The 282,500-nt window shown below is 45.2% G+C and overlaps 1 protein-coding gene and 1 long non-coding RNA gene across 3 annotated transcripts; one reads left to right on the top strand and one right to left on the bottom strand.

Moving 5' to 3' along the window:
• Nucleotides 1-67,285: 67,285 nt before the first annotated feature.
• LOC143963681 (uncharacterized) lies at nucleotides 67,286-229,644 on the top strand. The gene is made up of 2 exons (XR_013271021.1): nucleotides 67,286-67,364; nucleotides 229,427-229,644. It is a non-coding gene; the product is annotated as an uncharacterized LOC143963681 (long non-coding RNA).
• On the bottom strand, nucleotides 162,120-240,815 carry SKOR1 (SKI family transcriptional corepressor 1). 2 transcript variants are annotated; one of them, XM_077473394.1, is made up of 9 exons: nucleotides 240,504-240,815; nucleotides 226,505-228,053; nucleotides 216,128-216,227; nucleotides 209,290-209,400; nucleotides 199,951-200,022; nucleotides 182,138-182,212; nucleotides 172,319-172,393; nucleotides 167,978-168,043; nucleotides 162,120-162,735 (listed from the first exon to the last, which is right to left on the bottom strand). In XM_077473394.1, the coding sequence occupies exons 2-9, from the start codon at nucleotides 228,041-228,043 to the stop codon at nucleotides 162,626-162,628; spliced, it is 2,148 nt and encodes a 715-aa protein (XP_077329520.1). In that variant the 5' UTR covers nucleotides 228,044-228,053; nucleotides 240,504-240,815; the 3' UTR covers nucleotides 162,120-162,625. The 2 variants fall into 2 exon arrangements, with proteins under 2 accessions (XP_077329520.1, XP_077329521.1); XM_077473395.1 differs by lacking the exon at nucleotides 182,138-182,212.
• Between the last annotated feature and the right edge of the window lie 41,685 nt (nucleotides 240,816-282,500).

A 282,500-nucleotide genomic window follows, 5' to 3' on the forward strand; every position in this document is an offset into this window, starting at 1 on the left:
TCTGCCTTAGGAGTTCCCTCCTTCCATCAGGATTCCCATCAGAGTCCCCCATATATCAGGATTACCATCAGAATCACCCTTACAACAATGTCCCGATCAGTGTCCTCCGTACATCAGAGCCCTCCTTAGAAGTTTCCCACCTTCCAACAGGATTCCCATCTGAGCCCCCCTTATTTTAGGTGTCTCAATTTGAGTCTCTCATACATCAGAGTCCCCCTTATATCAGGTGTCCTTTTTATATCAGGTGTCCCCATCAGAGTCCCCCTTACACCAGTGTCCCCATCAGAGTCCCCCTTATATCAGATATCCCCATCAGAGTCCTCCCTTACATCAGTGTCCCCATCAGAGTCCTCCCTTACATCAGTGTCCTTATCAGAGTCCCCCTTACATCTGTGTCCCCATCAGAATCCCCCTTACATCAGTGTCCCAATCAGAGTCCCCCTTACATCAGTGTCCACATCAGAGTCCCCGTTACATTAGTGTCCCCATCAGAGTCCCCCGTACATAAATGTCCCCATTAGAGTCCCTCTGACATCAGTGTCTCCATCAGAGTCCCCCTTACGTCAGTGTCTCCATCAGAGTCCCCCTTACATCAGTGTCTCCATCAGAGTCCCCCTTACATCAGTGTCCCCATCAGAGTCCCCCTTACATCAGTGCCCCCATCAGAGTCCCCCTTACATCAGTGCCCCCATCAGAGTCCCCCTTACATTAGCGTCCCCGTCAGAGTCCCTCTTAGCCCCCGTACACACGGTCAGACATTCCGACCACAAAATCCGTCTGATTTTCTCTGATGGATTTTGTCCAAAACTGGTGTTGCACACACACAGTCGGACAAAGTTGTCGGAAAATCCGATCGTTCGGAACGTGATGACGTTTGTTCGTTACGACGGGACTACATTGCGGCTAGTAGCCAATAGCTTCGGTCTCGTAATTTGATCTGAGCATGTGTGGCACTTTGTCCGATCGGAATTCTCTACAAACGATCGGAAAAGTCCGATCAGATCATGTTGTCGGAAAATTTTATATCCAGCTCTCAAACTTTGTTGGTCGGATATTCCGACGGAAGAAGCCCACACACGGTCGGATTATCCGACAACACGATCCGATCGGACATTTTCCATCGAAATGTCCGACCATGTGTACGGGGGCTTACATTAGTGTCCCCATCAGAGTCCCCCTTACATTAGTGTCCCCATCAAAGTCCACTTTAAATTGGTGTCCCCATCAGTGTCCCCCTTACATCAGTGTCCCCATCAGAGTCCACCTTACATCGGTGTCCCCATCAGAGTCCCCCTTACATCAGTGTCCCCATCAGAGTCCACCTTAAATCGGTGTTCCCATCAGAGTCCCCCTTACATCAGTGTCCCCATCAGAGTCTACCTTAAATCAGTGTTCCCATCAGAGTCCCCCTTACATCGGTGTCCCCATCAGAGTCACCCTTACATCAGTGTTTCCATCAGAGTCCCCTTACATTAGTGTCCCCATCAGAGTCCCCCCTTACGTCATTATATATATTTATATCATTAGATTGTAAGCTCTTCTAAGCAGGGCCCCCTTAACCTCCCGTATGTTATTGTATTGTAACTGTATTGTCTCCCTTTTATATTGTAAAGTGCTGCACAAACTGTTGGCGTTATATAAACCTTATATAATAATAATAATAATAATAATAATAATAATAATAATAATATCATGGTCCCGACCTTACATCAGTATCCCTCTTATATTGGGTGGTCCTAGCAGAGCCCCCTTCCTTACACCAGTGTCTCTTTCAGAGTCTCCATCAGACCTGTGTTGGAGCCTGTTGGGGAGGGAGGGGGAGGGGGGGATAGGTTGAGAGGGGGAGGGGGGGTTTTGAGAAGACCAAATGACCTCAATCCTTCTGGCACTGTCCCCATCTGCCGGGTTGGATAAAACCTTGTAGAGGGCCAGATGTGGGCCGTGGTTTGGAGGACCCCCCCCCCCCCCTGTGTTTTTTTTTTTCTGTACCCCAGCATCAGGAGAACCTGTCATCACTTTTACCAACATTCTCCATGCCCTGGGAATCCTCTGACCAATGAGGACCCTTGTCTCCTCCGGGGGGTCCGCGGTCCAGCCGGGGTGGGGGGGGGTCGTCAGTCGGAGTCCTGAAGTGGAATATGGGAATATGGCGTTCTCCGGGAAGGGGGCAGGTAGATCTTTGGCACAGTTTGAGATCCGTCTACAAAACGGTACACCGCGTCCTGCCAAAATGTGGATGGGTCGGGGGTGGGAAATTTTTGGACAGCCCCCAGTTATCTATTAAGGGGAGAGGGGGGGGGGGAATCTAGGGCATGCATGACTCTCTAGGAAGTATTATTTAGCAGAGAATAGAGGGAAGAACTGAACATATTCTCCGTGACCTCCAAACAAATTTGTCGTGTAAAGGCGTTGAATACGGCGCTGGGGCCGCGGTCTATATTCAGCGCATGTTATTTATCATCCGGCTCTCCCGCTGAGCGTGCGGAGCGATGCACATGACCCCCGGTGCAGGGTTGCCATGGCAACTGTTCTCTGTACATTGCAACTGTCCATTACTGCTGCACACAGCTGGGACTCTCCGACCTGAGAAAGCCGGAGGGAATCCATCCATCAGCTCAGATTATTATTATTTTTTTTTTTTTACCACCCCCCCCCCCCCCTCCCCCCCACACACCAGTGTGAATATAGATTGCATTAACATTTTATAAACCTGCAATAGATAAGAAGAATCCTGATTGGATGCAAAAAAAAAAAAAAAGAAAAGAAAAACACCCATAAAAATAAAAAAGTAAAAATAAATTGAAGTTGTAATTAAAAAAAAAAAATTATTTTGTCTTTTCTCTATTGTTTGTAGCATCTCGCTAACGGCGGCCATACGCGCGTCAATAAACGATCGACCCCTTCCGATAGGAAGAATTGATCCATTAGTCAACGACCCCTGCGATCAATACGCCATACAGGGGAAGTGGATTTAGCTCATCAGCTAAGTTAACCCCTTCCCTCCCAGCCCCGGCTGAATTCTGGGCATAAAAAAATCTTATATACACACACACATATATATATATAAATATATATATATATATATATATATATATATATATATATATATATATATATATATATATATATATATATATATATATATATATATATATATGTATGTATATATATATATATATATATATATATATATATATATATATATATATATATATATATATATATATATATATATAAATATGTATGTATTTGTATATATATATATATATATATATATATATATATATGCGTATGTATATATATATATATATATATATATATATATATATATATATATACACTACCGTTCAAAAGTTTGGGGTCACCCAAACAATTTTGTGTTTTCCATGAAAAGTCACACTTATTCACCACCATACGTTGTGAAATGAATAGAAAATAGAGTCAAGACTAGTGATGGCCGAACGGTTCGCCCGGCGGTCGTTTCGCGGCGAATTTCCGACTTTCGCCGTCCGCGGGTTCGAACGCCTTTTTCCGTCGTTCGCCCCGGCGGACTTACGTGTTTAATGTATACAAGAACTTTAACCTTTCGTGACACGTTTATCATGTGTTACAGGACAACCAATTGAGACATGACAGCTCATGGACACTTGGACATTCCCCCTAACCTATAAATACACCCGATCCGGTGGCCATTTTACATTCTTTCTTCTGTCACTGTAGGGAAAGGATCCTGTGTGGAGTAGGGACAGAGAAAACGCTAGCTATTTGGTACACAAAAGTTCTTTTCAGGACTGGTATAGGTGTTAGGTCAGCAGCCTGAGTTTCTTTTGTCAGTTTAGATAAAGGGACAGAGCGCTGTATGCTGCTATTTTAGGGACAGCTCAGCCAGATTAGTCTTTCTTCATCATCATCATCATCATCATCATTAGCTGTTACTATCAGGTCCACAAAAGAGCTGTTCCAGCTAATCGTTCCAGCCTACTCTTTTTTGCCAATTTGTATAGGGACAGGCAGGAAGCAGTGTGTCAGGCAGTGAGGATAATTTTAAAGACTTGCTGTTACTATTAGTTCCACAAAGGTTCTTTTCAGGACTGGTATCAGTGGTACGGTAATAGGCTTGTACACGTATAATATTCTTTCTTCCAAATATAGAAAGAATATTATACTTGACTGCTGCCCTTCTGCTGCAGTCTGCTAATCATTCACAACTCACTTGTTCCACAAAGCTCTTTATCAGGACTGGTAACTTGGTCTGTCTAGGGTGCTACGGTACATAGGCTTGGGTGCGGTACAGTCTGCTGTTCTGTAAGGACCGCTATCGGTCCACAATACATAGGGTTGCCGTGCACTACTGCTGACCGCTGCCCTATACTGCAGCAGTCCTTCATTGGTATAGGGACTGACGTACAGTCTGCTAATCACTAACACACAACCTGCTTGGTCCACAAAAGTTCTTATAAGGACTGGTAACTTGGTATAGGGTGCTACGGTACATAGGCCTGAGTGCGTTACAGTCTGCTGTTCTGTAAGGACCGCTATCGGTCCACAATACATAGGGTTGCCGTGCACTACTGCTGACCGCTGCCCTATACTGCAGCAGTCCTTCAGCGGTATAGGGACTGACGCACAGTCTGCTAAACACTAACACACAACCTGCTTGGTCCACAAAAGTTTTTATAAGGACTGGTAACTTGGTATAGGGTGCTACGGTACATAGGCCTGAGTGCAGTACAGTCTGCTGTTCTGTAAGGACCGCTATCGGTCCACAATACATAGGGTTGCCGTGCACTACTGCTGACCGCTGCCCTATACTGCAGCAGTCCTTCATTGGTATAGGGACTGACGTACAGTCTGCTAATCACTAACACACAACCTGCTTGGTCCACAAAAGTTCTTATAAGGACTGGTAACTTGGTATAGGGTGCTACGGTACATAGGCCTGAGTGCGTTACAGTCTGCTGTTCTGTAAGGACCGCTATCGGTCCACAATACATAGGGTTGCCGTGCACTACTGCTGACCGCTGCCCTATACTGCAGCAGTCCTTCATTGGTATAGGGACTGACGTACAGTCTGCTAATCACTAACACACAACCTGCTTGTTCCACAAAAGTTCTTATAAGGACTGGTAACTTGGTATAGGGTGCTACGGTACATAGGCTTGAGTGCGGTACAGTCTGCTGTTCTGTAAGGACCGCTATCGGTCCACAATAGATAGGGTTGACGTGCACCACTGCTGACCGCTGCCCTATACTGCAGCAGTCCTTCAGCGGTATAGGGACTGACGTACAGTCTGCTAAACACTAATACACAACCTGCTTGGTCCACAAAAGTTCTTATAAGGACTGGTAACTTGGTATAGGGTGCTACGGTACATAGGCTTGAGTGCGGTACAGTCTGCTGTTCTGTAAGGACCGCTATCGGTCCACAATAGATAGGGTTGACGTGCACCACTGCTGACCGCTGCCCTATACTGCAGCAGTCCTTCAGCGGTATAGGGACTGACGCACAGTCTGCTAAACACTAACACACAACCTGCTTGGTCCACAAAAGTTTTTATAAGGACTGGTAACTTGGTATAGGGTGCTACGGTACATAGGCCTGAGTGCGTTACAGTCTGCTGTTCTGTAAGGACCGCTATCGGTCCACAATACATAGGGTTGCCGTGCACTACTGCTGACCGCTGCCCTATACTGCAGCAGTCCTTCATTGGTATAGGGACTGACGTACAGTCTGCTAATCACTAACACACAACCTGCTTGGTCCACAAAAGTTCTTATAAGGACTGGTAACTTGGTATAGGGTGCTACGGTACATAGGCCTGAGTGCGTTACAGTCTGCTGTTCTGTAAGGACCGCTATCGGTCCACAATACATAGGGTTGCCGTGCACTACTGCTGACCGCTGCCCTATACTGCAGCAGTCCTTCAGCGGTATAGGGACTGACGCACAGTCTGCTAAACACTAACACACAACCTGCTTGGTCCACAAAAGTTCTTATAAGGACTGGTAACTTGGTATAGGGTGCTACGGTACATAGGCCTGAGTGCAGTACAGTCTGCTGTTCTGTAAGGACCGCTATCGGTCCACAATACATAGGGTTGCCGTGCACTACTGCTGACCGCTGCCCTATACTGCAGCAGTCCTTCATTGGTATAGGGACTGACGTACAGTCTGCTAATCACTAACACACAACCTGCTTGTTCCACAAAAGTTCTTATAAGGACTGGTAACTTGGTATAGGGTGCTACGGTACATAGGCTTGAGTGCGGTACAGTCTGCTGTTCTGTAAGGACCGCTATCGGTCCACAATAGATAGGGTTGACGTGCACCACTGCTGACCGCTGCCCTATACTGCAGCAGTCCTTCAGCGGTATAGGGACTGACGTACAGTCTGCTAAACACTAATACACAACCTGCTTGGTCCACAAAAGTTCTTATAAGGACTGGTAACTTGGTATAGGGTGCTACGGTACATAGGCTTGAGTGCGGTACAGTCTGCTGTTCTGTAAGGACCGCTATCGGTCCACAATAGATAGGGTTGACGTGCACCACTGCTGACCGCTGCCCTATACTGCAGCAGTCCTTCAGCGGTATAGGGACTGACGCACAGTCTGCTAAACACTAACACACAACCTGCTTGGTCCACAAAAGTTTTTATAAGGACTGGTAACTTGGTATAGGGTGCTACGGTACATAGGCCTGAGTGCGTTACAGTCTGCTGTTCTGTAAGGACCGCTATCGGTCCACAATACATAGGGTTGCCGTGCACTACTGCTGACCGCTGCCCTATACTGCAGCAGTCCTTCATTGGTATAGGGACTGACGTACAGTCTGCTAATCACTAACACACAACCTGCTTGGTCCACAAAAGTTCTTATAAGGACTGGTAACTTGGTATAGGGTGCTACGGTACATAGGCCTGAGTGCGTTACAGTCTGCTGTTCTGTAAGGACCGCTATCGGTCCACAATACATAGGGTTGCCGTGCACTACTGCTGACCGCTGCCCTATACTGCAGCAGTCCTTCAGCGGTATAGGGACTGACGCACAGTCTGCTAAACACTAACACACAACCTGCTTGGTCCACAAAAGTTCTTATAAGGACTGGTAACTTGGTATAGGGTGCTACGGTACATAGGCTTGAGTGCGGTACAGTCTGCTGTTCTGTAAGGACCGCTATCGGTCCACAATAGATAGGGTTGACGTGCACCACTGCTGACCGCTGCCCTATACTGCAGCAGTCCTTCAGCGGTATAGGGACTGACGTACAGTCTGCTAAACACTAATACACAACCTGCTTGGTCCACAAAAGTTCTTATAAGGACTGGTAACTTGGTATAGGGTGCTACGGTACATAGGCTTGAGTGCGGTACAGTCTGCTGTTCTGTAAGGACCGCTATAGGTCCACAATAGATAGGGTTGACGTGCACCACTGCTGACCGCTCACCTATACTGCAGCAGTCCTTCAGCGGTATAGGGACTAAGAGTTTTGTCACAGGGTCATTTAAAAAATGACATGCAGAGGAAGAGGCAGGCCCTTCCGCAGGGGTGGTAGGGGTAGGGCAGGAGCAACAGGCTTGAGCCAAAGTGGGAAGTTGCAGAAGGTGCGTTCAATTACTTTAAAGGATGCACCAGACTTGGTTGAGTGGCTCGCTCAGCCTTACTCTTCTGCACCCTCCTCATCCTCTCGATCTGCACCCTCTTCTTCACTCTCTGCTATGTGCACCCCCAAAGACACTACCACCAACAACACGACCACCACCACCACCACCACATACCTTCCGCTTGAGTCACTGGAATTATTTTCCGATCCATATCAAGAGGACATTTCTGATGCGCAGCCACTCTTGGTATTGGATCAGGAAGAGGAGGTAGCAACAAGCGCTACTCAGCAGTCTGACGCCAGTACCCAGATCAGCCCAAGGAGGAGGTTGGTCCCCGGTGTTGCTGCCTACTCTACTTATAGCGGTGGGGAAGGTGACGTTGATGATGACGTGTCTAGTGATGTCACGTGGGTGCCCACAAGAGAGGAAGAGGAGGGGAGTTCAGAGGGAGATATGGACCAGCAGATAGGGAGGAGAAGCAGCAATGACTTACATTGCACAGCAGGGACAAAGCAGACTGCAAATGTATCAGGAGCGAGTCATCGACCATGTACGGTCACATCTGGCGCTCCCAGGACACCGGCACATGGCTCCGCAGTGTGGGCTTTTTTTAACGTGTCCGCTGCTGACAATAGCGTTGCCATCTGCAATCTTTGCAGTCAACGCGTTAGTCGCGGTAAGCCCAATACTCACCTAGGGACGACCGCCTTAAGAAGGCACATGAGCAGCCATCACCGAGCCCAGTGGGAGCAACGGAACACACAAAGCCACACTGCAGGCTCTCACCGTCCAGCCTCGTCTTCTACTTCTCCTTCTCCTCTCTCCTCACAATTGTCCTCCACTCCACCTTCCATCACGCCAAGCTCACATTTTTCTGCAAAAAGGCAGGCTTCCGTGGGCCTAATGTTTGAGCGTAAAAAAATGATGACGCCGGATAACCCTCTTGCCCAACGGTTGGCGGCTGGCTTGTCAGAACTCATAGCCCGCCAACTACTGCCATATAAACTGGTGGACTCGGAGGCCTTTCGCAAATTTGTGGCCATTGGAACACCACAATGGAAGGTCCCAGGAAGGAAGTATTTCTCAGAGAAGGGCATCCCAGAGCTATATGGCCATGTTCAGCGGCAAGTGAATGTATCTCTGGCACACAGTGTCGGTGCCAAGATACATCTGACCACAGACACGTGGTCTAGCAAACACGGGCAGGGAAGGTATATCAGTTTTACTGCCCACTGGGTGAACCTTCTGACGGCCGTCAAGCATGTAACCCGTGGCACCCGTGTAGATTTGGTTTTACCGCCACGGATTGCATGCAGGCCTGACTCTTCTTCTCCTCCTCCTACTCCATCCTCCTCCCTCTCCTCCTCAGCTGCCTCCTCCTTTTCCGCTGCTAGCGTCTCTTCCACTGCACCGCCCAAGCTCCCCAGAACCTATTCCACATGCCAGGTGAGACGTTGCCATGCCGTGCTGCGTCTGTTGTGCCTGGAAGCAAAGAGCCACACTGGCCCGGCACTCCTTTCAGCTTTGCGTTCACAGGCAGATGAGTGGCTAACACCGCTCAATTTGACAGTTGGTAAAGTGGTGTGTGACAACGGTGCCAATCTGCTTAGCGCATTGAAACAGGGCAAAATCACGCACGTGCCGTGCATGGCACACGTCTTAAACTTGGTCGTGCAGCGATTCCTTGTCAAATACCCTGGGGTCCAGGACATCTTGCGGCAGGCAAGGAAAATCTCGGCCCATTTCAGAAGATCTTACACGGCCATGGCTCGCCTTGCTGACATTCAGCGGCGACACCATCTGCCGGTCAGACGTCTTATTTGCGATTGCCCGACGCGATGGAACTCAACCTTCTATATGCTTGATAGGCTGCTCCAGCAGAAACGTGCAGTTAACGTCTACCTGTATGAACTCTGCGAAAGAAACGGTTCTGGGGAGCTGGGTTTTTTTTCACCGCGCCAGTGGCTGCTCATGCGCGACACATGCAGACTTCTGCGGCCATTTGAGGAGATCACCAAACTGGTCAGTCGCAGCCATGGCGCCATCAGTGACATGGTACCTTATGCCTTCTTTCTGGAGCGTGCATTGCGTCGTGTCATTGATCAGGCTGTGGAGGAGCAGGAGCGGGAAGATGAGGAAGTCGCAATGCTGGATGAATTCCCAGGGGGGGCTACTCTATCTGAGACAAGTCAACAACAGGAGTCTGATGAGGAGTCAGAGGAGGATGGTGCCGGGGCGGATGAGCAGGAGCAAGAAGAGCATGCTTTAAACCTTTCTGGGATCCCTGTTGTGCGAGGATGGGGAGAGGAGAATGAAGAGGACGACATTATCCTGGATGATGAGCAGGAGCCAGGCCACCACACCGCTTCCACTTTAGTGCAAATGGGGGCCTTCATGCTCCAGTGTTTTAATAGGGACCCCCGTATAAAAAGCATGAGGGTCAAGGACCAGTACTGGGTGGCAACGTACTTAGACCCCCGGTACAAACACAAAATGGCGGAAATGTTACCGCCGTCGCAGAGGGCTGTCAGAATGCAGCACTTCCAGGCCTTGCTTCGAGAAATGCTGCATTCTGCTTTTGCGTGCGCTGGCAGAGGAGCAATTCCCACTCCCAGAGAAGGATTTGCGGGTACCAATCCAACAGCGCCTGCAAGAAGAGGCCGGTTTGAAGATGTGTTGGTGACTTCGGATATGAGGTCATTCTTTCAGCCGACCCATCGACAGGTGTCATCCGGATCCAGCATCAGGGAACGCCTAGACCGTCAGGTGTCCGACTACATTGGGTTAACGGCCGATGTGGACGCTCTGAGGAGTGATGAACCCCTAGACTACTGGGTGGGCAGGCTTGACCTCTGGCCAGAGCTTGCCCAATTTGCAATCGAACTGTTGGCTTGCCCCTCATCCAGTGTCCTGTCCGAAAGGACGTTCAGCGCAGCAGGGGGGATTGTGACCGATAAGCGTACTCGCCTAGCTCACCACAGTGTTAACTACCTCACATTTCTAAAAATGAATGAGGCATGGATCTCGGAGGAATTCAACACATGTGATCAGTAGACCATGTATATGTCTATAAACAATTTTTGGAATCAAGCACACAGACCTTCTTAATTCATTTGGCTCACTTCCCTGACCCAAAAAAGCACACCGTACTATATGCCCCTACCCTCCTCTTTGAAGAGGTTGAGCGGTGTCATATTTCTACTGGGGCTGCTTATTATGAGGGGTTCCCACCATCCCTGTGCTGTGCTGACTTCCTCCTGGGTGTTCTTATTATGAGGGGCTCCCACCATCCCTGTGCTGTGCTGACTTCCTCCTGGGGGTTCTTATTATGAGGGGATCACACCATCCCTGTGCTGTGCTGACTTCCTCCTGGGGCTGCTTACGGTGCTGCTGTCAGCGCTGTATGTCACGGAGCTGCTGTCAGCGCTGTATGTCACGGAGCTGCTGTCAGCGCTGTATGTCACGGAGCTGCTGTCAGCGCTGTATGTCACGGAGCTGCTGTCAGCGCTGTATGTCACGGAGCTGCTGTCAGCGCTGTATGTCACGGAGCTGCTGTCAGCGCTGTATGTCACGGAGCTGCTGTCAGCGCTGTATGTCACGGAGCTGCTGTCAGCGCTGTATGTCACGGAGCTGCTGTCAGCGCTGTATGTCACGGAGCTGCTGTCAGCGCTGTATGTCACGGTGCTGCTGTCAGCGCTGTATGTCACGGAGCTGCTGTCAGCGCTGTATGTCACGGAGCTGCTGTCAGTGCTGTATGTCACGGAGCTGCTGTCAGCGCTGTATGTCACGGAGCTGCTGTCAGCGCTGTATGTCACGGAGCTGCTGTCAGCGCTGTATGTCACGGTGCTGCTGTCAGCGCTGTATGTCACGGAGCTGCTGTCAGCGCTGTATGTCACGGAGCTGCTGTCAGCGCTGTATGTCACGGAGCTGCTGTCAGCGCTGTATGTCACGGAGCTGCTGTCAGCGCTGTATGTCACGGAGCTGCTGTCAGCGCTGTATGTCACGGTGCTGATGTCAGTGCTCTGTATTACGGTGCTGCTGTCAGTGCTCTGTATCTCCTGCACCCTCTTGTTTGCCTACCCTGGTCCCTGACCTTCCCTCTCCTCCATTGCCTTCATTAGCTCCATAGTCCTGAATTGTCAGAACAATTTCCCAAATAAAAAAAAAATGCTTGTAGTTATCGATCCCAAATTCACCTCATACATGTATTATGCTATTGTCCAGGTGGTGGGACTACGTGCTACCCCCTAATAATTACCCCGTGGCCGCAAATTCGACCTAAAGGTTTGCGAAATTCGCCTCCCATTGAAGTCAATGGAGCCCGCGGCGAACGGTCGTTTTCGCGAACGTTTGTGTCCGTTCGCGTTTCGCGTTCGCGAAACGTCCCGTCGGAAGTTCGTCCATCACTAGTCAAGACATTGACAAGGTTAGAAATAATGATTTGTATTTGAAATAACATTGTTTTTACATCAAACTTTGCTTTCGTCAAAGAATCCTCCTTTTGCAGCAATTACAGCATTGCACACCTTTGGCATTCTAGCTGTTAATTTATTGAGGTAAGCTGGAGAAATTGCACCCCACGCTTCTAGAAGCAGCTCCCACAAGTTGGATTGGTTGGATGGGCACTTCTGGCGTACCATACGGTCAAGCTGCTCCCACAACAGCTCAATGGGGTTCAGATCTGGTGACTATGCTGGCCACTCCATTACCGATAGAATACCAGCTGCCTGCTTCTGCTGTAAATAGTTCTTGCACAATTTGGAGGTGTGTTTAGGGTCATTGTCCTGTTGTAGGATGAAATTGGCTCCAATCAAGCGCTGTCCACTGGGTATGGCATGGCGTTGCAAAATGGAGTGATAGCCTTCCTTATTCATTTATTTAATGAAGATGCCAGTTGGGGACCTGTGAGGCGTCTGTTTCTCAAACTAGAGACTCTAATGTGCTTATCTTCTTGCTTAGTTGTGCAACGCGGCCTCCCACTTCTTTTTCTACTCTGGTTAGAGCCTGTTTGTGCTGTCCTCTGAAGGGAGTAGTACACACCGTTGTAGGAAATCTTCAATTTCTTTGCAATTTCTCGCATGGAATAGCCTTCATTTCTAAGAACAAGAATAGACTGTCGAGTTTCAGATGAAAGTTCTCTTTTTTCTGGCCATTTTAAGTGTTTAATTGACCCCACAAATGTGATGCTCCAGAAACTCAATCTGCTCACAGGAAGGTCAGTTTTGTAGCTTCTGGAAGGAGCTAGACTGTTTTTAGATGTGTGAACATGATTGCACAAGGGTTTGCTAATCATCAATTAGCCTTCTGAGCCAATGAGCAAACACATTGTACCATTAGAACACTGGAGTGATAGTTGCTGGAAATGGGCCTCTATACACCTATGTAGATATTGCACCAAAAACTAGACATTTGCAGTTAGAATAGTCATTTACCACATTAGCAATGTATAGAGTATATTTGTTTAAAGTTAGGACTAGTTTAAAGTTAGCTTCATTGAAAAGTACAGTGCTTTTCCTTCAAAAATAAGGACATTTCAATGTGACCCCAAACTTTTGAACGGTAGTGTATATATATATATATGTATGTATTTGTATATATATATATATATATATATATATATATATATATATATATATATATATATATATATATATATATATATATATATATATATATATATGTGTGTATGTGTGTATATATATATATATATATATATATATATATATATATATATTATATATAGCTATTACAGCTATTACCTTTTGTATCAATTGCCCCTTCCTTTTTAGACTGTAAGCTCTAATGAGCCGGGCCCTCTGATTCCTCTTGTACCAAATTGTAATGTAACTGTAAATGTCTGGCTTTATTTTGTTAAGTGATGCGCAAACTGTTGGCGCTATATAAATCCTGTATAATAAAAATAATAAAATATATATATATACAATATCTCACAAAAGTAAGTAAACTCTCACATTTTTTGTAAATCTTTTCTTCTCTCTTTTCATGTGACAACACTGAAGAAATGACACTTGTCTAAAGTAGTGAGTGTACAGCTTGTATAACAGTGTGCATTTTCTGTCCCCTCAAAATAACTCAACACACAGCCATTAATGTCTAAACCGCTGGCAGCAAAAGTCAGTACACCCCCTAAGCCCTTGTACACATGGCCGGACATTCCGACAACAAAATCCAACGGATTTTATCTGACGGATTTTGTCCGAAACTGGTGTTGCATACACACAGTTGTTGGAAAATCCGATCGTTCGAAACGTGGTGACGTTATTTCGTTACGACGGGACTACGTTGTGGCTAGTAGCCAATAGCTTTGGTCTCGTAATTTGATCTGAGCATGCGTGGCACTTTGTCCGATCGGAATTCTCTACAAACGATCGGACAAAGTCCTATCGGATCATGTTGTCGCAAAATTTTATATCCAGCACTCAAACTTTGTTGGTCAAACATTCCGACGGAAAAAGTCAGATGGAGCCCACACACGGTCGGATTATCCGACAACATGGTCCAATCAGAATTTCCGACCGTGTGTACATGGGCTAAGTGAAAATGTCCAAATTGGGCCCAAAGTGTCAATATTTTGTGAAAATAAAGAAAAAGAAAGGAATTCGAAGAAAACCTGTGGTCGGACTTTAAAGGCACAACAAACACTGGGAGTACAAAAAATTATTTTAACATTTATTGAAAAATACATATAGTATAAAGACCAGAGACATGAAAGAAATAATAAAAATCACATATACAGATAAGAATCGATACAGGATGTGAGCCCTAATGCGTCTACACGCTTCGTTGTACACTTCTTCAGGACACATTTGGGGTTCAGTAGTTGCAATGAAGAGAAGGATCTCACTATCTAAAGATAAAAACATACAAATTACCATAACATATAATAAAAACGAAAAAAACACTGTTAAAGCCGGGAAAGAAATGTCAATATTTTGTGTGGCCACCATTATTTTCCAGCACTGCCTTAACCCTCTTGGGCATGGAGGTCACCAGAGCTTCACAGGTTGCCACTGGAATCCTCTTCCCCTCCTCCATGAGGAGGGAGGGGGCTGAGAGAGAGGGAGGGGGGCTGAGAGAGAGGGAGGGGGCTGAGAGAGAGGGAAGGGGGGCGAGAGAGAGTGAGGGAAGCTAAAAGAGAGGGAGGGGGGCTGAGAGAGAGTGAGGGAAGCTAAAAGAGAGGGAGGGGGGCTGAGAGAGAGGGAGGGGGCGAGAGAGAGTGAGGGGAGCTGAGAGAGAGGGAGGGGGGCTGAGAGAGAAGGAGGGGGCCGAGAGAGAGGGAGGGGGGCTGAGAGAGAGGGAGGGGCCGAGAGAGAGGGAGGGGGCTGAGAGTGAGGGAGGGGGCTGAGAGAGAGGGAGGGGAGCTGAGAGAGCGGGAGGGGAGCTGAGAGAGAGGGTCAGAGAGATTGAGGGGGCTGAGAGTGAAGGAGGGGGCTGAGAGAGAGGGAGGGGAGCAGAGAGATGGAGGGGGACGAGAGAGAGTGAGGGGAGCTGAGAGAGAGGGAGGGGGCTGAGAGAGAGGGAGGGGCCGAGAGAGAGTGAGGGGAGCTGAGAGCGAGGGAGGGGGCTGAGAGAGAGGGAGGGGAGCTGAGAGAGATGGAGGGGGGATGAGAGAGAGTGAGGGGAGCTGAGAGGGAGGGAGGGGGCTGAGAGAGGGGGAGGGGAGCTGACAGAGAGGGAGGGGGCTGAGAGAGAGGAAGGGGAGCTGAGAGAGAGGGAGGGGCCTAAGAGAGAGGGAAGGGAGCTGAGAGAGAGGGAGGGGGGCTGAGAGAGAGGGGAGCAGAAAGAGAGAGGTGTGAAAGAGATGCTGGGAGAGAGGGGAGCTGAGAGTGAGGGGGAACAAAAAGAGGGAGGGGGGCTGAGAGAGAGGGAGGGGGACAAAGAGGGAGGCTGAGAGAGAGGGGAAACAGAGAAAGGGAGGGAGGCCAAGACAGAGGGGGACAGCGAGGGAAGGGAACTGAGAGAGGGAAGGAGGACAGAGAGAGAGGGGTGTGAGAGAGAGGGAAGGGGACAGAGAGATGGGGGACTGAAAAAGAGGGGGGCTGAGAGGGAGGGAGGCTGAGAGGAGAGAGAGACCTCTAGCTCTGTCCTATTCTGCAGTCCCTGCTCTGCCTCCCTGCCCCAGTCTGCAGGTAGTCAGTGTGTAAGTGTGTAATTGTGCCCGGTGCCTGTCCTCACAGCCTGCGCCTCCCACCTGTCCTCGTCTTCCGGGCCCACAGTCAGCCTGTTCTCCAGCCCTCACTGTTGAAGAGTGCCAGGGATGCTGCGCCCGCTGCACCCTTCTTTGACCGTTAAGTAAGCGGTGAAGCTCTTCTCTCCCTCCCATGCCGGCCCACTCACTCATGCACACAGTTCCCTGCACCTCGCCGCTTCTTGCTGCCACACTCTCGCCGCCACGAACCTGGACCCTCTTGCGTGCCCACAGTGATGGCTCTGCGTGCCATAGGTTCTCCATCACTGGTCTATCACATAAAATCCCAATAAAATACATTTATGTTTTTGGTTGTAACATGGCAAAATGTGGGGGAACTTTCAAGGGTTATGAATATTTTTTCAAGGCGCCGTACATTGATGGCCAATAGGAAGGATGTATTCCTTAAAGTGGTGGTCAGTTGGAAGAACAGGGCCGGAATGCCGTTCTAGAAATGTAACTAAAACTTTTACCATTAGTTGGAAAATGTGTGTGAGGAGCCTCGGCTTTTCATACATAGAGGTGATGTGTTCAAAAGAAACAGTTAAATAATAATATTAATAAAAAAAAAAGGTATTAGAGGAGGAATAGAAGGGGGAGGAAGGAAAAGAGAGGAAGGGGAATTTAAAGTGAGTCGGGTACGAGGAGGATCCAACCGGGAGAGCACAAGCTCCATAGAAGAGAACCTTGAGAGGTCAGGAGAGATCAGAGAGGAGAGGAGTGGATGTAGAGATGTCCTGCTGGTGTATTCAGACGTTCAGCATGTCATATCCCCCCTCCACTATATATATGTCTTTTGTAACCCTTGTCTTGGACTTAATTGCCTGGGGAGCTTCCTGTCCTTCTAGATTCTTTCTGCCAGACATTTTATTAAAACATTGGGCACATTTTAAGGTTATTTAAGGTTATGTACTTAGGATGGTAATCAGGGATATGAATGCATAGATACATTACACCAGCCTTTTTCAAACTTTTGAAGACAGAGGAACCCTTGAAATAACTTTCTGATCTTAGGGAACCCCTGCTAAAAATGACTATATCTAAAATGCATTGTTAGGTCTACAAAATTCCCGGGGCTAGAGCCCATAGCAGCGAAGTAAAGAAAGTCATATGCCTGGGTGAGCATATACATGTATAGAATTTTATATATGTGTGTGTGTGTATATATATGTAGCACTAACCCCCAAAGGAGCTGCTGGTTATTTTGGGGCTTACCGTTACCTTCCGTTCTCCTTGTGGCACGTCTATTGGATGTCCTGTGGTAGATGGCCCAGTAACTTGAGACCGACAATAGATCTACTTGAATGGATTTTATTTGCAAAACTCAGACAATTGAACAGTCTTTCAACTTGGGATCAGAGAGTTAGAAAAGGAGGTTCAGGTACTCTCAATGTCAAAATCCAAAAAACATTAAAGAACTCTCTTACTTTGACTGCATCCAGGGAATAGCCATTCGCAGCTGGATGAACACTCAAGCCGGACAGTCCCTCTCTCACAAGGCCTAGCAGCCAACTTGGTACTTACTCAGGAACAAAGTCTTTGCCACAGATGTTGTTGCAGAACACGTAGGGAAACTAAACTTGAAACACTTATAGGATACCTGGATCTTTCAGCCCACTTGGCGATATCCATAAGACCGGATTCTCTCGGTTACTTCAGCCCTTCCAGGCTCTTGTTAAGAAAACCAATCAGTACGTGGTGTTCTTCTAAAGAGTCCTCCCCTGGAATGCTTGAAGTACAATGGGTCTCTCCCGAACCGGAGATGGCACCCAACCACCTCAGAATCCTCCTTTCGTTTCCTTGCCTTGGGCAAGCCAGCTCCAAGACATTAAAGTTGGGTGGATCCGCACCCCAGGCCATAGCCTTTCTGGGGGCTGGTCAGGAGGACCAGGACCATGTAATCAGCACATCATACTGGACCAGAACCCCCGAACCACGTGACATCCGCATCTTATGTACCCTCTCCCAGAAGCACAGCGAGAGCGCCACTCCCACTGGGCGGGCTCAGAGAGAGAGAGCTACTTTAGCGCCTGACCAAACCACAGTTCCATGCCTGCCAGAGAGACAGTGCCCCCTGTGGCCAGGCTGAACATCTCCCAGTCCAGTCAGACTGATGCTGAGGCCCAATTTAGATAATTACACCCAAACCAAACTGCAGTTTAGGCAACTTTAATTTTAGAAAAACTGCATAGCGCGTGCTCTTCAGGATCCGCCGCTACACACGCCCCCTTCTTATTTAGATGATGCCCCCATCGTCTGGGAAAGACAGGAAAAAAGAAACCCAGAGCTAACAACTAGTCTTACCAAAAAAAAAACCTTAGGCCGCGTACACACGCGGGGACTGTTCGCCCAACTTTGTCCGCTGAACAGTGTTTCGGCAAACAGTCCGCTCGTGTGTGGGCTTTCAGCGGACAGTTTCAGCGAACAGTCCGCTGAACAAGGTTTTTCGGAAATTCCGAAAAACTGTCCGCTGAAACTTTGTTTCAGCGAACAGTCCCCTCGTGTGTAGGCTTGCTCGTCAAACTAAGAAGTTCCGCGCATGCTCAGAAAGGATTTACACGCCGAAAGTTATAATGCAGTGTATTGGACGTCGTATTTTTCGTCCCGTCGTACGTGCCGTTCACGTCATCGCGCACGGTTTCAGCAAACTGTTCGTTCGTCGTGTGTGGCCATGTCCGTCCATGCTAATTTTGAGCGGACTGTTTGCCGAAACTGTTTGACGGACAAAGTTGGGCGAACAGTCCCCGCGTGTGTACGCGGCCTTAGAGTACCTGAATGTTAGGGTGGGAATGAGGAAAAAGGGGAAAAGGAAAAATTGTAAAATTTCCATATTGCATAAAACACAGAATTATCTCACATTAAAGTTACCACCCAAGCCTGTCTATCTAACCCACCCATTCTCCGGCGGTTTAATAGATGCTCTTCGGTAAATCCTGGAAAAGAAAAAGAACATATATACAGTACCTTACATCTAAACTATTAGAAGGCATGATTCCATCAGTCTCCATGGATTCCTCTCCTCTAAACTCTAAAACCGTTTTTTTTTCTCTGTAGAACAGTTAATTGCACCGACTCATGCCACCTGGTGGTATGTGTCGCTGAAGTGCAGTCTCTAACTTAAAACAGGTTAAATGTTCTTGACACGCGGATGATCCTTTTCTTCAGGATGGTAATCAGGGATATGAATGTGTGACTGACTCTGTGTAACTACCTCGTAGTTCAGTAGCTTGAAGAAAATTTTGCAAAAAGGCAAAGACCAAGAGAAGCCCTCCTCGCAAATTTCAAAGTCTTGACTCAGGAGCAGTTCACCAGTAGAAACAGGGATCAGGCAAAGTTAAGTCCCTCCCCTGCGCATCCACAGTAGTAATAAAGTACACGCCACTGCCTTTATCCGGTCTGCAGATCACAACTTTGTCCTCATAGATGTGCCGACCGTAGCTCCAATGCAGTAGACATCCAACAAACCGTTCATAAAGCTCCAATGAGAAAGCCTTTTTCCGGAGCGGCTTTGGTACCTTAAAAGAGGGATTTCACTGTGAAAAAAAAAATATTAAAAGCCAGCAGCTACAAAAACTGCAGTTGCTGACTTTTAATAAATGGACACTCACCTGTCCCAGGACCCAGCGATGTCGGCAGCCGAGGCCGATCGTTCGCTCGGCTCTCGGCTGCTGCCGCCACCATTCTAGGTGAGGGAATCAGGAAGTGAAGCGTTGAGTCGCGCAGCGCAATAGGAATTGTCCGTGCTGTCTCTGGGACCCGTGTGTGTCCCAGCAGACAGCGCGCAGGGACAGGAAGAGGCATAGACTCCCGTGGGAGTCTATGCCCGGAAGTTGGTGTAAATACCTGTCTTTGACAGGTATCTGCACCCCCATCCCCCCTAAAGGTGCCAATTGTGACACCGGAGGGGGGGAGGGTTCGGATGAGCGGAAGTTCCACTTTAGGGTGGAACCCCGCTTTAAATAGCTCCAAACATCGTCCTCGTACCAGGCCTCACGGTTCCTTTCAATGACAGTCATAATGTCCCTTGGAACATAGGGCAATTCCAACCCGTATTCACTAGCTACTCTCTTGTGAAGAAGTCTCTGCGACCTTGCAAGTCTCGGTAATGCACGGGCACTTCCTTCCCCAGGTGGTATGCAGGAGTTTGGGGACTGTTGCACCAACGTGGCAGAGTACCTTTTAAGTGTGGGCAAATTCACGGGTTTAGGGAGAGTCACATTTACCATGATGGGATTTTCCGCACTCTGCGCTCCATCCCCTGAGTTTAGAGATAGCCAGTCCGAAATATCTGTATAAGTGGCGGCTACATCATCTCCTCCAGCCCACAACAACTCCTGAGACAATGTCCCCAGAATGTCCTCATCTTCCGTATCCAACAAAGACTCAAATAATTCACTAAAGGTGTACTCACAGTCAAACTTTTTCCCGAAGCAACCTTCTTCCGCCGATTAGATCCAGCCAGACTCGGTGGTGGACCTCCGTGTCAGTAACAGTAGTAGAAGCAGTGTCCATCTGCTTCAAAGTAGTCTCCTCAGCAGTCTCAGTGGTAGACGCAGTGGCATCTCTCTCGGGAATGTCAACAACGACAGGTGTCACCACTGTGGAAGGCTTTACCAAAGGGGCCAAAATGGCCAATTCCTTGGTTGTCACGCCCATGGCCCAGTCCACACAGTAGGCCCTTGACAATGCAACTGAATGCTCCACTTTAAAAGGGTATTCTCCACACCTCTTGCATCTAGAGAATGGCCGAGGGTTGGTGACCAGGCTGTCGCACTTTCCGCATAACATACCCAGGCCCTCGATGTCTCCAGCGGTGTATAGTATGCACCACCCCTGCGGCGGCAGGCGAATGATCACCTCTGTGAGCACAGCACTAGGCAGCTGTATTCCTGCGGGACCCCTTCCAAGAGGCATCCTGGGTCCTGACACAGGTTGCACACCCGGAGCACCGTACATCCTCAAAGAAATTTTCTCCAACATTCCGAGAGAAAATATCAACTGGTCTTTCCTCCTTCCGCAACACACTCTCACGCGGTGCCTCGTGCAGGAAACCACCTCAGAATCCTCCTTTAGTTTCCTTGCCTTGGGCTAGCCAGCTCCAAGTCATTAAAGTCGGGTGGATCCGCACCCCAGGCCATAGCCTTCCTGGGGGCTGGTCATGAGGACATTACCATGTAATCAGCACATCATACTGGACCGGAACCCCAAACCATGTGACATCTGCATCTTATGTACCCTCTCCCAGAAGCACATTGAGAGTGCCACTCCCACTGGGCGGGCTCCGAGAGAGAGTAACTTAAGCGCCTGACCAGACCATAGGTGGACCAGACCATAGTTCCACACCTGCCACAAGAGACAGTGCCCCCTGTGGCCAGGCTGAACATCTCACAGCCCAGTCAGACTGATGCTGAGGTCCAATTTAGATAATTACACCCAAAACAAACTGCAGTTTACGCAATTTTAATTTTAGAAAAAACGCATAGGAGAGTCGCCGCTACACACACACACACACACACACACACACACACACACACAAACACACATATATATATATATATATGTAGCACTGACCCCCGAAGGAGCGGCTGATTTTAATAGGCTTAGCGTTACCTTCTTCACCTCGATTTTTCATCTGGGGGTTTCCCGTGGTAGATGGCCCAGAAACTTTAGAGACTGACGACAGGTCCGCTCAAAGGGATTTTTATTTGCAAGAACATAGTTAACAACAGTCTCTTAGTATAGGATCAGAGGGCTAAGTGAAAAGTCCAGGTACTCTTATGCCTCGTACACACGATCAGACTATCCGGCGGACTTGGTCCGGCAGACCAGAGTCCGCCGGACAATCCGCCCGTGTGTGGGCTCCGGCGGACTTTTTTTCCCAAAAAGTCCGGCGGACATAGAAAGTAGTTGTGACTCAAAAATTGTCCACCGGACTGCGAGTTCGGCGGACAATCTGCGCTAGTCCGCCGGACTTTTGAAATGAACGGACTTTCCCGCACACGGAGAAAACTCAGTTCATTTTGAACGCGGCTCCAGGTAGCCGGGACTAGCGAAGGAAGTCAATGTCTTCGGCGGCGAGATTGACACGTCACTGGCCCCGTCACCTGGTATGGACTTAAAGTGGAAGCCCTACGCCGAAAAAACGACGAGGGGGTCCCCCCCAAGGTCCATATCAGACCCTTATCCGAGCATGCAGTCCGGGCAGTCAGGAAAGGGGGTGGGGACGAGCGAGTGCCCCCCCTCCTGAGCCGTACCAGGCCGCGTGCCCTCAACATGGGGGGGTGCTTTGGGAAAGGGGGGCCCCCGGCCCCCCCAACCCCAAAGCACCTTGTTCCCATATTGATGAGGACTCTTCCCGACAACCCTGGCGGTTGGTTGTCGGGGTCTGCGGGCGGGAGGCTTATCGGAATTCGGGAGCCCCCTTTAGTAAGGGGGCCCCCAGATACCGGCCCCCACCCTATGTGAATGAGTATGGGGTACAATGTACCCCTACCCATTCACCTGGTGAAAAAAAATTTAAATAAAACACAACACAACACTTCTTCCATCTTGGGGGGTCTTCTCGCCGGACTCCTCCGCTATCTTCTGCTCTTTTGCTAGCTCTTTTACTAGCGGAGGAGCCTGGCTTTCTTCTTCGTCGCCGTCCGGGGGTCTTCTTCCGACTTTGGGGGTCTTGCCCCCCTCTTCGGTTCTTCTTGCCGGGCCTCCGCTTTCTTCCTATAGCTCTTTCACTAGCGGCGGCCCGGTCTTCTGATGCTGGCGCCTCTTCTTCTGACTTCGGGGGTCTTGTCCCCCTCTCCGGTTCTTCATGCTGGGCCTCCGCTTTCTTCTTCCAGCTCTTTTACTAGCGGTGGCCCAGTCTTCTGTCGCCGCTGTCGCAGCCTTCTCTTCTTCTCTTCTTCTTCCTTGAGATGTTGACTCGACGCTGTCTCTGGCCGCAATGACAGGGACATGTTGCGCGGCGACTTATGTAGGGACAATGGGCGGGGTCACCGGGTGATGTCCCTGCCCATTATGATGTCACAGTCCCAGCATCCTCTGGAGCGAGTGCCCCCCTTCCCCAAAGCACCCCCCCCCATGTTGAGGGCACGTGGCCTGGTACGGCTCAGGAGGGGGGGGGCGCTCGCTCGTCCCCACCCTCTTTCCTGACCGGCCGGGCTGTGTGCTCGGATAAGGGTCTTATATGGACCTTGGGAGGGACCCCCATGCCGTTTTCTCAGCGTAGGGCTTCCCCTTTAAGTCCATACCAGGTGAGGGGGCCAGCGATGTGTCAATCTCGCCGCTGAAGGCGGCGACATTGACATCCTGCAATAGGCCTGTCTACCTGGAGCGGCGCTCAAAATGAACGGACTTTCCTCCGTGTGTGGGCAAGTCCGTTCATTTCAAAAGTACGGCAGACTCCCGCCAAAAGTCCGGTTGTGTCTGGGCAGGTCCGCTGGTTCAGAAAGTCCAGCGGACTTTCAATCGGTTTGTCCGCCAGACTAAGTCCGCCGGATAGTCTGATCGTGTGTACACGGCATTAGTGTCAAAGTCAGTATAAAGAACTTTCTTACTTTGAATAAATCCAGAGAATAGCCATTCACAACTGGATGTTCACTCTAGTTGGATAGTCCTTCTCTCACAAGGCCTAGCAGCCAACAAGGTGCTTGAGTCAAGAACAAGTCTCTGCCACAGACTTTGTTGTAGAACATGAACAAGGAAACTGGAAGACTTATAGAACACTCCTGTGGCACCAGTATCTTGCAGCCGGTCCGGTGATACCGCACGAGATTGGATTCACTTAAGTCCTTCAGCTTTACCAGGCTCTTGCTAAGAAGCCAACCCTTGCGTGGCCTTCTTCCGAAGAGTCCTCTCCTGGATAACTACGAAGTTGCTGGGCCTCTCCAGTGGGAGGGATAGTGATCCATCATTGGTGTCTGTGAAAGGAATAATGCCCCATTATTTGTATTAATAACAGGAATAGTGTCAGTGGATAGGAATAGCGGCCAATTGTTGGCGTCAGTGAGAGGAAAAGTGCCCAAAGGGCCACATAACTGCAAGCAAAGGTTTGCATCTGGCCCGTGGGCCGCAGTTTGGACACAATGCTGTAGATACTAAGGAAGAGCTGAAAGGTAAGTTGCACATCTGAGGTTGCACCAACTTGTAGTGGGCTGTCTAGTTTGCACTTAGAATCCATCGGAATGTGTCCTATCGGATCGTGTCGTCGGATAATCCGACTGTGTGTGGTCTGCATCGGACTGATTCCGTCGGAATATCCGTCGGACCCAATTTTCCAACTTGTTGGAAATATTTACCGACAAACTGGTCCGATCGGACATACTCCGATCATGTGTAGAGAATTCCGATCGGACAAAGTGCCACGCATGCTCAGATCAAATTCCTACACCAAAGCTATTGGCTACTAGCCTGAATGTAGTCCCGTCGTAACGAAATAACATCATCACGTTCTGAATGATCGGATTTTCCGACAACTTGGTCCGACCGTGTGTATGCAACAGTTTCGGACACAATCCATCAGACTAAATCCGTCGGACAAAATCCAACGGATTTGGTTGGCAGAATGTCCGACCGTGTGTGTACAGGGGCTTAGACAAGATTGTTCCAAAGAAATTTTCTGTAAACGTATTTATTTTGCGTCTAAAGCCTCAACCACCAGGGATCAGATTAGCACACGTGTAACATGAGCCGAAACTTCAACATTCTTCAGCAACGGCAAATCAAAATTACCTTCCAGTCTTATAGTCCTTGGGCCAACCGCCCCAAACCAAGCTGTGACTTCGAGAAGCTGGGCTGTTCTAGATGTGTGAAGGAAAAACCGAGTGACGTTCACGGGAAGCGTGCTTTAGAAGAATGTTAGAAGGTATTAAATCCTTCCATAAATATAGAAACTCCTTTTATTTACACGACCCTTGTGGTTCTTAGAGGTTGTTTTATGAAATCCCAGAGGAAGGAAGTGTGCCTGTTACTGGAACTTCTCCTCTTCATGTCTTTTCACAGGTAGACCTGTAAATCTCATGAAGGTTACACCAGAAGATTCATGGGAACCAAATTAATCATTGAAGTCATTCTGTTTTTCATTATCAACAAACAATCAGTTCTGTTTTTTTTTTTTAAACTTGACACATGGTGGTATTTGATCGCCTCTGCGGTTTTAATTTATTTGCGCTATAAACAAAAAAAAAAAGAGCGACGATTTTGAAAATCCATCTGATTTGATTATCAGATGTCAAGGTGAGTGGTCACGGGATAGTCAACCTAAGTTGTGGCTAACATCCTCCTACAATCTAATTCTTCATATATTTTGGTGACAATACATACTATCATATTACATATTACGTAAGGTTGAATAAAGACACCAGTCCAATCTGAGTGAGTGTCCACAATTGTCCCTATCCCTGTACATTGCACACTCACATCGCTCCCTACCCTCAAGGAGCCCACAATCCAAGATCACCATTCATATACTAGGGCCAATTTTGGACAGAAGCCAATTAACCTACCTGCATGTCTTTGGATTGTGAGAGGAAACCGGAGTACCCGGAGGAAACCCACACAGGCACAGGGAGAACATGCAAACTCCAGGCAGGTAGTGTCGTGGTTGGGATTCAAACCAGCAACCCTTCTTACTGCTAGGCAAGAGTGCTAACCACTACACCACTGTGCCATGCTATTAACAGGGTTGTTTTCCTCCTTGGCCCCAGTAGGTCCTCAGGCTCTTTCTGCCCCTCTGTCCTTCATTTGATTTTTTTTTTTGTGGGGGGGGGGGGGGGGGTTGGGACAACGGTGAGCTACAGGCCCCCCTTTTTTTGGTCTGACATGGACACTTGTACACCACTACTGAGGATTTCTTAGCTGAGAATTTGAAAACACACTGTCCTCTCGCATGTTTTTAAAGAAACAATCTTTGGAATGCCATTCATACAATCATATCGTCATAATGTATAACTCAATCTCTTCTTGTTAATATATAAAACCCTGAAGAAGGAGACAAATCTGTACTCTGAAACGCGTCGGATGCAAGAAGTATATATTGTGTTTTGTATTCAATGACGATGAATAAGTTCTAGATAGTTACATAGTTACATAGTTAGGTTGAAAAAAGACACAAGTTCAACCACAAAAAAATAATAATAATAATAATATCATACAATCCCAAATACCCAATTCTATGCCAACAGTTGATTCAGAGGAAGGCGAAAACCCCTGATAGAGCATGATCCAATTTGCTAAAGCAGGGGAAAAAAATCCCCCCGACAGGCAATTGGATTTTCCCCGGATGAACTTTACCTATAAATGTTAGTACCCAGTTATATTATGTATATTTAGGTAGATATGGTATAGCAGTGATGGTGAACCTTGGCACCCCAGATGTTTTGGAACTACATTTCCCATGATGCTCTGGCACTCTGTAATGTAGTTGAGTATCATAGGAAATGTAGTTCCATCTGGAGTGCCGAGGTTCACCATCACTGTGGTATAGCATTCCTTGTTTTTTTTTAATCTATTTTCCATATTTCTCTAAATATTAAAACTTTTTTGAAACTTTAAAAAATGATAAATTTTTCTCAAATATATCGTGCCTTAAAGCGGGAGTCCGCCGGGACTCCGCGTTTTTTTTTTTTTTTTTAAAGTCAGCAGCTACAAATACTGCAGCTGCTGACTTTTAAAATAGTGACACTTACCCGCCCAGCGCGCCCGCGATGTCGGCACCCGAAGCCGATCTCTAGATCGACACTCGTTTGCTGCCGCCGCCATCTTAGGTATGGGAATCAGGAAGTGGAGCCTTTCGGCTTCATTTCCCGGTTCCCTACTGCGCATGCGCGAGCCGCGCTGCGCAATGAGGATGGTCCCCGCTGCCTCTGGGATCTGTGTGTTTCCCAGCAGGCAGCGGGGCACTTGCGGAAGGGGGCGGGCACTTGCGGAAAGGGGCGTAATGTACGCCCCTTTCCGCAGAGAGCTAGCCCGGAAAGTGGGTGCAGTTACCTGGATTATCCAGGTAACTGCACCCCCCTCCCCCCTGAAAGGTGCCAATTGTGGCGCTGGAGGGGGGGAGGAATCCGATGAGCGGAAGGTCCATTTTAGGGTGGACCTCCGCTTTAAAAGTTCACCACAAGGTTATCTTTTCCAATTTTGAAAAAAAATAAAAAACGCAATATTTTGAACTTTTTGCTATAATAAATATCCCCCAAAAATATAGGCCGATATGTATTCTTCTACATATTTTTGGTAAAAATAAGCGTATATTGATTGGTTTGTGCAAAAGTTATATCATCTACAAAATAGGGGATAGTTTTTTTTTTTTTTTAATTATTATTTTTTATTTTTTTTTACTAGTAATGGCGGTGATCTGCGATTTTTATCAGGACTGCGACATTATGGCGGACACATTGGACACTTTTGACACTATTTTGGGACCATTGTCATTTATACAGCGATCAATGCTAAACATATTAAACATACATGAGGTTTTGTATTTCACATACAATCGCAAACGTTTTACAGCATGTATACAGCGGATTGATAAACAACAACATAAACAACATAAACAACATCGTTATATTAATTTAATGCCAAATTAACATTTAGTAATCAAAGTATATTAATATGAATATTAATAATATGAAAGGATATTAACCGCTTCAACTCCGGAAGATTTGGCTGCTCAATGACCGGCCATTTTTTTTTTTTTGATTCGGCACTGTATCGATTTACCTGACAGTTGCGCGGTCGTGCGACGCTGTACCCAAACAAAATTTACGTCCTTTTTTCCCCACAAATAGAGCTTTCTTTTGGTGGTTTTTGATCACCTCTGCGTTTTTTTTTTTTTGCGTTATAAACAAAAATAGCCAATTAAAAAAAAAAAAACAATATTTTGTACTTTTTTTGCTATAATAAATATCCACATTTTTAAAAAAAAAAAAAAAAGCTATTTTTTTTCCCTCAGTTTAGGCCAATACGTATTCTTCTACATATTTTTGGTAATAAAAATCGCAATAAGGTTATATTGATTGGTTTACGCAAAAGTTATAGCGTCTACAAAATAGTGGATATATTTTTGGCATTTTTATTATTATTATTTTTTTTATTATTAGTAATGGCGGCGATCTGCAATTTTTATCGGGACTGCGACATTATGGCGGACACACCGGACACTTTTGACACATTTTTGGCACCATTGTCATTTATACAGCGATCGGTGCTATAAAAACGCACCAATTGCTGTAAAAATGTCACTGGCAGGGAAGGGGTTAACACTAGGGGGCGATCAAGGGGTTAAATGTGTTACCTCTCTGTGTTCTTAAAGCGGTTGTATAGTTAATTTTATAACTTTTACCTACAGGTAGGGATGAGCCGAACACCCCCCTGTTCGGTTCGCACCAGAACCTGTGAACAGACCTAAACTTCGTGTGAACTTTAGAACCCTATTAAAGTCTATGGGACTCGAACGTTCACAATCTAAAGTGCTCATTTTAAAGGGTAATATGCAAGTTACTGTCCTAAAAAGTGTTTGGGGACCCGGGTCCTGCCCCAGGGGACATGGATCAATGCAAAAAAAAGTTTTAAAAACGGCCGTTTTTTCAGGAGCAGTGATTTTAATAATGATTAAAGTGAAACAATAAAAGTGTAATATTCCTTTAAATTTCATAGCTGGGGGGTATCTATAGTATGCCTGTGAAGGGGCGCATGTTTCTGGTGCTTAGAACTGTCGCTGCACAAAGTGTCATTTGTGCAGGAAAAAAAGTCTTTTAAAATCACTTGCGGCTAAATTGTCGGGTCTCCGTAATACAGAGAACACTCAATGAGTGTTCTCTGTATTAGCCGACAATTCATTCATTCATTGATTAAAAAAAAAAAAAAAAAAAGCGTGGGGGTTCCCCTAAATTCAATTACCAGGCCCTTCAGGTCTGACATGGATATTAAGGGGAACCCCGTGTCAAATAAAAAAAAAAATTGACGTGGGGGTCCCCCCAAATATCCATACCAGACCCTTCAGGTCTGATATGGATATTAAGGGGAACCCCGCATCAAATTTTTTAAAAAAATTGACATGGGGGTCCCCCTAAAAATCCTTTTCAGACCCTTTATCCGAGCACGCAACCTGGCAGGCCGCAGGAAAAGAGGGGGGGACGAGAGAGCGGCCCCCCCTCCCTCCTGAACCGTACCAGGCCACATACCCTCAACATTGGGAGGATGCTTTGGGGGTCTGTGACCCCTCAAAGCACCTTGTCCCCATGTTGATAAGGACAAGGGCCTCATCCTCACAACCCTGGCCGTTGGTTGTGAGGGTCTGCGGGCGGGGGGCTTATCAGAATCTGGAAGCCCCCTTTAACAAGGGGACCCCCAGATCCCGGCCCCCCCCTGTTTTAAATGGTAAGGGGGTACAAAAGTACCCCTACCATTTCACAAAGAAAGTGTCAAAATGGTTAAATAAGACAAACACACTTTTGAAAAATTCCTTTATTAAAAATGAAAAAAAAAAAAAAAAGATTCCAGCGGTGCTAATCCACTCTTGCTATCCAGCGACGGATCTCCGGGGTCCAGCGATGGATGATCATATCCAGCGACGGGGGAATCTCTCAGTCCAGCGCTGTCCATACATCCTTCTTCTGTCTCCTCTCCGGAGACACTGCAGAGAGCACAGCGCTACGTTTCTTATATTGGGTGACCCCGCCCCCTCTGATGTAACGGAAACCTGCGTTACATCAGAGGGGGCGGGGTCACCCACACGTCACTGGGGAACCCCTGGCTTCCCTCTGCAGCGTCAGAGGGGCGCGGTCAGGTGACGGGTGGCCCCGCCCTCCCAATATAAGAAACGTAGCGCTGTGCTCTCTGCAGTGTCTCCGGAGAGGAGACAGAAGAAGGATGTATGGACAGCGCTGGACTGAGAGATTCCCCCGTCGCTGGATATGATCATCCATCGCTGGACCCCGGAGATCCGTCGCTGGATAGCAAGAGTGGATTAGCACCGCTGGAATCTTTTTTTTTTTTTTTCATTTTTAATAAAGGAATTTTTCAAAAGTGTGTTTGTCTTATTTAACCATTTTGACCCTTTCTTTGTGAAATGGTAGGGGTACTTTTGTACCCCCTTACCATTTCAAACAGGGGGGGGGGGCGGGATCTGGGGGTCCCCTTGTTAAAGGGGGCTTCCAGATTCTGATAAGCCCCCCGCCCGCAGACCCTAACAACCAACGGCCAGGGTTGTGAGGATGAGGCCCTTGTCCTTATCAACATGGGGACAAGGTGCTTTGAGGGGTCACAGACCCCCAAAGCATCCTCCCAATGTTGAGGGTATGTGGCCTGGTACGGTTCAGGAGGGAGGGGGGGCCGCTCTCTCGTCCCCCCCTCTTTTCCTGCGGCCTGCCAGGTTGCGTGCTCGGATAAAGGGTCTGATATGGATTTTTAGGGGGACCCCACGTCAATTTTTTTTTTAATTTGATGCGGGGTTCCCCTTAATATCCATATCAGACCTGAAGAGTCTGGTATGGATATTTGGGGGGACCCCCACGTCAATTTTTTTTTTTAATTTGACACGGGGTTCCCCTTAATATCCATGTCAGACCTGAAGGGCCTGGTAATTGAATTTAGGGGAACCCCCACGCTTTTTTTTTTTTTTTTTAATCAATGAATGAATGAATTGTCGGCTAATACAGAGAACACTCATTGAGTGTTCTCTGTATTACGGAGACCCGACAATTTAGCCGCAAGTGATTTTAAAGGACTTTTTTTCCTGCACAAATGACACTTTGTGCAGGGACAGTTCTAAGCACCAGAAACATGCGCCCCTTCACAGGCATACTATAGATACCCCCCAGCTACGAAATTTAAAGGAATATTACACTTTTATTGTTTCACTTTAATCATTATTAAAATCACTGCTCCTGAAAAAACGGCCGTTTTTAAAACTTTTTTTTGCATTGATCCATGTCCCCTGGGGCAGGACCCGGGTCCCCAAACACTTTTTAGGACAGTAACCTGCATATTACCCTTTAAAATGAGCACTTTAGATTTCTCCCATAGACTTGTATAGGGTGTTCCGGCTTTTCGAATTTGCTGCGAACAGCCCAAATTGTTCACTGTTCGCTGAACAGGCGAACAGGCAATGTTCGAGTAGAACATGAGTTCGACTCGAACTCGAAGCTCATCCCTACCTACAGGTAAGCCTATAATAAGGCTTAACTGTAGGTAAAAAGAATATCTCATAAACCTGTACGGTTTAGGAGATATTCCCCCTCGCAATGAGCCGCTGACTTCAGCGGCGCATGCGCACAGGGGATTCTCGGCTGAAAGCCCGACAGATGCTGGACTGTGCTGGAAATAAGTCTCCCGCGCGCATGCGCGGGAGTGACAACATCGTGGCTCCGGCCGCTCACAACGCTTGAGCCACGGTACCCGGAAGACACGCAGAGTTACCGACACCTCGTTCTAAGGTAAGTATTTCATAATGAGCTAGTTTGCGGTGCATACTAGCTCATTATGCCTTTTGCCTTACAGGTGTAGAAAAAAAATAATTTGGGGGGGGGGGGGGGGGTGGGGGGCGGGTATACAACCGCTTTAACTGAAGGGGGGAGGGGACTGTGTAGGGGGAGATGACAAATCGCTGTTCATACTTTGTATGAAAAGACGATCTGTCTCTTCTCCCCTCAGAGAACCGGAAACTGTGTGTTTACACACACAGATCACGCCGGTTCTTGGTGTGTCACCAGCGATTGCAGGAGCCCGGCGGTGATTGCGACTCCCGGGCACCCACATTGGCTCTGGGGGGCGAGCGACGTGCGCCCCTAGTGGCCACAGGGCAAAGCGACATTACATAACGCTGTTTCGCCCAGCCGTGCCATTCTGCCGCAGTCAAACTGTGGCGGCTGGTCGGTAAGTGGTTAAAATGAATATTAATAATATGAAAGTATATTAATATGAACCATTTAAGATATAGAAGTAAAAAAAAAAAAGAAGAACAAAAAAATGAGAAAAAAGTTAAAATAATAAAGATAACATGATAAAACTGAAAACTGTGGGACTTTAAAGGTGGGGAAGAGTTTTTTTTTTGTATTTTTTAATTATAAAAAATATATTTTATTAATGTAAATATACACATTATCATAAAAAAAAAATCCCTTGTTGCATATCAAATTCATTTTATGTACATATACAGACACTACCGCTCTACATGTTTCGCTTTGAGTGAGCTTCTTCAGGAGCTTCTAGAGTGCTGTATGAAATGATTACTAAAAAAAGTAGATAAAACAAAAACAAAGAAGGGATTAATTGCTACAGAATTACAATTAATAACAATGTTATCAAAAATAGAAGTGCACAGAGAGACAACAACAAAGATAATAATAAAGATAACAATAAGTGATTTAGTGTAACATTAATTATCTCAGAATAACAACATTCTAACTAGGGTTGCACCGAGACCCTTTGTTTTTTTTTTTATCAGCGGGTCCGAGTACCGATGTTTTCAGGCAAGTACTCGCTGATACCGAGTAGCAATACCTTGCGGTGCGATTTGCGTCCATACAAAATTAATGGGCACAAGTCACACTGCAAAAGGTTCACAAGGGTTTTGAACAGGAATGCGGTATGATTCCTGTCCGAATCGCATGCGTTTTACCCCACCGCTCCTGTGTGAAGCCAGGCTTGTCAGTAATTTCAGCTTGGGTTCAGACAGGAGCGGTGCGGGAAACCGCATGCAATTCAGATAGGAATTGCACCTCACTCCTGCTCTAATCATATGAGATTCTTTGCAGTGCGATTTGCGCCCATTCAGTTTGTATGGATGCAAAGTATCGGTTTCGGGTATGGGGAGAATTTTCTGAAGTATTTGTGAAAATACTTGGTATCGGCACCCATAACACCAACCTACTTCTAAAGTGTGAGATATCTTGAAAAGAGGAGGGACTTTGAAAGGGGCACTGATGTAAGGGGGGGGGGCACTGATGTAAGGGGGGGTCCTGATGTAAGAGGGGGTTTGATGGGTACCCTGAAGTAAGAGGGGCTTGGATAGAGATCCTGTTGTAAGGGGGACTTTGATAGGGGAATTAATGTAAGCATGGACTCTAACAGGGACTCTGATGTAAGGGGGACTCTGATGGGGACCCCGATGTAAGAGGTGACCCTGATGTATGGGGGGGGGGGTTGATGGGGAACCTGAAGTAAGGGGGGCTCTGATAGGGATCCTGTTGTAAGGAGGGACTTTGATAGAGGAATTAATATGAGCATGGACTCTAATAAGGGTTCTAATGTAAGGGGGGGGGACTTTGATGGGGACCTTCTTGTAAGAGGGGATCCTGATGTATGGGGGGGGGACTCTGATAGGAATTCTGTTGTAAGGGGGGACTTGTATGGGAGAGAGTTTGATGGGGACACTGCTGTGAGAGGGGAGCCTGATGTAAAAGGGGGGGGGGGATTTTGATGGGGCTGTGAAGTAAGGGGAATCCTGATGTAAGGGGGGTTGTCTGTGATGAGGGGAGTCTGTGATGGGATGGTCTGTGATGAGGGGGGTCTGTGATGGAGGGGGGTCTGTGATGAGTGGAGTCTGTGATGGGATGGTCTGTGATGAGGGGGGTCTGTGATGGAGGGGGGTCTGTGATGAGTGGAGTCTGTGATGGGATGGTCTGTGATGAGGGGGGTGGATCTGTGATGGGGGGTCTGTGATTAGGGGGGATCTGTGATGGAGGGGGGTCTGTGATGAGGGGAGTCTGTGATGGGAGGGAGGGATCTGTGATGGGGGATGGGGGGGATCTGTTATGAGGGGGATCTGTGATGGAGGGGGGTCTGTGATGAGGGGAGTCTGTGATGGGATAATCTGTGATGGGGGGGGGGGTCTGTGATGGGATGATCTGTGATGGGGGGGTCTGTGATGAGGGGGGATCTGTGATGGGAGGGAGGGATCTGTGATGGGGGATGGGGGAAATCTGTTATGACTGAGATCTGTGATGTGATGGTCTGTAATGGCGGGTGGATCTGTGATGAGAGATGGGGGGGATCTGTGATATGGGTGGGGTCTGTCATGTAATGGTCTGTGATGGGGGATGGATATGTGATGAGGGGGATCTGTTATGAGGGGGATCTGTGATGGGATGGTCTGTGATAGGGGGGGGGATCTGGGATGAGGGATGGGGGATCTGTGATGGGGGGTTTGTGATGAGAGATGGGGGGATTTGTGATGAGGGGGGTCTGTCATGGGATGGTCTGTGATGGGGGGTGGATCTGTGATGAAGGGGGTCTGTGAGGGGGGGAATCTGTGATGGGGGATGGGGGATCTGTTATGAGGGGGATCTGTGATGGGATAGTCTGTGATGGGGGGATGGATCTGTGAAGAGGTATGGGGGATCTGTGATGGGGGGGATTTGTGATGAGGGATGGGGGGGGTCTGTGATGGGGGGGTCTGTGATGAGGGATGGGGGGGATGGGATGGATCTATGATGGGATGGTCTGTGTTGGGGGGGGGAAATCTGTGATGAGGGATGGGGGGGATCTGTGATGGGATGGATCTGTGATGGGATGGGATGGTCTGTGTTGGGGAGGGGATCTTTCATGGGGGGATCTGTCATGGGGGGGACTGTGATGGGGTGGGATCTGTGATGAGGGATGGCGGGGGGGATCTGTGATGGGGGCGGGGCTGTGATAGGGTGGGATCTGTGATGAGGGATGGCTGGGGGATCTGTGATGTGGGGGCTGTGATAGGGTGGGATCTGTGATGAGAGATGGGGGGATCTGTGATTGGGGGGGGTCTGTGATGGGATGGTCTGTGATGAGGGATGGGGGGGTATGTGTGATGGGACGGGATGGTCTGTGTTGGAGGGGAGGTCGTGTATCATGGGGGGGACTGTGATGGGATGGATCTGTGATGGGATGGGATGGTCTGTGTTGGGGGGGGGATCTTTCATGGGGGGATCTGTCATGGGGGGGACTGTGATGGGGTGGGATCTGTGATGAGGGATGGCGGGGGGATCTGTGATGGGGGGGGCTGTGATAGGGTGGGATCTGTGATGAGGGATGGCTGGGGGATCTGTGATGGGGGGGCTGTGATAGGGTGGGATCTGTGATGAGAGATGGGGGGATCTGTGATTGGGGGGGGTCTGTGATGGGATGGTCTGTGATGAGGGATGGGGGGGGTATGTGTGATGGGACGGGATGGTCTGTGTTGGAGGGGAGGTCGTGTATCATGGGGGGGACTGTGATGGGGTGGGATCTGTGATAAGGGATGGGGGGATCTGTGATGGGGGATGGGGGAGGGGGACCTGTGATGGGAGGAGTCTGTGATATGAAGTTTGTGGTTTGGAATTCTGACTTTCTGATAAATGTAATTTTAGTTTTAATTATCATGATATAAAATAATGGATGTGGGGGCATTTTGGTGGGCGTGATTTTTTTTAGGGGGGAGGGGGGGCAGCGTTCCATTCTTGGACCCGGACAGCACAATGCCTTGGTCCGGTGTCCCATCATATAAGGTCCCCCATCAGATAGTGTCCGCTGTGTACTGCGCATGCGCAGTACACAGCAACACAGATTCCGAAAATAGCCGAGGATGAACGGCGCCTGCGCACTAAGTCCAGGTTCTAGCCCCACCATCCAAGTGGATATAGAGTAGGAATATAAAAGAGCCGAGCGCAGCGAGGCCGAGCCCGAAGCGTGGCGAGCTAAGCTCGCCCGCGAGGGGCCCTCTAATTTTCACAACCCTATGTCCGTTTGGATGGTGGGGCTACCACCTCCACTCACGGCGCAGGCGCGTTCAGCTTCGGAGATTTTTCAAAGCATGCGCAGTACGGGGCGGACGCTATATGATGGCAGGACACTATCTGCCAGAACACCGGCCCTGCCAGCACCTCTCTAGGAGGGAGTTCCATCTGTAGAGCACAGAGATATCAGATCACATGATTTCTGGTTGGATGAACAGATACTTATTTGTTTTTTTTTTGCACATCAAACAGATATAACAAAACACTTTCAAATGTCTGTATATTTAACAGCCCATAAGGAAGCAAATAGGATACATTTCTTCTTCTTATTATTTAAAATAGGTAGATGTTACAATCTGATTGTAGAAAATCCTTCAGACTGATCAGTAAGTGGGGGGGTGGGAGGGTCCTGGATGGGTATGAAATGGATTGCTCGGCTAGGCACGGTATATTTTTTATCAGTATGTATATATATAAAATATAACTGATTTACATACCTGTCATAGGACAGTATAGTCTGATCTAGGCAATGCTTTATTCTTATGAATACTGCCATCTAGTGGCAGAAAAATATATTTCATTTTTCTGCATGTAAGTAGATCTCAGCAGCTTGTTTCAGCTGTTGGGTCACATATACTGAGCTGCTTATAAACGTTATAAAAGGAGGGAAAATGTGCATTTGTTCAAGGCTCAACAATTTCAGAGAACTAATAACATTTTTATTAGAAGCAGTAAATTATCTTATAATTCTGCCTTCTGTCACTAATAATAATTTATGGTAGTTGGCTGCACACTAAAGCCGCGTACACACGGGCGGACTGTCTGGCCAATTTAGTCCGTCGAAACACATTTCAGCGGACAGTCCGCGGACTAAGTATTTCGGAATTTCCGTAATACTGTCCGTCATACTTTGGTTTCAGCAGACAATCCGCTCGTGAGTAGGCTAGTTCGATGGACTAAGTATGGCGCATGCTCAGAAAGGATTTACATGGCGGAAGGTTGCATTGCTGTGTATTGGACTTCCTATTTCTAGTCCCGTCGTACGTGCTGTACACGTCATCGTCATACACGTCGTACACGTCATCGCGCAAGCTTTCAACGGACTGTTTGTGCATCCGTGTGTGGTCAAGTCCGTTCATTCGAAAGTAGGACGGACTGTCCGTCGGATTGTCTGACGGACTAAGTTGGCCAGACAGTCCGCCCGTGTGTACGCGGCTTTAGATGGAAAGGTGCATTGCAGCGTTGAATTTACTATGTGCCTATAGATGGTAGAGGTAAAGATTCTTAGTCGTTTTTGGACATACATCTCTCAGTTGATACACTAAAGCCATGAAGGCCATGCACTTTGCAAAGGGAATTTCCCCCAGACTTTAGTGAATGAAGTGAAGCTCTGCTGAATTTCATCATCTAATTATCTGTATGTGCAAGCAGATTTTGGTTTGCTTTTTTTTTTATTTATTTTTTTTGTATGTTTGTTTGTTTGTTTTCTCTTGCCCATTGTTGGATATTCTTAGCAAAGTGAAAATTCAACACGTTCACTAATGGGGAAAATTCCCTTGCAAAATGCAAATTCCCTTAGAAAGTGAACAGTCTATTTGCTTTCAGTAAAACGATCCCTTGGCTTCCATTGTCAGTACAAAGTTATGTGCCTACAGGTTTCCTGCAGAAAGCTTTAAAGCTTTTTGCCAATACAATAAATCCTTGGATTGCGAGCATAATTTGTTCCGGAAGCATGCTTGCAATTCAAAGCACTTGTATATCAAAGCAAATTTCCCCATAAGAAATAATGGAAACTCAGATGATTCGTTCCACAACCATTTATTGATAAATCCTCCAGTTTATAGTCCGTATAAAAAGATTATAGCAATGTGATGGGTTGTGTAACCATAAAATGTCCATCCACAAATAGAATCCTCCACAAAGGGGATTAGAAGCAAAATCCAGCAGGAGCTCCAGATTATAAAAGAGAAGAGAGGCACCTCTAAGTGTAGTGATATGGTTACATTTAATGAAGGTACAACATTTAGCAACTCACATGGTTGATGATTAAAAGAGGCACATCTAAGTAAGCAGACCACCCTGCGCACCGCCGGCTCTCACTGCTACATAGTTGCATACTGCAGTTAGTCAGGTTGAAAAAAGACACAAGTCAATCAAGTTCAACCAAAAAAAAAAATGAAATAAATAAAAAAATAAAATATAAACAAATCTACACCCACAGTTTATCCAGGGGAAGGCAAAAAACCCCAGCAGAGCATGATCCAATTTTCTACAGCAGCGGAAAAAATTCCTTCCTGATCCCCCAAGAAGCAATCAGATTTTCCCTGGATCAACTTTACCTATAAATGTCAGTACCCAGTTATATTACGTACATTTAGGAAATAATCCAGGTCTTTCTTAAAGCAATCTACTGAGCTGGCCAGAACCACCTCTGGCGGGAGTCTATTCCACATTTTCACAGCTCTTACTGTGAAGAAACCTTTCCGTATTTGTAGATGAAATCTCTTTTCCTCCAGATGTAAAGAGTCCCCCTTGTCGTCTGTGATGATCTTAAAGTGAATAACTCAACACCAAGTTCACTATATGGACCCCTTATATATTTGTACATGTTGATCATATCCCCCCTTAATCTCCTCTTCTCAAGAGTGAATCAATTCAGTCCCTCTAATCTGTCCTCATAGCTGAGCTCCTCCATGCCTCTAATCAGTTTGGTTGCCCTTCCCTGCACTTTCTCCAGTTCCCTGATATCCTTTTTGAGAACTGGAGCCCAAAACTGAACTGCAGATTCCAGATGAGATCTTACTAATGATTTGTACAGGGGGGCAAAATTATATCTCTCTCTCTGGAGTCCATACTTCTCTTAATACAGGAAACCCCCAGATCCTTCTCCACTATGGATCCCCCCAGTTGTACTCCCCCCTAGTATGTATGATGCATATTCTTAGTCCCCAAGTGCAGAACTTTACATTTATCAACATTAAACCTCATTTGCCACTTATACCGTGTACACACAAGGCAGCACAGTGGTGTAGTGGTTAGCACTTTCACCTAGCAGCAATAGGGTTGCTGGTTCAAATCCTGACCACGACACTATCTGCCTGGAGTTTGCATGTTCTCCCTGTGCCTGTGTGGGTTTCCTCCGGGTACTCCGGTTTCCTCCCACACTCCAAAAGACATGCTGGTAGGTTAGTTAGACCCTGTCCAAAAAAAAAATTGGCCATAATATGTGTATATGTATTTCAATGTTGTAAGTGTGTCGGGACTCTACAGGTTAAAGGACCACATAAATAGCTGCAGATGGACACTGGTGGCAAGAAAAGCACCCTGAGGCGATTCAGTTCGTATAGGTAGCGCTATACAAGTCATTCATTCATTCATTCAGACTAGGTCCAAAGGGATTAGTCCATAGGACAATCTGATCATGTGTGGGCTAGTCCAAACATTTTTCGTAAAAAATCCGACAGACCTAGAACATGTTTCGAATCTATTCGACGGACTCAATTCTGACGGACTAAAATCGGGAAAAACTTTCTGTGTGCTGGTCCGACGGACCAAATACGACGCAAGGGCAGCTATTGGCTACTGGCTATTGAACTTCCTTTTTTAGTCCCGTCATACGTCATCACATTAAAACGAACGGACTTTCGAACAGACTTAGTCCGTTTGTGTGTGGCCAAGTCCGTTCGTTTGGATAGTACATCGGAACTTCGCCGAAAGTCCATCGGGAAGACTGTCAGACCTAGTCTGCCGGAAAGTCCGGTCGTGCGTACGCGGCATAAGTTACCCAATTAGACAAGAGCATTGAGGTCGGCTTGTAAATTGGAGACATCCTGTAAGGACGTTATTCCACTGCATAGCTCGGTGTCATCTGCAAAGACGGAAATGGTACTTTTAATCCCAGACCTGATATCACCGCTGTCAGTGTGCAATCGTGACTGGGAAGACTACCTAGCAGTAGAGCGATCTGAAAGGGAGGCTTGAACCGCTCATGGAGCGCAGCGTGGAAGGAACAACGTCAATGGTGGTGCGGGGGATGGTCCATGTGGACAGCTTTACCCTGGATGGCTGCATACTTAGATGTGCCTCTTTTAATCATCAACCATGTGAGTTTCTAAATGTTGTACCTTCATTAAATGTCATATTGCTACCCTTGGAGCCGCCTCTCTTCTCTTTTATACTCAGTTGTGGGCGGCACAGTGGTGTAGTGGGTAGCACTCTCACCTAGCAGTAAATAGGGTCACTGGTTCAAATCCCCACCATGACACTGCCTGCCTGGAGTTTGCATGTTCTCCCTGTGCCTGCGTGGGTTTCCTCCAGGTACTCCAGTTTCCTCCCACAATCCAAAGACATGCAGGTAGGTTAATTGGCTTCTGTCCAAAATTGGCCCTAGTGTATGAATGGGGACCTTGGATTGTGGGCTCATTGAGGGTAGGGACTGATGTGAGTGTGCAATGTACAGGGATAGGGACAATTGTAGACACTCACTCAGGTTGAACTGGATGGACTGGTGTATTTATTCAACCTTACTAACTATGAAACTATGTGACGTGACACTACTTGTACATCAAGACATCACTCATATATCAAGTCATAAATTAGTAAACATTTTTGCTTGTCTTGCAAAACGCTCTCAAACCAAGTTACTCTCAAATCAAGGTTTGACTGTAAATGCTTATCTGTGGCTGACGGCACTTTCCTGAGGCAAGCATCAGCATGGAGAATAACTAATCTCCGGGGGGCAGAACGAAACGCGTTGGGGCGTGGCCTGGTGGGACCCCAGGTTGAGGTTGCCTTTTTTTACCATCACACAACCCTGTGCGGCACCGGGGATTCCCTCCTTCTTTTCTCTAGTGAGTACGGGAGCTGGGACGCGCTCTACTCCCTTCGCCGACACTCCCGTAGCAGTGGACTCAGAACCGTTCGCATTACTTCCCAGATTGTCAAATGAGCCTGAACGGGAAACACCAATCTTCCGTGGGTCACGGCTATCTCCTACTCTAGCTGCCCTCAGGCAATCCTTGAAAGCTCATCTCTTCAGGGAGGCCTATCCTGCCTCCAGGTAATCTTTTTACCACTTCCACCACCTCATTCCCCACAGTTACAATCTTTTGTACCACCTGCCCCGCCCTAATAGATTGTAAGCTCTTCTGAGCAGGGCCCTCTTAATCCTCTTGTATTTTATTGTATTGTAACTGTATTGTCTCCTTTTATATTGTAAAGTGCTGTGTAAACTGTTGGCACTGTATAATAATACTATTAATAGGGCACTCTAATATTCTACTATACGCCACACTGGAAGAAAATCAACTTAATTGGGGATTTTCTTTCTCTTTAAGGTCTATATACGACTCGTCTATAGGAGGTCTGAGAATGACGGATCGTAAGATGCAGCTGGAGATGGGCTCCTCTCCCCCTCTACGCACCCCAAGCTCCTGTGTTTACAGTAGTAGACGGCCAATCCAGCCTAACATTTGCCATAAGTGGATTGGAGGACAAAGCTGCGGGGGAATTGAAGCCATATGTGTAAACATCGAAATCCATCCACTTCAGCTGCACAATTCTCCTGGAAGAGCCATGATTAAAGGGGAAATGGGCCCTGCGAGCTTACAGTGCAACCAGAGGGAGCCGGGCGGGGTTGTGCCAGCGGGATTAAGAACTGTTAAAGGCTTTACAAGACCCTTCGTCTTCTGCTTCTAGAACTTTACTTGCAGACATAAGATCCGCAGCCGCCAGTTTTCTCCCTGCTTTGCTCTGTGTCTCTTTCTTTTCTGTTTCTAACCCATTCAACATTTCAAATGTTAAAGCGGTATTAAAGAGGAAGTAAACCCTGATGGGTTTACTTCCTCTTTGATTCCCTGCAAAGGTAAAGCATAATTGATTACTATGCATCGCATCGCATCGCATCGCATAGTAGTCCATTATGTGTCACCTTCCTGACACAGGAGCCAGTGAAGTCACCGCTGTCCCCTTATGTACAGAGCCTCCATCTTCTTGGTGGGTCTCGCTGCTCCAGCGCTGTCGACGGAGCCGCAATGACATCACTCCCACGCATGCGCACGGGAGCCGCCACTCACGGCACATCGCCGTAGACAGCGGTGCCTGTCTTTTGGCAAATATCTCCTAAACCGTGTAGGTTTGGGAGATATTTCTTGGACCTACAGTTAAGACTTAATCTAGGCTTACCTGTAGGTCAAAGTGGTTTGTAAGGGTTTATAACCAATGTAAACCCAACAATAAAACAAATTATACATTGCAGCTTACCATTTCGTAGCCAGACGTGCACACTAATGCAAGCTAGTGACAGTACTGGTCCGTGATCTACGCCAGTGACCCACACAGATCTTCAGGGGCAGCCATGCACTCGGTCTTCCCGCAAATGTGCGAATCTGTCAAATAGAGACAATTGTGCCATCATCACAAGGCCATCACACATGAAAAGTGAGCAGATACAGACCACCAGGTGCCAACTCAAAAACAATCACATGAAGCCTTATACTTGGACTTTTATAGTAATGTAAAAGAGCTGGAGGAGAGGCATAATAGGGCTAGGAAGGTAGGGTCAAAGAGAAGGGAGCTACAGAGACAATTGTCCCGTTATCCCAAGGCCATCACGCATGATGTCTCGTGTCAAGTAAGCAGATACAGACCACCAGGTAGCAAACCCAAAAAATTTAGATAAGGCCTGATACTAGAACTTTGATGGTAAAGTAAAAGAGGAGGAGTAGAGACAGAAAAGGACTATGAAGGTTGAGTAGGGTGGTAGGATCGAGGAAAAGGGAGGAATAGAAAAAATTGTGCCATTATCTCAAGAACTCATCAAGTGAGAAGGCACAGACCCATCAGATGCTAACCCAAAAATGTTGATACGAGACCCAATACTGGGGTTCAGATGGTAAAGTAAAAAGGGGAGGAGGGGGCAGAATAGGACTTTGAAGGATGAGTAGAGAGGAGAGGAATACAGACAACTGTCTCATTATCTCAAAGCGATCACACATGATGACTCTTGTGTCAAGTGAGAAGGTACAGACCATCGTGCCAACCCAAAAAAGCTGGGATGAGGCCTGGCATTAAGGTTTTAGAAGAAGAGAAGACGGGAAGGAATAAGGCTATGAAGTTTGCATAGGGTACTATTAAGTTCTAATTGAGGGGCTGGGGCAGGGTGTAGGAACAGAAGGAAAAGTTGAGTGGGCATCACCCAATGACCCACCAGGATATGCATAAAGAAGATCAAGAAGGGGAAGATGTGTGATAGGAGAATGGGACAGACCTGTCAGGGACAGTGATAGGTGGTTACAGTGTGGTATTAGCTACGGGAGGGGAGGCCATTAGGGATGAGCCGAACACCCCCCGGTTCGGTTCGCACCAGAACTTGCGAACGACCCCCGCGTTCGGCACGAACGTTAGAACCCCATTGAAGTCTATGGGACTCGAACGTTCGAATTGGAAAGTGCTAATTTTAACGGCTAATATGCAAGATAGTGTGCTAAAAAGGGTTTGGCGATCTGCCTCCTGCCTCAGGGGACATGGGTCACTGCAAAAAAAAGTTTTAAAAACTACCGTTTTGGCGGGAGCACTGATTTTAATGACGATTAAAGTGAAAAAAAAAAAGTGAAATATTCCTTTAAATATGGTGCCTGGGGGGTGTCTATAGTATGCCTGTGAAGTGCCACGTGTTTCCCGTGTTTAGAACAGTCCCTGCACAAAATGACATTAAACGGAAATAACACCATTTAAAACTGCTTGCGGTTTTAATGTTATATCTGGTTCCTGTAATATGGTTGAAAATCATTCAGAAAAATGGCATGGGTAGCCCTCCCTGCCCATTACCAGCCTATTTGGGTCTTGTACGCATATTAAGGGGAACCCCGTACCCATATTAAAAAAAGGAAATGCGTGTGGCCCCCAGGCCCTATATACTCAGAACAGCAGTATACAGGCGGTGCAAACAAGACAGGGACTGTGTAGGTTTGTTGTGTTAAGTTGAATCTGTTTGTCATTTTCAAGCGGTACATTTTTAAAGTGTAGCTCCAGTCAAAAAAAATATCTTTAAGCTTTTTGGAAAACATAGGGAAGGGTTATCACCCCTGTATAATTTGTTTTGTCGTCCATCTTTTTTCATCTCACTTGCTGTTGTCTCCTTCCGTTTGCAAGTAGGAGATGTTTGTAAATTGGATGTTTGAAAGTAGGGGCCTGCCCTATATGCTCTACAGAAATGGCGGAACAAGGTGTTGGTTTTGCAACAACATTGTAAGCCCTCAAAGTGACTCTTGGTGGCCGCTGGAGCGCCCTGCTGTGAACGATTATATCAAGAATTGTAATTACATGCCATTGTTGAACAGTGGTAGAAAAATTGACCTTTGGTGGTTGTGGTGCTGGTGCCACAACACTATAAGTCCTCACAGTTACTCTGGGTGGGCACAGGAAGGGGCCCTCCTGTGAAATATTATATCAAGAATTGTAATTACATGTCCCTGTTAAACAGGGGCAGAAAAATTGGGCCTTAGGCACTGGTGCCATCACACTGCAACCTCTGCCATACACTCTAGTTTTATTGCAGGAATTAGCCCTGCTGCAAAGCATTGCATCAAAAATTGTACTTAAACGCCCCTGTTAAACAGGGGCAGAAAAATTGGGCCTTAGGCACTGGTGCCATCACACTGCAACCTCTGCCATACACTCTAGTTTTTTTGCAGGAATTAGCCCTGCTGCAAAGCATTGCATCAAAAATTGTACTTAAACGCCCCTGTTAAACAGGGGCAGAAAAATTGGGCCTTAGGCACTGGTGCCATCACACTGCAACCTCTGCCATACACTCTAGTTTTATTGCAGGAATTAGCCCTGCTGCAAAGCATTGCATCAAAAATTGTACTTAAACGCCCCTGTTAAACAGGGGCAGAAAAATTGGGCCTTAGGCACTGGTGCCATCACACTGCAACCTCTGCCATACACTCTAGTTTTTTTGCAGGAATTAGCCCTGCTGCAAAGCATTGCATCAAAAATTGTACTTAAACACCCCTGTTAAACAGGGGCAGAAAAATTGGGCTGCTGGCATCACCCAGAACCAAAAATGTTCTTCCAACATATCAGTGGAGGAGGAAGAGGATAGACAATCAACATAACAGGACAGTCACTCAGCATCAGCATAGGCAGTCTTGAAGGGATGTGGTATTTCAAAAAAAATTATTCGGTTACATCAGCTTCAGGTGCTTGGTAGCTGTGGGTGATCCAAGACTGATTCATCTTGATGAAGGTCAGTCGATCAACTGATTCGGTGGACAGGCGCACCCTGTGATCGGTAACGAAGCCACCAGCAGCACTGAAGGTGCGTTCCGAAAGAACGCTGGATGCAGGACAGGCCAGGAGCTCAATTGCATACTGTGCAAGCTCTGGCCAGTGATCCATCCTCAAGACCCAGTAAGCCAGAGGATTTTCAGTGGGAAAGGTGTCCAAGTCTGACCTTGCCCCTAGGTATTCCTGCACCATGTAAATTAGACGCTGGCGATGGGTGCTGGAACCAATCATACCTTGGGGCTGCGGACTAAAAAATTGTCTGAACGCATCAGTCAGACGGCCACCTTCTCCACCGCTCCTTCTGACTGATGCCTCAGCAACACGTTGTCCAGGACCAGGAGTTTGTGACCTCCCAGTCTCTGGGAACGCGTTGCACAGAGCTTTCTGCAAGGCCTCCCGGAGATGTCTCATCCTCTGCTCCCTCTGCGATGGCAAGATAAGGTCGGCAACCTTACCCTTGTACCGTGGATCAAGGAGAGTGGCCAGCCAGTAATGGTCCCTCTCCTTGATCCGAAGAATACGAGGATCCTTCCGCAGGCTTTGCAGGATCAGGGAGGCCATGCAGCGTAGGTTAGCTGAGGCATTCGGTCCGGAGTCCTCTGGGTCACTAAGGACAACATGATCCGCAGCTACCTCCTCCCAGCCACGTACAAGTCCACGTGTTTCTTGGGACTGTAAATCATCCCTATAAGACTGCTGCTGCTGATGCTGAGTGCCAGCCTCCACCTCCATGCTGACACAATCATCCTCCTCCTCCTCTTCCTCCTCCTCACCCTCTTCCTGTGTGATGGGTGGCACAGCAGGAACACTGTCTGGATAAAGGGGGCCTTGAGAGGCAAGGAAGTCCTCCTCTTCCTGCCTCTGTTCTGCCTCAAGTGCCCTGTCCATTATTCCACGCAGCGTATGCTCCAAGAGGTGGACAAGAGGTATAGTGTCACTGATGCATGCACTGTCACTGCTCACCATCCTTGTGGCCTCCTCAAACGGTGACAGGACAGTGCATGCATCCCTGATCATGCCCCACTGGCGTGGTGAGAAAAAACCAAGCTCTCCTGACCCTGTCCTGGTGCCGTAGTCGCACAGGTACTCATTGATGGCCCTCTGCTGCGTGTGCAGCCGCTGCAGCATGGCCAATGTTGAGTTCCATCTGGTGGGCATGTCACATATAAGGCGGTTCTTGGGCAGGTTCAACTCCTTTTGGAGCTCAGCCAGCCGAGCACAGGCATTAAATGATCGGCGGAAATGCACACAGACTCTCCTGGCCTGTTTCAGGACATCCTGTAAGCCGGGGTACCTGCCCAAGAACCGCTGCACCACCAGGTTAAGGACGTGAGCTACACAGGGCACATGGGTCAGTTGTCCCTGTCGGAGGGCGGAGAGGAGGTTGGTGCCATTGTCGCAAACCACCATTCCTGGCTTAAGCTGGCGTGGCGTCAACCACCTCTCGGCCTGCCCCTGCAGAGCTGACAAAACATCCGCCCCAGTGTGGCTCCTGTCCCCCAAACAAACCAGCGCAAGCACGGCATGGCATCGTTTTGCCTGCGTACTTGCGTAGCCCCTGCAACGCCTACGGAGCACCGCTGGTTCTGAGGACAGAGCACTGGAAGAGGCCGTGGAGGAAGAAGAAGAGGAGGGGGTGGAGGAGAGAGGTGTGTCACAACCAATAGTAGCATTTTGGAGGCGTGGTGGCGGAACAACCTCCAATACTACTGCACCTTGTCCTGCATCCTTCCCAGCAGCCAGAAGAGTGACCCAATGGGCCGTGAAAGACAGGTAACGTCCCTGTCCATGCCTGCTGGACCATGAGTCAGCGGTAATATGCACCTTACCGCTGACCGCCCTGTCCAGCGAGGCAAGGACATTGCCTTCCACATGCCGGTAGAGAGCCGGAATTGCCTTCCGTGAGAAAAAGTGGCGTTTGGGGACCTGCCACTGAGGAATCGCACAGTGTACAAACTCACGGAAGGGGGCCGAATCTACCAACTGAAAAGGCAGCAGTTGAAGTGCTAGCAATTTAGCCAAGCTAGCATTCAACCGCTGGGCATGTGGATGGCTGGGAGTAAATTTCTTCCGCCGGTCCAGCAGCTGGGGCAGGGACATTTGTCTGCTATAATCGGACGTGGATGTACCACTAGCAGAGTTCCCGGAAGCACTTGGCTGTGACACACCTAATTCTACACCTTCATTCCTCTCAGAGCAGGTTTCAGAGAGGACTGAAGGTCTAGTGGGGTTGGAGATGCCAGCTGATGAGGAGCAAGGAGAGGTCCGCTTTGTTCTTTGGTGTGGGTCTTTGAGGTATGCTTGCCAACGAGCTGCATGGCAGGTCAACATATGTCTGGTCAAGCATGTGGTGCCCAAGCGGCTGATGTTTTGGCCACGTGAGATACGCTTGAGACATATGTTGCAAATAGCAGCGGTGCGATCTGATGCACTCGTCTCAAAAAAGGCCCACACCAAAGAACTTTTAGAATAACGCGCAGAGGAAGCGCTCTGCGCAGAGGAAGCGCTCTGCGCAGGCGGAGCTCTGCGGTGTGATTCAGTCGGTGTGCTGCCCCTAAGCTGGCCCCCGGAGGGCATCCTGCCTCGTTGGACATGTGCCTCCTCCTCCTCCTCCTCCTCCTCCTCCTCCTCCTCCTCCCTCCTTCCAGGCACCCACGTGGAGTCAGTGCCCTCATCATCCCCTCCCTCTTCATCGCTGTAGCAAACCTGGCAGTATGCTGCAGCTTGTGGAACATTACTGCCAGATTGCTGTCCTTCTTGAGCATCCGCTCTCTCTGTGCTCACGCTACTGCCTTCCTCTAGCTGAGTGTCATCATCAGAGCCCACCAAACACTGGGCATCCTCCTGGAGCATGTACCCAACACTGTGCTCAAAGAGTTCAGGAGACTCCTCAGGATGACGTGGTGGGTCTAGGGAAGGAGTCACTGATGATGACATTGAGAGGAGGGACGACGATGTGTTGGCAGCTGCTTTTCTACTACCCTGAGACTGGGTGAGAGAGGATGAGGAGGATGAAGAGGGCTTGGTCATCCACTCTACCAAGTCGTTGGCATGTTGCGGTTCAACATGTCCAGCTGCAGAAAAGAAGGACAAGCATGTCCCATGGCCACGTGCTGATGACAATGCACCGCGTCCCCGACCAGCACTGTTGTCTCTAGACACAGAGCCTGCTTGCCCTCTTTTATCGGCTCGCGCCTGTCTGCCTCTCCTTGCTGGCCTTCCAGACATGGTAATGGCCTGAAGGGAGTTGGGTAAAACAGTAGTTGGGTAGTTTATATTGTGCTGGAGGCACACAACACCCACTAACTCCTGCAGATGCCTTTTTTATAGAACAGCAGAGTTAAAGGGGTATATACAGATGTATACTGTGCTGTGCTGGAAGCACACACAACTTCCAATAACTCCAGCAGATGCCAATCGGGCCCAAATACAGAACAGCTATGTAGGTGGATAATAGCGGTATGTACTGGGTACAGAGCAGGCACACAGCACGCACTATCTCCTGAGTGACACTGCTGACTGCAAGCTCTATTGTTAAAGATGGACCACTAGCTATATAGGTGAGGTGAATATCACGGTGTATACTGCGGTCAGGGCACGCAGACAATAACAAGAAAACAGCAGAGTTAAAGGGGTATATACAGCTGTATACTGTGCTGTGCTGGAGGCACACACAACTTCCAATAACTCCAGCAGATGTCAATCGGGCCCAAATAGAGAACAGCTATGTAGGTGGATAATAGCGGTATGTACTGGGTACAGAGCAGGCACACAGCACGCACTATCTCCTGAGTGACACTGCTGACTGCAAGCTCTATTGTTAAAGATGGACCACTAGCTATATAGGTGAGGTGAATATCACGGTGTATACTGCGGTCAGGGCACGCAGACAATAACAAGAAAACAGCAGAGTTAAAGGGGTATATACAGCTGTATACTGTGCTGTGCTGGAGGCACACACAACTTCCAATAACTCCAGCAGATGTCAATCGGGCCCAAATAGAGAACAGCTATGTAGGTGGATAATAGCGGTATGTACTGGGTACAGAGCAGGCACACAGCACGCACTATCTCCTGAGTGACACTGCTGACTGCAAGCTCTATTGTTAAAGATGGACCACTAGCTATATAGGTGAGGTGAATATCACGGTGTATACTGCGGTCAGGGCACGCAGACAATAACAAGAAAACAGCAGAGTTAAAGGGGTATATACAGCTGTATACTGTGCTGTGCTGGAGGCACACACAACTTCCAATAACTCCAGCAGATGTCAATCGGGCCCAAATAGAGAACAGCTATGTAGGTGGATAATAGCGGTATGTACTGGGTACAGAGCACGCAGACAGCACGCACTAACACTACTGACTGCAAGCTCTATTATTAAAGCTAGATCACTAGCTATATAGGTGAGGTGAATATAGTGGTGTATACTGCGGTCAGGGCACAGACAGTAACCACTACACAAGAGCAAAATAGTAAATCAGCCAAAAACGATTGGTGTGTAACTGTGTTGAAGGTACACAGAACACCCACTGCTTCAGATGCTAACAAACACTACACGAGGCCGCCTGAAAGGCAGCTTTATATAGTGTGGGGCGTGCACTACACTGTCTGAGCTATGATTGGCCACAGGCAGGATGCCTGTGACCAACCATTGCTCTTCCCGCTACTGGCGCTGCGATTGGCCAAGCATGCGGGGTCACAGTGCATGCTTGGCCAATCGGGAGACAGCAATGCATTGCGCCATCGCAGTGCATTGTGGGCCACACGAATTTTGCCGCGAACGGCCCAAACGTTCGGAATTCGGCGAACGCACGAACGACCGATGTTCGAGTCGAACATGCGTTCGACTCGAACACGAAGCTCATCCCTAGAGGCCATGAAAGAGAATGGGACAAGCAAGTCGGACACTGATGGAGGTAGAGGGTGCCCATGTATTCCTCTGGGAATGTACAATCTGTCCAGTGAAACCAATTATTATGGAACTTAGTGTCCGTACCCTTGAAAGAGATATTCTGGTCTCCCATAAACTCGAAGTCTGTGACACAACAAAGCCAGGGGAAGGATGAAGTAGGGAGGAAGATTTCCACTTTACTGGGATCCAGAAGCTCATGGCATTGACCACGCAAATTATAACCACATTTTTCTAAGTCTTTAAAAGGTATCTTACTTTGGTGGAGAAGAAAAAATGCCTGATCCTTACCAATACGGTGCAGTGATCCCTACATTTTAGGGTGATGATATGAACTTGGCAACTAAAATACAGCAAAACTGGCCAAGACTAGAAGATGTGTGACATATCCCGTGGCACTAAACAGCATCTCCAACATTTCACGGATACGAAAGGGTAAATGGAGTGCAATAGCTGGATTTCTAGTATTCGTTAATGATTGATGACCAACAAGAGAACGTAAGTATTTTAGTGCGGACCTTGGGGGGGTCAATGTTATACTAAATATTTTTTCCAATTGGTTCAGAAAGAGAAGGGAGGCTTGGGTTGAGTCCCCTGTTCTTCAATTTTGATCAAGATGTAGCACTCTCCTAGTTAGGTTGCTAAGAAGCTAGGCACATTTTTTTTTAATCTCCTCTGTAGTCAGTGGAGCAGTTGTTGATTGCTTTGGCTGCTCTGGGTCTCACAGATTGCAGGTTTGTTTACTCTTCCCGGCCATGTTATGCACATGCTACTGCACACGCGCATTGGCGCCACCGTGCACCTGCGTGTGCCAATTCACCAGCATCATCTTTATAAACGATATCGGGTCTGGGATTAAAAGTACCATTTCTGTCTTTGCAGATGACACCGAGCTATGCAGTGGAATAACGTCTTTTTACAGGATGTCTCCAACTTACAAGCCGACCTCAATGCTCTGTCTAATTGGGCAACTCAGAGGCAAATGATTAATGTTGATAAATGTAAAGTTATGCACTTGGGGGCTAAGAATATGCATCATACATACTAGGGGGAGTACAACTGGGGGAATCAATGGTGGAGAAGGATCTGGGGGTTTTGGTAGATCATAAGCTTAATAATAGCATGCAATGCCAAGCTGCGGTTTCCAAAGCGAGCAAAGTCCTTTCTTGTATTAAGAGAGATATGGACTCCAGAGAGAGAGATATCATTTTGACGCCCTGTAAAAATCATTAGTAAGACCTCATCTGGAATATGCAGTTCAGTTTTGAGCTCCAGTTCTCAAAAAGGATATCAGGGAACTGGAGAAAGTGCAGAGAAGGAGAACCAAACTGATAAGAGGCATGGAGAAGCTCAGCTATGAGGAAAGATTAGAGGAATTGAATTGATTCTCTCTTGAGAAGAGGAGATTAAGGGGGGATATGATCTCCATGTATAAATATATAAGGGGTCCATATAGTGAACTTGGTGTTGAGTTATTCCCTTTAAGGTCATCACAGAGGACAAGGGGGCACTCTTTCAATCTATAGGAAAAAAGATTTAACCTCCAAATACAGAAAGGTTTCTTCACAGTAAGAGTTGTGAAAATGTGGAATAGACTCCCTCCAGAGGTGGTTCTGGCCAGCTCAGTAGATTGCTTTAAGAAAGGCCTGGATTATTTCCTTATTGTACATACTAATATAACCGATTACTAACAATTATAGGTAAAGTTGATCCGGGGAATATCTGATAGCCTTTTGGGGGATCAGGAAGGAATTTTTTCCCCTGCTGTAGCAAATCGGAGCATGCTTTGCTGGCTGAAGGACTGTGTATATGGGATGATATATATACATTTCTGGCTTAGTTTTACTTTTTTGGTTGGACTAGATGGACTGTGTATGGAGGTGTTTTTTTTAAACCTGAATAACTATGAACCATGCTTGCACCAATGCGCACGGGAGTAGTGACATTCTTTTAAGAACTCTCCTTTGGCCATTCTCCTGACACAATGCCAGGAGAGGTTTGCCCAGAAGGTGGCTGGGGAGACATAAGTAGTCTGAGACTTAGAGCAGCAGGGGGTTTTCCTTCTTCTCTCTGTTGGAAAGACTCCACCTGTCTGGGTGGGGATGGCTACCCCTCACCTGGTATCAGCATTTATTCACTAAGATCTTAGCTATGGCAGAACTGGGGGGGGCCCTATCTCTTGGGATCCCTTTTGGAGCTAGTCAAGGGTTTCCTCACTTGGGAATCTGGTCTGGAGAGCTCACTGATGAGTGTTTGGTGGATACTGAAAAGAAGCATCCGGTGATCCTAAGACATTGTGTAAGGTAAACACAGGATTCCTAGCATCAGAAAGTCAGTGCAGATTTTGTGCTTGTGCTCGTGCTCGTGCTCATGCTCATGCACATTGCACACATGCTCATTTTAATGAGCGAATGGCCACTGTTACATATGCTGTGCCAATTCATCCTGCGCATATTCGTGCACACATGCGCTTTCCAATTAGCACTAGGCACCCAGTGGCCTATTTAAAATGGTCTATCAGTATTAACAGTTGCTGAATGGTCTTCCGCTTGTTCCTGTGTTCCAGAGACCTGATCTGCTGTACCTGCTTACCCATGTATGACCCAGCTTGTCTTTGGACTTCGTTTCAGCTCTTGCTCTAGCTCTGTTACCTAACTACTCTGGACCTGATCTGCCTGCTGACTCTGTACTGCTTTGCCCAGTTGTTACTGACCTTGGACTGCCTCTTGGACTCGCTTTGCCGGCTGATTTGGTTCCTCACTGCCCCGTTGCTGCTGACTGCTGCTCGTCTCCTGTTTCTGCTTCCATCTCTCGCTCTGGTGCTAAGCCGCTCTTGCATCCTGTTCTGAGAACTGAAACTACCAGCTCTACCCACCTACAGAGTGGACATCACCAGCCAGCTACTAAGGCACTCATGCCACTCCTTGTCCTCTGTCTCCACCTTCAGGAGTGTTGGGTGGGAGCTGCAAGAGAGGCCCCACCAACATTCCAGTTTTCACTACGGTAGGTGTGTGATACATTGTCAGTACTGACTGAAGCCCAAGGTGTGTTGTACTCCTCTAGTTGGAAAAACTACAGAATTCCTGCCTGGGTTAGCTTCCAGAGAAAGGACTTAGTAAAGCTCCCTGTAAGCCTGCATGCAAAATATTCACAGAGACTGAGCAAAGCGAAGTATCCTCATACAAGCAAATAGGAAATTTGGAGTATCACATACCATACCACCCCCTCCAATGTCAACTTCTTCAAAAATAAAATCCAAAAAAGACCAACCCAGGAGTGATTATTGAGCCTGAATGAGTGAAATGTTGCCGTGAAATGTTGCCGTGTGCCTGACTGCCTCTACACGGATTCTAAGATCCAGTTGCATTACAGCAGATCCTGCGGGAGTAGCGCTACAAATATTACAGCAAAATAATTTAAATTGTGATACGTTGGATTTAAACAGCCAATGAGAATATTCCTGTTCAAAAAACCAGGCTGTAACACAACATATTTACAGGATGTTTTATATCACCTTTTCTCTACTGCCTGAAACTTTACCAACACGGCCATTTTCAACACATGGCCCTTCTCTCTAGTCTACAATATAATCTGTGAGCATCATTTACGTTTTAGCAGTCCTCCAGAACATGCGTGAGATAAATTTCTATAAAAAAAAAACTTGGTGTGCCGGCTGTGTGAATGGGGGGGGGGGGGGTCTGAAAATCAGGATTATGCTGTAGAGGTCACACGAGTCATGGACTAAGCCTGTCTATCCTCATTTGTTATCTCTGGATCATTTCCAACTCTCTGAGATTACTCTCTGATTGATGTAATTCTTGTGCCCATCCTTTTCATCCCATGCATGGATGGCCGGGTGGGGGTGGGGGGTGATAATACATTTTAATGAATTAAAAAAAAAAAACACAATATATACCACCATTTTTTTTTTAAATGTGAAAGATGGTGCTACGCCGAGTAAATAGATACCTAACATGTCACTCTTTAAAATTGCGCACACTCATGGAATTGGTTTCTTTTTAACTCTTTTTTCGGCACATATGTTTACCAACAATATTATTTTTTGGCACTAAGAATTGTGGCTTTTATGGACTTTTGTCTTGTTTCTGTTCCTTGGTTATACAGCATACAGGTACATTTAAAGTGAAGTGGATGTTTTTTTGGTGGGTTTAGTTACCCACTTTTTAATAGACGTGCATTCGTTTTCGTCCAAAGGCATTTTCATCCGAATTTCTGGTATTTTCATTATCATTTTAACAAACGATAACGAACGTGCAGAATGTGAAAACCGAAAGATCCGACTTAAACAAATGCTTTATTTTCATTTTCATTGCGACAACAGTTCGATATAGATAGGATATTTGACATGACGCTGACAATAGCGATCTGTGTCCAACGTACCTGTGGTTGGATGTGTCTAACCTTAGCTCTATTAGTCCAAGATTATTAGAGAGAAAAGATTCAACATAGAGAGAAAAGATTTGACATTATAGAGACAATAGGAAAAAAGGTTGAATGTGCCTAAACTAACTCTATTAGTCCAAGATTATTCGACAGAGAGAGAAAAGATTCGACATGAAGATTCGACGAAGCAGTCGCCGTTAGTGGACATTCATGGTCAAATGCTCCGACCCATAGGCTATAGAAGAATTCTAATGCTGGTTGACTAGTAATAATAATTAATAAATATAATTATTACTATATATATATATATATATATATATATATATATATATATATATATATATATATATATATACACACTATAGAACATTCAACAGACACCATAAGCCTTCAGTGACAGATTCAACCTTAGTTATTTCTGATTTTCAGGCGAATGCATTTTTTAACGATACGAGATACCATAAGGGTAAACTTTTCCATACTGAAAGATGATGTGCACAAGATCAGACACAGAGTCACCCACCCCGAACAGTGTATCAGGGCGGTGGAGGATGATCTTAACCCACTGATGGTGCAGGTGCGGGACGTGGCGGCTGACCACAAGTCACAGGATGCCAAGTTGGGGGATATTGAAGACCGACTGCGAAGGAATAACCTGCGCTTGGTGGGATTCCCAGAGGGATCAGAGGGCAAACGCCCTGAGGAAATGCTGTTATCCTGGCTGAAGCAGACCTTTGGAAATTAATGCTTTTCCCACATGTTTGCCATAGAATGGGCCCATAGAGTCCCCCTGGGGGCCCCTCCGCCGTTTAGATACCCCAGACCCATGCTGGCCCACTTTCTGTACTTCAGGGATAAAGAAACAATACTGCACAAAGCCCACACCATGCCTGAAATGATGTACAAAAATAACAAAATCACTATCTTTCCAGATTTTTCTGCATCTACACAGAAGCAACATGCAGCCTTTCAAAGTGTGACACAGCGCCTGAAAGAACGCAGCTTGCCGTATAGTATGCTTCATCCTGTCAGGCTGAGGGTGGTGCACAAAGGTAAAACACAATTCTTCACTTCTCCTAAAGAGGCAAACCGCTGGAGAATCATTAGGACCCACATAATCTGACCACACAGATCCCTTGGGCCAGAAGGCTCACACACAGCCTGGAGGGGACCCTCCAGGCGGATAAATCCATGATGAAGACCACTGTGCATGTTTTGCTTCCAGTTTACCTGATCCTGGACTGTCCAAGTGATGTCGGGCTAACATAGATTGCTCTGCAATCAACGCGGTCCACTTGAAACTCTGCGGACTACCACATACCCACCCTTGACCTCCCTGTCCAGTTGGACTGGGAGGAATACCCCCCTATAGGGTGACTTTATTTACTGACTCAATGTTTTGGGTGAAAGCCTGTGGGATGTTCGGGGCTACGGCAGGGTGGGGGATGATCCTCTGTTCTGGATCATTGTGCCTTAAGTTTTAATTTTTTTTCTTCTTTTTTTATGTTTTTTTAGAACAAAGGTTTGTGCAACTTACAATGCTGACAGCATTTACCTTACTGTATATGTGTATGTTTCCCACCGCCGCCCCCAGATGGGGGAAAAGAGTCGTGTGCTCTGTTCCCAACCTGAATGCTCAGATCCATACTTTTACAGGAATGTGAGTCAATCTTTAGCATTGCATACTTACCATACCAACCATGCAGACGATTAATCTATTGTCATGGAATGCGAGGGGCCTCAATTCAAGCGGGCTCTTGTCTTCAAATATCTACTAAAAAGAAAACCGCATATTATATTCCTGCAGGAATCACATTTGGTTGGATCCAAAACACTAGCCTTGCATAGAGCATTTGTGGGTAGAGCATTCCACTCCACATACTCGAATTATGCCAGGGGGGGTATCTGTTATGATGTCTAAATTACTGTTGTAAACTACCAAGATGGTCAAATTGGACTTTTTTGGTAGGTTTGTAGTCCTGGTCCTTGTCATTGATAATCAAGCATATACATTAGTGGCGGTGTATATACCACCCCCATTTACAGTGGGGGTATGGGAGACGCTGATGGCAGAGGTGCTCCAGGTGGCAGAGTGGCCTATAATTTTGGCAGGAGACATGAATGCTGTGCTATCTCCAGAAATAGATAGGTATGGAATGGCCGCTAAAGGCAGCTCCCCACTGGAGGCATGTGTGAAACCATATGATTTAACGGATGCATGGAGGTGGAGACCCCCACATACCATAGAGTACTCCTGCTACTCATCCACGCTCAACCCCCTTTCTAGACTGGACATGTGCTTCATGTCCAAGGGGCTGTTGTCAAGAGCTGTATATGTTCAATATCTCCAAAGGGCTATCTCGGACCACACCCCCTTGTAAGTCACTATTGATATGGAAAGACTGAGAAGGTTTGTCCTGTGGCTCAAGGAGGAGTGTTTTGACAGGTCCATGGCGGGCTCCATAAACAATTTTTGGCTGGAACATAGAGATGAAATGCCGATAGGGGTTGCATGGGATGCATTTAAGGCCACACTTAGAGGATCTATATCTGGAGTAATTAAGCAACTGCGCTCAGACAGGGAATGGAAGGTCTGGGAGACGGAACGAGTGGTCACAAACACTGAAGTAGACTACATTAAAAACCCTAATCCGGATACCCATTGGGCATGGAAGGAGGGTGTTTACCAATTAGACTTAGTGCTAGCGGAAATAAACCCACAAAAAACTGCTATACCAGTCGCAACGCATCTTTGCATTTGGGGATAAAAACAGTAGACTGCTGGCCTATCTAGCTCATTCGCAACAAGCACCAGCGTCTATCCCACGTATTTATGATAAACAACAGAAACTTTGCACCTCTCAATCCGACATCGCCAATGCCTTTGTTGCCTTTTACTCAGAGTTATACTCCTCCAGAGTGGACTATGGGAGGGAGGCAGTTAGTGACTATTTGGCCCCCATCCCTCTATTGGAACTCTCCGAGGAGGCAGCGGACCTTCCAATTATGGAAGAAGCTCAACCCGAACAAGACACCAGGACTGGATGGCTTTCCGGTTGAGTGGTATAGCACCTATACAGAAAGTCTGGCACCTAAACTGCTGAAGGTCTATAGGAAAGCCTTTGCTCAGGGAATACTACCTGAATCTTTGAGAGAAGCATTTATTGTACTGATTCCTAAGCCGCACAAGGACCATGACCTATGTGAATCGTACAGGCCTATATCTTTAATTCTGATGCAAAAATATTAGCTAAACTCTTGGCCAAACAATTGAATAAAGTGATTGCTTCTGTTATTCATCCTGATCAGACAGGTTTTATACCTGCGAGGTCGACGGGTATTAACTTGCGTCGTCTCTTCACACTATCATACAATGGGAAGGTCCCAATCCAAATACTCGGGAGGTCATTGGACATCCATAAAGCATTCGACTATTGAATGGCCATACTTAATAGCGGTCCTTGGGCGGCTCAGATTCGACCCCAACTTCATCGCCTGGGCTCAACTGTTGTATGCCAAGCCAGTGGCCCGACTGCAGGTGAACAATATCATTACGGATACCTTTGAAATAGCTAGGGGCACACGGCAGGGGTGCCCACTGTCGCCCCTGCTGTTTGTCCTCACTATAGAACCTTTGGCAGCCCTTCTAAGGGCAGATGAAGGCATAAAGGGGTGAAGAGTCAATGCACTGGAGGAAAAAACATCACTTTATGCAGATGACATGCTCATCTATTTAGCAGAGGCAGAGGGATCCCTGACTAATGCTTTAGAAAGGATCTCCGGGTTTGGGCGATATTCAGGATTTAAAGTCCATAGTTTTCCCCCTTAAACCCAGAGTACACTCCCAGAACGCCCCCGGATTTCTCACTGAAGGTGGTCTCTTGCTTTCAATACCTGGGGGTTGAGATTCAGCTACCACTAAACACATACATATCCAATAATATATCTCCCCTGCTGTTGCACCTAAGGCAAAATCTACAGACATGGAATAGGCTACCTCTCAACCTTCTGGGAAGAATTAACATGTTCAAAATGATTTATCTCCCCAGATTTCTCTACCTGTTCTGACATGCCCCAAACTATATCCCTAAGAAAAGGTTCACAGATATTAACAAGATACTCTCTTCCTTTCTTTGGGGCCCTAAACCACCTAGAGCAGAGGTCTCAAACTGGCGGCCCTCCAGCTGTTACAAAACTACAAGTCCCATCATGCCTCAGCCTGTGGGATTCATGCTTGTAACTGTCAGCCTTGCAATGCCTCATGGGACTTGTAGTTTTGCAACAGCTGGAGGGCCACCAGTTTGAGACCCCTGACCTAGAGTATCCTTAAATACATCATATTTACCAATACGAACAGGAGATCTAGCATTACCAAACCTGCAATGCTACTATTTAGCGTCCCAATTGACGCATGTCTGTTGGCGGGGCTTTTCAAAAATGCACAATGCCTCAATAGCCACTCAGGCAGCCCGGGTCCACTCATACAAGGCCTTGATTAATGATTTTATACAGAAACGGCCCCTATCCTGAACATGGAACGAGTATCTTGAAACTTTCCTATACAATATTGTCAGGTCACCTTGAGGCGAGGTGACAGATGCACACCGTAGGGATCAGGAGTGCACCGCAAGGTTGTGGACCCTACGGCTGACTGCTGCAGATGGGAGACAGGTCCCACCGGGGTTAGAGCGTAAGATTCCCTGGGGCGCGGAGTCTAAGAGCCAGCAGGTGTTCACCAGAGCCTCGAGTGGTGAGGATGGACTTGGCTGCAACTGGCTCCAGGTCGTGACCCCCAGGGTCCCCCAGCTCACACCCACAGTAGGTAACAGGAGGATAGGGATGGTAAGGGACAAAGCCAAGGTCGGGGCCACAAGCAGACAGAAATAGACAGGGACACGCCAAAAGATCAGGATCACAGGCAAACAGGGATAGTCAAAGACACGCCAAAGTCGGTAACGGAACAACAGAAGAGCACACAGCAGGAAACAAGAAGCTGAACACACAAAGGAATACACAATGGTTGATCAGCACTGTTGGCTTGCAGTGCACAGGTTAATAAGGGTTCCCTGATGGGGCCTGGGGTGGAGACATGCTAGAGGAGAGGTTATAAAAACCATCAGGTGGAAGTGGCTGACCTCTTAGTCTGAACACATGAGGGGAGGTAAGCAACCAGGAAGATCACTGCATAACCATGACAAATATTCCATATATGTAACGCTAAAGTGGGGGGCACCAGCCTGAACATCTCCCCGAATGCCCCTTTATGGCACAACCCTCAGCTCAGATGGGGAGAGGTGGGCAAACTATGGAGTCAAATACGTCCATCAACTGTATAGGGACAAGAACTTTAGATCTTTCAGAGAACTAAAAACTGAATATAAGATCCCAAATACCTACATAGAATATACTACACTCCGCAGCGATTGCCTAAAGCCCCATAAACACTATCAGATTTTCTGCTGATTTTTGTCTTCAGATTTACCAAAACCATGTAGTAGAAGGGCCGGCCTGATTGCATACACATTGAAACTTCTAAGGTTTGACCTCATATTATATGGTTTTGGTAAATCTGAAGACAAAAATCAGCAGAAAATCTGATAGTGTGTATGGGGCTGAAAATGGGTAGGCATGACTCCCTGGAATGCCATCGGTGTGGGGGAACAACGGGGACTTCTTCCATATGGTGTGGCAGTGTCCCTTGGTAGAAAAATTCTGGAAGGCGATCTTGAAATACCTGGAGGAAACCCTAGCCCTTCCCAACATCTACTCTCCAGCCAGGTGTCTGTTGGGAGACACGGAGGAAGAAGAGATATCTATCTCACAGAAAACCCTACTGAGAATACTCTTTTGCTATGCCAAGAAGACGTTGGCTCTCAAATTGAAGAATCCGATCCCTCCATCTCTTCAAACTTGGGTAGATCTTATTTATAAGGCACTGACAATGTATAAATTGACCTACGCTGCTAGAGGATGTCCAAGAAGTTTGAGAATGTGTGGGCGGGGTGGATAAAATACGTATCTAGGAGATATTGAGGTGTGATAACAGATGAAGGAGGGTATGGAAATGTAAGGACTATCAAAATGCAGCAGAGGGGACCTCACAGACATAGACATGGAATATGATGTTTTAGTATGCATATGGTGTAATAATTGTTCTACTTTATTGTTTAGACACAGTAAACAAATGATATATCGCACATACTGTAAACATAAACTACAAAATTATGACTGTTTGTTGTCAATAAGACACTACTTGTATGTAAGCACAGAGTAATGTAATTGTACTTTATTTTGGAGACACTAAATAAAATGTACCCTTTAAAAAAAAAAGACTTGCTTTGCTGACATCCCTGCTGGCTCCAGATCCTGCTTGCTTTTCTAATCCCTGACTTTCTGGCTTGGCTGACTATCCGTTCCGGTTACCGAACTTTGGCTATGTTTTGAATAGGTTTGTTCTTTTTACTTTTATTATTAAACAAGTGTGATTTAACTGTACTTCTGTCTGGGTCAGATTTCATGGTTTCGGACACCTCTCCTTTAAATACTGCCCACTGTCATACCCTCCACACTTCACTCCTGTACATACTGCCCACTGTCATACTCTCCACACTCCTCTCCTGTACATACTGCCCACTGTCATACCCTCCACACTCCTCTCCTGTACATACTACCCACTGTCATACCCTCCACACTCCTCTCCTGTACATACTGCCCACTGTCATACCCTCCACACCTCTCTCCTGTAAATACTGCCCACTGTCATACCCTCCACACTTCTCTCCTGTACATAATGCCCACTGTCATACCCTCCACACTCCTCTCCTGTACATATTGCCCTCTGTCATACCCTCCACACTCCTCTCCTGTACATACTGTCCACTGTCTTACCCTCCACACTCTTCTCCTGTACATACTGCCCACTGTCATACCCTCCACATTCCTCTCCTGAACATACTGCCCACTTTCAAAAACTCCTCTACTGTACATCTTGCCCATTGTCATACACTCCTCTCCTGTACATAGTGCCCACTGTCATAACCTCCACATTCCTCTCCTGTACATACTGCTCACTGTCATACCCTCCACACTCCTCTCCTGTACATGCTGCTCACTGTGATACCTTCCACACTTCACTCCTGTACATACTGCCCACTGTCATACCCTCCACACTCCTCTCCTGTACATACTGCCCACTGTCATACCCTCCACACTCCTCTCCTGTACATACTACCCACTGTCATACCCTACACACTCCTCTCCTGTACATACTGCCCACTGTCACACCCTCCACACTTCTCTCCTGTAAATACTGCCCACTGTCATACCCTCCACACTTCTCTCCTGTACATAATGCCCACTGTCATACCCTCCACACTCCTCTCCTGTACATATTGCCCACTGTCATACCCTCCACACTCCTCTTCTGTACATACTGCCCACTGTCTTACCCTCCACACTCTTCTCCTGTACATACTGCCCACTGTCATACCCTCCACATTCCTCTCCTGAACATACTGCCCACTTTCAAAAACTCCTCTACTGTACATCTTGCCCATTGTCATACCCTCCTCTCCTGTACATAGTGCCCACTGTCATAACCTCCACATTCCTCTCCTGTACATACTGCTCACTGTCATACCCTCCACACTCCTCTCCTGTACTTACTACCCACTGTCTTACCCCCCACACTCTTCTCCTGTACATACTGCCCACTGTCATACCCTCCACATTCCTCTCCTGAAAATACTGCCCACTTTCATAAACTACTCTACTGTACATCTTGCCCACTGTCATACACTTCTCTCCTGTACATAGTGCCCACTGTCATAACCTAAACATTCCTCTCTTGTACATATTGCCCACTGTCATACCCTTCACACTCCTCTCCTGTACATACTGCCCACTGTCTTACCCTCCACACTCTTCTCCTGTACATACTGCCCACTGTCATACCCTCCACATTCCTCTCCTGTACATACTGCCCACTTTCATAAACTCCTCTACTATACATCTTGCCTAGTGTCATACACTTCTCTCCTGTACATAGTGCCCACTGTCATAACCTCCACATTCCTCTCCTGTACATACTGCTCACCAGAGGCGGCTCTTTAATTAGGCAAATTAGGCGATTGCCTTAGGCCTCGCCCACAGGAAGGGCCTCGCCATCGAGCGATTGCCTAATTTGTCTCTGAGGTGTTGTGCTGCACTGTCTGCTGCTGTGTGGAGTGTGGGACAGTCTCTCAAACGGCTGGGTGAGCGGGCGGCGGGCGCGCTGCACACAGCTGCAGACAGAGTGAGCTCCGCGGCGGTGGACGAGGGGGGGTGATAAGAGTATGTCTGACTGTCTAATCTGCATGGCTTAGGCTGCCTGCGTGTCCAATAGCAGCAGCGCCGTCCTCCGAGTCCTAGCCCTTCCTTCCCCTAACGGCGGCCCCATTGCATGCCGGGAATTGTAGTTCTCCCACAGAGCACAGGCACATAGACTTCAACATGGCCGTCTGGTGCCTGTGCTCTGCAGAGACTACAACTCCCAGATTGCACTGCAGGGCAGAGCTAGAACATCATGTGTTGCTTCTCCAACTGAGTCCTGCTGCCTTTACCAATTTGTCACCAAGACGAGGAGCAGGAGCAGGTACAGTTTATATATATATATATATATATATACGTATATATATATATATATATATATATATATATACATATATATATATATATATATATATATATATATATATATATATATATACATATACATATATATATATATATATACACACACACACACACACACACACATATATATATATATATATATATATATATATATATATATATATATATATATATATATATAGGTTTTTCATATATATATATATATATATATATATATATATATATATATATATATATATATATATATATATATATATATATATATATATATATATATGAAAAACCTAACAACAATGCACCCCCACCAAATCTAAGAGTCCAAAGGCCATATTAACTCTGCATTGACAAGACAGTTTTATTTTCACACATTCTGAAAATAACTTTTCATCTGCTTTACTGAGGATGCTTTACAGTGGCTGCGTTTGATGGCACGGTGGCTGCAATTGATGAGCACAGTGGCTGCGTTTGATGGCACAGTGGCTGCATTTGATGGGCACGGTGGCTGTGTTTGATGGCACAGTGGCTGCATTTGATGGGCACGGTGGCTGCGTTTGATGGCACAGTGGCTGCATTTGATGGCGCAGTGACTGCATTTGATTGGCACAGTGGCTGAGTTTGATGGCACGGTGGCTGCAATTGATGGCACGGTGGCTGCAATTGATGGCACGGTGGCTGCAATTGATGGCGCGGTGGCTGCATTTGATGGGCACGGTGGCTGCGTTTGATGGGCACGGTGGCTGCGTTTGATGGGCACAGTGGCTGCGTTTGATGGCACAGTGGCTGCGTTTGATGGCGCAGTGACTGCATTTGATGGGCACAGTGGCTGCATTTGATGGGCACAGTGGCTGAGTTTGATGGCACGGTGGCTGCAATTGATGGCGCAGTGGCTGCATTTGATGGGCACAGTGGCTGAGTTTGATGGCACAGTGGCTGCAATTGATGGGCACAGTGGCTGTGTTTGATGGCACAGTGGCTGCTTTTGTTGGCACGGTGACTGCGTTTGATGTCGCAGTGGCTGCGTTTGATGGGCACAGTGGCTGCGTTTGATGGCACAGTGGCTGCGTTTGATGGCACAATGGCTGTGTTTGATGGCGCAGTGGCTGCATTTGATGGGCACAATGGCTGAGTTTGATGGCACTGTGGCTGCAATTGATGGGCACAGTGGCTGAGTTTGATGGCACGGTGGCTGCAATTGATGGGCACAGTGGCTGTGTTTGATGGCACGGTGGCTGCAATTGATGGGCACAGTGGCTGTGTTTGATGGCACAGTGGCTGCTTTTGATGGCACAGTGGCTGCGTTTGATGTCGCGGTGGCTGCGTTTGATGGGCACATTGGCTGCGTTTGATGGCGCAGTGGCTGCATTTGATGGGCACAGTGGCTGAGTTTGATGGCGCAGTGGCTGCATTTGATGGGCACAGTGGCTGAGTTTGATGGGCACAGTGGCTGAGTTTGATGGGCACAGTGGCTGCAATTGATGGGCACAGTGGCTGCAATTGATGGGCACAGTGGCTGCAATTGATGGGCACAGTGGCTGCGTTTGAGGGCACAGTGGCTGCATTTGAGGGCACAGTGGCTGCGTTTGAGGGCACAGTGGCTGCGTTTGATGACACAGTGGCTGCGATTAATGGCACGGTGGCTGCTTTTGATGGCACAGTGGCTCCTGTATCATTGTCCGCCCACAGTCTCTGACCATTTCCTGTATCATTATCCGCACACAGTATCTGACCATCTCCTGCATCTTTGTGGCATGATTGTCTGTCAGCACCCTGTCAGTGGCTCCAACTTTTCATACCGTGTTAGCCAGGTAAGAGTTTGCTTGTCAAAATAAAACCGTCTCCTGTATCATTGTCTCTGCAAGTCTCTGACCGTCTCCTGTATCATTGTCCACACACAGTCTCTGACCGTCTCCTGTATCATTGTCCACACACAGTCTCTGACCGTCTCCTGTATTATTGTCCACACACAGTCTCTGACCCGTCTCCTGTATCATTGTCCACACACAGTCTCTGACCGTCTCCTGTATTATTGTCCACACACAGTCTCTGACCGTCTCCTGTATCATTGTCCACACACAGTCTCTGACCGTCTCCTGTATCATTGTCCACACACAGTCTCTGACCGTCTCCTGTATTATTGTCCACACACAGTCTCTGACCGTCTCCTGTATCATTGTCCACACACAGTCTCTGACCGTCTCCTGTATCATTGTCCGCACACAGTCTCTGACCGTCTCCTGTACCATTGTCCACACACAGTCTCTGACCGTCTCCTGTATCATTGTCCACACACAGTCTCTGACCGTCTCCTGTATCATTGTCCACACACAGTCTCTGACCATCTCCTGTATCATTGTCCACACACAGTCTCTGACCGTCTCCTGTATTATTGTCCACACACAGTCTCTGACCGTCTCCTGTATCATTGTCCACACACAGTCTCTGACCGTCTCCTGTATTATTGTCCACACACAGTCTCTGACCGTCTCCTGTATCATTGTCCACACACGGTCTCTGACCGTCTCCTGTATCATTGTCCACACACAGTCTCTGACCGTCTCCTGTATCATTGTCCACACACAGTCTCTGACCGTCTCCTGTATCATTGTCCACACACAGTCTCTGACCGTCTCCTGTATCATTGTCCACACACAGTCTCTGACCGTCTCCTGTATCATTGTCCACACACAGTCTCTGACCGTCTCCTGTATCATTGTCCACACACAGTCTCTGACCGTCTCCTGTATCATTGTCCACACACAGTCTCTGACCGTCTCCTGTATCATTGTCCACACACAGTCTCTGACCGTCTCCTGTATTATTGTCCACACACAGTCTCTGACCGTCTCCTGTATCATTGTCCACACACAGTCTCTGACCGTCTCCTGTATTATTGTCCACACACAGTCTCTGACCGTCTCCTGTATTATTGTCCACACACAGTCTCTGACCGTCTCCTGTATCATTGTCCACACACAGTCTCTGACCGTCTCCTGTATCATTGTCCACACACGGTCTCTGACCATCTCCTGTATCATTGTCCACACACAGTCTCTTGCCATCTCCTGTATCATTGTCCACACACAGTCTCTGGCCATCTCCTGTATCATTGTCCACACACAGTCTCTGGCCATCTCCTGTATCATTGTCCACACACAGTCTCTGACCGTCTCCTGTATCATTGTCCACACACAGTCTCTGGCCATCTCCTGATTCATTGTCCACGCACAGTCTCTGGCCATCTCCTGTATCATTGTCCACACACAGTCTCTGGCCATCTCCTGATTCATTGTCCACACACAGTCTCTGGCCATCTCCTGTATCATTGTCCACACACAGTCTCTGGCCATCTCCTGTATCATTGTCCACACACAGTCTCTGGCCATCTCCTGATTCATTGTCCACGCACAGTCTCTGGCCATCTCCTGATTCATTGTCCACGCACAGTCTCTGGCCATCTCCTGTATCATTGTCCACACAGTCTCTGGCCATCTCCTGATTTATTGTCCACACACAGTCTCTGGCCATCTCCTGATTCATTGTCCACGCACAGTCTCTGGCCATCTCCTGATTCATTGTCCACACACAGTCTCTGGCCATCTCCTGTATCATTGTCCACACAGTCTCTGGCCATCTCCTGATTTATTGTCCACACACAGTCTCTGGCCATCTCCTGATTCATTGTCCACGCACAGTCTCTGGCCATCTCCTGATTCATTGTCCACACACAGTCTCTGACCGTCTCCTGTATCATTGTCCACACACAGTCTCTGACCGTCTCCTGTATCATTGTCCACACACAGTCTCTGACCGTCTCCTGTATCATTGTCCACACACAGTCTCTGACCGTCTCCTGTATCATTGTCCACACACAGTCTCTGACCGTCTCCTGTATCATTGTCCACACACAGTCTCTGACCGTCTCCTGTATCATTGTCCACACACAGTCTCTGACCGTCTCCTGTATTATTGTCCACACACAGTCTCTGACCGTCTCCTGTATTATTGTCCACACACAGTCTCTGACCGTCTCCTGTATCATTGTCCACACACAGTCTCTGACCGTCTCCTGTATCATTGTCCACACACAGTCTCTGACCGTCTCCTGTATTATTGTCCACACACAGTCTCTGACCGTCTCCTGTATTATTGTCCACACACAGTCTCTGACCGTCTCCTGTATCATTGTCCACACACAGTCTCTGACCGTCTCCTGTATCATTGTCCACACACGGTCTCTGACCATCTCCTGTATCATTGTCCACACACAGTCTCTTGCCATCTCCTGTATCATTGTCCACACACAGTCTCTGGCCATCTCCTGTATCATTGTCCACACACAGTCTCTGGCCATCTCCTGTATCATTGTCCACACAGTCTCTGGCCATCTCCTGATTTATTGTCCACACACAGTCTCTGGCCATCTCCTGATTCATTGTCCACGCACAGTCTCTGGCCATCTCCTGATTCATTGTCCACACACAGTCTCTGACCATCTCCTGTATCATTTTCCGCAGTCTATGACCATCTCCTGCATGATTGTCTGTCAGCACCCTGTCAGTGGCTCCAACGTTTGATACCATGTTAGCCAGGTAAGAGTTTGCTTGTCATTACCATAATAAAACCATCTCCTGTATCATTGTCCACACAGTCTCTGACCATTGCCTGTATCATTGTCTGCACAGTCTCTGACCGTCTCCTGTATAATTGTCTGCATAGACTCTGACCGTCTCCTGTATCATTGTCCACACACAGTCTCTGACCATCTCCTGTATTATTGTCCGTACACAGTCTCTGACCATCTCTTGTATCATGGATGTGAGGTCGGTGACTGTCCTTTAGCTGGGTTGGACTGTCCCTTAGCTGGGCTGTCTCTTATCTGGGACTGTCCCTTAGCTGGATTGGATGGGTCGGACTATGTCCCTCAGCTGGGTTGGACTATGACTATATCCCTCAGGTGGGACTGCTCCTTAGCTGGATTGGACTGTCCCTTAGGTGGATTGGATTGTCGCAGTCCCATAGCTGAATTGGACTGTCAAACTCCTATAGCTGGATTGGGCTGTCTCTCAGCTGTATTAGGCTGTCCCTTAGCTGGGCGTCGGACTGTCTCTTAGGTGGATTGGAATGTCACAGTCCCATAGCTGGATTGGCCTGTCCCTCATCTGATTGGCCTGTCCTTCATCTGATTGGCCTGTCCCTCATCTGATTGGACTGTCCCTCAGCTGATTGGCCTGTCCCTCAGCTGATTGGCCTGTCCCTCAGCTGATTGGCCTGTCCCTCATCTGATTGGACTGTCCCTCAGCTGGATTGGACCGTCCCTCAGCTGGATTGGACCGTCTCTCAGCTGGGTCGGACCGTCCCTTATATGGGACTGTCCCCTTTAGCTGGTTTGGACTGTCTTCACTAAAAGAAGAAATTTTGTCATATGAGTTTGTTCTGTCATTAATTGGATGGTATGAGATTTTAGTAAAAATCAACCTTATCAGCAAGGTGTGGCAAAAGGATTGTCTGCCTTAGCAGTTTTGTACATTGAACTTGATCTTGATCTTGGCTTCAAAATTAAATTATTCATCTGTGATAGATGAATTTACAACTGCCAAATGTAGGCGACTGCTTTGCAACTTCTGATATTGAAACATTCAAAAAAATGTACTACTGTTAAAACTTCCCAGGGGGTTTGTGTATGAGCCCCAACTATAGTTAGCACATATATTGTGGTATTGTATATTGAAACAAAGGTTTTGTTTTTGTTTTGATTGGCTTTCAGTAAGTGCCTGAGAAAGGACCCTGGTATAAGTCTAATCTAATAGGGCACTCTTACACCAGGCTGTTTTCCTGCAGGCACCCTAAACAGACACCTGTTCAGAATTGACAGTCATTTGTTGGAGCAGCACCATGGTAGTTGCAGATCAAACAGAAGCAGCTTCTTTGGCTACACAGGATAGCAGGACTTAATTTTCTGACTAAAGTTCCAATTTAAGTTTTTTTTTTTTATTGATGTTTTGCTAAAGAATACAAGAAACTGAGTTATTTTGTTACTTGAAAAATATTGCACTTTATACCTATTATGTTCCATGCACTACTGAGCAAATATTCAACGTTACATATTTATATGTTTTTATGTTTTACATTTTTGTAAAAAAATCACTTGTTGCATTAAACAGGTTATGTTTTAGAATATGTTGTAAAATTACTTTTTTTTTGTTTTATACTTTGTTGACAAATTAATTTCACATTTATGAGACAGCACAAAGGATAATGAGTAGGCAGCTGCACAATTTGATCTATATCTGTGTGCGTGTAACATATATACCCACCCACCCTATGTTTAATGATATTTGATTAAAGAATAATTGGCTAGAGAAATGTATAGAAACTGTGAATTCATAGTTCATAGGATTTAAGTAAATATATGCATTCATACAGTTAATTTTTTTCATTTTTATAATATTTTTCACATTATGGGCGTGAGTGGGGCCTCATGTCTAAGTTTTGCCTAAGGCCTCAGTAAGTCTAGAGCCGCCTCTGCTGCTCACTGTCTTACCCTCCACACTCTTCTCCTGTACATACTCCCCACTGTCATATCCTCCACACTCCTCTCCTATACATACTGCCCACTGTCTTACCCTCCACACTCTTCTCCTGTACATACTCCCCACTGTCATATCCTCCACACTCCTCTCCTATACATACTGCCCACTGTCATACCCTCCACACTCTTCTCCTGTAGATACTGCCAATTTCCATGCAATATACAATGTGAGATTATCTTGGAACCCCACAAATGTCTAGAGCAGCCATTCTCAACCAGTGTTTTGTGGAACCCTAGGGTTCTTCCAGGGATAGATCGAGGTTTCCCCCCCCCCCCCCCATCTGATGGTGCCTGCATAGTTCCAGGTTAAAAACCATTTGGCAGACCCAGCAGCATGGCTACAATAGACTAATCTCACTAGCGGTTCCCGAAATCTGAAAATTATTTCAAGAGTTCCTCTGGGATGAAAAGGTTGAGAAATGTTGGTCTACAGTTCTATTTCAATTTGAAGACATATGCTTTTATTACATAAAGAAAATATAGTACATACATTAACATATAAAAAATTACATTGGCCAGTGTACATTGCAACATAACCAATGACAGGCCACTTCCACCCACAGTCCCCAGTGTTCTCATATTGGACCAGGGGTCTCCAAGCTCCGGCCCACTGATCACATCCAGCTCACTACTAGATTTTATGTGTGTAGCAACTGTCTGGGAAAATATCCCGTCTGGCAGTGGATGTGCTGGTCTGTATAATACGGAGACCGGGGCATCCTCTGCAAGCCAGCCAGCCACGACTCTCTTCTACACATTGATGTAAGAGGGGGCTCTGATGGACACCAATGGAAATAAGGGGGGACTCTGATGGGGGCTTCTTGAAGTGAGAGTAGACTCTGATGGGCACTTTTGGATGTAAGGCAGGGCTCTGCTGGGCACGCATAGATGAAAGAGAGGGCTCTGATGGGCCCTCCTGGAGGTAAGGGGAGACTTTGTTGGGCACACATGGATGTAAGGGGGGGCTATAACGGACACTCATGGAAGTAAGGAGGGGTGCTGATGGGGCTCCTCTATGTGAGATTGGACTCTAATGGACACCCATGATATAAGGGGGGACTCAGTTGGGCAAACAGGGGTGTAAGGGGGGGTCTGCTGGGCATGCATGGATGAAAGAGGGGGCTGTGATGGGCACTCTTGGATGTAAGGGGTGACTCTGCTGGGCACACATAGATGTAAGGAGGGACTCTGTTGGGCACAAATGGATGTAAGGGGGGCGGGGGGGTCTTCTGAGCATGCATGTATGAAAGAGGGGGCTGTGATGGGCAGTCTTGAATGTAAGGGGTGGCTCTGCTGGGCACACATACATGTAAGGAGGGACTCTGTTGGGCACACATGGATGTAAGAGGGGGGAGGGGGCTCTGCCTGGCATGCATGGATGTAGGTGAGGCTTTGCTGGGCATGAATAGATGTAAGGGGGGGAGGTCTGCTAGGCATACATGCATGGATGTAAAAGGGGGCTCTGATGGACATTGATGGAAGTAAGGGGGGACTCTGATGGGGGCTCCTTGAAGTGAGAGTAGACTCTGATGAGCACTTTTGGATGTAAGGCAGGGCTCTGCTGGGCATGTATTGATGAAAGAGGGGGCTCTGATGGGCACTCTTGGAGGTAAGGGGAGACTCTGTTGGGCACACATGGATGTAAGGGGGGGGGGGGGCTGCTGGGCATGCATGGATGTAAAAGGGGGCTGTAATGGACACTCATGGATGTAATGAGCGGCTCTTATGGGGCTCCTTGATGTGAGAGTGGACTCTAATGGACACTCCTGATATAAGGGGGGACTCAGTTGGGCACACGTGGGTGTAAGGGGCGGGTTTGCTGGGCTTGTATGGATGAAAGAGGGGGCTGTGATGGGCACTCTTGAATGTAAGGGGTGACTCTGCTGGGCACGCATAGATGAAAGAGAGGGCTCTGATGGGCACTCCTGGAGGTAAGGGGAGACTCTGTTGGGCACACATGGATGTAAGGGGGGCTATAATGGACACTCATGGAAGTAAGGAGGGACTCTGATGGGGCTCCTTGATGTGAGAGTGGACTCTAATGGACACCCCTGATATAAGGGGGACTCAGTAAGGCACACATGGATGTAAGAGGTAAGGGTGGGGGGGGGGGGTCTGCTGGGCATGCATGGATGAAAGAGGGGGCTGTGGTGGGCACTCTTGGATGTAAGGGTTGGCTCTGCTGGGCACACATAGATGTAAGGAGGGTCTCTGTTGGGCACACATGGATGTAAGAGGGGGAGGGGCTCTGCCTGGCATGCATGGGTGTAGGTGAGGCTTTGCTGGGCATGAATAATTGTAAGGGGGGGGGGGCTCTGCTTGGCATGTATGGAAGTAAGTGGGGTTTTGCTGGGCATGAATGGATGTGTAAGGTGGGGGGGGGGGGGCTCTGCTTGGCATGGATGGATGTACAGGAGGGCTCTGCTAGACACATAAGGATATAAGGGGGGCTTTTCTGGGCATGCATAGATGTAAGGGGGGCTCTGCCTAGCATGCCTGGCATGCATGGAAGTAAGTGGAGCTTTGCTGGGCATGAATGGATGTAAGGGGGGGGATTGGGGTTCTGCTTGGCATGCATGGAAGTAAGTGGGGCTTTGCTGGGCATGGATGAATGTACAGGAGGGCTCTGCTAGACACATAAGGATATACAGTAAGGGGGGCTTTTCTGGGTATGCATAGATGTAAGGGGGGTGGGCTCTGCCTGGCATGCATGGAAATAAGTGGGGCTTTGCTGGGCATGCATGGGTGTAAGGGGAGGGGGATTGGGGCTCTGCCTGGCATGCATAGAAGTAAGCGGGCCTTTTCTGGGCATGCATAGCTGTAAGGGGGGGGGGGGGGGGTCTGCCTTGCTTGCATGGAAGTAAGTGGGGCTTTGCTGGGCATGAATGGATGTGTAAGGTGGGGGGGGGGGCTCTGCTTGGCATGGATGGATGTACAGGAGGGCTCTGCTAGACACATAAGGATATAAGGGGGGCTTTTCTGGGCATGCATAGATGTAAGGGGGGCTCTGCCTAGCATGCCTGGCATGCATGGAAGTAAGTGGAGCTTTGCTGGGCATGAATGGATGTAAGGGGGGGGGATTGGGGTTCTGCTTGGCATGCATGGAAGTAAGTGGGGCTTTGCTGGGCATGGATGGATGTACAGGAGGGCTCTGCTAGACACATAAGGATATACAGTAAGGGGGGCTTTTCTGGGTATGCATAGATGTAAGGGGGGTGGGCTCTGCCTGGCATGCATGGAAATAAGCGGGGCTTTGCTGGGCATGCATGGGTGTAAGGGGGAGGGGGATTGGGGCTCTGCCTGGCATGCATAGAAGTAAGCGGGCCTTTTCTGGGCATGCATAGCTGTAAGGGGGGGGGGGGGGGGTCTGCCTGGCTTGCATGGAGGTAAGTGGGGCTTTGCTGGGCATGGATGTATGTAAGGCAGGACTCTGCTAAGCACACAAGAATATTAGGGGAGCTCTGCTGGGCATGTGTGGATGTAGAGGAGGAATCTGATGTGCACACAGCAATAAAGGGGAGGCTTTGTTGGGCATGCATAGATGTCAGAGAGGGCTCTGCTGGGCATGCTTGGATGTTGAGGGGGACTTTTTAGAAACCTGATTTTTTTTTTTTTAGCCCACAAATATTTGTAACATATACTGGAATGTTTTGGAGCCCCCAGTATTAGACCATATATATATGCTTAGTGCAATGTGCGTCATTAATGGTGTTTTTTTTTTTCGAGCATCCGTTCACACAGTATATTAGTGACATGGGGAAGATCAACCTCTGGAAATGACTTTTGGGCAGAGGTTTTTCCATGCGTTTCACCAGAAGTGACAATCCCACCAATGTGCCCTCCTGTGCCATGCCGGGGCAACATGAAGTGACCAGAAGAAGTCAAATAATCCATGATGTCAGTCCAATGGCTGCTCTTGTGTAAACACTGGAGAGGGAAGAGGTGTGCAATGAAATGACCAAGTGGAGTTGTTTATATTCCTATGTTTTATAATGGCCGGTATAACAATGATGTCACCCCATCAAATCCTCATAAACTCCAGCGTTGTGTGATTGTGTTGGAATAAATGGAAGCCATGCTCTTAAAGGCGCTCTCCCCCAGGATACGTTACTGGAGCATATGTTGCTTTTCCTAGGCTCATGACTTAAGTTTAAAAAAAAAAAAAAAAAAGGCAATTATACCATCAGGACAAGAAACGTTAAAAAAGAAAATCCCCACATGTGCATACCAATGCTGCAGCCAAGTTTAACACAGCGGTAGAATAAACGTAAAATATTCCAAGTGGATTGGATACACTCCAAAAAATATAAACGCAGTATATGAAGAATAATCCTAGTGAGTGTTTCTATTAAATTCTACATATGGAAAAGAAATCTAAAATTAACAAGTTCTCACTACTCACTCAGGGATGTTTTCTACAGAATATACTGTACGTGCCTGGACAATATATAGATATATAATGCATGCATATAGTATATGTCATCCTGCAAAGATTTGTTCCTATGTTAATGTTTAGTGATGGACGAACTTCCGACGGGACGTTTCGCGAACGCGAAATGCGAACGGACCCAAACGTTCGCGAAACCGACCGTTCGCCGCGGGCCCCATTGACTTCAATGGGAGGCGAACTTTGCAAACCTTCATGTCGAATTTGCGGCCACGTGGTAATTATTAGGGGGTAAAACGTAGTCCCACCATCTGGACAATGACATAATACATGTATGAGGTGAATTTGGGATCGATAACTACAAGCATTTTTATTTTATTTGGGAAATTGTTCTAACAATTCAGGACTATGGAGCTAATGAAGGCAATGGAGGAGAGGGAAGGTCAGGGACCAGGGTAGGCAAAGAAGAGGGTGCAGGAGATGATCACCAGCAGCGTGACATACCGGAATGACACATGCACCGTGATAGAGGCATCTGACAGCAGCACCGTAATACAGAGCACTGACAGCAGCACCGTGACATACAGCGCTGACAGCAGCACCGTGACATACAGCGCTGACAGCAGCACCGTGACATACAGCGCTGACAGCAGCACCGTGACATACAGCGCTGACAGCAGCACCGTGACATACAGCGCTGACAGCAGCACCGTGACATACAGCGCTGACAGCAGCACCGTGACATACAGCGCTGACAGCAGCACCGTGACATACAGCGCTGACAGCAGCACCGTGACATACAGCGCTGACAGCAGCACCGTGACATACAGCGCTGACAGCAGCACCGTGACATACAGCACTGACAGCAGCACCGTAAGCAGCCCCAGGAGGAAGTCAGCACAGCACAGGGATGGTGTGATCCCCTCATAATAAGAACCCCCAGGAGGAAGTCAGCACAGCACAGGGATAGTGTGATCCCTTCATAATAAGAACCCCCAGGAGGAAGTCAGCACAGCACAGGGATATCATAAGCAGCCCCAGTAGAAATATGACACCGCTCAACCTCTTCAAAGAGGAGGGTAGGGGCATATAGTACGGTGTGCTTTTTTGGGTCAAGGAAGTGAGCCAAATGAATTAAGAAGGTCTGTGTGCTTGATTAAAAAAATAGTTTATAGACATATACATGGTCTACTGGTCACATGTGTTGAATTCCTCCGAGATCCATGCCTCATTCATTTTTAGAAATGTGAGGTAGTTAACACTGTGGTGAGCTAGGCGAGTACGCTTATCGGTCACAATCCCCCCTGCTGCGCTGAACGTCCTTTCGGACAGGACACTGGATGAGGGGCAAGCCAACAGTTCGATTGCAAATTGGGCAAGCTCTGGCCAGAGGTCAAGCCTGCCCACCCAGTAGTCTAGGGGTTCATCACTCCTCAGAGCGTCCACATCGGCCGTTAACCCAATGTAGTCGGACACCTGACGGTCTAGGCGTTCCCTGATGCTGGATCCGGATGACACCTGTCGATGGGTCGGCTGAAAGAATGACCTCATATCCGAAGTCACCAACACATCTTCAAACCGGCCTCTTCTTGCAGGCGCTGTTGGATTGGTACCCGCAAATCCTTCTCTGGGAGTGGGAATTGCTCCTCTGCCAGCGCACGCAAAAGCAGAATGCAGCATTTCTCGAAGCAAGGCCTGGAAGTGCTGCATTCTGACAGCCCTCTGCGACGGCGGTAACATTTCCGCCATTTTGTGTTTGTACCGGGGGTCTAAGTACGTTGCCACCCAGTACTGGTCCTTGACCCTCATGCTTTTTATACGGGGGTCCCTATTAAAACACTGGAGCATGAAGGCCCCCATTTGCACTAAAGTGGAAGCGGTGTGGTGGCCTGGCTCCTGCTCATCATCCAGGATAATGTCGTCCTCTTCATTCTCCTCTCCCCATCCTCGCACAACAGGGATCCCAGAAAGGTTTAAAGCATGCTCTTCTTGCTCCTGCTCATCCGCCCCGGCACCATCCTCCTCTGACTCCTCATCAGACTCCTGTTGTTGACTTGTCTCAGATAGAGTAGCCCCCCCTGGGAATTCATCCAGCATTGCGACTTCCTCATCTTCCCGCTCCTGCTCCTCCACAGCCTGATCAATGACACGACGCAATGCACGCTCCAGAAAGAAGGCATAAGGTACCATGTCACTGATGGCGCCATGGCTGCGACTGACCAGTTTGGTGATCTCCTCAAATGGCCGCAGAAGTCTGCATGTGTCGCGCATGAGCAGCCACTGGCGCGGTGAAAAAAAACCCAGCTCCCCAGAACCGTTTCTTTCGCAGAGTTCATACAGGTAGACGTTAACTGCACGTTTCTGCTGGAGCAGCCTATCAAGCATATAGAAGGTTGAGTTCCATCGCGTCGGGCAATCGCAAATAAGACGTCTGACCGGCAGATGGTGTCGCCGCTGAATGTCAGCAAGGCGAGCCATGGCCGTGTAAGATCTTCTGAAATGGGCCGAGATTTTCCTTGCCTGCCGCAAGATGTCCTGGACCCCAGGGTATTTGACAAGGAATCGCTGCACGACCAAGTTTAAGACGTGTGCCATGCACGGCACGTGCGTGATTTTGCCCTGTTTCAATGCGCTAAGCAGATTGGCACCGTTGTCACACACCACTTTACCAACTGTCAAATTGAGCGGTGTTAGCCACTCATCTGCCTGTGAACGCAAAGCTGAAAGGAGTGCCGGGCCAGTGTGGCTCTTTGCTTCCAGGCACAACAGACGCAGCACGGCATGGCAACGTCTCACCTGGCATGTGGAATAGGTTCTGGGGAGCTTGGGCGGTGCAGTGGAAGAGACGCTAGCAGCGGAAAAGGAGGAGGCAGCTGAGGAGGAGAGGGAGGAGGATGGAGTAGGAGGAGGAGAAGAAGAGTCAGGCCTGCATGCAATCCGTGGCGGTAAAACCAAATCTACACGGGTGCCACGGGTTACATGCTTGACGGCCGTCAGAAGGTTCACCCAGTGGGCAGTAAAACTGATATACCTTCCCTGCCCGTGTTTGCTAGACCACGTGTCTGTGGTCAGATGTATCTTGGCACCGACACTGTGTGCCAGAGATACATTCACTTGCCGCTGAACATGGCCATATAGCTCTGGGATGCCCTTCTCTGAGAAATACTTCCTTCCTGGGACCTTCCATTGTGGTGTTCCAATGGCCACAAATTTGCGAAAGGCCTCCGAGTCCACCAGTTTATATGGCAGTAGTTGGCGGGCTATGAGTTCTGACAAGCCAGCCGCCAACCGTTGGGCAAGAGGGTTATCCGGCATCATCATTTTTTTACGCTCAAACATTAGGCCCACGGAAGCCTGCCTTTTTGCAGAAAAATGTGAGCTTGGCGTGATGGAAGGTGGAGTGGAGGACAATTGTGAGGAGAGAGGAGAAGGAGAAGTAGAAGACGAGGCTGGACGGTGAGAGCCTGCAGTGTGGCTTTGTGTGTTCCGTTGCTCCCACTGGGCTCGGTGATGGCTGCTCATGTGCCTTCTTAAGGCGGTCGTCCCTAGGTGAGTATTGGGCTTACCGCGACTAACGCGTTGACTGCAAAGATTGCAGATGGCAACGCTATTGTCAGCAGCGGACACGTTAAAAAAAGCCCACACTGCGGAGCCATGTGCCGGTGTCCTGGGAGCGCCAGATGTGACCGTACATGGTCGATGACTCGCTCCTGATACATTTGCAGTCTGCTTTGTCCCTGCTGTGCAATGTAAGTCATTGCTGCTTCTCCTCCCTATCTGCTGGTCCATATCTCCCTCTGAACTCCCCTCCTCTTCCTCTCTTGTGGGCACCCACGTGACATCACTAGACACGTCATCATCAACGTCACCTTCCCCACCGCTATAAGTAGAGATCTCGGAGTAGGCAGCAACACCGGGGACCAACCTCCTCCTTGGGCTGATCTGGGTACTGGCGTCAGACTGCTGAGTAGCGCTTGTTGCTACCTCCTCTTCCTGATCCAATACCAAGAGTGGCTGCGCATCAGAAATGTCCTCTTGATATGGATCGGAAAATAATTCCAGTGACTCAAGCGGAAGGTATGTGGTGGTGGTGGTGGTGGTCGTGTTGTTGGTGGTAGTGTCTTTGGGGGTGCACATAGCAGAGAGTGAAGAAGAGGGTGCAGATCGAGAGGATGAGGAGGGTGCAGAAGAGTAAGGCTGAGCGAGCCACTCAACCAAGTCTGGTGCATCCTTTAAAGTAATTGAACGCACCTTCTGCAACTTCCCACTTTGGCTCAAGCCTGTTGCTCCTGCCCTACCCCTACCACCCCTGCGGAAGGGCCTGCCTCTTCCTCTGCATGTCATTTTTTAAATGACCCTGTGACAAAACTCTTAGTCCCTATACCGCTGAAGGACTGCTGCAGTATAGGTGAGCGGTCAGCAGTGGTGCACGTCAACCCTATCTATTGTGGACCTATAGCGGTCCTTACAGAACAGCAGACTGTACCGCACTCAAGCCTATGTACCGTAGCACCCTATACCAAGTTACCAGTCCTTATAAGAACTTTTGTGGACCAAGCAGGTTGTGTATTAGTGTTTAGCAGACTGTACGTCAGTCCCTATACCGCTGAAGGACTGCTGCAGTATAGGGCAGCGGTCAGCAGTGGTGCACGTCAACCCTATCTATTGTGGACCGATAGCGGTCCTTACAGAACAGCAGACTGTACCGCACTCAAGCCTATGTACCGTAGCACCCTATACCAAGTTACCAGTCCTTATAAGAACTTTTGTGGACCAAGCAGGTTGTGTATTAGTGTTTAGCAGACTGTACGTCAGTCCCTATACCGCTGAAGGACTGCTGCAGTATAGGGCAGCGGTCAGCAGTGGTGCACGTCAACCCTATCTATTGTGGACCGATAGCGGTCCTTACAGAACAGCAGACTGTACCGCACTCAAGCCTATGTACCGTAGCACCCTATACCAAGTTACCAGTCCTTATAAGAACTTTTGTGGACCAAGCAGGTTGTGTATTAGTGTTTAGCAGACTGTACGTCAGTCCCTATACCGCTGAAGGACTGCTGCAGTATAGGGCAGCGGTCAGCAGTGGTGCACGTCAACCCTATCTATTGTGGACCGATAGCGGTCCTTACAGAACAGCAGACTGTACCGCACTCAAGCCTATGTACCGTAGCACCCTATACCAAGTTACCAGTCCTTATAAGAACTTTTGTGGAACAAGCAGGTTGTGTGTTAGTGATTAGCAGACTGTACGTCAGTCCCTATACCGCTGAAGGACTGCTGCAGTATAGGTGAGCGGTCAGCAGTGGTGCACGTCAACCCTATCTATTGTGGACCGATAGCGGTCCTTACAGAACAGCAGACTGTACCGCACTCAAGCCTATGTACCGTAGCACCCTATACCAAGTTACCAGTCCTTATAAGAACTTTTGTGGACCAAGCAGGTTGTGTATTAGTGTTTAGCAGACTGTACGTCAGTCCCTATACCGCTGAAGGACTGCTGCAGTATAGGGCAGCGGTCAGCAGTGGTGCACGTCAACCCTATCTATTGTGGACCGATAGCGGTCCTTACAGAACAGCAGACTGTACCGCACTCAAGCCTATGTACCGTAGCACCCTATACCAAGTTACCAGTCCTTATAAGAACTTTTGTGGAACAAGCAGGTTGTGTATTAGTGTTTAGCAGACTGTACGTCAGTCCCTATACCGCTGAAGGACTGCTGCAGTATAGGTGAGCGGTCAGCAGTGGTGCACGTCAACCCTATCTATTGTGGACCGATAGCGGTCCTTACAGAACAGCAGACTGTACCGCACTCAAGCCTATGTACCGTAGCACCCTATACCAAGTTACCAGTCCTTATAAGAACTTTTGTGGAACAAGCAGGTTGTGTGTTAGTGATTAGCAGACTGTACGTCAGTCCCTATACCGCTGAAGGACTGCTGCAGTATAGGTGAGCGGTCAGCAGTGGTGCACGTCAACCCTATCTATTGTGGACCGATAGCGGTCCTTACAGAACAGCAGACTGTACCGCACTCAAGCCTATGTACCGTAGCACCCTATACCAAGTTACCAGTCCTTATAAGAACTTTTGTGGAACAAGCAGGTTGTGTATTAGTGTTTAGCAGACTGTACGTCAGTCCCTATACCGCTGAAGGACTGCTGCAGTATAGGTGAGCGGTCAGCAGTGGTGCACGTCAACCCTATCTATTGTGGACCGATAGCGGTCCTTACAGAACAGCAGACTGTACCGCACTCAAGCCTATGTACCGTAGCACCCTATACCAAGTTACCAGTCCTTATAAGAACTTTTGTGGACCAAGCAGGTTGTGTATTAGTTTTTAGCAGACTGTACGTCAGTCCCTATACCGCTGAAGGACTGCTGCAGTATAGGGCAGCGGTCAGCAGTGGTGCACGTCAACCCTATCTATTGTGGACCGATAGCGGTCCTTACAGAACAGCAGACTGTACCGCACTCAAGCCTATGTACCGTAGCACCCTATACCAAGTTACCAGTCCTTATAAGAACTTTTGTGGAACAAGCAGGTTGTGTGTTAGTGATTAGCAGACTGTACGTCAGTCCCTATACCGCTGAAGGACTGCTGCAGTATAGGGCAGCGGTCAGCAGTGGTGCACGTCAACCCTATCTATTGTGGACCGATAGCGGTCCTTACAGAACAGCAGACTGTACCGCACTCAAGCCTATGTACCGTAGCACCCTATACCAAGTTACCAGTCCTTATAAGAACTTTTGTGGAACAAGTGAGTTGTGAATGTTTAGCAGACTGCAGCAGAAGGGCAGCAGTCAAGTATAATATCCTTTCTATATTTGGAAGAAAGAATATTATACATGTACAAGCCTATTACTGTACCACTGATACCAGTCCTGAAAAGAACCTTTGTGGAACTAATAATAACAGCAAGTCTTTAAAATTACCCTCACTGCCTGACAACACTGCTTCCTTCCTGTCCCTATACAAATTGGCAAAAAAAGAGAACGATTAGTGGTTACTGGAACAGCTCTTTTGTGGACCTTGATAGTAACAGCTAATGATGATGATGATGATGATGATGATGAAAGACTAATCTGGCTGTCCCTGTAGCATACACCGTCCTTTCCCTTTCTCTAAACTAACAAAAGACACTCAGGCTGCTGCAAGAATCAGCAGCACAGCAAACCTATCAACACCTAACACCTATACCAGTCCTGAAAAGAACTTTTGTGTACCAAATAGCTAGTGGTTTATCTCTCCCTACTCCACACAGGAACCTGTCCCTATCTTAACAGAAGAAAGAATGTAAAATGGCCACCGGATCGGGTGTATTTATAGGTTAGGGGGAATGTACAAGTGTCCATGTGCTGTCATGTCTCAATTGGCTGTCCTGTATCACATGATAAACGTGTCACCAAAGGTTAAAGTTCTTGTATACATTAAACACGTAAGTCCGCCGCGGCGAACGACGGAAAAAGGCGTTCGAACGTGCGGACCGCGAATGTCGGAAATTCGCCGCGAAACGACCGCCGGGCGAACCGTTCGGCCATCACTATTAATGTTATCGGATCTGGGTTGTACTTGATGCAAATCTTCGTCTTGTATTAATTAAACTGAAGTTTTCTGCTAGAGGTAAAAAATGGTGTCCAGCTGCAGAGTCCCCCCATCTCTGGACTATTCATGTTATCTGAATAGAACCCTCATATTCAACCCTTAACATATGGAACTAAACCGTATCTACGCGCCACAAACTGAAAAATGCTATTTAACCACCTCAATACCACGCCTTCGCTGAAAGACGGATACAGCGCCGCTCCCTTGTTCTGGCAGGGCCAATCGCAGCGGTCCTTTACCACGTGAGCAGCTGCATCCAAACACAGCAGATCACTTGTAAAAAAAACTTGCCAGTTATTGGCATTCCTTTCCTCACGCGCTGTCACTGTGTGAGGAAAGGAGAGCCGATAACTGGCAAGGCTGTCAGGGCAAATTTACACTGATAATCAGGGGACTTATCATCATTGCCCTGGTTATCAGTACAGCCCCAACAGTGCCCATCAATATAGCCTATCAGTGCCCATCAGTGCTGCACATCAGTGCTAGTGATGGACGAACGTTTCGCCCGGCGGTCGTTTCGCGGCGAATTTCCGACATTCGCGGTCCGCACGTTCGAACGCCTTTTTCCGTCGTTCGCCGCGGCGGACTTACGTGTTTAATGTATACAAGAACTTTAACCTTTGGTGACACGTTTATCATGTGATACAGGACAGCCAATTGAGACATGACAGCACATGGACACTTGTACATTCCCCCTAACCTATAAATACACCCGATCCGGTGGCCATTTTACATTCTTTCTTCTGTTACGATAGGGACAGGTTCCTGTGTGGAGTAGGGAGAGATAAACCACTAGCTATTTGGTACACAAAAGTTCTTTTCAGGACTGGTATAGGTGTTAGGTGTTGATAGGTTTGCTGTGCTGCTGATTCTTGCAGCAGCCTGAGTGTCTTTTGTTAGTTTAGAGAAAGGGAAAGGACGGTGTATGCTACAGGGACAGCCAGATTAGTCTTTCATCATCATCATCATCATCATCATCATTAGCTGTTACTATCAAGGTCCACAAAAGAGCTGTTCCAGTAACCACTAATCGTTCTCTTTTTTTGCCAATTTGTATAGGGACAGGAAGGAAGCAGTGTTGTCAGGCAGTGAGGGTAATTTTAAAGACTTGCTGTTATTATTAGTTCCACAAAGGTTCTTTTCAGGACTGGTATCAGTGGTACAGTAATAGGCTTGTACATGTATAATATTCTTTCTTCCAAATATAGAAAGGATATTATACTTGACTGCTGCCCTTCTGCTGCAGTCTGCTAAACATTCACAACTCACTTGTTCCACAAAAGTTCTTATAAGGACTGGTAACTTGGTATAGGGTGCTACGGTACATAGGCTTGAGTGCGGTACAGTCTGCTGTTCTGTAAGGACCGCTATCGGTCCACAATAGATAGGGTTGACGTGCACCACTGCTGACCGCTGCCCTATACTGCAGCAGTCCTTCAGCGGTATAGGGACTGACGTACAGTCTGCTAATCACTAACACACAACCTGCTTGTTCCACAAAAGTTCTTATAAGGACTGGTAACTTGGTATAGGGTGCTACGGTACATAGGCTTGAGTGCGGTACAGTCTGCTGTTCTGTAAGGACCGCTATCGGTCCACAATAGATAGGGTTGACGTGCACCACTGCTGACCGCTGCCCTATACTGCAGCAGTCCTTCAGCGGTATAGGGACTGACGTACAGTCTGCTAAACACTAATACACAACCTGCTTGGTCCACAAAAGTTCTTATAAGGACTGGTAACTTGGTATAGGGTGCTACGGTACATAGGCTTGAGTGCGGTACAGTCTGCTGTTCTGTAAGGACCGCTATCGGTCCACAATAGATAGGGTTGACGTGCACCACTGCTGACCGCTCACCTATACTGCAGCAGTCCTTCAGCGGTATAGGGACTGACGTACAGTCTGCTAATCACTAACACACAACCTGCTTGTTCCACAAAAGTTCTTATAAGGACTGGTAACTTGGTATAGGGTGCTACGGTACATAGGCTTGAGTGCGGTACAGTCTGCTGTTCTGTAAGGACCGCTATCGGTCCACAATAGATAGGGTTGACGTGCACCACTGCTGACCGCTGCCCTATACTGCAGCAGTCCTTCAGCGGTATAGGGACTGACGTACAGTCTGCTAAACACTAATACACAACCTGCTTGGTCCACAAAAGTTCTTATAAGGACTGGTAACTTGGTATAGGGTGCTACGGTACATAGGCTTGAGTGCGGTACAGTCTGCTGTTCTGTAAGGACCGCTATCGGTCCACAATAGATAGGGTTGACGTGCACCACTGCTGACCGCTGCCCTATACTGCAGCAGTCCTTCAGCGGTATAGGGACTGACGTACAGTCTGCTAAACACTAATACACAACCTGCTTGGTCCACAAAAGTTCTTATAAGGACTGGTAACTTGGTATAGGGTGCTACGGTACATAGGCTTGAGTGCGGTACAGTCTGCTGTTCTGTAAGGACCGCTATAGGTCCACAATAGATAGGGTTGACGTGCACCACTGCTGACCGCTCACCTATACTGCAGCAGTCCTTCAGCGGTATAGGGACTGACGTACAGTCTGCTAATCACTAACACACAACCTGCTTGTTCCACAAAAGTTCTTATAAGGACTGGTAACTTGGTATAGGGTGCTACGGTACATAGGCTTGAGTGCGGTACAGTCTGCTGTTCTGTAAGGACCGCTATCGGTCCACAATAGATAGGGTTGACGTGCACCACTGCTGACCGCTGCCCTATACTGCAGCAGTCCTTCAGCGGTATAGGGACTGACGTACAGTCTGCTAAACACTAATACACAACCTGCTTGGTCCACAAAAGTTCTTATAAGGACTGGTAACTTGGTATAGGGTGCTACGGTACATAGGCTTGAGTGCGGTACAGTCTGCTGTTCTGTAAGGACCGCTATCGGTCCACAATAGATAGGGTTGACGTGCACCACTGCTGACCGCTGCCCTATACTGCAGCAGTCCTTCAGCGGTATAGGGACTGACGTACAGTCTGCTAAACACTAATACACAACCTGCTTGGTCCACAAAAGTTCTTATAAGGACTGGTAACTTGGTATAGGGTGCTACGGTACATAGGCTTGAGTGCGGTACAGTCTGCTGTTCTGTAAGGACCGCTATCGGTCCACAATAGATAGGGTTGACGTGCACCACTGCTGACCGCTGCCCTATACTGCAGCAGTCCTTCATCGGTATAGGGACTAAGAGTTTTGTCACAGGGTCATTTAAAAAATGACAGGCAGAGGAAGAGGCAGGCCCTTCCGCAGGGGTGGTAGGGGTAGGGCAGGAGCAACAGGCTTGAGCCAAAGTGGGAAGTTGCAGAAGGTGCGTTCAATTACTTTAAAGGATGCACCAGACTTGGTTGAGTGGCTCGCTCAGCCTTACTCTTCTGCACCCTCCTCATCCTCTCGATCTGCACCCTCTTCTTCACTCTCTGCTATGTGCACCCCCAAAGACACTACCACCAACAACACGACCACCACCACCACCACCACATACCTTCCGCTTGAGTCACTGGAATTATTTTCCGATCCATATCAAGAGGACATTTCTGATGCGCAGCCACTCTTGGTATTGGATCAGGAAGAGGAGGTAGCAACAAGCGCTACTCAGCAGTCTGACGCCAGTACCCAGATCAGCCCAAGGAGGAGGTTGGTCCCCGGTGTTGCTGCCTACTCCGAGATCTCTACTTATAGCGGTGGGGAAGGTGACGTTGATGATGACGTGTCTAGTGATGTCACGTGGGTGCCCACAAGAGAGGAAGAGGAGGGGAGTTCAGAGGGAGATATGGACCAGCAGATAGGGAGGAGAAGCAGCAATGACTTACATTGCACAGCAGGGACAAAGCAGACTGCAAATGTATCAGGAGCGAGTCATCGACCATGTACGGTCACATCTGGCGCTCCCAGGACACCGGCACATGGCTCCGCAGTGTGGGCTTTTTTTAACGTGTCCGCTGCTGACAATAGCGTTGCCATCTGCAATCTTTGCAGTCAACGCGTTAGTCGCGGTAAGCCCAATACTCACCTAGGGACGACCGCCTTAAGAAGGCACATGAGCAGCCATCACCGAGCCCAGTGGGAGCAACGGAACACACAAAGCCACACTGCAGGCTCTCACCGTCCAGCCTCGTCTTCTACTTCTCCTTCTCCTCTCTCCTCACAATTGTCCTCCACTCCACCTTCCATCACGCCAAGCTCACATTTTTCTGCAAAAAGGCAGGCTTCCGTGGGCCTAATGTTTGAGCGTAAAAAAATGATGACGCCGGATAACCCTCTTGCCCAACGGTTGGCGGCTGGCTTGTCAGAACTCATAGCCCGCCAACTACTGCCATATAAACTGGTGGACTCGGAGGCCTTTCGCAAATTTGTGGCCATTGGAACACCACAATGGAAGGTCCCAGGAAGGAAGTATTTCTCAGAGAAGGGCATCCCAGAGCTATATGGCCATGTTCAGCGGCAAGTGAATGTATCTCTGGCACACAGTGTCGGTGCCAAGATACATCTGACCACAGACACGTGGTCTAGCAAACACGGGCAGGGAAGGTATATCAGTTTTACTGCCCACTGGGTGAACCTTCTGACGGCCGTCAAGCATGTAACCCGTGGCACCCGTGTAGATTTGGTTTTACCGCCACGGATTGCATGCAGGCCTGACTCTTCTTCTCCTCCTCCTACTCCATCCTCCTCCCTCTCCTCCTCAGCTGCCTCCTCCTTTTCCGCTGCTAGCGTCTCTTCCACTGCACCGCCCAAGCTCCCCAGAACCTATTCCACATGCCAGGTGAGACGTTGCCATGCCGTGCTGCGTCTGTTGTGCCTGGAAGCAAAGAGCCACACTGGCCCGGCACTCCTTTCAGCTTTGCGTTCACAGGCAGATGAGTGGCTAACACCGCTCAATTTGACAGTTGGTAAAGTGGTGTGTGACAACGGTGCCAATCTGCTTAGCGCATTGAAACAGGGCAAAATCACGCACGTGCCGTGCATGGCACACGTCTTAAACTTGGTCGTGCAGCGATTCCTTGTCAAATACCCTGGGGTCCAGGACATCTTGCGGCAGGCAAGGAAAATCTCGGCCCATTTCAGAAGATCTTACACGGCCATGGCTCGCCTTGCTGACATTCAGCGGCGACACCATCTGCCGGTCAGACGTCTTATTTGCGATTGCCCGACGCGATGGAACTCAACCTTCTATATGCTTGATAGGCTGCTCCAGCAGAAACGTGCAGTTAACGTCTACCTGTATGAACTCTGCGAAAGAAACGGTTCTGGGGAGCTGGGTTTTTTTTCACCGCGCCAGTGGCTGCTCATGCGCGACACATGCAGACTTCTGCGGCCATTTGAGGAGATCACCAAACTGGTCAGTCGCAGCCATGGCGCCATCAGTGACATGGTACCTTATGCCTTCTTTCTGGAGCGTGCATTGCGTCGTGTCATTGATCAGGCTGTGGAGGAGCAGGAGCGGGAAGATGAGGAAGTCGCAATGCTGGATGAATTCCCAGGGGGGGCTACTCTATCTGAGACAAGTCAACAACAGGAGTCTGATGAGGAGTCAGAGGAGGATGGTGCCGGGGCGGATGAGCAGGAGCAAGAAGAGCATGCTTTAAACCTTTCTGGGATCCCTGTTGTGCGAGGATGGGGAGAGGAGAATGAAGAGGACGACATTATCCTGGATGATGAGCAGGAGCCAGGCCACCACACCGCTTCCACTTTAGTGCAAATGGGGGCCTTCATGCTCCAGTGTTTTAATAGGGACCCCCGTATAAAAAGCATGAGGGTCAAGGACCAGTACTGGGTGGCAACGTACTTAGACCCCCGGTACAAACACAAAATGGCGGAAATGTTACCGCCGTCGCAGAGGGCTGTCAGAATGCAGCACTTCCAGGCCTTGCTTCGAGAAATGCTGCATTCTGCTTTTGCGTGCGCTGGCAGAGGAGCAATTCCCACTCCCAGAGAAGGATTTGCGGGTACCAATCCAACAGCGCCTGCAAGAAGAGGCCGGTTTGAAGATGTGTTGGTGACTTCGGATATGAGGTCATTCTTTCAGCCGACCCATCGACAGGTGTCATCCGGATCCAGCATCAGGGAACGCCTAGACCGTCAGGTGTCCGACTACATTGGGTTAACGGCCGATGTGGACGCTCTGAGGAGTGATGAACCCCTAGACTACTGGGTGGGCAGGCTTGACCTCTGGCCAGAGCTTGCCCAATTTGCAATCGAACTGTTGGCTTGCCCCTCATCCAGTGTCCTGTCCGAAAGGACGTTCAGCGCAGCAGGGGGGATTGTGACCGATAAGCGTACTCGCCTAGCTCACCACAGTGTTAACTACCTCACATTTCTAAAAATGAATGAGGCATGGATCTCGGAGGAATTCAACACATGTGACCAGTAGACCATGTATATGTCTATAAACTATTTTTTTAATCAAGCACACAGACCTTCTTAATTCATTTGGCTCACTTCCTTGACCCAAAAAAGCACACCGTACTATATGCCCCTACCCTCCTCTTTGAAGAGGTTGAGCGGTGTCATATTTCTACTGGGGCTGCTTATGATATCCCTGTGCTGTGCTGACTTCCTCCTGGGGGTTCTTATTATGAAGGGATCACACTATCCCTGTGCTGTGCTGACTTCCTCCTGGGGGTTCTTATTATGAGGGGATCACACCATCCCTGTGCTGTGCTGACTTCCTCCTGGGGCTGCTTACGGTGCTGCTGTCAGTGCTGTATGTCACGGTGCTGCTGTCAGCGCTGTATGTCACGGTGCTGCTGTCAGCGCTGTATGTCACGGTGCTGCTGTCAGCGCTGTATGTCACGGTGCTGCTGTCAGCGCTGTATGTCACGGTGCTGCTGTCAGCGCTGTATGTCACGGTGCTGCTGTCAGCGCTGTATGTCACGGTGCTGCTGTCAGCGCTGTATGTCACGGTGCTGCTGTCAGCGCTGTATGTCACGGTGCTGCTGTCAGCGCTGTATGTCACGGTGCTGCTGTCAGCGCTGTATGTCACGGTGCTGCTGTCAGCGCTGTATGTCACGGTGCTGCTGTCAGCGCTGTATGTCACGGTGCTGCTGTCAGCGCTGTATGTCACGGTGCTGCTGTCAGTGCTCTGTATTACGGTGCTGCTGTCAGATGCCTCTATCACGGTGCATGTGTCATTCCGGTATGTCACGCTGCTGGTGATCATCTCCTGCACCCTCTTCTTTGCCTACCCTGGTCCCTGACCTTCCCTCTCCTCCATTGCCTTCATTAGCTCCATAGTCCTGAATTGTTAGAACAATTTCCCAAATAAAATAAAAATGCTTGTAGTTATCGATCCCAAATTCACCTCATACATGTATTATGTCATTGTCCAGATGGTGGGACTACGTTTTACCCCCTAATAATTACCACGTGGCCGCAAATTCGACATGAAGGTTTGCAAAGTTCGCCTCCCATTGAAGTCAATGGGGCCCGCGGCGAACGTTCGGTTTCGCGAACGTTTGGGTCCGTTCGCATTTCGCTTTCGCGAAACGTCCCGTCGGAAGTTCGTCCATCACTAATCAGTGCCACCTAACAGTGCCCATCAGTGCTGCACATCAGTGCCACCTAGCAGTGCCCATCAGTGCAGCCCCGTCAGTGCCTCCACATCAGTGCCAATCAGTGCAGCCTATCAGTGCCCATTGGTGCCAATCCTCATCAGTGCCCCTCAGTGCCGCACATCAGTGCCCATCAGTGCAGCCTCCTCAGTGCCCATCAGTGCAGCCTCGTCAGTGCCTCCTTATTAGTGCCAATCAGTGCAGCCTATCAGTGCCCATTAGTGCAGCCTATCAGTTCTCATCAGTGCTGCCTATCAGTGGCCATCAATGCAGCCTCATCAGTGCCCACAGCACAGCCTTGTCAGTGCCCATCAGTGCGGCCTCATCAGTGCCCCTCAGTGCCCATCAGTGCAGCCTCCTCGGTGCCCATCAGTGCAGCCCCGTCAGTGCCTCCTCATCAGTGCCAATCAGTGCAGCCTATCAGTGCCCATTAGTGCAGCCTATCAGTGCCCATCAGTGCTGCCTATCAGTGGCCATCAGTGCTGCATATCAGTGGCCATCAGTGCAACCTCGTCAGTGCCCACCAGTACAGCCTCGTCAGTGCCCATCAGTGCCCCCTCCTCAGTGCCGCACATCAGTGCCCACCAGTGCAGCCTCCTCAGTGCCCATCAGTGCAGCCTCATCAGTGCCTCCTCATCAGTGCCAATAGGTGCAGCCTATCAGTGCCCATCAGTGCTGCCTATCAGTGGCCATCAATGCTGCATATCAGTAGCCATCAGTGCAGCCTCGCCAGTGCCCACCAGTACAGCCTTGTAAGTGCCCATCAGTTCAGTCTCATCACTGCCTCCTCATCAGTGCCGCACATCAGTGTCCATCAGTGCAGCCTCATCAGTGCCTCCTCAACAGTGCCAATCAGTGCAGCCTACCAGTGCCCATTAGTGCAGCCTAACAGTTCCCATCAGTGCTGCCTATCAGTGGCCATCAGTGCAGCCTCATCAGTGCCCACAGTACAGCCTTGTCAGTGCCCATCAGTGCAGTCTCATCAGTGCCTCCTCATCAGTGCCAATCAGTGCAGCCTATCAGTGCCCATCAATGCTGCATATCAGTGCCCATCAGTGCAGCCTCGCCACTGCCCACCAGTACAGACTTGTCAGTGCCCATCAGTGCAGTCTCATCAGTGCCCCTCAGTGCCGCACATCAGTGCCCATCAGTGCAGCCTCCTCAGTGCCCATCAGTGCAGCCTTGTCAGTGCCTCCTCATCAGTGCCAATAGGTGCAGCCTATCAGTGCCCATCAGTGCTGCCTATCAGTGCCCATTAGTGCTGCCTATCAGTGGCCATCAATGCTGCATATCAGTGGCCATCAGCGCAGCCTCGCCAGTGCCCACCAGTACAGCCTTGTCAGTGCCCATCAGTTCAGTCTCATCAGTGCCTCTTCATCAGTGCTGCACATCAGTGCCCATCAGTGCAGCCTCCTCAGTGCCCATCAGTGCAGCCTTGTCAGTGCCTCCTCATCAGTGCAGCCTATCAGTGCCCATTATTGCAGCCTAACAGTTCCCATCAGTGCTGCCTATCAGTGGCCATCAGTGCAGCCTCATCAGTGCCCACAGTACAGCCTTGTCAGTGCCCATCTGTGCAGCCTCATCAGTGCCACACACCAGTGCCGATCAGGGCAGCCTCCTTGGTGCCCATCAGTGCAGCCTCTTCAGTGCCTCCTCATCAGTGTCAATCAGTGCAGCCTATCAGTGCCCATCGATGCTGCCTATCAGTGGCCATCAATGCTGCATATCAGTGGCCATCAATGCTGCATATCAGTGGCCATCAGTGCAGTCTTGCCAGTGCCCACCAGTACAGCCTTGTCAGTGCCTATCAGTGCAGTCTCATCAGTTGCTCCTTATCAGTGCCCCTCAGTGCCACACATCAGTGCCCATCAGTGCAGCCTCCTCAGTGCCCATCAGTGCAGCCTCATCAGTGCCTTCTCATTAGTGCCAATCAGTGCAGCCTATCAGTGCCCATTAGTGCAGCCTATCAGTGCCCATTAGTGCAGCCTATCAGTGCCCATCAGTGCTGCCTATCAGTGGCCATCAGTGCCGCATATCAGTGGCCATCAGTGCAGCCCCATCTCAGTGCCACACATCAGTGCCCATCAGTGCAGCCTCCTCAGTGCCCATCAGTGCAGCCTCATCAGTGCCTTCTCATTAGTGCCAATCAGTGCAGCCTATCAGTGCCCATTAGTGCAGCCTATCAGTGCCCATTAGTGCAGCCTATCAGTGCCCATCAGTGCTGCCTATCAGTGGCCATCAGTGCCGCATATCAGTGGCCATCAGTGCAGCCCCATCGGTGCCTCCTTATCAGTGCAGCCTATCAGTGCCCATCAGTGCCATCTATCAGTGCAGCCTCATCAGTGCCTATCAGTACAGATAAATCTGTGCCCATCAGTATTGTCTCATCAATGCCACCTCATCAGTGGCCCTCATCAGTGCCCATCAGTGCAGCCACATCAGTGCACAGCAGTGAATAAAAAAAGACTAATTTGCAAAATTTTATAACAGAAACGAAGAAAACCTTTTTTTCCCCAACATTTTCTGACATTTTTTGTTTGTTTAGCAACAAATCAAAAGACTCAGTGGCAATTAACCACTTGCTTACAGGGCACTTAAACACCTTCCTGCCCAGACCAATTTTCAGCTTTCGGTGCTCTCACAATTTGAATGACAATTACTCAGTCATGCAACACTGTACCCAAATGAATTTTTTGTCCTTTTTTTCCCACAAATAGAGCTTTCTTTTGGTGGTATTTGATCACCTCTGGGGTTTTTATTTTTTGCGCTATAAATGAAAAAAGACCGAAAATTTTGAAAAAAAACGCATATTTCTTTGTTTCTGTGACAGAATTATGCAAATTATTAATTTTTCTTCATAAATTTTGGTCACAATTTATACTGCTACATGTCTTTGGTAAAAATAACCCAAATTAGTGGATATTATTTGGTCTTTGTGAAAGTTAGAGAGTCTACAAGCTGTGGTGCGAATCGCACAAAATTGATCACATCTGATGTACTGGTGGCCTATCTCGCTTCTTGTGACCCGAACAAGTCAGGAAAGTACAAATACCCCCCAAATGACCCCTTTTTGGAAAGTAGACATTCCAAGGTATTTAGTAAGAGGTATAGTGAGCTTTTTGATGTTGTCATTTTTTTCCCACAATTCTTTGCAAAATTAAGATTTTTCATTTTTTTTTTTCTCCACAAAATTGTCATTGTAATAGGTTATTTCTCTCACGTGGCATGTGTATACCACAAATGACACCCCCCAAAAAATTCTGCTACTCCTCCTGAGTATTACAATACCACATGTGTGGGACTTTTTCACAGCCTGGCCACATAGAGAGGCCCAACATGCAGGTAGCGCCATCATGTGTTCTAGGAACATAAGTTACACATCTAACTTGTTGACTATTTATTACACTTTTGAAGCACCAGGACAATGACACGTGACACTGATGACAGATGGCACTGATACGTGGCAATGATGACAGGTGGCACTGATGACAGATGGCACTAATATGTGGCACTGATGACAGATGGCACTAATATGTGGCACTGATGACGCGTGGCACTTATACGTGGCACTGATGACACGTGGCACTAATACGTGGCACTGATGACACGTGGCACTGAAACGTGGCACCGATGACAGATGGCACTAATACGTGGCACTAATATGTGCCACCGATGACAGATGGCACTAATACATGGCACCGATGACGCGTGACACTGATGACAGATGGCACTGATAAGTGGCATTGATGACACGTGACACTGACAACAGATGGCACGTGACACTGACAGGTGGCACTGATGACAAATGGCACTGATACGTGGCACTGATGACAGATGGCACTATGTGGCACTGATGACACGTGGCACTGACGGCAGGTGGCACTGACGGCAGGTGGCACTGGGGGCAGGTGGCACTGGGGGCAGGTGGCACTGGGGGCAGGTGGCACTGACGGCAGGTGGCACTGGGGTGGATGGCACTGGGGGCAGGTAGCACTGGGGTGGATGGCACAGGGGGCAGGTAGCACTGGGGTGGATGGCACTGGGGGCAGGTAGCACTGGGGTGGATGGCACTAGGGGCAGGTAGCACTGGGGTGGATGGCACTAGGGGCAGGTAGCACTGGGGTGGATGGCACTGGGGGCAGGTAGCACTGGGGTGGATGGCACTGGGGGCAGGTAGCACTGGGGTGGATGGCACTGGGGCAGATAGCACTGCTGGGGGCGGATGGCACTGCTGGGGGCGGATGGCACTGCTGGGGGCGGATGGCACTTTTTATTTCATTTTTTTAATTTTTTTTTTTTCCAGAATCAGAACGGCTGCCGCTGCAGCCGTTCATCTCTCCCCTCTCGCACTGTCTGTGCGAGGAAGGAGAGCGGCTCTGCGAGATGATCTCATATGTTTACATATGAGATCATCTCCCATTGGACACGCCGATCACGCTGTAAACGGCCGCTGTGATTGGCCGTTTACAGCGATCTGTGTTTGCCTGTCCCCGGGGGACACGGCGAACACAGAACTTCCGCGATGCGCGCCCGCGGCGGCGCGCATTGCGGAAGTAAACATCAGGCCGTCCAGGGACGACCGCCCGAACGAACGCGCCTGCTCTACGGCCGTAATTCGGCTATAGGGCGGGCGCGAGGAGGTTAAATACCATCAAAAGAAAGATCTATTTGTCTAAAAAAAAAAAAAAAAATGTCATATGGGTATTGGGCAGTGTTGTATGACCGCACACTTGTCATTCAAAGTGTGACGGCACTGAAAGCTGAAAATTGGCCTGGACAGGAAGGGGGTCAAAGTGCCCAGTATTGTGGTTAATTAATTTTTAATATTCATAGCAAATTCCCCCATCCATCCATGTCTCCATGCTTTATTTTGTTGAGAAATCACTTTGAAAAACACCTCCCTAGCATTTATAGCCACGGCCATCTTAAGTAAGGGCATGTGGGCAGGGCTTAAGGCGGAAGACAGAATAATAGCTACATTTTGAAGAACAGAACTCTCCAACCCCTTGGGGCACTAAGTGAACCCCTTTTATATGGTATGACCTGCAAGGGCGGTTACTTACTGAGAAAGTGTGGGAAAAACCAACCAATAGTGTTCACCAGGTATGCCACCCTAGACCACCAGGGAAATGCCAATCAGTGCCCAGGCACCTGCCAATCAGTGGCAATGAAAAAAATCCTGCCAGTGCCAGTGCCACCAGTGATGCCTATCAGTGAAATCTATCAGTACCAACCATCAGTGCCCATCAATGCCCATCAGTGCCGCCTTTAAGTGCCCAGCAGTGCTGTCTATCAGTGCCACCCATAAGTACTCATCAATGCAGCCATCCAGTGCCCATCAGCATCGCCTATCAGTGCCCATCAGTGTCACCTATGAGTGCCCATCAGTGCCGCCTATCAGTTCCCATCAGTGCCACCTATCAGTGCTGCCTATCAGTGCCCATTGTCAGTGCCCATCAGTGCCATCTCATTGGTGCCACCTCATTGGTGCCGCCTTATCATTGCCCATCAGTGAAGGAGAAAACGTACTTATTTACAAAATTTTATAACAAATACAAAGAAAAACTTTTTTTTCTTCAAAATTTTCGGTCTTTTTTTATTTGTTTAGCAAAAAATAAAAACCACAGAGGTGAACAAATACCACCAAAAGAAAGCTCTATTCATGGGAACAAAATGATAAAAATGTAGTTTGGGTACAGTGTAGCATGACCGCGCAATTGTCATTTAAAAAGTGACAGCACTAAAAGCTGAAAATTGGCCCAGGCAGGAAGGTGCGAAAGTGCCCTGTATTGAAGTGGCCAATAAAAAAGAAAAATTGTTTTTACTCGACAGGTTGTTTTAAACTGACTTCATCTACAGTTTGATTTGTATAAGAAGAAAAACAGTAAGATACAAAAAGAAACAATGTTTCTTTTTTATCTTTCAGCTGAGCAATGTTGTTGATAAACATTGCCAGGCTCCTTTTTTTTTTTTGACAGCTCCAATTGCCAAGAGTTTAGTTTACACTTCAGCTGTCAACAGGGGAACCCCACTGACAGCTGAAAGAGTCATCAGTTGTTAATGACGCGGCGGCCCCGCTCCTTAACAATCAATAATTGCTGTCTTTTTTTTTTTTTTACATTTAAGCTGTCAGTGGGGGAAGCCCGCTGTCAGCTGAAAGAACCCGGGCCTGAAAGTATCAGTTTCAGGTATCGGAGTATTTTGCACGAGTACCGAGCATTTGAATTGAAGTAAGGAAAAATCTGATACACTGGTGAAAATCAAAATCTAACAGGGCTCTAGCGTTCCTGCGTTGGGGTGCAGCTTTTTTTTCCAGTTGGGTAAATCATTGTCAGCAGGGAAGGAAAGTGAGGGGAAATCTTTTTAATGGAATAACAGATAGCAGTGAAAGCCAAACTGGGGTTCTAACTCTCCCCCACTTTAAAACTAAGAAAAAAAGTTGAAGTTTTGGCTGGACATGCACTTGAAGGGTTAATACATGGTGAATATTCATCCTCTATCTTTAAATAGGCCTGTATATAGTTCAACAGTTCTATTTATAGATATGCTGTTCATTCCAGAGCAGATTCAGCATAATAGTAGGAGAACATTCCTTCTAATGTGTGTCAGGGTATGTGATGGAGAACCCGGTGCCTGAACACAATGGTATGTATATGGTCAATTACTAGCAGGTTGCGTGTGCACGCACATTTGAGCCAATGCACTAATTTTCATGAGCATGCTGCTAACTTAAGCAGGTATGGAGCACAGGCGTACATGCATGCCATTTCCTATCTTGGTACCAGGTGTCCTATTTAAAGAGGGATTCCACCAAAAAAAAAAAATATTAAAAGCCAGCAGCTATAAATACTACAGCTGCTGACTTTTCATAAATGGACACTCACCTGTCCCGGGTTCCAGCGATGCCGGCAGCCGAGGCCGATCGATCGCTCGGCTCTCGGCTGCTGCAGTCACCATTCTAGGTGAGGGAATCAGGAAGTGAAGCGAATCGGCTTCACTTCCCGGTTCCCTACTGCGCATGCGCGAGTTGCGCCGCGCAATAGGAAATCTCCGCGCTGTCACTGGGACCCGTGTGTGTCCCAGCAGACAGCGCGGCAGGGCAGGAGATGGTGTAGACTCCCACGGGAGTCTATGCCCGGAAGTGGGTGAAAATACCTGTCTTTGACAGGTATCTCCACCCCCCTCCCCCCTGAAAGGTGTCAATTGTGACACCGGAGGGGGGGAGGGATCCGATCAGCGGAGGTTCCACTTTAGGGTGGAATCCCGCTTTAAGGAACAGAGATGTTCTTCAGCTGTTACCATGTGACCCAGAACCTGTTCCTGAGATCTGCTTTCCTGACACAGACCCAACCTGAAAAAACAAAAAGTAAAACTTGCGCTTGGTAAAAAATTAGTTGATATGGAAGAAATCAATTTAAGAAAATAGCAGCTAAGCACAAAAAACCAGATACTAGGTCTAAATAACAGAGATGTGAAAAACAGTGCAGCGCTTAATGTGTATAGATATAACACGTGACTGAATACAGTGAAGCAATAGATCAGGAAAAAAACTTCAAAGGTAATGTTTCCAAAAAGTAAAACATCAATAGTAAAAAATATAAATGTGCATATTGTGCAATAAACAAAGAAGCAATAAATTAAAATTGGTTATTAAGCCAAAAAGATCAAAAAATTCCTTTTAAAAAAGGCAAATAGTTGTTTAAACTACAGCTTATTGCTATGAAGCACAAACTTATAATTAAGTGAAAAAAATAAACAACAAGATTGAAAAACAAATCAAAACAAGTCCCATGCCTTGGATGAGTGAAGTGATTTACAAGGCCCCATATATGTGAAGATAAAAGTTCATTAAGTGACTTAATCACTTCACTCATCCAAGGCATGGGACTTGTTTTGATTTGTTTTTCAATCTTGTTGTTTATTTTTTTCACTTAATTATAAGTTTGTGCTTCATAGCAATAAGCTGTAGTTTAAACAACTATTTGCCTTTTTTAAAAGGAATTTTTTGATCTTTTTGGCTTAATAACCAATTTTAATTTATTGCTTCTTTGTTTATTGCACAATATGCACATTTATATTTTTTACTATTGATGTTTTACTTTTTGGAAACATTACCTTTGAAGTTTTTTTCCTGATCTATTGCTTCACTGTATTCAGTCAGGTGTTCTATCTATACACATTAAGCGCTGCACTGTTTTTCACAGACCCAACCTGACCTTGTCTTCTCTCTGTCTTTCTGCTATTGGCCTCAGCTAGTTCCCGACCCTGGCTTGTATCCTCTGAATCTCAGTTTGACCTTAGCTAGTTCCTGACCATGGCTTGTCTCTGTTGAATCCTGGTTTGGCATCAGCTAGTTCCTGACCACTGCTTGTCCCTGTGTCAGGAACCATGAAACAGACAGAGACAGAAGTGCAATCAAATCACACTTGTTTATTAATAAAAATAAAAAGATAAATAGGAAAAAGCGTAGTCAAGCAAGCCAGAGTCCAGTAGCCAGATCGGGTAGTCAGCCAGTCCAAAATTCATAAGCCAGATCGGGTAATCAGCCAGTCCAGACGTCAGGGATCCACAGAGAGCAACTGCAAGCAGGATGGAAGCCAGGAGGGACCTTAGCAAGCCAGTCTTGAAACAACAGCAGGAGCTGGTTCCTAGTGATGTGACCAAACGAGAAGGCAAAGGATAAATGAGATGGAAGACTTATATATAGGCAGGCCAGACGAGCATCATCAGGAACAGCTGGTAACTGAAGAGAGAGAAGAGAGCTGGCAATTAGCCGACAGCTGAGCGGCCAGCCCAGAGGAGGAAGGGCTAAGCCAGCCCTGACACCCTGCTGCTGATTCCCAGTTGACCTTAGCTAGTTTCTGATCATAGATTTTCTCAGATGAGTCCCATTTTGACTTCAGCTAGTGACTGACTATGGCTTGTCTCTAATTATTCCTGGTTTGACAGTGACTTGTTCCTGACCATGGCTTGTCTCTGCTGATTCCCAGTATGACCTCAGCTAGGTCTTGACCACGGCTTACATAGTTACATAGTTAGTCAGGTTGAAAAAAGACACAAGTCCATCCCGTTCAACCACAAAAAAAAAATTAAAAAATATCATACAATCCCATATACCCAATTCAATACCCACAGTTGATCCAGAGGAAGGCGAAAAACCCCAGCAGAGCCAAATTCCTTCCTGATCCCCCAAGAGGCAATTGGATTTTCCCTGGATCAACTTTACCCATAAATGTTAGTACCCAGTTATATTACGTACATTTAGGAAATAATCCAGGGCTTTCTAAAGGTATGCCTTTAGTAAGCAAAATGTTTATCGCAAGATTAAGCAGGTTTTCCCAAGTGCCTGTTTAAGGGTTCCTTTATTTTTTAGCATAACTCTGGAGCTCTGACCCTTGGGGTGCCCTGAATCATCCACAAGGCAACCTCAGGGTAGGTTGACCAGACATCCCCTTTTTCCAGGGACAGTCCCCGGATTGGGGACGCTCTCCCCGGACTGAATATGTCCCCCGGATTGGCGCGGCAGCAGCCATGGCACTATTTTGGGCTGCTTATTTTCAGGTGCTTCCGCATTTTACCTCCGGGAGTCAGGCTGTAGCGCCTGTTACCCATCCCATCAGCACTTCCTTGCTCCTCCCTCACTCTGCTGCCTGTCCAATCAGACAATCCACTTCAAATTGGTGTCCACCCAACCCCGCCCACACTCCAGCCTCCTGCATGCAATGCATGCACTGTGCTCAGCCTACTTGTGAAAACCAGCCTGAGAGGGGGGGGCATAAATGGTGAGTGAGCCATCCTCACCATGAACAGCTCTCCCCTCTCACCAGACCTGTTTGCTTCTTTCCCTTCTCATTCTGTTTTCCTACCTGTGCAGACTTGGGGGGGGGGGATTGTGCAGACTGGGGAGGGGGGTTGTGCTGACTGGGGGGATGGTTGTGCAGACTGCGGGGGATTGTGCTGATTGGGGGGGATTGTCCTGACTGACTGGGGGGGGGGGGTTGTGCAGACTGATGGAGACTGTGCAGACTAGGGGGGTTGTGCTGACTGGGGGGTGTTGTGCTGACTGGGGGGGGGGGATTGTGCCAACTGGGGGGGATTGTGCAGACTGGGGGGGTTGTGCAGACTGGGGGGGGGGATTGTGCAGACTGGGGTGGGAGTTATGCAGACTGGGGTGGGTTGTGCAGACTGGGGGGGAGGAGTTCTTCAGACTGGGGGGTTGTGCAGACTGGGGCGGGGATTGTGCTGACTGGGGGGGAGGGGATTGTGCTGACTGCGGGGGAGGGGGTTGTGCTGACGGGGGAGGGATTTTGCAGACTGGCCGGGGGTCTTTGTGAAGACTGGGGGGCTACACAGTGCTCTGAAAGGAGGCCTGTAATGTACACAGTGCTCTGAGAGGAGGCCTGTAATGTACACAGTGCTCTGGAGGGTGGTATGAATGGAGCCCTGTAATGTACACAGTGCCCTAGACGGTGGTATGAAGTATTTCTTTTTTTTATCTCATGGATGAAATGTGAGAAATAATGTATACATCATACAATCATTCCATTAACACATACCACATACACTGCATATATCACTTGAGGAAAATATGCTTATAAAATAGTTTACCATTAGGGATGAGCTCAGGCGTGTTCGCATATGGCAGGTGCAGAGCCCACCAGGAAGTTGGCACAGCGCTGCGCTAATCACAGGCAGTGAGACATTGTCCCGATGCGCGGCTGCAGAGATCGGGAAATATCTCACTGCCTGTGATTAGCGCAGTGCTGCGCCAACTTCCTGGCGGGCTCGGCACATGGAGCATGCGAACACGCCTGAGCTCATCCTTATTTACCATTTGCCAATAAAAAATAAAAAAAATATGCCCCCGGATTTCATTTAGAAAATCTGGTCACCTTACCCTAGGGAGCAACATAGAGCCTAGTGGGTGTCCTTTGGGTCCAGCTTAAATTGTTATGCTCCTGCGGTAGATCGGGGGAATAGCAAATTGCTCAAAACTATGCACTTGCCTGTCACAGGAGGTTAGTGTTTGATTAGATCATGCCAATGCAGACAACACAAATGGGGCAACTTCTCCGTGTCTATTGCAATCCTTATCAATTGAAATCAAAGGGGGGTGGCAAACCAGGGTTTGAAATTGAGAGACTGACCGATGCATGAATCTATCCTTACCACACAGAGTGGGTGGCTGGAGAGAGGGGGCGGTGCCCACGTGCCCTTAATGGACCCACCACCACTGTTTGAGATGACTGTTTTAAAAGAGGAAATAAATCTTGGAAGCTGTGCCAAAAAAGCAAGCAGAGGGCAAGCAACTAGACATAGAAGTTGAACCCAATACAATTTTACGTCAGACAATTGCAGTACAGAGGCTGTATTTCCAATCTTTTGAAGTGTAAGAAGACAATGACTTTCCTAAACCCTGTCTCTGCGAATTACTAAGGCCCTGTTCACACGGAAGCACTTAAGTGTAGCATTACACTCCCCGAACTCTCATGAATATACCATGCAGGAAAAAAGAAAGAGCCAGATGTTCCAAATAGTGTAAATCCAAGGATACAATTTCAGAACAAGGTTAAAAAGGTGTGTAGCGTCGACTCCTGAAGAGCACGTGCTATGTTTTTGAAAGTTAATGTTACACCTGAACTGTAGTTGGTTTGGGTACAATTGTTCTAAATTTGGACCTCAGCATCAGTCTGTCTGGTCTATAGGATGTTCAGCCTGGCCACAGGGGGCGCTGTCTCTTCTGGCAGGCAAGGAACCACAGTCTAGTTGGGTGCTTTAAGTTTACTTTCTCTCGGAGCCTGCCCAGTGGGAGTGGCGCTCTTGCTGTGCTTTCTGGGAGCGGGTACTTAAGATGTGGATGTCACGTGGTTCGGGTTTCCGGTCCAGAAGTACGTTCTGACTCCATGGTCCTGGTCCTCCTGCCCAGCCCCCAGGAAGGCTATGGCCTGGGGTGCGGATCCACCAGACTTGTTGTTTCCGGGCTGGCTAGCCCGAGGCAAGGAAATAAAGAAGGATTCCAAGGTGGTCCGGTGCCGTCTCCGGTAGTTGGAGAGGCCCAGTAACTTCGTAGCTATCCAGGGGAGGACTCTTCATAAGAAGGCCACGTACGGGTTGGCTTCTTAGCAAGAGCCTGGAGGGGCTGAAGTACCTAAGTGAATTCTGTCTCGTGGGTATCGCCAAGCTGTCTGAAAGATCCAGGTATCACATGAGTGTTCTACAAGTTTTAGTTTCCTGAAGTTCTACAACAACGTCTGTGGCAGAGACTTGTTCCTGAGTAAAGCACCTTGTTGGCTGCTAGGCCTTGTGAGAGAGGGATTGTCCAACTTGAGTGAACATCCAGCTGTGAATGGCTATTCTCTGGATCTAGTCAAAGTAAGCAAGTTCTTCAATATTGACTTTGACACTAAGAGTACCTGAACTTCCTTCCTAACCCTCTGATCCTATTTTAAAGAGACTGTTCGTTGTCTAAGTTTTTGCAATAAAATCCTTTCATGCGGATCTGTCGTCAGTCTCTAGAGTTACTGGGTATCTACCACTGGAAACCCCTAGACACAAATCAAGGAGAAGAAGGTAACGGTAAGCCCAATCAAACCAGCAGCTCCTTCAGGGGTTAGTGCTACACTTGCATTATAGGAAACCCTACATCGCTCGTAACCTGAGCATGGTGACGTCACAACGTAACCTCCTCCCTACGCATTTCATCATAAGTTATGTCGTCAGGGTTATAGTCCAGCCCCCCGATTACATAATTTATAACAAAACTCGTAGGGAGAAGCTCTACGTTGTTACGTCACCACACTTAGGTATGAGTAGGATCGGGTACAGGAACTCGTAGGGAGAAGCTCTACATTGTGACATCACCACACTTAGGTATGAGTAGGATCGGGTACAGGAACTCGTAGGGAGAAGCTCTACATTGTGACATCACCACACTTAGGTATGAGTAGGATCGGGTACGGGAAGGTTAATGTTTATACAACGCTGTATGGTTTCTTAGAATTTGAGCTTTTAACCTTGTTTTATAATAACTTGTATCCTCGGATATACACTATTTGGAGCATCCAGCTCGTTCTTTTTTCCTGCATGGTATATATGTGTGTTGGGGGAAAGCCCTTATGTGGAGTGGCGTATAACATCTGTTGTATTTGGATACATCCGGCTCAATATGACTTCTGTACAATAGGGGGTCATGGCTCTCTGGTAAGCTCCTTTGCGTTTGCACGGTGGTGGATTATTATTTTGGAAGTGGAGCACATTTGAAGATTTTATTTCATTGTATTTTTTCACTGGACTTTGTGCAAATTAATGAATAATTTATCACTTGTTTGTTTTTGGTGTTATTCCACTATTTATGTGTCACTTTGCAGGGCACTTTATTTGAGTTGAGATTTGTGATTAGCGCAGCACTTCTATATACTGTATGTATATATAGTATATGTGATATCTGATATATTGGTAAAAGTGGGGGGAAGGGACCGCGTTGAAGACCTTTAAAGTGGTTGTTAACCCTTACAAACCACTTTGACCTACAGGTAAGCCTAGATTAAGGCTTACCTGTAGGTCCAAGAAATATCTCCTAAACCTATACGGTTTAGGAGATATTTACCCAAAGACAGCCACGGCTGTCTACGGCGATATGCCGCGAGTGTCGGCTCCCGTGCGCATGCGCGGGAGTGACGTCATCGCTGCTCCGGCGAATCACAGCGCCAGAGCAGCGAGACCCGGAAGTCACTCCGGCATCCATGGCAGCAGCGAAGAGGAAGACCGAGGACCACTTTGGGGGCTTCGCTCCAAGGTAAGTTATTCATAATGAGATATTATGCTATGCATACTAGCTCATTATGCCTTTGCCTTGCAGGTTGCTCCCCCCCCCCCCCCCCCATGGGTTTACAACCACTTTAAATGTTATGAAACAGCTAGCATCATAACTAATACATGGTAGAGCTGCACGCTTAATCGTCAAGAATTGTTATCGCAATTTTTTCCCATTGAGATCTTGGCAAAAGTGTTTCACGATTCTTAATATGCAAAGAATTCTCTCTGCTCTTCTGAAGCCACAGCCATCAAAAGAAAGAAAGAAAAAAAAAAAATGGGCAGTCTGCCAAGAATCACAACATTCTTGGCAGTGAAACTTATGTGGAGTGGCGGAAGATTCTGGCAGTGAAACTTAAGTATAAACATTGCAACAATTTGTCAATAGAATAGACTTTGGTGTGTAAATGAAGAAAGTTTAACCACTTAAACACTAAACCTTTTTTCTGACATTTGTTGGTTTCAAGTTAAAATTATTATTATTTTTTTTGCTAGAAAATGACTTAGAACCCCCAAACATTATATATTTATATATTTTGTAGTAGAGACTCTAGAGAATAAAATGGTGGCTTTTGCAATATTTTATGTCACACTGTATTTGCGCAGCGCTCTTTAACCACTTCCCGACCAGCGCACGACGATGTACGTCGACAGAATGGCACGAGCAGGCATATTGGCGTGCAGGTACGTCCAATATTCAATGCCGCCCTGCCGTCGGGAGCGCGCCGCCAGCGGCGCGCTCCCGCGCTGGTCGGAACCCCTGTGAGTCCGGTCGCGGGACCCGCGGACTCGATCGCCGCGGGCATCCCCGTGATCGTCTCACGGAGCGGCCGAATGGAGGAAATGCTGTGTAAACAACATTTCTCCATTCTGCCTAGCAACTAGTGACGCTGATCTCTGCTCCATGTGATTGGAGCAGAGATCAGTGTTCACTAAATGAAAGCCCAACCCCCCCACAGTTAGTAACACACCCCTAGGAACACTTAACCCCTACACTGCCACCCACTGGTTAACCCTTTCACTGCCAGTGTCATTTACACAGGAATCACTGCATTTATATAGCAGTGATTACTGTATAAATGACAATGGTCCCAAAAATGTGTCAAAAATGTCTGATGGGTCCCCCACAATGTCGCAGTCACAATAAAAATCGCTGATCGCCGCCATTACTAGTAAAAAAAAAATAGTAAAAAATTATTAATAAAAATGCTATAAAACTATCCCTATTTTGTAAACGCTATAACTTTTGCGCAAACCAATCAATAATCGCTTATTGCGATTTTTTTACCAAAAATATGTAGAAGAATACGTATCGGCCTAAACTGAGGGAAAAAAGTGTTTTTTTATATATTTTTGGGGGATATTTATTATAACAAAAAGTAAAAAATTATGCGTTTTTTTTCAAAATTGTCGCTCTATTTTTGGTTATAGCGCAAAAAATAAAAACCGCAGGGGTGATCAAATACCACCAAAAGAAAGCTCTATTTGTGGGAAAAAAAGGACGTCAATTTTGTTTGGGAGCCACGTCGCACGACTGTGCAATTGTCAGTTAAAGCGACGCAGTGCCGAATCGCAAAAAGTGGTCTGGTCTTTGACCAGCAAATAGGTCCGGTCTGCAAGTGGTTAAAATGCAGTTTTTTTTGGAAAAAAATTACTTTAATTAATTAAAAAAAAAAAAAAAAACAACTAACTAGTAAAGTTAGCCCAATTTTGTTTGTATAATGTGAAAGATTTAACGTCGCGAGAATCGTGAGAGAATTTTTATTCTAAGCAAAAAAATTGTGATTCCCATTTTGCCCAGAATCGGGCAGCTCTAATACATGGTATGCATAAAATAAATAAACAAAAGTGCAGCGCTTATAAATGAGTACACTACCTACACCAAGTTATGTGTATAGTAGATAAACAACAATTAGGCATACAAGTGCACAAAAATCATAAACCATGAAAAGTCCCAAGATGAGTGTCCAAAAACTGTGAGCTAGTTTATAGCAGAAAAGGAGAGAGAGGTGTACAACCAGTGGCGGCCGCTCATGCAGGGCGCCGCCCCCCTAATCCATGTGCCCGGCCCCTAATCTAGGCTCTAATTGGCTTCAAATAAAGGGGTGGGCTCGGGGCACAGAGTACTGCGTCCTGAGCCCACCCAGTTGTGTGACAATAGCAAATTAATCCTTTCCCTGATTATCCTTCTGGCCAATCAGGAAGCAGGTCCTGAGACTCCATTTGTCAGGAACTCTTAGGACCCCCACCCCCAGCCAATGGGGTCTCAGGACCCACTCACTGTTGGGCTGGGAGGAGAAGCAACGGCCCCAGAGCGAGGCGTAGCAGCGAGGAGCAGCATCCCTACCCCAGATCCTTGTCATCTGGCTCCTAAGGTAAGAAGGCCTTCGATCGTTCGTCTCATCCATGGGGGGGGGGAATCACGCCTAGGAAACAGGGGGGGATCTAGCTAGGACTAAACAAGCTAGAACTAGGCATGTGCAATTAGTTTCATTTCGAATTAGTTTCTTTAAAGAATTTCAACAAATTCAGACATTTCCGAATTAATGAAAATCCGTTTTTCTGAATATTAGAAAATTCCTACAATTTGAAAATTTGCAAATTCCTAAAATTCAAAAAATGTGCAAATTTGTAAATTCAAAAATTCACAAATTCAAAACTTCCTTTCATATTTGGCTGTCAGTGAACGTAACAAATACGAATTTGTCAGAGGTTACAAATTATCCGAAATAACGAATGCCGTATCTAAACGAATGGAAAGTAACAAATTAATAATAATAAATAACAATAATAATATTTTTTTTTCTATTATTACTGTTATTTATTATTATTAATTCATTCCGTTACATTTGTTTAGATGCGGCATTCGTTGTTTCGGATAATTCGTAACTTCGGATGAATTCGTATTCCTTACATTCACTAACAGCCAAATTTGAAAGGAAATTCCAATACCTATAGTTTAATAGTTAGTTATTATTAGTTAGTTAGTTATTCTTTTGAATTTTCGGATTTTCTTTCTTATTTTTGGATTTTCGAATTTACTCATTTACGGATTTACAAATGAAAGAATTTACGAATTTTGGTCATAACGAATGACCCGAAAAACAAATTTACAAAGTTACGAATTGTGATCATAACGAATGATCCAAAAAATGAAAAGTAAATAAATAAATGAATGAAACGAAAACGAACACATTGTTCGGCACTGCACATGTCTAGCTAGCAGCAAACAAAAGGGGAGAACAGAGGGAGAAACCAAAATCACATAATAAGCAAGCTGTAGTAGTCCAAAACTTCCACTAGAGGTCAGCATACTACTGAACAAAAAAAAAAAAAAAACCTGGACGCAGTTAAAAAAAACACATGTTGTCCTGTTGGGGGTCACCAACAAAACCTTTATATTCGAGCACAATAAAGGCAAAGAGCATTTTTTTTTCTTAGTAGAGAAGAGAAGAATGCCAAAGAATTGCAGAGATTTTCCAACATTTGCACGTGTATTCATCAGTTACAAAAAAAAAGGAAAAAAAAACGTTTCCCCAAATTCCACAATCACCGCTTAATGCCAACACATCACGGCGGGTGCTTTGACACCACCGATCACAACCCTTCATCTTCTCAGACAGACTGTCCCATCCAACGCGCTTTACTTCCCCTCTCGTCTGATAGCTCCCTAATTTCTGGGATATTAAGCACTTAATACAATGTGTCATTTTAAATAACATAATAAATTTGGTAAAGTGCCTTTTAATGAGAGTTTACTGATGTGCACATGATAATAGAAAGTAATGAATTGTTCATTCGCTTCTATTATCGTTTTTTTTGTAACCTATATTCATAGCACTTAGTTATGACGATGGACCGCTGTGACTCCCTCTGTAATTATTAGGTGAAACCATCTCATCGTCTTATAAAGTCACCATCGTATAGAGGTTTTTATTTTCATTTATTCAATGCTGTGTACAAGAATTAGAAGCAGCGCCAATCCCCACAAAGGGGTGAATGCCAGCTGGGCTGCCAAAGAGGGCAGCAACCCCCCCCCCCGGCTAGGAACTTCTCTCACAGGACAAGAAACCCTCTGCTCCATGCATCAAGCTAGTTATGCTCCTTCCCAGCCACCTACTGGGCATCTTCCCCCAGGGATTGTCTGGGACCACATAAATATTCATAAAACCCTCTGCTCCAGGCATAAAGCTATTTATGATCCCTCCCAGCCACCTACTGGGCATCTTCCCCCAGGGATTGGCTGGGACCACATAAATATTCATTAAACCCTCAGCTCCAAGCATCAAGCTATTTATGCTCCCTCCCAGCCACTTACTGGGCATCTTTCCCCAGGGATTGGCTGGGACCACATAAATATTCATAAAACCCTCTGCTCCAGGCATAAAGCTATTTATGATCCCACCCAGCCACCTACTGGGCATCTTCCCCCAGGGATTGGCTGGGACCACATAAATATTCATGAAACTCTCTGCTCCAAGCATAAAGCTACAGTATTTACGCTCTCTCCCAGCTGCCTACTGGGCATCTTCTCTCAGGGATTTTCTGGGGCCATCTAAATATTCATGAAACCCTCTGTTCCAGGCGTCAAGCTATTTATGCTCCCTCCTGGCCACCTACTGGGCATCTTCCCCCAGGGATTGGCTGGGACCACATAAATATTCATGAAGCCTTCTGCTCCAGGCATCAAGCTATTTATGCTCCCTCACAGCCACTTACTGAGCCTCTTCCCTCAGGGATTGGCTAGGACCACATAAATATTCATAAAACCCTCTGCTCCAGGTATCAAGCTATTTATGCTCCCTCTCAGCCACCTACTTGCCATCTTCCCCCAGGGATTGGCTGGGACCACATAAATATTCATGAAACCCACTGCTCCAGGCATCAAGGTATTTATGCCCCCCCCCCCCCACAGCCACCTACTGGGCATCTCCTCCCAAGGATTAGCTGGGACCATATAATTATTCATACTGCAGATTTGACTCTCCCAACCCACTACTTTCCAGAACCATCCAGAAGGCAGGGGGAAACAGCCTGTGAAGCTCAAAGCAGACCAGAGTAATCACAAGCAGCTCCACCGAATACAGAAGAGCGCCTATCTAGGAGGGTACTACATGCATATATTTGGGTGTTCCTGTATCAAGTAGTGCCACGTGCTGGGCTGCATGGTCACCTCTTCAAGCCTGGACCTGGGAATGGTTCCCAAGGGCTTGCTGAAATACCTTGGACTTGGGTCTCCTAGGTGTACCCGAGGACTCTGACCTATGCTACTGCATGGATGAATGTCCTTTCACACTGATACACCTAGAAATGCACTTTGCAAAAAACGCTTATCACATATCGACGTGTTTCCAATGTGTTTTTGGTGCATTTTTTGCATTCCTGACTCCCAGCATGCACCTGTGAAACATGGACACACGACTCATAAAACGCACTAAAAATGCACAGCGGGTGCGTTTTGATGCACTTTCCATTTGTTTCAATGGAAAGCCGTGGTGGGTGGTGTTTTTTTTATTTATTTATTTAATTTTAGGGGGAGGGCAGCGGTCTGTTGGGTGCTGACTGCAGATACCTTTGACGGGTAGGTTAGGTTATATAATTTGTGTGGAGAGTGAGTTAGAGGCAGTCTGGAACAGAGAAGAGGTAGTTGCTGGTGTTGGCCGTGTTTTCTCATGCTGGTTTCTTGCACTGGGGCCCTAAGGCTGGGTTCACACTGCCGTACGCATAGGGTTTGCCCCCTGTCCGGGATTCACCCAGACAGCCCGGGTTTTGAATCCCGTGTCCAGGATTCAAGCAGACTGAAACCCAAACACATTCAGACCGGGTTGTGGCTCCTCAAGTAACCAAGGCAGTCACACACAAATCTGTTGCTGTCGGGGAGCCACAGGCAGCTGTCTGGGGTTAGGTTCAACAACGCTGGGGGCAGGGCAATGATGTCAGCAAGAGCAATTTGGCTACACCCACTGCTCGCTGCGGCATGCTATGCCCACCGCATTACTACACTTCTTGGGGTACCCAGTGGTGTCACAGGCTGATAAAGTGTTCGGGTTTGGCTTGAAGAAAAGGTGGCAGCCCTATGTGCGGAGCGGCTCACAGCAGGGGTCCGGTGCGTTCCCGTGCACCATTTCAGGTCCGACCTCAGTCCAAATTTTGGGCTGAATTTGAGCCCGAAACAGACCAGAAGATACACTTATGCAATTCGCTCCGGAGCCTCTCCTGAGATGTGAGAACCAGCTCCATAGAGAGTCTCTTCTGCTATGCCAATTTGATGCGGGCAAACTTCATCCAATTCACCATAGTGTGAGCCCCGCCCTAAGGTTCTTGTTCCTCCTCTGGTTCCAGCCAATTGTGAAGCGGCTCTAATATGGAGAGATCGGCAGGCAATTGGCTGGTGGATGCAGAGTAGTGCCGGGAAGCTGCTGGTTAGAAGGAGAGGATCGCTGCCAAGCTGTAGGATAGAGGGCAAGCTCACCTAACTAGGAGGGAGCTGCAAAAGTTACATTGGTCCAAGCTGGAACAATGTAACAATGTAAAAATATTCTTCCTGTAATTTTTCTTTTACTGTGTGGGATTTAGCGGTGTTTTATTTTGATTTTGATTGTGTTGTTTTTGGTCCAGTCAGGGCTGTCTTTAAGGCAGGGCAAAAGGGGCAGCTGCCCTGGGCCCTGTCATTGTTGTGTGGCCCAAAACAGCTGCCTCATACTTGCCAAGTATCCAGGTTTAAATTCCCTTGTCCCTTGAAGTTTTATTCCTGTGCGGTGTCCCAATACCTCAGTGTGAAGTGATTGCACTAATGCTGCCCAGATCTGCCCTATTATTGTGTACAGATGACTCACCTGCAGACCCTGTGTTTAAATGTAAATAACCGGCATTCGTATGTAAATAGCCGTGCCAATACTAAGTAAATAGCTGCGGCCGGCGGCATTGGTATGCAAATAAAGGTGTCATTCCTATGTATATCATGCTGTGAGGAGGTGATGTGCTGTAACCTCTAGCAACTAGTCAGTAATGAAATGCTGTAACCGCTGGCGACCAATCTCAATCGCTGCCTGATCTGATACAGAAAACTGATTTTAAGTCAAGCTGCTATTTATTGTATGTCTCAGAGCAGGTGGAGAGGGAAATTGCATTGGGGGCCCCAAGAAAATTTTTGCCCGGGTTCCAATCTATACTAAAGACGGCCCTGGGTCCAGTGTCTGCATAAAAAATCAAATATGTATGTATATATCATGAGTTGATGAATACATTTTCTTCCTCTGTAAAAGATCTTCATTAATCCTATACATTATCTCACATAAGTAAGTACACCCCTCACATTTTTGTAAATCTTTTCTTCTATCTTTTCATGTGACAACACTGAAGAAATGACACTTGTCTACAATGTAAAGTAGTGAGTGTACAGCTTGTATAACAGTGTAAATTTTCTGTCCCCTCAAAATAACTCAACACACAGCCATTAATGTCTAAACCTCTGGCAACAAAAGTCAGTACACCCCCTAAGCCCTTGTACACACGGCCGGACATTCCGACAACAAAATCCGACGGATTTTATCTGACGGATTTTGTCCGAAACTGAAGTGAAGTGAAAATGTCCAAATTGGGCCCAAAGTGTCAATATTTTGTGTGGCCACCATTATTTTCCAGCACTGCCTTAACCCTCTTGGGCATGGAGGTCACCAGAGCTTCACAGGTTGCCACCAGAGTCCTCTTCCCCTCCTCCATGATGACATCACGGAGCTGGTGGATGTTGGAGACCTTTCGCTCCTCCAACTTCTGTTTGAGGATGTCCCACAGATGATCAATAGGGTTTAGGTCTGGAGACATGCTTGGCCAGTCCATCACCTTTACCCTCAGCTTCTTTAGCAAGGCAGTGATCATCTTGGAGGTGTTTGGGGTGGTTATCATGTTGGAATACTGCCCTGCGGCCCAGTCTCTGAAGGGAGGGGGATCATTGCTCTGCTTCAGTATGTCACAGTACATGTTGGCATTCATGGTTCCCTCAATGATCTGTAGCCCCCCAGTGCCGGCAGCACTCATGCAGCCCCAGACCATGACACTCCCACCACCATGCTTGACTGTAGACAAGACACACTTGTCTCCGTCCTCCTCACCTGGTTGCCCCCACACACGCTTGTCACCATCTGACACCAAATACGTTTATCTTGGTCTCATCAGACCACAGGATATGGTTCCAGTAATCCATGTCCTTAGTCTGCTTGTCTTCAGCAAACTGTTCGTGGTCTTTCTTGTGCATCATCTATAGAAGAGGCTTCCTCCTGGGATGACAGCCATGCAGACCAATTTGATACAGTGTGCGGCGTATGGTCTGAGCACTGACAGGCTGACCCCCCACCCCTTCAACCTCTGCAGCAATGCTGGCAGCACTCATACGTCTATTTCCCAAAGTCAACCTCTGGATATGAGGCTGAGCACGTGACCTCAACTTCTTTGGTGGACCATGGCGAGGCCTGTTCTGAGTGGAACCTGTCCTGTTATACCGCTGTATTGTCTTGGCCACCGCGCTGCAGATCAGTTTCAGGGTCTTGGCAATCTCCTTATAGCCTAGGCCATCTTTATGTAGAGCAACAATTCTTTCTTTCAGATCCTCAGAGAGTTCTTTGCCATGAGGTGCCATGTTAAACTTCCAGTGACCAGTATGAGAGAGTGAGAGCGATAACACCAAATTTAACACACCTGCTCCCCATTCACACCTGAGACCTTGTAACACTAACGAGTCACATGACACCGGGGGAGGGAAAATGGCCAATTGGGCCCAATTTGGACATTTTCACTTAGGGGTGTACTGACTTTTGTTGCCAGCGGTTTAGACATTAATGGCTGTGTGTTGAGTTATTTTGAGGGGACAGCAAATTTACACTGTTATACAAGCTGTACACTCACTACTTTACATTGTAGACAAGTGTCATTTCTTCAGTGTTGTCACATGAAAAGATAGAAGAAAATATTTACAGAAATGTGAGGGGTGTACTGACTTTTGTGAGATACTGTATATATATATATATATCTCTTTATTTATATCACTTTATGAGGGAAGAGTTGTCCCAGACATCTTTTAGCAAACACAATCAATCCTTTATTAATCCATCATTTTCCAGCGCGGTTCTAAATCCGATTTTAGTCCTCTGATAATCTAAATGAATTCTTGGTTATGTAATTACTAATATATAATGATCCTGTGATTCCCACAGAAAGGTACTTTGCTGCCCCCATGTGGATTCAAAGAAAAGTGCCCCTAATTATATCGGTGACCGACATCATGTGACATACCATGCCTTTTTATTTTACTTGCATTAACAGTATATTTATATATATATATATATATATATATATATATATATTATTATTATTATTATTATTATTATTATTATTATTATTATTATTATACAGGATTTATATAACGGTGACAGTTTGTTCGGTGCTTTACAACATGAAGGCAGACATTACAGTTACAACAAATTTGGTACAAGAGGAATCAGAGGGTCCAGCTCACATCTACATTTTCAGGACAAGCTTTTGGGGTGTCCCCCCCTCCTTCAAGGGAAATTTTGGGAGTAATGGAGTCTCGTTGGGCATGTTTTGCCTTGCCTTCTATTTCAGGGGACTTGTACTGGGAGAAATAGAGAGGTTGCTGACAGTGGCGGCCCGTCCATACAAGGTGCAGGGGGCGCCGCCTCCCCCCTAATCTGCATGTAGGGCACCAGACGCATGGATTCCAATGGGGTTTATTTTTTTAAAGCATGTGATTAGAGCCTGAGGCTCTAATTGGCTTAAAAAAAGGGTTGGCTCAGGACGCAGAGAACTTCGCCCTGAGCCCACCCAATTGTGTGACATTAGCAAATTAATATTTGCTAATGTCTTCCTGATTCTCCTCCCGGCCAGTCAGGAAGCGGGCTGGGAGGAGAGGTTACACCTGTTCGAGCGAGTCCTCCCAGTCAGAAGCCCGGGCCAGGAGAGGAGCGTGTATTGGCCCAGCAGAATGAGTACCGAGGCCGAACCCAGCCACCCACACTGGAGCAGCCTGACAGGTCAGTGACGTCGCTGCAGGGTATCCAGTGCTCCACAGCTCCTGCCTTGGGTCCAACAACAGCCCAAGTCAGTCTCCACCTTGCCACGGAGCACCGAAGCAGCCACACTGCTAGAGAGCCTGCTAGGCATCTCCTAAGGGAAGGCCACCGCCTTCCCGATACGTTCCCCCGAGGGAGTAAGGTGTCAGCGACATGCAAGTGAGGGAGGGGGGGTGCTGGCAGTGGCAGCAGTGCGAGTGAGTGGGGGGGGGCAGGTCTGTTTGCCGTACCCCCAAATATTGAGCACGAGCTGCCACTGGTTGCTGATCTAATGGTCTTTGGAAAGTGATCTTCAAGTCACTGACTTATAAGGCCTCTTTTTACACTGCCGCAACTTAAAAGTCGCGCAATTTTGCTGCGATTTCAGGGAATGCCTGTGTAAACATGAGGTCTATGGACCTCAACATGCATCAAAGTCGGACCAAAGTAGAATGGTTATCATTGGGAATCATGGGGTACGACTTGTCATGCGACTCTGATGTCCAAAGTCACAGAAAAAGTTGCACACGTGTGAAAGGGGCCTAAAATGTATTCTTAACTCATAAAAGTCTCTTCTATCGCTCTCAGCCTCCTCCAAATTCCTTTTATTTGCCCTGTAATCTGACTTCCTGTTTTGCCCCGTACACACGGTCGGATTTTCCGACGGAAAATGTTCGATGGGAGCTTTTTGTCGGAAATTCCGACCGTGTGTGGGCTCCATTGGACATTTTCCATCGGAATTTCCAATACACAATATTTGAGATCTGGTTCTCAAATTTTCTGACAATAAAATCTGTTGTTGGAAACTCCGAGCGTGTGTACACATTTCTGATGCACAAAGTTCCACGCATGCTCGGAATCAAGCAGAAGAGCCGCACTGGCTATTGAACTTAATTTCTCCCGGCTCGTCGTACGTGTTGTACGTCGCCGCGTTCTTGACGTTTGCAATTTCTGACCAACTTTGTGTGACCGTGTGTATGCAAGACAAGTTTGAGCCAACATCCGTCGGAAAAAAAACATGGATTTTGTTGTCGGAATGTTCCGATCGTGTGTACGGGGCATTAGAGGGTGGCTATGTTCATTCTCCATAGTCCCACTGCATGTAGGCATGTAGCCATCCTTTCTTGCTCGCTCCTGAGATAGACTATGCATACCCTCCAACCGTCCTGGATTCGCCGGGACCGTTCCGGGATTGCAAGTGAATCCAGGCTTCTCGCGAATCCGGCTAGAGTCCCAGAGACAGTGCCGGAATGAGTTCTGGTTCTGGTTCTGGCACTGGGCTCATTTAATACATGCGCACTGTAGCCAATCACCAGGGAACCTTCCCTGCATCTCCCACAATCTCGGCTCCTGCAGGGAGCCCGGGCATGCCACATCCGGCCCCTAGAGAAGATGTCACGATTCACAAATGCAGGTTGGCAAACATTATAGCAGATAAAGAAACCTCAAGCCTCGCCCACCTGTTGCTGATTGGAGTCAAGGACTCGAGCTGGGGACTGGCCATTCAATTCGGGCTGCAAAACCTAACTCCGGCCTGCCCACCTGTTGTCAATCAGAGAGCAGGGAATGTATTTCAGCAACTCCCCACTGCCTGGAAGAGGAGAGGACTGGGGGTGAGGATGGCCCATTCAACAAGCAGAGGAAGTGTGTGAATATGGGAGTGTGTGTGTATGAGGTTGTATGGATCTGTATCAATGGCGGCCGGTGGAATTTTTTGGGGGAGGGGGGACAGTATGCCAGCCCCAGGGTCGGTCGGTCGGTCGCAATATCACCGACTTCTCCTGCTCAGCGTCAGCTTCCCCTGCTTGGCGGCCTCCCATTCTCCTGCTGTTCTCCTGTGGCCTCCCATTGTCTGGGTCATAATGGTGGCTTCCGTTTCCTCCCTCCTCCTCTGCAGCCAATCGGGAGTCTTCTCTTTTCGGCCACCCACTTCTGATTGGCCAGATTGAAGATCAGTGTTTCAACAGTGAATATTCATTCGCTGGTGTAACCCACCTGGGTGGGATCGGATCGCATCCTCTGTGCCCCGAGCCCACCCTATTGTGAAGCCTATTAGAGCCTCTGGCTCTAATTAGGTGCTTAAAAAAAACCCTGCCACTGTAATTCATGCACCCGATGCCCTGAAAGGGGCCAGACGCATGAATAGGGGGTGGCTGTGTCGGCCGTGGATTGACGCATGCTATGCATGCATATATCCATTGTATATAGGGGGGTAGATTGAAGAGAGGGGGCGGGGCCCGTGCACCTCTAATGGACAGACCGCCACTGATCCGTATGTGTCTATATGGGAGTGTGTGTGTATATGAGAGTGTGTATGAGGCTGTATGGGTCTATGTGTGAGTGTGTGGGAGAATGTCTTTGTGTCTTTCTGTGTGTGTTGCGCTGCCAAATAATAAATAATGTGAACCCACTATAAAATTAAATAAAATGCATAAATACATAATATAACTACCACCATGAACAATAATTCATATAAAGCGAAGTGTAATGTTTCATCCAGTATTGTACTCGGTTGTTCTTTCATCATTTACAAATTTTCATGTACTTTTTCAATCACCTATTTATTGATTTATTTATATTTGATGAACTTTCCAATCACTTATTTATGGATTTATTTATTGCACTTCACTTTATATGAATTTTTGTACTTTGCATTTATTTATTGTTCATGGTGGTACTTATATTATGTAATTATTTATTATTTGGCAGCACAGCACATTTGTTTTGGTGCTGTTCTTTGTATTATTGTGTGTAGATACAGTGAGTGCTGCTGTCATTTGTTGATATCATTTTTTGTGATTTCTATTATTGACACTTTGGCGCAGGATATTTTCCCGTGTTGAATCCTGATGCCCAGTGGCGGCTGGAATCCCGGCACTAAGCTCCAGTAACTGGTCTGACCATTAACTGACCTGACAGAGCACGCTAGCGTGGACACCCGGGAAAACCTACTCTGCATCTCTGGCAGAGTGTCTGGGGTACCACACTCTGCTATTTGCCCCTCTTTGTACAACACACCGCAGAGTGGACTGAAGCCTCCTGAGAGAGGAGTAGGAGAAGTATGTACACAGAGAGGAGGAGCAGCCGGGGAGGAGGGACACCACTCTGCATGAGCTGAACTGATGAGTTTATTGTGGATGGAGACTTACAGAGGAAGGGGGCACAGTGACAGGAGGTGGAGGGGGGCAGATAACAGCGGTGTACACTTGGAGGAGTGATTTGGCAGGGCCGGTGGTAAGAGAATATGTGCTGGGGGGGGGGGGCTTTTGGAGGGGAGAGGACTCTCCATTTCTAGCACAAATCCTTTTACCTCCTAAAGAGCCCCCCTCACATATCTGCCCCCCCCCCCACCTTCTAGCACAAGTCCACTTACCTCCCAAAGCACCCCGAGCATATATCTGGCCACCCCCACCCTACTTTCTAGCACAGGTTCTCTCCTCTCCCAAAACACCCCCCTCCCCAGGACATATCTGACCCCTGCCCACAACCCACCTTCTGCCTTCTAGCACAAGACCTCTCCCCTCAAATATCCTCCCCAGCTGTGTTGCTATGGCCATTTGTATAGTGACTTCATTGCAATAATATGGAGTTAGATATATTATTTAAGAGCAAATGTTTACAGAGGCTCTTCCTCTTCATTGATATGTAAATAAACCAGTTGGATAGGTTTTGGAGCTGAGCAGAGGAAGTTGGTGGAAGGGGCTTGGGGAGTTTTTGAAAGAAACGTGTTCAGAAAAGAGGTGTGTTTGGAAGGACGATGGAGTAACACATGGCTGCCGGAAGCTGGATAACTTTGGAGACATTTTAAGTTGGACAGAGCAAGGAGCCATGAAGGACATTACATCTTGACCCCTAAGTTTTAAGTTGGACTGAGCAAGGAACCATGAAGGACATTACATCTTGGCCCCTAAGTTTTAAGATGGACTGAGCAAGGAACCATGAAGGACATTACATCTTGACCCTTAAGTTTTGAGTTGGACTGAGCAAGGAACCAGGAAGGACATTACATCTTGACCCCTAAGTTTTAAGTTGGACTGAGCAAGGAACCATGAAGGACATTACATCTTGACCCTTAAGTTTTGAGTTGGACTGAGCAAGGAACCATTAAGGACATTACATCTTGACCCCTAAGTTTTAAGTTGGACTGAGCAAGGAACCATGAAGGACATTACATCTTGACCCTTAAGTTTTAAGTTGGACTGAGCAAGGAACCATGAAGGACATTACATCTTGACCCCTAAGTTTTAAGTTGGACTGAGCAAGGAACCATGAAGGACATTACATCTTGACCCTTAAGTTTTAAGTTGGACTGAGTAAGGAACCATGAAGGACATTACATTTTGACCCCTAAGTTTTAAGTTGGACTGAGCAAGGAACCATGAAGGACATTACATCTTGGCCCCTAAGTTTTAAGATGGACTGAGCAAGGAACCATGAAGGACATTACATCTTGACCCTTAAGTTTTGAGTTGGACTGAGCAAGGAACCAGGAAGGACATTACATCTTGACCCCTAAGTTTTAAGTTGGACTGAGCAAGGAACCATGAAGGACATTACATCTTGACCCTTAAGTTTTAAGTTGGACTGAGTAAGGAACCATGAAGAACATTACATTTTGACCCCTAAGTTTTAAGTTGGACTGAGCAAGGAACCATGAAGGACATTACATCTTGACCCCTAAGTTTTAAGTTGGACTGAGCAAGGAACCATGAAGGACATTACATCTTGGCCCCTAAGTTTTAAGATGGACTGAGCAGGGAACCATGAAGGACATTACACCTTGACCCTTAAGTTTTGAGTTGGACTGAGCAAGGAACCAGGAAGGACATTACATCTTGACCCCTAAGTTTTAAGTTGGACTGAGCAAGGAACCATGAAGGACATTACATCTTGACCCTTAAGTTTTGAGTTGGACTGAGCAAGGAACCAGGAAGGACATTACATCTTGACCCCTAAGTTTTAAGTTGGACTGAGCAAGGAACCATGAAGGACATTACATCTTGACCCTTAAGTTTTAAGTTGGACTGAGCAAGGAACCATGAAGGACATTACATCTTGACCCCTAAGTTTTAAGTTGGACTGAGCAAGGAACCATGAAGGACATTACATCTTGGCCCCTAAGTTTTAAGATGGACTGAGTAAAGAACCATGAAGGACATTACACCTTGACCCTTAAGTTTTAAGTTGGACTGAGCAAGGAACCATGAAGGACATTACATCTTGACCCCTAAGTTTTACGTTGGACTGAGAAAGGAACCATGAAGGACATTACATCTTGACCCTTAAGTTTTAAGTTGGACTGAGTAAGGAACCATGAAGGACATTACATTTTGACCCCTAGTTTTGTAGATGCATATATTTGTAGGCATACTTTGTAAGCTATGAATTGTGTTGTATTGTGCATCCTACTGTTGTATGTGCAGCTTTCCTGTTTAGTAAAGCATTGATAAACTACAGAAGTTTAAACTTCCTTGGTTTTACTGCAAGAACTGCAATAGATAGACGCAAAGCAAAACATTGGGGGCTCGTGCCAGGATTTGCGCTAAAATCTCAACTGAAGCAGACCTGTTTTTCTGCCATGTGTTTTTTTGCTTGGTCTAGGGGAAGATACTGTGTACACTGTTTAGAAAGAGTAAGGGCCGGTTCACACTGCGGGCGATGCGAGGCGACACGACTCGCCTCGCCGCAGTGTGACAAGTCGCCCCCGTTCTGTACAATGGAACCGTTCTGAGAGGAGCGACTCAAGTCGCTCCGACTCAGAAAAAAGGTTCCTGTACTACTTCTGGGCGACCTCGGGGCGACTTGCATTGACTTCTATACAGAAGTCATCTGCAAGTTGCCGCTGAGGTCGCGGCAGGTCGCGGCGAGGCAAGTCGGTGTCGCCTCGCCTCGCCTGCAGTGTGAACCGGCCCTAAGGATGCAAAGGTTTCTGGTGTCCAAAAGGACTTGAAGGCATGCACCTTTCCTATCTGGCCCAGAAATAGTCAGTGGGTGTCTGTTGCATAGGATCTGGCTGGATATGCTTCTCCTTTAAACAGAGCTTGGGATGGATTCTCTGATCTTTCCTCAGATTTTAGTCTCAAAAGTTTTGGGTTCAGGAAGGGAGAGATGCAGGCAGTTGCTGTGTTTGGTTTGCACTTCCTGCATGCTCTACGTATTGAATCTGAAAAGAGGGAAAGGCAGAATTAGAAAGAGATTTACTGAAGGAGCAGCTTGCAGTAGCATCCAAGAGTTTGGAAGAAACTGCAAGCAAGGCAAAAGATTTACAAAGGAGGGTAATCAACGTTAAACCTGCAGTGGCTTCGAAGTGTGTTCAAACCCCTGTAGGCCAAGCTGAAGATTTGAATGAGCAGTTTGCAGACCTCATAAACAACTCTAATGATGCCCTAACAAGCCTATAAGCAGAAGTAGGACATGTGCCACTGTTACTTCCCATAAGCTGGAATCTGAGGATTTGATGAGCTCAAATGGCCGAGTTGAGTCAGATACAAGGAAGGCAAGGCCTATGATCTCCAGGAGATACATGTGGATTGATTTACTTAAGGTGGGGGTCCCTAGAGAGGAAATAGATGGGATTCCTACACCAGCATTGCTTAAGAAGGGGAAGAAAGTGGTTGGGAATGGTAGATTCAGTCACATTAAGTGTTTCTGTTGCCATAAAATGGGGCATTTTGCAAAAATGTGCCATGCTGTGAAGACTGGACAACAGCAGGCCTGTATTCTTCCCAGGACAGCACGGAGAGACATATACGTTTATTTGTTACACTGGAAGTCAATGCCTTTCCATGATCGTGTTTCAAGGCAACAGTGGGCACCCTACAATGGTTTTGCAGTTAGAAATGGGCAGATAGAGAAATGTGAGCAGTGAGCTATGTTTTAGGCACAGTTGGAAGGAACATATAATCTGCTTTGTCTCTTACTGTTTTCAGGTAGTGAGCATTATGGACATTAATTGGGACTTTTAACGAAGCTATGGCCTGGTAAGGTCATGTGTTTCCATCCCACGGGAATTTAAATGAAACCATGGCCTGGTAAGGTCATGCGTTTCCATCCCTATTGTATTCAAAAAAAGGGGGGAACAAGGGGGACATTGGGACTTTACATGAAGTATGTGGTAGCAAGAGAGTACAAGGTAAACTAATAGGAATTTTATTAATCGTTGCAGTTGGATTTACAAGAGATAAATACAATGATAAACAAAGTAATGAACAATACATGATAATGGTAATAGTGATAATAATAGTACAACATGATAATAACATGAATATCACAAAGTATCATAATAAAACTCCAAAGTTCACCGCAGCAGGATTGAATAAAAGCATATGTAGCATAATGCCTGCAGAACCAAGGTCTTTGTGCACCAATTAGGGTAATGTATAGTAACGTCAGAATCGGAATTTATTCAAAAGAAGCACGGCATATGATAGCTCTACGCACGTTTCGTGGCCTTTGTACCACTCATCAGGAGCAGAGCACGTGTTCAATCTATAATAAAGAGTAATATGATATTCAGAAGTAAGGTAAATGAAAAATAAAAATAATAATAAAAACGCATGAAAAAGGGTGGGGTAAGCAAGTCACCCACACCTAATACATGCTTACTCATTTAGGTGAGTGCACTGATGGTCTAGTAGGTGGGTGCCGCAAGCCGTCCAATATACACCCCCAACCAGGAGCCGCGGTGGGTAACTCAATGGAGATAGCCACAAAAGGCCGCAGCACAAGCAGGCATGGAGTCACCATGAGGCACTTCTATAGAGAGAGTGAAAAATTAGAACCATTAGGAGATTTGCAAGATGTGGAGAGAGTGAAGGATTAAGAAAGATAATTAGGGAAGCTGAATGTTAAGAAGAAAAGGAAAATGTAAAAGTGAGGGCTCACCGAGCAAAAAAGTGAGGGGACCAAACATAGCTGTGAATATAGGGGTGGAATAATAAGTGAACCACCGTGAACATACACTAGGTGAAAGTAAAAAAAACCAATGACGCCGGTAAATGGAAGTGCGGTGGTGCCTATTAGCGATAGGAATGCAGTGAAGGAGTGAGAGGTTAAATTAAAAGACTGCATGTGATCTGGTGTATAAAAAGCCTCGAGTAACCACACCCCCTGGAGAGCCGCCCCCATGAGTACCACCACAAGTCGTCCCACCACCGTCACGCCACATGGCGGGGTGGGGGGAGAAGGGCTTCCGTCAGCCGGATAGTATGTATCTCCGGTCTGGTTGCTCCAAACTACCCCCATAATGCCAGCAGTGTGTAAAACTCAACTGCAAGGACGTAGCAGCAATATCCTGCGTGAATTGCGTGACGTCGACGCACAGTGAGACGCATCCACCCATCAGGCGTCCAATGACGCGAAGGATGGGAGGAGACTAGCAGTGTGCGTCACGGCTCCCGGAAGTGGAGATGGAAGCCGGACGGCATAGCAGCACATCCACACAAGGCACCAGCAGAGCAGCAGACAAGACTGGCAGGTCCAAAATGGAATATATATTGCACATGATTTAAAACTATAAATATGGTAGTAAACAAAAAGAAAATTGATACAAAGGGTAAATGAGATAATTAAATATAAATGGAAGGGGCTGGCCAAGGTCAATAGTAGCAGAGAAATACTGATACTTAAGCTGATAGACTTCAGATAGAGCATTACCACATACTTCCATCACTGAATTCATGTGATGCATAATGGACATTAATTGGGACTTTTAACGAAGCTATGGCCTGGTAAGGTCATGCGTTTCCATCCCTATTGTATTCATTTTTTATATATTTTTGTATATTTATTTATTCAATCCTGCTGCGGTGAACTTTGGAGTTTTATTATGATACTTTGTGATATTCATGTTATACTATTATTATCACTATTACCATTATCATGTATTGTTCATTACTTTGTTTATCATTGTATTTATCTCTTGTAAATCCAACTGCAACGATTAATAAAATTCCTATTAGTTCACCTTGTACTCTCTTGCTACCACATACTTCATGTAAAGTCCAAATGTCCCCCTTGTTCCCCTTGTTCCCCCCTTTTTTTGAAGGTAGTGAGCATTGGAAGGTGGAGCATACAGAGCAGATGACCATGCTAGATGGGAGGAGGCAGACCAGAAGAGAGCATGAGGAAGATGCAGATGATTTCCTGATGGTGGCTGAATTGGAGTGGACTTTCATCTGAGCATTTCCTTATGACCAAGAGGACAAGAGACTTTCATCTAGGACTTTCTTTACACAAACTGCCAAAGACATTGTTAACCCTGCTCAAAAGTAATGTTGCAGCCTTCCAGCTACAACAAAACAAACGTTTGACCGCTCCCCAGAAGATACGGGGTTGAAATAATTTTCTTTCCTCCCATTTACAATACGGGGGGGGGGGGGGGTTATTGCGCCCCTTCCTGGACAAAAGACTTTAAGAGATTTTGAAGTTTCCTATATTATTCTATAAAGTCAAGAGGTGGTAGGTGTTGCTATGGCCATTTGTATAGTGACTTTATTGCAATAACATGGAGTTAGATATATCATTTAAGAGCAAATGATGTTCCCCTTCATTGATATGTAACTAAACCAGTTGGATAGGTCTTGGAGCTGAGCAGAGGAAGTTGGTAGGCAGGAAGCTGATGGGAGGGGCTTAGGGAGTTTTTGAAAGAAACATGTGTTCAGAGAAGAGATGTGTTTGGAAGGACGATGGAGTAAGGCCGCGTACACACGGGCGGACTGTCTGTCCAACTTAGTCCGCTGAAACGTGTTTCAGCAAACAATCCGCTCGTGTGTGGGCTTCAGCGGACTTTTTCAGCGGACAGTCTGGCGGACTAAGTCTTTCGGAATTTCCGTAATACAGTCCGTCCAAACTTGGTTTCAGCGGACAGTCCGCTCGTGAGTAGGCAAGTTGGACGGACTAAGTATGGCGCATGCTCAGAAAGGATTTACACGGCCGAAGGTTGCATTGCAGTGTATTGGACGTCGAATTTCTAGTCCCGTCGTACGTGCTGTACACGTCATCGTGCAAGCTTTCAGCGGACTGTCTGTTCGTCGTGTGTGGTCAAGTCCGTTCATTCAAAAGTAGGACGGACTGTCTGTCGGATTGTCTGACGAACTTAGTTGGCCAGACAATCCGCCTGTGTGTACGCGGCCTAACACATGGCTGCCGGAAGCTGGATAACTTTGGAGACATTTTAAATTGGACAGAGCAAGGTACCATGAAGGACATTACATCTTGAACCTTAAGTTGAGTAACCGTTTAGTTTACTTAATGCGTACATAACATATTGTAGATGCTTATATTTGTAGGCATATTTTGTAAGCTATGAATTGTGTTGTATTGTGCATCCTACAGTTGTATGTGCAGCTTTCCTGTTTAGTAAAGCATTGATACACTACAGAAGTCTAAGCTTCCTTGTTTTTTACCGCAAAAAACGCAATAGATAGACGCAAAGCATAACACCAGCACATACAAGTTGTGCTCAAAAGTTTACATACCCTGGCAGAATTTATGATTTCTTGGCCATTTTTCAGAGAATGTGAATGATATCATTAATTTATTGTATTTATTCATGATGATTTTTAGTTATTTGTGTATTTATTTTACATTTTACCCCTTTTTAACTTACCAACCAAATTTGCTCCGGCGTCTCCGTCCTTTATATCTTTTTCATCAATTATCTCGGTATGTATGGAGGCCATGTTGGCCCCATTTATCACTCCTTGTATGGGGATGCTCAACCAATTATTTGTATAATTTGAATGTGACACTGTCCCTTTTTCTTTATTTAGTTTAAGGGCCACCAGTTGCCTTTCTACTCTCTGCAGTCACAACAAGGTGGTCCTTAACCACTTACAGACCAGACCATTTTGCTGGTCAAAGACCAGACCACTTTTTGCGATTCGGCGCTGCATCGCTTTAACTGACAATTGCGCGGTCGTGCGACGTGGCTCCCAAACAAAATTTACATCCTTTTTTTCCCACAAATAGAGCTTTCTTTTGGTGGTATTTGATCACCCCTGCGGTTTTTATTTTTTGCGCTATAAACAAAAATAGAGCGACAATTTTGAAAAAAGAATTATTTTTTACTTTTTGTTATAATAAATATCCCCCAAAAATATATAAAAAAACATTTTTTTTCCCTCAGTTTAGGCCGATACGTATTCTTCTACATATTTTTGATAAAAAAAATCGCAATAAGCGATTATTGATTGGTTTGTGCAAAAGTTATAGCATTTACAAAACAGGGATTGATTTATGGCATTTTTATTAATAATTTTTTTTTTACTAGTAATGGCGGCGATCAGCGATTTTTATTGTGACTGCGACATTATGGCGGGCACATCAGACCTTTTTGACACATTTTTGGGACCATTGTCATTTATACAGCAATCACTGCTATATAAATGCAGTGATTCCTGTGTAAATGACACTGGCAGTGAAGGGGTTAACCAGTGGGTGGCAGTGTAGGGGTTAAGTGTTCCTAGGGGTGTGTTACTAACTGTGGGGGGGCTGGGCTTTCATTTAGTGAACACTGATCTCTGCTCCAATCACATAAAGCAGAGATCAGCGTCACTAGTTGCTAGGCAGAATGGAGAAATGCTGTTTACAGCGGCATTTCTCCATTCAGCCGCCCCGTGAGACGATCGCGGGTATGCCCGCGGCGATCGAGTCCGCCAGCGGCATGCTCGCGATGGCAGGGCGGCATTAAAGATTGGATGTACCTGTACACCAATATGCCTGCCCGTGCCATTCTGCTGACGTACATCGGCGTGCGCTGGTCGGGAACTGGTTAAGTTGGGGTGCCTTCCACCTAGGGGGGCTGTTGCGTTCATCTCATGACGAGATCTGGGGTATGTATGCACACATTCGATTCAATATTGATATACACTCTTATGGGGAGATAGAGCAAATCGGGATGAGCTTGTTTATCAATCAATTTCATCAGCTTGTAAATTTTTTTTTTTATATATATAACAGCCATGCAATACAAAATCTAAATTTACTAATATTTTATTTGTTGTTAGTTTTCATGGCTTATTATTTTGTCTTTTTTTTATCGGTCAAGCTTTAGTTCCTCTGAAGAAGCCATTGTAATGGTGAAACATGTTGGGATGATTTGACCATTTAGTATCTTCAAGGCCGCCACCATCTTCGGCCATATTTGATCTACAAGACGTGTGCATCCCACATTGTATTTTAACTATATTGTTTTGAATTGCAATTTGTATGTATAATATGATTATCACGTTGTAATAAAAAAAAATTCTTCTTTATATATTTAGTTTTTTAGAAATTTTTGGTTTGACTGCTAGGCACCGTAATAATCCCCATTTTTACAAATTGCTCCACAAAATTATTTTACATTTATTTATTCATATATTATTACAATTATTTTTTTTTTTTTTACATTTTTGCATTTGAGCAAACACGTGAGAGTGCACAAAAACGCACAAATCGCTCGTTTCCATTCATTTCTAGGATAATAAAAACACGGCAAAAATGCCCATGTCTGCCCACTTTGAGCTACAAAAAAAACTCCAGAACTTTTTTGAGTTTCAGGCGTTTGGCTTCTGGTGACTTGGAGTGGAGACGTGAACCATCTCCATAGAGAATAATTGATTTTTTTTGTCCTTTAGCATTTTGGAGCTTTGAGCTTCATGCTACAAAAGGCCGAATACACAAAATGAAGCGCTTCCAGAAAACGATCCCAGCATTTACCAAAAAAATCTCCACCTTGGTGCGAAATGGTGACCACCACTCTCCTTAGTACACCGCACTCGCCAAATAAAGTTGCCTCTCGTTTTACTGATCGGCATATCTCACTTGCTTTACACAACTTTTATCATAAGATCTTCCAATCTGGGATATTCACTTCCAATTGGACATCACCTTTACCTAAAATTTGTTTGAATGAAATCTCATCAGCCCTATTATTTACATCAATATTCGATCACACAGCATGGCTAGTGACTGCAGCTTCTCACCGAATCTACCCGCGCCGCCGTTCCAGCGGTCCGCGTCACTTCCAGCCGGCATACTGACCTCATTTCCGATTCGCGTATGGCCATACTCTGACGCATTTCATCATTACGACTTCCTCTGAGGGTGTGGTTATATGTTCAACTGGGCCATCATTTCTAGACATCCATGGTCAATACTTTGATAACCTTCAGTGCAAGAATAATTCAAGTTCACCGTGAGGACATCTAGTGTACAAACACTGCATTGTACCTACCAATCCTACCTCTAGGATTGAAGTCAATACATTTGTCAAGCACCGACCATGTTTTATTAACCAGTTTACCAAAAAAAAAAAATCATACATATGGATCACAATAATCATAGTGTTTACATTTACATAAAATCCCAAATTCATATATTTAATATACAGTGCCTTGCGAAAGTATTCGGCCCCCTTGAACTTTTCAACCTTTTGCCACATTTCAGGCTTCAAACATAAAGATATAAAATTTTTATTTTTTGTGAAGAATCACCAACAAGTGGGACACAATTGTGAAGTGGAACGAAATCTATTGGATATTTTAAACTTTTTTAGCAAATAAAAAACTGAAAAGTGGTGCGTGCAAAATTATTCCGCACCTTTACTTTCAGTGCAGCAAACTCACTCCAGAAGTTCAGCGAGGATCTCTGAATGATCCAATGTTGTCCTAAATGACCGATGGTGATAAATAGAATCCACCTGTGTGTAATCAAATCTCTGTATAAATGCACCTGCTCTGTGATAGTCTCAGGGTTCTGTTGAAAGCGCAGAGAGCATCATGAAAACCAAGGAACACACCAGGCAGGTCCGTAATACTGTTGTGGAGAAGTTTAAAGCCGGATTTGGATACAAAAAGATTTCCCAAGCTTTAAACATCCCAAGGAGTACTGTGCAAGCGATCATTTTGAAATGGAAGGAGTATCAGACCACTGCAAATCTACCAAGACCTGGCCGTCCCTCTAAACTTTCAGCTCAGACAAGGAGAAGACTGATCAGAGATGCAGCCAAGAGGCCCATGATCACTCTGGATGAACTGCAGAGAACTACAGCTGAGGTGGGAGAGTCTGTCCATAGGACAACAATCAGTAGTACACTGCACAAATCTGCCCTTTATGGAAGAGTGGCAAGAAGAAAGCCATTTCTCAAAGATATCCATAAAAAGTCTTGTCTAAAGTTTGCCACAAGCCACCTGGGAGACACACCAAACATGTGGAAGAAGGTGCTCTGGTCAGATGAAACCAAAATCCAAATTTTTGCGCACAATGCAAAACGATATGTTTGGCATAAAAGCAACACAGCTCATCACCCTCAACACACCATCCCCACTGTCAAACATGGTGGTGGCAGCATCATGGTTTGGGCCTGCTTTTCTTCAGCAGGGACAGGGAAGATGGTTAAAATTGAGGGGAAGATGGATGCAGCCAAATACAGGACCATTCTGGATGAAAACCTGTTGGAGTCTGCAAAAGACCTAAAACTGGGACAGAGATTTATCTTCCAACAAGACAATGATCCCAAACATACAGCAAAATCTACAAAGGAATGGTTCACAAATAAACGTATTCAGGTGTTAGAATGGCCAAGTCAAAGTCCAGACCTGAATCCAATCGAGAATCTGTGGAAAGAGCTGAAAACTGCTGTTTACAAACGCTCTCCATCCAACCTCACTGAGCTCCAGCTGTTTTGCAAGGAAGAATGGGCAAGAATTTCAGTCTCTCGATGTGCAAAACTGATAGAGACATACCCCAAGTGACTTGCAGCTGTAATCGCAGCAAAAGGTGGCTCTACAAAGTATTAACGCAAGGGGGCCGAATCATTTTGCACGCCCCACTTTTCATTTTTTTTATTAGTTAAAAAAGTTTCAAAAATCCAATAGATTTCGTTCCACTTCACAATTGTGTCCCACTTGTTGGTGATTCTTCACAAAAAATAAAATTTTTATATCTTTATGTTTGAAGCCTGAAATGTGGCAAAAGGTTGAAAAGTTCAAGGGGGCCGAATACTTTCGCAAGGCACTGTATTTGTACCAATCGTATGGAATAAAAAAAATCCTAAAAAAACTCTCATTAATACTATAATTAAAATCTTCAAACTTTTATAAATGGTAGAGGCTTCAGTGAAATTTGCACCAAATATAACTAAAATAAATACCCTTATAGATTAATTCTTACTAATAAAACAATTGATATCTAATACAATGTTGAGCTCCTTGGGTTATAAAGTATCCAACTATATTAGGTACACCTGACCTTACTAGTAGCAGGTTGGACCCCCTTTTGCCTTCATTCTTGGTGGCATAGATACAACAAGGTGTTGGAAATATTCCTCTGAGATTTTGCTCCATGATGACATGATAATATCACACAGTTGCTGCAGGTTTGTCGGCTGCCCATCCATGATGCCAATCTCGCGTTCCAACACATCCCAAATGTCCTCTATTGGATGAGATATGGTGAGTGTGGAGGCCATTGGAGGACAGGGACCTCGTTGTCCAGTGGGGAGATGATTGGAGCTTTGTGACATGGTGCATTATCCTGCTGGAAGGAGCCATCAGAAGATGGGGACACTGTAGTCAAAGGAATGGGCATGGTCAGCAACAATATTCAGGTAGGTTGTGGGGTTTAAACCATGCTCAATTGGGGCCAAAAGTATGCCAAGAAAATTTTCCCCACACCATTACTCCACCACCACCAGTCTGAACCGGTGATACAAGGCAGGATGGATCCATGCACCAAATTCTGACCCCACCATCTGAATGTCGCAGCTGAAATCCAGACTCATCAGACCAAACAAAATTTTTCCAATCTTCTATTGTCCCCGATTTGGTGATCCTGTGTCAATTGTAGCCTCAGCTTCCTGTTCTTAGCTGACGGGAGTGGCACCCAGTGTGGTCTTCTGCTGCTGTAGCCCATCTGCTTGAAGGTTCCATGTGCTGTGCATTTAGAGATGGTATTTTGCATACCTTTTTTTTTATTTTATTTTTTTACAAAACAAAGGTGCTTTATTGGTATCTCACAGGGTAATATTCCGTATACAAAATGACATAAGATAGTGCATAATATATATGACATCAGTTAAAACAGTTTCCGAAACCATGAAATCAGGCCGAGACAGAAGTACAGTTAAAGAGGAGGGCCGTTTAAAAAAAAAAAAAAAAAGTCAGCAGCTGCAAACACTGCAGCTGCTGACTTAATAAACACACTCACCTGTCCAGGGCGCCCGTGATGTCGGCCGCCCGAGGCCGACCCGTCCCTCGGCTCTCGGGTCCCGGCGCCGCCATTCCCTCTAAGGGAAACAGGCAGTGGCTTCACTGCCCGTTTCCTACTGCGCATGCGCGAGTCCCGCAGCTACTGCACATGCGCGAGTCCCGCAGCGCTTTCTGAATGGGACGCGCTGTGTTCTGGAACACACAGTTCCCAGAACACAGCGCGACCCATTACCCAGAAGACGCCGCGACGAAGAGAGAAGACAGAAGATCTCTGCGGAGGAGGAAGAGGAAGATTAGGATTATGTGCCTAGCAACAGGCATTTCTGGTAAGTAAAAAAAAAATTTTTTTTTCATTTTTTTTTTTTTTTAGATTTTTTTGTAATTTTTAAATTTTTTTTGTTTTCAGGGTGGCCCTCCACTTTAAATCACACTTGTTTAATAATAAAAGTAAAAAGAACAAACGTAGTCAAAACATAGCCAAAGTTCGGTAACCGGAAAGGATAGTCAGCCAAGCCAGAAGTCAGGGATCAATGTAGTGGAAGAGCAAGCAAGATCTGAAGCCAGAAGGGATGTCAGCCAAGCAAGTCTTGAACAGGATCGCAGGAGATAGTTTCTGTGATGTTGACCAAGGCGAAGGCAGAGCTCCTTTGGACTGGAAGGCTTAAGTAGGCAGGACTGATGAGCAGGATATCATCAACAGCTGAGTAACTGTGGGGAGATAGGAGCTGGCAATTAGCCAACAGCTGAGTGGCCAGCTAAGAGAAGGAAGGGCTGAGCCCAGCCCTGACAAACAGACAAGTAATCACACATGCAGGGAAGGCGTATAACAGCACCCAAGGTACTATTGAGAGTTGAACATGAAGGATAGTGCAAACAATAAATCAACTCCGGGGAAAGCAAGGAAGATGAGACAGCAAAAGGAGGAGAGTGAGCGGGAGAAGGTGGGGGGGATTTTGCATACCTTGGATGTAACAGGTGGTTATTTTAGTTACTGTTGCCTTCTTATCATCTGGAATAGTGATGGACGAACTTCCGACGGGACGTTTCGCGAACGCGAAACGCGAACGGACACAAACGTTCGCGAAAACGACCGTTCGCCGCGGGCTCCATTGACTTCAATGGGAGGCGAATTTCGCAAACCTTTAGGTCGAATTTGCGGCCACGGGGTAATTATTAGGGGGTAGCACGTAGTCCCACCACCTGGACAATAGCATAATACATGTATGAGGTGAATTTGGGATCGATAACTACAAGCATTTTTTTTTTATTTGGGAAATTGTTCTGACAATTCAGGACTATGGAGCTAATGAAGGCAATGGAGGAGAGGGAAGGTCAGGGACCAGGGTAGGCAAACAAGAGGGTGCAGGAGATACAGAGCACTGACAGCAGCACCGTAATACAGAGCACTGACATCAGCACCGTGACATACAGCGCTGACAGCAGCTCCGTGACATACAGCGCTGACAGCAGCTCCGTGACATACAGCGCTGACAGCAGCTCCGTGACATACAGCGCTGACAGCAGCTCCGTGACATACAGCGCTGACAGCAGCTCCGTGACATACAGCGCTGACAGCAGCACCGTGACATACAGCGCTGACAGCAGCTCCGTGACATACAGCGCTGACAGCAGCTCCGTGACATACAGCGCTGACAGCAGCTCCGTGACATACAGCACTGACAGCAGCTCCGTGACATACAGCGCTGACAGCAGCTCCGTGACATACAGCGCTGACAGCAGCACCGTGACATACAGCGCTGACAGCAGCTCCGTGACATACAGCGCTGACAGCAGCTCCGTGACATACAGCGCTGACAGCAGCTCCGTGACATACAGCGCTGACAGCAGCTCCGTGACATACAGCGCTGACAGCAGCTCCGTGACATACAGCGCTGACAGCAGCTCCGTGACATACAGCGCTGACAGCAGCTCCGTGACATACAGCGCTGACAGCAGCTCCGTGACATACAGCGCTGACAGCAGCTCCGTGACATACAGCGCTGACAGCAGCTCCGTGACATACAGCGCTGACAGCAGCACCGTAAGCAGCCCCAGGAGGAAGTCAGCACAGCACAGGGATGGTGTGATCCCCTCATAATAAGAACCCCCAGGAGGAAGTCAGCACAGCACAGGGATGGTGGGAGCCCCTCATAATAAGAACACCCAGGAGGAAGTCAGCACAGCACAGGGATGGTGGGAACCCCTCATAATAAGCAGCCCCAGTAGAAATATGACACCGCTCAACCTCTTCAAAGAGGAGGGTAGGGGCATATAGTACGGTGTGCTTTTTTGGGTCAGGGAAGTGAGCCAAATGAATTAAGAAGGTCTGTGTGCTTGATTCCAAAAATTGTTTATAGACATATACATGGTCTACTGATCACATGTGTTGAATTCCTCCGAGATCCATGCCTCATTCATTTTTAGAAATGTGAGGTAGTTAACACTGTGGTGAGCTAGGCGAGTACGCTTATCGGTCACAATCCCCCCTGCTGCGCTGAACGTCCTTTCGGACAGGACACTGGATGAGGGGCAAGCCAACAGTTCGATTGCAAATTGGGCAAGCTCTGGCCAGAGGTCAAGCCTGCCCACCCAGTAGTCTAGGGGTTCATCACTCCTCAGAGCGTCCACATCGGCCGTTAACCCAATGTAGTCGGACACCTGACGGTCTAGGCGTTCCCTGATGCTGGATCCGGATGACACCTGTCGATGGGTCGGCTGAAAGAATGACCTCATATCCGAAGTCACCAACACATCTTCAAACCGGCCTCTTCTTGCAGGCGCTGTTGGATTGGTACCCGCAAATCCTTCTCTGGGAGTGGGAATTGCTCCTCTGCCAGCGCACGCAAAAGCAGAATGCAGCATTTCTCGAAGCAAGGCCTGGAAGTGCTGCATTCTGACAGCCCTCTGCGACGGCGGTAACATTTCCGCCATTTTGTGTTTGTACCGGGGGTCTAAGTACGTTGCCACCCAGTACTGGTCCTTGACCCTCATGCTTTTTATACGGGGGTCCCTATTAAAACACTGGAGCATGAAGGCCCCCATTTGCACTAAAGTGGAAGCGGTGTGGTGGCCTGGCTCCTGCTCATCATCCAGGATAATGTCGTCCTCTTCATTCTCCTCTCCCCATCCTCGCACAACAGGGATCCCAGAAAGGTTTAAAGCATGCTCTTCTTGCTCCTGCTCATCCGCCCCGGCACCATCCTCCTCTGACTCCTCATCAGACTCCTGTTGTTGACTTGTCTCAGATAGAGTAGCCCCCCCTGGGAATTCATCCAGCATTGCGACTTCCTCATCTTCCCGCTCCTGCTCCTCCACAGCCTGATCAATGACACGACGCAATGCACGCTCCAGAAAGAAGGCATAAGGTACCATGTCACTGATGGCGCCATGGCTGCGACTGACCAGTTTGGTGATCTCCTCAAATGGCCGCAGAAGTCTGCATGTGTCGCGCATGAGCAGCCACTGGCGCGGTGAAAAAAAACCCAGCTCCCCAGAACCGTTTCTTTCGCAGAGTTCATACAGGTAGACGTTAACTGCACGTTTCTGCTGGAGCAGCCTATCAAGCATATAGAAGGTTGAGTTCCATCGCGTCGGGCAATCGCAAATAAGACGTCTGACCGGCAGATGGTGTCGCCGCTGAATGTCAGCAAGGCGAGCCATGGCCGTGTAAGATCTTCTGAAATGGGCCGAGATTTTCCTTGCCTGCCGCAAGATGTCCTGGACCCCAGGGTATTTGACAAGGAATCGCTGCACGACCAAGTTTAAGACGTGTGCCATGCACGGCACGTGCGTGATTTTGCCCTGTTTCAATGCGCTAAGCAGATTGGCACCGTTGTCACACACCACTTTACCAACTGTCAAATTGAGCGGTGTTAGCCACTCATCTGCCTGTGAACGCAAAGCTGAAAGGAGTGCCGGGCCAGTGTGGCTCTTTGCTTCCAGGCACAACAGACGCAGCACGGCATGGCAACGTCTCACCTGGCATGTGGAATAGGTTCTGGGGAGCTTGGGCGGTGCAGTGGAAGAGACGCTAGCAGCGGAAAAGGAGGAGGCAGCTGAGGAGGAGAGGGAGGAGGATGGAGTAGGAGGAGGAGAAGAAGAGTCAGGCCTGCATGCAATCCGTGGCGGTAAAACCAAATCTACACGGGTGCCACGGGTTACATGCTTGACGGCCGTCAGAAGGTTCACCCAGTGGGCAGTAAAACTGATATACCTTCCCTGCCCGTGTTTGCTAGACCACGTGTCTGTGGTCAGATGTATCTTGGCACCGACACTGTGTGCCAGAGATACATTCACTTGCCGCTGAACATGGCCATATAGCTCTGGGATGCCCTTCTCTGAGAAATACTTCCTTCCTGGGACCTTCCATTGTGGTGTTCCAATGGCCACAAATTTGCGAAAGGCCTCCGAGTCCACCAGTTTATATGGCAGTAGTTGGCGGGCTATGAGTTCTGACAAGCCAGCCGCCAACCGTTGGGCAAGAGGGTTATCCGGCGTCATCATTTTTTTACGCTCAAACATTAGGCCCACGGAAGCCTGCCTTTTTGCAGAAAAATGTGAGCTTGGCGTGATGGAAGGTGGAGTGGAGGACAATTGTGAGGAGAGAGGAGAAGGAGAAGTAGAAGACGAGGCTGGACGGTGAGAGCCTGCAGTGTGGCTTTGTGTGTTCCGTTGCTCCCACTGGGCTCGGTGATGGCTGCTCATGTGCCTTCTTAAGGCGGTCGTCCCTAGGTGAGTATTGGGCTTACCGCGACTAACGCGTTGACTGCAAAGATTGCAGATGGCAACGCTATTGTCAGCAGCGGACACGTTAAAAAAAGCCCACACTGCGGAGCCATGTGCCGGTGTCCTGGGAGCGCCAGATGTGACCGTACATGGTCGATGACTCGCTCCTGATACATTTGCAGTCTGCTTTGTCCCTGCTGTGCAATGTAAGTCATTGCTGCTTCTCCTCCCTATCTGCTGGTCCATATCTCCCTCTGAACTCCCCTCCTCTTCCTCTCTTGTGGGCACCCACGTGACATCACTAGACACGTCATCATCAACGTCACCTTCCCCACCGCTATAAGTAGAGTAGGCAGCAACACCGGGGACCAACCTCCTCCTTGGGCTGATCTGGGTACTGGCGTCAGACTGCTGAGTAGCGCTTGTTGCTACCTCCTCTTCCTGATCCAATACCAAGAGTGGCTGCGCATCAGAAATGTCCTCTTGATATGGATCGGAAAATAATTCCAGTGACTCAAGCGGAAGGTATGTGGTGGTGGTGGTGGTGGTCGTGTTGTTGGTGGTAGTGTCTTTGGGGGTGCACATAGCAGAGAGTGAAGAAGAGGGTGCAGATCGAGAGGATGAGGAGGGTGCAGAAGAGTAAGGCTGAGCGAGCCACTCAACCAAGTCTGGTGCATCCTTTAAAGTAATTGAACGCACCTTCTGCAACTTCCCACTTTGGCTCAAGCCTGTTGCTCCTGCCCTACCCCTACCACCCCTGCGGAAGGGCCTGCCTCTTCCTCTGCATGTCATTTTTTAAATGACCCTGTGACAAAACTCTTAGTCCCTATACCGCTGAAGGACTGCTGCAGTATAGGTGAGCGGTCAGCAGTGGTGCACGTCAACCCTATCTATTGTGGACCGATAGCGGTCCTTACAGAACAGCAGACTGTACCGCACTCAAGCCTATGTACCGTAGCACCCTATACCAAGTTACCAGTCCTTATAAGAACTTTTGTGGACCAAGCAGGTTGTGTATTAGTGTTTAGCAGACTGTACGTCAGTCCCTATACCGCTGAAGGACTGCTGCAGTATAGGGCAGCGGTCAGCAGTGGTGCACGTCAACCCTATCTATTGTGGACCGATAGCGGTCCTTACAGAACAGCAGACTGTACCGCACTCAAGCCTATGTACCGTAGCACCCTATACCAAGTTACCAGTCCTTATAAGAACTTTTGTGGACCAAGCAGGTTGTGTATTAGTGTTTAGCAGACTGTACGTCAGTCCCTATACCGCTGAAGGACTGCTGCAGTATAGGGCAGCGGTCAGCAGTGGTGCACGTCAACCCTATCTATTGTGGACCGATAGCGGTCCTTACAGAACAGCAGACTGTACCGCACTCAAGCCTATGTACCGTAGCACCCTATACCAAGTTACCAGTCCTTATAAGAACTTTTGTGGAACAAGCAGGTTGTGTGTTAGTGATTAGCAGACTGTACGTCAGTCCCTATACCGCTGAAGGACTGCTGCAGTATAGGTGAGCGGTCAGCAGTGGTGCACGTCAACCCTATCTATTGTGGACCGATAGCGGTCCTTACAGAACAGCAGACTGTACCGCACTCAAGCCTATGTACCGTAGCACCCTATACCAAGTTACCAGTCCTTATAAGAACTTTTGTGGACCAAGCAGGTTGTGTATTAGTGTTTAGCAGACTGTACGTCAGTCCCTATACCGCTGAAGGACTGCTGCAGTATAGGGCAGCGGTCAGCAGTGGTGCACGTCAACCCTATCTATTGTGGACCGATAGCGGTCCTTACAGAACAGCAGACTGTACCGCACTCAAGCCTATGTACCGTAGCACCCTATACCAAGTTACCAGTCCTTATAAGAACTTTTGTGGACCAAGCAGGTTGTGTATTAGTGTTTAGCAGACTGTACGTCAGTCCCTATACCGCTGAAGGACTGCTGCAGTATAGGGCAGCGGTCAGCAGTGGTGCACGTCAACCCTATCTATTGTGGACCGATAGCGGTCCTTACAGAACAGCAGACTGTACCGCACTCAAGCCTATGTACCGTAGCACCCTATACCAAGTTACCAGTCCTTATAAGAACTTTTGTGGACCAAGCAGGTTGTGTATTAGTGTTTAGCAGACTGTACGTCAGTCCCTATACCGCTGAAGGACTGCTGCAGTATAGGGCAGCGGTCAGCAGTGGTGCACGTCAACCCTATCTATTGTGGACCGATAGCGGTCCTTACAGAACAGCAGACTGTACCGCACTCAAGCCTATGTACCGTAGCACCCTATACCAAGTTACCAGTCCTTATAAGAACTTTTGTGGAACAAGCAGGTTGTGTGTTAGTGATTAGCAGACTGTACGTCAGTCCCTATACCAATGAAGGACTGCTGCAGTATAGGGCAGCGGTCAGCAGTAGTGCACGGCAACCCTATGTATTGTGGACCGATAGCGGTCCTTACAGAACAGCAGACTGTAACGCACTCAGGCCTATGTACCGTAGCACCCTATACCAAGTTACCAGTCCTTATAAGAACTTTTGTGGACCAAGCAGGTTGTGTGTTAGTGATTAGCAGACTGTACGTCAGTCCCTATACCAATGAAGGACTGCTGCAGTATAGGGCAGCGGTCAGCAGTAGTGCACGGCAACCCTATGTATTGTGGACCGATAGCGGTCCTTACAGAACAGCAGACTGTACTGCACTCAGGCCTATGTACCGTAGCACCCTATACCAAGTTACCAGTCCTTATAAAAACTTTTGTGGACCAAGCAGGTTGTGTGTTAGTGTTTAGCAGACTGTGCGTCAGTCCCTATACCGCTGAAGGACTGCTGCAGTATAGGGCAGCGGTCAGCAGTAGTGCACGGCAACCCTATGTATTGTGGACCGATAGCGGTCCTTACAGAACAGCAGACTGTAACGCACTCAGGCCTATGTACCGTAGCACCCTATACCAAGTTACCAGTCCTTATAAGAACTTTTGTGGACCAAGCAGGTTGTGTGTTAGTGATTAGCAGACTGTACGTCAGTCCCTATACCAATGAAGGACTGCTGCAGTATAGGGCAGCGGTCAGCAGTAGTGCACGGCAACCCTATGTATTGTGGACCGATAGCGGTCCTTACAGAACAGCAGACTGTACTGCACTCAGGCCTATGTACCGTAGCACCCTATACCAAGTTACCAGTCCTTATAAGAACTTTTGTGGACCAAGCAGGTTGTGTGTTAGTGATTAGCAGACTGTACGTCAGTCCCTATACCAATGAAGGACTGCTGCAGTATAGGGCAGCGGTCAGCAGTAGTGCACGGCAACCCTATGTATTGTGGACCGATAGCGGTCCTTACAGAACAGCAGACTGTACTGCACTCAGGCCTATGTACCGTAGCACCCTATACCAAGTTACCAGTCCTTATAAGAACTTTTGTGGACCAAGCAGGTTGTGTATTAGTGTTTAGCAGACTGTGCGTCAGTCCCTATACCGCTGAAGGACTGCTGCAGTATAGGGCAGCGGTCAGCAGTAGTGCACGGCAACCCTATGTATTGTGGACCGATAGCGGTCCTTACAGAACAGCAGACTGTACCGCACCCAAGCCTATGTACCGTAGCACCCTAGACAGACCAAGTTACCAGTCCTGATAAAGAGCTTTGTGGAACAAGTGAGTTGTGAATGATTAGCAGACTGCAGCAGAAGGGCAGCAGTCAAGTATAATATTCTTTCTATATTTGGAAGAAAGAATATTATACGTGTACAAGCCTATTACCGTACCACTGATACCAGTCCTGAAAAGAACCTTTGTGGAACTAATAGTAACAGCAAGTCTTTAAAATTATCCTCACTGCCTGACACACTGCTTCCTGCCTGTCCCTATACAAATTGGCAAAAAAGAGTAGGCTGGAACGATTAGCTGGAACAGCTCTTTTGTGGACCTGATAGTAACAGCTAATGATGATGATGATGATGATGATGAAGAAAGACTAATCTGGCTGAGCTGTCCCTAAAATAGCAGCATACAGCGCTCTGTCCCTTTATCTAAACTGACAAAAGAAACTCAGGCTGCTGACCTAACACCTATACCAGTCCTGAAAAGAACTTTTGTGTACCAAATAGCTAGCGTTTTCTCTGTCCCTACTCCACACAGGATCCTTTCCCTACAGTGACAGAAGAAAGAATGTAAAATGGCCACCGGATCGGGTGTATTTATAGGTTAGGGGGAATGTCCAAGTGTCCATGAGCTGTCATGTCTCAATTGGTTGTCCTGTAACACATGATAAACGTGTCACGAAAGGTTAAAGTTCTTGTATACATTAAACACGTAAGTCCGCCGGGGCGAACGACGGAAAAAGGCGTTCGAACCCGCGGACGGCGAAAGTCGGAAATTCGCCGCGAAACGACCGCCGGGCGAACCGTTCGGCCATCACTAATCTGGAACCAGTCCGCCCATTCTCCTCTGACCTCTGACATCAACAAGGCATTTTGGTTCAGACAACTGCCGCTCACTGGATAGTTTCTTTTTTTCGGACCATTGTCTGTAAACCCAATAGGTGGCTGTGTGTGAAAACCCCAGTAGATCAGCAGTTTTTCGAAATTCACAGACCAGTCCGCCTGGCACCAACAACCATGTCACATTTAAAGTCCCTTAAATCCTCTTTTTTCCCCATTCTAAAGCTTGGTTTCAGCAATTTGTCTAGATGCTTAAATGCATTGAGTTGCTGCCGTGTGATTGGCTGATTAGCAATTTGTGTTACCAAACAATTGAACAGGTGTTACCACTAAAGTGGGTGGTGAGTGTATATCTAACTCAGCGTTGAGTCCCTTGGGTGATAAAGTTGCCAACACATAAATTCATTTAGTCTCTTCTTTTGATAGATCCCTCACCAGGCTAGATCTTCTCCATGGGGGGGGTATATCCTGTCAACTCCCCAAAATGTTAAGAATACGTACTGGAATATAATTTGTTGTCATTTTAACTTCAAATATGATATGAAAAAAAGAAAGTTGGAATGACTTCTTACTTACTGTTCTACAAGGGAGCACAGACATAAACTTTGAGCATTAACTCGCCATTTACTTTCAATAATATGAATCTATTCCACCGCTGGCTTCTGCAGAATTATTGATCTGCCGTAACGGGCAATAGCCAAAAAATATAGGATCACACAACTGGGCTCCATCGACGCCAATGGCGGTTCTGTTTGCCAAACCATCTGCTATTGCCGAGCGGCATACTGCGGAATTCATCTCACATATGTTGACAACTGACAGATGCTGCATCTCTCTAGCCTGGAATCCAGATTTGGCTCCATCAATATAATTACTTGAAGCTAGACACATTTATTCTAATGGAATGTTTAGCAACTTTTCTGAGGCACAGCTTGGAGTTTTGCGGAGGGATCGGAACCCTCGCTTTTATGTTCTTATGGAACGCTCGATCGACCAGACTCTCACTTACATCAAACGCTTTGCCTGTATGTACATTCTGTTCACATGGACCACGATTATCACTCTCGGTTACTGTTTTCTTGTCAAATCAATTTTATCTCAAAATTAACTGCTCCAGATAGCGGTTTGCATATCAGCAAGGCGTGCATAACGCGTTTAAAGCAAACTGAGCCAATGGGCAGCAGAACAGAAATTAGATCTGGACAGTCACTGGGCACTTGACATTTAGACCCCTTTCACACCGAGGGCGTTTTGCTATAGCGCTAGAAATAGCGCCTGCAATCTGCCCTCAAACTGCTGCTCCGTTGGCTCCAGTGTGAAAGCCCGAGGGCTTTCACACTGGAGCGTTGCGCTGGCAGGAACGTCAGGGAAAAGTCCTGCCAGCAGCTTCTTTGGAGCGGTGTAGGAGCGGTGTGTTTACCGCTCCTTCACCGCTGCTGCCCATTGAAATCAATGGGGCAGCGCGGCTATACCGCCGGCAAAACGCAGCTATTGCGGCATATTGCGGGCGGTTTTAACCCTTTCTCGGCTGCTAGCGGGGATAAAAGCGCCTCGCTAGCGGGCGAAATGCGCCGCAAATACGATGGTAAAACGCTGCTAAAAATAGCAGCGTTTTGCCGCTGACGCTATTAGCGCAGCAGTGTGAAAGCCGTCTTAGAGGTCTATTTATTAAAAAAATAAACTAAACTATAGACATGTGTTCAGTAAATTGGCTTGAATATTCCTTCTGTGAGCAAAAAACGAATGTTCTGAGGCTAAATTCTCTTCTGAATGTATGTTCTTTAACCACTTAAGGACCGGAATGATTTGCCCCCTTTGTGACCAGGCCATTTTTTGCGATATGACACTGCGTCGCTTTAACCACTACAGCCCCGGAAGATTTTACCCCCTTCCTGACCAGAGCACTTTTTGCAATTCGGCACTGTGTCGCTTTAACTGACAATTGCGCGGGCGTGCAAGGCTGTACCCAAACAAAATTGACGTCCTTTTTCTCCCACAAATAGAGCTTTCTTTTGGTTTTGATCCCCCGCCGTTTTTTTTTTTTTCGTGCTATAAACAAAAAAAGAGCAAAAATTTTGAAAAAAAAGCAATATTTTTTACTTTTTGCTATAATAAAATATATATAAAAAATGTGTTTCTCAGTTTCGGCCAATACGTATTCTGCTACATATTTTTGGTAAAAAAAAAAGCAAAAAACGCAATAAGCGTATATTGGTTGGTTTGCACAAAAGTAATAGCGTCTACAAAATAGGGGATAGATTTATGGCATTTGCGGTTGTGTGACGTGGCACCCAAACAAAATTGACGTCCTTTTTTTCCCACAAATAGAGCTTTCTTTGGGTGGTATTTGATCACCTCTGCAGTTTTTATTTTTTGTGCTATAGACAAAAAAAATAGAGCGACAATTTTGAAAAAAACACATTATTTTTTACTTTTTGCATAATAAATATCCCCAGAAAATATCTAAAAAAACATTTTTTTTCCTCAGTTTAGGCCGATACGTATTCTTCTACATATTTTTGTTAAAAAAAAAATCGCAATAAGCGTTTATTGATTGGTTTGTGCAAAAGTTATAGCTTCTACAAAATAGGGGATAGTTTTATGGCATTTTTATTGATAATTTTTTTTTTTTTTTTTTTTACTAGTAATGGCAGCGATCAGCGATTTCTATCGTCACGATAGAAATCGCTGATTGCTGCCATTACTAGTAAAAAAAAAAAAAAAATTATCAATAAAAATGCCAGTGGTCCCAAAAATGTGTCAAAATTGTGCGATCTGTCCGCCATAATGTCGAACGTCACGTTCGACATTATGGCAGATGGATCGCACAATTTTGACACATTTTTGGGACCACTGGCATTAATACAGCGATCAATGCTAAAAAGTTGCATTGATTACTGTAAAAATGTCACTGGCAGTGAAGGGGATAACCACTAGGTGGCGCTGTAGGGGTTAAGTGTGTCCTAGGAAGTGATTCTAACTGTGGGGGGGAGGGGCTGTGGGTGACACGACACTGATCACCGCTACCGATTACAGGGAGCTGTGATCAGTGACACTGTCACTAGGCAGAATGGGGAGATGCTTGTTTACATTAGCATCTCCCCGTTCTTCCTCACCGTGAGACAATCGCGGGTATACCCGTGAATATCGGGTCTGCGGGACCCCACGATCACGGTCCCTGAGCTCCCGTCGTGCGCCTGCAAGCTGCCTCTTAAAGGGCCACATACAGGTACGTTAATCTGCCTGTACGTGCCCTTCTCCCGCAGTATATCTGTGTGAGGCGTTCGGGAAGCGGTTAACTGACAATTGCGTGGTCATGTGACACCCAAAAAAAGTTGACGTCCTTTTTTTCCCAGAAATAGAGCTTTCTTTTGGTGTTTTTTTTTATTTTATTTTTTTGCGCTATAAACAAACAAAGAGCGTAAATTTTGGAAAAAAAAAAAGATTTATTTTTACTTTTTGCTATAATAAATATACCCCCCCAAAAAAATGTATTCATCAGTTTAGGCTGATATATATTCTTCTACATATTTTTGCTAAAAAAAAAAAAAAAAAAATCATAATAGGCGTATATTGATTGGTTTGTGCAAAAGTTATCGCGTCTAAAAACTATGGGATAGATTTAGGGACTTTTATTTATTTTTATTGCTTTTACTACTAATGGTGGCGATCTGCGATTTTTAGCGGGAGTGCGATATTGCAGCAGAAAAATCTGACCCCAAATAACACTTTTTGGGGACCACTGACATTATTACATTGATCAGTGTTAAAAAAAATGCACTGATCTATGTAAAAATTGCACTGGCAGGGAAGGGGTTAACACAAGAGGGCGATTAAGGGGTCAACTGTGTTCCCTGGGTGTGTTCCAACAGTAGGGGGTGATGGGCTGCCTGGGACATGACAGAGATCACTGGGAACAGTAGATCTCTGACATGTCCCCTGTCAGAATGGGGATCCGCCTTATCTATAAAGGCAGATCTCCATTCTGCCTCTCCTCACCGTGATCGCAGGCTGCCGGCATCAAGTCCGCCTGATCCACGGGCACACAGCATGCAGCGGGCACGAGAGCACTCCGCCGGCAGTGCGCGCCGGCCTGCAACAGCGCCTGCACGAGCCGACGTACAGTGGTGGCGGTTCGCGCAGGAGAGCCGACCTGCGGCGGGCGGTCATTAAAGAGGAAGTAAACCCTGACGGGTTTTACTTCCTCTTTGTTTCCCTGCAACGGTAAAGCATAATGGACTACTATGCATCGAATAGTAGCCCATTAAGTGTCACTTACCTGAAACCGAAGCCTGCGATGTCACCGCTGTCCCTTCTTGCACGAAGTGTCCATCTTCCTTCTGGGTATCATGGCTCCGGCGCTGTGATTGGCCAGAGCCGCGATGACGTCACTCCCACACATGCGCATGGGAGCCGCCAGACATGGCGTTTTCGCCGTTTCTAAAGGAGCCTAAAGTGCGCCTGCGCCGTTCTCTACAGCGCATGTCCCATAGACATCGCCAATCACCTTTTATGTAAATATCTCCTAAACTGTGGAGGTTTGGGAGATATTTCGAGCACCTGCAGGTAAGCCTTAATCCAGGCTTACCTGTAGGTAAAAGTGGTTGTAACAGGTTTACAACCACTTTAAGTAGTTATTTAGGGGCAGTAGTAAAATACTGCATTATGGCCACTAGTTGGTGCTAAGAAGCACAAGAAATGCATAAAACCTTGTACCAACAGAATGTTCTTTAAAGAGAAAGTAAACCCTGATGAGTTTACTTCCTCTTTCATTCCCTGCAAAGGTAAAGCATAATGGACTACTATGCATCGCATCGCATAGTAGTCCATTATGTGTCACTTACCTGACGAAGTCACCGCTGTCCCCTGTAGTCCGGAGCATCCATCTTCTCGGTGGGTCTCGCCGCTCCGCCGCTGTCATTCGGCGAAGTCGCAATGACGTCACTACCGCGCATGAGCACGGGAGCCGCCACCCGCGGCATATTCGCGATTGACGGTGCCGCACTCAGTGTGCCTGTGCGCCGCTGTCTACGGCGCATGCGCCACAGACAGCGGTGCCTGTCTTTCGCCAAATATCTCCTAAACGGTGTAGGTTTACGAGATATTTCTTGGACCTACAGGTAAGCCTTAATCTAGGCTTACCTGTAGGTCAAAGTGTGTTGTAATGCCCTGTACAAACGACCAGACTTTTCAACATCAAAAGTCTGACGGAATGATTCCGGCAGACTATTCGAACGTGTGTGGGCTGCAGCAGACTTTTGATTTGCAAAAGTCTGACAGACTTTAGAAATGGAACATGTTTCAAATTTTTCCGCCAGAACTCTGCCGGACCCAGAAATCCGCTCGTGTGTGTGTGCTAGTCTGACGGACTAAAACCGACGCGAGGGCAGCTATTGGCTACTGGCTATGAACTTCCTTATTCTAGTCCAGTCATACGTCATCACGTTCGAATCCGTCGGACTTTGGTGTGATTGTGTGTGGCCAAGTCCGTTCATTCGGAAAGTCCGTCAGAACTCTGTCAGAACTCCGTCAGAACTCCGTCGAAAGTCTGCCGGACTTAAGTCCTGTCGTGTGTACGCGGCATAAGAGTTTACAACCACTTTAAGCTAGTTTCTTAAATATCCTTTTATTATGGGCGGTAGTAAAATGCTGCATTTTGGCCATTAGGGGGAGGTGAGGATCACTGGAAATACAGTAAAAAGTATTTGATCCCCTGCTGATTTTGTACGTTTGCTCACTGACAAAGAAATGATCAGTCTATAATTTATTGGTCATTTTTTTTTAACCGTGAGAGACAGAATAACAACAAAAATATCCAAAAAAAAAACACATTTATAAAAAGTTATAAATCGATTTGCATTTTAATGAGTGAAATAAATAGTCTCCAGACCTTAATTCCTGTTGATTCAAATATTTATTTCACTCATTAAAATGCAAATCAATTTATAACTTTTTTGAAATGCGTTTTTCTGGATATTTTTGTTGTTATTCTGTCTCTCACTGGTAAAATAAACCGACCATTAAAATTAGAGACTGATCAGTGGGCAAACATACAAAATCAGCAGGGGTTCAAATACTTTTTTTTTTCCCTCACTGTACATATATTCTTGAATCAACAGGAGTGTTCTTTTTTTTTAATGGACAGTAGTAAAATATGACATTATGGCCACTAGTGGGAGCTGAGGAGCACATGAAATACTTATATCCTTCTACCAACAGAAGCAGTGTTCTTTTATTATGGACAGTAGTGAAATACCACATTATGGCCAACAGATGGATCTAAAAAGCATTAAAAAAATACATTCATCCCTGCATCAAATACAAGGTAATAAATCTAGAGAACACTGGAGAAAATTTGCAAATAAGGTAAGCAATGTTTACATTTATGTTCCAATCTCTCCAGCATTCTTTAGAATTGCTACATTGTATCAGTTGTTTCAAAACATATGTACAGTACATTTCCTCAGCTCCATCTAGTGGCCATAATGCAGTATTTCACTACTGCCCATAAGAACATTTATTCAGAAGAGAAAATAGCCTAAAGGATATTTGTTCTTTATAATAAGATAGGAGCATGATTGGGGAAACCCTCCCTACGCCATATTATTTGGTCTATGGGGTCCCCTATAAATGTCTATAGCCCACCCTATGATAGATTAAGAGAATCCCTGTAACACAGCTGACATTGTCATTTGTCAACAATTTAAACAGCACCTTATTTCTTTATGCCCTTGTACACACGGTCGGACATTCCGATGGACAATGTCTGATAGGACCGTGTTGTCGGATAATCCGACTGTGTGTGGGCTCCATCGGACTGTTTCCGTCTGAGTATTCGACGGACCAAGTTTTCCAGCTGGGCTATAAAATTTTCTGACAACATGATCCGATCGGACTTTGTCCGATCGTTTGTAGAGAATTCCGATCGGACAAAGTGCCACGCATGCTCAGATCAAATTCCTACACCAAAGCTATTGGCTACTAGCCTGAACGTAGTCCCATCCTAACGAAATAACGTCATCACGTTAAGTACGATCGGATTTTCTGACAACTTTGTCCGACCGTGTGTATGCAACAGTTTCGGACAAAATCCGTCGAATTTGGTTGTCAGAATGTCCGACCGTGTGTACAAGGGCTAAAATTGCCAGTTTTGCTGTAGTATGTTGTATACATCCTACAGATAGGTCACTTCACAAGCAGGGTCAGGGCACCCCTCCAGGCATGTTATTTCAAGATTTTTTTTTTTATTTGTAATGTTTCGCTTTAGGCATTATTATAAAAACTGCTACTCCCCATCAAAAGGATTTAAAAAAAAATGTATGTTTGCATTGATACGTGTTCCAAGGGCAGTGCCCAGTGGCCAAGTGTAATCCAGCAACAGTGTTTCTGCTCACCGCCACACCAGTCCCAGTGTCACCAGACCAGTGTAAGCCAGCAACGGTGTTCCTGATTGATGCAACTCCAGTCTCACTGGAAGGTCGATCAATTTAGCTTGTGCTTTTGCCAATCCTTCGAACATGCCAAGCTCAGCCCAAACTGGCAGCTCGTTGGTCAAGTTTTAGTTTTTAGTTTTTTATTGTTGTATGTCCTTTTGCGTTTTCTTGTAATACAATAGCAGCCCTCAAAAATTCCACTCGCCTGCTGTCATTTAGCGTGTGTAATTTAGCGTAGGGCGAGGAGCAGGGGCGGATCAGGCTGACAGTTTGCTGGCTGATCGCTTCTGGCCGCTCTGATGTCCTGTAAAAAAGCCTGAAGTGATCAGCCAGGAAACTGTTAGAAGGATCGTGCGTCCGGAGGACACAGAGTGCGGATCGACTGCTGAGGCGCAGCTTGTATATGAATATCTGACCAATGTCAAATTCCTGCCTCCGGACCGGCATTGGTCCAGTCGGCTGTCTATTAGATTCCAGGAGGTGGGACTTTGGTTGACAGCGCGGCTATTCATGTAGAAGCCGTGTCTCAGCGGGAGATCCCGCTCTGTGTCATCCGGCCGCCTGATCCTCATGATTTCTCCCTGGTGCATTGCTGGGAATGGATGACTGATGGGGCTGCACTTTTGGGCAATAAGAGGCTGCATGATACGCTGCACTGGTGGGCATTGATAGGCTGCACTAATGGGCACTGGTATGCTGCACTGGTGGCCACTGATAAGCTGCACCAATGGGCACTGGTATGCTGCGCTGGTGGGAAATGGTATGCTGCACTGATGGGCACTGATAGGCTGCACTGATGGGCAATAATAGGCTGCACTGATATGCTGTACCGATGGACTGCACTGATAAGGCTGCACTAATGGTCACTGATATGCTGCACTGATGGGCGCTGATAGGCTGCACTGATGGGCACTGATAAGGCTGCCCTGATGGGCACTAATGAGGCTGCACTGATGGGCACTGATAGGCTGCACTGATCATCTGCACCGATGGGCGCTGATCCGTTGCACTGATGGGTACTGATATGCTTTATGTTAATATTGTTAAAGTTGTTGTTAATATCTATTTTTGGAACTTAATTCTGCATAAGACATCTAACAGTGTAATGTCATGAAATAATTTATGAGGGCGTGTTTAGGGGCGGACTTAGAGGCAGGACAGGGTGGGGGTTGGGTGGGGCAACTGGTGGCGAGTAACTTTTAAGGCCTGGCTAGTGGCTCAGGACTTGAAATTTTGAGCCCTGCAATAGCATATATTTTTGTATATTTGTACTGGATAGGGAGTATAGCATGTGTGTTCATCTTTCAAATCTAGTTATATATTTTTAAAGTGGAGTGGAGTGGAGACACAGCCAGGATTTTTTACCCTAAGGGGGGTTTGTAAGCGATTGTTACTGGAGACTCCCCCTACTCTTATAGAATAGTTTTCTAATGGGCTGATAGCAAAGTTTGCAGAAGACTAGCTTTGCTGTCTCTAGTACAACAGTGAAATTGAAACTATTGTGGTATATTGGACAATGTAAATGATTGGTCAGGCAGCTTACACAATTTTAGCTGTTGCCGTTGTTTTAGAGGAACTTTTGCCAAGCATTGGACCCAAGCTATGTCAATCTGGATAAACAATGCTTGCCATATTTGATCCAGATGATATATTATACTACAGTGTCATCTAGGGTTTGGAGTTAGGAAATGTTTCCCTTTAAGAAACTGATGTAAGAAGATGAAGGGAAGTAGAAAGGGCTATTCCCGTGTGGAAATGACTAACAAACTTTCTAAGCCAGCAGCAGAAACTGGAAGAGGTACTTGACCTGGAGATGACACTAAATCTACTCTACAAGAGAACCAGATCAACATACCATTTTCCTTTCAATGTTTCATGCTTGAAGTCCTGTTCAAGGAGGAAATTGTAAACCAGCTATAACAGAAGCTAAGTGGTTTTGAGAGTACCCTTACTGCATACACATACTATTGTCAATGTTCATTTGCGAAGAAAGGCTAGCTAGCGTGCGTATGCATAGTTGTGACACTCTTTTTCTTGTATTGTTTTCCTACAAGTGTAAGTAGTCTGTATATCCACTTGCCAACCACCTCACTTAGGAGTACGATGGCAGAGTGGCTCTCCTGTTTTCCGGATCTCATACCTAGTACTAGGGATGAGCCGAACACCCCGCCCCCCCCCCCCCCCCCGGTTCGGTTCGCACCAGAACTTTCGAACGGACCCCAAATTCGTACGAACGTTAGAACCCCATTGAAGTCTATGGGACTCGAACGTTCGAAATTAAAAGTGTTAATTTTAACGGCTAATATGCAAGATACTGTCCTAAAAAGGGTTTGGGGACCTGGCTCCAGCCCCAGGGGACATGGGTCAATGCAAAAAAAACTTTAAAAAATGGCCGTTTTGGCGGGAGCACTGATTTTAATGACGATTAAAATGAAAAAAAAAAGTGAAATATTCCTTTAAATATGGTGCCTGGGGGGTGTCTGTAGTATGTCTGTGAAGTGCCACGTGTTTCCCGTGTTTAGAACAGTCCCTGCACAAAATGACATTTAACTGGAATAACGTCATTTAAAGCTGCTTGCGGTTTTAATGTTATATCTGGTTCCTGCAATATGGTTGAAAATCATTGAGAAAAATGGCATGGGTAGCCCTCCCTGCCCATTACCAGCCCCTTTGGGTCTTGTACGCATATTAAGGGGAACCCCGTACCCATATTAAAAAAAGGAAATACGTGTGGCCCCCCAGGCCCTATATACTCAGAACAGCAGTATACAGGCGGTGCAAACAAGACAGGGACTGTGTAGGTTTGTTGTGTTAAGTTAAAATAAGTTAAAATCGGTTTGTAATTTTCAACTGGTACATTTTTAAAGTGTAGCTCCAGTCAAAAAAACTATTTTTAAGCTTTTTGGAAAACATAGGGAAGGGTTATCACCCCTGTATAATTTGTTTTGCCGTCCGTCTTTTTCAGAGCACGCAGACAGCACGCACGCATCTCCTACCGCTGACTGCAAGCTCTATTTAAAACGAGCAAGATAGTTAGCTATATAGGTGGATATAGCGGTGTATACTGCGTTCAGAGCACGCAGACAGCATGCACAATCTCCTAACACTGACTGACAGATCTATTATAAAAGATAGATATATCGCTAGATATATAGGTGAATATAGCGGTGTATACTGCGGTCAGGGCAAGCAGACAACAACCACTACAGAAGAGCAAGATCGAAAAATCAGCCGATAACGATCGGTGTGTACTGTGTTGAAGGTACACAGAACACCCATTAACTGCTACAGATGCCAACACACTACACAAGGCCGCCGCGCTGGTGGCCTTATATAGTGTGGGGCGTGTACTACACAGCCTGAGCTATGATTGGCCACAGGCATCCTGCCTGTGGCCAATCATGGCTCTCCTCGCTGCCGGCGCTGTGATTGGCCAAGCATGCGGGGTCACAGTGCATGCTTGGCCAATCATGAGCCAGCAATGCACTGCGCCATCTCAGTGCATTGTGGGCCGTGACCGCCACGCGAATTTGGTGCGAACGGCCCATAACGTTCGGAATTTGCCGAACGGGCGAACAGCCGATGTTCGAGTCGAACGTATGTTCGACTCGAACACGAAGCTCATCCCTACCTAGTACGTGATTCAGCACTTCCAGATAGGGGGCCCGCCCACTGCCAGCGATTCAGCTGTGCTGTGATTAGACACAGAAAAAGCTGATCAGCGGGTGCCAGGAAAATTTATGACTGCTGGCACCCGTTATTATATTATTGGCTTTGAAGTTATTGCTTTGACCCAAGTACAGTCCAGGAACAGGAGAAGGAGGATTTTTTGGACCAAAAATTGGTTGCTTTATTAATCGTGACCAATTATGTCATATGCCTTTGCTGCGGGAGTTCCAGGAGAATAAGCCGGATGATTTTCTGAATTATCTCCGGATGACGGACCCCTGCTTTCACCAACTCTTGGCATTGTTGACCCCCTATATTAAGAAGCAGGACACATGCATAAGGCTTTTATTTTATTTTTTTTGGTTGAATAATGATTGAATAATTGATTTGGTATATTTTCTATATTTTTGGATGCACTTTTTGGTTAAGTTTTATTGGCAGATAGAATTGCATTTCCAGATTTTATCATTTGCAGCGTCACGAATGTGAATTCTCCATTACGAACAAGACCGACCGCTTCCGGCTCGCCCTTGCTTCTCGAGCATGCGTGTTTGTACTTTGGACTTTTGTCCGACGGACTTGTGTACACACGCTCGGAGAATCTGACAACAGACATTTGTCCACGGAAAATGTATAAACCTGCCATCCAACATTTGGGCACGGAAAGTTGGCCAACAACTGTCTGATGGAGCGTACAAACAGTCGGATTTTCCAACAGCCTGTCGTCACACAATTCCCGTTGGAAAATCCGAACGTGTTTAGGAAAAATTGTGAGTGAGCCCACTCCTTTGGCTGAGAAGAGATCCCACACATGAATGGTCTCAGGATGCTTTACTGTTGGCATGACACAGGACTGATGGTAGCGCTCACCTTTTCTTCTCCGGGAAAAGGTTTTTTCCGGATGACCCAAACAATTGTAAAGGGGATTCATCAGAGAAAATGACTTTCCCCCAGTCCTCAGCAGTCCAATCCCTGGATCTTCTGCAGAATATCAGTCAGTCCCTGATGTTTTTCCTGGAGAGAAGTGGCTTCTTTGCTGCCCTTCTTGACACCAAACCATCCTCCAAAAGTCTTCTCCTCACTGTGCGTACAAATGCCCTCACACCTGCCTGCTGCCATTCCTGAGCAAGCTTTGCACTGGTGGTGCCCCCCCCCCCCCCCCAATCCCGCAGCTCAATCATCTGTAGGAGACGGTCCTGGCGCTTGCTGGACTTTCTTGGGGGCCCTGAAGCCTTCTTCACAAATTCAGTGGAGATGTTTTTTTATGGGATTAAGTTCATTTTCATGGCAAAGAGGAACTTTGCAATTAATTACAATTCATCTGATCGCTCTTCCTAACATTCTGGAGTAGATGCAAATTGCCATCATAAACACTGAGGTAGGAGACTTTGTGAAAATTAATATATGTTTAATTCTCAAAACTTTTGGCCACGACTGTATACCGCACCTGTATGTCAGTAATCAATATACGCTTATTGGGACTTTTTTTACAGAATACATATTGGCCTAAATTTATAAAGAAATTTGATTTAAAACATTTTTTTATTGGATATGTATTATAGTAGAAAGTAAAAAATATTGTTTTTATTTTTAATTTTTTTTAAAATTTTCGGGCTTTTTACATTTATAGTGCAAAAAATCAAAAACCGCAGAGGTGATCAAATACCACCAAAAGAAAGCTCTATTTGTGTAAAAAAAAAAAAGATATAAATGTAATTTGAGTACAGTGATGCATGACTGCACAATTACCAGTTAACCACTTCAGCCCCAGAAGAATTTACCCCCTTCCTGACCAGACCACTTTTTGCGATTCGGCACTGCGTCGCTTTAACTGACAATTGCGCGGTCGTGCGACGTGGCTCCCAAACAAAACCGACGTCCTTTTTTCCCCACAAATAGAGCTTCCTTTTGGTGGTATTTGATCACCCCTGCGGTTTTTATTTTTTACGCTATAAACAAAAAAAGAGTGACAATTTTGTAAAAAACGCATTATTTTTTACATTTTGCTATAATAAATATCCCCCAAAAATATATATATATAGATATATATATATATAAAAAAAATTTCCTCAGTTTAGGCTGATACATATTCTTCTACATATTTCTGGTAAAAAAAAATTGCAATTAGCGATTATTGATTGGTTTTCGCAAAAGTTATAGCGTTTACAAAATAGGGGATAGTTTTATGGCATTTTTATTAATATATATATTTTTTTTAAATGGCGGCGATCAGCGATTTTTATGGTGACTGCGACATTATGGCGGACACATCGGACATTTTTGACACATTTTTGGGACCATTGTCATTTATACAGCGATCAGTGCTATACAAATGCGCTGATTACTGTGTAAATGAAACTGTCAATGATGGGGTTAACCACTAGGTGGCAGTGTAGGGGGTTAAAGTGGAAGTAAACCCATCGATTTAAACAGTTAAAAAAAAAAAGGCAATGCTAACTGCACATTGGCTGTGCTCTCAGCCAAACTATCAAACCATCCAATGGCTGATGTCATAACGAATCACATGTGCAGCACCATAGCAGTTGAGGATTAAACAGAGGCAAAGATGGCAGCTTCCTTGACTGAAAAAGATAGGGGAGTTTACTTCCACTTTAAGTGTGTCCTGGGGCGTGTTTTTAACTGTGGGGGGGGGGGGGCGTGGCTACATGTGTGACACGTCACTGATCTCTGCTCCGATCACATGGAGCAGAGATCAGTGACACTGTCACTAGGCAGAACGGTGAGATGCTTGTTTACATTAGCATCTCCCCGTTCTTCCTCCCCGTGAGGCGATCGCGGGTATCCCCGCGCCGATTGAGTCTGCAGGACCCACGACCCGCCTCATGGAGCTTGCACGGGTGCGCACTCTCTGGCCACCTCTTAAAGGACAACATACAGGTACGTGATTCTGCCTGTACGAGCCCTTCTGCCGACGTATATCAGCGTGAGGCGATCAGCAAGCGGTTAAAGTAGCATAGTGCTGAATAGCAAAAAATGACCTGGTCATGAAGGGGGGGGGGGGGGAGGGTAAAGTCTTCCAGATCTGAAGATGATAAGTAACATTCTTGTTTAGTAAAAATTTAAAACACTACAAGGTTGTTCGTTACCTTGCTTTACCATAAAGTAAGATACAAGAAAACCAAGGCCAAATGTTGTGTCATAGAGGCTCTTGTGATAAAGTTATAAATCTGGGTTTAGAAATGAAAAGTGGCTCAGTGATTAGCACTCCTGCATTGCAGCTTTAGGACCCTATCTGCATGGAGATGGCGTGTGCTCCCTCTACTTGCATGAGTTTCCTTCAGTTTCCTCCCACACTCCAAAGTCAAGCTGAGAGGTTAATTGGCTCCTCTCTAAACTGGCACTAATATATGTAGAGTATGTATACGTGTAAGATAGGGACATTAGATTGTAAGCTTCTTAAGGACAGGGAGTGATGGGAATGTAAAATATGTAAATTGCTACGTTAATTGACAGTGCTAAATAATTACCTGCAGTAAACAGATATATGCGCTGTTCATACAAAACTAGTAGTTTTCAGTAGATAAGGGGACAATAATGTGAATTTGCCACTTATCTTGCAGATACACATCTCTGAAAATCTATGGCAAGGGACTGGCCAAGACTGGAACCATGTATGGGCAGGCTGAATGTACCCAAGTTGATCGATCTTGGGTACAACAAACCTATTGGGTCTCTCATGGCCGGGATAGTGCCCCATCCTTAGTATCGTTGGGAGGTTTAGTGACTCATCTTGGGTGTCAGTGGCTGCAGTAATGCGCTATGGTTGGTGTCAGTGGAAGGAATCGTGCCCAAATTTTTGGTGTCTGTGGAAGAAATGGTGCCCCATTGTTGGTGTCAGTGGGAGGAAGAGGTCTCCATCATTGGTGACAGTGGGAGGAATAGTGCCTCATCATTGGTGTCAGTGGAAGGAGCAGTGCCTCATTGTTGGTATCAGTGGGAGAAAAAGGTCCCCATTGTTGGAGGCAGCTGAAGGAATAGTGCCTCATCATTGGTGTCTGTGGAATAAATATTGCCCTTTTGTTGGTGTCTGTGGAAGGAATAGTGCCCCATTGTTGGTGTCGGTTGGAGGAAGAGGTCTCCATCATTGGTGACAGTGGGAGGAATAGTGCCTCATCATTGGTGTCAGTGGAAGGAGCAGTGCCTCATTGTTGGTATCAGTGGGAGAAAAAGGTCCCCATCCTTGGAGGCAGCTGAAGGAATAGTGCCTCATCATTGGTGTCAGTGGGAGAAATAGGTCCCCATCGCTGGTATTGGTGGGAGGAATAGGCCCCCATCATTGGTTGCAATGGGAGGAATAGCGCCCCATCGTTTATGTCAGTGGGAGCAATATTGGCCCCATTGTTGGTGTCAGTGGGCAGGTTGAAAATAGACACAAGTCCATCTAGTTCAACCAAAAAATAAATAAAAATACAATCCCATATACACAATCCTTCACCCACAGTTGATCCAGAGGAAGGCGATAAAAACCCCAGCAAAGTATTCTCAAATTTGGTACAGCAGGGGAATAAATTCCTTCCTGATCCCGCGAGAGGCAATTGGATTTTCCCTGGATCAATTTTACCTATAAATGTCAGTACCCAGTTATATTATGTACATTTAGGAAATAATCCAGGCCTTTCTTAACCACTACAATACAGGGCACTTTCACCCCCTTCCTTCCCAGCCCAATTTTCAGCTTTCATCGCTCTAGCGCTTTCAATGACAATTGCGCGGTCATGCTACACTGTACCCAAATGAAATGGTTATCATTTTGTTCGCACAAATAGAGCTTTATTTTGGTGTTATTTATTCACGACTCCGTTTTTTATTTTTTGCGTTATAAGCGCAAAAAAAGCGGAAATTTGGAAAAAAAACAATATTTTCTTTTTTCTATTTGAAAAGAAATCCAATAAAATCAAATTTTGTCATAAATTTAAGCCAAAATGTATTCTGCTACATGTTTTTGGTAAAAAAAATTCCGTTAAGTGTATAATAATTGGTTTGTGTGATCACGGACATATGTACGCAAATGATCATGTACATATGTGTGCAGGTGATCACGTACATATGTGTGCAGATAATCATTGGGACATGTGATTTTAGTGGGACATATGTGGGGGACATGTTTTTATTATTGAGGACATGTGTTTTTATTATTTGGGGACATGTATGTTTTGGGGACATGTGTGTTTTGGGGACATATGTGGGGACTGTGTTTGTACTGTGTGGTGTGTTGTGTGTTGACACTAGACTGATGATCAGTGAGTAAAAAGCTGTAAAAAACAGCTCATACTCACTGATCATCAGCCGGCTGCAGCGATCTGCTCTCCTCTCCTCAGCGATGACTTCCGTGTGAGGAGAGGAGAGCCGATTGCCTAGCAACCGGCTGTTTGTTTACATCACATGACGGCCGTGATTGGACACGGCCGTCATGTGATCAGGAGGGCCAATCACAGAGCCCTCCTGCCGATCTGAGATGTGCCGTGTCCGGGTGACACGAGCACATCAGGATCGCGCCACTGCGCGGGCACGCGCGCGCGCGATCCCGCTACTTCTGAAGGACGTTCCTGAACGTCCTATCAGGAGTAAACGGCTCCCACCCGGCCGTATATATGCATTGGCCGGGTGGGAAGTGGTTAAAGCAATCTACTGAGCTGGCCAGAACCACCTCTGGAGGGAGTCTAGTCCACATTTTCACAGCTCTTACTGTGAAGAAACCTTTCCGTATTTGGACGTAAAGAGTGCCCCCCGTGTCCTCTGTGATGACCTTAAAGTAAATAACTCAACACCAAGTTCACTACATGGACCACTTATGTATTTGTACATGTTGATTATATCCTCCCTTAATCTCCTCTTCTCAAGATTGAATAAATTCAGTTCCTCTAATCTTTTCTCATAGCTGAGCTCCTCCATGCCTCTTATCAGTTTGGTTGCCCTTCTCTGCACTTTCTCCAGTTCCTCGATATCCTTTTTGCCCAAAACTGACCGCATATTCCAGATGAGATCTTACTAACATAGGTGTGCGCAGCCTTTTGCATTAGGATGTGCACCCCAAAGCTCAGACACACATGAGCGCCACCTGCTGTCACAGGAAGGGGGCTCTGGTGGTGGGAGCCAGTTGATTGGGAGCATATTACGATACACCCAAATTATGGGTGTACCGTGTTCCTAAAGTTGAACCTAGATTTTAATATAATGGGGGCATTTACAATGGCCACTGGCACCCCCAACCTTCTACCTGGTGCTGCTCCTGGATAATGATAATGCACATGGGTTGATTAGGTTGTGCTTAGGCACACCCGGCACACCCTGTTCGCACGCCTATGCTTACTAATGATTTGTACAGTTGATATCTCTCTCTCTCTGGAGTCCATACCTCTCTTAATGCAAGAAAGGACTCTTTTGGAAACCGCAGCTTGGCATTGCATGTTATTATTGAGCTTATGATCTACCAAAACCCCCAGATCTTTCTCCATTATGGATCCCCCCAGTTGTACTCCCCCTAGTATGTATGATTCATGCATATTATTAGCCCCCAAGTGCATAACTTTACATTTATTATCATTAAACCTCATATGCCATTTAGTCGCCCAATTAGACAGAGCATTGAGGTCGGCTTGTAAATTGGAGACATCCTGTAAGGACGTTATTCCACTGCATAGTTTGGTGTCATCTGCAAAGACGGAAATGTTACTTTTATTCCCAGACCCAATATCATTTATAAATATATTAAAAAGTAAGGGTCCCAACACTGAACCTTGGGGCACACCACTGATAACCTTAGGCCATTCAGAGTAAGAATCATTAACCGTTTCTCTCTGAATTTATTTTTTCTAAACCAGTGTTCTATCCATTTATCAATTGATCTTTCCAAGCCTGTAGACTTTACCTTACACATGAGCCATGTGTGGGGAACTGTGTCAAACACTTTTGCAAAATCCAAGTATACCACGTCCACCGCCACCCCTCTGTCCAAGGTTTTACTTATCTCCTCTGGTGCTCCATCAATGGTGTCAGGGGAAGGAGCAGTGCCATATAGTTTGTGTCAGTGGGAGGAATAATGCCCAATTGTTGGTGTCTGTGGAAGGAATAGTGCCCCATCATTGGTATCAGTGGGAGGAATAGTGCCCCATCATTGGTATCAGTGGGAAGAATAGTGCCTCATTGTTGGTTTTAGTCAGAGGAATAGTGTCCCATCATTGGTGTCAGGGGGAGGAATGGTGCCCCATCATTGGTATCATTGGGAAGAATTACGTCCCATGGTTGGTGTCAGTGGAAGGAATAGTGCCCCATCAGGCAGAGATAGCATCGGCAACTATCATCTTGGAAGTACTGCACTTCTGCTCTGCATTTCAGCAAATGCACAAAGCGAAAATCCACAGCAGACAACTGCAAAATGCTAAACAGACTACAGGTTTCCCCATCCAGCTTTTTCATCTCTTACACAGTCTGCTTGTTAATCTCACAACCCTGCAACATGTACTCCCCACTCCTCCTTCTCACCGTTGTTTCCTCTATCCTAAAACTCTCTGTCCGTCACCCCTCTTCTCTGCCCCACAGTTTGAGCTGTATATATCACCCTCACTCCTGTCTTCACCTTATTACTGCACTCATCATCTCCTGCTAGTTCTGAACCTATATACCAATAAAACCCTTCAAGGACACTGGGACGTGTCCCCCCCCCCCCCCCCCCCCAACATAAGTCACACTCCCATATCACCTCTCTCACCTTTCTGCTTCTCCTAACTTCTGGAGATATTTCCCCAAATACCAAACCGCCATCATTTACAGTACCTTTGGCCAACATACCCGGCACCCCCTATCCTCTGACAACACTTACACAATCTGGTTTCTATTCCTCTTCTTCCTAGAACCAGCCTCCCCTTCTCCTGTGCCCCTTTGAATGCCTGCTGTGTCTGTAACAAACTCTCTTCTGTCCATGACCTTTTTATCACAAAGCTCCGCTAATCCCACTTGGCCCCCCTCAATACACACAGAGTCAGGCCCCGAACACTAAAGCCCTGGCAAACAGACATTACCAGAAGCCTCAAAAAACATAGCCGCGCTCTCACTCATATCTTCAATTTCTCCCTCTCTACTGGCATCTTCCCCAACCCGCTAAAACATGCTCTAGTCACTCCCAAACCTTAAAAGGCCTCGCTAGACCCCACCAATCTTAACAACCTAAGACCCATCTCGTTACTGCCTTTTGCCTTCAAACTCCTAAAAAACATTTAGTCTACAACCAACTGAGCTGCCACCTCACTGAGAATAACCTTCTTCATCCCCTTCAGTCTGGATTTCGCCCCCAACACTCCATAGAAACTGCTCCCCTAAAACTCACAAACGACTTACTAAGAGCTAAAAACAACAGCCATTATTCCGCACTTTTACTTGTGGACCTCTCCGCTGCCATTGATAAAGTTGACCACCCTCTCCTTCTCAAAAACTCTGTGGCTATGCTCTCCATTGGTTTGAATCTTACCCATCTTACTGCACTTTCAGTATCACTTACAGCGCTACTTCCTCCTCTCCTACTCCTCTTAATGTTGAGGCCCCCAAGGTTCTGTGCTTGGACCTCTCCTATTTTCCATCTACACCTCCTCCGTGGGTCAGCTGATAGCCTTCCATGGCTTCCACTACCATTTCTATGCCGATGACACCCAAATCTATCTCTCTGCCCCTCAGCTCACCCCATCAGTCTCCTCACACATCACTGATCTACTAACAGACATATCAGCCTGGATGTCAAACCACTTCCTCAAACTCGATCTATCCAAAACCGAGCTTATAATATTTCCTCCCCCACCTGCCCCTTCCCCCGACTTCACTGTCAAGATCAATGGCACAACCAGGGGCGTAACTATAGGGGGTGCAGCAGTCGCGACCGCAACTGGGCCCTGTGCTGCAGGGGGCCCATGCAGCCCCTTCTACATATGGCTGGCAGCAGCATAGGCAGCTAGGGGTACCAGTGCACCATGCACACGGATGGCTGGAGGTGGAGGGTGACTAGCAGAGCTCCATGCTCGACTATCGCACTGGCTGCTCTTTAGTTGTGCATTCCCCGCATGACCTGTGTCCTCGGCCGGCTCCTCAGAGTACCCCTCTCCTGCTCCATGCATTGCTGCTCAGTCCGAAGTCTGTTCTCCCCAGCCAGTGGTGGAACTACAGGGCTCACAAAGGTCATACCTGTGACCACGCCCTGGAGTTCCACCGCCAGACTCGGAGGGAAGGGCCCTGGCTGGGTTTCAGGGGGGCCCTTCATGGTTTCTTGCATCGGGGCCCTGAAGGTTCTAGTTACGCCACTGGGCACAACTATCAGTCCGTCCCCACATGCCAGGGTGCTAAGGGTTACCCTGGACTCTGAACTTTCCTTTCAGGTCCACATCCAATCCCTGTCCAAATTATGCCCCCTCAACCTCTGGAACATGTCCAGAATAAGCCCTGTTTTAACCAATGACACCACTAAGCTTCTAAATCACTCCCTGGTTATCTCTGGCCTCTACTACTGCATTGGATTACCTTTACATAGACTATCCCCCATTCAGTCCATCATGAATGCTGCTGCCAAACTCATCCACCTTACCAACCGTTCAGTGCCCTCCACCCCTCTCTGCCAATCTCTCCACTGGCTTCTGCTCACCCAACTAATAAAATTAAAAGTACTAACAACTTACAAAGCCTCCAGCTACATCACTAACCTAGTCTCAAAATATCACCCAAGCCGCTCTCTTTGGTCCTCCCAAGACCCCCCTGCTCTCTAGCTTACTTGTCACCTCCTCCCATGCGCGCCTCCTGGATTTCTCCTGAGCCCCTCCCATTCTTTGGAACTCCCTACCCCAAGCTGTTTGATTATCTCCTAATCTTTATCCATCTTTAGACAATCCCTGAAAACCCTTCTCTTTAAAGAAGCCTATCCTGCTTCTAACTCAACCTTTCTCAACCTTTTCAACACAGAGGAACCCTTGAAATAGTTCTCCGGTCTCAGGGAACCCTCTGGTAAAAATGAGAAATCTACAACTCATGATACATTAGTGTGATGGTCAGTGGGAAGAATGGTCCTCACACTTGTGGTCATTGGGAAGAATTACCTCCTTACAGATAGCTAAAAAGATCAATGGTGTGAGTGGGAACTTATCTGAGAGTTAGAAATTGCCCAATGCTGAAGGAACCTCTAGCAACCCTTGGAGGAACCCTAGGGTTCCATGTAACCCTGGCTGAGAATCACTGTTCTAACTAATACACTGTTTTACTTCCTCTGTTACCTTTTGTATCACTTGACCCTCCCTCTAAGCCCTTGTACACCCGGTCAGACATTCCGACAACCAAATCCGTCGGATTTTGTCCGACAGATTTTGTCCGACGGATTTTGTCTGAAACTGTTGCATACACACGGTCGGACAAAGTTGTCGGAAAATCCGATCATTCAGAACGTGATGACGTTATTTCGTTACGATGGGACTACATTCAGGCTAGTAGCCAATAGCTTTGATGTAGGAATTTGATCTGAGCATGCGTGGCACTTTGTCCGATCGGAATTCTCTACACATGATCGGAGTATGTCCGATCGGAGCATTTTGTTGGAAAATTTTACCAGCAAGTTGGAAAACTTGGTCCGTCGGGTACTCCGACGGAAACAGTCCGATGGAGACCACACACAGTCGGAATATCCGACAAAACGGTCCGATCGGACACATTCCGTCGGAATCTCTGACCGTGTGTACAAGGGCTTCGATTTTAAGCTCTGACGAGCAGGGCCCTCCGATTCCTCTTGTTTAGCAATTGTATTGTAACTGTAATGTCTGCCCTCATGTTGTAAAGCGATGCGCAAACTGTTGGCACTATATAAATTCCGGTATAATAATAATAATTGGTATTAGTGTGAGCAATGATGTCCTATTGTTGGTGTCAATGGGAGGAATTTTGCCCACTTGTTGTTGTCAGTGGAAGGATAGTGCCCCAGGGGTATCAGTGGTAAAATAGTTCACCCTCTTTGGTGTCAGTGAAAAGAATAGTGTTCCAACATTTATATCAGTGGGAGGAATAGTGCCCCATTGTTGGTGTCAGTAGAAGGACGAGCCCTTTTTCCTTATGAAAAGTTTTTTTATAAAAAGTTTTTCATATTTATTGTATTTTTTATGATTTTTTTGTTTTTAATTTATGATTCCCAGGTAACTCTGATGGTTATGGGCAGAGGTCTGGCTTTATGTGGTAGTAGGGCAATTTTTATTCTTTTTCCCTCATGCAAAATGGCGGATTAGGTGATGATATTGGTATTCTTGTCCTTTTTCCCTCACTTAATATGGTGGATTGAGAGACAACATGGAGCTCAGACCGAGGCTGTTTGTTTATGATTTGGTATATAGGCGGTGCGTCAGAACGCCGTCCCGCATCCCGTGAACACGTCCGTTCGTGACGAAACGCGCGTAGGGAGATAGGCGTTCTGACGTCTCCGCGTTCTACGCCCAACTAGGAAGTGCGGGCGGCACACGAGTCCCGGCCGGCTCGTTTTATTTATACGATCGTTTTCTTCTATGCACATGTGAGTGTAATATTTTATATTTTATTCCATTAAAGTAAGTGGTTTTACGCTATGCGAGTGCCTTTTGATTTTTTATATGATCCACGATACCCTCGTTCCCTGTCTGGAGGCTTCGTATTGGAGATAAAAGCTGTGTGGTGCCTGTGACGGTTCATCCAGAACTTCTGTGCTGTTGCGCTGTTGATCTCATTGACACTGAGATCTATAACTCTGGTAAGCGGCCCCTTTTCTCACTGGTGGAGGATTGTTTGGATTGTTTTTCACACAGGAATCTGTGGGTGTCTACTCCATAATATCACCTTTGAAGAACCAACACTATTCTTTGGACAATTTTTTCTGTTTTTTTCTCCTTTTTTTTATTCAATGCATATTTTTTGTTAATTTTTTTTCTTTGCTTATTCACTACAATTAATTTATTGGTGTGTAGGTTTATCTTTTCTAATGTATATGATTTATATATAAGGGGTATACAATTTATGCTAATTTCATTATTGGTTCTGATTTAAAAACACTTTTTTCACTTATACGATGAAAAGACATTATTCACTTATATAATTTAATTATTTGCATTTAATTAATTGGTTAATTTAATTAATCTAATTATTTGCATCTATTTTTGTCACCAAAAATTATTTTTCTCATGATTATTGATGTTTTTTTGTGATTCGTTTTTAGAAAAAAAAATGTTTTGTTTTTAGCGCAGCTCACTTTGTTCACCTATTTAATGGTGCCTTACCGTTGGTGTCAGTTGGAGGAATAGTGCCTTAAGAGCAGGATAAATCCAAGTAAAGAACCGTATCCAGCCTTTGGACCACAGTTTGGAGACCGGCGCAAAAGTGCCCAGCTGGCAGAAGATATATGGGGGCTCCTCAAAAATAAACCTCAAAATATAAAGTCAGAAAAGAAATATAATGAGAAAGTAACCACCAAAACTGGAAACTTTGTTCCTTTTAGTGTACATTTCTATTTTGCTTCTTATTTACCAGCACGATTACACAACTCTGGCCGGGTCGTGTTGAATCTGAAAGAAATCCATATAGACCCCAATCGAAAAAATCTGTGAGAAGACCCGTGAGTTCTCCATTCTACCACCCCGAGTACAAAGAACGCATTATGCAGCAAGTTTCATTTATTTAGGAACAAAATTCACTTATACAGTTTTTTTTTTTTTTTGCTTGTTTTTTTTTTTTACCTTTAGAACAAATGGAGTTTCTGTTTTGTACATAAGTTGGCGGATTTCTCCTTTAAAGTGCTCTTATTACATCATCCAAAATACAAAAGATGGTAAAACCAAACAAATATAGAAAATAATCCCAATAACTTAAAAAAATACTGCTTTAATAAGAATCACAGTACATAGATATCCATTGCACGTGGTCACCCTACCACCAATGACCCCCTAGTGTCTCACGTCTTTTCCGGTGCCGGAGGAGCACCCCTCTCGGCTACTACTGATGTTCAGCGGGAACATACGGAATAGGAGTTAAAACAATTAATACATTGAACTTTTTTTTTTTTTTTTTCCTTTTTTTTTTTTTTTGCAAGAGTCATTTATATATATATTTATATATATTTATATTATATATATGTGTCCTTTATACACAACTCCTTATAATACATGGTTGATCTGGGGATCATTCCTGGCTCAGATTCCTCAGTGCACAGACGTCCTGCTGTTTACTGTACAATATTTACAAGTTGGCCCATCGTCTCAGGGAGGGAGGCTGCCCCCCTGGCCTGTTTGCGGGTCACACGCGCGGGTTGTCTTTCACACGGAGGCCAGAAATGGCTTGGTTTGTGCGGAGATGATTCCCTGTCTATCTCAAGGGGCTGGAGGGTACATCAGCTTTCGTGGTGCCCAGATGTAGCTCAGCGGGGCCGGACTGGAGGTCTGAAGGAAGAGTTCTCTGTGCAGGCTCTTGGTGTCGGCATCTTGGAAGAGAACACATGGACAACGTTAGAGTTCAGATAGAGTTCAGGCACTGCTTGACATACATTTCATTCATGATAAGGAACATCTACAGCCTTTCTCAACCTTCTGACCCTAGAGCAGGGGTCTTAAAAACTTTCTAAACAAAGGGTCAGATTGTTGTCCTTCAGACTTTAGTGGGGCCAGACTGTAGCCATTAAATAGTGTCTCAGGCTTGGTGGTCAGTGGAAAAAATAAATAAAGAATGACATAATGCCTGCGGTCAGTTGAAGGAGGAATAGTGTCTGATAAATGTTGTTAGTGGGAGAAATGGTGCCCTATCATCGGTGTTAATGGGAAGAATGGTGCCCCATTATTGGTGTTAATGGGAAGAATGGTGCTCCATCGTTGGTGTCAGTGGGAAGAATGGTGCCCCATTATTGGTGTCAGTGGGAATAATGGTGCCCCATTATTGGTGTTAATGGGAAGAATGGTGCCCCATCGTTGGTGTCAGTGGGAAGAATGGTGCCCCATTATTGGTGTTAATGGGAAGAATGGGGCCCCATTATTGGTGTCAGTGGGAATAATGGTGCCCCATTATTGGTGTTAATGGGAAGAATGGTGCCCCATCATTGGTGTCAATGGGAAGAATGGTGCCCCATCATTGGTGTTAATGGGAAGAATGGTGCCCCATCATTGGTGTCCATGGGAAGAATGGTGCTCCATCGTTAGTGTCAGTGGGAGCATTACAACATTATAATAAAATGGTGGTCGTTGCAACTTTTTATGTTACACAGTATTTGCGCAGCAATTTTTCAAATGCCTTTTTTTTGGAAAAAAAAAACTGTTTCATGAATATAAAAAAAAAAAAAACACTAAAGATAACCCGATTCTTTTTCTATATTATGAAAGATGATGGTAAGCCGAGTAAATAGATACCTAACATGTCAAGCTTTACAATTGCGCACACTCGTGGAATGGCGCCAAATTTCAGTACTTAAAAATCTCCATAGCTTTAAAAATGGAGGAGGGCTAGTGCTAGAATTATTGCTCCCAATCTAACGATCGCGGCATATGTAACCTGTGTGTATCTGGCTCTGATACTATCCAGTGCCTCCCCAGCCACTGACCTCACCGCACGGCCCTGATTTATAGGGAGAAGTAGTGAGAACAAATTCCCCAAAAATATGTATGTGAAAATGCAAGCCTTAGGTTAAAGTATAACTAAAGGCAAAACTTTTTTTTTTTTAAGTTTTGGATAGAGGGGATTAGAATCCATGTCAGGTTTTTATTAGCTGTCTGTGTCCCTGTTGGAGAAATTCACCTTTCCACCTCAAGCCTTTCCTAGCAAAAGAGCATTGCCAATTGTACATATTCAGTAAGAGTACACTAAAAAGTAGACATGTGCATTCGTTTTCGTCCGAATGCATTTTTCGGACAAATTTGGGGTATTTTCGTTATCGTTTGTGAATGTGCATAATCCGAAAAACAAAAGATCCGACATAAAAAAATGCTTTATTTTCGTTTTCGTTGCAACAGTTCAATATAGATAGGAGATTCGACATGACACTGACTATAGCGATCTGTGTCCATCGAACCTGTAGTCAAATGTGCCAAACCTTAGCTCTATTAGTTCAAGATTATTCGACACAAAGAGAAAAGATTTGACATAGAGAGAAAAGATTCGACATAGAGAGAAAAGATATGACATGAAGATTTGACGAAGCAGTCGCCATGAGCGGACATTTATGGTCAAATGCTCCACCCATAGGCTATAGAAGAATTGTAATGATGGTTGACTAGTAATAATATTTAATAAATATAATTATTACCAGTGTCATACAACATTAGAATTCTACTATAGCTTGTAGGCGGAACATTCGACCGGAAATGTACGATTGCGGCCGTCGTACAGTTTAGCTGCTCCGTCGAATCTTCTTAGAACATTCGACAGACTCCATAAGCCTTCAATGACTGATTTGACCTTAATTATTTTGGATTTTCGGACGAATGCATTTTTTAACGAAACAAAATTAATAAAAACGAATTTCGGGAGTAACTAAATACATTTATTTTTCGGATGAAAACGAAATTCCGAAATGAAATATTTCAGCACATGTCTACTAAAAAGCACTTAGGTTCTGTTATAGCTGGTTCACAATTTCCATCTTGAACAGGACTACAGGCATTAAAGTTAACTAAGGCCAACTTTTCGTTTTGTTTTGGATAGAATGTAGACAAATTAAAACCCCTGTCAGGTGTTTATTGCTGTCTGGGTCCCTGTTAAGGAGATTTACCCTCTCTAGTTGGTCCTGTTTACTATTATCACCAAAAGTGATAGTAAAGGAAATTTTGTGTTGTCCTCAGAAGAGTAATAGAGGGGAAATCCTCCAATTGGGAAACTAGTTCTAGTGACAAGCAGGGCTTCTCTCACTTTGAAGGGATTTCCTCTCATATCCAGTTCTGGCTATGAGGCAAGAAGTGAAGGGAAAGCTCCTCAATGGGACACATATGGAAAACATAAAAATGAGAGGGGTATAACCCTCCCTTACTCTATGCAAAACTCATCCCTATTTATTATACGTATGTGTACTGGTTACAGTTTACCTATATATAATGGGTACCTTATTTTTGTATTACCCCCATTCCTACGTCCACCGTTTGCTATATAGCCCTTTGATAGATCCTCATACAGTGGATCCATTACATGTGCTGTTCCTCTAATCCCCAATAACTTACAGTATTTTGGTACCCCCCCCCCCCCCCCATGACTTTTTTTCCATTGTAAATTCTTTAATTAATAAGACTCAGAATGGGTATATTGGCAGAGGATACAATATGAAACACGCTGCTACTTCCATGGAGCTGTTATGGCATTGCAATACTCTGTGCCCATTGAGTAGAGAAAAGGGAAACAAAATTCTGAATCTATTTTAGCATTTATCATCAGGATGGGGAATGGTAAAGTTGGGGGGGTGGCGGGGGGGGGGGGGGGACGATGGTGTGAAAAGGGAAAATAGAAAGTGGTGAGTTGGAAGGGGGGTCATTCTGGGATATCAGAGTGGATTTTGGGGAGGAGACCAGACATTTATTGGAGGGAGACAGGGATAAGAAGAGTGGTATGGAGGGGTGGGTGGTATGACGGCGGTAGGGGAGAAAGGTAAGCAGAGGTAAGAGGAAAGGGAGAGGTGGTGGCAGGGCAGGTAGTGTAAGAGATGGAGCAAGTGGTGAGCACTAGGGTGAGGTGCAATGGATCAGGTGGGCACTAGAGTGAGGTGCAATGGATCAGTGGGCACTAGGGTGAGGTGCAATGGATCAGGTGGGCACTAGGCTGAGGTTCAATGGATCAGATGGGCACTAGGGTGAGGTGCAATGGATCAGGTGGGCACTGAGGTGAGGTGCAATGGATCAGGCGGGCACTAGGGTGAGGTGCAATGGATTGGTTGGGCACTAGAGTGAGGTGCAATGGATTAGGAGGGCACTAGGCTGAGGTTCAATGGATCAGGTGGGCACTAGGGTGAGGTGCAATGGATCAGATGGGCACTGAGGTGATGTGCAATGGATCGGTGGGCACTAGGGTGAGGTGCAATGGATCAGGTGGGCACTAGGCTGAGGTTCAATGGATCAGATGGGCACTAGGGTGAGGTGCATTGGATCAGGTGGGCACTGAGGTGAGGTGCAATGGATCAGGCGGGCACTAGGGTGAGGTGCAATGGATCGGTTGGGCACTAGGGTGAGGTGCAATGGATTAGGTGGGCACTAGGCTGAGGTTCAATGGATCAGGTGGGCACTAGGGTGAGGTGCAATGGATCAGGTGGGGACTAGGGTGAGGTGCAATGGATTAGGAGGGCACTAGGCTGAGGTGCAATGGATTAGGTGGGCACAAGGCAGAGGTGCAATGGTTCAGATGGGCACTGGGGAGAGGTGCAATGGATTGGGTGGGCACTAGGGTGAGGTGCAATGGATCAGGTGGGCACTAGGCTGAGGTGCAATGGATCAGGTGGTCACTAGACCGAGGTGCAATGGATCAGGTGGGCAGTGGGGTGAGGAGCAATGGATCAGGTGGTCACTAGACCGAGGTGCAATGGATCAGGTGGGCAGTGGGGTGAGGAGCAATGAATCAGGTGGCCACTTGGGCGAGGTGCAATGGATCAGGTGGGCACTAGGGGGAGGTGCAATGGATCAGGTGGGCACTAGGGGGAGGTGCAATGGATCAGATGGGCACTAGCGTGAGGTACAATGGATCAGGTGGGTACTAGGGTGAGGTGCAATGAATTAGGAACCTCCATGAAGAAAGGCTTTACCAGCTTCCGAGAACATAGAATCACTCCAATAAAACCACGTATCTTGGTATGTGTCATGTCTGTTTTGGGAGGAGAGAATGAGGTCCTCCATTTGCCTAATATCTTCTACTCTATGTAGCCATAAGAATAATGTGTGTGTGTGTGTGGGGGGGGGGGGGGGTAACTCAATTTTAAGGAGAGGCAGGATTGGAGGGAGGCAGGGGAGAAAGGGTGGTATGGGAGAGAGGGCAGTATGAGAGGGTAGGGAAGAAAGGTAAGCAGAGGGAAGACAAAAGGGAGAGGTGGTGATGGGGTAGGGTGTGGAGGAGACGGAGCGGGTAGTGAATGGAGTGGTGGGGGTGTGGGCTCAATCATGTGGGCACTAGGGTGTGGTGCTATAGATCAAGGGTCTCCATGAAGAAGGGCTTTACCAACTTCGAAGGACACAGAATCAGTCCTATAAAACCATGTATTTTGGTCTGTGCCATGTCTGTTTTGGGAGAAGAGAACAAGGTCCTGCATTTGCCTAATATCTTCTACTTTATGTAGCCACATATGGGTGTTTCTCCATTTCAAGGGAATGCAGGATTTGGCAGCATTCCATTGGTGGTCAAGAATGGATTTCTCTTAGTTTAATGGGGATGAAAAAATGGAGCAATAGGAAGGAGGCTGGGTCATTTGGAATGGGAAAATCAGCAAATTTTTGGGAGATTTCACTGACCTTCTTCCTGCATAATTACTTTAGTGTTTGAATTGAATTGCACGTTCACCTTCCACTGTGTGCTCAACAAACATTGTCCCTCTCTTTTCTGTGTGCCTCGAATTTCCTAATTTCCTTCTCCGTACAATGACTTTCTATAAAACACCAATGCTCCCCATACGTTCTCAGTGTCTATGGAGTCCCACTCGTTCTGTATGCACAGTTTTTATACACTTTAAATTGCTCTGTGACACACTTTTCTCCTGTCTCCTTTGTTAATACCTTTTAATTTCTGCTGGATGGCATAGCGTGCTTTCCTCTCCTGATCCAGTTCATTACACAGGGTGTCTGGGGAAAAAAAAGGAGACGTTAGCTTCTCATGCTCAATGACAGGCTCAACCCTTTCCTCACCAGACGTGCTTCCAATCCCACCAATCTCCTCCAGAACACAGTCATCCTTCTTACCCACTTACTACTTAACTGGGTAACATAACCAAACAATGGCTTCATTCCCCCCCCCCCCCCCCCCCCAAACAATAGTTTATTGAGAAATGATATACAGTACATTACAGAAGAATATACATTATTGAATAAAGGCAACACTACAAAGGATGTCAACCAGTCTACTACAAGAAGCCAACACAATTGCTGAGGTATTACAACAGAATATACATTTGTGTAGCATGACATATACAACCCATGAATTCTTAAACCTAAGAAGATTTAATAAATAAATCCTGGAAGTTCCTGCCAGCCAACTGATATTGCACAAGGTCGGAGGCTAGCAAACTGAGATATCTCTAAAGTATGCATCAAAAAATATGATTTTATTATATTTCCCTGAGCAACCTCTATGCTTTCTGGCCCCCTCGTCCCCTCCTTCCATGCTTATCTCCAGGACTTCTCCAGAACTTCTCCCACCCTTTGGAACTCCCTCTGTTCACCTTTAGGCAAAAACCCATCTCTTCAGAGAAGCCTATGCCACCTCCATCTAACAAACTGAACTTTTCCTTTCTCCATCAACTCATCCCCCTTACAGTTATTACTTTTGTATCACTTGTCCTGCCCTTTTAGATTGTAAGCTCTCACGAACAGGGCCCTTTGAACCCTATTGTATTGAATTGTGTTGTAACTGTACTGATTTTATTTTGTAGAGCACTGTACAAACTGTTGGCACTATATACTGTGAATGGCAAATAATATTAATAATGTTCACATATTGGTTTCTTAAAGTCCAAGGAGTCATCTAGGAGCTTTACTCAATAGGAAACACGAGGCTGATTGGGCGATATGGGCTAATATTTTATACAAAGATTATCAAATATTAGTCAATTTACAACCAGATTATTACATTGAAGGCTCAGCTAGTCATTGACTCCTCTTGATATAATTCAGTCTACATACAATAAAAGGCGCCAATTCTAAATCCAACCATGAAGGCATGGAGGATGCTCCTATGGACAACCATTTGTAAATGGCTCGTCTTGATACAATCCAGACTACATAGAATGAAATGTGCCAATTCTAAATCCATTAATGAAGGTACGGAGGCTGCCGCTATGGACAACCAGCTGTTATTGACTTGTCTTGATATAATTCAGACTACATACAATAAAAAGCACCAATTCTAAATCCAGCCATGAAGGCATGGAGGATGCTGCCATGAATGACCAGTTGATATTGACTCGCCTTGATATCATTTAGACTATCTATAATAAAAAGCACCAATTATAAAGCCATACATAAAGGTGCAGAGGATGCAGCCATTGACAACCAGTTGTAATTGACTAGCCTTGATATAATTCAGGCTATATTAAAATTCAACAATTCTATGTACAACCAGGAAGGCATGGAGGACACCGCTATGGTCAACCATCTGTTATTGACCCATCTAGATACAATTCAGACTACTTACAATAAAAGGCGCCAACTCTAAATCCAGCCATGAAGGCACAGAGGACGCTTCTATGGACAACCATTTGCTATTGACTTGTCTTGATACAATCCAGTCCACATACAACTAAAGCACCAATTATAAATCCAACCATGAAGGCACGGAGAGTGCCACAATAGACACTTGTCTTAATATAATTCAGACTACATATAATAAAAGGTGCCAATTCTAAATCTAGTGATGAAGGTGCAGAAGACGCTGCCATTGGCAACCTGTTGTCATTGACTAGCCTCAATATAATTCAGACTACATATAATAAAAGTTGCCAATTCTATGTACAAACAGGAAAGCACAAAGAATGTCCCTATGGACAACCAATTGTGATTAACTCATCTTGATATAATTCAGCCTACATACAATAAAAGGCACCAATTCTAAATCCAACTATGAAGGCAAAGACAATGCCGCAATGGACAACAATTTGTATTTTAATTGGCTTGATATAAATTAGAATACATTCAAGGTGCCAGATCTAAATCCAGCCATGAATGTGCAGAGGATGCAGCCATTGACAACCAGTTGTCATTGACTAGCCTTGATATCATTCAGACTGTAATAATAAGTCAACCATTCTATGTACAACCAGGAAGGCATGGAGGACACTGCTATGGACAACCAATTGTTATTGACCCGTCTTGATACAATTCAGACTACATAAAGTAAAAGTCGCCAATTCTTAGTACAACCAGGAAAGCACGAAGGACGAGGCTATGGACAACCATTTGTGATTAACTCATCTTGATATAATTCAGCCTACATACAATAAAAGGCACCAATTCTAAATCCAGCCATGAAGGAGCAGAGGACGCCACTAAGGACAACCATTTGTGATTAACTCATCTTGATATAACTCAGCCTACATACAATAAAAGGCACCAATTCTAAATCCAGCCATGAAGGAGCAGAGGACACCACTAAGGACAGCCATTTGTGATTAACTCATCTTAAAATCATTTAGACCAAATAGAATAGAAGGTGCCAATTCTAAGTACAAACAGGGAAGCACGAAGGATGTCCCTATGGACAACCATTTGTGATTAACTCATCTTGATATAATTCAGCCTTCATACAATAAAAAGTGCCAATTCTAAATCCAACCATGAAGGCGTGGAGGATGCCGCAATGCACAACAATTTGTTTTTGACCTGTCTTGATATAAATTAGACTACATACAAGAAAGGTGCCAGATCTAAATCCAGCCATGAAGGTGCAGAGGATGCCGCCATTGACAACCAGTTGTCATTAACTAGCCTTGATATCATTCAGGCTATAATAGAAGCCGACCATTCTAAGAACAACCAGGAAGGCATGGAGGACACTGCTATGGACAACCAATTGTTATTGACTCGTCTTGATACAATTCAGACTACATACAATAAAAGTCGCCAATTCTAAGTTCAACCAGAAAAGCACAAAGGAGGCCGCTATGGAAAACCATTTGTGATGAACTCATCTTGATATAATTCAGCCTATATACAATAAAAGGCGCCAAATCTAAATCCAACCATGAAGGTGCAGAGGATACCAGTTGTCATTGACTAGCCTTGATATCATTCAGGCTATAATAGAAGCCGACCATTCTAAGCCCACGTACACACGGTCAGAGATTTTGCCAACCAAATCCGTCGGATTTTGCCCGTCGGATTTAGTCCAACAGATTGTGTCCGAAACTGTTGCATACACACGGTCGGGCCAAGTTGGCGAAAAATCCGATCTTTCAGAACGTGATGACGTAATTTCGTTACGATGTGACTACATTCAGGCTAGTAGGTCCGTCCGGCCCAGTTGGTCGGGAAATATTTCCAACATGTTGGAAAATTGGGTCGGACGGAGATTCGGACGGAATCAGTCCGATGCATACCACACACAGTCGGATTATCTGACGACACGGTCCGATAAGACTCATTCCGACAGATTCTCCGACCGTGTGTACAAGGGCTAAGAACAACCAGGAAGGCATGGAGGACACTGCTATGGACAACCAATTGTTATGGACCCGTCTTGATACAATTCAGACTACATACAATAAAAGTCGCCAATTCTAAGTTCAACCAGAAAAGCACAAAGGATGCCGCTATGGACAACCACTTGTGATGAACTCGTTTTGATATAATTCAGCCTATATACAATAAAAGGCACCGATTCTAAATCCAGCTATGAAGGAACAGAGGACGCCACTAAGGACAACCATTTCTGATGAACTCATCTTAATATCATTTAGACTAAATAGAATAGAAGGCGCCAATTCTAAGTACAACCAGGAAGGCACGGAGGAAGCCACCACGGAAAAGACTGAGTTAAATGCAGACTGCTCAGCGAGACAATGCAGCGCAGTTTGTTAGAAGTGAGTTACAGTAAGGACACTGCCTGTGATTTTGTGCTGGGAGGCAGATGGATACGAGCAGAATTAAACACAATCGCAGGCATTAACACGCAGGTAATTTTACGCCTCGATTTTTAATTTAGAAACCCATGCAAATTAGTGTGCAGAGGAGTTCAATCACTGTTTGGTAATGGTGCCTGCAAGGCCCAAGTGAGGCTTGTTTGCTATGTTTAGGCTAATCAGAGGATATTAAATAAGAAAAAATAATTGTTAAATTACCTTACATTTAAACCTAAGACGAAGGAGCTGATTGTAAACAGCCTCCGATGACGGTGGAACGGCTTACCTCTCACAATCTGCAGCTGCTGGACCATCTCCTCTCTGTAGGCCAACTCCCTCTTCATCTGGTCTTGGAAATTGTCTGGGAAGAGAGGCAGGAAATCAGATCAACAGGCACAAATATCTTTACGGGTAATAGACATTAGTGAAATGGGTGCAAGCTGACATTCGCCTGTACAGCCATGACCTGACTACCCCCCCAAGCAGCCAAGAGAAGCTCCTTCAGGGCCAAGCCACATACAGTGACATTGTGAAGACAATAATCATGGCTCTCGTGTTAATCTCACCTATGGTATTAGCATGGGACGTCAATGTGTGATTGGGAACAGGCCACTGGAGGCCTAATGCAAGGCTTTGACTTCACAGTTTCTGCATTTTAACTCCAAATTAATTACTTTCCTTCGCCTAAAGAACTATTGTTATAACAAGAGCAACATGGTACTGGCTGTGCTGCCTGTGGGAGCCAGGGGGATGAATGTACAACGGATGTCTGATCATGTATTCCCTTGTATTTCTAATGTGTTCTTGGCGGGTGACATCTTTGTGTTACAAAACTCAAGCGTGTTCTAAAGATACTGCAGCGGGAGAAGTCAACCAGCGGCAAAAGCAAAGATGCCAAACTGTGACCCCTCCAACCCCAATGTGGGAGCCCTCGATTGTCTTATGCAGTTGAGATCCATGATACTGGCACCACAGCGCCGCTTCTGTCTGACCATTGCGAGGTGCAACAACAACAAAAATTGTTGGGTGGCCAGCTGACACCCCTAGAAGGCCGGTGCCTGGTGCAAACCACACCCTTGTACCCCTCTAAGTATGCCACTGGTGCAGACAATGGACCTCACCTCCGCACACATCACTTCTTCTCTGCTCGGCTCTTACTGTCAGATAAGGAAGCCCACCCCCCAGGCAACAGGGCATGTTGATATAGGAAGGATGGGGTGAAAGCAGGCTCTCAGTTCTGTTAATTGTACTTGGCCAGCTTCTGCTTTACCGTAACCCCCCCCCCAACACAAAGACTCTGCACCCAGGACAGCTGCCCTCCCTGCCCTCCTCTCCTCAACACAAAGACTCTGCCCCTACTGTCCCCTTCCCCCAATCCAAAAACTCTGTGCCTAGGACAGCTGCCCCTACTGAATCCCTCCAACACAAAAACTCTATCCATCCAGGACAGCGACCCCTACTGCCCCCCTCCCCCCACATAAAGACTCTGTGGCCAAGACAGCTGCCCCTTCTGTCCCCTTCCCTCCCAATACAAAAACTCTGTGCCCAGGACAGCTGCTCTAAGTGCCCCCCCCCCTCAAGACAAAGACTCTGTGCCAAGGATAGCTTCCCCCTACTGTCCCTCCCCCAACACAAAGACACTGCATCAAGGACAGCGGCCCCTACTGAACCCTCTCAACACAAAGACTCTGCATCTACTGTCCCCTTCCCCCCAATCCAAAAACTCTGTGCCTAGGACAGCTGCCCCTACTGAACCCCCCAACACAAAGACTCTACACCCAGGACAGCTACCCCTACTGCCCCCCAACATAAAGATTCTGTGGCCAAGGATAGCTTCCCCTACTGCCCCCTCCCCCAACACAAAGACACTGCATCCAGGACAGCGGCCCCTACTGAACCCCCCGCAACACAAAGACTCTGCACCCAGGACAGCTACCCCTACTGCCCTCTCCTCCCAGCATAAAGACTTTGAGCCCAGGACAGCTGCCCCTACTACCCCCTCCCAACACATAGACTCTGTGACCAGGAAAGCTGCCCCTACTACCCCCACCCAACACATAAACTCAGTGACCAGGGCAGCTGCTCCAACTACCCCCCCCCCCGACCCAACACAAAGAATATGTAAGAAAGGACAGCTGCCCCTCCTGCCCCCTCTCCATTAGTCCTGGCCCTAGCAATAGTTATATGGGTGTACTGCATATGTATGAGAATGGGATGCCTGCAGTGTATTATATTAAACCTGGACTGAATGGTGCAACCCAACTTAAAGGAGTTTTCCACTTTTAGCAAGAAGGTAGAACAAATGCTCTCTACTTTTTCTGGCAACTCTACGGAACACAATGGGATTCTAAAGCCGCGTACACACGGGCGGACTGTATGGCCAACTTAGTCCGTCAGACAATCCGACGGACAGTCCGTCCTACTTTTGAATGAACGGACTTGAACCCACACGGATGCAAAACAGTCCGTCGAAAGTTTGCGCGATGACGTGTACAGCACGTACGACGGGACTAGAAATAGGAAGTCCAATACACAGCAATGCAACCTTTCGCCGTGTAAATCCTTTCTGAGCATGCGCCATACTTAGTCCGTCCAACTAGCCTACTCACGAGCGGATTGTCCGCTGAAACCAAAGTCTGACGGACAATATTACGGAATTTCCGAAATACTTAGTCCGCCAGACTGCACGCTGAAAAAGTCCGCTGAAGCCCACACACGAGCGGACTGTCCGCTGAAATGTGTTTCGGCGGACTAAGTTGGCCATACAGTCCGCCCGTGTGTACGCGGCTCAAGGCTAGTGGTCTGTCCAACTGTGAATACCTTAACAGACCCAAGGAGCTGGGGGAACAAACCGCCATTGAAAAATGCCCAACAAGTGAAAAGACTAGACATGTAAGTTGCAATAGCTTACTCTATACCGTAGGTGCCACTACTAGGTATTAAACTATATCTGGGTATACTGTTTGCTCCCTCCTTGTACCTGTACCATGATACCCCACTACCCCACCCTGGCGTTGGTATAATCCTTTGCAACTCCAATTGTCTACTATTGCTAAACTTTCAATAAAGACAATTGAACAAGAAAATATTAGACATTTCCTAGTATTTAGTATTAGATATTATTAACTTTTTAGATTTGGATAAAATAATGAGGGATTTGAATTTTCAATGCTGTCGGTGTCCATGTTATGGAAATTTACACTATCTAGCTGTCCTGATCACCAACGTCTTAGGCAATGAAAATTTGGATAAACCCAAAACGTTAAGCTGCCACAAGAGCAAGAAAAAAAAAATTTCCAATAGGGACACTTATTCTCATGACCTTTTTTAAAGCTTAGTTTACACCGGCAGCTGGGAAAGTGTTAAAAAACGGGAGTTGAGCCACGGTATTACTGCCCCCCCCCCCCCCCCCCCCGATCACCCAGTCACAAGTTAACATGGCCATCACCCATATTAGTACACACTGACATAGTTGCAGGTAGGGTTTGGCAGGCAATACCGCCGCCAAAACGCAATGCATTCAAGTGAAGAGGGCCCAAATTTGGACCAAACCTGATCTCATCCTTACCAGTAGACCACTTAAAAACGGTGACAAGCTAAAATATTAAAAAAACTAAACTAAACAACAATCTTTTTTTTTGTTGGCCGAACATACACAAGCAGGGTTTATCATACAATTCATCCATAAGAAATTTCTGCATTCCATAATTGAATAATCTATGTGGGATCAGTCCAGATCCGCATACAAATATTCGGCCAATGGCTGACTGTCTCAGTCAGAGTATTAGGTAACCAAAGCGGTCTACCAGAGGATCCAGGAATGCTGGAGACAAGGATACGGTCATCCGTGTCACCAGCAGGGCTATATATACATTATAACTATTAGATGTGTATACTTATCAACAAGGACGTTGCTAGGTCTACAAAAGAGGCTAGAGCCCATAGCAGCGTAACAAAGAAAGTCATACACTTGGGTGGGCGTACACATGTATATAATATATGTGTATGTGTGTGTGTGTGTATACATCCCCAGAGAGTCCCCCCCCCCCCTTACATCAGGGTCCACAGAGAGCCTCCTCCTTAAATCAGGGTCCCCAGAGAGCCTACCCCTTCAATCAGGGTCCCCACACAGCCTCCACCCTGCATCAGGGTCCCCAGAGAGCCCCCATTTACATCAGGGTCCCAGAGAGCCTCCCCCTTCAATCAGGGTCCCCAGAGAGCCTCCACCCTGCATCAGGGTCCCCAGAGAGCCCCCACTTACATCAGGGTCCTAGAGAGCCTCCCCCTTAAATCAGGGTCCCCAGAGAGCCTCCACTTTGCATCAGGGTCCCCAGAGAGCCTCCCACCCTGCATCAGGGTCCCCAGAGAGCCCCCCACTTACATCGGGGTCCCCAGAGAGCCTCCCCCTTAAATCAGGGTCCCCAGAGAGCCTCCACCCTGCACCAGGGTCCCCAGAGAGCCCCCACTTACATATGGGTCCCCAGAGAGCCTCCCCTCCCCTTGGGGCCCCCTGCAAAGACTCAGGGCTATGGACCCCAGATTTGGGGCTGTAGCCCCAAAAAGCCACCCCCCTAGCGACGCCACTGCTTATCAATAATATTATGGTGCCATGGATCTTATTGAAATAAATAAGAAATATAACGGAAGTCCTGATGTAATGTACAAACAACCATTAACAACCTTAAAGCACCTGTGTCCTATCGCTTGTGTGAAGACGATTCAATGCTGGAAGATATGATGTCATGAGGAGTGCCTATCATTTATCCAGTTTTCCCACCAGGGCCGCCCGAGCGTTAGCGGTATTGTGCCGCTCATTTCAGCGGGGCTTTACAGCTGTTTAAGCGGCACTTTTTGGCCACCAGTGGGGCGCTTTTAACCCCCCGCTAGTGGCCCGAAGAAGAGGTTAATTAATAGCGCCCGTGTTGCGGCTCTTCCGAAGCACTTTTCAGGCGCTTTGGAAGCGCTGGCTATCCATTTCAATGGGCAGGGTGTTTTTGGGAGCGGGTCCAACAAGCGCACCGCCCCAGTGTGAAATATCACACTGAAATGAATGGGAGGCAGTTTTCAGGTGCTTTACAGGCACTAAAATGCCTGAAAAGGGGTAAAGGCTACAAACCTAAACCACAGCCCTCCGCATAAGTGACGTCTGATAACACAGAACGTTTGGGCTTGCATTAAAGTGGTTGTAAACCTCTGAAATGAAAAATGAACAAAGCATATCCTTCTATAATGTGTACTTGCCTCAACCCAAAGCACCGAGTGTGATTTCTGTCTGCTCACTCATTGCCTTGCTATCTGCACGAGTCACTTTTGACCGTTTATGGGACACCATGCAATCCCGGGAGACAACATGGCTCCCCTTGCAGCACACAGCAAGTGATTTAGGGGCACTTTCACACTGATGCTGATGGCGGTAGGGGGGCAGTAGTGGTAAAGCGCTGCTAGTTTTAGCTGTATATTACCGCTGTTTAAGCGCCGCTTTGCCGCTGCTAGCGGTATGCTTTTAAACCCCCCCCCCCCCCCCCCGAAGGCTTAAAAAGGGGTTAAAAGCTCCCGCAAAGTGACGTTGCCGAAACGCTTAGGCAGTGCTGCCCATTGATTTCAATGGGCAGCACTGATTTCAATGGGCAGGGGCAGTTGATTTCAATGGGCAGGGGCAGTTTAGGTGTGGTGTATACACCTGCTCCTGCACTGCCCTAAAGATGCTGCTTGCAGGACTTTTCACATGGGATTACAGGAGAAGCTCTTTACAGGCACTTTGCAGGCACTATTTTTAGTGCTAAATCGCCTGTAAAAAGCCTCAGTGTGAAAGTGGCCTAACAGCCTCAGCTGTGCCTCTTTCTGTGCTTGTGTGGGTGTAATGGGAGGTGTGCCTATTCCCTCCACTCAGGTCTCAGATTACACTTAGCTCCCTAATCTATGCTATGCAGTGTATGACACCAGATCCCTGCCCCCTGCCTTCTGGAACTCAGAAAGGTTGTACCAATTCCGTACTTTGAATTGGATATTGGGAAGAGAGGGCTGCAGATAAACAGATACAACTCACTGTATGTAGGAGGATTTGTTTTATGTCAGTTTATCACCGAGGGCAGCCGCTTCACTGGGTATATGTAAGTGTCTACAACCACTTTAAGGCACCTGTGTCATACGTGTGAGAGTACCTACCAGTGTTGGTAGGTATAATGTTATGAGAAGTGCCTGTCATTAAAAGACTACAAACCTAAACCACAGCCCTTCGAATCAGTGATGACAACTGAGACCAAATTTAGCTCCCCGGCAAAATAGTGTCCGATATCACAGAACCATTGGGTTTGCGTCAACAACAACGAGACAGTCACCTGAGTATTTACGGCAATGTAACTCCAATCCCCCTTACCCCTGGCAAGGCGTACCCACCAATCCACTCACTGCCTGCTACAGAGGCCCGCCCCTCTGTAAACTCAGCTTACTAGATTGGATGATATCATTGCCCCACCCATGTGACAGTGTTGGGGTCTGACGACTGGCTGCTCAAAGCAGAGCACTGTCTGGTGGGGGAGGGGCCAGGACAAAAGGCAGGCAGGAGGGGTGGCTGGGGATTTTGGGGGGTTGTGCTAGAATGGGTGATTTGGAGGGGGGGGATTTGTAATAGGAAAGTGGATTTCCGTTAGGAAGAAGGATTTGGAAGGTGGGGGGGGGATTTGTTCTCTTAGGGGTGTTTGAAGTGATTTGTGCTAGGAGGGGAAATTTGGGGTGGAGGATTAGTACTAGAAGAGGAGATTGGGGGTAGGGCTTTGTGTTGGGAGAGGGGAGAGGATTTATGCTCAGAGGGGAAATTTGAGGGGTAGAGGAATTGTGCTAGGAGGGGGGAGTTGGGAAGGGAGAGGATTTGAGATGGGGGGGGATATGTACTGGAAGAGGGGGAATTATTTTGGGGGGGATTTTGGCTTGCAAAGAAAATGTATGCTTAGGGGATGCAGTGCCCTGAATAAGTATTCACACCCCTTGAAATTTCCCACATGTTGTCATGTTACAACAAAAAACATAAATGTATTTTATTGGGATTTTATGTGACAGGCCAACACAAAGTTGCACATAATTGTGAGGTGGAAGGAAAATATATAAATGTTAAATGATAAATGTCTTTCCAAATTATTTATAAATAAATCTGTGAAAAGTGTGGGGGAGGGTACATTTGTATGGCGCCCCCCGGAGTCAATACTTTGTAGAACCACCTTTCTTTGCAATTACAGCTGCAAGTATTTTTGGGGATGTCTCTACCAGCTTTGCACATCTAGAGAGGGACATTTCTGCTCATTCTTCATTACAAAATAGCTCAAGCTCTGTCAGATTGGATGGAGAGCGTCTGTGAACAGCGATTCTCAAGTCTTGTCACAGATTCTCAATGGGATTTAGGTCTGGACTGTGACTGGGTCATTCTAACACATGAATGTGCTTTGATCTAAACCATTCCATTGTAGCTCTGGCTGGATGTTTCGGGTTGTTGTCCTGATGAAAGGTGAACCTCCGCCCCGGTCTCAAGTCTTTTGCAGACTCTAACAGGTTTTCTTCTAAGATTGTCCTGTATTTGTCTCCATCCATCTTCCCATCAACTCTGACCAGCTTCCCTGTCCCTGCTGAAGAAAATCATCCCCACAACATGATGCTGCCACCACCATGTTTCACGGTGGGGATGGTGTGTTCAGGGTGATGTGCAGTGTTAGTTTTCCCCCACAGATCACCTTCTTCCACATGTTTGTTGTGTCCTCCACATGGCTTCTCACAAACTGCAAACAGGACTTCTTATGACTTTCTTTCTCCGATGTCTTTCTTCTTGTCACTCTTCCATAAAGGGCAGATTTGTGGAGAGACGACTAATAGTTGTCCTGTGGACAGATTCTCCCCCCTGAGCTGTGGATCTCTGCAGCTCCTCCAGAGTTACCATGGACCTCTTGGCTGCTTCTCTGATGAATGCTCTCCTTGCCCGGCCCGGTCAGTTTAGGTGGGCGGCCATGTCTTGGTAGGTTTGCAGTTGTGCCATACTCTTTAAATTTTTAGATGATGGAATGAACAGAGCTCCGTGAGATGATCAAAGCTTGGGAGATTTTTTTTATAACCCAACCCTGCTTTATACTTCTCCACAACTTTATCCCTGACCTGTCTGGTGGGTTCCTTGGCCTTCATGATGCTGTTTGTTCACTAAGGTTCTCTAACACACCTCTGAGGGCTTCACAGAACAGCTTTATTTATACTGAGATTAGGTTACACACAGGAGGACGTTTTTGGTTGTAACATGACAAAATGTTGAAAATTTCAAGGGATATGAAAAGTGTTCAAATTCTTTTTGGGAGGAGGGAGAGGATTTTTGCTGACACATAATGACCATACATTTGGGGGGGGGGGGGGGGGCACTGTTTGGCACCTTTGCCCTAGGCACTATATGACCTTGTCCTGGCACCGGGGGGGGGTCACATGCACCCCCATACCTAAAAACCCCGCTCCCTGGAAGAAAGGAGTGGGGAAGCAGCATTGAGCGCAGGTAGGTATATAAATATATATATATATATATATTATTGTGCATGGCAATAGTGGCTCTTCTACAAAATGGCATTGTGACTATTTGACATGTAATAAAATATTGTATATAAAACTTTATTGACTCAAGGCAAGCTCTTGGAGAAAGGGATATTCCATAATACCTAATTCAAAGCTGACCTCCAGGTATGATGTGCATTGTATAGGTATACTGGTCCAGCTTGGCACAACGTAAGGATGGATATCTCACACCTGAGGGGCCCCTGCTGGAAGCCGACAATCACTGTAGTAGTCGGCGCTACTACAGTCATAGCTGTGCTCTTCTGGGTCCTGTGCTGAGCAGCTGGCCCACTGCACACAAATCACAGAAGCCACTCTCTGATTGGATGAAGTGGAGGTCATGACATGCGAAGGGCGACTACTTGGCACAGGACCCCCCTGACTGCCGTAGCATAAACTACTACAGTGGTTGCAGTCTTTCCACTGGCTCCTCAGGTATGAGATATACATACTTCATTGTGCCAAGATTGACCAATACAACTATGCAATACAAAAAGAAAAAAAAAATCTGCCATGCAAATGTCTCAAGTATTCGCACAGCTGTCACCAATATTCACCCTAATGTGTGATCGCTAGCTCCATCTAGTGGCCATAATATAGTCATTTCATGAAGTACCTTGATCAGGAAAGTGCTACATTATGGCCACTAGATGGAGCTGACAATGACTATAATCAATGTATAATGATAATTATCGGGTAGGCTCCCTGGCAGGTGGCTAACTAGAGATCCACAAACACACACACACACACACATACAAACACACACACACATACATACAAACACACACGTGCGCACACACACATACAAACACGCGCGCGCACACACACCCGCGCACACACATACAAACACGCGCACACACACACACACACATACAAACACACACACAAACACGCACACACACACACACACACACACATACAAACACGCACACACACGCACATACAAACACACACATACATACAAACACACACACGCGCACACACACATACAAACACGCGCACACACACACACACACACATACAAACACACACACATACAAACACACACACATACAAACACGCGCGCACACACACACACACACACACAAACACGCACACACATACAATGAATGACACATGCACATGACAGTGTAGAATGGGGAAGCAAGAAAAACAAAGAAATGCAAAGGTTATGAGTGTGCATAGGTGTGATGAATGCGGCTATTAAAGTGCAACCCCAGCTGTATTTTTTTTTTCTCAGTTTTGGATAGAGTGGGGCTTTTATTGTTTCCTGTGTCGCTGTTGGGGAGATTCCTTCGTCACTTCCTGTAGCCAGTGGCGCGACAGGAAGTAAGGCCATTGTCCCCAGTGAGAGACTTACCCTCACTTCCTGCTGCTGTGACAATGCAGTGGGAGCACAGACAACGAAACTGAGGATTTTTCAACCCTTCCCCCACTCTTTCCAAATTTTTTTGTTAAAAAAATAAAAATAAAAAATCGGCTAGAGTTTCACTTTAAGATCCAGCAATGGTTTTTGCAGTGAGCTAAATACCTTTTAGACTTTGAAATTCCCGTTCTAGCTTTTTCCTTAAATCCATCTGCTCCATTAAAAGCTTCTGCAGCTCATCTGTGGAAAAGAATCCGTCAGTGAGGAAGTTTTTTTTTTTTTCCATATAACACATGCACTCCCTGAAATCATCAACCTGAAGTGTCAGCTCTGCGGTACAGGGTAGGCGGGGCCTGCTTCGTATGGCAATTTACAGTGCCAAAGGGGGGGGGGGGGGTCATAACCCTCAACAACCACCAGGAAATATTCATCATTGTCATGATGGATAAAATCTGATTGGTTGCTGTAGGTTATGTCCCTTCCCTGGATCGTGAGCATAGCTCTTTAAATAATTATAATGTTTTTAAAGCAAACATGGGAGCCATTTTTAATGTTTTAGCTCATTTTTAGTGTCTACAATTTTTTAGAGGGTCACAAAATTGCACTTTCACCTCTTGCCGCCAACGTAACACATATGCGTAGTGGCAAAAAAAAAAAAAAAACTGTGTGAACTGTAACACCCACATACCATGCATATGCGTCAATGGACGGCTGGGGTTTCTGTGCCGCGAGCACTCTATCAAAGACAACTACCGGCCTCCAGTAATAACGAGCAGGTCCGGCTCCCTGTCATGTGATCACTGTGACAGCCAATCACAATGGTCACATGACCGGACAGACTTAACTGGATGCCAGGGCTGGGTTGCCTTTAAGGGATGCCAGGGTTGGGCTGGAAAGGGTCAATAAAGTTTATGCACCACAGCTGAGCTGTGGAACATTGACAATCAGTGCAGTGAGCTGTGTTGTGGTGTGAACATGACACATAGAGAACAATTGTTTTTGATGTGCCCTAGTGGAGATCTGTGTTGGGCAGAACAGGGCAGGACACGGCATAGTGCGAAGGAACCCTTAGTCCTGCTTAACAGCACAGTATAAGATGCCTGCTGTACCTTCTCTGTGTGCCTCTGAAAAACCAATGCCTCTCCAAAACTAGAGCCTCCAAAAAAACACTGCCAATCCAAAATCAATGCCTATCCAAAACCAATGCCTATCCCAAACCAATGCCATTCCAAAACCAGTGCCTTTCCAGAACCACAGCCCCTCAAAAACCAGTGCCACTCCAAAACCACTGCTTTTCCAGAATCAGTGTCCCTTCAAAACCCGTGTCTATCCAAATCAAGTGCCCTTCCAGAGCCTATTAAAATACAGTGCCAATCCAAAACCAGTGCCCCTTCAAAACCAAAGCCTCTCAAAAACCAGTGGCACTCCAAAACCAGAGCTTCTCCAAAACCAGTGCCTCTGCAAAAGCAATGTCTATCCAGAACCAGTGCCACTCCAGAAACAGAGCCTATCCAAAACCAATGCCTATCCAAAACCAATTCCATTCCAAAACCATTGCCTTTCCAGAACCCCTCAAAAACCAGTGCCGCTCCAAAACCACTGCCTTTCCAGAATCAGTGTCACTTCAAAACCCATGTCTATCCAAATCAAGTGCCCTTCCAGAGCCTATTAAAAGACAGTGCCAATCCAAAACCAGTGCCCCTTCAAAACCAAAGCCTCTCAAAAACCAGTGGCACTCCAAAATCATTGCCACTCCAGAACCAGAGCTTCTCCAAAACCAGTGCCTCTGCAAAAGCAATGTCTATCCAGAACCAGTGCCACTCCAGAAACAGAGCCTATCCAAAACCAATGTCTATCCAAAACCAGTGCCTTTCCAGAACCAGACCCTCTCAAAAACCAGTGCCACTCCAAAACCACTGCTTTTCCAGAATCAGTGTCACTTCAAAACCCATGTCTATCCAAAATCAGTGCATTTCCAGAACCAGAGGCTGTCAAAAACCAGTGTCACTCCAAAACCAGTGCTTTTCCAGAACCAGGATCACTTCAAAACCAGTGTCTCCAAAACTAGAGCCTCTCAAAAAGCAGTGCCTACCCAAACCCAGTGCCGCTCCAAAACCAATGCCTATCCAAAACCAATGCTTTTCCAGAATCAGTGTCACTTCAAAACCCATGTCTATCCAAAACCAGTGGCTTTCCAGAACCAGAGCCTCTCAAAAGACAGTGCCACTCCAAAACCAGTGCTTTTCCAGAACCAGTGTCATTCCAAAACCAGCGACCCTCCAAAACCAGTGCCCCTTCAGAACCAGAGCCTCTCAAAAACTAGTGTCACTCTAAAACCAGTGCCACTCCAGAATCGGAGCCTCTCAAAAGCCAGTGCCACTTCAAAATTCAGTACTTTTCTAGAACCAGTGTCACTCCAAAGCGAATGCCTACCAAAAACCAGTGCTGCTTCAGAACCAGAGCCTCTCAAAAACGAGTGTCACTCCAAAACCATTGCCACTCCAGAACCAAAGCTTCTCAAAAAACAGTGCCTCGCCAAAAGCAATGACTCTAAAAACCAGTGTATAGTGTATAGTATACAGTATATATAATATATACTAATATTTTGGTTTTAGAGATGTATTTTCTGAAATATCACATGGTATGTGTTTAAGAACACCTTTGTTTTATTCATATTATTTTTTATATAGTATAATAAAAAATATTATTAATATATATACCCTCGTATATTGATATCTTCTTTTGTCACATGTATAATGAATAGGGTTGCCACCTTTTCTTCACGTCAAACCCGAACACTTTAGCGGCGTACAGCAATCTTTTTTTATAGTATAAACTATACATATATTTTGCAATTAAATAACATTTCTAATCAAATGAAGTTAACCACAAGAGTCTTTCTTTACATCTGAACTCGCAGAGTTCCCTTTCACTATAAGGTGGGGGGGGGGGGGGGGGGCTCTGCAGACTCTGATATAAGGGAGAACACTGGGGACTCTGACATAAGTGGGACTCTGGGAACCCTGATCTAAGGGGGAACACTGACAACTCTGATGTAAGGAGAGGAGTCTCTGATGTAAGGGGGAACACTGTGGCCTCTGGTGTAAAGGGGAACGCCGATGTAAGGGGTGCTCTGAGAACCCTGATTTACCTTAGTGTACTCACTCAGAGGCAGGTGAGAAAAGGGGGGAGATTTCAGTCACAGACAGGGATGGATGGTGAGCTCACTCACCCCTTGGCAGCCAGCACCTCTCATCTAGATGTAGCTGAGGCGGCTGGACTTCAAATTTCTGACCCCCATTTTCCTTTTCTGAGGCACAGCGCCAGGGATTGAAGTGTGGGCAGACAGAGAGGGGTAGGGGTGGGAGGAAGAGGAGCAGATCAAGCCCTCTCTCCTCTGTCTGTGTGTGTGTGTGGGGGGGGGGGGTATGGTTTGTTAATGTTGGCTTTGGGCAGTGTGAAAGAGAGTGTAAGGCCGCGTACACACGCGGGGACTGTTCGCTCAACTTTGTCCGTCAAACAGTTTCAGCGAACAGTCCGCTCAAAATTAGCATGGACGGACTTGCCCACACACGACAAACGAACAGTTTGCTGAAACCGTGCGCGATGACGTGAACGGCACGTACGACGGGACAGAAAATACGACGTCCTATACACTGCAATGCAAACTTCGGCGTGTAAATCCTTTCTGAGCATGCGCGGAACTTAGTTTGACGAACAAGCCTACACACGAGGGGACTGTTCGCTGAAACCAAGTTTCACCGGACAGTTTTTCGGAATTTCCGAAAAACTTTGTTCAGCAGACTGTTCGCTGAAACTGTCCGCTGAAAGCCCACACACGGGCGGACTGTCCGCCGAAACACTGTTCAGCGGACAAAGTTGGGCGAACAGTCCCCGCGTGTGTACGCGGCCTTACAGACACTCTCGGCTTAGACAACTGCAGCCAGCAACCTCTACTGGAAAGCCACAGTCTGGTCTGAGTAATGTGTCCGGGTTGCAGGTGGTCTGAAACCCAAACGCATGATTCCAAACCCGAACTGTCCGGGTGAATCCCGGACAGGTGGCAACCCTAATGATGAACTTGATTCCTTTGACTAGGTATTGAAGCATTTCCTTTCAGCTCGACTGATGGGATATTAGGTGGCCCCCGAACTGCGTTGGATTCTGCTTATTCTACAGAGTTTTTGGAAATAAAGCATCTTGGACTCACAAAACCTTTTTGGCTTTTTTTTTCAGCTCCTATTATGTCAGAGCTCTAGTAACCAGTGCACAAGGTGACCTATAACCTACAATTGTGATGGCTTCATTGAGTTGATGGATGTGATTGGTGGTAGACTGCTTTTATCTGGTTGTTTTTTTTTGTTTTTTTTTTTAGAAGTAAATCTGATTGAAAATGATTGAAATAGCTGAAAACTGTCCTATGCATGGCCATCATAAGACAAAACCTACTCTATCATAAGACTCATGTACAACATAAGGTCAAATAAACACATGTGATCTAGATGTTTCCATAAAAGCTTATGGCCATATCTGAGTGATGTGCTAATCTGGCCTTCCAGACCCTTCTTCATGGTCCCACAAAGTCTAGTCGTATTATGCCTGGAATGTTAAATCTGACCCCCAGGTATGACGTGTATTGTATAGTTCTATTGGTCCAGTATGGCACAATGTCAGTCTGTATATCTTATACCTGAGGGGCAGCTGGGTCCAGGTCCTGTGCCAAGCGGGTGCCCCACCCAGTGGTGTATTTAGGTTTTGAGCTGCCCTAGGCCTGACTAAACTCATGCACCCCCTAATTTAAATATGACCCACCTCTTCCTGTCAAGGCCTCACCCCTTGCAGTTTAAGACCCGCCCTGAAATTTTTGCGTGGGGACACTAGTTCTGAGGGCCTGGGGGGGGGGGGGCAATGTATTCCCTTAATTTGCATAGATTTCCTCTGACGCCCGATTTGCCTATGGGGCAGGAAGTGAAGGGAAATCTCTGCAATGGGACAAGGATGGTAAAAAAAATAAACTGACAGGGGCTATAACCCTCCCTTATTCTATCCCAAATTAAAGGAAAAAAAAAGTGTTGCCTATAGTTCTACTTTAACCACTTCCCGACCAGCGCACGACGATGTACGTCGACAGAATGGCATGGGCAGGCATATTGGCGTACATGTACGTCCAATCTTTAATGCCGCCCTGCCATCGGGAGCGCGGCGCACTCCCGCGCTGGTCGGGACCCCCGTGAGTCCGGTCGTGGGACCCGCGGACTCGATCGCCGCGGGCATCCCCGCGATCGTCTCACGGAGCGGCCGAATGGAGGAAATGCTGTGTAAACAGCATTTTTCCATTCTGCCTAGCAACTAGTGACGCTGATCTCTGCTCCATGTGATTGGAGCAGAGATCAGTGTTCACTAAATGAAAGCCCAACCCCCCCCCACAGTTAGTAACACACCCCTAGGAACACTTAACCCCTACACTGCCACCCACTGGTTAACCCTTTCACTGCCAGTGTCATTTACACAGGAACCACTGCATTTATATAGCAGTGATTGCTGTATAAATGACAATGGTCCCAAAAATGTGTCAAAAATGTCCGATGGGTCCCCCACAATGTCGCAGTCACAATAAAAATCGCTGATCGCCGCCATTACTAGTAAAAAAAAAATAATAAATAATTATTAATAAAAATGCTATAAAACTATCCCTATTTTGTAAGCGCTATAACTTTTGCGCAAACCAATCAATAATCGCTTATTGCGATTTTTTTTACCAAAAATATGTAGAAGAATACGTATCGGCCTAAACTGAGGGAAAAAAAATTTTTTTATATATATTTTTGGGGGATATTTATTATAACAAAAAGTAAAAAATAATGCGTTTTTTTCAAAATTGTCGCTCTATTTTTGGTTATAGCGCAAAAAATAAAAACCGCAGGGGTGATCAAATACCACCAAAAGAAAGCTCTATTTGTGGGGAAAAAAAGGACGTCAATTTTGTTTGGGAGCCACGTCGCATGACCGCGCAATTGTCAGTTAAAGCGACGCAGTGCCGAATCGCAAAAAGTGGTCTGGCCTTTGACCAGCAAAATGGTCCGGTCTGTAAGTGGTTAAGCACAAATTTTTGATAATTTTATGGAGAGGACTAAGAAGATATAATCATGCCAATGGGTACAACAGAAAGCATAGAGCACAGTGAGGAAGGTTTGTGGTACAGGATGAGAGGACAGTCCAAATTAAAAGCAGCGCCCCCCTCCCCCACCCCCACAGTTGCGGAATGTTGGCTGCCCGCATACCGGAAGCAGTGCGGCCGCTTTATGGGAGCCCTAGACTAATTTTCCTCTGAGCCCAGTCCGCCCCATAAGACTGGCACTACACTTATGCCCTGTACACACGGTCGGACATTCCGACGACAAAATCAGTCCGATTTTTTCAGACGGATTTTGGCCCAAACTTGTCTTGCATACACACGGTCGCACAAAGTTGTCAGAAAATCCGATCGTTCTGAACGCGGTGACGTAGAACGCGTTACGACTGAACTATAAACGGGCCAGTAGCCAATAGCCTTCGTCTTGTAAATTATTCTCAGCACGCGTGGCACTTTGTCCGTCGGAATTGTCTACACACAATCGGAATTTAAACGATCGGATTTTGTTGTCGGAAAATTTTAGATCCTGCTCTCAAACTTTGTGTGTTGGAAATTCTGACGGGAAAAAGCTCGATGGAGCCCACACATGATCAGATTTTCCGACAACTCGATCCGATCGCACATTTTCCGTCTGAAAGTCCGACCATGCGTACAGGGCATAACAGTGTAGTGCAAGCCGCCGAGGAATCTTTCCATGCTGCCCTAGTCCTTTTCGGCCTAGGCCAGGATACAGCGTTGGCCCCATCGCACACTGATCACAGGGGGGACACTCACCCCATTCCTATAACACCTTGTATTTTTTTCAATGAATAAAAGTTGTCTGATTGGACAAGGTTGAGATCGTGACAACACCGCTACCTTTTTTTTCTTTATCCAATTAGAGAATGCCTTGTATTAACTGAAAAAAAAAGTACAAGGCAGTCTATGAATGATGACTGTGCCAAGTGAGCGCCACCCTGTGGTCATGGCTATCGCGTAGAACCAACTACACCCCCCACCTATAACTGGCCCTTACAGGAAGGAGCATTGGAGGACAACATATGATAGAAAAAGGCCAAGGAAAGTTCCAAGCTCACTTACCGCCCAGCCTGTGGACAACCCAATTATCCTGTCTACCAGAATGCGTTAAAAACAGGGGTTTAGTCTGCACACATTTGCAAATACATGCGTAAGCTACAGAGCCCCGCCAAGGCACCCTGGTATCAGGTTGGTCGGTAGGTGAGCTTGGTTTTTTCCTTGGCCTTTTTCTAACGCCAACTACTACAGGGATTGTCAGCTTCCCCATTGGGCCCTCAGATATGAGATATACATAGTGACCCATATACAAAGAAATATAAAAGTACTACAAAGCCTCCCCCGCAGTCCAAAGCACAGATCGAGTAAGTAAGCTATAAAGATCATATATACCATGAGGTGAACAAATTCTTAAGGCATTTGCACAGCTGTCACAAATAATTGCTGTAATTTGTGTAATGCGTTCACTTTCTATAATCACCAGCTTCCCATCTGGTGGCCATAATAAGGGCCTTTTCCTAAAAACACCCTAATCAGGAAAGTATCGCATCATCGCCACTAGATGGAGCGGATGATCATAGGAATGCCAATGACTGATACAGTTTGTAGTTCATCAATGTGTTATTCCAGGACACGGAAATCAAAAATTCTCTCTACTGTGCAGATCTCCTGATGAATGGAGATGAATATAAAAAAATGATAATAAAGTGATAATAAGTGTTGTAAAAAAAATGAAACAAAGGTTGACAAGATTCCCTTCCAGCTGTTCTATTATCTGTCTGTATGTTTTCTGAGATGATTGTGAGGAACCATTATCCTACTGAACAAATGTACTGCGCAGAAATAGAAATGCTGATTTTTTACACGAATAAACATGTGACCTCGAAATAGAAAGCTAGTGGTGAATGTAGAGCTTGCAAAGATCATTTCCAGGCACACAACTTTCATAGCTCACAAATGTCATTAAAGGGAACCTATACTGAAAAATGGGCCAGCCACTGAGGACCAGCTCCCACAATGCTAGCTGTCTGTTTGTCTCTGGCTTTAAAGAAGAACTTGTTACATTTTAAAATTTTTATCAAATCCTGAAGAGGACCATGTGTATATTGTACTTGGTCCCGTTCAAATCTGTGGATTAAAAGCCCCTCTTTTGCTTGCTGTAGCTCTTCCCCATTCTTAAACCCAAATTATGGGCGTTCCTGTGGGGGGGTGAGGTACACCCAGCACTGAGTCACCTCCCCCTCTCTTAAAGGAGAACTCTCATTAAATTGATTTAACTTTTATTTAATCTTGAAGGGGACCGAGTGCATATTGTACTTGGTCCCATTTAGATCTGTGGATCTGTTGCCCCATTGGGAATTTAAAACCCATCTTGTAAGCTGTAGCTCTACCCTATTCTTAAACCCAAGTTATGGGCGTTCCTGTGTGGGAGAGGTACAGCCGGCGCTGAGCCAGTGATCCTTCTCTTATGCCTTATACACACGGTCGGACATTCCGACAACAAAATCCGTCTGTTTTTTTCCGACGGATTTTGTCCTAAACTGGTGTTGCATACACACGGTCGGACAAAGTTGTCGGAAAATCCGATCGTTTGGAACGTGATGACGTTTGTTCGTTACGACAGGACTACGTTGAGGCTACTAGCCAATAGCTTTGGTCTCGTAATTTGATCTGAGCATGCATGACACTTTGTCCGATCGGAATTCTCTACAAACGATCGGAAAAAGTCCGATCTGATTTTTTTGTCGGAAGATTTGAGATCCTGCGTTCAAATTTTTCCCATCGGAATTTCCGACGGAAAAAGTGCGCTAGAGCTCACACACGATCGGATTTTCCCACAATATAATCCAAACGGACCTTTTTCATCTGAATTTCCGACCGCGTGTACAGGGCATTACAGAAGAACTTTCATTACATTTTTTAAACTTTTATTTAATCCTGAAGGGGATCAAGTACATATAGTACTTGGTCACGTCCGGATCAGTGGCCCCATTGGGGATTAAAAGCCACTCCTTTGGCTGTAGATACACCCCGTTCTTAAGCCCAAATTATGGGCATTCTAGCACTGAGCCCCCATCACCTCTCTCTAATCTGACTGTTCTTTTAATATTAGGAATAAATGATCAGTGTTGCCCCATCAATAGCAAAAGATCCCTAAACTCTGCGGCTCTGTGTGATCTATCTGCTGGTGCTTGTACACATACACAGCCCCCAGTCGATAGATCAATAGCCCTTCAGTAATGACCGACTATTCTAGTCCAGGGGTCTCCAAACTATGGCCCTCCCGTTGTTCAGGAACTACAATTCCCATCATTGCCCTGGTCATGTCTGTGAATGTCAGACTTTTACAATGCCTCATGGGATGTGTAGTTCCGCAACCGCTGGAGGGCCTTAGTTTGGAGATCCCTGTAATCTAGTCCTAAATTGGGCCACTGACTCAAACCGGACTAAGTGCTATATGCACTTGGTCCCTCTTGAGAATAAATAAAAGTTTCCAAAATTTAATGAGAGTGTTTTTCATGAGAGGAGGTGGGGGTTCAGTGCTGGTAGTAGCTCCCCCTACAGGAATGCTGATAATTTGGGCTTACGTATGGAGTGAAGCTACAGTCAGAAAAAAACGTTTAATCCTCAATGGGGCTACTTAATCGAACAGGAACAAATGCTATATACATTTGGTCCCTCTCGAGATGAAATAAAAGTTTACAAAATTTAATGAGAGCGTTCTTTAAGGGAGGAGTGGGGGGGGGCTCAGTGCTGGCAAGTCCCTACAGCCAGCTCTGGGCCCCCATCTCCTCTCTTAAAGAAGACTTTCATTCAATTTTGTAATCTTTTATTTAATCCTGAGAGGGACCAAGTCAGTGTTTCTCAAATCCAGTCCTCAGGCCCCCCCCAACAGGTCATGTTTTCAGGTTTTCCATTATTTTTCACAGATGATTTGATCAGTTTCACTGCCTTAGCAATTACCACAGCCGTTTCATCTGAGGGAAATCCTGAAAACATGACCTGTTGGGGGGGCCTGAGGACTGGATTTGAGAAACACTGGACCAAGTGCATTAAGTGGCACCATTTAGGATTAAACGTCTTTGCTGACTGTAGCTCCACCCCATACACAAGCCCAAATTATGAGCATTCCTGTAGGGTAGCGGTTCTCAACCTCAGTCCTCAAGTACCTCCAACGGGCCATGTTTTGGAAACTTTCCTTAGATAAAATAGTTCTTATCAATACCATATGTCATTGATTTTGATTTAAAGCAGGTGTGCAAAATAAAGGAAAACCTGAAAACATGGGCTGTTGGGGGTACTTGAGAACTGAGGTTAAGAACCACTGCCCTACAGGAATGCTCATAATTTGGGCTTATGTATGGGGTGGAGCTACGGTCAGTAAAGACTTTTAGTCCTAAATGGATCCACTTAATCAAACAGGAAAAAGTGCTATATGCACTTGCTCCCTCTTGAGATTAAATAAAAGATTACACAATTGAATGAGAGTTTTCTTTAAGAGATGACGTGGGGGCCCAGAGCTGGCTGTAGCTCCTCCTACAGGAATGCTCATAATTTGGGCTTACATATGGGGTGGAGCTGCAGTCAGCAAAATTTACAAAACAGAATAGTGTTCTTTAAGAAAGGGGGTGGGGGCCCAAAGCTGGCTGTATCCCCCCCCCCCCCCCCCCCCCCCACACACACAGGAATGCCCATAAATTGGGATGCAGCCACAGCCTGTAAAAGAAATTCCTTGAACCCTCATTGGGCCACGAAATTGATCATATTGGTTGAACGAGGTGGACTTGTGTCTTTTTTCAACCAGACTAACTATGTAACTATGATCTCATAATTCTGCCTCCTTGCTAGCAGCGTTGTCGGACAGCAGGGGAAAACTGTCCACCCACCCTGCTTAGAAACGTCAGGACAAAATTCCATTTGGTCCTAGTGCTACAGGCTACTCGGCCGCCAAAAATAAAAATGGAAAAAGTCTCGTGAGACTTCATCTTCAATACTTTGTCACTGACCCAGAAGAAGAAGAATGTGTATTAGAAGGTCAGAGCGGAGGCACAAACCCTGTTTTGCATACTTGCTCCAGGCAGTATTGGATCAGCATGGTAGCCAGGCAGTTAGTATTTTCAGGAGGGGTCTGCAATGGACATCCCGACATTATCTCTCTACAGGCTTATCTTTAATGTCTCGTTCATCACCATTCACCTTCTGTTATCTGGCTAGAGCGTGATACATGTGACCGACAATATGAAAAAAAAGAACAAGATCTCCACTAATGTATCTCGAAAACTTACATAATGGGCACCAGTGAGTCCCCCATCATATACCAATCACACGGCTTCTAAAGTGCTGGGTAACTGGATACAGCCTATAGATTTCCTATTTTCCCACTTCAGCCAGAAAAGGGTTAATTCTGACCACCAGCTATGATGTGTATTGTATAGTTATATTGGTCCAGCTTGACACCATCTACAGTGCTTTGAAAAAGTATTCATACCCCTTAAAATTCCCCACATTTTGTCATGTTACAACCAAAAAAAAACGTAAATGTATTTTATTGGGATTTTATGTGATAGACCAACACAAAGTGTCAAATAATTGTGAAGTGGAAGGAAAATGATAAATGTTTTTCAAAATTGTTCACAAATAAATATGTGAAAAGTGTGTGGGGGGGGGGGGGCATTTGTATTCAGCCCCCTTTACTCTGATACCCCTAACTATAATCTAGTGGAACCAATCGCCTTCAGAAGTGACCTAATTAGTAAATAGAGTCCACCTGTGTGTAATTTCATCTCAGTATAAATACAGCTGTTCTGTGAAGCCCCTCAGAGGTTTGTTGGAGAACTTTAGTGAACAAACAGCATCATGAAGGACAAGGAACACACCAGACAGGTCAGGGATAAAGTTGTGGAGAAGTATAAAGCAGGGTTATAAAAAAAATCTCCCAAGCTTTGAACATCTCACGGAGCTCTGTTCAATCCATCATCTGAAAATGGAAAGAGTATGGTACAACTGCAAACCTACCAAGACATGGCCGTCCACCTAAACTGACCGGGCCGGGCAAGGAGAGCATTCATCAGAGAAGAGCCAAGAGGTCCATGGTAACTCTGGAGGAGCTGCAGAGATCCACAGCTCAGGGGGGAGAATCTGTCCACAGGACAACTATAAGCCCTTGTACACACGGTCGGACATTCCGATGGAAAATGTCCGATCGGACCATGTTGTCGGATAATCCGACCGTGTGTGGGCTTCATCTGACTTTTTCCGTCCGAATGTCCGACCAACAAAGTTTGAGAGCTGGATATAAATTTTTTACGACAACATGATCCGATCGGACTTTGTGCGATCGTTTGTAGAGAATTCCGATCGGACAAAGTCCCACGCATGCTGAGATAAAATTCCTAGACCAAAGCTGTTGGCTACTAGCCTGAACGTAGTCCCGTCGTAACGAAATTACGTCATCACGTTACGTACAATTGGATTCTCCGACAACTTTGTCTGACCGTGTGTATGCAACACCATTTTTGGACAAAATCCGTTGGAAAAAATCCGACAGATTTTGTTGTCGGAATGTCTGACCGTGTGTACAAGGGCTTAGTCATGCTCTCCACAAATCTGCCCTTTATGGAAGAGTGACAAGAAGAAAGACATTGGTGGAAGAAAGTCATAAGAAGTCCTGTTTGCGGTTTTGGGGGAAGCCATGTGGGGGACACAGCAAACATGTGGAAGAAGGTGCTCTGGTCAGATGAGACCAAAACGGAACTTTTTGGACTAAAAGCAAAACGCTATGTGTGTGGGGAAAACTAACACTGCACATCACCCTGAACACACCATCCCAACTGTGAAACATGGTGGTGGCTAGGGTTGCACCGATACTAGTATTGGTGCCGATACTGAGCATTTGCACTAGTTGCTTGAGCCGATCCGCACTCTTCACATATTTATTTGTAAAACCTTTAGAAAACCATTTATCATTTTCCTTCCACTTCACAATTATGTGTCACTTTGTGTTGGTCTATCACAGTGATGGCGAACCCATGGCACGCGTGCCGCTGCCGGCACACCGAGCCCTCTCTGTGGGCACGCCATGAAAGGAGAGCCATTAAATGAGAAAAGCACACAGTGAAAGCATAATCGTCCGCACCGCAAACTACATCTCCCACAGTTCTGTAGGCAAGTGGGCGTGACAAAGAATAAGTGCCCAGGGGTGACGTGTGCACGCTAATCCAATCATAGAGGCTGTCTCATCCACACCTCACCCACCATCAAACAAATCAGCGGTGATGCGCTGGACGTGACTGGGAGAACATGCAGCTGGGATCAGAGGAGACTTGTAGGTGGAAATGAGCTGCCAGAGAGACTGGAGACAGGTAAGATCAATGTGGAGTGGATCCATTATTTCCCTGCATCTAAACATTTCTAAAGTAAGCCTTTCACTGTTAAAGTTTATTGCTTGTTTAATGGTATGTAACAATCTACAAAAAACTAATACAAACCAACTCACTACAATGCTGACATTGCGCTCCGTACAGTTACAGATTTTACTCAATTTTGCAAAATAAAGGTGTTAATTCGGTGAGTGCATGTGTCAGGTAGGTGAGTGCATGTGTCAGGTAGGTGAGTGTATGTGTCAAGTAGGTGAGTGCATGTGTCAGGTAGGTGAATGTATGTGCCGGGTAGGTGAGTGTAATGGTCAGGCAGGTGAGTGCAATGGGTCAGGTAGGTGAGTGCATGTGTCAGGGAGGTGAGTGCATGTGTCAGGGAGGTGAGTGCATGTGTCAGGTAGGTGAGTGCATGTGTCAGGTAGGTGAGTGCATGTGTCAGGTAGGTGAGTGCATGTGTCAGGTAGGTGAATGTATGTGCCGGGTAGGTGAGTGTAATGGTCAGGCAGGTGAGTGCAATGGGTCAGGTAGGTGAGTGCATGTGTCAGGGAGGTGAGTGCATGTGTCAGGGAGGTGAGTGCATGTGTCAGGGAGGTGAGTGTAATGGTCAGGTAGATGAGTGCAATGGGTCAGGTAGGTGAGTGCATGTGTCAGGGAGGTGAGTGCATGTGTCAGGGAGGTGAGTGCATGTGTCAGGGAGGTGAATGTATGTGCCGGGTAGGTGAGTGTAATGGTCAGGCAGGTGAGTGCAATGGGTCAGGTAGGTGAGTGCATGTGTCAGGGAGGTGAGTGCATGTGTCAGGGAGGTGAGTGCATGTGTCAGGGAGGTGAGTGCATGTGTCAGGGAGGTGAGGGTAATGGTCAGGTAGGTGAGTGCATTATGAGCACAACGCATTGCTGATCCCTGCATTCTGAGCGAATCTGCTAGAATTGTAGGTTTTTGGTCCCTTAGGATTTATTCAGAGGGATGATCAGTCCCATCCTCTGTACAGAGCCGCTGGCAGGTTTAATTCTGTGTTGGCACTTTGAAAGAAATAAGTTGGTTTTGCATTGCGGTTTGGGCACTCGGGCTCAAAAAGGTTCGCCATCACTGGTCTATCACATAAAATCCCAATAAAATACATTTAAGTTTTTGGTTGTAACATGACAAAATGTGGGGAATCTTACGGGGTGTGAATACTTTTTCAAGGCACTGTACCTGAAGAGCCGTCGGGGAAGCTGACAATCACTGTAGTAGTCGGTGCCAAGACACAGCATACCGCGCTTTGGACTTTTTAGGCAATTTGACAAGGTATACAATAAAATGTTAATGTTCACCATTTATTGTATACCTTGTCAAATTGCGCCTAAAAAGTCCAAAGTCCCCCTATTTTTTTGTTTCTTCCTAAATAATATTCAGGATGTGGCACATTTTTATTTCTATGTATCCACATTATCACCACATGTGATGATACAATAACAAATTGATACAATGCAGAGATAGTGTCGTTCACTCTCCCTTTCCTCTCTCCTCTTCCAGTCACAAGCATCTTGCATTCTGTTTCACAGGATACATGGTATTTTGTGAATGAATCCTGTCATTTATCCACCCCTTCTGCCGCCATCCATTCACAATGCCCTTGCATTCTGTGAACAAAATATAAGACATTTGCAAACGGAACAGGGAAGAAGAAAGAGAGAGTGAACAACACAATCTCCCGATGTCCATTCACAGAATGAATGTCTTGTGTCCTGTGAAAAGAATACAAGACAATACAATAATGGAAGAGGGGAGAGAAAAGGAAGAGTGAACAACGCAATCTCCACTTGTCTAGTCCCAGAACGCCTTGTGCTGTGTGAGGAAAATATAAGACATTCGTGAATGGAAGGAGGAGAGAGGAAAGGGAGCGTGAACAACATGATCCCCACAATTGTCCCTGTTCGCATTATACTGGCGCGTTGGCGTGCACTGCGTATAAAATGAAATAATACAATAAATAAAACAATAAAAATTAAATCTAATATAAATAAAATAAAATATAAATAAATAAATGAATATAATAATTTATATATATATATATATATATATATATATATATGTGTGTGTGTGTGTGTGTGTGTGTATATATATATATATATATATATATATATATATATATAAATATATATGTGTATATATATATATATATATATATATATATATATATATATATATATATATATATATATATGTGTGTGTATATATGTGTATATGTATATATATATATATATATATATATATGTATATATATATATATATATATATATATATATATATTATAAAAAATATAGAATAGAATATAAATATAATTTACATAAAATAAAATTTAATTTAAACAAAAATGATATGTAATATAAATAAAAAATAAATAAAATTATTTAGATAAAAATATAAATAATATAAAAATAAATAAAATATATATAAATAATATAAAAAAATATATAGAATATAATATAAATATAATTTACATCAAATAAATTGAATTTAAACATAAATTACATGTAATATAAATAAAAAATGAATAAAATAATTTAGATAAAAAAATAAATAATATAAAAATAAATAAAATATATATAAATAATATAAAAAAATATATAGAATATAATATAAATATAATTTACATAAAATAAAATTGAATTTAAAAAAAATTACATATAATATAAATAAAAATAAAGAAAATAATTTAGATAAAAATATAAATAATATAAAAATAAAGAAAATATATATAAATATAATAAAAAATATAAAATACACATAAAATAATATAAAAATGCAAAAATAATGCAGCACACCTTACAATAAATATGTTCAGAAAAATGTTCATATTATACAGGTGCATTGGCATGCAAAAATGGAGTAATACAATAAATAAATGAATGAATAAAAATGAAATATAATATAAATAAAATAAAAATAAATAAATAAAAATAATTGTAATACAAACACAAATAATATAAAAATAAATAAATAAAATATAATATAAATATAACACACATAAAATAAAATAAAATAAAAATGCAAAACAAATGCAGTCCCCTTACAATAATGAGCAATAATAAGCATCAGCGTATCACCATACTGTGCATGGACATGTACCCTTGAATGCAATGTTGTTTTACTGATATTCATTAAAGTTAAAAGAAAATGGTAAAGCCTGACATGCGTTGCTACCACACATCGCATTGACCCTACAGAACGCGCACCAGTGTGCACATGTTATATGGACCATAGTGCGAGCCCAAATACATTTTAAAAATAAACACAATCCTTCTGCCCTGCTTTATGTTTAAAACATGCAGGCGGCTTAGCCGTGTTTTTACTGCTCCCCATTGATGGGTTGTTTAAGATGCAGTTGTAAAGTGTTAAGGGTGGTCAGGATAAGCAAAAAAACGTGCACCCCATCTGGAACACTATAGGTGCGTTAGTGCGTGTTAAAGGCAGTGTTAAAATTTAGCACCTAAGCTATAAGAGATCACTACAGACACTCACGATGGTAACATGTGAAATAGTCAATAACAAAGATCTGCTGTGCAATCACTTAGTAGACATAGATTACAAAGGGAAAAATCCACTCCAAATAGAAGAACATCAACTATCAGCTACTAAAAAGATAAAAGGTCTCAAAGGTGTACAAGGTGCAACCGTACTGTGAGTGACCTAATAAATCTCCCTTAAAATCTTACATTTTTTGCAACTAAATAGACATTAATTTAAAAGTTAAAAAAAAAAATAGACATTCATTTCATTTTATTTTGTTTGGACTTTATGACTTTGATATATTAATCGTCGCATTTTTGTTTTTGTTTTTTTTGTTTTTTTGTCACTGTGTTTTGCACATATATTACCATTGATTTATATATTTTTTTTAATTTATTTATTCACATATTTAATGATGCACTTTAATTGATGCATTTTAGATATTTAAAAGCACCTTAATATTGGGATTATAGCATTTATCTATTTAGTTGCAAATAGTTAAGATTTTAAGGGAGGTTTTTTTTTTTGGGGTCACTCATTGCGCGGTTACACCTTGTACAACGTAGTAGACATAATACAGAGAGGTATAAAGCAGTCAATCAGCCTGTGCGAGCAGGGGGAGGAGGCGCTGATGTCACTGGAGAGAATGGCACATTGCCATTTTATTGCGGCACTACTGCCCACAGAAAATGTTACCCAAACTGGAACCAAAGATGGTTGGTATGTAAAACGTGCTGACTACACAGAAATAATGGGATCAGTATTGATTGGTGCCAAATATTGCTACAGATGAAAAAAAAAAGAGCATTTGTATTAACCTGCACATTAATTCTTTAATTTTCTAAAATACATATATATATATATATATATATATATATATATATATATATATATATATAAAATATTAAATAAATAATAAAAACTATAAAAAAAAATTAAAAAACGTCGTCAATATACCCACCTTTTGCCATGTTCTCAATGTCTTTTTCTACAAACTGTGTCCCGGTGACATCGATCGGACTGTCTTCTTCCCCTGCGAGTATAAAGAGCATGTATTGTAATACTTCTTTAAAGAAAAGATACAAATTGAATTTAAAGTGTATTTATGCCCAAAATATAGAATCCTATAGGCAAGTGAGGTAAAGAGGGGCATTGCTGTGTGTGGGGGGAGGGGAGGGGGGGGGTGCTGATGTGAGGGGGGGGGGGTTATGTGAAGAGAGCACACTTCTGTGGGGGAAGTGTTGAACGTGTGTGTGTGTGTGGGGGATGGGGGGGTTGATCGGAAGGAAGCAGAGGGCAGAAGTACTTGAGGGGGGGACAGGACACTGATATAAAAAGGGGATTGTGTTGTAAGGGGGGAGGGGCTGTGATGGGAAGGATCTGAGACATTGCTAGTGGCCACACTAGGGTTGGTGTCACCCGGGGTGGTAAAGCTCAGTGTCACCCCCCCCCCCCAGTAGGGCACTAAGCAGGCTAGCGCATTGATGAGGCTCTCCCCCCATTATTGTCCTCAGTGACTCAATTAATGTCCTCAGGCCCCCATTACTGTCCTCAGCCCCCCCCCCAATGTTCTCAATCCCTCCTATTATTGTCCTCAATGACCCAATTACTGTCCTCTGGGCACCTATTACCGTCCATAGGCCCCCCCATTAATGTCCTCAGTGACCCCATTACTGTCCTCAGACCCCCACAGCACCCCATTACTGTCTTCAAGTTTCCCCCCACCAGTGCTACATTATCATCCTCAGCCCCCCTCACAGTGCCCCATTATTGTCCCCAGCTCCCCCCTGGTCCCAACAGTGCCCTATTACTGTCCTCAGGTCACCCTCGTCCCCGACAGCACTCCATTACTCTCCTCACCCCCCATCTCCCCATTTCTGTCCTCAGCTCCCTCCCCCACTGTGCCCTATTACTGTCCTCTGGTCACCCTCTTCCCCGACAGCACTCTATTACTCTCTTCACCCCCCCCCCATCTCCCCATTTCTGTCCTCAGCTCCCTCCCCCACTGTGCCCTATTACTGTCCTTAGCTGTTCCCTTCCTTGTCCCCACCCCCCCCCAGTGCCCCATTACTGTCTTCATCCCCCCTCACAGTGACCCATTACTGTCCTCAGTGCCCCCCTCCCTTCCCCCATTTCTGTTCTCAGCTTCCCCCCCGACATCGCCCCCTCATCACCCCTCCTCCTGTCCTACCTTACATAGACACAGGGCCGGCGCTACCACTAGGCGAAGTAGGCAGCCGCCTAGGGCGCACTACTACCTAGGGCGCAATCACGGCCTCTGTCCACTTGAGCTCAGCTCTCCTCTCCTGTGTTTCCGCCGGCGCCACCAATCCCCCATGTTTCCCCTTGAGCGCCCCGCTGTGCTCACATGTTTTCATCTCACAGCGCCGCTCAGGGACTCCTTTGCTCCATCCTGTCCCTGTGGAGCGGCGCTGTGTGTCTCTATGAGTGCAGCGGAGGGGCGGGGCTCGGCGGAGATGGGAGCATTGAGAGGTCTGTCAGCTGACCTCCCGCCCGGCGGGGACATCATGGAGTGGATGGATGGCGCTGGCCTGGAGGGACATCGTGGAGCGGGTGGACGGCGCTGGCCTGGCCCTGGCGGGACATCGTGGAGGCGGAGCGGGTGGACGGTGCTGGCCTGGCCCTGGCGGGACATCGTGGAGGCGGAGCGGGTGGACGGCGCTGGCGTGGACTCCTGAACACTTCTGCACACCCAGTGCTGAGGAGAGGCCCGGATTATGGTCGCTGAAGCATCAAAGAGCAGAGGTAAGGAGGAGGGTGGTTCTTCCCTGATCTACATTGAGCTGTATGGAGGGGGTTTGTGTGTGAGTAATGCAGGAACTAGGAGTCAGGTAGGTCAGTGTATGTGTCAGTGTATGTGTCAGTGTATGTGTCAGCGTATGTGTCAGCGTATGTGTCAGCGTATGTGTCAGCGTATGTGTCAGCGTATGTGTCAGTGTGATGGTCAGTGTGATGGTCAGTGTGATGGTCAGCGTGATGGTCACGTATGTGTCAGCGTATGTGTCAGCGTATGTGTCAGCGTATGTGTCAGCATATGTGTCAGTGTATGTGTCAGTGTGATGGTCAGTGTGATGGTCAGCGTGATGGTCAGCGTATGTGTCAGCGTATGTGTCAGCGTATGTGTCAGTGTATGTGTCAGTGTGATGGTCAGCGTGATGGTCAGCGTATGTGTCAGTGTATGTGTCAGTGTGATGGTGAGCGTATGCGTCAGCGTGATGGTCAGCGTACGTGTCAGCGTGATGGTCAGCGTATGTGTCAGCGTGATGGTCAGTGTCAGCGTATGGGTCAGTGTGATGGTCAGTGTGATGGTCAGCGTATGTGTCAGTGTGATGGTCAGCGTATGGGTCAGTGTGATGGTCAGCGTATGGGTCAGCGTATGGGTCAGTGTGATGGTCAGCGTATGGGTCAGTGTGATGGTCAGCGTATGGGTCAGCGTATGGGTCAGCGTGATGGTCAGTGTGATGGTCAGTGTGATGGTCAGCGTGATGGTCAGCGTGATGGTCAGCGTATGTGTCAGCGTGATGGTCAGCGTATGTGTCAGTGTGATGGTCAGTGTGATGGTCAGCGTGATGGTCAGCGTATGTGTCAGCGTGATGGTCAGCGTATGTGTCAGCGTATGTGTCAGCGTATGTGTCAGCGTGATGGTCAGCGTATGTGTCAGCGTGATGGTCAGCGTATGTGTCAGCGTATGTGTCAGCGTGATGGTCAGCGTATGTGTCAGCGTATGTGTCAGCGTGATGGTCAGCGTATGTGTCAGTGTGATGGTCAGTGTGATGGTCAGCGTGATGGTCAGCGTATGTGTCAGCGTGATGGTCAGCGTATGTGTCAGCGTATGTGTCAGCGTGATGGTCAGCGTATGTGTCAGCGTGATGGTCAGCGTATGTGTCAGCGTATGTGTCAGCGTGATGGTGAGCGTATGTGTCAGCGTGATGGTGAGCGTATGTGTCAGCGTGATGGTGAGCGTATGTGTCAGTGTGATGGTGAGCGTATGTGTCAGTGTGATGGTGAGCGTATGTGTCAGCGTGATGGTGAGCGTATGTGTCAGCGTGATGGTGAGCGTATGTGTCAGCGTGATGGTGAGCGTATGTGTCAGTGTGATGGTGAGCGTATGTGTCAGTGTGATGGTGAGCGTATGGGTCAGCGTGATGGTCAGCGTGATGGTCAGCGTATGTGTCAGCGTGATGGTCAGTGTGATGGTCAGTGTGATGGTCAGTGTGATGGTCAGTGTGATGGTCAGCGTATGTGTCAGTGTGATGGTCAGCGTATGTGTCAGTGTGATGGTCAGCGTATGTGTCAGTGTGATGGTCAGCGTATGTGTACGTGTCAGTGTGATGGTCAGCGTATGTGTCAGCGTATGTGTCAGTGTGATTGTCAGTGTCAGTGTGATGGCCAGTGTCAGTGTATGTGTCAGTGTGATGGCCAGTGTCAGCGTATGTGTCAGTGTGATGGCCAGTGTCAGCGTATGTGTCAGTGTGATGGCCAGTGTCAGTGTATGTGTCAGTGTGATGGCCAGTGTCAGCGTATGTGTCAGTGTGATGGCCAGTGTCAGTGTATGTGTCAGTGTGATGGCCAGTGTCAGTGTATGTGTCAGTGTGATGGCCAGTGTCAGTGTATGTGTCAGTGTGATTGTCAGTGTGATGGTCAGTGTGATGGTCAGTGTGATGGTCAGTGTGATGGTCAGTGTGATGGTCAGTGTGATGGTCAGCGTATGTGTCAGTGTGATGGTCAGCGTATGTGTCAGTGTGATGGTCAGCGTATGTGTCAGTGTGATGGTCAGCGTATGTGTACGTGTCAGTGTGATGGTCAGCGTATGTGTCAGCGTATGTGTCAGTGTGATGGCCAGTGTCAGTGTATGTGTCAGTGTGATGGCCAGTGTCAGCGTATGTGTCAGTGTGATGGCCAGTGTCAGCGTATGTGTCAGTGTGATGGCCAGTGTCAGTGTATGTGTCAGTGTGATGGCCAGTGTCAGCGTATGTGTCAGTGTGATGGCCAGTGTCAGTGTATGTGTCAGTGTGATGGCCAGTGTCAGCGTATGTGTCAGTGTGATGGCCAGTGTCAGTGTATGTGTCAGTGTGATGGCCAGTGTCAGTGTATGTGTCAGTGTGATGGCCAGTGTCAGTGTATGTGTCAGTGTGATTGTCAGTGTCAGTGTGATGGTCAGTGTCAGTGTATGTGTCAGTGTGATGGCCAGTGTGATGGCCAGTGTCAGTGTGATGGTCAGTGTGATGGCCAGTGTCAGTGTATGGGTCAGTGTGATGGCCAGTGTGATGGCCAGTGTATGTGTCAGTGTATGTGTCAGTGTCAGTGTGATGGCCAGTGTGATGGCCAGTGTGAGTGTATGTGTCAGTGTCAGTGTGATGGTCAGTGTAGGTGTCAGTGTCAATGTAGGTGTCAGTGTGATGGTCAGTGTAGGTGCCAGGTGGGTTAGTGTAGGTGCCAGGTGGGTTAGTGTAGGTGCCAGGTGGGTTCGGTGTAATTATCAGGTAGGTCAGTGTAGGGGTCAGTGTGATGTGAGTAGTGCAGGAAGTAGGAGTCAGGTGGATTAGTGTATGTGTCAGGAGGTCAGTGTAGGGGTCAGATAGGTCACATGTGTAGCAAGGGCAGGGTAAAGTGGAGTCGGGCGCAGCGGGGGGGGGGGGGGGGGGGGCGGCAAAATTAGGTTTCGCCTAGGGTGTCAAAGATCCTTGCACCAGCCCTGCATAGACAGTCCCGAGGGCTGGAGGCACAGTGGGTCTGGATAGAGGATGGGAGCTGCAAGCTGATGATTGGTTGCTAGGACCACCCTGCTTCCAAACAACCAGTCACCAGCTGTTAACTCGGGCAGCCTGGCCCGCTATCCTGGACTGTCCTCCCACAAGAGAGAATGGCAGCAGCTTTAATGAAATTGGAGTTCTCCATTAAATATTATATTTGGGTAAAGCTGTCTTTTTAGATCAGGGGTCTCCAAACATTTCAGTACGGGGGCCACACTGTATCGTTTACAAATATCCAGGGGCTGAAAAAATCAGTATTATATATGAATGAATACAATTTAACTGAATGAATACAGTGAATCCGGAAAGTATTCACAGTACTTCACTTTTTCCACATTTTGTTATGTTACAGTCTTACTCCAAAATAGATTACATTCATTATTTTCCTCAAAATTCTACAAACAAACCCCCATAATGACAACGTGAATGACGTTTGTTTGAAATATTTGCAAATTTATTTAAAATAAAAAAACTGAGTAAAATACCATGTACATAAGTATCACAGGTTCCTCCCATGTACATAAGTATCACAGGTTCCTCCCATGTACATAAGTATCACAGGCTCCTCCCATGTGCATAAGTATCACATACTCCTCCCATGTACAAAAGTATCACAGGCTCCTCCCATGTACATAAGTATCACAGACTCCTCCCATGTACGTAAGTATCACAGGCTCCTCCCATGTACATAAGTATCACAGGCTCCTCCCATGTACATAAGTATCACAGGCTCCTCCCATGTACATAAGTATCACAGGCTCCTCCCATGTACATAAGTATCACAGGCTCCTCCCATGTACATAAGTATCACAGGCTCCTCCCATGTACATAGGGATCAGAGGCTCCTCCCATGTACATAAGTATCACAGGCTCCTCCCATGTACATGAGTATCACAGGCTCCTCCCACGAACATGAGTATCACAGGCTCCTCCCATGTGCATAAGTATCACAGACTCCTCCCATGTACATAAGTATCACAGACTCCTCCCATGTACATAAGTATCACAGACTCCTCCCATGTACATAAGTATCACAGACTCCTCCCATGTACACAAGTATCACAGCCTTTTCTCAATAATTTGGTGAAGCTCCTTTGGCACCAATTACAGCCTCAAGTCTTGGTGAGTATGATGCTACAAGCTCGGCACACCTATTTTTGGGCAGTTTCTCCCATTCTTCTTTGCAGGACCTCTCAAGCTCCATCAGGTTGGATGGGGAGTGTCGGTGCACAGCCATCTTCAGATCTCTCCAGAGATGTTCAATCGGGTTCAAGTCTGGGCTCTGGCTGGGCCACTCAAGGACATTCACAGAGTTGTCCCGTAGCCACTCCTTTGTTATCTTGGCTGTGAGCTTAGGGTCGTTGTCCTGTTGAAAGATGAACCTTCACCCCAGTCTGAGGTACAGAGCACTCTGGATCAGATCTTCATCAAGGATGTCTCTGTACATTGCTGCACTCATCTTTCCCGCGATCCTGACTAGTCTCCCAGTTCCTGCCACTGAAAAACATCCCCACAGCATGATGCTGCCACCACCATGCTTCACTGTAGGGTTGGTATTGGCGAGGTGAGGAGCGGTGCCTGGTTTCCTCCAGACATGACGTTTGCCATTCAGGCCAAAGAGTTCAATCTTTGTTTCATCAGACCAGATAATTTTGTTTCTCATGGTCTGAGAGTCCTTCAGGTATTTTTTGGAAAACTCCAGGTGGGCTGTCGTGCATTTTATCTGGGAGTGGCTTCCATCTGCCCACTCTACCATACAGGCCTGATTGGTGGAGTGCTGCAGATGGTTGTTCTCCTGGAAGGTTCTCCTCTCTCCACAGAGAAACGCTAGAGCTCTGTCAGAGTGATCATCGGGTTCTGTACCCTTCCCCCGATCTGTGTCTCCATACAATCCTGTCTCGGAGGTCTATAGACAATTCCTTGGACTTCATGGCTTGGTTTGTGCTCTGACATGCACTGTTACCTGTGGGACCTTCTATAGACAGGTGTGCGCCTTTCCAAATCATGTCCAATCAACTGAATTTACCACAGGTGACCTCCAATCAAGTTGTAGAAACATCTCAAGGATGATCAGTGGAAACAGGAGACACCTGAGATCAATTTTCATGGCAACGTCTGTGATACTTCTTTACGTGGGATTTTTTTAAAAATAAATTTGCAAAGATTTCAAACAAACTTCTTTCAGGTTGTCATTATGGGGGATTGTTTGTAGAATTTTGACTAAAATAATGAATTTAATCTAGTTTGGAATAAGGTTGTAACATAACAACTGGAAAAAGTGAAGCACTGTGAATACTTTCCGGAAGCACTGTACGTTTTACTTTTTTGTAATCAGCATTATATGAATCTTCAGAAAGATCTTCAGTAAAACAAAGCAAAGAAATCTCCTATAAATTTGAGCCCATCAGAATGCCCCATTACATCAAGGTCCCCATCAGAGTCCCCAGTGGCGTAACTAGAACCTTCAGGGCCCCGATGCATGAAACCATGAAGAGCCCCCCTGAACCCCAGCCAGGCCCCTTCCCTCCGAGTCCGGCGGTGGAACTCCAGGGCGTGGTCACAGGTATGACCTTTGTGAGCCCTGTAGTTCCACCACTGGTATCAGTAGTTTTTTTTATTATTTTTTTTTTAATCTGGCTGGGGAGAACAGACATCGGACTGAGCGGCAATGCATGGAGCAGGAGAGGGGTACTCTGAGGAGCCGGCCGAGGACACGGGTCATGCGGGGAATGCACAACTAAAGAGCAGCCAGTGCGATAGTCGAGCATGGAGCTCTGCTAGTCACCCTCCACCTCCAGCCACCCGTGTGCATGGTACACTGGTACCCCTAGCTGCCTATGCTGCTGCCGGCCATATGTAGAGGAGGCTGCATGGGCCCCCTGCAGCACAGGGCCCAGTTGCGGTCGCGACTGCTGCACCCTCTATAGTTACGCCCCTGAGAGTCCCCCCTTACAACGGAGTCCCCATTAGATTCCCCATTTACAAGAGAGACCCCTTTAGAGACCCCCCTTACAACAGAGTCCCCATTAGATTCCCCACTTACAAGAGAGACCCCATCAGAATCCCCCCTTACAACAGAGTCCCCATCAGGCGTGTGTCATGCAGCCCTCCCCTTGCTGTCCGTTGGGCAGTCAATTTGCTAGTGGGGGTGTTCACCCCTTTCAGTGCAGTTCTGCCTGTTTGCTTTGGATTTTGCGCATGAGTGGTGCCTATGCGCCCTGCAAGGCCAGGCCCAGTAAAGGCACACGTCATTTGGCAGTGTGGGCGGCGCCGGGCAGAAGCACTGTATATGTGGGTGGATATCGTGTGTTCTGTCTGTTGCTGCAGCCCTGAGCCAGTGAGATGGAGTCCTCTATGGAATTACAGCTTCTGCGGTAATATTCATTGCGACTCTAGGTCCTGACCTTTGCATATCCTTACCTGTAGGATAGTTCATAGGCGACGTATACTGTGTATTATGGCTCCATTATCCTGGGGCAGAGGTCTCCAAACCGCGGCCCTGGGGCCAAACGTGGCCCTTTTGCTCGCCTCTATCCGGCCCTTGGGGCACTATTCCAGGAATCTTCAACCTACGGCTCTCCAGCTGTTGCGGAACTACAGGTCCCCATGAGGCATTGTAAAACTCTGACATTCGCAGACATGACAAGGCATGATGGGAATTGTAGTTCCTGAACAACTGGAGGGCCGTAGTTTGAAGACCCCTGCACTATTCCGTCCACAACTAACACTATTCATCGGGCACTATTCCCCCTACCGACACCAAGGATGGGGTTCTATTCCTCCCACTGATATCAACCATGGGACACTATTCCCTACACTAAAACCAACGATGGAGCATTGTTTAGCTCCATTGAGCTCCTGCTCCTACAAATTTACAAAATCTACTGACAGAAACTAAGAAAAACTTGTTTTTTTGTCCTTTTTTCGTTTTTTTTTAGCAAGAAATAAAATCCTCAAAATACCACCAAAAGAAAGCTCTATTTGTGTGAAAAAAATGATAAAAATGTCATTTGGGTACAGTGTTGTATGACCGCGCAAATTGTCATTCAACATGTGACAGGGCTGAAAATTGGCCTGTGCAGGAAGGGGGTAAAAGTGCCCGGTATTGAAGGGGTTAAACACTCATTATTTTGGAAAACTAGCAAAATGCTAATTTCATGCAATTGACTTTTTTTTTTTTCCTCCTTGTAGAAAGAGAAGGAAATCTGCAGAAAGTACGCCGTATTCCGGAGAAGGGCAATCTTTAAACAAGTGAATTGGTTCTTTAAATATTTATCGGTTGAAGCTGGAGGGGACAAGGCTTTTTACTGCTGATTTAAATCTCCTTCTATCGATTGTGAATAAGAAGTGCCAAAGATGTATTATTAATGCGGACATTAACCGGGAAGATGGGGTAATGCGCACGCTTTATAGGATCGGGAGGTAGAACACAAACTGCCCATTTATGAGACAAGTGGGAGCGGAGCTCTGGCAGAGTGTGAAGACGGAGCATTAGAGAGATATAGTGGATGGGGTCGGGGACGTACCTCGGTCAGGGTGTAAGGGGCTGGCGTGAGATAAATGGCTCCTTTGGTCTTGGAATGACTTCCTGCTCTCCAGATCTTCAGCCGTTGAATGGCTGTCCTCTGAATCGTGATCTGAAAAAGCAATAAAATACCTTTTTAACTCTAAGCTGTGCACCTTGAACGTACATAGAACCCCTCACTGCTCCACTGCATGGTGCGTCTCTAGGATCACATGGAACTAATCCATCATACAAAAAATGTATCTTTAAAAAACAATTTCAGGTATGGATATTTGTGCATAGTTACATTGTTCCAGCTTGGACCTACACGTGTGACCAAGAATGGGCACATTCCCACACGTAACGTGTAGAGCAACCCATTTATTATTCCATCTTCTGATTATTTTAATCAGTTTTTCATGAAGAATGCCAATATAGAAAACAAATGTGGTTCCATTCTCCAACACAGAAAACCAGTGTCCTTCCATTCTCCAACATAGAAAACCAGTGTCCTTCCATTCTCCAACATAGAAAACCAGTGTCCTTCCATTCTCCAACATAGAAAACCAGTGTCCTTCCATTCTCCAACATAGAAAACCAGTGTACTTCCATTCTCCAACATAGAAAACCAATGTTCTTCCATTCTCCAATACAGAAAACCAACGTCCTTTCATTCTCCAACACAGAAAACCAATGTGCTTCCATTCTCCAATACAGAAAACCAATCTCCTTCCATTCTCCAATACAGAAAACCAACATCCTTCCATTCTCCAACACAGAAAACCAACGTCCTTCCATTCTCATACACAGAAAACCAATGTCCTTCCATTCCCCAATACAGAAAACCACTGTGCTTCCATTCTCTAAAATAAAAAAATAATGTGGCTCCATTCTTCAACATAGAAAATCAAAGTGCATCTATTCTCCAACATAAAAAATCAATGTGGTTCCATTCTCTAACATAAGAAAAAACAATGTGCTTCCATTCTCCAACATAGAAAGCCAATGTGGTTCCATTCTTCAACATAGAAAACCAAAGTGCTTCTATTTCCCAATACAGAAAACCAGTGTGCTTCCATTCTCTAAAATAAAAAAACAATGTGGCTCCATTCATCAACATAGAAAATCAAAGTGCATCTATTCTCCAACATAAAAAATCAATATGGTTCCATTCTCCAACATAAGAAAAAATTATGTGCTTCCATTCTCCATCACAGAAAGCCAATATGCTTCCATTCTCCAACATAGAAAACCAATGTGCTTCCATTCTCCAATGCAGAAAACCAATGTGCTTCCATTCTCTAACATAAAAAAAATGTGGTTCCATTCTTCAACATAGAAAACCAAAGTGCTTCTATTCTCCAACGTAAAAAAATAATGTGGTTCCATTCTCCAACATAAAAAAACAAAGTGCTTCCATTCTCCATCACAGAAAACCAATGTGCTTCCATTATTATTATTATTATACAGGATTTATATAGCGCCAACAGTGTACGCAGCGCTTTACAATATAAAAGGGAGACAATACAGTTATAATACAATAAAATACAAAAGAATTAACAGGGCCCTGCTCAGAAGAGCTTACAATCTAATAGGGTGGGGCAGGTGGTACAAAAGGTTGTGACTGTGGGGAATGAGCTGATGGAAGTGGTAGAAGATTAGTTGGAGACATGATTGGCTTCCCTGAAGAGATGAGTTTTCAGGGATTGCCTGAAGGTAGCAAGAGTAGGGGATAGCCGGACCGGTGGAGGTAGTGAGTTCTAGAGGATGGGAGAGGCTCTGGAGAAATCCTGAAGAAAAGCATGGGAGGAGGAGATGAGAGAGCTTGAGAGTAGGAGGTCTTGAGAAGAGCGGAGGGGATGATTTGTGTGATATTTGGAGACAGGATCGGTGATGTAGCTCGGGGCAGAGTTGTGAATGGCTTTGTATGTTGTGGTTAGTATTTTGAATTTAATTTTCTGGGTGGTTGGGAGCCAGTGTAGGGATTGGCGGAGAGGGTTGGCAGACACTGAGCGGTTGGTAAGGTGGATAAGTCTGGCAGCAGCATTCATGATAGACTGAAGAGGGGAGGAACCTATGGAGAGGCAGGCCAATGAGAAGGGAGTTGCAATAGTCAAGGTGAGAGATAACAAGGGAGTGAATGAGGAGCTTGGTGGTTTCATTTGTTAAAAAGGGGCAAATTTTAGAGATGTTACAGTGGTGAATTCTAAAAACTTTTGACAACGATTGGACTTGGGATGAAATGACAAGTCAGAGTCTAGGATTACACCTAGTACCCTGGAGTGAGGGGGGACGACTGATGGTTGCATTGTTTATTTTGATGGAAAAGTCACGGAGGGGGGCATATTAATAGCTCAGTTTTAGAGAGATTTCAGGAAGTGGTGCGACGTCCATGCTGATATGTCATTTAGTAAGTTAGTAATGCGTTGGAAAAAAAAAAAAAGTAATGCGAGAAGAGACAGAAGGAGTGAGGTGAGGAGTAGACAGATTTGGGTGTCATCTGCATATAAGTGGTATTGGAAGTCGTGGGCAGTTATCAAGTGACCAAGAGGGAGGAGGTGTAGATAGAGAAGATAAGGGGTCCAAGAACAGATTGTTGTAGGTAACAACACAGAAAACCAATGTCCTTCGATTCTCCAACACAGAAAACCAATGTCCTTCGATTCTCCAACACAGAAAACCAATGTCCTTCGATTCTCCAACACAGAAAACCAATGTCCTTCGATTCTCCAATACAGAAAACCAATGCCCTTCAATTCTCCAACACAAAAAAACAATGTCCCTCCATTCTCCAACACAGAAAACCAATGTCCTTTGAGTCTCTAACACAGAAAACCAATGTCCTTCCATTCTCCAATACAGAAAACCAATGCCCTTCCATTCTCCAACACAAAAAAACAATGTCCTTCCATTCTCCAACACACAAAACCAATGTCCTTCCATTCTCCAACACAGAAAACCAATGCCGTTCCATTCTCCAATACAGAAAACCAATGTGCTTCTATTCTCCAACACAGAAAACCAATGCCCTTCCATTCTCCAATACAGAAAACCAATGTGCTTCTATTCTCCAACACAGAAAACCAATGTCCTTCCATTCTCCAGCACAGAAAACCAATGTCCTTCCATTCTCCAGCACAGAAAACCAATGTCCTTCCATTCTCTAGCACAGAAAACCATTGTCCTTCCATTCTCCAGCACAGAAAACCAATGTCCTTCCATTCTCTAGCACAGAAAACCATTGTGCTTCCATTCTCCAGCACAGAAAACCAATGTGCTTCTATTCTCCAACACAGAAAACCAATGCCCTTCCATTCTCCAATACAGAAAACCAATGTGCTTCTATTCTCCAACACAGAAAACCAATGTCCTTCCATTCTCCAGCACAGAAAACCAATGTCCTTCCATTCTCCAGCACAGAAAACCAATGTCCTTCAATTCTCTAGCACAGAAAACCATTGTCCTTCCATTCTCCAGCACAGAAAACCAATGTGATTCTATTCTCCAACACAGAAAACCAATGCCCTTCCATTCTCCAATACAGAAAACCAATGTGCTTCCATTCTCTAACATAGAAGAAAACCAATGTCCTTCCATTCTCCAACAAAGAAAACCAATGTCCTTCCATTCTCCAACATTCCCATTATAATGAATACAAATAAGGCAATGGAAATCCACTGCAAGAATGTAGCAGTCTGCATGCGTCCACAGTCATGATATGTAAGAAACTCAGTTGACCATCAATAGGCTACTAAAGCCTTTTTCTCTAATCTATCCATGGCAGACACACAGGGGTTGATTTACTAAAGGCACATAGACCGTTCATTTTGCAAGGGACGTTGCAATTGACAAAGGGGATTTTCCTCAGAGCTTAGTGAATGCGGTAAAATTTCACTTTGAAAAGAATACCCAATCACATTCAAAGAAAACATAAAAACAGCATTTTTCTTGAACACGATTGAATGGTGGAAGTCAGCAGATCTTTGCATGATTCACTAATCTGTGGGGTAAAATGTCCTTACAAAGTGAACAGTCCATTTGCCTTTACAGAGTAAGACTTGATTCCCACCAATGCATTTTTAGTGCTTTTTGCATGTTGTAGATCTGCTTTATGCCCCATACACACGGTCGGAAATTCCGACGGAAAAAGTCAGATTGGATTACCGTATGTTGTTGGAAAATCCGATCGTGTGTGGGCTCTAGCGGACTTTTTCTGTCGGAATTTCCTACGGAAAAAGTTTGAGAGCTGGATCTAAAAAAACTGCGCACCAGTTTTAGTAAGACCCCTTTCACACTGCCAACGTTTTTCAGGCGCTACAGCGCTAAAAACAGCGCCTGTATAGCGCCTGAAAAAAGCCGAGGGCTTTCACACTGGAGCGGTGCACTGGCAGTGCATCAGAAAAAGTCCTGCCAGCAGCTTCTTTGGAGTGAGTTAACTCCTCCATCGCTGCTCCCCATTGAAATCAATGGGGGAGCACTGCGATGGCGCCACTTTACCGCCGACGCCCCCCGTGGCTTGGTGTGAAATGACTGTAAGACCCCTTTCACACTGAGGCAGTTTTTAGGGGTTTTAGCGCTAGAAATAGCACCTGTAAAGTGCTTGAAAATTGCCTACCATTCTCTGTAATGGGTGCTTTCACATCCAGGCGGTGCGCTTGCAGGATGATAGAAAAGGTCCTGCAAGCAGCATCTTTGGGGCAGTTTGGGAGCGCTGTATACATTGCTCCCAAAACGCCCCTGCCCATTGCAATGAATGGATGGCGCTTCTCGAAGTGCCTGAAAAGCGCCTTGGAAGCGCCGCAACATGGGAGTTTTAAACCCCTTCTTTCACTAGCTTAAACAGCAGTAAAGCGTTGTTAAAACGAGCAGCGATTTACCGCTAACAGCCGGCGCTTTCAGTGTGAAATCAGCCTGTATTTCCTCGTGGGGTTGATTTCCTAAAGGCAAGTAGACTGTTCACTTTTCAAGGGACTTTTACCCCACAGCATAGTGAATCGTGCAAAGATCTGCTGACCTCCATCATCCAATCATTTGCAAGCAAAAATGCTGTTTTCCTCGCATGCGATTTGGTAGTCTTTGCAAAGTGAATTTTTCCCACATTCACTAAGCTGTGAGGAAAATCCCCTTTGTCAATTACAACTTCCATTGCAAAATAAACAGCCAATTTGCCTTTAGTAAATGTCCTAGCTCTTAAAGAAGACCTTCAGTTCCTCTCTGTACCGGGCCCGGCTCCCCATTATGGCCATTAAAGATGTGCCAAGGGGCTCTGTCCAGCCTTCGGGTTCCTATCAGAGCCCTCTGGCACATATGTGCATGCACAGCTGATTTCCTGCACATGCGCAAAGACGGTGCAGTTTTGGGTGCTCCCTGATAACCATCTTTGCGCATGCATGAGAAATCCCATACAGGTGCAGATGGTCGGGGAAACTCATACGTGTGCAGCATGTCCTGCAGGGCTCCTTTGGGACCTGACGTTCGGTAGCACATCTGTGCATGCACAGGGCAGCACAGGAAAAAATATGTAACTATTGCCTAGGCGAGAAATGAGAAAAATCAGCACAAATCACCATTGAAAAAAAAAAAAACAGTTATGTCCAGCTGGTAGTAGAGGGGAGGAGGCAAACGTGACCTCAACTTCTGGGTGAAGATCCGCTCTAAGGTAACCGAGAATGTAAGAGAAACAAAGGCAATTATAAGGGATCAATGAAGTGTGGGTGTAGACAGGGCCGGGACAAGGGGGGGTGGTATGATATGAGGTGGGGGGGGGCACCACAAGGAAATTGGGGGGAGGGGATTTGTGTTGGAAGGGGAATTTGGGGGGCCACAGGTGGTAAGAATTGTTCTAGGAGGGGACATTTTGGGAGGAGTGCTCGGAGTGGTGATGGGGGGGGGGGGGTTGTATTGAGAGGAGGGATGGGGGAAGAGGATTTGTGTAAAAAAAAAAAAAGGTAATATTATGGCGGGGATTTGTGCTAGTAGGGGCAATTTTTTTTTGAAGGGGGATTTGTGCTAGTAGGAAAGTTTGGGGGGGGCATTTGTGCTAAAAGAAGAAATTTGGGTGGGGGGGGATATTTGTACTAAGATGGAGGATTGGGGAGGGAAGTTGTGCTGGGAGGAGGGATTTGGAGTGGGGGGGGGTAAATAATTTGTGCTCGGAGGGGAAATTTGAGGGGTAGAAAATTTGTGCTAGGAAGGGGGAATTCTTTTTCCTTGGGGGGGGGGGTTGTGCTGGAAGGAAGCATATTTTTTTTGGGGGGAGAGGGGATTTTTGCTGACACATAATGCTCATACATCTTTTGGGGAGGAAATTGCAATGTGGCATGTTCATCCTGGGCTTTAGATGACCTTGTCCCGGCACTGGCTGTAGAATCGAGGAGATACCGGGTTTGGGTCAGTGAGGGGGGTTTACATCTTGTAGAGTCACCTCATTGTGCCCCTGAAAAGTATGAAATCCATCGGTCCTGGATTAGAGTTCCATCCTTTATGCTGGGTGTTACCTTTCAACAATGAAATTTGCTTATTTTTACCATCCCATGTGCTATTGGCCATCAAACAAGTCTGGTGGGCTTCATGCTTGCAAACTGTGAACCTGAATATAGCATAAAAGGTTCTTTTGCCTTATCAACTACTGTATCCACTGACTAATATTAGCCCGGTACAGAGATATACTGACAAGGGTGCAACATAGAAAGATGCGTGGTTCTCATGGGTGGTTGGGCCCAGATTATGGTTGTCCATGGCACAGCTCCTAGCACCCTGCATGTACAAAAACATAACATTTCCTGAAGGTGTTAGCAGCGACCAGGCTCGCGCACTCCTGCACGAACTTGAACGTCGCTCAGCAACCTGTGATTTCTTACCGTTGGGGTCCATGCTGCACAGATAAGACGTGGCGAGGCCTTGATGTGGCGTGCTACCCTTCATGGTCGGAGGCATCTCTGCCATCTGCTTTGCATAAACCTGCGGGACACAACATCAAAAAATGTAGGTGTGTCTTGTTGGTAATACATTATTGATAATTGCTAAAAAAAATAAAAAAAAAAAACTGTAGAAATGGGATTGACCGATGTACAGTAATTACACATGGTTTTCTGTTAACGATCGCTAAGAATTGGAAATGCAAAATAGAAAAGTATTCTCCAAGATCGCATCATAACACATCATGACTTCACATCATAATTTACTAACAGATCTATCAGTCTGGATGTCACACCACTTCCGCAAACTCAATCTATCCAAAACCGAACTTATACGTTTTCCTCCCCCCATGTGAGCCCTCCCCTGATCTCTCTATCTAAATATCAGCCTGTCCCCGCATGCCAAGGTTCTAGGTGTAGTCCTGGACTCGGAACTCTCCTTTAAGCCCCCACGTCCTATCACTGTCCAAAACTTGCCACCTCAACCTCCTTAACATCTCCAAAATACGCCCCTTTCTAACCAATGACACAACAAAGCTCTTAATTCACTCCCCGGTCATTCTCTTGCCACGACTACTGCAACTCCCTAATCATTGGTTTACCTCTACATAGTCTACCCACCCCCCCCCTTTCAATCCATCACGAATGCCGCTGCCAGACTCATCCACCTTACCAATCGCTCAGTGTCTGCTACTCCTCTCTGTCAATCCCTCCACTGGCTCCCGCTCAACCCAACAAATGAAATTCAAAATACTAACAACAACTTACAAAGCCATCCACAATTTCGCCCCCGGCTATATCACTAGCCTAGTCTCAAAATACCGACCTACTCGTTCCCTTCATTCCTCCCAAGACCTCCCGCTCTCTAGCTTCCTCGTCACCTCCTCCAAAATTCGCCTCCAGGACTTTTCCAGAGCCTCTCCCATTCTATGGAACTCCTTACCCCAACCTGTCCAATTATCTCCTACTCTATTAGCTTTTAGACGATCCCTGAAAACCCTCCTCTTCAGAAAAGCCTACCCCACCCACACCTAACAACTGTACTTTTATTTTCTCCATCAGTTCATCCCCCCACAGTTATTACCTTATGTTGCACTTGACCCTCCTTTCTAGATTGTAAGTTCTAATGAGAGGACCCTCTGATCCCTCCTGTATTGATTTGTATTGTAACTGTACTATCCGCCATTGTGTTGTAAAGCGCAAACTGTTGGCGCTATATAAATCCTGTATAATAATAATAATAATATCAAAGGATTGGACAGACCTGTGGACTTCACTTTAAAAAAACATTCAAGTTTTGGCATTGGCGGCTGCTCCATCAGGGGCGCAGGGGCGCCACTCCCCTAATCCATGCGCCCGGCCCCTAATCTACATGCAGGGCGCCGGACGCGGGGATTTTAATGGGATTTTTTTTTTTTGTGAAGCACATGATTAAAGTCTGAGGATCTAATTGGCTTAAAAAAGAGTGGGCCCAGGGCACGGTGCTAGCCCACCCAGTTGTGTGACATTAGCGAATTAATATTCGCTAATGTCTACCTGCTTCTCCTCCCAGACAATCAGGATGTTGGGCCTGAGACCCGATTGGCCAAGGAGTCTTAGGACTCCCGGTCAATCAGGTCTCAGGACCCACTTCCTGTTCGGCCGTAAGGAGAAGCAATGGCAGGTTGGAGCGAGGAGCAGCATCAGCCTCCCAAGGCCTCGGGCCTCCCAAGACTGATTGCCGCCTTACTGGCTCTGTAGAGCTGCTCGGGAGAGAAGAGCTAAAGTGGACGTGTGGAGAGATTGCCCTGATTGCAGATGGGAGGATGAGCGTGGAGCAGTGTGTGTTCCGAGGTCATCCTGTGCACTGGGGGGGGGGGGGGAGGTGGCGGTTTATGCGAGTGAGGGGGCAGGTTTTTTTGCCGCACCCCTCCAAAATATTGAGTTCCAGCCTCCACTGAGTTTGGGAAAAGTTTTTGATAATAGTTACATAGTTAATCTGGCCAAAGTCCATCCAGTTCAACCATCAACCAATAATACGAGGGCTCTGATGAAAGTAATGCGTCAGCGGGCATGACTTTTTTAATAACTTACATAGGTTGTTCAAATTTCACATGTTGGTAGAGTAACTCTTCCTCTTTAGTAGCTCTTTTTTCTTTTTCATTAGAGGTAAATAATGGATTCCAAGCAGAAGCAATCTGCAGTCGTTGAGTTCTTGATGGAGGGGTGCAGGCTTTCTGACATCCACAGAAGGCTACAGAATGTTTACAGAGATGACACCATTGAGAAGAGTCACCAATGAAAAGACATTGCTCTTGTCCATGGTGTCATCTCTGTAAATATTCTGTAGCCTCCTGGGGATGTCGGACAGCCTGCATCTTTCCTTTGTCAAGAACTCTATAACAGCACGTTGCTTCTGCTTGGAAAGAAGAAGGAAGAAGAAGAAAGAAGAAGAAAGGAGAAGAAGAAGGAAGCAGGAAGAAAGAAAGAAGGAAGAAGAAGACGGAAGAACAAGGAAGAAGGTAGAAGGAAGAAGAAAGAAGAAGGAAAAAGAAAGAAGAAGAAGACAAAGGAGAAGAAGAAAGAAGAAGGAAGAAAAAAGAAGAAGAAGAAAGATGAAGGAAGAATAAAGAAGAAGAAGAAAGATGGAAGAAGAAGGAAGAAGAAGAAGAAAGAAGAAGATGGAAGAAGAAGGAAGAAGAAATAATAAGAAGAAGAAGAAAGAAGAAGGAAGACGAAGGAAGAAGAAAGGAGAAGAAAAAGGTAGAACGAAGAAAGAAGAAGACGGAAAGAAGAAGGATAAAAAATGAAGAAGAAGGAAGAAGAAGAAAGAAAGAAGAACTATACAAGAAGAGACATTTTTTATAATTTAATATAATATCATATAATATACAAGTAATGTAACTCAATAATATCATGTAATATATACAATATAACTCAAGATCGCTAGGCCTAGGTCTAACAAATAGGGGTCTTTAAAAAAAAATCTGCAGAACTTTCTTTAAGGATTCTCAGTTTTTTCCCCATTTGGATCCATATAGAAAAATGAAAGAAAGCTGTGGGAATTTTAATAAATAGATCCTTATGTAAAGCAGATTCAGGAAATGAAGGATAGGCACTGCTGTAGAGATGAACCCCATGCTGAATTGTAGTGACATTAATATACTATTCCAAAAAAAAAGGCAATATAATATTATAATGATAAAATTTTGTTCAATATATAATATCCATGGAACACAGTTAAAATAAACATGGAAAATAAATTGCTACAAAATGCACACATGGTGCTACACTTTTACTCTGTCCTATCCACCTTGCTTGGATAGTCCGATTCTGGCTAAAAAGAATGGGTGTCTTCCCTGAATAAATGGTATAAATAAAAATGATTAAATTATAAAAAATATAATATAAATAATATAATATAAATATATTACAAAAAATATAATACAACTTTATAAAGCTAAATAATAATATAAATATATTATAAAAATACATAATATAGATATATTATAAAAAAATATATAATACAACATTATAAAAAATGTAATAAAAAATACAAATATATAATAAAATTATAGTTCAAAATTATAAAAATAAATATATGAATTTTAAAACAATATTTAAAATAAATGCCCCCCCCCCACACCCCAAACTCAGTTTAAAGACCCGGTGTTTTGCTCATGAAAGGCTCGTACTGGACTCTTCAAGCTTGTTGAGGCACATACATTCGATAAATGATCAGCCAGATGCCTTTCTTTAAGATCTGTAAATAATAAGATCTTAAAGAGGACAAGCATTTTATGATATATAATTATCCGTGCTTCAGATAAAATTGCCCACATTAGAAAAAGGGCCAATATACGCAGTCTCTTCAAAGGGCTGCCCCTAGCACGCTGCAGCCTCTGAGCATGAAAGGACTTTCTCTAATCAGGATAATTAACTCTATGGTAATGTGCTTAGATGGAGCCTTACAGGTGTTCCCAATCTATGGGGGGAAATCGGGGAAACACAAAGAAAGATTAAACTCCTGGGGTTCAGCCCGTGTATCGCTAAGGTAAATGTTATGGCCTATAATTATGTGCTCTTCACAACGTAGCAATTTTTTTTTTGATAGCAACAGCACAAAAAAAAAAAAAAAAAAAACATTATCGGATAAAAGCAGTAATTATTAATAAATTAGTAAAATTACATGCTTAAAAACGAAATGTTTGAAAATAAAATGTATCAATTCGAAAGCCACGCACTGTGATGAATACAAAATTTGTATGTAAATTAGAGTTTTTGTGTTTTAAAATTGTTATTATAGTACAAAAGCAAGGGTTATGGAAGCCTTGCTCACGTGAGTAGCCTTTTATCCTGACAATCACTTTTCTGTACTATGGTGCTGATTTATGAAGGTAAAGCAGAGGCATTGCCTGTGGCGCTTAGAATCCATGTTTTTTTTTTTTTTTTTTGCAGTGCCGGTTAGCAATGGTAGGGTAAAATCTCAATTAATATGGTCAATAGCCATGCTGTAGGTTTGCTCCAGTTTTCATTAATCAGCACCTTCTGTCCCATCTAAAAAAACATCTAAATATCAGCAATAATCCACTTGGGCTGCTGAAATGTTGACACACGGGTATTCAAGCAACACTCAGCAATTTAAAGCCATAAATAACCATAACATTGTTTTCGGAGAATGCGCTGCACCCTAGTGGTAGGTTAAAAATAATGATGACAGGTGCGCGCTAGCAGAAATAAGATTTAGAAATATGAATGTCGCCGCGTACAGCCCCTTTATCTCATAGGACAGGTATGATAAAAACAGGCAGAGTTCGAGATGCAACATCTATTGCTACCGGAATATATAAACAGCCAGCTAAAATGTCCTAAGGGACCGTTTGGGCAAGACAGCTGCTTCTTGACCTCGTATGTTCAGAGAAAATGTTGATTGACAGATCTGATAAAGTAATTGCGAGCGAGCGTGATAGCTATTCACACAGAGAGAGAATGAGATTTTATGTGTGCGCTTATTAATTTGGACATGAAATCAATGCTCTAAAACACGGTTATTAAGATAGTTTTGGTGGGTCTCATCTGCGAAATATGAATGTGGCATGTCATTAGCGTGGAACGAGCAGTGATAAAGCCTGCCACTGATACTCTTATACCACGCAAGACACCAAATATATATCTGAAAGGCTTCAAATGTGAAGACTGATGTCCCACTTCTTCTGAAATGAATGTGACTGACAAAGCAATTATAAAAATGTTCTGTAACGGGTACGATCAGTTACTTCACCATTGATTTATATAACTGTATTAGATAATTACAACAGATTCTAAGACTTTTTTTTTATATTAATTAACTCTAACCTAACTGTAGAAAAAAATATATACATACACACACATATATATATATATATATATATATATATATATATATATATATTTTTTTTTTTTTTTTTTTTGTATATTAATATATACATATATATTTTTTTTGTATATTTATATATATATATTTTTTTTACACAGTTAATTTAGAGTTAATAAATATAAAAAAAAAGTCTTAGAATCTGTTTTAATTATCTAATACAGTTATATAAATCACTGATGAAGTAACTGATCGTACCCATTACAGGACATTTTTATAATTGCTTTGTCGGTCACATGAATTTCAGAAGAAGTGGGACATCAGTCTTCACATTTGAAGCTTTTCAAATATATATTTGATGTCTTGTGTCGTATAAGTATGTGTACCAGTGGAAATATCAAAATTATATATATATATATATATATATAATATATTTTAAGTGCTGCAGAAATTGAGAAATTGTCTATTGTCTGTAATATTAATAATAACGATATATATATATATATATATATATATATATATATATATATATATTGTTATTATTATTACAGACAATTTCTGCAGCACTTAAAATATTTATAAAAAATATAATATATATATATTGATATTTTTATCAAAATTATCTATCTATATATATATATATATATATATATATATATAGTTATATTGTTATTATTATTATTACAGACAATTTCTGCACCAAAAAAAAACAAAAATATATATATATATATATATATATATAATTTTTTTTTGGTGCAGAAATTGTCTGTAATAATAATAATAACAATATAACTATAACTATAACTATATATATATATATATATATTTGCTTTTTTTATGATGATTTTTTTATGATGATGATTATTATTATTATTACAGACAATTTCTTCATACTGTTTTATAATATATAGGAAGTGATTATTACTTATTTTACTTTAAAAGGGGCAGCTTCACTGGTTTAAATGTATAGCTATAATCAAGTGCCTTTATTTATATTAAAAAATAAACTGAAAAAAATAAAAAATATATATTGTTTTTATTATAATTATTATTATTATTATTATTACAGACAATTTTGTCAGCACTAAAGAAAAATATTTTTTAGTGTGATAGCGCCTTGCTTTACCGTTTCATCATTTATATATATGAAGTGATTATAATTTATTTGAAGTTAAACCCCCCAGCTTCACTGGTTTCAATTTACAGTTACATACAGGTGCCTTTATTTATGTAAAAAAATATATATATATATATATAAAATAAATAAACGGAAGCATAGTAGACACAGTTTACTATGCTTCAGTTATGAATGAACACAGCGAGTGTGTTCACTGTGTTCATTTAGAAAAGTAAAGGGCCAATAAATCACATATTGACTGGCCCTTTCCTCCACTCTCCATCTGAAACGGCAGCATCTGAGGGAATAGGAGGGAAGCCAGCAGCACTGGGGGGGGGGGGGGAGCAACATGGGGGGATGTCTGGGCAGTAGGGGGAGTCAGCACTGCACACAGTGATTAAAGTGTGCAGGCACCTGGCACCCCCCCCCCCCCCTGCACGCCTATGGCTCTGGATGACCTTGCCCCCGCACTGATAGTAATGGACAGTATGGACCAGACCAAACATCTTTGCTAGTTTAGTAAAATGGAGAAAAGGAAAGGTGAGTAAAAACTGAGCAGCCAATCAGAATTGTGGTTTATTCTTTCCATAAAATGAAACCTCATTGGTTGCTACTTACAACAACTCAAATTTGTTCTCATTTTCTTTTTTTTTACAGTTTTTTTATTAGTTGTCTGTATGCCCCTCTGTGTATATATGTATACGTCTGTATATATGTGTATATGTATACGTCTGTATATATGTGTATATGTGTACATCTGTATATATGGATAAATGTGTATATGTATATGTCTGTATATATGTGTATATGGGTACATCTGTATATATGTGTATATTTATATGTGTACGTCTCTATATATGTGTATATGTATACATCGGTATATATGTGTATATGCATACGTTGGTATATATGTGTATATGGGTATGTCTGTATATATGTGTATATGTGTATGGGTACATCTGTATATATGTGTATGGGTACATCTGTATATATGTGTATATGTATATGGGTACATCTGTATATATATGTATATGTATATGGGTACATCTGTATATATGTGTATATGGGTGCATCTGTATATATGTGTATCAGTGTACGTAGTAGAATGGCAGCTATTTTCTATGTAATGATACAGTAAAGGGGAATAATGACCAGAGACGGCTCCTGTCGTCTATATCTGAAAGCCCCATTGTAGGAGTGCGGGTTCCAGTGACAGTTGATCTTCTCTCTTCTGTATCTCAGTGTATTGTTCAATGACAGCTGGTTACCAGAGTCACATATACCCCATGGTCTGTATCTGAATGCCCCCCATAGAGGTGTAGTGCACAATGCCAGCTTCCTGTGTCTCATCATACAGAACTAAAGCCCAGAGAAAGTTCCAGTCTTCTCTGTCTAGATGTATGTTGTAGTATGATCTGGATCCCAGTGTCCCCCCATACATAGCCCAGTCTACTCTATCTAGGTGAATGGGGTTGTGACAGTTGATGTTTAGTATCTTCATATAACGTACTGACACTTGGATCCAACTGGGTTGATGATCTAGACCTAGAGGGTGGAGACCGCTCATTTAGCGAAGGGAAAGTTCACCAATCACGGTCTAGCAAAAATTTCATTGCATGTCACCGCTAAGTGAACATCTTTAACTTGTTTAGTAAATCAATCCTAGTGTTCCATTTGCAGCAATGACAGTTGGTTTCAGGGTCTCACAAGATGCAGGAACAGTTAGTTGCAGCATTTCAGATGGTGGAGTTTCATTGAGATCCAGCGTCACACGTGGTGCAGTGACAGCTGGATCCAGTGTATCGCCTTGTGCAACCAGAACTGGATAGAGTGGCTCAACTGGTAAAAGTGACAGTTGGATCCAGTGTCTTAGTTAGTGCACTGACAGTTAGATTCTGTATGTCCCCTGGTGCAGTGACAGTTGGATCCAGTGTCTCTCGGGTGGTACAGTAATAATTGAATCCAGTGTCTGATATACACACAGTTGGACCCAGTGTCTGATGGTGCAGTGAAGGTTGGATCCAGTATCTCACCTGCTGGCAGAGACAATTCGTCTCAGGTAGTGGCAGTGCCATAGAGTGAGAGTTGTCTCAGGTAGTGGCAGTGCCATTAAGTGACAGTTGTCTCGGGTAGTGGCAGTGCCATAGAGTGACGGTTGTCTCAGGTAGTGGCAGTGCCATAGAGTGACAGTTGTCTCAGGTAGTGGCAGTGCCATTAAATGACAGTTGTCTCAGGTAGTGGCAGTGCCATAGAGTGACAGTTGTCTCAGGTAGCGGCAGTGCCATATAGTGACAGTTGTCTCAGGTAGTGGCAGTGCCATAGAGTGAGAGTTGTCTCAGGTAGTGGCAGTGCCATATAGTGACAGTTGTCTCAGGTAGTGGCAGTGTTTCAGGTTGTGCAGTGAGAAGTAGTGGCAATGTCATATAGTGACAGTTTTCTCAGGTAGTGGCAGTGTCATATAATGGCAATATCATATAGAGTCAGTGTCTCAGCTGCAGTGTCATCTAATGGCAGTTGTCTCAGGCCAAGGCAGTGTCGTATAATAATAGCAGTTGTCTCAGGTAGTGGCAGTGTCATATAGTGGCAGTTGTCTAAGGTAGTGGCAGTGTCACATAGTTGCAGTTGTCTCAGATAGTGGCAGTGCCATTTAATAGCACTTGTCTCAGATAGTGCCAGCGCTATATAATGGCAGTTGTCTAAGGTGCTGGCAGTGTCACATAGTGGCAGTTGTCTCAGATAGTGGCAGTGTCATATAAGGGCAGTTGTTTCAGATAGTAGCAGTTGTCTCAGGCAGTGGTAATATAACATAGCAACAGTTATCTCAGATAGTGGATGTGTCATATAGTGGCAGTTGTCTCAGATAGTGGCACTGTCATATAATGGCAGTTGTCTCAGAAAGTAGCAGTTGTCTCAAGTAGTAGCAGTGTCATATGTTGGCAGTTGTCTCAGATAGTAGCAGCTGTCTCAGATAGTGGCAGTCTTATAGTGGCAGTTGTCTCAGATAGTGGCAGTGTCATATAATGGCAGTTGTTTCAGAAAGTGGCAGTTGTCCCAGCCCAGGTAGTAGCAGTGTCCTATAGTGGCAGCTTTCTCAGATAGTGGCAGTTGTCTCCAGTAGTAGCAGTGTCATATAGTGGTAGGTGTCTCAGTAGCAGTTGTCTCAGGGTGTGGTAGTGTCATATAGTGGCAGGTGTCTCAGAAAGTGGCAGTTGTCTCAGGCTGTGCTAGTGTCATATAGTGGCAGATGTCTCAGATAGTGGCAGTTGTCTCAGGCTGTGGCAGTGTCATATAATGGCAGTTTTCTCAGTGGAAGTATCACATAGTGACAGTTGTCTCAGTGGCAGTGTCATATAATGACAGATGTCTTAGTGGCAGTGTCATAATGGCAGTTGTCAGGCAGTGTCATATAATGGCAGTTGTCTCAGATAGTATCAGTTGTCTCAGGCTGTGGCAGTGTCACATAGTGACGGTTGTCTCAGTGGCAGTGTCATATAATGGCAGTTGTCTCAGATAGTATCAGTTTTCTCAGGCTGTGGCAGTGTCAATAGTGACAGTTGTCTCAGTGGCAGTGTCATATAATGGCAGTTGTCTCAGGCTGTGGCAGTGTCACATAATGACAGTTGTCTCAGTGGCAGTGTCATATAATGGCAGTTGTCAGGCAGTGTCATATAATGGCAGTTGTCTCAGGCTGTGGCAGTGTCACATAATGACAGTTGTCTCAGTGGCAGTGTCATATAATGGCAGTTGTCAGGCAGTGTCATATAATGGCAGTTGTCTCAGGCTGTGGCAGTGTCACATAATGACAGTTGTCTCAGTGGCAGTGTCATATAATGGCAGTTGTCTCAGTGTCATATAATGGCAGTTGTCTCACCTCATAGGTTGTTGTGCTGTTCGGACTCCCCCTGGGGCTCGGCTCCCTCCTGTCCTCGGTGTCTCTGGCCGGGGATGAAGTGGTGGACCGGGGTGTGGGTTGGCTGGCTCTCTCGTCCTCAGGGAAGCGTCCGGACTCCACATCTACCTCCTCCGCGGTGTCTGGCCCCGGAGAGGCGGAGCGATAGCTGGAGGTGTCGCTCAGCAGGTCGGGGGAGGAGTATCCGGTGGGCCGGGCCGCCCCATACAGTTTGGCCAGACTCTCCGCCGCTTTCACCACCGGCCTGAACGCTGAGATGTAGCGGAGCTTCCTTGGGGTGAGCGGCTCTCCGGACCGGGCTTCATCCCCTGATCTCTCCTCCTCCCGGGAGGGCTCGTCCACCGCCTCCCCGCCCCCTTCCGACTCCTCTGCCTCCGCGGAGCTCTTGGCGCCGGCAGGTGGCTGCTGGGTAAGTCCCGGATAGGGCGGTACTGGCAGTGCCCCAGCCGCCGGCCAGAAGACCGGGAAGTGCGGGTAGACCGAGTCCTTGGAGGCCGGAGCGGCCGGCCAGAAGACCCCGGGCAGGGCCTTGTCGGGCAGACCGTCATCCTTTTTGGCGCACAGGCTGAAGGCGGGGAAGCCGTACGGCGGGGGCGGGAAGAGAGGCGGGGTCATCTTGTGCAACACCCCGGAGAAGCCTTTGCTGGGGACAGGGATGAGAGGGAAGCTGCGGGCCGCCTGTTCCTCCTCCCCCGCGGAGACTCTCAGGGATTTGGCAGGGGGTGGAGGCGGAGGGGCCAATTCCAGGTGTTGTCGGCTGGAGCCTCCTCCTCCTCCGCTGCTGGACGGGGACGAGAAGGCTCTCTTGCGGGTCCCCCCGTTGAACATGGCCTTGACGTCCTCCCAGGAATGGGCCAGATCGTCGGAGGCGGTGCCATCGCTTAGGCGGAGGTGGCGCCTCCAGCTGTTGAAGTTGGCAGCGTCGGGCTGGGTGTACTTGGAGTCGGAGGTGCGGTGGGAGTGGAAGATGAACTTGTTGGGGGAGAAGTAGAGGCCGCAGTAGCCGCACTTGATGCACTTGGCCCGGGAGCTGTTGTACCGGGCCGGGATGAAGCTCCCCCGGCAGCCCCAGGCGCACTCGTGGACCACATCGAAGGCGAAGTTCTCGGGCAGCTTAGGCGGCCGGTGCTCCCCCAGGAACGACTTGCACAGACGCTCCGCCTCCCGCTTAGTGATCATTCCGCAGCGGCGGGACGAGATGGGCATTGCCCCCGCGCGGCGCAGGATCTCCAGCTGCACCGGGGTGCACTGCACGCAGGTGATGCCCAGGGCCACCCTCCGGTTGTGGATCTCGTTGTAGCTGTAGCTCTTCAGCAGTGTGTTGGAGATCTGGGCCAGGCAAAGGCGCTCCTGGCCGTCTATCACCAGGGACACGATGGGCACCCCGTAAAGGCATGCCTCCCCCACCTGGTTGGGCTTCATGGTCCCCGAGAAGGTCTGAGTGTCCTGCTTGCTGGTGGGTGGAGAGCTGGGGTCCCTCTGGGCGCTGATCCCCTCCATTTTTTCTTCTCTGGAAGAGAAAATAAGACACTGAGATCACTATGCGAGATACTTGGACTTGTTATATTTATTGCACATGGGGCAACTATTCCCCCTCTAGAAGAAATCACTATGCAAAATACATGGACTTGTTATATTTATTGCACATGGGGCAACTATTCCCCCTCTAGAACAGATCACAATGCAGTGAGATACATTGATGATGCAAAACTTTACCCCAAGCATACAGATCAGGATTATTATATTTATTCCACATGGGGCAATTATTTCCCTTCTTAAGAGATCACACTGGAAAATCCTTTGCCAATCACATGGAGCACAAGGGCCAAAACTGTTATATTTACAGCACATGTTGCAAATATTTCCCACTCTAGAAGAGAGTGCAATGGAAAGAAGTACATGGACTTGTTATATTTAATGCACATGGGGCAAATATTTCCCCTCTAGAAGAGATCAAAATGGAATGAGATATGGAAGAGAGTGAAATGGAAGGGAAGAGAGTGCAATGGAATGAGGTACATGGACTTGTTATATTTACTGCACATGGGGCAAACTCTCCCCCCCCCCCCCAGAAGAGATCGCAGTGCAGTGAGATTCATAGACTTGTTATATTTAAGGCACATGGGGCAAATATTCCCCCTCTAGAAGAGATCAAAATGGAATGAGATATGGAAGAGAGTGCAATGGAATGAGGTACATGGACTTGTTATATTTAATGCACATAGGGCAAATCCCCCCCCCAGGAGAGATCGCAGTGCAGTGAAATTCATAGATTTGTTATATTTAAGGCACATGGAGCAAATATTCCCCCTCTAGAAGAGATCAAAATGGAATGAGATACATGGACTTGTTATATTTAATGCACATGGGGCAAATATGCCCCCTCTAGGAGTGATCACAATGGAATGGGGTACATGGACTTGTTATATTTAATGCAAATGGGGCAAATATCCCTCCTCTAGGAGAGATCACAATGCAATGAGGTACATGGACTTGTTATATTTAATGCACTTGAGGCAAATATTTCCCCTCTAGAAGAGATCAAAATGGAATGAGATATATGGACTTGTTATATTTATTAAATATTTCCAGAGATCACAATGCAAAACTTTATTGATAACATATGCAGACAATAATCAGGATAGCTATTATCATATTTTATGCACATGGTGCAAATATTTCCCCTCTAGAAGAGATCACAGTGAAATGAGATACATGGATTTGTTATATTTAATGCACATTGGTCAAATATTTCCCCTCTAGAGGAGCTCACAGTGCAATGAGATACATGGACAATGCAAAGCTTAATCAGGGCTATTTTATATTATAGGGGTATATTTTTTCATATCTATATTTTGAAATGTTATTTTTTTTTATCTGCAGACAGCATATTAATAGCATCTACTCCTGAGGAAGCCACCTAAGTTCATGAAACGCGTCGAGAATTGGGATAGACTTGATTTTGCCATCGAGAATTGTGAAGAATGCATATCTGTGTGTGAATTTTGGAGCTCTAACTATAGCAGAACAGTCAGCCTATTTCATTTAGGCATGTTTTGAATACATTGTTTTATTGCAATATCATTTAACTTTTAATTATACTGTTGCCTGCGTTGTCCCTTATTTAAAGTCCCATTGTAATTTGAATTATTTGAGCATATGACTATACAGGATGGAGGTACATCAGCTCAAGCACTGGATCAAGTTATAGTATTATCTTTGTATTATTATATTTACTGTACATGGGGCAATTATTTCCCTTCTAAAGCTGGACATACATTATGCAATATTCATATTCACTTTCCTTTAGATTTACCTTCAACTATGTAGTGCAAGGGCCTGCCTGATTGCATACAAATTAAGGGTTTAAGTGTGACCTCATATTATATGGTTTTGGGATCTACAGGGAAAACTGTATAATGTATGACAAGCCCAAGGAATCACACTGCAAAACTCCTCTTAACCAATCACATGGAGCACAAGGGGCAGGATTGTTCTACTTACTGCACATGGGGCAAATATTTCCCCTCTAGAAGAGATTTTAATGCAAGGACAATACAAAACTTTACACATTGGTCAGGAGTGTTGTATTTATTGCTCATAGGGGCAATTTCCCCTGTGGAGGAGATCACCCTGCAAAACTTTATTGATCACATAGAAGACAATCAATATTGTTATTATATTTTCTGCACATGGAGGCAAATATTGCCCCTTGATCACAGTGCAAAACTGTGCCCCAATCATATAGAACACAATGATCAGGAGTGTTATATTTACTGAACATGGGGCAATTATTTCCAGATGAGATCACAATTCAAAACTCTACCCTCATCCCATAGAAGACAATGATCCGGATTGTTGTTATATTTACTACACGTGGGCAATGATTGCCCCTGTAAGAGATCACACTTGTAAACTGTACCTCAATCATATAGAACACAATGATCAGGAATATTATTTTATATTTTATTTTATAATATTATTATATATTTATTGTACATGGAGCAAATATTTCTCCTCTAGGAGATCACAATGCAAAACTGCATGATCACAAAGAGCACAAGGGTCTGGTTTTGCATCATACTGCCCATGGGGCAATTATTGGGAAATATATGGTAGAGAGCTGCGAAGGTGCCATCATCCCAATATAAATAGAACAAGAGAATACCTTTTAATGGGAAGGGACTTCATAGGCACATCAGACAGAACAACTTCGGAGACAAAAAATGTATAAAAAAAACTATATATTTTATTGTACATTAAGATAAAAGTGCAAAAAAATAAAAAAGCAAAGAATATATAGCTTATACACATATCTGATGACAGTACAAAGATGTGGCTACCAAAATCCTTGACCAAATACTGAATGTGAGATGAAGCATCCAACACGTTTCGAAAGTGTAGGTTTACTGTCTTCTTCAGGGATGAGGGGCAATTATTCTTCTTCTAAAAGAGACCACACTGGAAAACGTTACCCCCCCCCCCCCCCCCCATTCACATAAAACACAATAGTTGTATTAATAATTGCCCCATGAGCAGTAAATAATAATGATCAGAGTATTTATATTCACTGCGCAGGGCAAATACTTCCTCTCTATATAGAGGAGATCCCACTGAAAAACTTTCAGCCCCCCCCCCCCCCCATCACATAAAGAACAATGTTAGGGATAGTTATATTTATAATTGCCCCATGTGCAGTAAATATAATAATGATCAGAGTATTTATATTTAGGGGGGGGGGTATTATTGTATATTTATAATTGCCCCATGTGCAGTAACTATTATGCCCTGTACGCACCTTCGGACATTCCGACCACAAAATCTGTCTGATTTTTTTCTGATGGATTTTGGCCGAAACTTGTGAGGTGTGTCAAACATGTAGGTTGGGACTATAAATGGGCCAGCTAGCCAATAGCTTTCCTCTCTTAGTTTATTCTGAGCATGGGTGGCATTTTGCCCATCAGAATTGTCTACACAGGATCGGAGTTTATGCTATCGGATTTTGTTGTTAGAAAATTTTAGATCCTGCCCTCAAACTTTGTGCGTTGGAAAATCCAACTGAAAAAGTCCGATGGAGCCCACACACAGTCAGATTTTCCGACCACGTGATCCAATCGCACATTTTCCCATCGGAAAATCCGACCGTGTGTACAGGGCATAACAATGAGCAGAATATTGATATTTATTGCCCAGGGGGTAAATATTGCCCCTTTAGAAGAAATCACATAAAGTGATCTTTATAGAGTGCAATGATTAGGATTATCATATTTATATAAATATGGGAATATTTTGAAGAGATCACCTTGCAATGGGACACACAGACGTTGGAAGACTTTGCACTAACCAATCAAAAATCGGGATATTTATTATTTACTCCAAATGAGGCAAATATTTCTCCCCTGGAAGAGACCACACTGGAAAAATTACCACTGTACAATTTCCTTAGATCTACCAGGATCTAGATCTACCAAGAAGTATACAGTGCAAGGGCCTGCCTGATTGGACGAGGTGTATGTAATGTGTGAACTGAAAACTCGACCCCATTTTATATATATAGATCCATATCTATCTATCTATCTATAGAGATCCATATCTATCTATCTATCTATAGAGATCCATATCTATCTATCTATCTATAGAGATCCATATCTATCTATCTATCTATCTATCTATCTATCTATCTATCTATCTATCTATCTATCTATATATATACATATATACATAGACAGATAGATAGATAGATAGATAGATAGATAGATAGATAGATAGATAGATAGATAGATAGATAGATAGATAGATAGATAGATATCTGTATATATATATATATATATATATAGATAGATAGATAGATAGATAGATAGATAGATAGATAGATAGATAGATAGATAGATAGATAGATATTTTTTTTACTGCAAATGGGGGAATATTTCTCCTCCCATAAGTGAGCACATTGCAATTGAATACACAGTACACACTTTTACCCCAATCACAGAGAACACACACTGTGCAACGATCAGCATTGTTCTAATTAGGGGAAATATTAATAAGAGATAACATCGGAAAACTCTACACCGATCACACAATGATCAGGATTGTTATATCCATTACTGTAAAAGGGGGAATTATTTATTCTCTGCAGATCTGCACCGAGATGCAGACACTGGACTCCTTCACTCTGTACAATAATCAAGACTATTATATTTACTGTAATTGGGGAAATATCTCACATTGGGGAAACTCTACACCAATCACATAGAACACACACTGTACAACGATCAGGGTTGTTTTATTCGTTTGTGAATAGGTAATTATTTATCCTCTGGAGGAGATCACACTGTACAACAATCAGGATACTTATTTACTGCAATTGGCACAATTATGTTTCCTTTGGAAGAGAGAACACACACTGAAATCACATTGCACTAATACACAGGCATGGGGCTCCTCCACCCAATACACAATGATTAGAGTAGTTGTATTCATACAATAAACAATTATATGGAAGAGAGATCACACTACACAGACACTGTGCTTCCTCACCCCAATACTGTACAATGATCAGAATGGTTTCTATTTATTTATTACAAGAGGGATAAATATTTAAGAGAGATCACACTACACACACACACAACACTGGGCTCTTCGCCCCAATCTCATAGAATGCAACCATGCTATTTATCTTTATTTATTTCAATTGCATGGGACAAACATTTCCCCTCTGAAGAGATCACATAGGGACACACTGAGATCCCACTGACCTAATACCCAGACACTGGGGAACTCCACCAGTCTCATGGAATACACACTGTACAATAATCAGGATATTATCTATACGGTTCCTGGAATATAACTCTGGAATAGACAACCCACTGAGACCATACACTGCACTAAATACACAGACATTGATATCCTTCCCCCAATACTGTACAATGACCAGGATAGACCTATATATATATATATAATATATATATATATATATATATATATATATATATATATATATATATATATATATATATATATATATATATATATATATACATACATATATATAATTCTACAGTGATCATACTCAGCTTACTGAACTGATATTTCTGCAATAGGATACATTGACACTGGAAAACTTCCCTAATCACATAGAAGACACACTGTACAATAATCAAAATATCCGAATATTATCTGAGAGAGAGACATTGACACTGGAATCTTTCACCCGAATCATATATCTATAAAACATACAATAGCCACGGAAAGAAAAAGAATAAAAAAAAAAAATATATATATATATATATATATATATATATATATATATATATATATATATATATATATATATATATATATATATATATATATATATATATATATATATATATATATATATGTGTGACTGCAGCTAGTACAAATGTTTCTCAAATTCAAATACGAATTAATTTAATCTGCTAATTTCTGGATTTGTGTCTACTGTATATACTTTGTCAAAGGGAAAACAAACAAACAAAAAAAAATCATCCTGGAGTGTTGCGTTTTATTTTAAGGTCATGTACTAATCATTTTTCGAAGAATACTAAATATAATTTATAGAAAGGACTATAGATACAGTTATTAAATATATTTGTCTCAGTTTCAGGAAATTATCTAATTTTAATGGCCAGTGGCTTGACTTTGGCCAAGGCATTTAATTATTTTGTTAAAAAAAAAAAAAAAAATGCGCGTATTTATCATAGTGTTTTATTGCCTTTTTATTTTTATTTTATTTTTTTACCAAAATAATTAAACGCCTTGGCCAAAGTCAAACAACTGGCCAAAAAAAAAAAAAAAAAGATTGCGCATATTTATCATAGTGTTTTATTGCCTTTTTATTTATTTATATTTTTTTACTTTTTTAATATATATATATATATATATTTATATATTTACCCGTTGATTTGTTTGACAGCCCGCAGCAGCCTATTTTTTAAGTCGTGACCTGATTCTGTGTCCCCAAGTTTCCAACCCTCCAATTTCCTATAACCCTTTTTTTTTTATGATTGAAAATGCTTTTTATCTTTTTGATTTCCTCCCTACAATCAATTCTGTTCTATTGTCGCACTTTCTGAGTTATTTATTCCCAAACGGTTCCCCCCTGCTCCAAAAAAACAGCCCCTACCATATATTCTGTTCTATGTGCACCCTGCATACTTAGATCTGCCCTGTGTTAGGTCTATATGTCAGTGGTTATGTTTTATTTTTCTCTATTTTTATTCTGGAGATCATATGGCTGCTGCCCCAATACCAATTTTCTGGATTTAGAAGCCCATTAAATGCCCCCCAGTGCAGTTGTGCGGCTCTCTCCAATGCCCAGAACATCCAGGGTTGGAGATAAATAAATTATGAGTCAAAGTAGTAAAGAAATGTTTAAAAAATGAACCGAGTACTTATGGTGCACCAGAGACTGCCACAAATATACAAACACAGTGAATCAAAAGCGAACAATAAAATGTGTGTAAAACATCCGGGCACCGAATCCGCAATCTGATCATAAAAAAGGAGGAAATAAACATTGTAAATAGAAACTAAAAACAATTTTCTTTTATCTGTACAGTAATCTGCTTATTATAAAAAACACAAAAAACAAAAATACAATTAAAGCTATATGCAGATAATATATATTTGTTTTAATTATGTTATAATATAAATAATCTGGTAAAAAAAAATAATAATAATAAAACACAAAGAAAAATAAATAAATAAAATAAAGCTATGTAGACAATGTATCTTTGTTTTTTTGTTTGTTTTTATTTATTTTATCTGTACAGTAATCTGCTTAAAAAATAAAATAGAATAAAATAAAATAAAGCTATATTGTGACAATGTATCTATGCTTTATTTCGTTTAAGTAAATATTTGATATCTTCTCAATTCTAAAAGTATAGCTTTACAATAGTTACACAAATAAATCTAAATATTATATAATACAAATTTAGGGTTATGCTTATTTTATGGCATTTGGATTTAATTTGGTCTGATTTTTTATTTTTTTTTAAACCGATTGTTAATCTTAGAAAATTAAAAGTAACAATTTTCTCTTCTGATAGTGTTTTAGATTATAATTATGAAGTCTACTGAGGAAATGATAAGATACATCCTATAATTAGATCAGTCTAGAAAGAGAAGGCTGAGGAAGACCAAATACTTCTTGTACATTGGAGGGTATTGGTGTCTAATTAGATTAACCAGACAGGCAGAGAAGTTCAGGAATACCTGATCCTAAGCTGACAATAGCACCCTGTGTCCCCTTTGTTTTCTGATTCACCCTGAACTGTGCTTTTCGACCAAAGCCTGATCTTGACCTTCTTCTATTGGACTCCCGAAGCTGACCATACACTATGCAATTTAATTGCACAACATCCTTTAGGTCTGGCGTGGGCTATGTAGTGCAAGAGCCTTCTTGAGTTGATACCAATTGAATGGCTTGTTTAGGTTTTTCCTCATATTTTATTCATTTTGTAATTGCGAATTTTGAACATTCTAAAGGAGATTGTATAGTGTTTGGCCAATGTCTGAGCTTGACTTTCTTCTATTTGATGCTGGCCATGCACTATACAATCCGGTTGTACGATCTACCATCAAGTATGTAGGGCAAGAGCTTTCTTGATTGGATACAAATTTAATTGAATTGTTTAGGTTTGTCCTCATATTTTTTTTTTTGTTTCAGGATTTAGAATTTTGGTCATTCCAAAGGAGATTATATAGGGCAGCCATTCCGAACCGAGGTTATCCAGAGGTTTCTAGGGGGTCCTTGAGCTGTGGCTGATTGACCTCCGATTTGCTGGTGCCCGCATAGTCCCAGGACCAACACCACTTGGCAAAACCAGGAGCATGATACCAATGATCTCCTTGGCTATTGGTAAGGGTCAGGGTGACATTCGGACAACCACAGGAATGTATCCTTCCTACTGACTAACAATATATAATAAATGTTTCCCTTTGCCTCCAGGTGAATTGGTTTTGGTAAGGTTCCCCAAGATCTGAAAATAATTTTAGGGGTTCCTCTGGGGTAGAATGGTTGAGAGAGGCTGGTGTAGGGTATTTCCAGCCTCTAAAATGCACCATTCTTCCAGCTAAAAAAGTTGGGTCCTTCCCTGTGCCTCACACATCATCCCCTCTGTATTACTTACTCCATAATAAAAAGCTCTTTCCTCACTACAAGACCCATCTCGTTACCTACTGTTGACCACACAGCCCCAATCTCTTATTTTATTTAAAAAGCTCATGTGGTCCAAGTCAGTGGCAAGTGTACTGCCCTAAGGACTAACCCCGAGACTAACAGCTCTTTCCTCCCTACAAGCCCTAGTTTGTTATCTTGTGTTGACCAGACAGCGCCCATCTCTTGTTTGATTTAAAAAGCTCCAGTGATCCAAGTGGCCAGTTTACTGTCATATGGACTAACCCCAACCAAGAGTGACCTAATCCCAACCAGGAGGGAACTAACCCCAACCAGGAGGGAACTAACCCCAACCAGGAGTGACCTAATCCCAACCAGGAGAGAACTAACCCCAACCAGGAGTGACCTAATCCCAACCAGGAGAGAACTAACCCCAACCAGGAGTGAACTAACATCATCTCTTTTGCATTACTTACCCCATGATAAATAACAGTTTCCTCCCTACAAGCCCTATCTTGTTACCTTCTGTTGACCAGACAGCCCCATCCCATCTCTTGTTTGATTTAAAAAGCTCAGGTGGTCCAAGTGGCCAGTTTACTGTCCTGTGATCTAACCCCAACCAGGAATGGACTATAGGCTCTTCTGTATTATGTATTCCACGATAAATTGCCCTTTCCTCCCTACATGCCCTATCTTGTTACCTTCTGTTGACCAGACATCCCCCATCTCTTGTTTCATTTAAAAAGCTTAGTGGTCCAAGTGGCCAGTTTCCTGTCCTATGGACTAACCCCAGCCAGGAGTGGACTAACCCCAATCAGGAGTGGACTAACATCTCTTCTCTATTACTTACACCATGACAAATAGCTCTTTCTTTCCTATACAAGCCCTACCTTGCTAGCTTCAGTTGACCAGACAGCTCTCATCTCTTGTTTGATTTAAAAAGCTCAGGTGGTCCAAATGGTCAATTGAATCTCCTGTGGACTAACCCCAGCCAGGAGTGGACTAACCTCAACCAGGACTGGACTAACATCATCTCTTCTATTGCTTGCTCCATGATAAATAGCTATTTCCTCCCTATACAAGCCATGTCTTGTTACCTTCTGTTGACCAGACAGCCCCTCCATCTCTTGTTTGATTTAAAAAAGCTCAGGTGGTTTAAGTGGCCAGTTTCTTGTCCTATGGACTAACCCCAACCAGAAGTGGACTAACCCCCATCCAGGATCTCCCTGCCCCATGGACAATGGAGGAAAAAATCTGAATAATTGTTCTATTCAAGCAGCATCTGAGCATTGCCCTGCACATAGGGCACTTACATTGTTAGCCGCAGGCTGTTTGTTCGCACCGTCCAAGCCCAAACAAACCATAATTGCTCTTATCTGTCATGTTCAGCCATACATATAATACAGATCTGCTATTTCACCTCCAACGTCTGCTCTCTATTCCTACTTCAAATGAAACCTGTATTTCCGACCACTACTACATGCAGATAGTAAATGGATGATTAAACGCCCGATTTGTTTCTAATTTCTTTGTTCTAAAAAAAAAAGTCTCTCCCTGTTTAATCCTTTTTGGAGTTCTCTTTTTTTTTTTTTTTATGCATTTCCAAATCCAGATCTTCGTCCTTTCAAAGTCTTCACAGGGGATAATCCCGGAGAAGATTAGTTTATTTAACTATAGCAATTGCCCAATTCCAACAAGAGCAGGAGAGGGAGAGACTAAAGAGGGAATAAAGGAATAAAAGCGGCTTACCCTAAAGAGATCACCTAATGAAGGAGATTGCATTGTAATTACATAGAATGGGCACGCACGGCTACTGGCTCCTGCCTGCTGAAAACAATGGTGGAGGGCGTCTGGATTGTCACCTGGAGAAGTTTTCCGGGGTCACCGTTTTTACTCAACGCCATTGGAAATGGTCTAAACGTTTTAAAGCGTTCTAAAATGAGTGACGCGTTCTAAAGTCAGTACTACAACCAATGAACTGCAGGGCAGGACAGTGGCTTGATATTTAGCACTTCTGCCTTGCAGTACTGCTGGGGTCCCCAGTTAAGCTTGGTCATCCACTGTACAATTTTCTGGTAAGCTTGGTCATCCACTGTACAATTTTCTGGTAAGCTTGGTCATCCACTGTACAATTTTCTGGTAAGCTTGGTCATCCACTGTACAATTTTTTGGTAAGCTTGGTCATCCACTATACAATTTTCTGGTAAGCTTGGTCACCCTCTATAACATTTTCTGGTAAGCTTGGTCACCCACTATACAATTTTCTGGTTCAATTCCAGTTAGATTTAAAGCGTAAGCGTTCTGAAATGTCCTGAAGTCAATACTGCAACCATGAACACAAGGCAGATGACATTGGCTTGATATCTAGCACATCTACCTTGTGCTGGGGTCCCCAGTTAGGATTGGCCATACATTATACAATTCTCTTGTTCAATTTCCTTTAGATTTACCTTCAACTATGTAGTGCAAGGGCCTGACTGATTGCATACCAATTGAAAAGTGTTTAGCCTTGACCTCATATTATATGCTTTTGGTAAATCTAAAGGAAAATTGCACAAGAAAATTGTATAATGTATTGCCAGCCTCAGGACACTTATCTGCATGAAGTTTGCAGCTGCAGCTCCATAGGTTAATTGGCCCTGGTATGTATGCATGGGTCCTCAGGCTAGACATACACTGTACAAGCTCCTTTAGATTTTTGGAAACGATGTAACATGGGGAGTGGGGACAAAACTAAATATGTAATTTCATTTGTTTCAAATCAAACCTTGCATGATTGTTAATGAGCGATATAGTCTACACATGGCAATTAGATTGTAATCTCTTTGATGACAGGAACTGATGTGAATGTGCAGTTTATAACAAAAAAAGAAGAAAGGAAGAAAAAAATATATATAGAGAGAGAGAGATTATATATATATATATATATATATATATATATATATATATATATATATATATATATATCGATATATATATATATATATATAGATAGATAGATATATAGATAGATAGATAGATATAGATATACTGTATATCTATATAGATAGATAGATAGATTTTTTAGTTTACTTTTTTATTTTTTTTACATACCGTGCATTCACATCAGTTCCTGCCCTCAAATAGCTTACAATCTAATGGTCACGATGCACTACACACACACAGATATATATATATATATATATATATATATATATATATATATATATATATATATATATATATATATATAAAGGGTTGTATATCAATCTTACATACCCACATATATCACAAAGACCAGAACTGCCTTGTCTTGCTTTGGTTGTCTATCTAAGATCAGCACTGGGGTCTCCGGTTTGAACACTATCTGCATGGAGTTTGTATGATGTGCTCCCTGTAATTGTCTGGATTTCATCCCAACAGATTCTGGGTTAACTGGCTCCTGTGTAAGTTGACCATGAGTTTGTATTTGGGGGGCATTAGATTGTAAGCTCCTGGAGGACAGGCTGATGGGAATGCACAGTATGAAAAGCGCTGCCTTTATTGTCAGCGCTACATAAATACCGTTAATAAAAAAAAAGGATGTGTTGTTTCCTTTGCACAGTGCTTGGCTACCTATGTTACTATATCTGGAGTTGCCTTGCTTTTTTTTGGTTGTGTATCTAAGATCAGCACTGGGGTCTCCAATACTAGTCCTGACCAGGACAGTATCTGCATGGAGTTTGCATGTCTAAAATGTAGATTATAATCTGATGTGAATGTATAGTATGTACATTTTATATAATGGAAATAATGGAATCTGTAGGCATAGAAGTCCATCGCCCAGTGTCTTACCCTTGTGAGGTGTGGATGGGTCCTCCTACGTCCTCCAGTGTCTCCAGGTAGGTGCTGCCTATGGATGGCGCTCTTGTGGGCTCAGGGTCGGGCAGGACATGGAGCCCGGGAGTCCAGCAGATGAGGTGCAGGTCCGCTCACACAGTGCTGGGATGAGATCTGAGCACTCCCAATCATCCACTGACAGCTACAATAATAGGGAGGCGACTCCACTTAGCAATGACATCTTTACATTAACCCCTTGCATGCAGCCACTTGTCCAGCCAGCACAGGGTGGGCTTGTGTCTCCCAGAGAGTGAGAAGTGCAGCAAATCCGAGAGGTAAGTGGGGGGATTATTCACCTGTTAGGGGTTTATCAGCTTCCCCTCCCCATTCCCTCCCCCTCCCATCACAAGGGGGGCTGCACCCTTCTATGTGCACTCTACTGTGCTGGGCCCTTTAAATCCGACAGTGCGACAAAAGTGTAATCATGAAGATGATAATTATTACTAATTAATTGCTGGATAAACATGAGAGGATTCGATCCATTTCCCAGGATCTCTCAGATACTTTAACAATCAGGGAAATGAGTTTCATATTTAAGAGTGGCAGGTAGGAAGACAAGCGATTAAAGAGCGACAAAGTGATACAAATAGCAGAGCACATTCCTGGCCTGCCCTGCCATCTCCATCCCCAGCCTGCCCTGTCATCTCCATCCTCACTCTGACTCATCTCCATCCCCAGCCTGCCCTGCAATCTTCATCCCAGTCTACCCTGCCATCTCCATCCTCACTCTGACTCATCATCTCCATCCCCAGCTTGCTCTGCCATCTTCATCCCCAGCCTGCCCTGCAATCTTCATCCCCAGCCTGCCCTGTCATCTCCATCCTCACTCCGACTCATCATCTCCATCCCCAGCCTGCCCTGCAATCTTCATTCCCAGCCTGCCCTGCCGTCTCCATCCTCACACTGACTCATCATCTCCATCCCCAACCTGCCCTGCCATCTTCATCCCCAGCCTGCCCTGCAATCTTCACCCCCAGCCTGCCATGCAATCTTCATCCCCAGCCTGCCCTGCCATCTCCATCCTCACTCTGACTCATAATCTTCATCGCCAGCCTGCCCCGCCATCTTCATCCGCAGCCTGTCCTGCCATCTCAATACTCACTCTGACTCATAATTTTCATCCCCAGTCTGCCCTGCCATTTTCATCCCCAGCTTGCCCTGCCATCTCCATCTTCACTCTGACTCGTCATCTCCATCCACAGCCTGTCCTGCCATCTCCATCCTCATTCTGACTCATCATCTCCATCCCCAGCCTGCCCTATTATCTCCATCCTCAACCTGCCTCATCATCTCAATACTCACCCTGCCTCATAATCTCTATACCCAGCCTTCCCTTTTATCTCCATCCCCAGCCTGCCCTATCATCTCCATCCCCAACCTGCCCTGCCATTTCCATCCCCAGCCTGCCCTGCCATCTCCATGCTCACTCTGACTCGTCCTCTCCATCCCCAGCCTGCCATATTATCTCCATCCTCACACTGCCTCATCAGCTACAGCCCCAGCCTGCCCTGCCATCTTCATCCCCAGCCTGCCTCATCCTCACCCGCCTGCCCTACCCATCCTGCCTCACCATCTCCATCCCCAGCCTGCCTTAATATCATCCCCATCCCCAGCCTTGCCCTGCCATTTGAAATCTCCATCCTGCCTCATCATCTCCATCCTCAGCCTGACTCACCATCTCCACCCCCAGCCTGCCTTATCATCTCCATCCTCAGCATGCCTCACTATCTCCATCCTCAGCCTGCCTCATCATCTCCATCCCCCTGCCCTATCATCTCCATCCCCCTGCCCTATCATCTCCATCCCCATCCTGCCCTGCCATCTCCATGCTCATCCTGATTCATCATCTCCATCCCCAGCTTGCCCTGCCATCCCCATCCCCAGCCTGCCCTGCCATTTCGATCCTCAGTCTGCCCTGCCATCTCCATCCCCAGCCTGCCTCATACTCATCCGCCTGCCCTATCATCTCCATCCCCATCCTGCCTCATCATCTCCATCCTCAGCCTCCCTCATCATCTCCATCCCCTCACCCTGACTCACCATCCTCATCCCCAGTCTGCCTCACCATTCCCTCCCATCCTCGTCGTCTCCATCCCCAGTCTGTCTTGCCACCATCCCCAGCCTTCATCACCATCCTCATCCCCAGTCTGCCTCACCAGCTCAACCGGGACATTACTGCTGGAAGCTGGGTGAATTCTCTTTAAAATAAAGGAGCCATGAGAAAACAGTCCACCCAATGTTATATATTATATAAACTATATTACCCTATAACATAATATTACACACCTCAATATCAATCTATGGATAGAGAGATTTTTTTTTCTATATAAATCAAACAGGGCTGGAGTATCTCCCCTTTATTCATGCATAATTTCCTCCTATCGCCCTAAAGTCATTGCTGATGGATTTGTGCAATTGCCTGAGAGGTGCCACAATAACCCCATGTTTGCCTTTATCATTAACCATTCATACAGTAATGAGGACCCCCCCCCCCCCATCCCCACAGTCCCCAATACTCCCCCCAGCACAGAGCTCAGTATTACTTACTACTAACTCCACATATTATCAGTGTACATAAAGTACCGAGATTTATGTCTGTCTTTTCTATCCAGTATTTTAATCATACTTGTCATGTATTCGTCCTTTTTCTTTTTCTAAATGTTGTTTCTGTTCTATCGTGTATACATCTTTCTTTCTTTCTTTCGTCCCTTCTTTCCTTCCTTTATTTCCTTCTTTCTTTCTTTACTCCCTTTCTTCCTTCCTTCCCTCCCTCCTTCTTTCCTTTCTTCCTTCCTTTCTTCCTTTCTTTCCTTCCTTCCTTTCCTCTCTGTCTGTCTGTCTTTCTTTCTTTCTTTCTTTCTTTCTTTCTTCCCTTCCTTCCTTCCTTTCTTTCCTCCCTTTCTTCCTCCATTCCTCCCTTACTTCCTTTCTTTTCCTTCCATTTCTTTCCTTCCTCCCTTCTTTCTTTCTTTCTTTCTTTCTTTCTTTCTTTCTTTCTTTCTTTCTTTCTTTCTTTCTTTCTTCAAGCTAAAACTGTTCTTTTGTTTGTACAGTATATCCATCGAGTATTTTCATCTATCTATCTATCTATCTATCTATCTATCTATCTATCTATCTATCTATCTATCTATCTATCTATCTATCTATCTATCTATCTATCTATCTATCTATCTATCTATCTATCTATCTATCCATCTATCCCACCCCCCTCCCAAAAAAAAATACAAACATCCTGCAGATCTATGTACCCCTCTGTCTTTTAGATACTATCCCCTCCAAACATCCAGAGCCCCCCCCCCCCAGTCAATTCAGGTCCAGCTTGAGGTTTTCACAATGCAATCACCTCGGGCGTTTTTATAAAACATTGTGGCATTAACAGCTCTTAATGGACACGTTAATTAAACTGTAATTAATCATACTGTCCGGAGTAAATTTGAACAATTACACTAATCAAACAGAAGTTAATATCGGTCAGAGGATAGCCTGGGGCTCCCCGGCTGTGCTCCCCTCTCCCCAATACAGGGATGACAGAAGGCGGCTGCCCCCCCCCCTGCCCCCCCCCCCCTCCAGTTATTGGAACTCATATTGATGACAGTCTGGTCGGATATCATTTCTTCTGACAATTGTCGGGAATATTTAGCTGCAGATATACAGACAAGCGAAGATGTCCCCCCCCCCAATCTTCTTGTAGGGACTCCTCCATGAACACACAGATAGAATTACCCGACAAATTGGAGGGTTCTGATGTGTCATACATCTTGGTGATATCTGCTTATTTGAATAATCCAGCTGCAATGGATATGGGTTGTACTGAGCCTCATTCACCCCATTCACCTCATTCACCTGAAACAAATCATCCACGATCCAGGCCTGCAAATGAGTGACAATCACCCAGCCAGACACTCTAATGATATATTTATGGTTTAAAATGTATTTATTGCTACAACCTAAATAGGAGACAGCAAGTGTGTATATTTGTTGAGTGATCAGAGTGCAGGCAATAGGTTGACACAGCTGGGGGATGGGGGTCTGCGATGATTGATAGCCCCCCCTCTAAGTTTCCAGGGAAGAGGGGAGGGGAGGGGGGGTCAATGCCAGGGCCATGTCCTGTACACACTGCCACAGGATCCCTATAACGGCAACCTGATCCAGAGCTGCCACTCAGGTTACAGGGCAGCAGCCCGGCGTCCTCCATCCCATAATTACAATCTTATTCTGTAATTATGCCTCTGCTGTGAATTATTCAGGTCCTTTGTGAGGCCTTGTGTCAGGGTGCTGACAGGAGGATGGGTGCCCCAGCTAGGATCCTCACACCTCCCATGTCTGTAATTAGACTTCAGTCTCCTCTCTCTCCACTTTCTCCTGGAGAGGAGAACCAAACTCACCTGTCTGTGCCCTGCCTGGGGGTGGGAGGAGGTACATACCTGTTACACCAGATATACAGTGTATATATACATATACAGAAGACTGGGGGGGGGGGGGGGGGAGGGGGAACATTCCAATTATATAGAGTGTGCATATACATATACAAAAGACTGAGGGGGTGAGATGAGGCACATACCTGTTACACTACACATACACTGTGTGTGTGTGTGTGTGTGTGTGTGTGTGTGTGTATATATATATATATATATATATATATATATATATATATATATATATATATATATATAAGACTGAGGGTGGATGTGGGTACTAAGCTGTTGTATAATTATTGCGTCCTATGGTTATTGTATCATTTTTTTAATGGGTATTGTATGATTATTGTATCATGTTTTAATGATTATTGTATCATTTTTGTATGTTGATTGTATCATTGTGTGTTTATTGTATCATTTTTGTATGACTTGTATCATTGTTTGATTATTGTATTATTTTGAATGATTATTGTATTCATTATTATCATTATTGTATTTATTATCCATTTATAATCCCCTCTACATAGTTAGCCAACATGAGACAATAAAGTAGAACTGAAGGCAAAACTTTTTTTTCCAATACGGACTTGTATATGTTACACAGTTTTAATGGTTTTTATCACACATTCTGATTGAAAAAAAAGACACAAGTCCATGTAGTTTAACCAATTTTAGAAGACATGAATAGATACATAGAAAATATCCATATACAGAATCCTTTACTATATATAAATATATATATTTAATTAAATATGGTGTATATAGTGTGTGTACACACACACACACACACACACACACATATATATATATATATATATATATATATATATATATATATATATATATATATATATATATATATATATAAACTATGGTTACTATATAAAAAAAAACTAAGGTTAATGGATGTGGATACTAAATTATCGTATAATTGTATCATTGTATAAGTTGTAGTATTATTATTAATCACTCACTCAACAACAATTCAACTCACAACAATTACAATTCAATTCTACTTCCAACTCATTATCAGTTTAACTCTCTTCTATTTAAATATAGAGATATCCAACCTGGAAAATCCTCCACATATTTATAGAAATATATATATAAATATATATATTTTACAATAATGATTTTTGTTGTTGTGGTTTTGGCATAAATATGTGAAGTTTTTCTGTCTCGGGTCGGATATACTTCTCTGATAGTGAAATGAATTCCCTGGCAGGTCAGTCAGTAGAGGAATATCTGGAAGAAGCAGACACAAATGAAGAGTTCAGTAATGGCACCGGTTCATGTAATGAGATGGGTGGATTCTGTGTACAGGCTGTTCTGGGTTACCAGAAAATCATATATAATATATATATAGTAAAGTTACAGGCAGTCTGAGTTCGTTTCAGAAGTGACATGATTAAACAGGAATTTGCAGATTGGATAATTGCAGTGAAATTTCAACCAATTTTAGCTTCTCTTCCTAACACAGAATTTTCTTTCTTTCTTTTTCTTTCTTTCTTTCTTTCTTTCTTTCTTTCTTTCTTTCTTTCTTTCTTTCTTCTTCACTCCCTTCCTCCTTCTTTCCTTCCTTCCTTCCCCTTTCCCTCCCTCCCTCCTTCCTTCCTTCTTCCCTCCCTGCCTCCCTCCCTCCTTCCTTCCTTCTTCCCTCCCTCCCTCCTTCTTTCTTTCTTTCTTTCCTTCCTTCTTCCCTCCTTCCTTCCTTCCTTCTTGCCTCCCTCCCTTCTTCTTTCTTTCTTTCTTTCCGTCCTTTTCCTTCATTCCTTCCTTATCTTCCTTCCTTCTTTCTTCCCTCCCTGCTTCCTTCATTCTCTCTCCCCCTTCCTTTTTTCTTTCCTTCCGTCTTTCTTTATTTTCTCATTTTGTCTCTATCATCTATCTAGCTAGCTACCTATCTTTCCCCATCTTTCTCTATAGTTATATTTTTTTCTAAATCTACTTAATAATTTTAAACTGCTTTAATCAATCGTTTCTTTCTTTCTTTCTTTCTTTCTTTCTTTCTCCCCTATCTATCTATCTATCTATCTATCTATCTATCTATCTATCTATCTATCTATCTATCTATCTATCTATCTATCTATCTATCTATCTATCCTCATTGAATTCTGTGTGTTTCCTGCACACTGTCTGATAATTGCAGTGACATCACATCCAGTCCATGTTGCTGTCAATCATTCCCAGGAAGGAGCTGTCAGTAATGTGGGTTTGCACTATGCAGAGTTGTAGTATTGGGTTAGTTATCCTTCTCATTCCCCAGAATGTGATGATCTCAGAGGATATCACACACAATGATGTACATTTGTTTTCCTGGCTCTGATTGCTGCTCCCCGAATGCCATCTCCGATCTTCTCCCATCCGATGTAAATCGCAGCTTCTCCAATCGATCCGCTGCCAATAAACAGTAATAAATATATTTACAGAATTATTTAACCGACATTCAGAAAATGGTGATCTTATAGCCTGGAGCCCCCCTGCTACCCTCTGCTAAAAGTCCCCAAAATCTCCTTCTCCGAATTTAGCCGACCCTGGATTGGCCAGATTTCCACAAATAATCCCCCAATGTTCCCGGCATGGCTGGGATAACCCACCCGTAATCTCTGACGGTGGGGTGTTATCATAGTGAATATTCTTGAATATTTCTCATAAATATTAATATAAACATGAGCTGCATACTCACATACTCTATCTTTGTATCTCCATCTCTATCTTTGTATACAGAAAGTATATATATATTGTTCTAGTGGGTAATCAATAATGTCTTAATGTCTGTCAATATATATATATATATATATCTATATATATATATATATATATATATATATATATATATATATATATATATATATATATATATATATATATATATATATATATATATATTTCTCTCTTTCTCTCTCTCTCTCTCTCTCTCTTTCTCTTATATATAATTTCTCTCTCGATGTATATATTATTTCTCTCTCTCTCTTCCCCCCCCCCTCTCTCTCTCTCTCTCTCTGTATATATTATCTCTCTCTCTATATATATATATATTTCTATCTCTCTCTCTCTCTCTCTCTCTCTTTCTCTTATATATAATTTCTCTCTCGATGTATATATTATTTCTCTCTCTCTCTTCCCCCCCCCCTCTCTCTCTCTCTCTCTCTCTCTCTCCCTCTGTATATATTATCTCTCTCTCTCTCTATGTATATATTTCTCTCTCTCTCTCTATATATATATATATATTATTTCTCTCTCTCTGTATATATTTCTCTCTCTCTCTCTCTCTCTCTCTCTCTCTCTCCCTCTTTCTTCTCCCTCTTTCTCTCGTTAAAAGTTGAGAAATCAAAGGTCTGTCTAGCCAGCTATAATTCCTATATACAGTAAGTTATTTCTTGGGTCTATAATCTGGCAGGTCCCTATGCACAGTGTCTATCCCATCACACATACAGATCCTATGTTGTATACAGATCTCTGCACACCCTGACCCAGGCAGCCCTCAGCTGGCCCGCGGGCCAGTCCTCAGGACCATGCTGCTGGTGGGCAGGCTGTATATACAAGCAGCCCTCATCCCTCTCCCTGTAAATGATGTACATGTGTCTTGTCAAGCTGCTCCTCTCACCGTCTTCTAAGCGTTGAATTAAGCGGAGTGTGTTTTCGTTTGATAATTAGCTTTAATTTACATAATTAGTACAGTATAAAGAGTAGTGGGGATAATCAAAAGGTAAAGACGTATTTTGCTTACTGTGTAAACACGAAGTCTGAATTAAAAAGCAGATGTAATTACAACATTGCGTTGTGTTAAGGCAGGGCCCTAATTGTAATGAATTTCTAATTAACATTCAATGATTAGTAAAGGCAGCACAAGGCAGTAAAATGTGAGTGCTGTGTACAGGGAGAGGATGGAGCAATGGGCTCAGTACTATGGAGGATAGGAATCAAACACATCCAAATCATGGCAAAAAATACAACAGATTGTGATTGTGTATTAATGACAACAGACGTGTATACACAGCACAAGGGGGCAGGTAGACTGCAGAGAAAAAGAAAAAAGCTAGCCCTGTGTGTGTGCTGAGCTATGACATGTATTTATTTATTATTTGTGCATTTTATTTTATTGAATTTTTTTATTTCATCCTTCTATTTATTTATTTTATTTATTTATAGCTTAGCAACGACATTTATGTATGTATTTATTTATTTCATGTATTTATTTTATTGATCATTTATTTATTTTATTTTGTTTATATTATTTAGTAATGGTATTTATTCCATGTATTTGTGTTTCATTTATTTAATCGATTTATTACATTTATAATGAATTATTTATTTATTTTATTTGAATTATGTAATTTATTTATGTATGTATGTATGTATCGCAGGTATATATGGCATGACATGAACACTCATGTATGGATATCGTGTGTGTGTCTGGATAACTATTTACCCCCAAAAAATAAGAATATGGTGGACATTTACATCCAGAATGTACAAGTGTGGTTGGTACATAGATCTGTGTGATACCTGTACAGGTAAAGGACAACTCTGTGTACAGAGGATGCTGAGCTTACATCCAGGAGGGTGATTATAGAAAAGGCAAAACATTACCATGCCCCAGTCAAATTTAGAGGGATTTTCATATGGCAGGTTTGCTGGACAAATGAAAATGTCTAGTAAATTCCTGTTTTTGCAGAAGCCATATTAATGTGACCACCTTGCATAAATTAAAGAGAAGTTGTCATGCAGTTCTTGTGAATGGCTGTCCACGAATGTGACAATATAATGATGTGATTAAATATAGTATAAAACAGAACTATTGTAATATAACATAATATATTATAATATATAATATTATATATACAGTAGGAAAATAATGGTAATAATAACAATAAGAATAATAAAAATGATAAAAAAATAATAATATGTAATATATCAATCAATAAATATAATATAATGATAAATATAACAATAGATATATTGCAATGGGGTATACAGTATAGCTCAACTGTTGGAATATAACATAATATATTATAATATATTATATTATATATACTGTATGCAAATAATGGTAATAATAACAACAATAATAAAAATAATAATATGTAATATATCAATCAATATATCAATAAATATAATATAATGATAAATATAACAATAGATATATTGCAATGGGGTATACAGTATAACTCAACTGTTGGAATATAACATAATATATTATAAAATATTATATTATATATACTGTATGCAAATAATGGTAATAATAACAACAACAATAAAAATAATAAAAATAATAATATGTAATATATCAATAAATATATCAATAAATATAATATAATGATAAATATAACAATAGATATATTGCAATGGGGTATACAGTATAACTCAACTGTTGGAATATAACATAATATATTATAATATATTATATTATATATACTGTATGCAAATAATGGTAATAATAACAACAAAAACAATAAAAATAATAAAAATAATAATATGTAATATATCAATCAATATATCAATAAATATAATATAATGATAAATATAACAATAGATATATTGCAATGGGGTATACAGTATAACTCAACTGTTGGAATATAACATAATATATTATAATATATTATATTATATATACTGTATGCAAATAATGGTAATAATAACAACAAAAACAATAAAAATAATAAAAATAATAATATGTAATATATCAATAAATATATCAATATATATAATATAATGATAAATATAACAATAAATAGATCGCAATGGGGTATACAGTATAACGCAACTGTTGGAATATAACATAATATATTATATATACTGTATGCAAATAATAGTAATAATAACAACAATAACAATACAAATAATAAAAAATAATATTTGTGTATCTGTTGGAATGTAATATTATATAATTATATAATAATACAATGGGGTTAATTTAAAAGAGTAGCAGAGTGAAAGTAGTTGTTCATTGAGCTTAGTAAATAAGGTGACTCTTTATGCACTTCCAACCAGCCAATCATATGCTAGCAAAAATCCCCCCCCCCCCTTTTTTTTATTTGCCCTCAATTGGGTGTTCAGATTGAACACAGGTTCAGCTTACATATTAACATTCAATTTACAAAAATGAACAGCCACTATCCCATTAGAAAATCAACGCCAATGCCCAAAAAATAACATATAACATAATAGAATACAAGTTAATATATAACACATAGAGGTTGATTTACTAAAACTGGATATTGCAAAATCTGGTGCAGCTCTGCATGGCAGCCAATCAGCTTCTAACTTCAGTTTGTTCAATTAAGCTTTGACCAAAAAAAAACAAAAGAAACTTAGAAGCTGATTGGTTTCTATGCAGAACTGCACCAGATTTTGCACTCTCCACTTTTAGTAAATCAACCCCCACTGAAACGTAATGAAATAATATATAACACGATGTGGTGAAACACAATAGAGTATAAAATGAGAGAAGGTGAAGGAATATAATATAAAATAGTATATAACACAATGTGGTGAAACACAATAGATTATAAAATGCTATATAACAGAATGTAAAGTTATATAATATGATATTAAATAGTATATAACACAATGTGGTGAAACATAAAAGAATGCAAAATATTATATAAAACTATGTGATGAAGTACATGGGCAATTATATTTTAATAACGTTTATGTTTTTTCAGAGTGATGTTTTAGTTTTTAGTATATACTTTATAGCAGCCTTGTCTGTGTAAATGATGGGTACAGAAGTTTCTACTACTATAGCATCCAAGCCTTGAACTTCAGCAGATGCTTGAGGTTTTGGAACTAATCTGATCATATGATATGAAATGCTATTAAATGTAATTATGTCATAGAATATTTGCTTCTTAATATTCATTTTCAGGCGTCTCTTGCTGGTGGTAATAAAGTAGAAGTGCACACATGGAGGCAAGGCTCAGCCATGTCCTCCCAGCACTTTTTAAAGACAGATTTGGGAGACATTCAGAGAGATGAGCACAAGGGGTTAATCAGGCAAGGGCACCAGCTATATTGTTCCTATAGTGAAGACCATCCATCTCTGCCAGTCTCTTTCCTGGGGACATGCTGGGAGATGCTGGGACATACTGGGAGCTCTGGGAAATGCCATTGACCTCCCTTTTGTCACAGAGTGGGAGATTAGCGACAAAAATCGCCATTTAATAATTCAGGAGAGAGAATTATTTATCTGTCGGGGCTCAGAGGTCAAGCACATGGGCTTACTCACTTCTGCCTAAAGTGTCACTTTTAATAGCGCAGTCTGATTTACTGAGCTTATTAATCCAATAGAAGGACCCTGCACACACTGACTAGTCCTGGAACAGCACTGTCACTGGCTCATCCACATTGGCTTCAGAGAAAGACACTGGACCCCTTTAAATATCACTGAGATTTCCATAGCAAACAACTGTTTTCATCCAACCTGAAAACAACCTCTGGCTTCTCACAGGTTACCAACGAAACATGTCTATCTGCCTTTATGGTGGCCATACGCAAAAAGATATGATCAAACAGTTCTTCGCAGAATCTGACAATTTGATTGACTCTTTGAATTATCAAAAAAAGCAAAACCAACCAACTCCATCAATAATGATCAGTATGGATAGAAAATCCAACCCTAGGAAAGTAGATGGAAGGATACGATCGGTAAGGCCGCGTACACACGGGCGGACTGTTCGCCCAACTTTGTCCGTCAAACAGTTTCGGCAAACAGTCCGCTCAAAATTAGCATGGACGGACATGGCCACACACGACGAACGAACAGTTTGCTGAAACCGTGCGCGATGACGTGAACGGCACGTACGACGGGACGAAAAATACGACGTCCTATACACTGCATTATAACTTTCGGCGTGTAAATCCTTTCTGAGCATGCGCGGAACTTAGTTTGACGAACAAGCCTACACACGGGCGGACTGTTCGCTCAAACAAGGTTTCAGCGGACAGTTTTACGTAATTTCCGAAAAACCTTGTTCGTCAAACTGTCCGCTGAAACTGTCCGCTGAAAGCCCACACACGAGCGGACTGTCCGCCCAAACACTGTTCAGCGGACAAAGTTGGGCGAACAGTCCGCCCGTGTGTACGCGGCCTAAGCGTGTGGCGCATTTCCCCCAGACAAGACAATCATTTAAAAAACCGTTCCATATATGGCCGCCATTATAACAATGTCTCCAAATGATCTTTAACCATTGTACAAGATGAAGGGGCCCAGTTATGAAAGGAGTGGTAACCAGAGAATGTACTGAAACTCATAAGAACCCATTGACTTCCAACTGTCATTTCTGTAGTGCAGATGGAAAAGGTTATATAAAAATCCTAAATGATTTCCATGGGCAAAAAGCACGTTTCTATCAAGACACTTTGTAAAGATGGGCCCTTAAAAAAACAAAAAGGCATTTCTACCCTTGTCCATTGATGTTCAGTTCATTCAGCATCAGGGGAAATTGTTCAGGTGTTTAGTCCTCTCTAAAGTGAGGCTGTCATTAAAGTTTTATATTCAAAGGAGAGAACACTCTTCACAGTAGGAGCATTGCTAGACCCTGACATCTGCGCTGTGAGCCCCAAGTGTTCTACTGAGTGACCCAGGTCTTCTACTGATTGCCCTGGGTTTTCTACTGAGTGGACAAGGTTTTCTACTGTGCGCCCCAAGTCTTCTACTGAGCGCCTCAGTTCTTCTACTGGATGCCCCAGGTCCTCTAATGAGTGCCCTGGGTCTTCAACTGTGTGCCCAAGTCTTAGCCCCTGTACACACGGTCGGAGATTTTGCCAACCAAATCCGTCGGATTTTGTCCGTCAGATTTAGTCTGACGGATTGTGTCCGAAACTGTTGCATACACACGGTCGGACTAAGTTGTCGAAAAATCCAATCTTTCAGAACGTGATGACGTAATTTCGTTACGATAGGACTACATTCAGGCTAGTAGCCAATAGCTTTGGTGTAGGAATTTGATCTGAGCATGCGTGGCACTTGGTCCGATCAAAATTTGCTACACATGATCGGAGTATGTCCGATCGAACCAGTTGGTCGGGAAATATTTCCAACATGTTGGAAAATTGGGTCAGACGGATATTCCGACGGAATCAGTCCAATGCATACCACACACAGTCGGATTATCCGACGACACGGTCCGATAGGACACATTCCGACAGATTCTCAGACCGTGTGTACAAGGGCTAATACTGAATACACCAGGTCTGCTACTGAGTGCCCCGAAATTTCTAGTGAGTACCCCAGGTCTTCTACTGAGTGGCTCAAGATTTCTATTGAGTGCCCCAGGTCTTCTACTGAGTGTCCCAAGTCTTCTGCTGAATGCCCCAGGTTTTCTACTAAGTGCCCTGGGTCTTTAACTGAGTGCCTTACATTTTCTACCCAATGCCCCAAGTCTTCTACTGAGTGTCCTTTTACTGTATTATATTATATTATTCTTTTTACTGTGTGCCCAAGTCTTCTACTGAATGCCCCAGGTCTTCTACTGAGTGCCCTGAATTTTCTAGTGAGTGCCCCAGGTCTTCTACTGAGTGGTCCAAGATTTATCTTGAGTGTCCCAGGTCTTCTACTGAGTGCCCTGGGTCTTCCACTGAGTGCCCTACATTTTCTACTGAATGCCCCAGGTCTTCTACTGAGTGCCCTGAGATTTCTAGTGAGTACCCCAGGTCTTCTACTGAGTGGCTCAAGATTTCTATTGAGTGCCCCAGGTCTTCTACTGAGTGCCCCAAGTCTTTTACTGAATGCCCCAGGTCTTCTACTAAGTGCCCTGGGTCTTCAACTGAGTGCCTTACATTTTCTACCCAATGCCCCAAGTCTTCTCTAGAGTGTCTTTTTACTGTATTATATTATATTATATTATTCTTTTTACTGTGTGCCCAAGTCTTCTACTGAATGCCCCAGGTCTTCTACTGAGTGCCCTGAATTTTCTAGTGAGTGCCCCAGGTCTTCTACTGAGTGCCCCGAAATTTCTAGTCAGTACCCCAGGTCTTCTACTGAGTGGCTCAAGATTTCTGTTGAGTGCCCCAGGTCTTCTACTGAGTGCCCCAAGTCTTCTACGGAATGCCCCAGGTCGTCTACTAAGTGCCCTGGGTCTTCAACTGAGTGCCTTACATTTTCTACCCAATGCCCCAAGTCTTCTACTGAGTGTCTTTTTACTGTATTATATTATATTATATTATTCTTTTTACTGAGTGCCCTACATTTTCTACTGAATGCCCTAGGTCTTCTACTGAGTGCCCCAAAATTTCTAGTAAGTGCCCCAGGTCTTCTACTGAGTGGTCCAAGATTTCTATTGAGTGCCCCAGTGTCAGGGCTGACTTAGCCCTTCCTTCTCTGGGCTGGCTGCTCAGCTGTTGGCTAACTGCCAGCTCTCATCTCTCTCCACAGTCACCCAGCTGTTCCTTATCCTACTCGTCTGACCTGCCTGCTTATAGCTGTCCAGCTCACTTTATCTCTGCCTTCGCCTTGGTCACATCACAAGAAACCATCTCCTGCGGTTCTGTTTAAAGACTGGCTTGCTGACATCCCTTCTGGCTCCTTACCCTGCTTGCTGTTGCTCCACTTGGATCCCTGACTTCTGGCCTGGCTGATTACCCGATCTGGTTATTGAACTCTGGACTGGCTGACTACTCGATCTGATAACTGGACTCTGGTTATGCTTTGACTACGCTTACTCTATTTACCTTTTTATTTTTTATTAATAAACAAGAGTGATTTAATTGTATTTCTGTCTCGGTCTGGTTCATGGTTTCTGACACCCAGGTCTTCTACTGAGTGTCCTGGGTCTTCCACTGAGTGCCCTACATTTTCTACTGAATGCCTCGGGTTTTCCCCTGAGTGCCCCAAGTCTTCTACTGATTGTCCTGGGTCTTTTACTGTCTTCCCAAGTCTCCTACTGAATGCCCCCGGTCTTCTACTGAGTGCCCTAAGATTTCTAGTGAGTGCACCAGGTCTTCTACTGAGTGCCATAGGAACAAAAAACACTCAAACATGAGTGTATAACCTCTATGGGAATTTAAATTGGGTTGCCAGCACTCATCAGTAAGTAAAAAGAAATGTATTTAGAATTGTATTTATTATCAAAAAACACTAAGAACAAGTAAACTATAACATTACACATAAAAAAATGGATGTATGGATGGATTTAACATATACATGAAACAGTTTATGACCAGCTCTATCGTGAATAGTCTGTACAATAAAGATAACCCAACGTTTCGAGGTATATATAAAAAGTTGACCTCTTCTTCAGGGGTAATTTATGGTCAAATCATGTAGATCTGTAATAAGAGAAAGAGAAGAAAGTGAGTGCCATAGGTCTTCCATTGAATGACCTAAGTCTTTTATTGAATGTCCCAAGTTTTCTACTGAGTGTCCCAAGTCTTCTACTGAGTGTCCTGGGTATTTTACTGTGTACCCAAGTCTTTTACTGAATGCCCATGGTCTTCTACTGAATGCTCCATGTCTTTTGGTGAGTACTCCAGGTGTTCTATTGCATTTTACAAGTCTTCTGGTGAGTGCCCCAGTCTTCTACTGAGTGTCCCTGTCATTGTATATTTTAACTACTTTTTAATTCATCTATTATTTATTTTGTCATCATAAAATATGACATTACTGTTTTTAGACCAAAGTGATCATCATGGTATCCTACCATCCCCTCAACACTTTAACCTATGCGCCCAGAGGTACCCCCTTCTTTATTAGAAAGGCTCCTGTTTTGTATGATGTAACCTGAAGTCAGATAAAGGTCCCTCAGCTCAAAAAGGGGCTTAGAAAATCTGGTATGCAGCATGCTCAGGATGGTACTGGCCATGATTTTATATGAGTTGATGGGGAGGTAAAGCTATAAAACACTCAGCTTCACATGGCCCTATAAATATCATAGGCATATTGCAGCTGATTTACTAGAGGAATTGGGGCTGTTCAACTATGGTCCAGGTTGTGGTGAGAAGGGATTAAAGCAATCAAAAAAACCTCAACTGTGCCCTTAGAACAGTAAAGTTATTTTTAAAGAGTAACTCCACTTTTGTGGAATAAATATAGCAAATAAAAAAATAATATAGCATATACCGTACAACGCAGATCTGTGCATAGCAGACACAGTGCATGAATCAGGTATGCACGTCTCACAGAGCGCAGGGTGTAGGAGTGCATGAGACATAGAATGCAGAGGTCAGGACCAGGGGTGGACTGACCATTGGGCCACTCGGGCACTGCCCGAGGGCCCCGTGCCACTAGGGGTTCCCATCAGGGTTACCAGCCTCAGTAAAACCAGGGAAAGTATGTAAAAATCTGTGTTTTTTTTTTACATCTGTCACTGAAATGTCCCTTACCAACATCCTTTTGCTCTAAAAATCCTGAGATTATAGCTGCCCCACCTCTCCAGTACCTTCTCAGCCAATAGAAACATGTCTGTGTATACTGTGTGATTGTATACTGTGTGTGTTTGTGTATACTGTGTGGCCCCATAATGTCTGATTGCCTGGGGGCCCCATAATCTCCTATTTCCCGGGGGCCTCATGAGTTGTCAGTCCACCCCTGATCAGGAGTGAACATACACTCACAGACTGCCGGGGTCCGGAGTGCATGAGACCCAGAGTGCAGGAGTCAAGAGTGCACATCTCACAGGGGTCCAGAGTGCATGAGACACAGAGAGCAGGGGCCAGGAGTGCACATCTCACAGACTCCCGGGGCCAGGAGTGCATGAGACACAGAGAACAGGAGTCAGGAGTGCACATCTCACAGACTGCCAGGGTGTGGAGGAGTGCATGAGACCCATGGAGCAGGAGTCAGGAGAGTACATCTCACAGGGGTCCGGAGTGCATGAGACACAGAGAGCAGGGGCCAGGAGTGCACATCTCACAGACTGCAGGGATCAGAAGTGCATGAGACACAGAGAGCAGGAGTCAGGAGTGCACATCTCACAGACTGTCGGGGTCCGGATTGCATGAGACACAGAGAGCAGAAGTCAGGAGTGCACATCTCACAGGCAGAGGCGGCTCTAGGTTTTGTGAGGCCTTAGGCTAAACGTACACATGAGGCCCCAATCACGCCCATAATGGGAAAAAAGGAGGCAGGTGCAGAGAGGTCGAGTGAGCAGCTGTGGTTCCCACATGGACATGCAGCCCGCATGCATTGGAGCTGGGTGCTGTCATCCAACCGCTACCACCACCTAGAGGACTCTACTGTCCCACTCCCCGCACTTGACAGCATCAGTGATTGATCACAGGCAAATTAGGGGGCCACGAGGCCCCTGTGACTGAGGGGCCTTAGGCGATCGCCTAATTTGCCTAATTAGAGAGCCGCCTCTGCTCACAGGGGTCCAGAGTGCATGAGACACAGAGAGCAGGGGCCAGGAGTGCACATCTCACAGACAGCAGGGGCCAGGAGTGCATGAGACACAGAGAGCAGGGGTCAGGAGTGCACATCTCACAGATCGCAGGGGTCCAGAGTGCATGAGACACAGAGAGCAGGGGTCAGGTCAGGACTGCACATCTCACAGACTGTCGGGGTCCGGAGTGCATGAGACCCAGAGAGCAGGAGTCAGGAGTGCACATCTCACAGATCGCAGGGGTCCGGAGTGCATGAGACACAGATATCAGGGGCCAGGAGTGCACATCTCACAGACCGCAGGGGTCCAAAGTGCATGAGACACAGAGAGCAGGAGTCAGGAGTGCACATCTCACAGACCGCAGGGGTCCAGAGTGCATGAAACACAGAGTGCAGGAGTCAGGGAGTCAGGAGTGCACATCTCACAGATCGCAGGGGTTTGGAGTGCATGAGACACAGAGAGCAGGGGTCAGGTCAGGAGTGCACATCTCACAGACTGTCGGGGTCCGGAGTGCATGAGACCCAGAGAGCAGGAGTCAGGAGTGCACATCTCACAGATCGCAGGGGTCCGGAGTGCATGAGACACAGAGATCAGGGGCCAGGAGTGCACATCTCACAGACCGCAGGGGTCCAAAGTGCATGAGACACAGAGAGCAGGAGTCAGGAGTGCACATCTCACAGACCGCAGGGGTCCAGAGTGCATGAAACACAGAGTGCAGGAGTCAGGGAGTCAGGAGTACACATCATACAGAGCGCAGGATGCAGGAATGCATGAGACACAGAGTGCAGGAGTCAGGAGTACACATCATACAGAGTGCAGGGGTCCAGAGTGCATGAGACACAGAGAGCAGGAGTCAGGAGTGCACATCTCACAGAGAGCAGGATGCAGGAGTGCATTAGACACAGAGAGTAGGGAGGAAGAGAATTTGTGGTGGGAGGGGGATCTGGGAGGGGGGGGTGGGGGGGGGGGGTATTTGTGCTAGGGGATTGGAGGGAGAGGATTTGTACTGGGAGGGGGATTTGTGTTAGAATGGGGGATTTGTGTTGGAGGGTTTGGGGGGGGGGGAGGATTCGTGCAGGAAGGGGGTAGAGGATTTGTGTGGGAAGAAGGATTTGTGTTAGACAGGGGGATTTGGGAGGATTTGTTAGATGTGGGGAATTGCTGGGGGGATTGAAGGGGGAGGGATTGGGCCCAATTAGCCATTTTTCCTCCCCGGTGTCATGTGACTTGTTAGTGTTACAAGGTCTCAGGTGTGAATGGGGAGCAGGTGTGTTAAATTTGGTGTTATCGCTCTCACTCTCTCATACTGGTCACTGGAAGTTCAACATGGCACCTCATGGCAAAGAACTCTCTGAGGATCTGAAAAAAGAATTGTTGCTCTACATAAAGATGGTCCAGGCTATAAGAAGATTGCCAAGATCCTGAAACTGAGCTGCAGCACAGTGGCCAAGACCATACAGCGGTATAACAGGACAGGTTCCACTCAGAACAGGCCTCGCCATGTTCCACCAAAGAAGTTGAGGTCACATGCTCAGCATTATATCCAGAGGTTGTCTTTGGGAAATAGACGTATGAGTGCTGCCAGCATTGCTGCAGAGGTTGAAGGGGTAGAGAGTCAGCCTGTCAGTGCTCAGACCATACGCCGCACACTGCATCAAATTGGTCTGCATGGCTGTCATCCCAGAAGGAAGCCTCTTCTAAAGATGATGCCCAAGAAAGCCTGCAAACAGTTTGCCGAAGACAAGCAGACTAAGGACTTGGATTACTGGAACCATGTCCTGTGGTCTGATGAGACCAAGATAAACGTATTTGGTGTCAGATGGTGACAAGCGTGTGTGGGGGCAACCAGGTGAGGAGGACAAAGACAAGTGTGTCTTGTCTACAGTCAAGCATGGTGGTGGGGGTGTCATGGTCTGGGGCTGCATGAGTGCTGCCGGCACTGGGGGGCTACAGATCATTGAGGGGACCATGAATGCCAACATGTACTGTGACATACTGAAGCAGAGCAATGATCCCCTCCCTTCAGAGACTGGGCTGCAGGGCAGTATTCCAACATGATAATGACCCCAAACACACCTCCAAGATGACCACTGCCTTGCTAAAGAAGCTGAGGGTAAAGGTGATGGACTGGCCAAGCATGTCTCCAGACCTAAACCCTATTGACTATTTGTGGGGCATCCTCAAACGGAAGGTGGAGGAGCACAAGGTCTCCAACATCCACCAGCTCTGTGATGTCATCATGGAGGAGGGGAAGAGGACTCCAGTGGCCACCTGTGAAGCTCTGATGACCTCCATGCCCAAGAGGGTTAAGGCAGTGCTGGAAAATAATGGTGGCCACACAAAATATTGACACTTTGGGCCCAATTTGGACATTTTCACTTAGGGGTGTACTGACTTTTGTTGCCAGCAGTTTAGGCATTAATGGCTGTGTGTTGAGTTATTTTGAGGGGACAGGAAATTTACACTGTTATACAAGCTGTACACTCACTACTTTACATTGTAGACAAGTGTCATTTCTTCAGTGTTGTCACATGAAAAGGGAGAATAAAATATGTACAAAAATGTGAGGGGTGTATTTACTTTTGTGAGATACTGTATATATATATATATATATATATATATATATATATATATATATATATTGTTGGAAGGCTGAGTGTTGAACTGACACAAGAAGCTGTTATGCTGGAAGCTCTTACTAGCAGTATCACGCTTCAGGCTATATAGTGAGGTAAGTAGGTATAAATGACATAACCTGATAATTGGGGATTACAAAACGTTTAGATCACTGATACATCTGAACTGTGTATTGGGCTGGCTGGAGTTCTGCTTTAAAATCCATGAGTAGGGTCACCTAGAAGAGCACGCCTTTGTCTGCACATTCCATTGTATTCGGTGTCATCCAATAGCACAATGCCGGCATTCCCTTCATTATCATTTATTTATAAAGTGTCATGTTCTCTTTATCTAGAACACACCAACTAGGATATGAAACATTGTACTGTATGTGCGTGTGCTGCAGTATTGGCTTAAAGTATAACTAAAGGCAAAAGTTTTTTTTTAGTTTTGGATAGAGTGGGGAGGGGATTAGAACACCTTACGAAAATTTTATTAAAATTTTTTAGCAATAAAAGAAGAAATAGAAACATTACAGTCATAGTTACATAATTGAAATATGTATCGCTAAACGGTAAACATGTATGACACATTATGTACATATAATAACTGGGTGATGGGAAATCAATCACACAAATAATAAAAAATGTGAGTAAAAAAGTCCAATAAGTGGAAAGGTCCCGGAGAGGACCGGTGTAAGTCCACCACCGGATGGTGGTTACTCAGGGATGGGATACACTGGCACTGTCCGGCATATAGAGCATCAAGGATGGTACATCTTCAGTCAAAGAAAGAAGTATATCCACTCTTACCGGAGAAGGTGGACTCCAATGTCAGCAACAACGAGTCAGTTACATAGTTACATAGTTAGTCAGGTTGAAAAAAGACACAAGTCCATCCAGTTCAACCTTAAAAACAAATAAATAAAATAAAAAATAATCGTACAATCCAGATACCCAATTTTATGCCCACAATTGATCCAGAGGAAGGCGAAAAAAAAACCAGCAGAGCATGCTCCAATTTGCTACAGCAGGGGAAAAAAATTCCTTCCTGACCCCCAAGAGGCGATCGGATTTTCCCTGGATCAACTTTACCTATGTTAGTACCTAGTTATATTATGTACCATCAGGAAAGTATCCAGGCCTTTCTTAAAGCAATCTACTGAACTGGCCAGAACCACCTCTGGCGGGAGTCTATTCCACATTTTCACAGCTCTAACTGTGAAGAAACCTTTCCGTACTTGAAGATGAAATCTCTTTTCCTCTAGACGTAAAGAGTGCCCCCGTGTCCTCTGGGTTGACCGTACAGAGAACAACTCAACACCAAGTTCACTATATGGACCCCTAATGTATTTGAACATGTTGATCATATCCCCCCTTAATCTCCTCTTCTCAAGAGTGAATAAATTCAGTTCCTCTAATCTCTCCTCATAGCTGAGTTCTTCCATGCCTCTTATCAGTTTGGTTGCCCTTCTCTGTACTTTTTCCAGTTCCTTGATATCCTTTTTGAGAACTGGTGCCCAAAACTGAATGGCATATTCCAGGTGAGGTCTTACTAATGATTTGAACAGGGGCAAAATTATATCTCTCTCTCTGGAGTCCATACCTCTCTTAATACAAGAAAGGACTTTGCTCGCTTTGGAAACAGCAGCTTGGCATTGCATGTTGTTATTGAGCTTATGGTCTACCAAAACCCCCAGATCCTTCTCTACTATGGATTCCCCCAGTTGTACTCCCCCTAGCATGTATGATGCATGCATATTCTTAGGCCCCAAGTGCATAACTTTACATTTATCAACATTAAACCTCATCTGCCACATAGTCGCCCAATTAGACAATGTATTGAGGTCGGCTTGAGTCAGTCAAGCGTGGATGCCAAGATCGGAAAATCGACAGATCTCCAAGGAAACCAAAGACCTCCAAAACACAACTCCAGGGGATGTACATGTAACCGCCAAACCGGAACTCGGACGTGAGGAACACCAAGGCTGGAACTCAGGCATTGAAAGCCAGGCTGGATGGCCAAAGAACTTATTGCTACAATGACTACTGGCGGTGCTGACGTCACCAGCTCAGCGATCAGGGCACCACGTGACGACCTCTAGGTTCTTTTCCCGCACTAGAATCTTATCTGGAATTGTATCTAGGTTAGAATTGGGGCGAGCCAAGTCCGGAGCGTCCTAATGAACTTGGAGGCCGTCGGTAGGTTCCCCAGTGAAAGCCGAAAGGGTACCCCTGGTGAGGATGGAGAGGCACTGGGTCTGGCGGAAGGTCAGGTCCCAAAGAAAGCCTGTGATGTATGTGCCCCTTGAGTGGCAGTCCAGGGCTGTCATAATCTCACTGTGAGTGAAGGTCATTTTGTGTCACTAGGTCAAGGCACTACACACTTTTTTTCACAGGAACATTTTTATTCCTGGCCAGAAGGTCGGCCATTGTACCACACAATTGCGCAATTGAACCTTCTCCACTTCCTTTTTCCCCCATTTATGTTCCCCTTTATGTTGTTTGTCTTGTGCGTCACTTTATGTATTTATTTATTTTTGGTTGTTGGGTATGTATACTTTGTTTCACGTTTGATGAGTAGGGTGCAGGTCCTTGGGCTTTCCCTGAAAGTCTTGGGAGGGGGTGGACATGGCCTTCTGGCTTGGGGGGAGCCCCACCTAGTATTTGGGTTGGTCTGTTTCGGCAGACTCCCCAGAGAAGGGGGTCCATCTGGCTTTAGCCAGATGGACCATGTGAAAGTATCCCAATCCCCGTATGGAGCCCAACGCCCTTCGGTATCAGAGCAAGGTCCTTCAATCTTGGAGGACCATATGTAGTGGTGTAGTGGTTAGCACTCTCACCTAGCAGTAAGAAGGGTCGCTGGTTCAAATCCCAGCCACGACACTACCTTCCTAGAGTTTGCATGTTCTCCCTGTGCCTGCGTGGGTTTCCTCCAGGTACTCCAGTTTCCTCCCACAAGCCAAAAACATGTGGGTAGGTTAATTGACTTCTGTCCAAAAATTGGCCCTAGTATATGAAGGGGGACCTTGCATTGTGGGCTCCTTGAGGGTAGGGACTGATGTAAGTGTGCAATGTACAGGGATAGGGACAATTGTAGACACTCACTCAGGATGGACTGGTGTCTTTATTCAACCTTACTAACTATGAAACTGTGTGCACTTTTTTTTTTTGCACCAGTGGAGTTGTTGGAGTGTGTTCATACACCATAGGCTTTAAAAAAAAAAATCTCCTCTCAAGTGTCTCTTCTCCACAAATATGGCTGGACAAGGAAACCTGTACAGGTGGCCTCTGGAATAATGAATATGCTGTCATAACAGAAATCTTATACTTGAAGGCCAGCTGGCAGGATCACAATGCTAGTACCAATGGATCACTACGCGTTTCGCCAATAGCTTCCTCAGGAGGTCCTATTAGAATTGGGAGGTACATGATAATTAGTATATGTGTTTACAGATATTTATATGTCACATGCATATAGTAGGAACAAAAGGTATCAATGCACAGTGCACAAATATTCCTCCTTAAATGTAGGGCATGAAAGACAATGGCCTTACAATATAGTATAACATAGGAAAAGCAACACTTACAGAGTACCCAGTTATAAGAGTTATTTATATTAATGTGAAATTATGAAATTAGTTGCCTTTAATGTAGAGATCGTACATTCACAAGAACCGCAAAAGAGACAAGGCAATCGAATCAATAACATGCTTTCCAATTCACTGTTATCCCAATGACTTTGTAACCCAAATAAAAGGTTTGCCAGAGCCCTGGCAAAAAAAAAAAGGTGGGGGGCAAAAAGGAGGGTGTAATGGGGTGAGGAAAGGCAAGGGGGGGGGGTTACTCAAGAGGAGAGGGGGATTGGACTGGGGAAAGAAAAAAAACGGCCACGGCCTACATTGCCCGTCCAGAGCATACAAAAACCCAACAAAGAGGAAGGAGGAAGGCAGAGATGTATAACTAGAAGAGAAGGGAGAAAGAAAAGAGAGAAAAAGAGAGAGAAGGAATGGGGGGGGGGGGGAATCGGGTACCCCAGGGGTTCTAAGCTGTGCATCATGGCACCATCACAGTTCTAGGAAACGGGAAGTCATTTCACTGGTCCAGCCAGGGTTGCCAAATCTGTTGGAATTTGTCATAGGCCTCCCCAAGGATCGTCATCACCCATTAATTGATAAGTGTTCCATGAACCCGGTTTTTAACCTCTTCAAAACGAAGAAGTGGTGTGTTCCATGATTGTGCTATGGTTTGCCTCGTTGCCATAAAAATGTGAGCGATTAGGGTGCGTTCCCGAAGGGTAACATCTGCAAACCTGTTGAATGTGTCCCTGGATCTCCATATCTGTCGATATCTCTAAAAATATGTTCCTGGATCTTTATGTTTGATGAAGTCTCTGTATGATTATGTCCCCGAATCTGTGACACTCCCTGGGAGACTTTGCACCTGGATCTCCATGTCCGTGGATATCTCTGTGTGAATATGTCCCTGGATCTCCATGTCTGTGGATGACCCCATATCAGCATGTCCCTGGATCTCCATGTCTGTGGATGACCCCATATCAGCATGTCCCTGGATCTCCATGTCTGTGGATGACCCCATATCAGCATGTCCCTGGATCTCCATGTCTGTGGATGACCCCATATCAGCATGTCCCTGGATCTCCGTGTCTGTGGATGACCCCATATCAGCATGTCCCTGGATCTCCATGTCTGTGGATGATCCCATATCAGCATGTCCCTGGATCTCCATGTCTGTGGATGTCCCCACATCAGTATGTCCCCTGATTTCCATGTCTGTGGATGTCCCCACATCAGTATGTCCCCTGATTTCCATGTCTGTGGATGTCCCCACATCAGTATGTCCCCTGATTTCCATGTCTGTGGATGTCCCCACATCAGCATGTCCCTGGATCTCCATGTCTGTGGATGTCCCCACATCAGTATGTCCCCTGATTTCCATGTCTGTGGATGTCCCCACATCAGTATGTCCCCTGATTTCCATGTCTGTGGATGTCCTCACATCAGCATGTCCCCTGATTTCCATGTCTGTGGATGTCTCCCACATCAGTATGTCCCCTGATTTCCATGTCTGTGGATGTCCCCACATCAGTATGTCCCCTGATTTCCATGTCTGTGGATGTCCCCACATCAGCATGTCCCTGGATCTCCATGTCTGTGGATGTCCCCACATCAGTATGTCCCCTGATTTCCATGTCTGTGGATGTCCCCACATCAGTATGTCCCCTGATTTCCATGTCTGTGGATGTCCTCACATCAGCATGTCCCCTGATTTCCATGTCTGTGGATGTCTCCCACATCAGTATGTCCCCTGATTTCCATGTCTGTGGATGTCCCCACATCAGTATGTCCCCTGATTTCCATGTCTGTGGATGTCCTCACATCAGCATGTCCCCTGATTTCCATGTCTGTGGATGTCCCCACATCAGTATGTCCCCTGATTTCCATGTCTGTGGATGTCCCCACATCAGTATGTCCCCTGATTTCCATGTCTGTGGATGTCCTCACATCAGCATGTCCCCTGATTTCCATGTCTGTGGATGTCCCCACATCAGTATGTCCCCTGATTTCCATGTCTGTGGATGTCCCCACATCAGTATGTCTCCTGATTTCCATGTCTGTGGATGTCCCCACATCAGTATGTCCCCTGATTTCCATGTCTGTGGATGTCCCCACATCAGCATGTCCCCTGATTTCCATGTCTGTGGATGTCTCCCACATCAGTATGTCCCCTGATTTCCATGTCTGTGGATGTCTCCCACATCAGTATGTCCCCTGATTTCCATGTCTGTGGATGTCCCCACATCAGCATGTCCCCTGATTTCCATGTCTGTGGATGTCTCCCACATCAGTATGTCCCTTTATTTCCATGTCTGTGAATGTCCTCACATCAGTATGTCCCCTGATTTCCATGTCTGTGGATGTCTCCCACATCAGTATGTCTCTTTATTTCCATGTCTGTGAATGTCTCCCACATCAGTATGTCCCCTGATTTCCATGTCTGTGGATGTCTCCCACATCAGTATGTCTCCTGATTTCCATGTCTGTGGATGTCCCCACATCAGTATGTCCCCTGATTTCCATGTCTGTGGCTGTCCCCACATCAGTATGTCCCCTGATTTCCATGTCTGTGGATGTCCCCACATCAGTATGTCCCCTGATTTCCATGTCTGTGGATGTCCTCACATCAGTATGTCCCCTGATTTCCATGTCTGTGGATGTCCCCACATCAGCATGTCCCCTGATTTCCATGTCTGTGGATGTCTCCCACATCAGTATGTCCCTTTATTTCCATGTCTGTGGATGTCTCCCACATCAGTATGTCCCCTGATTTCCATGTCTGTGGATGTCTCCCACATCAGTATGTCTCTTTATTTCCATGTCTGTGAATGTCTCCCACATCAGTATGTCCCCTGATTTCCATGTCTGTGGATGTCTCCCACATCAGTATGTCTCCTGATTTCCATGTCTGTGGATGTCCCCACATCAGTATGTCCCCTGATTTCCATGTCTGTGGATGTCCCCACATCAGCATGTCCCCTGATTTCCATGTCTGTGGATGTCTCCCACATCAGTATGTCCCCTGATTTCCATGTCTGTGGATGTCTCCCACATCAGTATGTCCCTTTATTTCCATGTCTGTGAATGTCTCCCACATCAGTATGTCCCCTGATTTCCATGTCTGTGGATGTCTCCCACATCAGTATGTCTCTTTATTTCCATGTCTGTGAATGTCTCCCACATCAGTATGTCCCCTGATTTCCATGTCTGTGGATGTCTCCCACATCAGTATGTCCCCTGATTTCCATGTCTGTGGATGTCCCCACATCAGCATGTCCCCTGATTTCCATGTCTGTGGATGTCTCCCACATCAGTATGTCCCCTGATTTCCATGTCTGTGGATGTCCCCACATCAGTATGTCCCCTGATTTCCATGTCTGTGGATGTCTCCCACATCAGTATGTCCCTTTATTTCCATGTCTGTGAATGTCTCCCACATCAGTATGTCCCCTGATTTCCATGTCTGTGGATGTCTCCCACATCAGTATGTCTCTTTATTTCCATGTCTGTGAATGTCTCCCACATCAGTATGTCCCCTGATTTCCATGTCTGTGGATGTCTCCCACATCAGTATGTCCCCTGATTTCCATGTCTGTGGATGTCCCCACATCAGCATGTCCCCTGATTTCCATGTCTGTGGATGTCTCCCACATCAGTATGTCCCCTGATTTCCATGTCTGTGGATGTCCCCACATCAGTATGTCTCCTGATTTCCATGTCTGTGGATGTCCCCACATCAGTATGTCCCCTGATTTCCATGTCTGTGGATGTCCCCACATCAGCATGTCCCCTGATTTCCATGTCTGTGGATGTCTCCCACATCAGTATGTCCCCTGATTTCCATGTCTGTGGATGTCTCCCACATCAGTATGTCCCCTGATTTCCATGTCTGTGGATGTCCCCACATCAGCATGTCCCCTGATTTCCATGTCTGTGGATGTCTCCCACATCAGTATGTCCCCTGATTTCCATGTCTGTGGATGTCCCCACATCAGCATGTCCCCTGATTTCCATGTCTGTGGATGTCTCCCACATCAGTATGTCCCCTGATTTCCATGTCTGTGGATGTCCCCACATCAGTATGTCCCTTGATTTCCATGTCTGTGGATGTCTCCCACATCAGTATGTCCCCTGATTTCCATGTCTGTGGATGTCCCCACATCAGCATGTCCCCTGATTTCCATGTCTGTGGATGTCTCCCACATCAGTATGTCCCTTTATTTCCATGTCTGTGGATGTCTCCCACATTAGTATGTCTCTTTATTTCCATGTCTGTGGATGTCTCCCACATTAGTATGTCTCTTTATTTCCATGTCTGTGAATGTCCTCACATGAGTATGTCCCCTGATTTCCATGTCTGTGGATGTCCCCGTGTGAATACGTCCCTGGTTCTCCGTGTCTGTGGATGTCCCAGTGTGACTATATACCAGCATCCCCATGTCTTCGGATCTCCCTGTGTGACTAATGTCACTTACACACAATCGGAAATTCAGCCAGCAAAAGACGAGTGAGAGCTTTTGGTCAGAAAGTGCGATTGTGTGTACGCTCCATCGGACTTTTGCTGGCAAAAAGATTGAGAGCATGTTCTCAATTTTTCGGGCGGAAAAGTTGCTATCCGAAAATGCGTTAGTGCGTATGCAATTCCGACGCGCAAAAACTCACGCATGCTCAGATTCAACTACGAGACGGAAGCTATTGGCTACTGGGTATTAAACTTCCCTTTTCTAGTCCCGTCATACGTGTTGTACGTCACCGCGTTCTTGGCGGTCGGAATTTGGTGTGACCGTGTGTACGCAAGACAGCTTGAGCAAATGCCCATCAGAATTCCGTAGAGAAAACCATCAGAGCTTTTTCCTCCCACAATTCCGATCGTGTGTTCGCGGCATATGTCTATGTTTTTCATGTCTGTTGAAGTCCCTGGACCTTCCTTTGTCTGGATGTTCACATGTCATAAGGGCTCTGGATCTTTATGTCATTAGATATTCCTGTAAGGCTATAATGTCCCTGGATCTCTCTGTCTCTTGGTGGTCCCGGATCTTCATGTATCTCGATCTCCTTGTGTCACTAGGTCCCTGGATCTCCATGTCTGTGGATGTCTTTGTGAGTACAGAACTGGGATAATCCACCACATCCAAAATAGTACAAAAATACCTTGTTCTCAGGGCAACCCGTGATACTCAAAATGGTGGACTTTAAAGGTAGGTGGTCTCTCAGTAAAACATCACAACCAACTTAAAAGAAATAAACAATTTCATTCCATAGATATTTTAAAACTTATTTGAGGAGGATATACCAACCCCTTTCCTATATATAAGGATATACCAACCCCTTTCCTATATGTGGGGATATACCAACCCCTTTCCTATATATAAGGATATACCAACCCCTTTCCTATATATAAGGATATACCAACCCCTTTCCTATATATAAGGATATACCAACCCCTTTCCTATATATAAGGATATACCAACCCCTTTCCTATATATAAGGATATACCAACCCCTTTCCTATATATAAGCATATACCAACCCCTTTCCTATATATAAGGATATACCAACCCCTTTCCTATATATAAGGATATACCAACCCCTTTCCTATATATAAGGATATACCAACCCCTTTCCTATATGTGGGGATATACCAACCCCTTTCCTATATGTGGGGATATACCAACCCCTTTCCTATATGTGGGGATATGCTAACCCCTTTCCTATATTAAAAGCAAAACACACATTTGTGCCTGTTTTTGTAGAGAACATCAACCCCTCAATAAATGATGATATTTTGAACAATATTCATTCCTAACACTTATAATATGGCACCAAACCTGTAGTTATCTCAATATGGTTCAAAGAGTGTTGATAGAAACACAGACATTTCATAGAATAATTTCCAACGCATTTCACCCTGAAGGGGCCTCCTCAGGAGAATAGTGGGGTTTGTGTTCTGTCCAATCCTCAAGTGTTAGAATCACACCTGTCCATTTTCAAATGACATCAATAATATGATGAAAGTAGCCAGACCCAAAATGGCCTGACAAAATGCAATGGCACCTCCTCTCACTGCTTTAATACAAGAATATGTTATGCAGTCATTTCTCAGTAGTTGTAGATTTACAAGGCACCAGCCTAAACTACCATCAAAGGGGGTGCGATTTACCGTTTGATGTTGTGGCTGGCATAAAAATCTAAAGTAGCGTTGTCCGAGCGTGGTGTGAGATGAAGTTCCTGGATCTCCATGTGTATTGATCTTCCTGGACCTTCATGTATCTGGATGTCTGTGTGCCATTAGGTCCCTGGATCTCCATGTCTGTTGTTATCTGTTGCGTGACCATGTCCTTGGATTTCCATGCCCCTGAATGTCCCTGAATGACTATGTCCCTTGATCTCCATGTCCCTCAATGTCCCTGTGTGACTATGTCCTTGGATCTCCATGTCCCTCAATGCCCCTGTATGACTATGTCCTTATGTCTCCATGTCCCTCAATGTCCCTGTGTGACTATGTCTGAGGATTTCCAAGCCCCTGAATGTTCCTAAAAGACCATGTCCCTGGATTTCCATGTCCCTCAATGTCCCTATGTGAGTATGTCCTTCGATTTCCATGCCCCTGGATCTCCATGTCCCTCAATGTCCCTGGATCTCCATGTCCCTTAATGTCCCTGTGTGACTATTTCCTTGGATCTCCATGTCGCTCAAAGTCCTTGTGTGACTATGTCCTTGGATTTCCATGCCCTTGGATGTCCCCGAATGACTATGTCCCTGGATCTCCATTTCCCTGGATGTCCCTGTGTGACTATGCTCTTGGATTCCCAGGTCCCTCAACGTCCATGTATGACTATGTCCTTGGATCTCCATGTCCCTGGATGTCTCTGTGGGACTATGTCTTTGGATCTCCATGCCCCTGAATGTCGCTGTGTGACTATGCCCATGGATTTCTATGCCCCTGGATGTCCCTGTGTGACTATGCCCATGGATTTCTATGCCCCTGGATGTCCCTGTGTGACTATGTCCTTAGACCTCCATGTCCCTCAATGTCCCTGTGTGACTATGTCCTTGGATTACCATGCTCCTGGATGTCCATGTGTGACTATGTCCTTGGATCTCCACGTTCCTGGATGTCCCTGTGTGACTATGTCCATGGATCTCCATGTGCCTGAATGTCCCCGTGAGACTATGTCCTTGGATCTCCACGTTCCTGGATGTCCCTGTGTGACTATGCCCATGGATTTCTATGCCCCTGGATGTCCCTGTGTGACTATGTCCTTGGACCTCCATGTCCCTCAATGTCCCTGTGTGACTATGTCCTTGGACCTCCATGTCCCTCAATGTCCCTGTGTGACTATGTCCATGCATCTCCATGTGCCTGAATGTCCCCGTGAGACTATGTCCATGGACCTCCATGTCCCTCAATGTCCCTGTGTGACTATGTCCATGCATCTCCATGTGCCTGAATGTCCCCGTGAGACTATGTCCATGGATCTCCATGTGCCTGGATGTCCCCGTGTGACCATTTTCCAGGCCGCCCTCCTATAAAGTGTCTTTGGAGCCCTCTGATTTACCAGCTCTGGTGTGATCTCCACCTTGTTCTCAGGCACAGACATAAAGTATGTGTAAGTGGCTTTATTTCTGTAGGGGACGGATAAAACCGCAGTGTGTGGAAGAAAAGATTGAATTTCCAGCGTCTATTTTCCAAACATTTAGGGCCCCCAGAAAAAAATATCAGCCGTTTCCTTTTGAAGCAGACTAGAGAGTCATTTTTCGGTTAAAAGCTACAGATCCGTGTCCTATAAAATGAGAACCTTCTCCTCCCGGGGAGATTGCCCTATAAATCAGCCCAGACTAATTCAGCGCAAGTTTAATAAACGCTCCTATTGAAAATGAATGTTCTCCATTTAACAGTTGTATCAGCACCATATAAAAGCATGACCCCAATAAATCCCTGTTTACAGGCAGATCAATCCCTCCTCCCTATTGATCTGCACGCACAGCCTCTCCTTGTAACACTTTCTGGATAGAAATAGCATTTCGATTAGATCCTTTATTAGGAAAAGATTGTTCCAAGAGGATCAGCGCAGAGAGATAATTAAACGGTGACATTTTAATTACTGGACATTGATAAAGGAATGCAATGGGAGGGATGGATAGTTTGATTTGGTGCAGTACTAAGGCTAGCCATACACGACCCAATAGGGGCCACACAGGGGAGCAAGCTTCGGATTTTCTGAGGTCATCTTTAATTCACAAAGAGATGTTGGAATCTTTTTCAGCTTTCAGCGCTGTCGCACGTTGAATAACAATTGCGCGGTCATGCAACGCTGTACCCAAATTAAATTGTTATCATTTTTTTCTGAGACAGATAGTGATTTCTTTTACTGGTATTTAATCACCACTGGGGTTTTTTTTATTTTTTGCGAAACAAAGGAAAAATAAACCTTTTTCTTTGTTTCTGTTATACGATTTTGCAAATATGTAATTTTTCTTTTTTCACTGATGTGCATTGATGAGGTTGCACTGATGGGCACTGATTGGCTGCATTGATGGGCACTGATGAGGCTGCACTGATGGGCACTCATTGACTGCATTGATGGGCACTGATAAGGCTGCTTTCATGGGCACCGATGAGACTGCACTGATGGGCACTGATTGGTTGCATTGATGGGCACTGATTGGCTGCATTGATGGGCACTGATGAGGCTGCACTGATGGGCACTCATTGGCTGCATTGATGGGCACTGATAAGGCTGCTTTCATGGGCGCTGCAGAGGCTGCACTGATGGGCACTGATTGGCTGCATTAATGGGCACCGATGAGACTGCACTGATGGGCACTGATTGGTTGCATTGATGGGCACTGATGAGGCTACACTGATGGGCACTGATGAGGCTGCATTCATGGGCACTGCAGAGGCTGCACTGATGGGCACTGATTGGCTGCATTAATGGGCACCGATGAGACTGCACTGATTGGCTGCATTGATGGGCACTGATTGGCTGCATTGATGGGTACTGATGAGGCTGCATTGATGGGCACTGATGAGGCTGCACTGATGGGCACTGATAGCATTCATGGGCACTGATGAAGCTGCACTTATGGGTACTGATTGGCTGCATGGATGGGCACTGATGAGGCTGCATTGATGGGCACTGATGAGACTGCACTGATGGGCACTGATTGGCTGCACTCATGGGCCCTGATGAGGCTGTACTGATTGGCTGCCTTAATGGACACCAATGAGACTGCACTGATGGGCACTGATTGGCTGCATTGATGGGCACTAATTGGCTGCATTGATGGGCACTGATGAGGCTGCACTGATGGGCACTGATTGGCTGCATTCATGGGCATTGATGAGGCTGCACTGATGGGCACCAATGAGACTGCACTGATGGGCACTGAGTGGCTGCATTGATGGGCACTAATTGTCTGCATTGATGGGCACTGATTGGCTGCATTCATGGGCATTGATGAGGCTGCACTGGTGGGCACTGATTGGCTGCATTGATGGGCAACGATGAGACTGCACTGATGGGCACTTATAGGCTGCACTGATAATCAGGGCACTGATGATCAGTGTAGATGTCCCCTGTTACAGAATAGCTGGTCATCGGCTTTCCTTTCCTCAGACACTGACAGCGCTGAGGAAAGGAAATGCCGATAACTGATATTTGATATTTGTTTACATGTGATCAGCTGTGATTGGACACAGCTGATCACATGGTACAGAGCCTGTGTTATTGCCTCTTTACCCTGATCGGTGATGCGCTCTGTCAAAGGAACACAGCTCACCACCGATCGTGGACGAGCAGCGCGATGTGAAGGACATCATATGACATGCAGTCACGTACAGTCACCGCCCACCCATCATTTTGCTATTGGCCGGGCAGGAAGGTGTTGAACTAAAAAAACTAAAATGTAATGTATTGCAACTTCATTTTCATTAGATCATTAGAAGTGGTGGCTGTATTTGTTTTTTTTTTTTGCCTGGTGATCCTGCCAGTAACACATTTCCTGTCTTAGGGTGTCTCCACTCAAAATGGAGGAACAACAGAGACACCTTTGGACATTTAGCATGGTCAGTCTAGGGGGGGAGGGAAGTGTTAGCTGGACTAGCAGATTTAGATGGACTTGACTAACCAATTAAAGCTGAACTCCAGATAACAACTTTTAAGCAGTTACAGTAACATTTGTTTTCCTTTAGGGATAAAAGTTTTACAGAACCGAATAAAATCTGATCATTGTAAGCTGGTCAGTGGTAAACGGTTTGTCCCAATCTGCTAACTGCTGTTTTTGCTGGACAGCTTATGCCGCGTACACACGACCGGACTTTCCCGCAGACTAGGTCCGACGGTCTTCCCGACGGACTTTCGGCAGAGTTCCGAATTAACGGACTTGGCCACGCACAATCAAACCAAAGTCTGATGGATTTGACCGTGATGACGTATGACCGGACTAGAATGAGGAAGTTCATAGCCAGTAGCCAATAGCTGCCCTAGCGGCGGTTTTCGTCCGTCGGACCAGTCCACAGACGAGCGGATTTCTCCATAGGAACTGGGTCCGGCGGAAACATTTGAAACATGTTCTATTTCTAAAGTCCGTCAGATTTTTGGACAGCAAAGGTCCGATGGAGCCCACACACGATCGAATTGTCCAACGGATTCCTTCTGAAAGTCCGGTCGTGTGTACGGGGCATAAGTCTGTAAAAGGAAGTTGAAAAGTAACATACTTACTGGCCAGATCACCAGGCGGGAAAAAAAAAGGAAAAATTCCTAAAAAGAAAACTAATACAGCCATCACATCCAGCAATTAGTAAGCTGCAACATATATATCCATTTATATATAGTACCCCCAGAACCATCACTCTTTTTCCTCTCTTCTCTCCCGTTTCCTTCTTCTCTCTTTTTCCTCTCTTCTCTCCCGTTCCCTTCTTCTCTCTTTTTCCTCTCTTCTCTCCCGTTCCCTTTTTCTCTCTTTTTCCTCTCTTCTCTCCCTTTCCCTTCTTCTCTCTTTTTCCTGTCTTCTCTCTCGTTCCCTTCTTCTCTCTTTTTCCTCTCTTCTCTCTCGTTCCCTTCTTCTCTCTTTTTCCTCTCTTCTCTCCCGTTCCCTTCTTCTCTCTTTTTCCTCTCTCGTTCCCTTCTTCTCTCTTTTTCCTCTCTTCTCTCCCGTTCCCTTCTTCTCTCTTTTTCCTCTCTTCTCTCCCGTTCCCTTCTTCTCTCTTTTTCCTCTCTTCTCTCCCGTTCCCCTCTTCTCTCTTTTTCCTCTCTTCTCTCTCATTCCCTTCTTCTCTCTTTTTCCTCTCTTCTCTCCCGTTCCCTTCTCTCTTTGTCCTCTCTTCTCTCCCATTCCCTTCTTCTCTCTTTTTCCTCTCTTCTCTCCCGTTCCCTTTTTCTCTCTTTTTCCTCTCTTCTCTCCCCCGTTCCCTTCTTCTCTCTTTTTCCTCTCTTCTCTCTCGTTCCCTTCTTCTCTCTTTTTCCTCTCTCGTTCCCTTCTTCTCTCTTTTTCCTCTCTTCTCTCCCATTCCCTTCTTCTCTCTTTTTCCTCTCTTCTCTCCCGTTCCCTTCTTCTCTCTTTTTCCTCTCTTCTCTCCCGTTCCCTTCTTCTCTCTTTTTCCTCTCTTCTCTCTTGTTCCCTTCTTCTCTCTTTTTCCTCTCTTCTCTCCCGTTCCCTTCTTCTCTCTTTTTCCTCTCTTCTCTCTCGTTCCCTTCTTCTCTCTTTTTCCTCTCTTCTCTCCCGTTCCATTCTTCTCTCTTTTTCCTCTCTTCTCTCCCGTTCCCTTTTTCTCTCTTTTTCCTCTCTTCTCTCCCTTTCCCTTCTTCTCTCTTTTTCCTCTCTTCTCTCCCGTTCCCTTCTTCTCTCTTTTTCCTCTCTTCTCTCTCGTTCCCTTCTTCTTTCTTTTTCCTCTCTTCTCTCCCGTTCCCTTCTTCTCTCTTTTTCCTCTCTTCTCTCCCATTCCCTTTTTCTCTCTTTTTCCTCTCTTCTCTCCCTTTCCCTTCTTCTCTCTTTTTCCTCTCTTCTCTCCCGTTCCCTTTTTCTCTCTTTTTCCTCTCTTCTCTCCCGTTTCCTTCTTCTGTCTTTTTCCTCTCTTCTCTCCCTTTCCCTTCTTCTCTCTTTTTCCTCTCTTCTCTCCCGTTCCCTTCTTCTATCTTTTTCCTCTCTCGTTCCCTTCTTCTCTCTTTTTCCTCTATTCTCTCTCGTTCCCTTCTTCTCTCTTTTTCCTCTCTTCTCTCCCGTTCCCTTCTTCTCTCTTTTTCCTCTCTTCTCTCCCGTTCCCTTTTTCTCTCTTTTTCCTCTCTTCTCTCCCTTTCCCTTCTTCTCTCTTTTTCCTCTCTTCTCTCCCGTTCCCTTCTTCTCTCTTTTTCCTCTCTTCTCTCTCGTTCCCTTCTTCTCTCTTTTTCCTCTCTTCTCTCCCGTTCCCTTCTTCTCTCTTTTTCCTCTCTTCTCTCTCGTTCCCTTCTTCTCTCTTTTTCCTCTCTTCTCTCTCGTTCCCTTCTTCTCTCTTTTTCCTCTCTTCTCTCCCGTTCCCTTTTTCTCTCTTTTTCCTCTCTTCTCTCCCTTTCCCTACTTCTCTCTTTTTCCTCTCTTCTCTCCCGTTCCCTTCTTCTCTCTTTTTCCTCTCTTCTCTCTCATTCCCTTTTTCTCTCTTTTTCCTCTCTTCTCTCTCGTTCCCTTCTTCTCTCTTTTTCCTCTCTTCTCTCTCGTTCCCTTCTTCTCTCTTTTTCCTCTCTTCTCTCTCGTTCCCTTCTTCTCTCTTTTTCCTCTCTTCTCTCCCGTTCCCTTCTTCTATCTTTTTCCTCTCTCGTTCCCTTCTTCTCTCTTTTTCCTCTCTTCTCTCCCGTTCCCTTTTTCTCTCTTTTTCCTCTCTTCTCTCCCTTTCCCTTCTTCTCTCTTTTTCCTCTCTTCTCTCCCGTTCCCTTCTTCTCTCTTTTTCCTCTCTTCTCTCTCATTCCCTTTTTCTCTCTTTTTCCTCTCTTCTCTCTCGTTCCCTTCTTCTCTCTTTTTCCTCTCTTCTCTCCCGTTCCCTTTTTCTCTCTTTTTCCTCTCTTCTCTCCCTTTCCCTTCTTCTCTCTTTTTCCTCTCTTCTCTCCCGTTCCCTTCTTCTCTCTTTTTCCTCTCTTCTCTCTCATTCCCTTTTTCTCTCTTTTTCCTCTCTTCTCTCTCGTTCCCTTCTTCTCTCTTTTTCCTCTCTTCTCTCTCATTCCCTTTTTCTCTCTTTTTCCTCTCTTCTCTCTCGTTCCCTTCTTCTCTCTTTTTCCTCTCTTCTCTCCCTTTCCCTTCTTCTCTCTTTTTCCTCTCTTCTCTCCCGTTCCCTTCTTCTATCTTTTTCCTCTCTCGTTCCCTTCTTCTCTCTTTTTCCTCTCTTCTCTCTCGTTCCCTTCTTCTCTCTTTTTCCTCTCTTCTCTCTCGTTCCCTTCTTCTCTCTTTTTCCTCTCTTCTCTCCCGTTCCCTTTTTCTCTCTTTTTCCTCTCTTCTCTCCCTTTCCCTTCTTCTCTCTTTTTCCTCTCTTCTCTCCCGTTCCCTTCTTCTCTCTTTTTCCTCTCTTCTCTCTCATTCCCTTTTTCTCTCTTTTTCCTCTCTTCTCTCTCGTTCCCTTCTTCTCTCTTTTTCCTCTCTTCTCTCTCGTTCCCTTCTTCTCTCTTTTTCCTCTCTTCTCTCCCGTTCCCTTCTTCTATCTTTTTCCTCTCTCGTTCCCTTCTTCTCTCTTTTTCCTCTCTTCTCTCCCGTTCCCTTTTTCTCTCTTTTTCCTCTCTTCTCTCCCTTTCCCTTCTTCTCTCTTTTTCCTCTCTTCTCTCCCGTTCCCTTCTTCTCTCTTTTTCCTCTCTTCTCTCTCATTCCCTTTTTCTCTCTTTTTCCTCTCTTCTCTCTCGTTCCCTTCTTCTCTCTTTTTCCTCTCTTCTCTCCCGTTCCCTTTTTCTCTCTTTTTCCTCTCTTCTCTCCCTTTCCCTTCTTCTCTCTTTTTCCTCTCTTCTCTCCCGTTCCCTTCTTCTCTCTTTTTCCTCTCTTCTCTCTCATTCCCTTTTTCTCTCTTTTTCCTCTCTTCTCTCTCGTTCCCTTCTTCTCTCTTTTTCCTCTCTTCTCTCCCTTTCCCTTCTTCTCTCTTTTTCCTCTCTTCTCTCCCGTTCCCTTCTTCTATCTTTTTCCTCTCTCGTTCCCTTCTTCTCTCTTTTTCCTCTCTTCTCTCCCTTTCCCTTCTTCTCTCTTTTTCCTCTCTTCTCTCCCGTTCCCTTCTTCTCTCTTTTTCCTCTCTTCTCTCTCATTCCCTTTTTCCTCTCTTCTCTCTCGTTCCCTTCTTCTCTCTTTTTCTTCTCTTCTCTCCCGTTCCCTTCTTCTCTCTTTTTCCTCTCTTCTCTCCCGTTCCCTTCTTCTGTCTTTTTCCTTTCTCTCCCGTTCCCTTCTTCTCTCTTTTTCCTTTCTCTCCCGTTCCCTTCTTCTCTCTTTTTCCTCTCTTTTGAATCCCGTGCCGTTTACTGTATACTTCCCCAGCATTGTTTTGTTCCTTACTATTCCTCAGTCTATGGCTGGGGTGGACAACTCAAATGCTGACATTCTTTGTTTTTATTTTACATTCTTTGTTTCTCCTGTGTTTATACTATGGTCAATGTCACCGCCTTTCGGTTTCATATTGGATTCTTAATGCTGATCCCTCAACGAGGAACCCAAATCCAGATCCATATTGTGGTTGCGCATTTTGTTTTTTGTTTTTTACACAATTTTGTGATTCTTCCTGTTTGTATGCGCTGCCGTGTTCAGTACCCAATAAAATATTTGAACTTGAAAAATAAGTTTTCCTCCTCTGCAGCCCATAATTTTGGTAATTCTACATTGAGTCTGTTGGAAGTTTTTAGCAGACCCAGCCTGCAGATGTGTTACGCCCCCGTACACACGGTCGGAAATTCAGACGGAAAAAGTCAGATCGGATTATGTTGTCGGAAAATCCGGTCCTGTGTGGGCTCTATCGGACTTTTTCTGTCGGAATTTCTGACGGAAAAAGTTTGAGGGCTGGATCTTAAATTTTTTCCGACAACAAAATCCGATCTGACTTTTTACGATCGTGTGTAGAGAATTCTGACGCATAATGTGCGCTCCAAAGACATGCAGGTAGGTTAAATGGCTTCTGTCCAAAATTGTCCCCGGTATATGAATGGGGACCTTGGATTGTGGGCTCCTTGGGGGTAGGGACTGATGTGAGTGTGTAATGTACAGGGATAGGGACAATTGTAGACACTCACTCAGGTTGAACTGGATGGACTGGTGTCTTTATTCAACTGTACTAACTATGTAACTTTGTAACTATGTGCCACGCATGCTCAGAAAAAATTTGGAGACGAAAGCTATTGGCTACTGGCCTCTAAGAAGTCCCGTCGTACGTTACGAACATCACCTCGTTCCGAACGATCGGATTTTCCGACAACTTTGTGCGACCGCGTGTATGCAACACAAGTTTCGGGCAAAAACCATCGGAAAAAATCTGACGGATTTTGTGGGCGGAATGTCCGACCGTGTGTATGGGGCATTAGTTGTAGTAGTCGGTTTGCTCGTTTGCCTGGTGTATGAAGTAAGAGGTGTTTTCCAGCACCATGGCCAGCTCCAGTCCAATGGCATTCTCACTGCGGTTGGTTTACTAAAACCAGAGAGGGAAACTCTGGTGCAGCTCTGGATAGAAACCAATTAGCTTCCAGGTTTTATTCGTCAAAACTTAACCACTTCAGCCCCGGAAGGATTTACCCACTTCCTGACCAGGCCATTTTTTTTTTTTAGCGATACGGCGCTGCTTCGCTTTAACTGACAATTGCGCAGTCGCGTGACGTTGTACACAAACAAAATTTATGTCCTTTTTTCCCCACAAATAGAGATTTTTTTTGGTGGTATTTTATCCCCTCTGTGGGTTTTATTTAAAAAAAAAAAAAAAAGAAATTTTGAAAAAAAAAGAAATTTTGAAAAAAAAAAGAAATTTTGAAAAAAAAAGAAATTTTTTACTTTTTGATATAATAAATATATATATATATATATATATATATATATATATATATATATATATAAAAAGAATTCTTCATTAGTTTAGGCTAATATGTATTCTACATATTTTTGGTTAAAAAAATTAAAAAATTGCAAGGATCATCCTGGGTGATCTTTGGGAATAGGAAACTCTGGATAATACCAAAATACTGTTACCCATAAACATTAACAGAGAAACTCCAGAAATATGATATTAGACCGTGTTGCTATCTAACAATTAGTTTAGGCCAATATGTATTCTATATATTTTTGGTAAAAAAAATAAATAAATCGCAATAAGCGTATATTGATTGGTTTACGCAAAAGTTATAGCATCTACTAAATAGGGGATATAGTTATGGCATTTTTTATTATTGTTATTATTTTTTTTACTAGCAATGGCGGTGATCAGCGATTTTTAGCGGGGCTGCGACATTGTGGCGGACAGATCGGACACTTTTGACACCTTTTTGAACGAATGAGTGACTTTTATAGCGCTACCTATGCAAACTGGATCGCCTCAGGGCGCTTTTTGCCACTGGTGTCCATCTGGGTTATAGCGCGGTCCTTTACCCCGTGGGGTCCCGGCGCGCTTACAAACACATACACATATTTGGCCAATTTTTTTTTTTCGACAGGATCGAATCAACACACCACAGCATGTCCCTGGAGCTTGGGAGAAAACTGGAGCACCCGGAGGAAACCCACGTCGGCACAGGGAGAACATGCAAACTCCAGGGAGACGGCACAGCGGTCAGGACCCGAACCACTGACCCCATTGCCGCCAGGTGAAAGTGCCAACCACTACACCACTGTGCTGCCCTCTTTTTGGGACCATTGACATTTATACAGCGATCTGTGCTGTAAAAATGCACTGATTACTGTGTAAATGTCACTGGCAGGGAAGGAGTTAATACTATGGGGACGATCAATGGGTTAAATGTGTTCCCTGGGAGGTGTTTCTAAGGGTCGGTTCACACTGGGACGACTTGTCAGGAGACTTAGCCGCCTGACAAGTAGCGTTCCCGTTCTGTACAATGGAACTGTTCTAATCGGAGTCGCTCCGACTTAGAAAAAGGTTCCTGTACCACTTTGGGGGCGACTTGAGGCGACTTCCATACAGAAGTCCTTTTTGCAAGTCGCCGCAGCGGTCGCGTCCAGGTCGCCCGCAGCAGTCGCACTGAAAGTCGTGCTGCCTCAGTGTGAACCGGACCTTACTGTAGGGGGAGGGGACTGACTGGAGGAGGAGATAGATCGCTGTTCCTGATCACTAGGAACAACAGATCTCTCTCTCTCTCTCTCCTCCCCTGGGATCTGTCTGTTTACATTGACAGATTTATGACAGATCCAATTCAAACTCTGGATAATACCAAAATACTGTTACCCATAAACATTAACAGAGAAACTCCAGAAATATCATATTAGACCGTGTTGCTATCTAACAATTAGTTTAGGCCAATATGTATTTTATATATTTTTGGTAAAAAAAAAAAAAAAAAATCGCCATAAGCGTTTATTGATTGGTTTGCGCAAAAGTTATAGCGTCTACTAAATAGGGGATATATTTATGGCATTTTTATTATTATTATTATTATTATTTTTTACTAGCAATGGCGGTGATCAGCGATTTTTAGCGGGGCTGCAACATTGTGGCAGACAGATCGGACACTTTTGACACCTTTTTGGACGAATTAGTGACTTTTATAGCGCTTACCTATGCAAACTGAATCGCCTCAGGGCGCTTTTTTTGCCACTGGTGTCTGTCTGTTCACATTGACAGATCCCTGTTCTGGCTCTCTGTGGGAGCGACTGTGGGTGGCCCGGGCAGACATCGCGGCCGCCGGCCGCCCGCATAGGCTCCCGACCAGGACCGTTTATTTTTTTTTTATTTTTATTTTTTTTTATTTAGTAGTGTGCGACAAACAATGCAGAGGTAACTTCACAGGATGTATGATACATATAGTTACATACAGACAATCATAGTGCGTGGGAAACAGAGCCACCAGTAAGGAAACCGAGGGGAAGGAAAC

The sequence above is a fragment of the Lithobates pipiens genome, unplaced genomic scaffold, assembly GCF_037356315.1.
Source record: "Lithobates pipiens isolate NorthernLeopardFrog02 unplaced genomic scaffold, aLitPip1_a1.2 Scaffold_8, whole genome shotgun sequence".
Taxonomy (NCBI): Eukaryota; Metazoa; Chordata; class Amphibia; order Anura; family Ranidae; genus Lithobates; species Lithobates pipiens.

What these genes read in the sequence shown, in the direction of transcription:
- SKOR1 (XM_077473394.1), bottom strand. Translation starts at nt 228,043, where the DNA reads ATGGAGGGGATCAGCGCCCAGAGGGACCCCAGCTCTCCACCCACCAGC. An exon ending in GTGCAGCATGGACCCCAACG is followed by an intron (nt 209,401 to 216,127) that starts GTAAGAAATCAC and finishes TTGCTTTTTCAG; the next exon opens with ATCACGATTCAGAGGACAGC. An exon ending in GGAATTTCAAAGTCTAAAAG is followed by an intron (nt 172,394 to 182,137) that starts GTATTTAGCTCA and finishes CTCTCTTCCCAG; the next exon opens with ACAATTTCCAAGACCAGATG.